Source organism: Amblyomma maculatum, chromosome 2 (assembly GCF_055883805.1).
Source record: "Amblyomma maculatum isolate TAMU_Amacu chromosome 2, ASM5588380v1, whole genome shotgun sequence".
Lineage (NCBI taxonomy): Eukaryota > Metazoa > Arthropoda > Arachnida > Ixodida > Ixodidae > Amblyomma > Amblyomma maculatum.
The window spans coordinates 1,348,258-1,624,426 of NC_139345.1; the positions used below are offsets into that span (position 1 = coordinate 1,348,258).

Sequence of the window (276,169 nt, forward strand, 5' to 3'; positions counted from 1 at the left end):
CAGCAACGAGAGCAGCGCAGCAGCCCCTTTGGAGCACTCACCAGACGCGTAATAACGCCAGTGAGAGATTAAAGATATGTATGTTCGAAATATACTAACGTTAATTACTATATGGCCCCGCTTGTGACTGTTACTGTCAGTATACTACCACCGTGTAAAAATGAGTGGCTTGCCTGCAGAGAGAGAGGGGATCGATGTCGCTCTTTCCCCTCGCGTCGACGAACACCAAGTGCGGGTGCCGCATGAGGTAGCAGCTAACGGCCTCCTCCGAAGTGGACGCCAGTGAGCACTCATAGTGCATCTTCTCGGCGGCCGCAAGGAGCAGGTTGTACTGCGCGTCCTCTGTGTCGAACACGAACATCACCTGCAAAAATGAGATGCACATTCAAGCGCATCGCATTTGCGTAAATAGACAGAAGGCGCTATGGCAAGGAGAGATGCTTTGTCCCGCCACAGGGGGAAATCCCTACATGTCGCTAAGTCGATGCTTGGCATCGGTCAACTAGCACAGGAAAATGGCGATGCGGTCGCAATGTGCTTCCTCTGTACTGAAGGCAGCTGATTGTCTCAAAATGGTAATGTGTGGCTACACGTCTGACGTACCGCACATTTCTTGGCCCAGGCAGTGAATTGAAGGCGGTCAACATGAAAGGTGAGCGCAGTTGTTAAATTTTCCTCATCGGCAGTCTGGTTCAAAATCCATTCACCTCGCAATCGGGAGGTATAGTCTTCGCCAAAAGTGTAGAGCCCAGGAAGTCTGCTTCTGAGACATTTCGTGTACCTTGCAATGCATTTCCAGTGTTTCTTTCAAATCTCTTGACAGTAATAATATTTTTGTCCTACCCTCTCCAATGGGAAAGGCCCCTACTAATGCTGAAACTTTTGACAAAGGCTGTACCAGGTTAGATTCCTTGTGCTACCGGATTTTCCAATGTGTACAAGATTTCATCCGGCCTAGTGTTCGACCCTACTGGGGTGATATGCTTGAGGAAAATGAAGTTGCACCGAACCGTTGCACTGACGGGTCAGTGATTAGTTTCATCGTCAGACGACCTAAATTCTCCTTAATCATTAAGGTCATCTCCTAGGCGAAATTTGCTACACGTAGGATGTGCTGCAGGATGTAGCATCCGCAACTGAAAGAACCTGCATATGACAAAAAGAACAGGAGGAAGTTTTTATATTTACTTCTGTTTCCTCTTTTTTTTTTTTTTTATATAAGTGCAAAGCACTGCATGCAACTTTCCACTGGGTGCCAGGTGTTGCCATTCAAACCCAATGAAGCTTTATCACGCCTGAAACTGTCTCCCTCAGTGCAAAATAAACTGATTGAATGATTATTGATAACGCTTATTGGTGCAAGGCCATCTGAGTCCAAAGAGCGCCAGAGAGTGACATTGGATGGCTACTATGTGAAAGGGTGGAAAGTCATGAAACGCTGTGAATGTGAAAGAAAAAGCCAGGGCATAAGTAAAAGTGAGGCACAAGCAAGATTTCTTCTCGGCTCATCAGATCGCGTGCGTGCTTTCATACTAAAACTTGAGTAGTTTATTGTGGTTAATTAATCATAATTAATCAATCATAATAAAGGAACAGCAGTTTACATTAGGTAGCGAAGTACTGGAAGTAGTAGGCGATTATGTCTACTTAGGACAGGTAGTAACCGCAGATCCGGACCATGAAAAGGAAATAAGAAGAATGAGACTGGGATGGAGCGCATTTGGCAAGCACTCGCAGATTATGACTAGCAGCTTACCGGTATCGCTCAAGAGGAAAGTACACAACAGTTGCATCTTACCTGTACTCACCTATGGGGCTGAAACGTGGAGGCTAACCAAGAGAGTTCTACTTAAGTTGAGGACAACCCAGAGTGCTATGGAACGAAAAATGGTAGGGACGTAACATTAAGAGATAGGAAGCGTGCAGATTGGGTCAAAGAAATAACTCAAGTTACCGACATTCTAGTGGAAATTAAGAAGAATAAATGGGCATGGGTAGGACATGTAGTGTGAAGAGAGGATAACCGATGGTCGCTTAGGGTAACAAACTGGATTTCAAGAGAAGGAAAGCGTAGCAGGGGGCGGCAGAAAGTTAGGTGGGCGGATGAGGTTAAGAGATTCGCGGGGGTCAAGTGGATGCAGCTAGCACAGAACCGGGTTAAGTGGAGAAATATGGGAGAGGCCTTCGCCCCGCAGTGGGTATAGTCAGGCTGATGATGATGATGATGATGAATCATAATTATGCTGTATCACGTGCTAGTTCATGTCGGCCTGGTTGTACAACCCACCTGTACAGGCCGCACAGACGCATCTTTAATTTTAATCGGTAAATAATTATATACTAACCCAGTATTAAGAGGGGCGCATAGAAATTACATTGGAAGCACTTACCCTGACGGACGGGACGGTGAGGTACATGGAGCCGAACTTCCATGCTACGGCCCCAGGCTGCAAGTGGCGAAAAAGACGTCGCGTTACTTCGTATACAGTTAACAACAGACACAGCGAAGTGCGTACCTCGAAGTGAACCTTTCTTGAACTTTTAATATCACCCTTTACGCTATGGAAACTTCTATTGCACCAGTGTCAACCGGGGCGGCCGTGACGAAAAGAGCCGAGGCTCAAAGTGACCGTGACCAGACTCCGACTCCAACTAAGGCTGGCGTATATTGAACTAGTGAACGTAGTTATAAAGTCAGAACATGTGACACAAACTGTGATACAAATAGCCAATGTATTCAAGCACGCTGCCAATCCATGAAACCGAAACAAAAACCAAAACTCACGATATAACAAAACGTATTTTCAGCGGAGTATCGATATAACAGACCGAGCTAGGATAAACACGAAGACAAAGCTGCGTACATACATAAACGTGCCGGTGAACTCTCACGTTAAAAATATGACGTGTTGCCCCCTTCGACTGCAGCTTAAAAGATGCCCAGGCCAGACTTGAGCATTTCAGGCTTTCAGGTACTAGCGCGTAGATCGGCTGTTACAATCATCTCCACAAAACTTCCGAACACTTCCGGAAGTTCACCTTAAGAGCACGAGGCGATAGCAAGGTTTTTTTTTTTTTTTTTTTTAAACCTCCTTGGGGGGGCGATGGCGTTAAAGGATCTCTACGATTGCTTCACAGTTACCCGGCGCAGCGTCGACATCGACACCGCAACATCGAGAAACCTAGAGGGGCCCTATTCTCGACAATTCGCCATTTTGTTCAAATTATGACGTACGCGTGACGTGTGCATCAGGACGGTGCCAGGTTACGTAAGCACACAATCGGGTTACGCATTCTGAAGAAAAAGAGAAATAAAGTGACAGAAAAAAGCGCGCTGTCGTCTGCTACTATATATTGGTGCCAAGTATGAAAAACGACGATGCTTCTGCAGGAACCGATACTCTGCGGTGCATTCCTTGATCCGGAAGCATCGGGCTACAGTGAGGCTAGTGAAGTATGTTATGGCGTTGTGGTATCAGTGTGTCATGACATACTTGCGGTCGAATATTTGGCACCAGCTACGCACGAAGAGGCTACGCGAGTTTCAGCTGAAGAGCAAGAACGGCAATGGAATATTCGCAGTGGGTTGGTGCAAAATGGGAGCGGAAAGTAGCATTGCTGTTCATAAGCGCCGATGACCTCTCACATTCACTTAGCGGCTTTTAAATGCAGGAACTAAAACGTTTAAGGACTTGGTCGTAAACAGAAGGAATCGATAGATTTCCAAAGTAGCTCCAGCACTGATGAAGAGGCGCCGGCGCAGCCGGTAATGTCCATCTCTGAGGACAACGCTCGCAGTCTCAAAATATCAATTACTGTTAGATACTGGCTGTGCTATCCACCTTTTTCGAAAAGCCGCGTTATGACCAGCTACTGTCAGGTCACAAGTCTGGTTAAGGTCCTAACATATTGTGTCGTCTTGAGTTGTTTAGAGCCCGGAAAGCAGCGCAGAGAGGAAAAGAGAGTGTTCCACACACACACGAAGTGAAAGGCATACGCTGGGCCTTACACTTAGTCGGTTAAATTTTTACATACGCTGGCGTGCGATAAGCTCTTGCGAAACGCAAAAGATGTCCGAGAAAGAGAACGAAACAGAAGAATAGCAGAAAGGTTAATTAGGCGATTCTCAGCTTACCGTACACGTGCAGAGGGGGAAAAACGGACAATAAGGAAAGAAAACGAAAGATGACTGAGGAAATCATGGTGTGAAGCTAGGGCGGCGCCGAGCGCGCGTATTCCTTACTGTCGAAACGATAAAATGCAAATCAATAAAGGAAGATTATTTTCAGGCTGTATTAAAAAAAGGAATCAACACAAAATGTCACTCAACTACATCATATGATTAGAGCGCACCGTCATAACGTGCTCCAGAGTGCTTACTTTTTTTCTAAAATATAAGCAAATGGTGAGCCCACATGCATATTAAAAGAAAACTTTATATATGAAACACATCACATGTGGCAAGCAAACATGTGCCATGTACATGAAACATACATTCCTTTATTGAAATAGAAGCTGTGAGTATTTTGCTTGCTTTGCCCAGCATGGAAAGACTTTTCAATTCATTAACGTTGCAGTGAGTGCATAGTGCAAGGCAAAAGAGGCAGTGTTTAGGGCCGACATTTAAGAAAGTCTTTTGTGATCCTGCACAACCATCGAATCATATGACCCCTCAGGTTGTACTCACGAACCGATCAGACAGATAATTAGAAAGCATTGCGGTGCTCTCTGAAATTCAGGATGGTTTGGTGGGCGCTGTTTAACACAGAGACAAAGAGAAGAAAACACGGGACTGATGCCTTTATTTCTTTTCTTTTTCTTTGTCTCTGTGTTAAAGAGCGTCCACGAAACCATCATGAACAACCTACAACTCGCCCAACTTCTCCTTCTGTTGCTCTCTGAAATGCCTCGTCACGCGCAGATCGAGCGCTTGAGTAACGCGGGCCGCATTGCTGCGCTTGGCAACGACGGCGCGGATCGATGGTTTCTCTACGAGAGCAAAGCATTCGCAACGGGAGGGTAGGTACGACCCTCGTGCGGCTGTAAATCTACGTCTTCATTATTAATCCTCTAAAAGATGATGCAGCTAATAAGTTCCCTTATAACGTCGTTTCAGTGATTTTGCAATTACAGCAAGATGCGTCAGCTTACTTCACGACCCACCAAACTCTGTGCCAAACCGCGGTGAGCTAACAGCCGTCTATCCTGCATGTCGAATTCGCCATGTTTTTCTCACGGCCGCCTCAAGTGGTTCAAAATGCGGCGCCCAACTTTGGTCATTTACAGCAATGGTAGAACATCCTTTACGTAATGAAACGTCATTTTGACGTCGTCATTAAATGTTTATATATGACGTATTTCCCGCCACACAACGTCAGCGAATCATATTTCACGAGTCGGCTCTTGAAAGTGGGCGGTTCATTTCAGCCCATTCGTAATACAAGCGTAAATGCTTCCCTTTCTATCATATATACCTGTTTTCCCTCCACGGTTCCTTATATACACCCTCCATGCATCATGAATACCACTGCTAAAAATCCGTTTTCACGCTCACGTCATTTTTACGTCACCGCAAAAAGCCATTTCGACACACAAAAATTTCGCGCAACAAATTTGAAACACGTGACTGTTCTGAGAACCAATCAGAGAAAAAAAATGGCGCCCGACGGCGGCCATGTGTGTCGAGAATAGGGCCTCAGCTGTCACATTCTGTTTTTTAAAGAAAAATGCACGATAGCGCTAAAGCAGACGTCGGAATAGTGGGCAAAACAAAAAAATTACAGGCATAACTCTGGCCCGTGGCAGTTGGCAGCTGATAGGATCGGGAACAGATCGGGTACATATCGGTCGCATAGACTGTGCGACGTCACGCGGCCACGTGACATCATCGATTTGGCAGGGGCTGCCAACTCAAGACCCTCGGCTTTTGATGCGAAAGCTTCACAAAGTCACGTATCGGCCAAGGGCAACCTGGCAAGCCGCCTGACCTTCAACAAGCCAGAGGTCACAGTGTGGCTATATACAGCCTAATCATGAAACCACTTGATCTTTGATGGCAGATACAGCATCATGTGTTCCATCTCGTAGTTGACGGCGACTTCGACTCCACGTCTCACCAATTTAGTCGCTGCGAAACCATGTTCTCGCACGTCTAAGCTTAAACCTAACCAAAGGAAAACCAAATAAAATGACGTTTTCGGTTCACCCAACTGGGTTTAGCATGGTTAAAACTCAGCCATTTTCGAGAGGGGCGAAAGAAACTGACTAAAAAGATACAGGGAGGAGAGTGATGGCTGGTTCGCTTAGCAAAAAAAAAAAAAACGAAATTGTATGTTGCAGACAGACACGACGCCTGAACGAAGGATGTCTAGCAAAACTGCTGGATTGGAAGTGGCGTCTAAAAAGTGAAGCCGACGTCCACCATCTTGGGAAGAGCAGAAACGGCGCAGGTTCGCTCTGTTTAAACGTCGCATATGTGAAGCGCACAATAATTTCGCATTTGCCTGAAAATTTTCACGCTCTTGTATCTCATAGAAAAAGCAGAGTTTGCGGCAGATATTCTTCCAATGGAGATTTTTGGTCATTTTAGCCCTATTTAGAGTGCGACTTGGCGCTAAGAAATTAAGGCTTTGGAAAGCAAAATGATTAAAAATCGGATGTTTCGCGAACCACTTTGCCTGTTGTTTTTTCCATGCAAATAAGCCTCACGAACTTCGAAGTTAAATTCATTTTCTTAAAATCAATTTTAAAGTCCTAAAATTATTTCTTAGGATTTCTTCAAGGGAATATTTTGCTGACTTCTGGTGCTACTGTGAAAAATCAGAAAAATATCTTCTGGCTTCGTAGATAAATTACTAAAATTTGGATCATTCAAGGTTCATTCATCTGTATTTCTGAATTGTTATGACCAAGTGTTATTGTAAGTACACCGATGGATCAATCAATTCTTTATTTAAATCCTATATGGTCGGGCAAAATACCTAAAATTTTAACAGAATCGCCTAAAACTAAGTTAATTCAGCCCTATAAATGTTACTGGGGACCATGTTAAAGAGAACGACCCGGACAGGAGCTGTCCCCTGGATGAGTCCCTGATGGTAGTAAGTAACATTAAACAATTTGCGTAATAAAGAAACTATGAAATTAGTCCCAAATGCCATCAGGATCATTCCATTCAATCCCGCGCCGTTTATGGAGCCGACGGCTAACTGTAATATCATACCATCGCCTGCGCATTAAGAGACAGTTATATAGGAGATACATTATAATGACATCATCATTTCCAGTTGAGTAGGACCCTGAGGAGCTGTATTTATTCACGATGAATACAGCAATACAGCTATAGGTTCACTGTAGTGTATTAAAAATTCTCGGAAGCTGAAGTTTGGTCAACGGCATTTTCTTTTACGACGCTGTTGTGTAAATTGTAAGGTAAAGAGCAATAATAATAATAATAATATATATATATATATATATATATATATATATATATATATATATATATATATATATATATATATATATATATATATATATATATATATATATGCATCGTAGAAAAGCGCAAATTGGCGTGTTCAGTAATTTCGGAGTCACTTTACAGCTGTTTCTTAAGCGTTTTAAGCTTAGAAAGCTGCCTGTATCATTGTGATGGTCCAGTTTAATATTTACAGCAGTAGGATTGTTCTTGTGAAGCATCAGAATCTATGTTTTTCCTATTGCTTTTTTTTTTACAATTGAATAGTTATTTAGATTTGTTACATGAGTTATTTATCATGCTTTGAACTACGTTATTTTTTTTAACTTGCATGACTTCGCTTCTACATCTAAAGAAAGTGCATAAAAGAATATGAAGAAAGGCAAATTGCTATGCATATTAACCTTAGGCCAGGCTGTTTATTTTCAGCCTTAGATGAAGCTTGTAAATCAAGCTGCAGTGGGCTTTGACAAAGGCATTCCCGTGCTAATCCTAAGGCAATGTGTTAGATTCCGATCGAGGAAGCTGCATGCTGGTGCCGATAATGAAACAAATGGCCGCCTAACTCAGTTGAACCGAGTTAGACGAGCATTAGCTCTGTTTTACATGGTTTTTGCGTTGTTTAGCGTTCGATTTTGGATTATATTCGCCGAGACAATTTCAACGATAATGAATTCAATTTGTAGCATAAGGTTATATTTTAATCATAATTATTATTCATCAGAAGTTAAGACTTCAGTGTGGTGCAATGACATAATACTAGTGAAACCGTACCCGATACAAGATACGTAGCAATGTAGGACTTGAAAATACAGCATAAATTTTAATATCTAGTCAACTAAGAATCTTAATGTTTCAGGCAGTTACTATTTCACGGTTGCGGCGACGGTGGTCAGTGGATGGCTTAAGGGGTTCGGTGAGGTAGTTGACGGGGGATGTTTGCTTGACGATACGGTAGGGGCCCTGATACTTGCTCATAAGTTTGGATGAAAGGCCGGGACTGGAGGAAGGTACCCATAACCAGACCAAAGAGTCTGTACGGTAAGCAGGAAGAAGTGCAGATTGATCTCGGGTGAAATTCTGCTGTTGCTGGGCGTGAGAAGTGAAGGACAGAGCAAGCTGGCGGCATTCTTCAGCATAAGTTGCAGCTTGTGAAACAGTCGTGAATTCGGAAGAATCCGGTCGGTATGGGAAAATGGTGTCCAGAGGGCTCACGACCGTACAGGAGCAAGTATGGCGAGAATCCAGTTGTTGCTTGAGTGGCAGAGTTATAAGCGAAGGTGACGAATGGAAGAACGAGGTCCCAGTTGAAGTTGTCGGAAGCGACACATTGCCAGCATGACGCCCATGGTGCGGTTGAAACGCTCTACCGTTCCATTTTTTTGCGGATAGTACGCGAACGTGGCGCGGTGAACGATTTCGCATTCTCTAAGAAGAGCTCCGACAACTTCAGAACTGTCACTCAGTAATTCTTTGGAAGCCCCGTGGCGAAGAATGATATGATGGAGGATGAAGGAGGCAATGTCTTGGGCTGTAACAGATGGCAAAGACGCTTTTCGGCGTAGCGTGCGAGATGATCAATTGCAACGATGATCCAGCGATTTCCTGTTGATGTGTTAGGAAGAGGGCCCTACAGATTGATTTCAACGCGCTCAAAGGGATGAGCTGGGCAGGTCAGCGGCTGCAGAGGAGCGGCGGTCTGGTTAGGTGGGCGTTTTCGGCACTGACACTCTTGGCAGGACTGGACGAACCGACGAACATAACGGTACATTCTACGCCAGTAGTACCGCTATCACAGGCGAGTGAAGGTTGTCAATAAGCCGGCATGGGCACACTGGGTTAAGGCCGTGAAATTCTCTCGGGAACCACTGCGTTCACCGGCATAGGAGGCGAACGCCATGGTTCGCCCCGCCGGGGTGGTGCAGTGGTAGGGCGCTCGACCACTGTGCCCAAGGATGCTGGATCGAATCCCGACCTCGGTGGCCGCTTTTTGATGGAGGCGAAAATATAGCCGTGTGCTGTGCGATGTCAGTGCACGTTAAAAAAAGACCAGGTGGTCGAAATTTACCGAGCCCTCCACTACGACGTAGTCTTAGTCGCTTTGGGATGTTAAACCCCACAATCCGAATTTGGCTCCCTGCTGGCACGAAAAGCGCTTTGTCCCCACCACAGCGATTTGAACTCTTCGGCGGAGAGTGTTCAAGTCTACGCGCGGCTCGCTCACCTTCAAGGCAAGATGCTTGCGGGCGGTGTTGTATCTCTCGTCCGCGTCGTGCAGCATCAGCCCGAGGTGGGGGAACGCCATGGCGGCCGCCGTCCGCTGGAAGCTTCGCTCTTCTTCTGCCCAGCCGCGAGCGCGCGCCGTCCTTCTTCTTCGACATGCTCCTCGTGGGAGAATTTTGACAACAATCTCGCGACGAAATGTTCTTACAAAAAAATTGTGTGGTGCAAGGATAGTTTTATTACATGAGAATCAAAAATACTCAGTCGAGTGCAAAAGCAAAAAATATCTAACTCGCCAATCTTAATTCGGCAGGCCTATATGGCACGAAATCCAGCTACGACGCCGAAATGACCTAAAAGCTCGACAAAAAAAGCCCAATCGCCCATTAATAAAATGGTGGAGGCAATTAACATTTTGCTTTTGAGTGCTGTGCGATGTCAGTGTTAGAGAACCCCAGGTGGTTGAAATAAATGTATCCTTTTCAACGGGAATATTTCCAGGTCTGCTTAAGATAGCTAAAATGTACCCATACATAAAAGAGAAAGCGAATTCATTTTGACAATTATAAACCGATTTCCGTTCTACCGGTTTTTCAGAGATATAAGAAAAAGCTAAATATAATCGTTTGACAGTATTCCTGCAAAAGTGCAATATAATCTCACCATTTCAATACTGGTTTCAAAAGAAAGCAAAACACCCGATGAGGTACTGCTCAACATAAAATCATTGTGAAAACTTTCGAAACAGAAAAGTAAACTATGAAAATCTTTGAAGGCCTTTGATTCAGTTGACCACGAAACTATTGCTTTATAAGCACCACAGTTATAAAATTCGAGACATTGTATCAGACCTCATTAAAAGCTACTTGTAATCAAGATACCAGTTCATAATCTTTAACGGAGAGCACCCTGAAAGTCTAAAAATTAAACTTTGTACCACAAGGTTTCATATTAGGTGCCACAGTATTCCCATTGCATATGAATGATATTACGGAGGTTAAACGCACACCTTTGCTGATGACACTAGTTTACTTTTCACAAGCGAATGTGTGCAATAGATAAAAAGGAAACAAACCTTTACTTATTCCAGCTGTCTGTCTGGCTCCATGACAATAGTTGGCAGCTGAATACGCACAAAACATGCTATTCAAACCAGCTAAACAAAGTTATTAAGTAAAACATTATACTTAAATACAGAATGTTATATATTTGGTTTTGATTCTGGTTTATGATCATCTGCCGCCAGAAGCCCTAGAGTCAGTCTGTGTATAAGTAACTGCATGTTGAAATAAAAGGGGGCTGAATTTTTGGTTGCTTGTTCACCTGCGGCACACGCTGCTGCAAGAGAATCTAATATATTTAGAAGGTATCTGCACAAGAAAGTTTGTGTTTCGTTTAGAGAAGTCTTATATTTAACGCTTCATATTATACACCTGCTTAACTTTTCTCGTGCCGTAGGTTCTATAGGCCATATAGCTCCTCCCATTCTTCTCTGGCTCAAAAATTCAATGTAGTACACACCATTTTACTCATGGCTACTTTATGTAATATTAGTGTGGGGGCTACTAGAACTGAAGGAAATTACTACAGGCTGCTCTACTGTAAAAAAAGCACTCTACGTCTATTTGACAACTATAAGGGCAGCATAACTAATAAAGACCACTATAAAGAATTCCTAATGAATTGACAGTATCTCCAAATAAATAACCGACCTGCCAATCCAACCACTTTTCCTCGGTACAATTTATTACCGGCCAACAATTAAGGCGTATTACTTCTGATACAAATAATGCATAAAAAAAGGTTTACATTAGTTACACAGATTACGCAGATATATTTCCAAATTATGGCTTTCGAACCCATGCACACAAAATAAGAAACGTCAGAACCAATTACGAGAAACAAGATCTTGACCATGAAGTAGAAAATTTACTTAACCTTCATGAATCCAGCATCGATCTTAAGTTACCATTTAAGTCCCCCAAAGTAGTGTACAAAGCATTCCTATAATGATCACAGAAGATGTTCAGTGCATAGGTACACTTATCCGAATCCAAACATGAGTCTTCGTTTTCTTTGCTAGACACTGACTCATTTTTCTTCTTTTCTCCCCGATGCACTGTCACATACTCTCTCATGAGTTTGGGTTTTCGCAAAAGTTATGTTTATCTTCAATCTGCATTGTGTATTGAAATGAGTAGCTGCAGTGAAGGTGCTTCCGTTCATCGTCAGGACACCACTCACAGCTCGTGACAACATCCCTGAATGTACGCGCCACTCCGGAGGGCTTGACCATCCATCAGATGTCATGTGGTGACCACAACGCTTAGGTATGGTCTCTAACTACCGTAGCTTAGGGTTCCTCGATGCACTCGTTTCCCTCCGTACAGGGTGGAGTCAACTGCGTTGTCTGCTACAATGTCCGCCATTTATGATGCCCGCTCCGTAGGCAGTCACAGGCAACGCAGGTGAATATGTGCGTCGAGGCACTCTACCAGCAGGTGTCGAGCAGAGAGACAAGTAGAGACTGTTGTGATAAAACACGTGATGTTTTAGCAATATGGCAGGAACACAAAATTTTAGAACCGGCAATGCGAAGATCTCAGATTAATATCCTGTAATCTGTTTTTAAAGCGAAATTATCAACTGGACTTACTGCAGCAGAAAACTACCGTGCAAGCCAGCCACCTAAAGACCTTAAAGAAAGTTTTGTTGGGGCAGTTGGTAATTATTCATCTTGGTTAAATATGCGAAACACCCAAACGCGAGTCCCGCCCCGTGCTCATTTGTTGTGTGCGTCTTTCTCGCATTTTTGGCTGAAAGACATTGTTTTCAAATCAGTCATCTGCTATCTTATTTACTGACTACTGAAACGCTGATTAGAATGCAATGGCCATGATAATAAAATATTTAGCCTTTGACTGGGTTTATTTGGGCCATGTATAAGTGCCATTCTAGCAGTATTGAATGGTTGTTTTCGGTGTCACGGAAACTGCAGTGAAGGTAGCAGTTTTTTCGTCTGAGGCTGCGTTGCCTTGCATTATCCTCCGATTAAGCGCGAAAATTGATTTCGGATAGCTGTAGGACTTCAGGCATGAGAAAGGTCGCAAACACACTGTTTTGCTAATCTCATTTTATCTTCTGGCTCTGCTCGATACCTACTCTGAAGCTCTGCACTGCCTATATATGAGCAATCTTTACCATCACATATTTCAACCAATGTCCCATTCAAGGCCCTACTTTGTGATTTCGCAACATCGCCTGTAATGAAGCCATGTCCTTTCATTTCACATTAAAGATCGCTGTATTTTATAGACATCTTCAGCAAACTGTTTCCATAGCTATTATGGATTTCCTTGCTTTTTTACGTTACTGTAAGATTTTTTTAATGCAGAAAAGGTTATTTAGATATCGTGTTGTTGTTTTTATTTTTCGCATTTCCCGCTTGTCATCATCATTAAGAATTTTTTTGTTGTTGAACGGCCACGTAGCCATGAAATCCTCGTAACTTATCTCAGATGTTCAAATAATTCGTCGATCATCGAGTGAGGAAAGAAGAGCGAACGCCTAGGCAATGCATGATCACATGGCTTATTACCCTTATACTTTTATACATAGCGGTATTTACTAATTCACCATCATTAAATCAGCCATGATGAGTCCTGAAATGCCTGTCATATCTGTTCCCACACATGCATCACGCTTGGTCATATGCCTCGCTTCATACATACACACAACATGTACGCGCACACCATCAGAGCTGGACAGCAGCACAAGATAACTACACCGGGAAACTGCCTCAACGCGCTCCGTACTTAAGCACACGTAAGGCAAGCTTAGAGCCCACCTTACGCTCTACTCCTTGCACGTACCCATTCCTCAGCGCATAAAAAGTTGCACAACGTACGCGTACATGTTTATACCTGTGCAAGACAACAGATTAGGAACTGTAAGCATTTTGTGTTATCCAGAAATAAACGAGTTAAACACGCAAGCATACGTGCCAGACATCAAAGATACAAGACGGATAAAGACTGCATTAAAAAGCACACAAATGAATGACTAATTTTACGAATGCAGAAATGGCATACACTGCACAAACGAGCAGTTCGTGAGCTGCTAGTTGTCGCGCTTGATTTTTATCAGCCTCAGAAGTCATCTTCGCGGTTCTTTCGAAAATTGGAACATTTCCCAGGCGCTTCGCGACTGGTTCGTGCACTGGGGCACGCAACACCTGGGCATTTTGCCCCACAAAAAAATTGAGGGGATTTAAGCATGACTTGAAGAACAGTGATAAAGTGAAAGCTGTGTGTGTTGCAGCGAATTTTTCTGCAGACACCTGAATTTAATGTGCTGTCGTCACAACGTTCGAATGAACCTTTTGTCCTAGCAACTCGCTGTTGTCATTCGCCTCTACCAACTACCGAGTTATCTGTCTTCTTCTCCTTCTTTCCTTCTACTTTTGCTTCTTTCTCTTCTTTTTCTTCTTCTACATTTACTTCTTCTTTCTCCTCTTCTTCTTCGTCTTCTTCTTTCCTCTGCTAACTCCTGGCCCAGCTCTCAGTCTATATCGCGTCGCAATTTCCAGGCAATTATACGGCACACGGTGCCACGGCGACGGCTTGAAAACCTAGCGGAGTGTAGCTTTCGCTACAAAACACCGTTTCCATGCCTCTCAGCGAGCCGCGACAAAGCGTGGCGAGCGCAATGGCGGCCACCGGTCGAAAGGCGGCACAACCTTGGGCAGTACTCACCCTTTCACAGAATGACTATACCCTGCAAGAAATTAAGCAACACAGCAGCATCGACAGCAGCGATCGTGCTCGTCAGCCGTCGAACTAAGAATGCCCAAGTTGGCGAATAAACATCTGGACAAAACTGCACGAGATGACTAACAAAACTAGAGCATTGTGGAAACAGACGCGAGTGGCTGTAATTATTCAAGATGCATCTCGGTGCATCGTGCGTGACAAATAAAAAGTCGCGTTTCGGCGACACAGCGTGTAATTAAGCAAAAAACACAAGATCTTTCTGTGCGGTGCATGCAAACAAGGCCGCACGGCTGTGGCTGGCAGCAGCAACAAATACCGATTGCACATATTGCGTGCGAGCCTTTGTATGTATCAGGAAGTTTTGCCTGCTGCGAGCTGCACATGGAAGACAATTTGAAAGGAAATGAACTAAGCTGAACTGAAGTTATTAAAGCGAAAGCCTCACTAAGCTGTGTCGGCACTAGAAGTGTCAGCAAAAAGGGACTCAATTATTGCACGTCAATTGGGGAGGATCACGTGACAACAAAGATGACGTAAAATTTACGCCACGGCTATGTACTGCCAATCTAGTCCTCCTTACCATCTCAACCTTATCATCCTTACCGTAAGTCTTTTTGAACTTTTTCCCTCTATGCTTTTTCCCTGCCGCCCTATTGTCCTGGTGGAGAGAGTGTGTGGGAGTAGCAGGAATAGGCACATCCTTGCCCTTTGCACGCTCATGACCAGCTTAACCACTCGGCTCGCGAACGGCGATGCATCACATCAAATGCCGTATTTTTTCTTGTTAGGCAGCAGTCGCGATAAAACATGCTAAATATTACAATCTAACGCACATAGCTGCCTGTGATATCTGCGCTACCCGGCCCCTTCGCACATAAAGACAACAAATGACAAAATACATCGCGATCAGGCCCCGTCGCACATACAGCAAACACGCACTGAACAAATCCTCATTGCAGCTATCACTGGTGCATTACAGGTTTGGTGCAACGAAGGATGGTCCAGTCCCACATGATTAGTGGGAAACATAAAAACGGCCTTAAGGAACAATGGCTCAAGCATCGCTGGCTCATAAAACCAGAGTCAGTTGGAAATAGAGAAACAACACTCAAGAATTGAGTCGAAAGCATCGGTATCAAGTTTGTGATCACCTGAATGGTCAGCTTGGATGTAAGAGCACTTGACACTTAAGCATCTTATGGATCCGGAGAACATCAGATCAGCATCTCAAACAGACGTACAAAGAATCGTACATGCATGCGTATGAGAGGGACAAGACTCCTTGATGGCAACTCTTAAAGATAAATATACTTGAATACCCAGACTGACATTCCTTTGCCACAGGGGTATCAGGGGAAGAACTCCCCCAAAGGGAAGATCTTGACAAAGGTATCAATCTGAAGTCAAAGCCTTCTTAACACAATTAAGACTACCACTGCAGCAGATGAGGATCGTATTACTAACAAGATGCTATGAAATATGGAGAACCAGTCAATAAAGGAGATCACTTATCTTTTCAATGGAGTTTGGAAGAATGGTAATAAGAGAGTAATTGCTGACATCCACCCAAGCGCAGCCATACGGCTACAAGGGAAAGCTATACAACTTTCTCGGAAACTTCGTACTAGTTAAAAAAAAAATTCACCCTGGTCCAAGTGTTCTTCCTGCATGCTGGAAGCATGCCCAGATCAACTTTATTCCTAAACCTGGTAAGAAATTGGAATTGGGAAGCCTCCACCCCATCTCCCTCACCTCATGTCTGAGCAAAGTAATGGAGCACGTCATCCTAATTAAACACAACAGCCTGGTGCCTCATGCTTTGGCTTTAGACCGGGTCTGTCTACACATGATATGTGGCAGATGTAAAATGGCATCCAATTAAGGCTACTCAACTAACCTAACTTACCAACTAAGGCCAAGGGGCCAATTAAGGCTAATTGAACTAATCTTTGAAGCATTGTAATGATTTGGTTTTCATGTCTGTTCATAATAATGTGACAAAAATACATGGGCCCTTATGGTATCTGTCCGATTTTTCCTAGTCCATTGTCCGGACAGCGAGTTTCCAAATTAACGTGACGTAAATACATGGAAAATGTTTGGTCCCCAGAAAAACTGTCCATAATTCAAGCCGTCCATATTAACGGGGGTCGTATTAACGAGGCACGACTGTATCACTATAGGTGAAAAATGCCATTTTTCTCATTTCAAAGAGTTGCAAGTTTGGAGCCCTGCTGCTTGCACATCAAAATTTTGTCGTGCATTATTTTTTACTTAATAAATCTATGCAACTTTTATTTTAATACGAGTTATTAGAAACATTTTTCATTGCCGCAATTATTTTAGTAAAAAATCGCAAACTTTGCTCTAGGAGCAACACGCTGCAAAAAAGTCTATTTTCAACCTTACAATCTAGCATGAAGAATTGAGTTTTCATTAAATCTTTCTTTTTCTTGATTATGAAGGCTATGTTCTTAATTTCAGGTAAAATTTGAGGCTCTAGACCATTAGGTATTTTCTCCGCAACGCATCAAATTCGTTCAAAATTTGGAAAAAGCAAAAAGAAACAACTCTGATTCCAAATTTTAAAAAAATATATCACCATCTTCAATATTTATTAAAATCTGCCTAAAGAAACCTCAGTGCCTCAGAATAATTATTAACTGGAAAGGTGTTGCATTATATTGTGTAAAATTAAAGAAGTGAAATAGAACTGAGAGATTGCACTGAAAATTGTCAATAATTAGCACTACATTCTGCCACCATCCAATAAGTTATTGGCTTTGAAAATTTTTCTTGGTATTACACAAGCCTTGGTCTTTATTGCTGCGAAAATTTGTAGCTACAAAGTTGTCTGTTCGTTCTTCATATTACTTCGAAACTGGCCAACATTTAAAAATGTCAAAAAAAGAACAAATTACATTCGAATGTAAAGAACATCACCATCTTCGGTCTTCATTTAAAACACCACAAAACAACACTCAGTTCTTCATAAATATATCAGGCACTAAAAAGTATTCCATATCTAAAACAAAAATATAAAAAAACTGGCAGAGGCTTAGCTTGGTTAAGCCCGGTAGGTTGCGAAAGCATCCTTAACAGTAGGCGGCATCGTAGTCATGCGCACCGCCGTCTCTCACGGACGGCGCGAGTCAGTCGCCGCTTTATACAGCTGTATAACGTCACAACACCCGTGGTGCTCCTGACGGAGAGAGAGCGGGAGTTAGGCCGCCGTTCATGCGCACCGCCGTCTCTCACGAACGGCACGAGTTGGTCATCCAGCTTTGAGGCGTGACATCATAACACCTGTGGCAAGAGCGGGAGTTAGGCCGAGTTGGTCGCCCAGCCTTGAGGCGTGACGTCATAACACCTGTGGCGCTCCTGGCGGAGAGAGCGGAAGTTAGGCCGCCGTTCATGCGCACCGCCGTCTCTCACAGACGGCGCGAGTTGGTCGCCCAGCTTTGAGGCGTGATGTCACACAGAGGTCATGCGAAAGGTCATTTCATGTGCACTGCCGTCACACCGCAAAGGCTTGAAAGTGAAAGTAGTATTGCTTTCGCAATAAAATATAAAACTGAGCACAATTTTATTTGATAGAATTGCGCAGGCCTTCCTCTTAACGAGCAGGGGTCAGAAAATTGATTCATTAATTGCTGAATTTAGTTACATTTTATCTCAAGCAATATCTAAAATCTTCTCAATGCTTATAAAGTCGTTTTCTGCTCGTTGACAGTGTTGATGATTGCTTAAAATGTAATAAATTCACTATTTATTGCCATTTCATGGGAAAACGCAAGTGACAGCTTAGCTTTTATTCTATCCTGTAATAATACTTTTTTTTTATTCTAAGGTGCAGTGGCATTCAATCCAGCTGTTAATATTAATACTTCATATACCGGTTATGATAAAGATTAACATTAATATGTTTTCAAGACAATTTTCCTCAAGTGCCCTTACATACTATCATAAGCAGAATGCTCTGCAGCATGATAAGTTTGGTGGGATTATATGTCTTTATGCCTACAGCACGAATGAGGCGAGATGGCAAGTGTTCTTGTTAGCAGAGCTATCTAAGCAGCGAGACAAAGCAAACAAGCCATGCACCTAGCCTGCAACCCCTCGGGTCTTTCATTTAGCTTGAGACATTGTAGGTTGGGGGTGGCGGGTTCGCTTTGTTTTGCCCAGGCTTGTTTGTTAAGATGTCCCAACCATGTTCAGTGGCCCTTTAAAAATGACTCCAGTTGTAATAATGGCTTCTACTTCTATAAAAAAATTCACAACCCTGCATTTAATAGACTGTAAAGGCACACAAATGAAAAAAAAAAAAGAAGCAGTAAAACACACAATTTTAATTATTTTTGAGCTCTAATGCAAGCTGCACCTATGAGACTGCTATCAAATTTCATACCAAGAACTTTTACCTGACTACTTTGGAACCAATCTTTAAAAGCCGTATAGAAAGTCTCACCCCAGTTTAATTTAAGTTACAAGGGCAGCCTTTCACAATGAACAATGAAAAGCAGCTGTAGAGCATCCATCGGATGTCAACACAAGGCTGGCTAAAAAAAAAGCGACAAGTTTTTCTTGTGAACACAACAAGATGCATGCAATGCATGCAAGGTGCATGCAATGTCCAAAAGAATATAAAACACTATGAAGAAAGCAATTTTAATACTTTTGCAGAGATTAGACATGATAAGAGGAAACACGAAACACTTGTTCTTGCAAGTACCAGGAAATAAAGGACTAGAGAATGGCGGGTCTCAATGTGTGGACAACTGTGATCAGCGCAAAGTGCAACGCTGAGACAAACGTGGGGGCTAACTGCAATGGCAGTTAACCATTCAAAACACGAACAAGCTTATCCCACATACTAGACTCGATTTAAGATTAAATCATGGGTTCATATTCAAAGGCTTCAATCACATCTGCCATAACGACAGAACGTAATGAAGTTAAGCACAATTTCAATTGTTATTTCTTATGAGTAAGTAGAAATGAGTCCATACCTTCGCACACCCAATGCTGTGATAAGTGTACAAAGCTACACATGACATGAAATTAACATTGCAGACAAGTTTTCTGCTAGGGCACTGAACAATGGCGCCCTCACTCTTCCAGGTGCCACAACACTTGCTCTTCTTATGCAGCATGCACGTTGCACAAGGTGCTAGAGACAGGATAAAGCACCAAACAGTTTGTCTGCCATTCACAATAGTTGGCACATCAGCGGGAGTCAAGGGGGAAAGACAGCTGTTCAAACTTGGAGGGCACACCGCCACCCTTGTAGGCCACACATAGACAGTAGTGGGACAGCAACTGGTCCAGCAACTCCCGTTCATCCAGCATCTCCAGCTTCTCTACCCTGCAAGTTGAATACCATGTTGTGATGCTGAAGCACATGCACCAGGTGTAAGCTTCTTCTGAATCTTCAGATCTTTTACTGTTTCTTACATGATAGCATATAGTACTTCATAATACTTCATACCATTTTTTGCACAAGTAGGATTGGAATGTAATAGAGAAAATGAACCGAAAACAGACTTACCATACTTTTGCAATTCTAAGCCCCCCCACCCTTCTCCCGTCTTCCCTTCGGAAATTTTTTCTAAACAAAATGTTTGCATGTGAATCTAAGCATCGCCCTTTTGGCGAGAAAAAGCGCAAAGACAAAGCTGTCAATGCACATGCTCACTCAGTCGTACAGCCGGAGCTGTCGGACTCCCGAGGCAGTGCGGTGTCTGCAGCGCAATCTCCAGCTCCTTGTGTTGCTGTGCTCTGACACAAGACAACTGGCGGCACGAAAATGTCAAGGGTCGGCCAAAAGCAGCCCCGATAACTCTATCAGTGTGCTCTTACATGAACCTGGAATTTGCGACCGTTCGGCAGAGCTCGGCAGTTTCGGAGGCATTGCGGGCCCGCATTGCTTAGTTTATTCTCCACTGTTTGATGCCACAATGGAGTTTAGAATCACTTTGAAGAGATCTGCCACGACGTGATGTGAACTGTAATCGCATTTGTCGATGACGTTTGCCAAATTTGTATGCCAAACATTGTTATTTCTCGCACCCGTCTCGTCAAGATATCACCTTGAAGAAAAAAAAAAGAAGCGTGGGGGGGGGGGGGGGGGGGGGTATTTAAAATTTTTCTAATTTAAGCACCCCCCCCTCGCTTGTGAAAAAAGGGAGTGGCATAGATTTTACTAAAGCTCATGGCATACTCTCCGCAGTACTATGAACTCTCTTGTGCCAAGTTTCACAGCTTGAATTTTGAATTCTTCCATTTTGTAGTCTGGCCTTAGTCACAGTGATTTCTAAGGTCAGCTTTATCTGTACTATGACATCCCAACCAGCACATTCGTCAAAATACGCCTTGTTTGTTGAAGGACAAAGTTTTGAGCTTGTTTTCAGACATTTTTGAATAATAACCCAAGCATTCACTTACAGTCACCAGCTTAACCAAGCAACAAGCACATGTTCAGCATTAAGGCAGTGTCCACAGTGTCACAGTTAGGTCTGCCGTGATGTCAGAATTTGGTCAAAACCCAGCTTCACTTTCGGCTTCCTGGTTTCTGTCATTTTAAAAATGCCTGCTCATCAGTCTGGAAAACTGGTTGCCATGGCAAAGAGAGGAAACTCAAAATTTCAGTCAAGATATGGCTTGGTAACAGGGTCATATTACTCAGAGTTGTTTCCGCCCCGGAGTAGCCCTTTAAAGGGACAGTCTGCTGCCGGAGACAAGTATAAAAATATTGACATATTCTGATAGATCTCACCACATCATGGTAATGTCCAGGGAAGAACTCGCAGTTTAACAAGGAATTTATTTTCTAAATTTAAATTGATCAGGAAAGTAAGGTTTTAGCAGATGGTGGTGCCATACTGTGCCCTTTCATTGCTACTAACACCTCATCTGTTTGGAGCATCTGTAGTGAACATAGTATATTTTATGACTATGCCACAGCGTTGTGCAGACAGGTATTTGCATTCATTTGCTTTTTTCTATTTCAATAAATCAGAGCTACTTCTATTCTTTAATCTTGCTTTATTCACTTTTAAAATGCTTTCAAACATAAAACCACGCAATCAAACACTTGCAGCGTAGATGAGCGGCGCCCGTCTGTGGCTTGGGTTGTATGCCACTCGACAGACGGCACAGACTCGTCAATTGCATTTTGTTCTACTGCTTGAAGCCTTTTTTTTTATACAACCGCCTTGATGAGAAAAATGGGACTTGGTGGAGGCAGCGCATGTAATACTGGCCCTTTGCCATGGAAAAGAAGCTTTTCCTTCGTCGCCACCCTCATCATTCGAAGAAAATGTTTCAGACATCAATTTTTACATTTTTTCGGAAAGCAACGATGACACTGATGACATTGGCATGACAGTTCTTCAAATGAAAATGAAAAATCAGAAGAGACTATCCTAAGTGCGCGTCAACCTGCTTAAGGAAATTTGGATGCCCCATATCAGTGGAAAAGCTGCCAAAATTGCAGCCGTGCTCCTGTACATTTTGCAGCATGGGCTGCAGGGGCTCTCCTCGGCAAGCCAGTAAAGAGCGCCAGTGAAGCCCTCCATACCATTCTCTTTGGGTTCTGTGCATGCGCGACAGTACAGTGCATTCGCCGGCACGCATTCTTGTGCTCTGCGTATATGCGCTGCATCTGCTGCTGCCACAGTGATGGCACCAGTGGCACCATCTCTTTTTACAGCATGAAGCTGCATTTCTTATTATATTTAAGAGGCTTCCTGGAATAAACAGGGGTGCCACGAAATGAAGCCATAGCAAAAAATAGTTAAAAACTCTCAGGACGATTACAATACTCCCCTAATAAGAATTTTGAGCCAGCTATTTAAGCATTTTGCAATAATCATCATCATAATCAGCCTGACTATACCCTCTGCAGGGCAAAGGCCTCTCCCATATTCATTTTGCAATATACTGAGGCAAAGAATTTCAGTGATTGATGTATGTATGTATGTATGTATGTATGTAATGTATGTATGTATGTATGTATGTATGTATGTATGTATGTATGTATGTATGTATGTATGTATGTATGTATGTATGTATGTATGTATGTATGTATGTATGTATTTGTGTGTGCGTGTGTGTGTGTGTGCGCGTGCGTGCATATGTATGTATGTATGTATGTATGTATGTATGTATGTATGTATGTATGTATGTATGTATGTATGTATGTATGTATGTATGTGTGTATGGTACATACGTATGTACAGTGGTTTTCAAAAATACACGGCCCACGGCTTCGGTACGCGGAGCGGCTGCCGGGCCGCACCGCGGCGCTGCTATCTTTGCTCGGAGCTCGGCGCGAGGGTGCCATATGTGACGATAGCTATCTCCCTCCCTCTCGCGCTGTCAAGTAACACGCCTTCTGAACACTATGTGCGGCGTTCGTCCGTTTGTGGCGCCGCTGCTGCTCACTACGAAAGAGGGCGTCTGGACACTGGATGTTCGTAGGATGTTCAGGTCATCTGGAGGATTGTGTAAGCAGGTCCACACCATGTGGTGCAGGTCTGTCTTCTCCCCACAATATTTGCATTTGTGGCCTCCAGATGACACAAATACAGTGCCAACAATTGAGGGGCGGGAGGCTGCCCTATCCAGCTCTGGACTAGAGGCCCAACGAGCCCTCATGACACGGGCGCGGATAGCAGCGGCAGCCGCTGGAGTCCTGGACTAGGGACCCCCACCTACATATCCCCCTCCCTTATCTCCACTCAATAAAGTTTTTCACTCAGTCACTCACTGAGGGTGTTCGCATCGCCGGTCTCGGCACTCACCACGTGGGTGATTGGCGCGCGTTTGCAAATACTGGCGCCCTGCTACCTTGCTCCAACATACGTTCATAGACGGGCGTGCATCGAGATGCGAAAAACGAGTTCCGTGGCTCTCTCGCAGCGCCTTTATGCGAACCTATGTCCACGAAGCGTTGAGATGCCGCGCTCTGCAGTGGCGAGATCTTGCTTCTCAGTCAGCTTCTCTTGTGCAGTTGTGGCGAAACTCAGTATGACTTTTCTAGAAAAGATTGCTCTCCTCAATGCAAACTCTTCGAAAGAAGAAATACCCAGTTTAATGGGAACAAGTGCTCTACCATTAGTAAACTTGCACTGGACAAATCGGAGATTTCAAACATCTACTGTGATTTATCTCAGTGTGAATAAATTTGAACATTATGCTACATTTAATGATATATCACTGGATAGCTTACGTCTAGTATGATTACTCTGTACTAACTGTTGGTACTAATGAGTTGTCTCGAATTTGTAAATTGCGAATAAATATTTTGCTACACCTTCAAGTCATAAATTGTTGGATAGTAATTGCGCTGGACTAGCTAATAGTACTTTTCAAATAATTATCGCCCTCTATTTAATTGTAACTAAATATGCAATATGCGTGGTTGGAAAACTTTTATAAAATATTATAATAGGTAAATAATGGGAGGCGTTTATTATTATCACTAATTTGTTAATTGCGAATATATATTACACTACAACCTCAAGTTACATATCATTGGATAGCTTATGTCGCGCATTACTGCACAGAACTCATAATATGGGTTAATTATTTATCGCTAATTTGTTATCGCCATAGACACAGTTCGTCACAATACACCAGATTTAGCCTAATTCAGAGCAAGGTACTGTAATCCTTACTGATCTTTCTTGATAGTGGAATACAATTATGCACAACATAAGCTATTCAAAGATATATAACTTGAACATTTAGCATGGCACTCAATGTTTAATTTCAATTACCAATTTAGCGATAATTAAGTAACACTCATTATCAGTTCTGTGCAATAATACTCGGCATAAGCTATCCAAAAATACAATAATTCAGGTTGTAGCGTAACGTATATATTTAATCGCAATAAACAAATAAGCAGTAATTAATTAACACCTACTAGTCGATCTGTGCAATGATGCTCAACATATGCTATCAAGTTATATGTAAGGTGAGGTTGTAGTGTATTATATATTTATTTGCAATTAACAAACTAGTAATAAATAATTAACCCATATTATTAGTTCTGTGCAATAATACTCGACATAAGCTACCTAATGATACGTATTTTGAGGTTTTAGTGTAACATATATATTTATTCGCAATTACCAATTTAGCACTAAATAATTAACGCCTATTATTAGTTCTGTGCATTCATATTCGATATAAGCTATTTAATAATAAGTAACTTGAGATAGTAGTGCACCATATATATTAATTCGCAATTAACAAATTAGCGATAATAGTTTAGCGACGACCAATCATTATTTGCTATAATACTTCATACAAGTTTTCCAACCATGCATGACTTCATGGTTATAGCATATGTCATATTTAATTGCAATTAACAAAAGAGCGATTATTAATTGCAAAATACAATTAGCTAGTCCAGCGCAATTATACTCTGCATAGCTATCCAACAATTTATGACTTAAAAGCATAGCGAAGTATTTATTCGCAAATTACAAATTAGTGACAACTAATTATTACCCACAATTAGTACAGTGTTATCATACTTGACAAGCTATCCAGTGATATATCATTAAATGTAGCATAATGTTCAAATTTATTCTCACTGACATAATTCACAGTAGACGTTTAAGGTCTCCGATTTGTCAAGTGCAACTGTACTAGAGAAAATGGCCAATGGTAGAACATTTGTTCCCATTTAAACTTGGTATTTCTTCTTTCGAAGAGTTTGCATTGAGGAGAGCAGACTTTTTTTTAAAAGTCATACTGAGTTTCGCCACAACTGCACAAGAGAAGCGGACTGAGTAGCAAGGTCTCGCCACTGCAGAGCGCGGCATCTGAACGCTCCGTCGACATAGGCCCGATAACAGCGCGGCGAGAGAGAGGCACGACACTCGTTTTTTGCGTCTCGATGCACGTACGGCTATGAACGTATGTTGGAGGAAGGTAGCAGGGCGCCAGTATTTGCAAACCCGCGCCGAGACCGGTGATGTAAATATCCAGAGTCCAGACGCCCTCTTTCAAAGCAAGCGGCAGCGGTAAAACCATATAGGAAGAAAGGCGAAACGGACGAATGCCGCACATAGAGTTCCGAAGGCGTGTTACTTTACAGCGCGAGAGGGAGGGAGAAAGCTGTCGTCACATAGGGCACTCTCGTACCGAGCGCCGGGCAGAGACAGCAGCGCCGCGGTGCGGCCCGCCAGTCGCTCCGCGGACTGAAGCCGTGGGCCGTGTATTTTTGAAAACCACTGTACATACATACGTATGTATGTGCAGCAACAAAACAGTTTTATTTTTCTCATGACCCAAAGATAATTTCTCAGAAGAGAAGAGAGAGCCATGAGTGAGCGTGTTGCTCTTCTTTCTACTTTCTATTCTTTCGAGAAATTCCCTTTGGCTAGCGACTTTTCTGCGCAGTGGTCGGTCGCCCCGAGGGCTTTGAATCTGTCAGCCAAACTCATGACCCGAGCCACCTGAGTGGCCATGCTGCGGACACTGCGTCGTTGCTGTGGGAAACAGTAAGATAGAGACTGCAAAGTAAAGGTGTTTGTTTCCTGATTAGATGCGGGCATCCATAGAATGACATGGTCGCAGCCTTTGTATGAGTCAAATCTTTCAGCGCAAATGCCAGTTGCAAAAAAACGCTGCACGATGCATTAAAGGGCCACTGTCCAGGGAAGGCCCTTTTAAGAAAAGGAGCCCAGTGTTTCGATCAGGTACCGGAGATAGTCTGTGCAAAATTCTACAGCGACACGCGCGCCGCAAAGCATCGAAAATACAATTCAAAGCTCCCTCATGCTCTCCTTTGAGAAGCCAGCTTCACCGCTTCCTGCGCTGGCCCGACGGCCCCCGATAATTACGTACGTATCGGGAACGACGTCCATTGGTCCGTCTCGCTGCCTGACGGGAGAAGGATGGGTGTCTACCGCTCGCAGCGCGCTTTTCCCTCGCCACGTCCAGACTGAATCCAGCGGCGCGCGCTCCCTCGACCGTTTTTTTTTTTTTCGCGCTCGCGGAGAGCCACGCCCCACCTCCCGCCAAACGCGGAGGAGGAAGGGGAATTTGTATTGCGGAGGCTAGACGACCTCGGGCAGGAGAGTGAAAAACCTTTGCGAGGGAATGGAAGGAGAGAGGCATGACAGAATCGGGTGATTGCGGTGGCTGTAACTGCGTTATTAGTTACTCTTTTCAAAAACATTTTGCGGCCTTGCGTTCTAGGGGCGAAGTCTCACAGTGACCGGGGAAGAAAATATTTTCGACCGGAGGGTGGACAGTGGGCCTTTAAGCTGCGAAGCTTTGCTCAACCAATTTATTATTTTTGCTAATCAGCAAGTTTCTTGTTAAATATTTTTCTTTAGTTTCAGGCACTTCCTTGCCAATCGAAATCAACAGTAAAAAACATAAGCACTTTTGGTTAAAATTTCTAAAAAAGAATAATAATAATAAAGCACTTAAGTGGTTAACCCCCATTACCCACTGACAACGCGACAGCATTAGGCCTTTCAACTAAGCTCATCGATGATAGCTGCAGTCCTTGGTTCGATCTCCCATCGCTCCATATGGTTTTCTAATAGCTCATCAGACAGCGCTTCCATATGCCGTTTTTTATTGCCATGAAACTGGCCGCGCGTTTGAACTTAGGCTCATATGTAAAAGTGCTCACATGCTCTAGCTTTTGGGTTGACATGCACGCGGATAGAAGTTGATGAAGACAACATGCAAGATAGATAGGTTTATTGATAGGAAAGCACAGCGCAAGATGCTTAACGTGGTATGCTGGGATACATTGGATCGATTCCTTGAGTTGTCGGACTTTTACCTTACCTCGACCACGATTTCTCATCAAGGATAGTTTTACATTCACAAAAATGGTACCTGCAGTGGGTCCTCTGAGGCACCTGTGCTATGCAATATTTTCCTTTCTTCCTTAGACCGATGCTTGGAACATCGACTTGCTCACCTACATGTTACGCACGTCTTTCATCATATCGATGACTACCTGTTCATGCTTAACCTTCCTTTTATGTCTAACTTGACAAAAGCAGTTAGCAACGTTCTTAATGTTCTCAATTCCGAAGGTAAAGGGCTTTATTTCCTGCATGAATTGCCTAAGTTTCATGATATCAGCTTGCATTTCACGTGCTCATATATATGCTGGTTATACAATCCAAGATTGAAAAAGCAGTTCCTACCGTATGACAGTGCTCATTCTAAGTTGATAAAAAGAGTGATTGTTAAACTTGCTTGTCATTCTGCGCTGGATAAATCATGCCAACACATTTTAATAATGTGCAGATTGAGACTATGTACGGTAGGTTATCCACGGCAATTACACACTAGTGTTTGCAAAGGCCTGCTACAAAGGAGAAAAGGTGTAAAATGCAGAAAAAGCAAAAAGGAATGCAAACCAGTGTTGGTCATGCCATACATACATTGTGTCACATAATCGGAAGGGAATTGCAAGCATGGTGTCCGACTCATGTGCCATGTAAGCTGGCTAGGGTGTCCACAAAGATGAAAAATGATGGTAAGCAAGGAGGATGCAGGTTGTTAGACCACAGCACCATGAATATGGAATGTGCCACAGAACTTATATAGTACAAAAGTTCTGGTATCTCGTGGTAGGATGCACATTAGGCACACTAGATATTCCTTCAATGAAAGGGCTAGCGAACATGAGCGCAATTTGTCGAGTAATTCAGGTGGAAATCTTCCACACACTGCATGAAGTGTGAAAAACAGGATTGTCGTGTGTTTCTAGAAGAGCCTGAATTCCTCGTCAACGCTCGAAACATGACAGAAAGAGAAGTAATTGAAGCCTTCCTCAACATCCAAGAATGCAGAATACTGTGCGAGCATGCCGTCCATTCTTCTTTCAGATAAAGAAATGGAATATCTAGAAAAGAGGAATGCCTACTGCCATTTTTAGTTTTTTAGCTTTTTTTTCTCGTTCTTGGTGCTGTCTTCCTTCTTTCTTTTAGGATTCAGTCATGTTTAGCACTTGTTACTTTCTACTGGCATCCAGAGTACTTTTGGTTCATTCCTCACTTCACCCTAACTCTTGGTTGTTACTGCTTCATGCCTTTTAGTTTTAACCTGTTTAGCATTTCACCCTCTCTCTCATTACTGGTTGCTGCTGCCATTCTTTTTAGGTTTTAGCTTCTCCACCTGCCCTTTTGTTTCTTGTTACTGACCTTATACATGCTTTTATATTTTTATGTTGGATGCACCCTGTTCTCTGCTTCTCGGTTGGATTCACCTTGTTCACCCTATTGTAAGATAGGCCTCTTAGGCCTGTTTTCATGTTTCTAGGGGATTGTCATGCTTATTCTCCCTTCATTTTGTCTGGTATCAGAGCCTTCTTGCCTTGGGGTCTTTTTCAGCTGTTCAAAAATGGTTACGTTGTCTTTTCCACTTTTCCCACTCTTCTAAGGTTCTTGGTGAGCTCGGTGGTTGTGGTCAAGGCCACAGGGGCTTTGCCTGGATGGCATTACATTTGGGGAGGGTTGTTTTTCGTTGTTTGCTTTGTGCCATTCAGATCTTATCGATATCAAGTGTGGATTGGACACTACGTGCAGATAATGCACCCGTATTTTTGGTGCTGCTCTCAAATAGTTATGTTTTGGTAGTGTAAGTTTTCTTTTCTTTTTTTTTTTTTGAGCTGGTGACTGCAGAGCAAAAAGCTGCCTGTGACCTTTTTGATTAAAAAGTTGGGAAGTCTGTGCTTTGTGTGTGTGCGTCTCTGCTGTCCTGTCTTATTCGCGCAATTTTGAAGATGATAGATTACATCAACGGAGTAATGGTCTAACTGCCGCAGCCAATGAAAGTGATCAGTTCGCATTGCCGTGGTTCAAATCTCACTTCTAGTACGAGGTCTTATATCTTCCTCGATGACCAAATGTGACATGAAACTCTGCACTAACAAATCGGGATTTAATTGAACAAGAGCCACTGACCATCAACGGATTTACTGTACAACAAGGCTTTGTGTTGTCACCTAAAATGCCACAGGCAGCACACCTCTGTGGAAAGATCTGGCCAACAGTTTTGAAAAAAAAAAAAAAAAAAAATGTGGCAAAAAATAAATTGCCCGAACTAAGCAATGGCATATCTCAACAGCCGGCCGGGCGGCTGCTTACACTGGTCAACAGCTTCAGAAGAGCACCAGTAACTCTTCCTGTGTGACTCACCTGTGTAATTCCATGGAAGGGAATGACTGGTACACCTGGTTCATAGTCCAGACTTTACACACTTCCCAGCCCGCATGGCAAATCCTGCAGCAAAAGTAATTTGAAGTAGCAGGCCCTTACAAGTTTTCTGCAAGTCACCTGAATAAGTAAACTTTAAGTAAACCAGCAAAGACTACAGGGTAGTCACCTTCTAAAGGCCGTGCATACCTGCAAACAGACTAAGTAGCAAAACTGGCACAACAGCTGATGACACAAACTTGGCCACCATATATCATCAAAATGCTGCTCATATTTTCAGTCACCACAAGACAACCACAAAAGCGCTTGCATAAAATTACTGGCGATTTAGAAAAATAAATGTCAGTGAAAGTGAGCAATAGCACAGTGACTCAACTGTAGTCAGCAACAGGACCTTTTACTAAACACACATTACACCTGCTTTCAAGGCTACCAGCTGGTGAATCTGTATATGTGTGTCACACCTAAAAAGAGTAAGAACAAGGGCTACAGGTGTTAAGTGAAAATTTGCATCGCTTTAAGTTTATGATGACCACCTGCAATTCTTAAACGTTAGCACTGTAAAGCACGTAGGCACTTATACACAGGTATCATCGGCAGCAAAATATAACTGCTGTAGCCATGGCTTGATCCTGCTTAACCACACAACATCACTGCGCTCCCTGATCTGCTAATGAGGTATCGCTCCTCATACAGTATACCGCACTCTCCACATGACAGTATAAAAAAAGCAGCCCTTTGCTCACCTAAAGAAATGGTGTGGCAATTTCACTGATGCCGTATAAACATTATTAAAGCCAACGATAACATTAAGAGCAAAGCAAAAATAAGAACAGATTCAGAATAGTGTTTATTTCGTGTGAACATGTTAAAAAAAAAAGCATACTCACTCTCAGGTATGGTCTGGCTCGCTTTGGTTCATAGGGTTTAACGTTTCAAAGCAACTCAGCCTATGAGTGACGCCATAGCAGAAGGCTCCAGAAATTTCGACTATACCTGGGGCACTTCAACGTGCAATGGGATTGCGCAGTCCACGGGCACCTTGCTTTTCACTTTCATCATTGCCCGGGATCATTCTTGAGACCGGCAGTCGAGTATCCTAACAATCAACCAAGGCGGGGCTCAATCCTGGTTATATTGATATGTTTGATATGTTTATAATTTGATATACAAAAAAAGTGGCAGCAGATAAGGTAACCCAGACATGTGAATATGGTGCACCCATGCAAGCAGTGCTTTTCAGGTAGTGACGTGCTGCCCACTAGCATCACCTTACTGGCAGCACACTGCTTATTCGGTCCATTAGGCATAGCCCACTCTGCATGGATGGATTGCTTCTAGAGAGATTGCCACAGACCACAAGAGGTCTAATTCTGTCACCAGTACATTATACTATTATGGACAAAGAAGAAGAAGCGGGCAGTGGCGCTGGCAGGAGTGCTCACGCTAGGCCCTGTGGCATTCGTTAAACTCATCTCATCATCATCGGACGTCTTCTCCCTGTTCACCTTTCCTGTGTTCATCGGCTTGCCACCCTGCAACAATACTATCTCAATTAAAAATAATGTCATTTCTTCACTACCTTCAGCAGCCAAAGATCCCATGAGAGAGTCACCGCAACCACTGTGAGCCTCTGGTCACCAAGGCTGGCGTTGAAAATAAGCATGCCAGACTCAAGGTCAAGCACACTATTTTTTCCTCAATATACGGAATTACAGCAAGAATGACATTAAGAGAAGGAGCATGGTGCACAATTCGATGTAGTACAGTAGAACCCAACTATAGAAAACTTGGATATACTAAAGGGAAAATGAAGCCTCAGTTCATCTTCGATAGACAAATGTGCCTTTTTTCCCCCTTTATAGTAAAGGCATTTTTGATAAAATTGGTCATAGTAAAGTGCGTCTAGCCACGGCGACATACCTCTCATGATATGATATCGCCGCATGCACGCTACCTAGAATCGCGAATCAAATTTTTCTTTTTGACAAAACAATGAGAGTGTTTCAAGTGGCATTACCACCAGGCTCATCAGCTATGAGGAGAAGCCAACTTTATGTTGACCTTAGAGCACGCTTTGCACAGGGAAAAAAAAAGCAAGGCTGGCCATGAACATGGAAAGAAGGCGGCACGGTCTGGTCAGTAAGTGAGCATAAAAGTGCAGCAAGAAATAAAGAAGCGAAGGCACAGCCAAACATTCGCACTACTGTGCAGTGCCAAGCGCAAAGCAACAGTGGCAAGAAAGGGAGGCGTGCTGTGCGTGCGTTGCCACACCTGACTGCCATGCGCATTTGTCATCTATTGACTCTTAAATGACAAACAGTGGAAGACGACTCCATGTTCCCGCAAGGCATTGGTTTTTACACGAAATCAAACTCAGTCGCATTCAAGGCCATGTTGCATTCATGCTAAAGAGGTACTTCCACAGGATGTAAACAAAAAAAATAAAAAATTATAACTGAAAAAAAGAATATTGCACAGTGATAATAGAGAAGGATGAAATATATTTTAGAGTGTTTTCATAAAGCAACAAGACATGGTAAGCAACCATGTAATTACCAGACAGCATCTTCAGGGCAATGTCATCACAACAACCGACATAGTGAAGACCCTGATATAGTAAATATTTTTGTCAGTCTGAGTGACTTTACTATAAAGGGGTTCTGGCAAACGGGAGTTTGATATATGCAAACAGCAATGCTATACATTTTTAATATGATGGCACTAAAGGCTTCACTTCACAGAAAATCCAGAGTCAGTGCCGTAAGAGAAAAAGTCATGGGCATAACTCTGACAACTGGTAGCTGGAAGGTAACAGAGCCAGGCACTTACTGGTTAACAAGCAGTCTAACATCACGAGACCATTTGACATAGTCGACATGGCAGGAGCTGGCAACTCGGGCAGCTAATTTGAAATAGGAGGGTGGGGATTGAACTCGCGCTTCGATTTAGTGTCAGGCACGATACTCACAGGTCACACAGGTGTTTTTACGGCATGGCTGAAGCGAAGCTTCATATCTAAATTGGGTGGTCATTCGCATAGCGTGGTATTTAGAACTCCAACAGTTATGTCAGAGAATAAAGGCACGGATTAAGCGATTAGCGACAGTGATTAAGGCATGCCCATGCACAGGGACCTGGGACTTCCCACACACAATGGACAAGTTTTTGTTGATTAATGCAAAATAATGCTATGGCTGGTCTTTCCTCTGATATGTGCAAATGCTTCCTGTAAGCGGGGATCTATAAACTACATAAAACATTGTTTCCATTTCTTCTTCTTCTTCTTCCATTTTATTTTCATTTACATTCTATTTGTCTACGCTAACAACCAGGCGGTGCACATGATTAGTGGATATATTAATTCTGTAAGCTTTGTAGCAACCAACAAACACAACTAGTCTCCTTTTATCTAGCAATGTTAGCAGAGCCAGGGCACAAAAAAAAAAATAAAGACCGCAAACCTTTCTTCTTGGGCCTTGATGCTGGTGCACGCCTGCAGCCCCGCGAGGAGGCAGTTGCGTTGCTTCAGGTTTTCCACCATCACTTCGGCAAATTTGTCTCCCATGTTGACCTACAAGAATGGCACCACTACTGTGCATGTTGCTGAACAACGGTGCGCATGAAAATGCCGACAATGATAAGGCTGGTTAACCTGCCATTGCTGCAATCTTGAGCTCATGACTACAGCTCGAGCTGTTAGCAACTGGCCTGAGCTTTTGCCTTTAATGCTCACCCACTTCCAGTGCCTCAAATGGTACTAGAGAGCAAGCTTGCCAAGAAAGCTTACTGGCCTATTTGTTTCTTGCCTGCCTTTGACTACAAACAAATCTGCACCACATACCAGCAACATAATTCACACAAAACTGCCTAGTTCATGTTGTTAGAACTATCCGAGCATGCCTGAGGGGATACAGTGCACGCTCATTAAAATATCCCAAGCACTCACAAAAGGTTTCGCAGCAGTGCAAGGCAACCTACTAAGTATCACGCATTCGTGTACTACAACTGTGTTCACTGAAATCAGAATTACGGTATGGTATATGGTACGGTATCTTATGGCACGTAAGTAAGGTCAGCATGAAATGGAATTTTAACATATTTGTAATGCAAGAACAAAAATACTAAGACAAGAGCTGCTGGAGAGGAAACAGAGGTAAGGTCCATAATAGCTTTCACAACACTGAAAAGAACAGCAAGTGCACTAGTATTCAGTCTCCCACATATAGCGCCTTCTATTCCCATTGACTCTCTCTTGTTCATGATTTGGTTTGATTTATAGAGTCTAACATCCACAGCAATTCAAGCTGTGAGGGATGCTGTAGTGGAGGACTCCTGATAATTTCGACCCCCTGGGATTCCTTAACGTACACTGACATCTCACAGTACACGGGTGCCTTGCGTTTCACCTCCATCAAAATGCTTCCGCTGCAACTGGAATCGAACTGCTGCAGCAAGTTCCTCAACCACTGGGCCACCACGACGAGACTTACAATCAGTGGACTAGTGTGATGTCGCAGCTGCCATTAAGGTGCTGAAGAAATTTAATCATATATTATATAGGTGTTGAAGAAATTTAATCATATATTATTTATTAGGTGCAGGTGGTTCAGATGAATTCCACATGGAGTTTACTTGTAATGCCTTGTGCCTTGTTAAAAAGAACGCGCAACCAAACTTTGCTGTCTCTGTTTTCTTTAAATATATGAACACCTAATTTTTGGTTGCATGTAATATTTTCTTTCATTATGCATAAGACACTGCTACACATGGACCACTGTGTGCTAATTTGTGTAGGACCGTTCAATAATTTATACAGTCAAAACTCGATTTAACGAAACCCAATTTAACGAAAGTCTCGATTTAACCAAGATATCCCGATTACCCCTCAGACGCTCATATGGTCCAATGCTTTGAGTAACTCGAAATAACGAAACTAATTTCACTATCCATCCCAATTTAAAGAACCTTTTGCTGAAAAATGAATGTGAAAAAGTATTTTTGGTCTACTTTGCACAAAATGCTCAAGAATGTATTGACTGCGAGCAAATGATAACATCATGCAGCAACTATGTACCACTTTTGCCAAACTGCAAAGTGCGAAATGCAAGTTATATTGGTTTTAATTCACGAGACTTCACCAGTAGTGAAAAGCCAGCCCGCCGACTCTGTGTCCGTATGCCAACACCTGGACAAATTATGGTTGCCCTTAATCTGCTGCACAAGTTTACCGGAACCCATGAGGGAAGAACGCACAAAAAAAAAGGGCATATGTTGCTTACAAACCGCAAGCAAGCAAAGATCCGCGACGTCTTTGCTGGGAAAGAAATTCAATCCCCTGGGACCCTTCTTGCTGATGTAAAAATTTCATAGCTACTTTTCATATGCGCTGCCAGTGTCGGTGGTTGCGCAGGCCGCAGTTTCATTGTAGCAACATAGCATAGTGGGCAAGTTGGTATTGCATTTAAATATGATGTAACAGTAGAGCTTCTCTGGGCCTTCATTTAAGTTGGCTGTTACGTCCTCTCAAAACACAATTTCCTTTTCAGTGCATTTACACTTCGCAAATATGATGATGTCATGGCACTTGCTTGAAGACGCGACACCATATAATAACTGACTGTATCGGTGACCGAGAAATGCCTCCCTCGATTTAACGAAGTTCCCGATTTAACTAAATATTTTGCGGCTCCCCTCCGCTTCGTTAAATCGAGTTCTAACTGTAACAATATTCGTTTTCTCACCTGTTTTAATTTCAGTTTCAACAGATGAGTGATGGCTATGACGTCGGAGTTAAGTCTAGGTCACGTGAGGGATCAAAAAACTAATATAATCCCTCCTTCATTGCTTTAATTCACTGCAAAGCTAAGCTTGCCTCAAGAAGAAGAATTGCAATAAGGGAAAAAGTAACTATTATATGAAGATTTTTTTTATACCATCACATGAGCTAGACTTGACAATGACATCACAGCAATTGTTCAGCTGTTAAAACCAAAACCAAATAGGTGAAAAGAATGTTCAATTATTAATCATTAGCAGTCACAAATAAAAACCATGTGGAGATCTATGTGCAGTAACGTCTTATGTATTATCAAGATGAAAATGCAACCAAAATTCGGCCACCATTTTTTAACTGCATTTTTAAACAATGCACTATCGGCCATCTTTTCACAAGTGAAGCCAGGCACTGGTGTAATTTCACAGCTGAACATGCAGTAGCCAAAGGAAAAGGAATGGCAAAACATTGGAACAAACACAGGGAAGTGCTGGCACTATGTTTAGACTAAATGAATGACTACAAACAGATAAAAATTATTATAAAAGCAAAAATATACTTAATTGCTTGTTTGACAGTTTGGCAGTATTTAACATGCAAAAATAAGCACAAAAGTGCATCACTGTCCATTTGCTGGCACTTGAAGCCAGTGGGGCAAATGTGTCGTGCTACTATGTAAAGACATTCAATTTTAGTTGCACAATAGTTAGAATACATAGGTCACAATTTTTCTTTGCATACGAATACTAAATCAATTTTATCTGAATTTCCGCTCTCATGTTGTTTCAGTTTCATGAAGGGAACGATCGATGTTGAATCAGGGCCACCAGATGGCTCAGTACGTACGGTATTTAACTTGTTTGGTTCACAAAAAATAAAGATCTGGCAGTCAGCACCCATCCTGCATTTGTGTGCGTTTCTTTGTCCACATTCTTTCGTGCTTTTTTTTTTTCAATTAGAACAACTGACATGACGTGTAATTAATGTGTGTCTAGGTAATGTTAGGCATAAATAAACAGCAAAAATTTGTTGAAGGCATTTAGGTTTCTCTTAAGCGGTAAGGCAAAAGTTTTTCCAGTCACTCTTTGCACTCAATTGCTTTTTTTCTTTGTTGCTTTTCTTTTTTTTCTTTATTTCCATGTTTTTTGCACAATTTTGACATCCGTGGCTGTTTTAACATCTGCACATTATATCGACGTTCTTGGCTATTTTGACATCCAATTGACGTTTTAGCTCCAATTTACTAATCACTCCACATGAACAAAATTTTGCAGAAAAACATTTTTTCACCCTATACCTCATACAACCATTATTTTACTCATCAATCAATTCATTTCTCGGCAATGATGGTGTGACACCCTCTGCGGACGCACAAATCCTGTCCCCACTCATGAACATATAGAGAGTTTCGCCTTAACATTATGACTTACAACTTGTCTTTGTCAGTCGAGCTCTTGAAGCCGCAGAGCTAAGGTGCTGCAGTAAATTAAAACAATGCATAGCCAAGCAAGGTTTGCAGACTATCTGATCTTCCTTTATTTTTTTTCCAGTGGTATGATGGCTTGACACATGGGCCGGTAGTCACCAAACCACCTTCACTCATCGCACTTTGCACAAAATTTCGCCAATTGTCTGGAAGCATCTTGCAACAGCAGGCAATAGCAGATGGCTTTGCAAGTATGTAACTACATATCTAGAAATTTGTTTTATTTTGTTTATGGGGTTTAATGTCCCCAAGCGACTCGGGCAATGAGAGACGGCGTAGTGGAGGACTCCAGAAATTTCGACCACCAGGGGATCTTCCACGTGTACTGACATCGCACAGCACACGGGCAATGGCTGCCATGCTTTTCGCCTCCATCAAAAAGCGGCCACCGTGGTCGGGATTTGATCCCACATCCTTGGCCACAACAGCCGAGAACCCTAACCACTGCACCACCATGGCAGGGCAGATCTAGAAATTATTTGAGCAAAATTTAAACGGTTTGTTTTCATAACCCAGTTTCAGTGAAGATGCTGATGCTGGCTTTGTCGTGAATGATGAAACAGCACAGTAAAAGTGGCAGTCGTGGTACATACAAAGTGGTCATGGCATATATCTCACTGCTTAAGACTCAGCTTTCACAGATTTGGTTGCAAAGGACAGCTTTCACTCCAAATGGCTGACGTGAACTGGTTGTGTCAGTATGCGGTTAGTACACTCCTTGTTAGACTGGCTAACCCATAACACAGACCGGAGGGAAGGTAATGTCAAGTGACTTAAGGAGCAGCAGTGTGACTTCTGTAGGATTACTCACATACAGGTGTGATGACTTACAGGGTCATAGGAGACGAGCACTGCGTTAGAGAAGTTGCGTGTGATCCAGGAGAGCAGTGCTGATGACTCATCACAACTCATGTAAACAAGAACACATTCTGCGATGAACAGTGTGGGCAGCTTAAGGTCCAGTCCCGACTCGTGTACTACCTTGGCCTCAAAAACATCCAGCTCACGCAGATCACATCCCACCAGGTGGTAATGGCCAGCGTGCAAGTCCGATGCACTGACCCGGACATCATCATCTGCACACACACAGGCAGTCCCAGAATTACAATGCAGCTCTTCATAATGAAGCCGGAAAGAGACAGCAGCACATTTGTACTTAACCGATGGTTGGCGTGCTAAGACCCGATTCCCGATGGATGAGCAGCTGGTTAAACACATCTAAAAAGGGCAAAAGGAGGTGGCATCATGCAGGTAAGCAGGTGAACGACAGTGCAAAACACATCCAGCATGCTGGGGAGAACAAAAAGACACCAGCACCATAATGCCCCAAGGGACACATGCTCCCGAGAAACTAAAAACACTACTAAGAGGTCAGTAATAAAGAAAGAAAGGATGAACAATCACAAAGCTGCATCCCAAGGTTTGTAGAGTCAGCAGTACACAGTTAAAAAGCAAATAAACAGCCCTTAATATACAGAACTGAAGTGATTAGGTTACCTACACTGTCGGTTGCTGACAAGAAAAGATGCATTAGCTTCTACATTACTATGAGGGCAAGGAAAGGGAACCAAATGAAAGGCAAGTGAAAAGATATGCCTGGTGTGTGGGGGATAATGTGAGCCAAACAAGATGATTAAAAGTCATGAGCACAAAAAGTGGTCTCATTTTTTATCGTTCAATGAAAGTCAGTATGAGAAAACAATAAGATATTTAATATAATACATTAGCATAGTTTTTTCTAACATCACACCCTACTTAAGCACTCTGTCACAAAAGTGTGCGCAGTAGAACAAAAATTCTGCAGAGATATTTAATGGTGAATTCCAATCGCAGGGCTGGAGCACTTCCAGAGAAATGTTTTCTGCTCTTTTCGGAGCAATTGTATTCCAAACAAGATCCAGAACACAGATCGCGTCTTCCTACACAGATGGGGAGCAATCGTTGAGCCAAGGTCGCTCCGTGGAGCAGTCAAAAGTGCTCCGCCGAAATCGGTGGAACCAGCTGAAAGTTTGCGCGACGTACTCCTTCAGCGGCGCTCTCCATTTCCACTCGCTTGTCGCTTCGGCTGTGCAGGCTCCACCCTCTGTGCTTTTTAGCAGACGATCAGTACTTGCCATCGCTTTCGATGCAAATACCCGTCGCAAACTAGTGTTCTCTTTTGGGGACAGCGGCTTGGAGAGCAGCCTCATTTCAAAGGGCGACAGCAGAACTGTCTGTATGTGCTTCAATTTCATAAACTCCAAGCCATTCAATTACTGCTATGCTTTGGGTGGCTGAAAATGACGCATCACGACTGTTTTATTTGAAAAACTGCCGAGGAACTCTTACCGTGTGCGCCCACGCTTGACTGTGCGACCATGAATGAAATTATTGCGTAGATTGTTGATGTCAACATCTCAAGAACAAGCGGAAGTTACAGGTTTGAAAACAGACAATACAGCACGTACATGAAGCGCAGACAAGTGCAAGGAATGCGGGTTTCTCCTCTGTCAGTTCGCAAGCGCCACCTACTTGCTCCAGCCAGAGCACAAATGTTTGAAACGCACAGTCAGAATGCATGCTCTCTGACGGATTCAGGTGCTCTATCGCAGAGTGTGCAGGCTCTCTGGTTCTGTGATTGGAATTCACCATAAGACTGCTTACACCTGAGAGATTGAAAAAGCATTGTTATTTTCATTATGTTACTTTAAAAGTACCAAGTTACACTATGCTGCACAATGAATACCAGTCATCATAGTACTATGCGTAATGTTCGTGCCTTACATTACATTCCTTTGTAATGTGCTCTGTCATGTTACGGCCAACCAAGCAGTGCCTGACCATGTCACCTGCCTATTACAGCCTGCCTAAAAGGTATACTGAATAAAAAAATTGCTGCCGAAATTTCCAGTGCAGATGGTAGCTATCGCATTAGGAGTGACCAAAACGATCCACTTTATGAACAGAAATGAGCAAAAAGTAAGTATTTTAATGAATATTTCTCGCAGAAAGTAAGTATTTTAATGAATATTTCTCAAATCGCCACACCTGGCAGACTCCTGTGGAAGCTCTGACAAAACCGCATAATATGTCACAACTACCCCCATCGCAGCCGGTTGCACCTGTTCATTTTTCCTTTCCCCCGTGACACTCACAAAGCGCAGGGACGGATGTGCCTCTCTTTTTTTGTTTTTTTGCTGCTCGTGTTCCTGCGCACCATTCATCGTTCCCTCCCAGTGCCCTCTGTAAGCGTCCCCCTCGGCCTCCCTCGTGTGCAGCATTCCACACTTCGCAGCATTGTGCACGGCGCGATGCAGGTGAACCGTCGGGCTCGGCTGGGGAGTAAGCCCACTGCCCCCTTCTAGTACACCTTAACTGCGTATAGCCAGTCAACCAACTTCAGGTGCGGGGGCGATGGGATCGCGAGGCCATGGCTTTGCTGAGGGTAGTTGTGACGTCATACCCGCCGGCACAGTCGGGAGCGCGCTGCCTCTGACCTGGCGGCCGCTCAGAAAACGTCAAAAATACATCCATAACTCGTACAACTTAACAATTTGGCACAACTGCTTCCAAAAAATGTGTCCAGAAAGGCAAGGCATTTTCAAACAGTGTACACTGCAAAAGTGAGAGCAAACCTTCTGTAGCTATCCCCTTGAGGAGCTGTTTTCGCAGCCGAATGTAGTAACACTTGCGAGTGGTCACAGCAGGAAGGTCAACTTCCACGAGGCTCTTGAACTGGGCCTTGTCATCCATAAGCCGCCAGAACAAGGTGTCAAAGCCCGCACCCAGGTTGACGATTTGGCACTCAGGACCACAGAGCTATATGCATAAATTTCACCCATGAATTAGCCACATGGTCAGTACAAAATAGATGCCATCAAGGAAATTTCTAATGCACCCCTCACAGTTAAGCTGAACATATAACAGGCCACACCAAGAGTGGTAACTTTACTGGTTGAGCGGTAAGGAGCAGAGCTCTTCATAATGCAGCAGATCAACCGGTTAACCGTGCTGGATGGCCAATAGCTTATGCACCTTGGCAACACAGTCAGCCCGTTAGATGAGCTCAGCCTGAAGGCTCGGCTATGAGCTGCATATCATGGCCTCCCACTGCTCTTTATAGTGATTGGGGTAGGGAGTTATAGGGCAGGTCCACATGATGTGGGATAGGGAAGCTTTCCCACTGTGAAATCTGCAGTTAGGACAGTAGAGTGCGGGCAGATACTGGAGAGACCTGTTGGATTTGAGAAGACGTGTTTGTTGCTGGCATTAGGCATGCAAGCTAGGGGCCAGTCGGCCAGTCAAGTGAAGTCGAAGACAGTCAAGTCGACTGTATTGCGTAATCTTATGAAAGGTGATCAACCAGTCCCTCACTGACTTTACACCATGATCAGGGTAGGGGCTTGGTCCCTACCAGATTTTAATGTGTGGGATGTGTGGGAATGTGCAGGGGCTGCGATCAGTTGGATACTGTGGGTTGGGGTGTTTAGACTGCAAATGGTTGAGAGTGACGGTGGAGACCCAGCCTTAAAAGAAGTTATAATGGCTTTGAGTTGTTCATAAATATTTTAGGCATTGGGTTGGAGGAGGCAATGGCACACAAGGTTAAGGAGGTGGGACGCCCGGTATTGTCCATAACTGCAGATGATAATGCATCTCTGTGGCGATTACTGGCAGCATCCACTTAAGCCACCTCCTGGTTAGTGCTGCAGAGTTAGTGTGAAGCCTCCGCCATTTTGCGCCATCTACTGGTGTGGGACAGAGTACATCTTATAGGTGAGGAGGCGAATATCCAGGTACTGGTAGATTAAAGGGGAAGGAAGATTTGAGGAGGAGGAACTCGTAGCGGGCGCCTACACGGCTGAAGATGCGGTGGGGCAGGCACAGTGTGGCTTTTGCAAGTTTTCATATGAGGTTGTCTATCTTGTGTAGTTCCTCTGTCGAAAGATCAACTGCACCTGCTTAGCGAAGGTAACTCTAGGCAGCTCGAATGAAGGGCAGCGCGTGTCTTGAACACGAATGCCCGCGTGTGACATCATTCATGCGTGCATATGCAAAATATTGTAACAGTTGCGGATGTGACGCTGGTTACATCACTATACTGTATAAATAGAAGTCGGATATCGACAATCCACTCCTGCTTCCAGGTTCAACAGCATTACTATCCTCACCTTGAGGAACCTATCCAGGAGCATCTTGACGCCTTGCACTCTGGCATAGTAGCCTCGGCTGATTTCCGGTGTCTTGCGTTCTGACGATTTCACAAAGTACTGTATGTACGGGTCGTGCCAGTAACCCTTGTTAACCGCATCCCTTTTGCTCAAAGCAGCGTCAGTGTTAGTCTGTATAACCGGGTCCTCCTCACTCATCGTGCACTGTCGACGACCCGTTTGAAGAGAAGTCGGAAGCGCTGCTTATCCAGGAGAACACCTCACAACAGTTATTGACAGCCACCGCACCGTTGGCACACAACCATAAACTCCCAGCAAGGTATATGCTCCCAGCAGCGCAGTACAACAGAAAGATTCACGAAATGACCAGCAGCAGCGCCGGCAGCGCCGCAGGGGCGTCGAAAACAGGTCGAACGCTCACAACACGCTCACAATCATCAAAGTCGGCGCCATCAGCATCAGCATCAAGTCATGTAGAGAAATAGGTTCGTTATTCGTTACGTGAGGCATCGCTAGCCACCCTAGCTACAGTGCCCGACAAGCTTAGTGGAACTATCTAGAACAATTTAGTGGAACACTACCATCATAGAAAGCTCCTTAAACTGCTCTGATACGGTTTAGTAGGTGAACAAACTCATGTAATACAGTTTTGTTAGGTTCGAAAGTTTCATAGAAGGCTAGAAAAGGTTGCTACCTTGAAGTAGTATGTTATAACGTCTAGTTGATCATACCTGATTTTTTGACAATATGAAAGTGTCTAAATGCAGTGCTACAAAATATTGTGCACAGATATCATTTCTAAAAATATATATTTATTGATTCTCAACAGATGAAATTTTGAAGTTAACAGAAACTTCAAACTGCCGCTAGCAAATGGCAAGCAAAGCAACAAGCGCTGCTATAGTGCTCTAGAATATTGCTGCTCTAGAATATTCTAGAGCATTATAGCACTGCTGGTGAGCCGTGAATGCGGAGTCCAAGGTTCATCACCTGGGTAGCGAAACCGCGAAACTCGCATAAGGCCCCACCCAGCACTGCCAGACACTGCAATGCGGCCCTGGTAGCTGTTCTAAATGCTAGCGAATGAATGAATGAATGAAACTTTATTTCCACCGAAAAAGAGCCCTTCATCTCCCGCCCCCGGCACGCAGGCCGGGGAGCGGGCCAGGAGGGCCCCGCAGGCAGAGGTCAGGTGAGGTTACAAGCACTCTTCACGGCCTAGCCGCCAGGCGGGTCGCGTGCCGCTGAACGGTGGGATCTCCGTCTCCGCTCCGCAGCCAAACCTCCCAGGTTTCTCTACTATCAATTTTTACATTTAGAATCTTCTTCCTCCCCGGTCTGTGTTAAGAAAACCCAGACAGGGCAGATGTATATATAGTTATCGGCTTGTAATCGCCTCCAGATGCGTGCTTCATTGTTAGTGAGAGACCGATCTGTGGGAGGGTATACTTTTCGATCTAGTTTGTAAGATTCTGTGATCTCATTGTATGTGATAGAGCAATCTTTAATTCCCTTGCATTCGGGCCGGCTGTTCTACCGCTGCCCGGTGGTAGAGATCTGGCCAGCAGGTGCGCAGCTTCGTTGCCAGGGACAGACTCGTGTGCTGGTATCCATATGATGGATATGGTTCTAGTAATGGGATTTGTGAGAAGAATCTTTTTGGCCTCCTCTGAGATCCGTCCTTTTGCAAAATTCCAGACAGCCGTTTTGCTGTCGCTAGTTTTGGCTTGTGTACCAGTGCATGCGAGCGCTATATTGCGACCTCTTCAGCTGTACTAATGTCACGGGTGCGTGTTGAGGCCGGAATTTTAGGTGCACCTTCTTTGTTTACTACTGCCGAGACAACTGCTCCGTGTCGTCCGCATGATGCGTCTACATAAGCAAATACTAGCGCAAATTTTAAAAATGTGACGTCATTGTGACGTTTTATGCCAGAAGTTTTCATTTTAATATTGCAGACGACGAAAGCCAAGGCCAACGACGACGAATACTGAAAGGTGCTTGGCCAAATAACTGTTTCGGGCGATTTAACCAAACAGAAATTTTGGTTGCCAAGTTACGTCAGCTCGTGTTGAAGAGAGTCAATTACGAAAGCCAGACACGCGTTCGAGGGCACGGACGGGGAACTCATGGCGAAACTAATTAACATGTACGTAGGCGACACGCAAACCTTACCTCTGCCGGATTACGAAGGACCCTTAAACGAGGCCCTAGACGCGCCGATCACGGAGGCGGAGGTTCGCGCCGAAATATTAGGCCTAAAAACAAAATCGGCTCCCGGCCCAGACGGAATCACAAACAAGGTTCTCCGAAATTTGGACGATAATTCCATCCGCGCGCTCACCAAGTACATGAGAATCGTATGGGACAGAGGCCGCCTCCCACAACAGTGGAAGACGGCAAACGTAATTTTGATACCGAAGCCAGGCAAACCCCCTAAACTAGAGAACTTACGACCAATCTCTCTAACATCCTGTATAGGGAAATTGATGGAGCGGGTAGTCCAAACGCGACTAACGCGTTTCCTGGAGCTTAACGACCTGTGGCCACACGAAATGGTTGGGTTCCGGCCCGGCCTGTGCACACAGGACGTAATGCTCCGCTTGAGACACGATATCATAGAAAGCGAAACCAGGGACGCGAGGGTACTACTAGGTCTAGACCTGACAAAGGCGTTCGATAACGTAAAACACGCGGCAATTCTTTCTGGTCTCCAAGAATTGGGGGTCGGAAAGAAAACGTACGACTACGTAAAAGACTTCTTGTCGGGTAGAACGATAAAGATAAAGTTTCAGGACATTGAATCCTCCACCGTCAAACTAGGAAGCAGGGGTACGCCACAGGGTTCGGTGCTGTCCCCGTTCCTCTTTAATGTTGCCATGCGAAACCTCCCGGCAGAACTGAGGAAAGTGGAAAACTTGAAATTCAGTATGTACGCGGACGACGTCAACCTGTGGGCTACCTAGGGGAGTGACGCGAGCATCGAGGAGCGCTTGCAAGCGGCGGCGGACACCGTCGTGTCCTACGCGGCCGAAAGGGGCCTCTCGTGCTCTCCACAAAAATCGGAACTGTTTATATACAACCCGAAGGCGCTCAGGTGTAAACGCCAGATAAACATCAGCGTAACAGTAGACGGCCAAATAGTGCCAAAAGTCGAACAAATTAGGATCTTGGGGCTGTTTCTACAAGCAGATGGGTACAACGATACAACGGTAAAGAAACTGAACGCGTACGCCACGCAAGTCACGGGTCTGTTCAGGAGAATCGCACTAAAGGGTCGGGGCCTTAAGGAACGAAGCCTCCTGAAACTAATGCAGGCTTACATCACTAGCCGCATATGTTACGCCACACCATTCCTAAACATTAGATCAGACGAAAGGCAGAGAATAGACGCACTCATCAGACGATGCGCGAAGAGGGCTCTGGGACTACCCACCTCGACCTCGACTGAACGCCTCCTCGAAATGGGGGTGCACAACAACTGGACGGAACTAGCGGAGGCTGTGCGCATGGCGCAACTAGAAAGATTAAGCAGAACCACCACGGGCAGAACCATCCTCGGCTGGGTGGGACTGCAGTCAGATAGAGGAACAAGCCACAAAGTAGACATTCCACGAGAGTGTCGCGAATATATAACAGTGCCCCCCCTACCTAAAAACATGCACCCTACGTACAACAAGGAGAGGAGACAAAAGAGGGCCGAGACGCTCGCAAAGAAAGCGGGGAAAATGAAGCCGGGGGAGGTCGCCTACGTGGACGCGGCTAGCGGGAAGTCGGGGGCGGCGGTGGCTGTGGTCGTCAACGGCCGCGGCGTGCCCGCCGCCGCCGCGTCCGTTAGAAGCCGAAATGTAGACACGGCTGAAGAAGTTGCAATAGCGCTCGCTTGCGTTGGAACGGAAGCCAGCATAGTTATTAGTGACAGCAAAACAGCTGTCTGGAACTTTGGAAAAGGGAGGGTCTCGACGGAGGCAGCCAAAATTTTAGAGAAAAGAAAACTTGAAAGAAAGATTCGAATTATTTGGACCCCCGCGCACGAGTCCGTCCCCGGCAACGAGGCGGCGCACGAGCTAGCCCGAGCTCTCTACTTCCGGGCAGCCGTAGAGCCGCCTGATTGCGATGGGATGGACGAGAGGCTGCAAACTTATAAGGAAATTTTAGAACACTACAGACTTAGCAGAAGGTCCCTGCCACCACCGGACCGAACGCTAACTAACAAGGAGGCCGTCGCTTGGCGGCGCCTGCAAGCTGGGAATTTCCCAAGTCCCGTCTTTTCCACACGCAAGTGGAGGAAAAGGCGGACGATAGATGCGAAACCTGCGGAGAAAGGGGTACTCTTGATCACATAATCTGGCAATGCCTTGATTCCCCTGACGCCAAGGAAAACATAAACAGTAGAGAAGCCTGGGAACTGCTACTGCGGAGCGAGTCCCCCGCCAACCAGCAGCAAGCTGTCCGCCTGGCGGCTGAAGCCGCGAAGAAACACTGTCACTTCGCCTGTCTTTAGTCGCGGAGGCCCCGGCCTCCGTCCCATAGGCCTGCGTGCCGGGGGCGGGGAGTAGGGGGCCTCCTACATCGGTGGAAAAATAAAGTTCGTAACAACAACAACAACAAGAGAGTCAATTAGAGCCGACCTGTCTAAGGACCGCATACCGCTATTCTTCCGTCGTCTCTGGCCTTCTCTCCGCGCGCGAAGGCACGCCATGGCTTTGTTTTTGAAAGCACTTCTTAAATAAATGTGGCTGCTACGGACACACGAAAGCGAAATTAGTAATACCAACTAAGTTTGTGTCGCATCGAGTATATTATTAATTCGCGCTTATGCATACGCGCCACCACATCAGACGGGAAATGAAATCTTCAGCGGAGTCTACATTCGGCCACCGCGGAGTCTTCAAAAGTAGACCCTAGACCCTAGCGATAGTAAAATTATTGGCCTGATAGAGCGTTGCGCCAACAAAAGAAACGCGGGGATACTGGTGAGACTAAAGCGGTTACGGCGCACTTCATTGCAAATAAGTACCAAAAAAAAAATAAAACAATATGTGATAGACAAAAGGCGTTATAAATTAAATGTTTAAGTTTACTTGGCAAGTTTAGCCTAGTTCGGCATATGGTGCCGTTTATTTTTATCATTTTATTTCGAACATACTCAGTCCGCGCATCCCAATTGAAAGCCTCAAGGAAAATGTCACAGACACCGTATAGTTAAGACTACTTCAATTTTACTTTCACCAAGAGTTTTTCATCACATTTAATCTGCTTATTTTAGCACGTAAAATTTGTTTTATTTGTGCTGACTTTTACGCAATTAGCATGAGGCGTACCAGCTTGAGGAGCTTCGAGGAATCTTAAAAGGCGCAAACCGGCACTCTCGTTGTCTAAAGTAGTGGTAGCGAGTGAGCCTGCCTCCCCCACCCCTTCTCCCCTCGCACACAAATTTCGTGAACAAAAAATTAGAAAGCCTATACCCTTCCTCTCCAATAATCATGCCTCTCATTGCCTCTTATCGCTGTTCGTGCAGTACGTGCTCCTAGCCCTACGGAGCTGGGACTAGTAGGCCACTGCCGCTTGCGGCAGGGGCTAGCCTGCCAGCATATTTTTATCTGTTGTAAAGCCGTCATTGCACCCGCTACCGTTTTGGTGGTGAACGACGGCTGTTGCGACGCGCTTCTTTCTCTGACTCTTCTTTTTCTTTCTTGTCTATCTTCTGCCCGCACGAGGTAGTGGAGGTGGCTCCACAGACAACACACCAACCCTCAGGGACGTCCCGTTTAAATCCCTACCTCCCACGTCCTAACAGGGTAATCCGCAGGACGTCCCTGCGAGCTCCCTTCTGGGTTATGTTTGAACCTCCAAAGAAGGATTTCCGTGGAACGTTTCATTTACTTGTCCTTTGATAAGATTGCTAAATACATTCCAGGGCAGAAGGGATCATGCACCCTGTCGCACGAAAGCGAGTGAACAACAACCACACAAATTCGCTTGAAATGTCAAGAAAAAAAGGCTTGCTGGTCATCACCATAACTAGAAATTGGCGCCGTCCCTTGCTAACTAAATTTCAGTTGCGCTTTTCCAAGAGTCTATGTTGAGGGGTTACAACTGATTGTTCATTTTTTTTTTCAAAGCATATGAATAGCGAATGTAATCTCATAACTGCATTTAATAGCTGATGCATGGGAATTGGTTCCTTTGGAAAATATTAAAAGGCGGTCAGAAATATGCTGCATTACATGCAGCCTATCATGATATCAGAGGTAAGGTTCAATGTGAATCGTGTTCGCCCAAAGGGCAACAGCAACTTTTCCGAAGAACACAAACCAGCTCTAACTAATGGCTTTATTTTTATTGTCGACAAAGAAATGAAGAGGCTCAATTAACAGAATGTGGCGTGTAACCTTGGTTAACTGCACTGCTAACAAAATATATAACTATTCAAGAGATTATTTTATATAGCTTTGCATATATGCAGTCTATTGCTTGCATGCATATCAGGACACCCTCGTTGTCGAGTGTATATAGAAGTGCTTGAGAAGTGGGGTGATCTGAAAATTCTCACTCCTCTATTCTTTGCAAAATGTGAGTATGTGCGTAAGTTCTGTGTGTGTAATTTCTCAAGAACCGAAAAATTTCCGCTGTGTTTATTATGCATAGTATGCGACACCCAGTATATGGCATATGCAGAAAACGTGCATATATTATAAGGCTGCAGCATGCACACATGTCGGCAATTTGAATCCCTCTCAAAACTGGACTCAAACTGGACAAGTTGGATGCTTAATAAGAAGCGAAATTGCATGGCACCACACTGAACGCTGCGCAATTAACGACTGCGTCATATTTTAATACGAAACGACGTGTGTATTTTTCCTATACGCTTTTCTCACTTCTAGGTTACGGCGACGGTGACGCCTTTTCGCCTGGCCGAGCTACATGCGATATCGCGTAATAAAAAGAAATGAAAACGAAGAGCAGGCAACGTGAATTGGTGGTGGCGAGCAAGTCGACAGCGCTGTCACACTTCTTTCACGGCATTAAATTTCGAATCATCAAACGCGTTCTCCAAGGTAATGCATGCCTTCGAAGCCAGAGCTGTCGTAATGTAGTTATAATTGCCCTGCAGCCATGTAGAGTGCAACGGCAGCACGTAACAGCTACATGTGGTCCGACCGCTTCAGTCTTACGCGCCGTGTGTAGCAGACGACGCGCCCGGCAAGGAGCAAGAGTCGACTACAGCGCCGTTAGTTCTCGCGACCACAACCAGGCACTCCTGCTTTCGTTTACAGCATCTTGGGGAACGTTATCGTCTCATTTAAAAAAAAAAGAACAATTTGATCTATTTAAATGCATTATAATGCATTATTTTTTTTATTCAATAGTTCCCTTCACGCGAGTTGATGTCGCTAACAATTGGTTTTTGCACACATCGCGACTATGCCCCTCCTGCTACTACTACCGATATACCTTGCCGCTACCGCTAGTACTACTATCTACTATAGTGCCATGCATGCATGGGCTTCGTACGGTTAGTCCGGCCATTGGTGCATTATTGGTCTGGCTGGGCATTGCAGCTTGATTAGTGCCGACAGCTTACAGAGAATATCTACGAACACTGCTGAAGGTCCGAAGTAAGCTGTTACATTATCCAGAATGAAGTTCGTCTCGTACGTGCTGGATTCGGTGACGGACAACTTCATCACGCGCTACGTACGCGGGTACACGCATGGACCATCGCCGCCCCCTGCTAGCCCCTCGTATGATGTCTCGAAGCCGCCTCCGTGGGCGTGTCAGCTCGTCAAGAGTGGTGGCAGTTTTGTGCGGCTTGCGGGACTTTCGGGCGCCCTAGCCGTGGCCCTCGGTGCCTACGGCGCACACGGTAGGCCATGTGCAAGAGCCTGTGCTCTATGTTATAGCGTTATAGTTCACTGTCGCCGCGCCTTCAGTCGCGACCACGCAAATTATCAAAAAGCCAGGACAGCCTGCACGAACCTCATATCGAACGTATACGTTTAAAACGACACTATGCAGCTGTTCGCCACGGTTTGTTCGACCGTTGTTATCAAAGGCTATTTGCAGGCATTGAATAAGGGTCATTGCAGTTGTAGCTTCGCAGCATTTGGGTTAAGCCTTTGGTCCGCGCAAGTGATTTGAGAGTCGTTTGTCCAGAGCTGTTCGCTTCAAAAAGTGACCACATTTTGTACGCATTTTTTTTTTTGGGGTGTCTATGAATTGTCGCGCCATCTAGAAGCGCTCAATGCAAGCTTTTTGCTGCCTTTTGGAAATCAATTCTTCTCTCCTCTTTTCCATATTAACTAACTATACGGCTGTTAACCTAATAATTTTTGCAGCTGCAAGTCTTCAACTAATCTTATTTTCCATAATGATAGTGTATGTATACACAAAGTTTGGAATATAGACGTAGTTTCCTTTAATGGCCGCAGGTGCCGCCACACACCCGAATTTTGACCAATCAAAACCGCCGTTTTTTAATATATGGGCCCAATGGGAAGTTTCGCAACTGGTAGTATTGGGGAGCTCTGGCTACAGCAACATGTGACGATTAGAGTTAAGCAGATGCATGACTAGACTGTGTGCCAATATTTTTGGGTTGTATTTCGCAATGATCAAATCACAAACCTGTCACAAATCGATCAGTTAGCCCCACAGCCCAACCGTCACATCAGAAACCTGTCACCAGTCTGTCGCAAACCGATCAGTTAGCCCCACATGCGCTGGGCTAACTGATTGGTTTGCGACAGACTGGTGACAGGTTTCTGATGTGACGGTTGCATAACGCGGCCCCTGTAGAGGGAAATACAAAATAGCTTTTAAGGGTTAGAACTGTATGACGCGTTGAAAATAAGCTTGTGTCAAATAGAACAGAACCACGCAGAGAATCTCATATGCAAATTCATGGTGCAGTTCTCTTCAAACGAGACGATGTTCCTGAGGAGCTAAAGGAGGCTTACGACCGGGCTAATCACTACCACTTCCTCCACACGCTGGCACTGTTGGGTGTCCCGCTGACAAGACGACCAGCACTGGTCAGTGTTCGTGTTTCTTGTGTCACCATCGTACAACCGTAGCATTTTGACCTTTTTGGCAGGATGTGATTAGAACTGAATTTCGGGCTGCTATATTTACGCCATTTGTATGACTGTGCTTAGTTTTGTCACGGCCGCTCAATGGAAGTGCACTAGGTGCGTCCTGCTGTATGGTGGCATATCCTGCTGCGTTGCCCGAAACCGACGGGAGCATGGCCTCCGAGATCACCTCCGCGCGCACGTTTCTCTCGGGGAGAGAGCGTAAGTTGGAAAAGGGGCATGGCAGCGTCTTTCGCCGCACCGCAGCGCTCGCCCTATGCCGCAGCTTAGTGCTAACTACAGTGTTATGCAACTTTATCGAACCCCCGTTTGAAAAATTCTCCCGCCCCAACCAGAGGCTCATTTGCGCTGAAACTGCGCACAAAGCTTGCGAGTTGTTGTCCCCTTCTTCACAAAGTTAGTTTGACCATATGGTGCTTACTTGGTTTGGCCGCGCATGATGAGAAACCAGGACGCAACGGGAAGTTCCTACTCGCGCGTCTCCCCCGGGAAACTGCCGACGATGAATACTGGTGCGCCTCATCGACACTTCCGACCCTGGCTTCTTAGTCGTCGACTGCAACTTTTATATTGGCGCGTTTCTTTAAAGGCCCACTGTCCACCCTCCGGTCGAAAATATTTTATTCCCCGGTGACTGTGAGACTTCGCCCCTAGAACGCAAGGCCGCAAAATGTTTATGAAAAGAGTAACTAATAACGCAGTTACAGCCACCGCAATCACCCGATTCTATCATGCCTCTCTCCTTCCGTTCCCTCGCAAAGGTTTTTCACTCTCCTGCCCGAGGTCGTCTAGCCTCCGCAATACAAATTCCCCTTCCTCCTCCGCGTTTGGCGGGAGGTTGGGCGTGGCTCCCCACGAGCGCGAAAAAAAAAAAAAAAAAAAAACAAACAAACAAACAAACAAAAAAAAAACGGTCGAGGGAGCGCGCGCCGCTGGATTGTCTGGTCGTGGCGAGGGAAAAGCGCGCTGCGAGCGGTAGACACCCATCCTCTCCCGTCAGTCAGCGAAACGGACCAATGGACATCGTTCCTGGTACGTACGTCATTGCTATGGCCCGTCGGGCCAGCGCAGGAAACTGGGAAGCTGGCTTCCCAGAGGAGAACATGAGAGAGCTTTGAATTGTATTTTCGATGCTTTGCGGCGCGCGTGTCACTGTAGCATTTTGCACAGACTTGATTTCAATCCCCCCTCCCTTACGCGCGATTCAGGCTACGTTGGAAGGGCATCCTGGGAGTGGCCGCACTCATCGCGCCCGAGTGCACGCCTGACAAGCAACCATGGCTATCTCCGGTACCTGATCTAAACACTGGGCTCCTTTGCTTAAAAGGGCCTTCCCTGGACAGTGGCCCTTTAAGAGATTTTCAAAGTTAAACGGCGTTTAGCCGCTCCACTCGGTATATCCCTCAGTGTACGCGGCTACTTTTAGCCGTACGGCGGAACGGCTGCGCGAGTAGCTACTAGCGTTCGACTGGCTGAAGAGGCCGCCGAGATCCAGGGGATTTTGGCCAGCATCTGACGCGGAGGAGGAAGATGAGGAGGAAAGGCAGGGAAGTTAACCCGTAACAGCAACCGGTGTGCTACCCTGCACTGGGGGAATGGGGTGAGCGGATTATCACCTGCCCCAAGGTGATCACCGTACGCACCTACTGCAACGGGTCCGGAGCGAGAAACCACGCCAGGTGAGATTGAGAACACTCCTCTCACCTCCTTGCTGTGCTTCCCCTTTTGGTAGGTTTTTATTTCGCCCCCGTACGCAAGCGGGACGTTTGATCGCTACGGCGGTTGTATTTGCGTGTATGATTAAAGCTTATGCAAGTGCGCAACTCGGCGTTTGTCCCCTCTGACCCAAACTCGCCGCAGTCAGTGACTGCTACTCGCACCGCGGATTGGAGAGTCACAGTTTCTGCTAGGGCTGGTAACCGGGGCTAGAAGGCAACTGCAGCCCCCCCCCCCCACCCCCCCCCCCCCCTTCGTGGTGCATTATAATAACCCCCATAAGGACAAACAAATAACAAACACGAGACCAAGATATCAAAGGAAGCTTCTGTGCTAGCCAGGCATGATAATGGACAAATGAGGCAGAGACCTCACTGAAGCAACATTCCAGCTGAGTTGATCAAAAAACTTGACACACTGTTAACGTTCTGCATACAGCATACTCACCTGTACTCATACAGGCAGCATACGCAGCCTGTACTCACCTATGGGGCTGAAACGTGGAGGCTAACCAAGAGAGTTCTACTTAAGTTGAGGACAACCCAGAGGGCTATGGAACGAAAAATGGTAGGGGTAACATTAAGAGATAGAAAGCGTGTAGAGTGGGTCAGAGAAATAACTCAAGTTAACGACATTCTAGTGGAAATTAAGAAGAAGAAATGGACATGGGCAGGACATGTAGTGCGAAGAGAGGATAACCGATGGTCGCTGAGGGTAACAAACTGGATTCCAAGGGAAGGAAAGCGTAGCAGGGGGCGGCAGAAAGTTAGGTGGGCGGATGAGATTAAGAAGTTCGCAGGGGTCAAGTGGATGCAGCTAGCACAGAACCGGGTTAAGTGGAGAGATATGGGAGAGGCCTTCGCCCTGCAGTGGGTATAATCAGGCTGATGATGATGATGATGATGATGATGATACAGCATACATGGCTAGGAAATTTGGACAACTCTGCAGTGGCCACAGGATTGGAGGAGGTCGGTTTGCATCCCTATTCCAAAGAAAGGCAGTACCAAAGGTTGTTCCAACTACTGCAGGATCGCACTTATTTCATGTACTGGCAAGAAAATGCGGAAAATCCTCCAAGGCAGGCTCAAGTAGTACGTGGATAGGGAGCTACCATACGTGCAAGCTGGGTTTCGCAAGGAAAGGGGAACTAGCGACCATGTTGTCAACCTTCACTGTATCGTAAAAAAAGCAAGAGTTCCAGAATCCCATCTATTTGTTTTACTGATTATGCAAAAGCGTTCAATTGCGTAGGTCACAACAGATAGTGGCAAGCTCTCCAATAGATGGGAGTTCCAACTCACCTTATGTCTCTTGAGGAACCTGTATGAAGGACAAGTGGCTACAGTCAGAACTGAACTTACTATTTGGTTCCCGATTGGGAAAAGAGCGAGACAAGGCTGCATACCGTCGCCGTGCCTATTCAACCTATATGCTGAGTGCATCATGAGGAAGGCCAGGCTGGACGAGTTGCCAGCTGGAATGAAGATTGCTGGAAAATGGAGCAGCAACCTTAGATATGCGGATGATACCACTTTAATGGCAGAAAGTAAAGTGGAGCTCCAGTGACTTCCGACGCATGTGAAAGAAAAGAAAAGTTTGGTCTTAAACTGAACATAAGAAGACAGCATCTTGCCCTGTGAAGTCCTCGGACACACAGGGACACGTAGTGGAAGTCTTCACAGATCCTCTTCTTAAGCTCCAAGATTGCCTCGGAAGGTGACTGCAGCCATGAAATTAGGAGACACCTGCTTCTGGAAGAGAGCCATGGCTAGCCTTGACTGCCTAGTAAAGAGCAGCGATCACACTGCCAACCAAGAGCTGGACAATTCATGCTGTTTTTTCCGGTTATGATGTATGGATGCGAGAATTGGACAGTGAAGAAAACTGACCGCTGAATAATTTACACTTTTGAATTGTGGCGCTGGTAGAGACTCTTGAGAGTTCATTGGAAGGTCAAATTCTGAAGCGAAGAGAATAGTTGCTGGAGAACATATTGATACTGGGAAAGATTGATGTACACAGGAGAAGGGGTAGGCAGCAAAGCGATGGTTAGATGGCATCGATATACACAGGAGAAGGGGTAGGCAGCAAAGCGATGGTTAGATGGCATCCTCGAGGCATTGTAGATGAATCTGATATTCGAAAGATAGGTACCGTATTGTAGCACTGCCAAATGCGTTTTGAATCGCCAAAGCATGCATGCTCGAATGTGCAGCAATACTGATTGTAGTGGCACCACTGTGCAGTAAACAGTAGAGCCGAGGATTTGTTCAATAGCTGTGACTAAAGCGGAAGGACTACATGCCACTAAACAAGCGTGCATTTTCCAAAGTAATTTTAAAAATGTTCATATTCACAAACTGTACTACTCTCGTTACATGTAAATAACGCAACCACTAGTGATGGGGCGGGCGGTATGAGACTTCATGAAAACTTTCTGGACAGTTTATAATGCGATCTTACTCTATTCAAAGTAACTACAGCTGAGGGCTTAGAAAAATATTGAAGGAATGGATCCATCAATATTGAGAGGCAGCACGTGAAGAGAATGCATGCCGAGCACAGCAAAGGCTCAGATTTGTTAACGAGTGTGGCTGTGGCTGCAGTCACCACCATGCCATTTCTGCTAGCAGGTACATTTGCCCAATCCTGTGGTCATTCGTCCTTCTTTTCTTTCTGTGCGCCACTAGATTCTTTCATTCTCGCCTCAGCAGTTCGCTCTGCCTACTTTCCACGTTCTCAGGCATCCCTTTCTGTTCGTGCACAGCCCCAGGGCCATCAAAGTTCGCTTCTCTCGGCTTCTTGCAAGTCTAGTAGCGAAGCTAGCAGTAGGTGTAAGAGGAGCAGTGAAAAAAAGTTATTTTGCAGCTTGGTTTCCAACTGTGACAAGAGATGCATCCTGGAATGGACAAACTAAGGAAACAAACTCTCATTATATGTATTGATGCAAAATATGGTACATTATACTGGTACATGTGGGTGATCAAAGACAGTCCTGTTCATAGACGTTCAAGTATTCCCAGTAAAAAGCATTGATCACAGTAATGTCGTTTTTTCAGTTTTACATAAGCACAGAAGAGTTTTCCAATAAGCAGTGCAGAATATTTGGTCTATAGTGACGTACTCGTATGGTGACATACTCGTAACATACTCGTAACATAGTTTATTTAGGTGTTTGTTGTTCTCCCGAAATGAAATGCAGATTTTAACAGCCTTTATTGCTAACATTATTCATTGTAGAGAAGAAACAAACTCTAAACGAGTGAGAAGTTGTTTGTGCCTGCAAAATTTTTTCTATCATTGTCTCCTAAATGCACATGCATGCCCTATCCAAGTAAATATGGTTCATGTTATTTCAGATGCTGTGAAAAACCCACAGCACAGAATAAAATTATAGCTTTTACCATGCCACAGTGACTCAGTGGTTGTGGTGCTTGTGTGTGGAGGTTTTATCCTGGCCCTATGGTGGCTTAGTTTTGATGGAGACAAATAGTAAGCCGCCCGTGTACTGTGCGATCAATGTCAGTGCAAATTAAAGAACGACAAATGGCAGAGATTATCCGGAGCCCTCCACTCAACATCCCTCATACTCAGTTGCTTTTGGATGTTAAATGCACACATGAAAAGAATCATAGCTTTAACCTGGTAATACAGTTTACTGTTGAATGCAGCAGTACAATAAAGCACAGACTGAAAAGCGTGATGGGCAGCTTGTCATTGACAGAGGCTCAAAATAAAGAAGTCTTCCTCTGTGCTCCACTTAATGTTGACAATGGCAATGAAATGACATGACATGACACATAGGCACACGTCTCGGTCAATACTTTGTACAGGACACCGTTGTTGATTTTTCTACTGAAGAGTTATTGATTGTTAGTTGTTAGTAGTCTCCTATGTACAGGTACCTCGAGTATGAAATGAGCAAGTCCATCACAGAGGTCAGTAGTATAAAATGAAGCTGGTATGTACACACAAACCTGCAACAATTACACAGACAGCAATGACAGTGCCAGGTGAAAGGCAGTACACGTGGCGATAGCGATGTTGTGCCTTCAGAGTCGAGTAACAAGCACTCGGTCGAGGCCCTTCAACTAGCAGCAGCCAGGGCACGGTTTCTCTGGGCATCACAAATGCCACAGTGCCAACAGTGCACGAGGGAGAACCGGTCCAGGCAGACAGAGGCTAATAAAGAGCTGGTGAACGCGCATTGTTGGCACTTGGCGCTGAACAGCTGCTTCACTTGAGAATTTGCGCACAGCTACTAATGCACCAGATAAGGCTATTTCATGGACATAAAATGCATGTCAAAGGTATCCAAGAGGTTCTGTATGACTGTAATGATTAAAAAGCTATGAAAACAGGATAATCCGTATAGATTATAAATACTTATATTAATTTTTTATCGATGTCATGGCATTGCACAGTGCTATGCCAGGAGGCACAGTCAACATACTGGGTAGCTGAACTGCACAGTAAAGAAATGCGCATAGCAACAGATGCTTAGCTGTGCTGAGCATATTCACATATGGCAAAGTTTTAGGGACTGGTGTGCACTTTCTGCAAGCTGCATCATCCATTAGTGCAGACCGATACGACTTGTGGCTTGTTAAACTACGTCGTGTCGAAACATAATTTGCACTTCTCTGAAGCAGATGCCACTATCTGGAATAAGTAGCTCTGGTAACAGTTCCTGGTGGCCGTTTTTATTATTGCTGTTGAGTTAGCTTTTTCTTTTTTTTCCAGGACAATTACTAGGTCCTTATAGCAGTGACTTGTGATTGAGAAGCTGCCACAAATAGTGACCAGAACAGCTACTTTCCTGACAAAGGTGGTGATCCAACAGTAATGTGATGGACCAATATAGAATCATTGTGAAATCCTTTGCAACAAGAGGTTTCGCTGTCACAGTGATAACAAGAAAGCCTCTAAATTGCTTTGTCAAAGAAAGGCCTGAATCCCGTCCCCAGGACCGTTTTTGGCTCCGTTAGAGACTCTCTGGTAGCGCACATCAGTGAATTGCCACTGTGGTGAATGATGTTTCTGAAAAGGGGCTGTATAACCAGAGTGCAGCCTTTCTGAATGATGCCAGCCACTGTTTGGCCTCTTCTCTTCTCCCGTGCAGGTGGGCAGCCTTCTGCTGGTGGGCATGGGTCTCTTCTGCGGCTCGTGCTATGCGTATGCCCTGACAGGCAACCCTTCAGTGAAGTATGGCGCCCCCTTTGGCGGCACTGTGCTCATCCTAGCCTGGCTGTGCATGTTATTCTGATGGCAATAAAGAGGAAGTGCACCCTAGGCCGAAGGGAAGGCAGCCGCGTCCACCAGCCGCTGCTCAAAGTCCTGCAGCAGCCGCATGAGCAGGCGGCGCTTGAAGCGCCCCGCTTCGTGGATTACATGACGCACCATGCACACCTGCGTCTCCAGGCCCCCTTGCACTAGGCCCAGCAGCTCAAAGAGTCGCTCAAAATCTGAAACAGGACAGGCAGTCAACAAAGGAAAGAAAGGCACACTATAACTCAACTTTTTATGTAGAAACTGAACACTACACCATGCACACAGGCAGCATGGTAGAGTTCTGCAAGTTGCCAAAATTTTGGTTTCCAAGTGAATTTGAATAATTTAATACTTCGATGTTAACTTAGATAAAATTTGCTGTGAAACAGGTGCAGAAAGAAACTTCATTAGAGGTGTGCAAACATTAAAAATTTTGGGGTGCAAAGCAAATGTAAATACTAATAATACACCTGTAGGGCCTTCCAGCACTAAATAGGAAATAAAAAATCATGCTTTGTTTACAAACAAATTATTTGATAATTCCTGTCAGTGAAATAAGTCTAATAACGAAATCTGATTTACTGCTCTCATGAAAGAAAAAAAAAAAAGGGAGGTTAACTGAATGCTCTCACTAAACAATGTAAGGTAGATACTACTTCCTTATGTGAGAGTCACCGGTTGATTAACAGGAGGCAAGGCACTGCCAACAAGACAGCTTGTGAAATGGAAGGAAAACGGTCACACTAGTGGGACCATCCCCTTTCACGACAAGGTCTGAAGACAAAGTATTAAAACGTGGTATTCATGACAAGTACCCTGCTCAGCCCTTGCATAGTAGTACTACCTTTGCCACACTGCAATCACAATGATGGTTCTCGACCACCCAAATGCAACTGGCAACCGTCAAGGTGCGAAAACAAAACCATGCTGTTAGGTGCCCCAGCACGCCTGTGCATCCCACTGCAATGGTGCACTAGCACAGGCTAGCATTAAGCCCAGTGCTTTTGTCATGCACTATTTCCTTCACTACTGTGGTCTAAGATGTGCAGTTTATAGGTTCTTATGAAAAAGAGACCAGCCAGAAAAATTCGCACAGAGGTGCATCTCGACGGTTGTCCGTACACCGCCATTACACTGCGCAGCCGCTTTTGTTGCGCGCTAGCAATTGCTTCTGTAAGCAAATAGCAAGGTAAATTGTATGGCAGGTGAAAGGTAATGCCGTTTATAAACGCTGCAATGTTTTGCTACCGGTTTTATTTATTTATTTATTTATTTGAACATACTGCAGGCCCTTTTCGGGCCCATGCAGGAGTGTTTACAATGCATCACTGTGCTCAAACAGAGTAAAAACAAAAATACAGAGATGTTCTCTGATCCACACACAAAGAAAGTGTAGGAGAGAATTAAACAAAAAAGTCAATTTTTTCGATATAATTAAGAAACATTTCCACGGACGTACACTTCACCGCATCTTCAGGTAATTTATTCCAATATGATGTAGCATCTGGAAACAGGGAGTACTTGTGGATATTTACACGGCTGACTGGTTGACGAAGTGCTTTACTATGGTTAGTTCTAGACGAGTGTTTGAAAGGCGGGTGTAAGTATTGTGAATTGGTTATTTTGAAGTGGCCGTGAAGAAGTTGGAACAAAAACTTTAATCTTGAAATGATTCTTCGCTGTGACAGGCTTTGTAAATTTGACTGAATTATTAGACTGGTAGCGCTAATTTGGCGTGAATACTTTGAATAGACAAACCTCACTGCTAGTTTTTGGATGCGCTCTAATTTGTTGATTAAATTTTTTTGATGGGGGCTCCAGACTATATCTGCATATTCTAGGGTTGGTCTTATAAGAATTTTATAGGCATTGAGTTTAATATGGGCCGGCGTGTTACGGAGCTTTCTCCTTAAATAATGTAGTTTACCTTCAGCTTTAGAACAAATAGATTTGATGTAGGGCTCCCAGCGCAGGTTAGATGTTAGGATGAGTCCCAGATACTTCACCTGATCATATTTTTTAACCTGTGTGTCACCAAGTGTGTATGTAAAACTTAGAGGCTGCTTCTTATTAGTGAATGTGATGCTTTTGGTCTTATCTGCGTTAAGTTTCATTCCCCAGGTCATACACCAAGCGTGGATTGATTGTAGGGAATTGTTGAGGAGAATTTGATCGTCTGATTTTTTTACAGCCATATATACGACACAATCGTCTGCAAAAAGGCGAAGTTGGATCGATGAACTAACACAGGAATGAATATCATTTATATAAATGAGGAACAAAAGAGGCGCGAGAACTGATCCCTGGGGTACACCCGAATACACATCCAGGTTCTGCGAAACGTATTCACCTATTTTAACACATTGTTTTCTGTTCTGCAAATAGCAGGATATCCATGAAATAATGTTGCGATCAATGCCAAAAGATAGTAATTTTGTTATAAGGTCATCGTGAGGAACAACATCAAACGCTTTAGAGAAGTCTAAGAATATAGCATCTATCTGGTTGCCTTCATTAATTGTGTTAGCAATGTCATTAGTAATTTCGGCAAGCTGCGTTACTGTTGAAAGCCCTGTTCTGAAACCATGCTGTTTTTCATAAATGAGGTTATTATTTTCTAGATATGAGATTATGGCTTTAAAAATAATGTGTTCCATCATTTTACAACTTGTGCTTGTTAATGATATCGGACGATAATTATTCAGTTCAGTTTTAGAACCTGATTTGTGTATGGGAATTATTTTGGCACAGCGCCAGTCATCGGGAACTACGAGTGTTTGTAAAGATGTTGCGTAAATTTTATGCAGGTATTTAGACACCCAGTCAGCGTATCGGGCTAAAAATGTGTTCGAGATGGAATCAGGACCCGGAGATTTTTTTGTGTCAAGTGTTTGTAAAAGAGAAAGGATTCCTGCTTCACTAATGATTATTTCTGTCATGGGTTCCTTGATTGTGTATGCAGGTAGAGAAGAGTGAGAGGCTCTTCTGGTGAAAACGGTATATGAATTAGAATTTTTTTTTGTTTCTGAACGTTTCGGAAGGATCAAGTAGTCTGAATAGTAAAAGTGCGGCGCAAATCAAAGAGCTATTCAAAAACTGTTTGGAATTCTGAATACATCTGCACACCCCTACAAAAAGAGAAACTACACAGTACACAAGCCCAGAAGAAATACTTTTGCTTAAAGACACCCCCCCCCCCCCTCCATGCAATGCTTTTGCAGTTTTACTGTTTATCGTGCGTATGTAAGATACCGCTGTAAACTGCGTTTCCATGCTGAAGTTTCGGCTGCTGCCCTGTGATAAAGGTAGAGGTCATGCCCCCGACACTTACTTCTGCCAGGCCTGCGGACTTCCTTGAGCAGGCACCCCCGGAGGAGACCATTGTCGCGCCACGGTGGTGCCACCTGGCCATTCCTCTCCTCCCAGGCTGGCTCACTAGGCACCCAGCCATTGCTCGTCTCCTCCTCTGCTGCAGAGAAATATGCACCCCATCAGAATATGTGGCACCACAGCTCGAGCGACGACAATCTTCAGATAACCTAGCCTGCCTCTCATCTTGGCCAGAAAATTGCAAGGGCACCTTCTACAATTCCACAATCTATGCAGCCCAATTCTACCGCAAACAAAAAAGGCACACTACAGTTTGCTGCGTTCACAATATCAATGCTGTGAATGCACCAAGCATAAAAAAAAAACAGAAGAATGAACCAAAGAGGTTTATGAGCTTGAAATAATCGTTGGCACTAGCCACTATTTCCACTCTTTCGATACGATTCTTGCATCTTGGCATTTGGTAGTTGGATGGTCATGCCACCAAAAGTGCTGATCATTGCTACAGCCTTCCCTGGGTGGGAGCATATACAGTAAAAGCTCATTAATTCGAGCTTCACAAGACAGGGAAAAAGGTTTGAATTATCGAATGGCCTCGAAATAACCGACAAGAGCCTTTTGGATTGCGGTAAATTTACCATATGTACTTGCTTAATGAACCCCATTGTGCAACGGGCCCAGCCCACTTTTGCCACTGAAATTTAAAAAAAAAAAAAAATAATGTGTTCGCACGGTGATCTGTTTCGTGCCGTCACTGTCCACAGTGCATTTCTTGATAGCATGCCAAGATGCTGAGCAGCGATAACATGGTATATATTTCTATGGTACTTCTGTTGTGAGATGTGAGCAGCGCAAGTTCCGGCAGTCCTGCCTGGCCCACGTAGCTGCAGAAAGAGCGTTAATCGAACTCCAGTGAGGGCGTGTCCATAGAATCCTCTTTTAGATGTCCGAGGCGAGGTGTAGCTCGTCGTGTGCCCCTGCGTGTTAGAGCCCTCTTATGCCAAGCATTTAAGTTGTGGCTTGCATCAAAGCTGCGGCGGATGGCGCTTTGGGAAAAGCCAACGGCAATCATAAGAGGTCTAGTTCTGTTACTAGTACACCATAAATGCAATAACAAAGCAATTAAAATTAGGTATAGTTGACTTCTGCGTCGCCTTCAGCAGCAAATCAGGCCCAGCGAGAGCCGCTGCAAGCATGCAGTCTTCACCGCACAGATGGGACCTCTCAGCACATGCACACCAAGCCGAAAACTAATTTAAGTGAACTCAGCGTTAACTTCATCATGCGGTTTTACCGCATCAGCACTGCCTGCAGGTGCGCTTTTTGAAGGACTTGAGGGCAACCATCGGTAGTGTGTTTCATACAGCGATATGTGGCCAGATCACTTTGCCCTTTGATACTACTACCCCTTTGAAGCCACAGTGCAGAGTACTGTCAAGCCGGCCATTGTTGATGACAGAATCATCTAGTCTTGTCATCAATGGTGCAATAACTTCACGCTGTTATGAATGTAAAATTGATCTCTGTGATGCCTTCACCAGCAAAGTGAGCATAAAGCCGGATAAATTTGAAATTTCTGCTGGAACGCCTTTTCGTGCCTAGAAAAAAAAAGGAAAACTTACATTCTCTCATGCAGTTGGCTTTTGGTTGGATTAGAATCTTAAGACGATAAAGAATGCGATTAACTGAACATAAGTGAGTATTCTTTTTCTTTTCCTTCTTAAATTGGGCTGCAAATTCGTGAGGATTGACCTGCGTGGCATGCATGAATTTTCCAAGTTTTTGAGCCATTCATGTTATTTTTTCAAAATAGAGTTCCAAATACATACACACAGATTTTCATATTCTTGTCGCAAGTAAAATACAATGTTTGTCTGGAAGGGATAAGCTAGCGCAGCTGGTCGCATCATGTGATCACATACAGTCAAACCCGAATATAACGAACTCGGATAGAGCGAATTATGTTTTATATCGAACACTCGAATTTCCGCTAGCATTATGCATATAAAATGTATTTTTTATAACGAACTACACATCGGATATGGCGAACTCAGCGCGCGCGATCGGTCGCCAAACGCCCGCCAACGGGCGGGCCTTTGTGCCGGCTCCGAGTTCTCTCCGGGCAGCCCACGCTGCCGGGCCGCAATACTTCTAGCGCATGCCGTTGTCAGATGGGAGGGGGATTGGCGACGGCTCTGTTCCCCAAGGCCTCACACAGCGCATACGTCATCACGCGCCCGCTAGGGTGCTTCTGCGCCGATGCCACGCTTCCGTAAAACGCAGGAGGGGCTCTCTACAGCAGCTTCCACGAGGGACCCTCCTGTACGCATGCGCGGCCGTCGCCCGGAGTAGCGTGAGTAGCCTTTAAAATCCGCGCCATCGGCCAGCCTCTCTTTGCAGCGCTCCTATTCGGCAGCTGCCTACCATGTGATCAAAGACGTTTGAGCAGCTCCGGACCTATTGCACTTCAAGAAAGAAGCAACACCGGCCAGAACTGGTTTCAAGTTTGGGCGAAGGGAAGGCAGCCTCCGAACAACGAACGCGTCAGTGGCGAACTTTCCCGCATCCTCGGAGCTTTCTTTGTTCGCGTTTGCAAGTCGTGCTGCTGCTATCCTCACGATTCCGGACGTGCCTACGTTGCTGCTGGCTTGCATTCCGGCACTACATCCTGCAAGATGACGACGAAGCAGCGGCGTGCCCTACCGCTTTCCAACAAGCTGGAGATAATTCGCCGCGTTGGCCGCGGCGAAAAAAAGTCTGACGTTGCCGCGCATTTCAAGATTCCGCGGAGGACGTTAAGCACCATTTTGAAAAACCAGTCGGCCATCAGAGGCAATGCACAGGAACGACCAAATGGTGACAGCTTTCGCCACCGCAAGCCGGCTTACGACCAAGTAGAGAAAGCGCTGTACCAATGGTTCTTGGACGTTCGCGCGCGAAATCTGCCGGTCTCTGGCCCCATGCTACAACAGAAGGCAAAAGATTTTGCCTTCGTCCTGGACGTCGAGGGGTTTACAGCGGGCAGTGGTTGGCTCCAACGATTTAAAGACCACTACTCCATCACCGGGAAGGTGGTTGCAGGTGAAAGCCAAGCAGTGGACGCTGAGAGTGCTGAAAAGTGGGTGCAAGACGTGTGGCGTGCTGTCACGGAGAGATACGAACCGTGCAATATTTTTAACACCGACGAGACTGCCTTGTTTTGGCAACTGCTGCCGAGCAGAACCTTGGCGCTAAAGAGTGAGAAGTGCCATGGCGGCAAATTGAATAAGGCCCGAGTCACCGTTCTTCTCACGACAAACATGGATGGTTCATCAAAGCTGCGGCCGCTTGTCATAGGCAAGTTCAAGTCTCCTATGTGCCTGCGAGGATGCGCTTCACTCCCAGTCACATACAACTCAAATTCTAAGGCCTGGATGACCAGAACGTTGTTCGAAGCGTGGCTGCGTGGCTGGGACGAGGAACTTGCAACGAGCGGGCGAAATATTTGCCTCCTCCTCGATAACTGTTCTGCGCACCACTGCGGCGTCACGCTCAAGAACATCGAGCTTTGTTTCCTGCCACCGAACACAACAGCGGTTTTGTAGCCCCTCGATCAGGGGATCATCCACGCTTTCAAGCTGGGCTACAGGAAATGCGTCGTTGAGCGGCTGTTGGTGAAATTGTGGGTTAACGACGAGCTCAAGATTAATTTGCTGGCCGCAATAGAAATGATTAACCGTGCCTGGCAAGACGTGACGCAATCCACAATCCGCAACTGCTTCCACCATGCTGGACTATGTCGAGAGGATGCAGAAGCTGCTAGTGAAGCGCGCACTGTGCAAGATGACAGCGATGTTGCCACGCTGTGGGAAGAACTCGCTGATGTTCCGGACGCTGTGCCCGAAGAAGTTGCCCTGGAGGATTTTCTCACTGTTGACGACAACGTAGCCGTGACATCGAGCCCGTTGGACTCGGAAATTGTTGCCGACATGCTGGCATCTGGTGCGAACGAGGAGACCGAGGAGCCGCCGCCGGAGGACGATCGCCCTCGCCCGACGTTGCACGAAGCCCTCGCTGCTACCGATCTGCTGCGCTGATACTGCTCCGGAATACAGGGAAGCGGACTGGAGTTTGTGGAAATGATGTCGCGTGTGGAAAGTGCGATTCTCGCTGATGGAGCTAAATGCAGTGTTCAGGCGAAGATCACTGCCTACTGCAAATAAGTGAGCATTTATCTGCAATAAATTTCTTTTGTAGATTCATGGTGAGCGGCACGGTTTTTCTTTAGTTAGTGCGTTTTCGCTGCGCTGTCTGGACATCGTGTATAACGAATTTGGTACTGAAGTTCGTTATAAACGGGTTTGGTTATAGCGAAATACTTTATATAGCGAACAAATTGCGTTGAATTACGCAGTTCGTTATAACCGGGTTTGACTGTATGGTCCTGCGTGTGTTGGTAATTTCACAATTGTCGACCATAGCTCTAGACACACACCGCCAAAAATTGTGGTCATTCTGGGCTGAAGCAAGTTCCTTCCCAACTCACCCCTGGGTGGGCTTCGCTTGGCTGCGTGTGGCTCTTGAGGGGAAGGAGGGTTGGGCATGGGACTCCGGCTGCGGGTGAAGTTGCGTGGCAGCGGCCCCGGCCGCCGCTTGGCTCTGGGTCCACCGGGTGCTTCGGGTGCAGGTCGCTTGTGTCCCCGTGCCTGGCTTGCCGCTGCTGGGTCCAGGTCTGCTTCATCCACCATCATGCGCTGCACAGCAAGCAAGCCCAACAACACTCAACAACAAGCTGCCAGTCATTCCACATACTCAAAGTAGAAGCCTGAAAGAAGCACCCTTACATAAACCCTATGCCGGCATGTGTGCCTTTGATAGGGCAGCACTCATAGCTTCTAGTCTACAACCAAGTCATGGCACTACAAGTGACAAGTACACTACTAAAGAGTCCACAGTCTGCCTCTATGAAACTTGTTTTTCTCCCCTCGTTCCTTTCTTGTGTGGAACTGGCTATATGCACATGCACCTTTAGTTTCTATGAGACTTAACCACTGAATGCACTGTGCCATTGATGAATATCTCATTAAAGGAGCTAGCAGCAGCCTGGTGCCACAAGTTTACCCAGCTGTGCAAAGCTTTTTCTTTTGCAGGGGTTTACCAAACACTGGCTGGAGCAAATTTAATTCCAGCCACCGCCAGTGGCAGGAAATCAGCATCAAAAATGAACAGACATAACTGTACACAACAACGTGAATGATGAGCATATTTTCACTACTCTGGCAGCCAGTGCCATGAAACTGCTGACAGTGTACGAGTGAAGCGTACCTTTTCTATCTTGAATGGGTTGCCAAACATATGCTGCCGTACAGGCGTAGATTCAATCTCTCGCAGGGGCGTGGGCATCCGCTTAAGGTACTCCTGGTAGTTGCCCATTTGGCTCACAGGCAGGTTGTGAAGTTGCTCTGCACAAAAAGCACACGCGCTCCATTGAAACAACTTTTTTTATACAGCACCAGAGCCCAGAAGGACATATAGTGAACTCTAGTTCATTTCACCTCTGTTAATTCGAGAGTTCAGATAGATTGAACTAGAAGGACAGTTAGCGATGGCCGATGTACATGTAAGTCTATGATGCCAGACACTCGTTAATTCAGACATGGGCAGGCTCACTACGGTTAATTCGGACAAAACATCAAGCCGAGGTGCTGTCCATGCAGGCAGAGATCACTGAAATAGGCCTCACTGAACACGAATTGCGTGGAACCATGACATGCCTGTCTTTAGCGTGTATGAAAACCCTGCACTTGATTACATTTGAACGTTTGCTCCAACCTGACATAACATTTCAATAAGCTGGACAATGACTCTTTAATAATTGTAAAAAGTGGGGAAGCATGACAAGCAACCGCCCCCCACCCCACTATGCGAACTACCATCCTCTCTTATTGTACCATTAGCTAGTGTGACAAGCTAGTGTGGCTGTGCACACATGGCGCGAAATTAGTGGAAGTAGGATGAAATGTTCCGTTTCAAACTGGCATTTTTGGGGTGAGGGTGTCAAGCAAAAAAATCTACACTTCAAGTTAGCATGCATTCCCAGCGCACTAATGCAAAAATATATATCACACCTCTGTGCCTACGAATGGAGGCTTTTCTTACAACGGCTAAGGCTCAGTTCCTAGGAGGTCTTTTTATATGTCCCATTCCTTCTCCCGTTATAACATCAGTGGCAGGGTCTCACCAGCATCATGCAATCGTGTCACAGTGCCCGGGTGGAGGTACCGCGCTCTCATCCGTGCCACCTGGTGCAGCAGGGAGGCACGGCTGATGTCAAAGGGGTTCCGTGGTGGTGCCTCGGCGGTGTCGGGGGGCCGTGGGGGTGCCGGTGCCAGAGCAAACCCCGGGAAGTCATTTAGCTCCTGGCGCAAGCCCTGCAGGCGCTCACGCAAGGCTGGGTTCCAGCTGAGGGCCAGCTCGGAGAGCTTGGCTACCTCGCCTGTCGATGGCCGGGGCACCCCAGGGCTCACCCGCACTCCTTCTGTCCCAAGGCCTGCCTTGGGGCCGCCCACTGCACTCACCACCTTCTCGTATTCTGCTTTCGCCTGAGGACAGCCACCAATTAGAATTACTCATCTGCCTACACAAGAGACATGAAGCATAACCAAGTGCCACTGTTATCCAAGTGTTATCTCTCCTGCTGTACATCCTGGCCAGATGACATCGTTTAGCAACAACCTTAACCAGACAGAATCATCAGCAGATATGCTTTAGCAAGCTTTACGACACATGCTTACACTAGAGTATGAGTGGCGTTCATAAAGTTTGTATTATTGGCATGAACCAACGCAGATAAGGAAGTGATATTTAGGTATCAGTTTAATATCCATTTGCATATTCTCTTCCCAACACCATGGACTTTTGCCGCTGTTGGGCGAGCTGCAGCAAATATTCTGCGTAGACCTCCCAGCTTTGAGACTTTGGGAAGAGCTCGACTTGAGAAATCACTTCCTTGTCGTCCCTGCACTGCTGCCCGCACAGTGTGCTCTTTGTGGGAGGGAAGAAAAAGAAGTCAGTTGGTGTGAGGTGGGTGAATATGGACAATTATATAATATTTTATATCCTAAGATGACCAAGTTTGCAACCTCCACCTGTGCTGTCTGCATCGTCGCCATGCGTCTTAATGATGCAGAAACATCTTTCGCAAGCCTGGCAACCTTTATCATGCGTAAGCTATTCTGAAGAATGGCGTGCAGTGAGCCAGTACTCACATTAACCCATCCCAATATTTATTCGACGATGATTCGTCAGTCAGTGAGCACTAGAGCTTCCACTTTTGCAGCAATTTGTTGATCACCAATGAAAGACAGTTGGTCATTCCTTTCTTGGTCGTCCATGCTTGTTTAACAGAGTTGGAATCATCTGCACCACTTTACGATTTTTTTTTTTTTAATCTGGGGCATTGTCGCTCTACACTGCCACTAGCTCGACATGAATCTTCTTTGAACAGCAGCCCTTGAAATATAAAAAGCGGATCTCAGAGAGTGCTTCCTTATTCCCAATGTATGCCACCATCTTTGGTTTGATGTTCTAGCAGCGTTATGTGGTTTTACATAGAACACAATTCTTACATTGCACTACAAGTAGAGAGATGCGTGTTCATTTTGATGCCGCTCGTGTATGCCTTGTGCAAAGTTATAGTGCTGATAATACGAACTTCATGGACACCCATCGTACAGGTTCATGCTAATTAAGAACAGCTTGTATTTCAAGCTTTTAGCTTCAGGACATACAGCGCCCTATTAAGTGCCCAAATTTTCAGTGGATCTAACTAGCAACGTAGTAAAGAGTGCCGCTCCTGCTAAAATGTCATTCTGGTATTTAATGGGTAGACTTATGAACCAGCCAAATTAATTGCTCTGTTTACTGACCAGCTGATGCACTACTATGGGCTACAGTCTGCCAAGCAATGGTGTGTCATGTGCAGGCACCATGTGTGGCCAATATAAGGCTACAATGAATTCGTAGATGCACCCTAAAAACCAAACTGAGGCTAAACATTGACAATAGGCACTTTCAAGCATACATTTGCAATTTCCGATTCCAACTTCCAATTTTGCAGAGTGGCTTCATATGAGGCTTTTGACAGCTTTCACTTTCAATAAAGCTATAAATTTATGAGCTGAACTTGGCAATCGAAATGCTATATATGAATTTTAGCTAAATGCCTGCATTGCCATAACATATACCTAGCCACACAATATGTTTACAACAAGGTACTGAACAAAGAAAATAGCAAGCTATACAGAATAAGAACAAGGCAGTCAGTCACTCACTGAAACACTACTAAAAAAATGAAAGTAAACGATAATGTGACCTTCCTTCTTGAGCGTGTTAACCATTCAGCAACCTTGCAATAGAAAGAAAGAAAGTAGAGGACAAAGAACTGCATACGAGTGTGCAGGCCCAACGCCATTTGTGCATGTCTGATACTACAGGTGACAATGTATGGCAAATGCTTTGAGAAGCTACACTCAGCTACATGACCATAAAGAAACAGGCGCTACTTGCTAAGGATTCTGATTACAAAAAGTCTATTGAAAAAATTGCTCCAACCATTAACGCATATTCTGAGCAGTCAACAAAAATATATATGTTTGTGCCATGCTGCGTATGCCACTAAATTCAGTAGAAGATGGGCAAAATCTGTAACCATTTATTCATTACTCATTGCATCCCTCTACTTTGAGGTTGTCAAAGTTCTGCGCACCACGTTTTGCACTATTCTGTTGAAACCACTCAAGTTGCAACAATGCCTTGCAAAAGCATACTGCAGAGACGACGACGACCCCGCACCCCTTCGTGACTGTCTAAGCTCTCAGTTCTACTCAAAGAATCTTCCTCGCCCATACACTGTGTGCCATCATGATCATGCGAGATGGCCACACAGTGTGAAGCCCCCATCATTATGCTCTCCATCTCTGGATAATCCCCTTGCCCGTCTGCCATCATAGTCACAGGCAACAAAGCGAGCACACTATTAGGCACCCTTTGTAAAACAATCCATGTGCTGTGATTTGCAGATCAGTCTCGAATGCGAGTGTAGCACGACTACCACTCATCAGCAGCCAAACAGATACGGCGCCAACCTGTGCGTTAATGGAGCCAGCCGTGAGTACCCAGTGGACTGTTAGAAGGAAGAGCTCCCCTGTTAAAGGCTGACACAAATGCACATCAAACAAAAGGGCACGTTAAACATTCATGCTTCACGATGAAAACCTGAACTGATATATGCACACATACATTTGTCTGCAAGGGAATAGCAAGCAAATGGCTAACAAAGGTGGCTAAAATGTTCATGCTTTGTTGAACATATCCTTAGGGCTCGAAAGCATGGAAAATTCTCCATGTCCACAGACACCGGTCCAGCCACGTACCTGGTTCTTCAGGCGCTTGAGGTAGTTGAGCACAGTGTAACTAAGGCAGTTCTCCATTGAGTCAGGCACCAGGTTAGGGGCACCCATGCGTTGCAAGGCACGCTTTAGAGGTCCCGCATAATACAGGGGCATGCCCTTGAGGTATGTCTCAAACTGCAGCTTCCACTCGCGCGGTGGCTTGCAGCGGTGCACCCGGAACAGTTCATCCAGCAGTGGCAGCAGCACCGGGTAGTTGTACGGCAGCACAAACAGATTCACACACGCCAGGCTCGTGCTGGCCTTGAGGTAGCCGAAGGCACCACCCCCCCTCTGGGCTGCTGCCCCAGCCACCGAGACTGCAAAGGCAACCGTGGGCTGCTTGCGGCCCAGGATGGCCTGTGTCAGTGGTGACGGTTCCAGCTCGTACTTGTCAAAGGGCAAGTTGTCCAGCAGGAGGGGCTCACTCGGTGAGCCACACACGCGCACCTTGGCGGGAAAGAAAACGTTCACGCATATAAGCTCTGTTTCAAGCACTGGCTATCAACTGGTTCTTTTGTTTCGTGTAATCTTGTTCAGAAATGGCTCCACCCAGATTGCTCTACTCCCAAACCTTGCTGAAGACTTAGTACCATGCAAACAGGAGTGCTCGGGAGGAGAGATCAACAGTGTGCTTAGGCAAGGCTGAGCTCCACTCCACCTACAGCCGAGAGTCTTGCACATAAGTGCACAAATGTAGAGCTGCTGTTGAAAGTAAATGGAGGCAATTATTAGCAACAAAAATTGATTTTATCCTCTCTTTTTCATGCATCGTTTAACAGATATTTGCAGACTAATTGTCATCATGCACACTGCAGTAATAAATCTTAACCATTAAAGCTATGGATTCAACAAAAACTTTTTTTACCAAGCCACTTTTCAATTGATTTTGACGGCACAGAATGCATTCGCTCCATTTAGTAGACATCAAGCCATGCCAATTTTGAAAGAAACAAAAAACAATTGGAATGTTATCATGGTTGTGAAAGCTCAATAGAGGTAAACCCACCTGGGGGTGAGCCGTCCGTGGGGGCAGTGAGGGAGAATTGAGGTCTGGCCAGAAGGCCTCGGGCAGTGGCCAGTGGCCCACTGAGTAGCCCTTCTGGGCTGAGCGCTGAACGTAGATGAGTCGACGACAGCTCTGCCAGTTGGGCTCCCACACATCCTCGGCTGCGCGCTCAAAGTTGATGACCACCCCACCCTGCACCTTGGCCACCAGGGCCTCCAAGCTCTGCACAAGTAGTCTGTGTGAGCTAATGCAGAAGGAACGACCTGCAGGAACACAATTGAAAAGCAACGAAAGTTTATAAACCAGCCTCGCGAAAATGACGGCTTTGTGTGCAGTATACACATTGTACACTGTATGAATCAGTGTACAGTCACTGCCTGCCACATGCAAGACCATCCAACACAGATACCTATAAACCTCCGCACTAACCAAGTCGTCCAAATATGCCTGTGTGGCCTAGGAGTATAGCTTGTCTGACTTTGAATCCAAGAATCCCGGTGCGGTGGGTTGGCTTTGCATCTCGCCCTCCCAAGCTAAGTGGGCAGCTCCTGCCAACTTAGCAGTCTCTTGTGATGTCACACAACCCAAGTAGTCCACATTACCTGCCAACTACCAACTGCTGGAGGCATGCTCACGATTCTGCGCATACAATACTAATGCCAGTTTTTTTATTCTGAATGCTGCATATTATTAACACTGTTGCATTAATAGATATGCAAAGCACAAATGCACAATACAAAGCCACAATAAAAATTTGCAGCAAATACCACTAACTTCTGGTGCAAGAATAACACAAGCACCTATAAAAGTGTGCAAAGATATCCATAAGCACATAAAAGAAAAACAGGTCTGTAACACTTCTGGTGTAGGAATAACACAAGCACCTATAAAAGTGTGCAAAGATATCCATAAGCACATAAAAGAAAAACAGGTCTGTAACGGTTCTAAGTGCAGTTAGGTGAAAGCTGCTGCTAATTACAGGGTCTGGTCTAATTTGTGACAAGGAATGCATGCAAGCAAGTTTGCATTTCTTATGACAAATATTTGTATTCCACACGTGTAGTCATCCTGATAGCAGAAGGTTACGTAACAAGGAATAAAGTTAATTTTTATGAAAGAAGCAACAGCTGTTAAATTTTGCATCATGTAGCAAGAAGAAAGAGACCCGACAGGTAAGTTCGTTCTGATTACACTCACTGACACGCACAGCAAGGCTTTGCGGCTTCTAGTTCAGTGCCTAAAGCAAAGTTAAGGTCTTCGGGGGAGGAAGACTTGTCTAGATGGCAGCAAACATAATCTGGGCTTTCTGTCATTGAACTGATGAGGTATGAGTAGTAATGGGGAGAAAAATATTTCTAAACAGTTGACGGATTGTAAGACAAACATCAGTTTGCATTTACAAATATGGTTTATGAGGGAAACTGTACTGAAGGACTTGGTACATTTTTTACAGCCCACGGTCCTTCAACAACACTGACATGGAACAGTACACAGCGCCATGAGTTTCATCAGAACATGGCCACAGCACCCACGATTGAACCAGTCTCTCCCAGCAAAAATAAAACAACAAAAACAAAAAAACACACATAGTACAGATATTTAGTTGATGTTCATCTATTATAATTTATAACCACATGCAACAAAAAGTCACATCAGATAGCAGTTTAACAACTGGGTTATGAAATGTTAATAAGCGACCATTCAAGGACTGATCCTATCCCTGGTACCTCTGAATGTTACAATAATGCATACCTGAAGTAATATTATTGGAATGTTATACTAAATTTAGAAATTAACAAGCAATAGTGTGTGCTGTAGCATGATCAAAACCCTAGAGCACAACATCTAAACGTTATGCAAATGGTGCACTTTATGATGCTCACCGCATAATCATAAAACAACATTAAAGTCTCAAACACTTCGTCTCTCAGCCTTTCCTGTTCTTTGTAAAGTAATGGCATACACAATTTCACCAAGGGGTGATGGACGCTGCCATAGTGGGCAATGGGCTGCGCTCATAGCACAGTCAAGAGTGGACCCATCTTAACTGTCCAGTGAAACTGGCTTCTTCGAGGGTTGTGAAAGGTCTATAGGAGGTATTCACTGAGGTCGTACTACCAGATGGCGCGAGCATCGTCCCGCCTCTTCCGCCATGTCGGAGGTCGCCGGTGGCATCGGCGCGCGTCGGCTCGCGCAATTTCAGGTTCGCTGTCAGGTGAACGCCGTATATTGGAAGGGATCCGTAAAGTTTTATCAAGCTGGTATATATGCCCACATCCACTTTTCTTTGTTGAACTCTTTATGCGCATGGAGTCTGCAGCGATATTTTGATGCTCCGGGACATACCACTAGCTGTTCAGTGTTGCAACTAGGCATTACCCGTGCAACAGCTCGACAGCAGAAGTGGCCGGTTACCCATTTCGCGAAAAACGACTTGCAGCTCGTTAAAACCATTGTTAGCTGCCACTGGGGCGAACATTTCTTGAAAAGACAGCGAGCGCATTAAATTCCCCAATTCCAAAGTTCGCATGGCGGCGAAACATACACTTCTAGTGGCGGTAGTCGGCACACTGCCGAAGCTTCCACAGGCGCTATTCCAGCAGTAAAGCGAATCAATGCAGTTACTTATTTGGGAGACAGAAGGTCGAGAAAAAGAGTACTGTCACGCACTCGCAGGATAAACGGCACACCCAGAGAGCATGTTTTACAAATTTAGTATCGCCTGCGTAGCTCTGCTTGAAATGCACATAACCCATGGAACCTAAGTTCGCAACAACGCGATGTGTAGCGATAACGCTTGATACAGTTGCAACATGTCACTTGCAAGTCGGAGGAGGTGACAGCGTTAGCTAAGCGAACAGACGCGTCGCAATATGCTCACCTCTAAAAACGGCACGCCGGTCATCGACACCCTCACGCACGTGTGGCTCTTGGCCTCGCTTTCTTGCCAAAAATTAAAACACATTCATGGCTTAGTACGTTTTAATTTCTTCACCTGTCGCAAAACTTAAGACCGCACTTCACATGGCAGGCACCGATGTCAGGGAATTCAACGCGAAGCAGTGGTCTTGTAGTACACGGCACACATTGACGAAGTTACCGCGGTCGTACAAGCCGGTGTTTTCACAAAGTCAAACATTTTGTCGAGACAGTCGTTTTTCTTGTTCCACGAAGTCCACGGGTGTATGCACTCGCTCGCATGGTTTTTGGCTGGCTCACGCAGAAATTCTGTAAAGACGCGAAAAGCGTACCCCGCGGATCACAACGAGTTGAATACTGCGGCTCGGTGCGGTGCCCACACACACGACCACGCGTATGGCGAATTCTGTGCTGGCCGCTAGCGCCCCTAGCGGATGACGTCACGTGCATACCTCCTATATTTTTCAACCAGCAGTTTTTGCAGGTAATTGTGTCAGATAGTGCTTGCCATACACTGCATTAACTGCCTAAAATTTCATTGGAAAACTTTACGTATCATCTATCCATCACCATAATTTAGGAATTATCTTTCAAGGCTGGCTACATAACCTGACATCATGGTATTCATTAGAAGGTTGTCAGCAGCTTAAGGGCCTGGTCTTGCAGGGTCATTTCACCATTTTGCATATATGCTGTTTAAACACTTAACTAAGGTTGGGTAAAGGCATTTCCAATTTACCTAACATAACTGAAATAAACGTTGTATTAACATTTGGCCGAAGTATACTGTCACAACAGTGCAGCACTACCTGGGATGCTGAAGCTGCAATGCTGAATGTATGAATCAAGAATATACAAGAGCAGAAACTTTGTGCTCTGGTGGTGTGAGACAGCGCCACGAAGAGCTTGCAGCTTCAGACATGAAGCTGGTGGCTCACGGATTGAAATACAACCCTCCAGAAGCAGTAGCCATGTCTTCAATGATGCTGGCTCATACAGGAAGGTTATTTAAAGGTTCTACACGTGCATTTAAATGTGTGCTCAACAGTGCATTCTGGTGCTTCTTTTCTTTGCTCGTATTTATGTGTGTGTGTGTGTGGTGTGTAGCACCTTTAAATTTAAAGTAAAATACCACTCTAAAGTTAGATAATATGCACCTTCTTTCCATGCGACATCACGTGGTTGTTTCAAACACCTGTCCTAATATGGAATTCTCACGCATATATTCTTTCCTCGTGGTTGCATCACAGACTACAAAGACGGGGAGCCAAATAAATCCCCGCTAGGTTTTGCAACTAAGACAGCAGCAATGACAGTAGGCTAAAAGCAAAGCACTCACCCCCAGTTACTTCACACATGTCATCAATGGGAGAGGCATCTGATGTCAGTGGCGCATCCTGCGTTGGAGCCTGGGTTCCTGCCATTCTGAGCACCAGTGCAAACATGCGCTGGTCCCACCGAAATGGCTCTTTGGTCAGCTCCGATCCAGGCACAGCCGAGTGCATTGGCAGGGTCAACTGCGAGGTTCATAATTATTACTCTGCACACAATGTACAGAGTTTTCCTTGTTTTATGCCACGTTAGCGTGTAGTTACCGAGACCAGTGTTACTGCTTTGTACCCATTATGTGAATGAGCTAAACATTTCAGGTTCTAGCTTCAAACCCGCAGAACTACTAGTACTGTTGCAAGGTAGAGCTAGTGTCAAGCGTTTGTGCAGGTAATTTCTTGGTCGATGGAAAGCAGCAACTCACGTCGGATCGGACACAATGCGCCCAATAGATTTGGAACTGGCTACAGTGAGTGTTACCGATGCGTTAGGTGCGTTTTGCTGCACCGAATCAGCCGGCCCTTACGTCAGTTGACTCTCGAAAGCAAGGATGCATCAAAAAGCCAGGAGCGCTCACCTCTTCGTGGACACCGGCAGAAGACGTGAGCCGGTTGCCGTCGGTGATGACCACCAGCACAGACGGCTCAAGGTAGAAGGGGCATCGGCCCTGGCCGTACGTGTCAATGCCCGTCTGCATGCGGTTAATGTTGAGCAAATCGAAAGCATTCTTCAGCGCGGGTCCTAGCGTTGTGAGTCCGGATGCTTGAAGATTTTTCAACTCGGACATAAACGTCGCATGGTTCTCCTTCCAGCCGGCCTGAAAAACGATTCGCGGTCGTCATCGGGCTCGCAACCAACCCAGCGCACGGCGTGCAGTCGCCCGTTTACCTTGATATTCGCTGGTGGTTCCTCGAAAGTGAGAAGCATGTAGCGGTCGCCACGACTGGCCGAATCCCTCTGGCGGATCTGGCGGCACCCATGCAAAGAAATCCAGGGCGCGGCGGTGAGCGCGCGTCCGATCGCACAAGCGACGGCGCGCGGTCTTCCTTACCTTGATGAAGCGTTCGACCGCGTCCTTCGCGACGTCCAGCACGGACAACCTGGCGCCTAGGTAAGTCCGCTGGTTCATCGAAGCACTTGTGTCCACTAAAAACACGATGATGGTCATAATTATGGTCACCCCGAGTGTTATCTCGGGGAGTCCACACGGGGAAAAAAAAAACTCGGCAGGGCCCACTTAGCAGACGCCGCCGACAAAGCGACCGCCCCGCACCGCGCTACAAACTTCACTGGTGCGTCGGCCAAGCCAACGCCAGGGAGCATACCACGTGACCTCATTTTTTTATTGCCGGTAAAGCGGAACTGCCAGGGCTTGCTCATCGTATCATCTTAAAATGTATGTTTGTTGCGAAAAAGGCACATGTAATACTGAGCTGTAATTTAAAGAACTCCGTTTCGGACTTTTGAGCCCAATCTGGCCTTTCACACTGCTTTCTCATTTTTGCCAGGTTTCGCACTTGATGCCATTTGCATTGACTAGCATTGACCTTGCCATTTGTCTACGAATGGCTTAGCTGGGCTTTGGCTTAGCTTTAACATTTTCGTTTTTTTCTTCTTTTTTGTGCGTAGCGTTCAATTAGCTCAATGCTCTAGCGCCGAGATAGCAAGCCGCTTGAAATTAGTTGCACACCTCTAGGATGTTAACACGAATACTGAAGTTTGGGATAGCACATGAGCACGCTTTCAGAGAAGGTGGCCAGATATCAGAAAAAAGCGTGCTGGTTCTCGCGGTCCCTTTGAACCTGCCGTGTTCAAAGTTTGCTGCATGCTTGCTTATATTCATTTATGTGCAGTGCATTACATGCGTAACTTAGGTCAATGTAGGATCGTGACGGGAATAAAAACGTTCCCGAGAACCGCTGTAGTAGAGGTCTTGTCCAACCCTCAAATACGTTACCGTCTTGCGACCGTGTTATGACGCCAGCCTTTTTTTCTTTTTCTGTTCTACGTCGCCAAATAAACAGCCGTTTACTCAAAAGTTTAATAACACCCTAACCCGCCGAGACGAAAAAAAAAAAAAAAGAACAAGCATAATATTTTGCGTTGCACGGGTTAAAGTTAATGCAGCAAGGCTTTTATGTCGTTCACAAATGTGTCTCTTGTCAAATTTGGACTTCAGAGCACGATAATACGAATGTAACACAACCTTCTAGTACATCTTTTATTTGACAAGTTGCAAGTGCCAATGAAGCGGCACTTATCAAACAAAAAAAAAAACAGTCTATATTACAAGGGTGTGGTGGCATCTCCTCAGGCCACGTAGTGGTACAGGTTTGGGTTGTCCTTGTCCCTCTCCAGGTAGTCTCGGTCTATCAGACTCTCGATCCTCTTCTTCAGGTCTGTGGGCTGCAGCAATGCATTTAGACCGCATTCAGAAACCAAGGTCATGACCGACACAAACTGCCTTTATGAAACTCGCTGCTACCATCACACTTTCCACACCCATCTAAAAAAATGGGAAGGAGGGTGGGTTAACAGAGGAGTCCGCCTGCTACTCTGCACTAGGGAGGGGAAGGTGACAGTGAGCGTGATGATATATGGACAGGAAATGGGATTATGTACAACCACATCAGGGAGCGAACCTAATCACAACCGCGAGTCGAAACCTGTGTTGCAAATAAATCGAAGCGCCCATGTGCGTGGAGGGGTTTTGAACTCTCCGGCTATGCGTCATCTGAAAGTGGCCTTCTCTCAAGGAAGCCGGTCTTTTGCGCGCATACAAAAGTCGTTTCTCGCCGCCACTGGAGCATACACATGTAAATAATGGTCAATGCACGGTGCATTGCCGAAGCAAAAATTCCGAGGGCAATTACTACTGCGAAATTTGAGCGCAGCCGTAACTCCTTTTCAAAAAGCGAAAGAGAACGCCAGGGAAGAGCACGGTAGCGGAGAGCCAGAGAAAGAGAAAGCGTCTAGAGGCCTGCACTCTGCCTGGAAAGCCGTCTCAGGTGTGCGATGAGCGAGCAGTCTTTCTCTTCTTCTGACAAATTTTCGTTGGCTGGTGACTTTCGCTCGGTTACATCGATGCCGACGGCGATGCGCCAGCGCGCTTTAAAACTTAATGTGGTAGCCTGTGATACCAGACACAATTTCGAAAGACAAGGTGCAGATTGTGCTCTGTGTAACCCAAGGTCAAACCACATATCATGGACTCCCCAGTGGAACCAAGCTTCTTTCCGAATGCGCCGGGGTAAATTCAAACTGAACGTATGATAGTATATGCAATATAGGGCTTAATGCCACAAAGCTACACCGGCAATGAGGGACGTTTTAGTGGAGAGTACTGTATTAATTTCGAGTGCTAAGGGTCCTCTAACGTGCAATGATGTCGCGCAGCAAGTGGGCATCTTCAGTTCCGCCACCATCAAACTGCAGCAGTGTTTAGCAGTGCTAAACACTGCACCACTGCAGTGGGGTAAAGGAATGATTATAAGCTACAGGTCAAACTACATTAAGATCCATCAGAGAATACTACAATGCTGGTCGCCTCGACCATAAGCTCTACCCCGACTCTCATCCTAGTCTTCTGTGTGGGAGGCTCACATCTTTCGACAGATCCAGCTGAATACACTAATCAAACCCAGGAGTGGCTATGATGCACTACATTACATTATAGATTGGCAGATAACCAATAAACACCAGGCAAGTCGCCACATGATTCTGTGAGCAGCCCAGTTGGTTGAATGTACAAATGCGATGTCTCCTGACTGTCGTGTTCGGCTGTCTTGTCTTAGAGGTCTCGGCATGAGTGGGAGATGGGCATTCAATAATAATAATTTAAAAAAAAAAAAAAGACAATTACTAAAAATAAGAAAACATACAAATGCTTATTAATGTTAATGAAGCAGTATAAAAGAAAGCACGAAGGGTACATTAATAAGGAACGCTAACTGACTGCGATGGTTGTAATGAAAATTACTATGGGGGAGGGAAGAGTTCCCCACTACACAATGAAGGCAAAAATGTTAGAAAACCCCTAGTGTGTGCAGTGCCAAATCTGTGTACATAGGATGAGAATTAGACCATGTACCGAATGAAGTGAAATTCAGATATAGTTAAAATTAGCCAAGGTTTAAATCTGCTTAAACCGATTAAGATATGCAAAAGCATTGCTTGGCATGGTCTTAGCACTGAGAAACAGCACAACAATGTCAGTGCACATAAAAGTTAGTGGTAGTAGAAATTGTTCCGTAGCCTTCCACTACATAAATTATGGTGAGGCTACCCAAAAAAAAATAAAATAAATAATAATATGCCTCTGCCCGTGCCAGTACAGCCTTCCACTGCAGTGTTTTTCTCCCTTTCACTCCCATCTTCTTCCCTTGCCATAAGGCGCAGATAGGGTGTCTACCAAGAAGTGTGAAATATAATGCGCCTTTCATTTACCATACACCAATTTGCAATTTACGCAGAGTCTGCAAGAACCCCACGGTCTGTGTACATGTCAGTGCATATTAAAAAGCCTCACATGGTCAAAGACTGATCTGGAGCCCTCCACTACTGCGTCTCTCATAGCCCACTCTGCATTTTTGGGTAAAGAAAAGTGTACAGCATCTGCCTCACTCCTCAGTGGGAATATACATGAAGCAGACACACAGACGTCAGGTGATCTCGCTGGGCTAAGAACATCTTGAATTAATGCTTTGGCACTAGAAACTCTGATATAGTAAAGTGAAACTGTGGTCCCAGTTCACCTTCCATAGATGCCAGTACGTTTATTTTTCTGTTTATAGTGAACATATCTTTAATTAAGAAATGGTTATAGTACATATCAAGAAATGTCTGGCTGTGGCGACATACTTCCCACGAAATGATGGCATCGCGTGAAGCATAGGACCAACCTTCAACCTTCAGAGGCAAATGCCTAAGACAATGAACCGACACTCTCTGAGATGGCTTGGTCATGAGGCTTGGAAGCCGTGAGGGGAAGCCACCTTTGCAAAATCCTTGGAGCCCTTGGGCAAAGCATGCAGAGCGTGCGGGAGTAAAAAAAAAAAAAAAAAAAATGTGAAGATAGCTATGAACTCAGAAAAAGGCAGCACAGTCCATTGTAAAAGCAAGGCCAGCCAAAGTGCAGTGAGGTGTAGGGAAGGGAAGAAAAGGGGACAAATGCTCACAGCACTGGGCAGCGCCAAACATGACGCAGTGGTGGAAAGAAACAGAGGTGTGGAGGCATTACGCGAGTGATTTCATAGTGTTTGACTTTGTTACACGTGCTTTTCAGTATTATTTAGACAATGAGACCATGGGAGAAACATGATATTATAAAATGCGATAGCAAAAAATAAAAATAAAAAGGATGTCATGTAAAGGGACAAATAAGCGCCAGATGGAAGTCATATCTGCAGAACTCGTGCCATTAAAGATCTTGGATGAGACATCTTTAACAGTATACATTGATAATTAACAATTTATGTAGTCATAACGAATAAAGAAATTATATTATGTGGATTTGTGAATAGAACATGAATATTTTCCACCAAATGCACAGTATTAAACCGAAACTACACCTGCAGGAGCCTTCAAAGCCAACCTGTGCAACTGCATTTAGTACAACACACAGACTCGCATGTGAACAATGCGGTGCCTCGCGGAATACCTCCGTTTTCATACTTCGATTTGTGCACCCTGGCCTCCCTGTAGTGGCAGAACTGTATAAACAGCCGCAAGAAAATTCACATCTGATGTCAGTGCATGCAGCGTGACAGGAAACTCTTAAGAGAGATTATGATGTTTTGATGGCAGCCTTGAGAAAGCACATTTCTGATGTAATCAAGTATGACCAAGCAAAAAAATTTACAAGGGTTCAACGCTGCTGAACCAAATATTGAGCGAAAGCATTAGCTGCGGGTGATCGAGCGTTCTTCTCTTTTTCTTCTTCCTCGGCCCACATATAAAGAACCGCTTTAGCCAAGCCGTATGAATGTGCCTTAGTGGCCTATAGGGGTAATGTGAATGCCAGAGTCCTAGCAGGCTGATTCTGATATAACCATTCCATTTGAAACGAGAGACCCAAGTTGGCAGCTCCTGCCCATCTCTCGCTTTTGTGTCCCGTGGGGTGTGACGTCATGTGCTGCACCGCGCTACGCCGACCGCTTGAGTTGATAGCCCAGCTCTCACCCTAGTGTCACGTGGGTAAGATGTAGCTACCGGCCGCGCTACACTGAAGGCTCGAAACCTAGAGCAGTATTGCTTTCGCAATAAAAAATTCTTGCCAGCCAAGCTAGCCAAGCATCGTTATTGATACACAAGAGGGCTCCTCATGGTGCTTTCAGCTGAGCAAAATCAAGACTCGAGAGGAAAGCACATCATGGCTCATCGCAAACCCACAGTATGAGGTGGCATCGGCCATTAGGCGCTGTGAGGAAGCTCGAGTCGGCCATGGCCGTTCATGGCCTCCGAGATCTTGTGCGGAGGTGTGATCTCGGAGGCCATAGGTCGTTGGTGCTAATTTTTGTCGCCGAAGCTAGATGACGCGGCACACAAACGTGTCGACCATTTAAACACACCTCGGCGGCGCCGCTCGAGCCCGGCCATGGCTGGCTGTTCATGACCTCCGAGATCACACCCCCGTACCCAGAATCTCGGAGGTCATAAGCCGTTGGTGGTAGTCTTTGTTGCCGCGCCGCTAAATGACACGGCACCTGAACGTGCAGGCAATTTAAATACACTTCGGTGGCAGCCAATTCGATTGATTGAAAAATTTCGTTTTTTCATGTTTTTTTCGGGCTCCTTTACGCATTTTTGACTTTTTAATGCAAAAGAACTGCTCCATTATAACGAATCTAGCATGAAATTTTGAAATTTTTGTTTCATTATACAGAAAAAAACTCCCTTGGAAATAAACCACAGACCAACCAAACTTTGATTTTAGTTCATTTTATCCGATAATTCGCTATATCCGTGTTCATTATAGTGAGGTTTAACTGTATTTTGTTGTGCTTCGCTGGCAATAAGCACTGCCACACCTCTCTGATATCAGCCTCAGATGTTATTGTGCCAGCAAACACATACCAGTCATTGACATGTGTGGCAGATACCTTTCAACCTGGAAGGCCTATGTTGAACAGATGAGTATCTCTGCTTGCACCACATGTTGCGCAGCCACATTCCTTCACAACAACACTGTCAAGCAATCACTGGGCCACTGAATCATAATTACGCGAAACATTGGGGCACCACGACACAACAAATGTCAGCAATAGTGCACAAGCAGTGGTAACACTAATGAAGGGGTTGCAACAAGTTTTGCACTCAACACTGATGTGAGCTACGGCAAGCTGCTCTGGCAACACTGTGCAAAACTATACGCATTTACCTCAGTCACCTTGAGCAGTGCAGGCAAGTGGCTTTCACCAATAGCATCTTCAGAGCATGACACGAAGCAATGAAGCTGTGGCTTACCTTGACAGGAAACTTGAGCTGGTCATAAAGCTCAGTGATGAGCAGGTTGTGTGTGAGGCTCTTGCGCATCTTCATGATGCGTACCACTGCAGCGTCAATCTGGTACTGCCGATCCTGGAAGACTCGCTCTTGTGTTGAGCTCTGCTCTTCGGGTGTCTCCCGCATCTGCACCTGGTTGATTTTGATGCGGAAGAGGCGGTTGCGGAAGTCAGCATTGAACACGAACTGGTCGCCATCCTGCACTTCACGCCCTCGGGGCTCCTTCTGCAGCACGCGTGCCTTGCCACATGCCAGCGACTGCAGTGTGCGCCTAAGTTCACCATCTTCCAGTCGAGTCTGTTCGCTCAGCTCCGCCAGACCAATGGGGCCTTCCGTTTTGTTGAAACACAGCAGAACCAGGGCCTGCGCAGGGAATAACAAGCCTTGACTGCAGCTCAAGGCCGCACATAAAATCTGCTCTGAGGGACGATGCAAAATGACTGCTGCAGGGAATTCGGCTCCAGTCTCTTCCATACTGGACTTATACTGAAAAGAACCTGTAGAGCAAGATATGAAGCAAACTCAAAAGTTTTCTCCTTTTTGCAATCTGAGCTCATCAGGGGACTAAACCAATCTGGTCTTTGATTTGTGCTTGCACTGCACCATCACACAAACACACCTGCACATGTTTGGTCGGGTCTCGCTGCTGAAAAGCAGGTACATGTAAGTGTATCTGTGTGTGTAAGTATCTGTGCTCTACATGTGATGTGTGTGAAGAATTCAAACACTCGGTATGCTCCTGCCAAAGGTTTATCGCACACTGGAGGACATTCAAAGTAATTAAGGATTAGTTCAGAACAAAACCTTGAGTCCTGAACATGTCCTCGGTACCTGGTGCGATGGGTCTTGAGCTACATGAGCTGCGGAAGTGCGTGTTGAAGCGTGTGTGTCCGATTTCTTTCATTCATTTTTTAATCCTTTCCCTTCCCTTGTTTTTCACCCTCATCAGAAGCAGCATGCTAGGCTCAGCACCAGGCAGACATCTCCTGATATTAAAATCTCTCTCTCTGTGTGTGTGCGCAGCTCTTCAAAGAGAAACAATGACATCATTAAGGGCCCACACTACTCTGGCTGTAGGTGGCACTAGTGGTGCACCAAGAGCAGCTTTTCAATGTGGTTGCTGTAACTATTATGTACTGATGTGAAGCATCAATGTACTGTGTGGATTATGAGAATAGGTTTCAGAAGTGGTTGTGCAGAATGCCCACCTGAAAGAGTGACACCTGCAGCTCCTTGGGACCGCCTGCCCCTGGGAAGGAAGCCCTAAGCACACAATGACCGAGGCTGGGCTGCCACTGCAACTTGCGGCCTGAATGCTTGGCCAGGTAAAAGCGGCGGAACAGTTCCTGGTGCCGCACCATGGCTGCAGGCAGGGCCACCTCCTGGGGTGGGTAGCTGGGCCAGTAGCCCATGGTGAGCACACTGACCGTCAGCTCGAGGCGCTCCCGGCGCTGCTGCTGCCTGAAGGCCAGCATCAGCTCCTTGCTCAGCTCCATGTCCCGAAACATGCCCTCTAGCTTGGAGGTGAATGCAGCCCCACACTCCTGCTTCAGCTTGCACAGCATTGATTTCTCGGCATCCACCGAGGCACTCTTGCCCACCAGCAGGCGCTTGGCAAGGTCCTTCTTGTAGAAGGCCTCAAACACATCCTTGCCTGCATCAACAAGAAAGGCTCAAAACTACACTGCTGAAAACATAAGCGCCCTCGACTGCAGGGTTAACTGGCCGCAGCTGGCACTGTGGCCAGTTAATCCTGCAGCCTGAGGGCCAGCAACTGATATGAAAAGCTACTCTGTTTAAATAGATGACCCTGAAAACTACTTCACCATCCAAACTTTACTGCTGTTTTCCTTACTCCATCCATACATATTTGGAAAACTTTGAAAGAGCGCAAACACACACGACCACTAAAGACAAGAGACGAGACACAAGCGCCGGCGCTTGTGTCTCGTCTCTTGTGTTTAGTGGTCGTGTGTGTTTGCCCTCTTTCAAAGTTTTCCAAATATGTACCAACTCGCCCAAAAAGAAGTGTTAATGAAGGATCCATCCATACAGCATGAAAGCTAGATTGCTTTCTGACAACCGAAACATTGTATAACTTGAACTTTTTGGTGAGTGAAAAATGCACAAATCCAGCGAATGAGAGCTCAGCAATCAGTTTCAGCCATAGTCTGTTGGTGCATGCATGTGCGTACTTGAGAACAGTTTCTGTCTGTTGCATGGAAAGCCTGACATAATGGAAGGTTCAATGTTTTCTTTTTTTTTTTCATATACTTACTCACCTGTCCCACATCTGGTCTCAACCACTGGCTAAGTGTTTCAGACAAGAAAGTTATAGCCTGCTGCAGGTGTTCATCAGCTGCAAAAGCAGCTGTTAATGTTTTCCTGCTTGACACATGAGGTCCGTTGGAACAAAGGTCTTGTAGCAGCTGCACATGTCGCTGTTGTTGGTTTTTTTTTTTATTTTTACAAGAGTACAGCAATCTGGTGCAGAAGATTAAGTAAATCCTCTAAAATGCATAAAAACTGTTGTGTGGCTGTTCCCGTGCTGTCGTGCCGGGAGGCGACCCCCAGCCACAAAGGTCGGGAGAGAGAGCCACACAACCACACCGCTCTAGAACCAAGCACAAATTTGCTTTATTCAAATCACACCCGGCTGGGCTTCAGCTTAAAGGGCGCCACTGCTAAGTTAATAGGTGGCGACTCCCCCAAAAAACAGCAAAATATTTCGAGATAAATGGAGTTGACAGGCAACAGAAGTAGCCAAATTTTCAATGCACTGATTTGGAATGTTAAATGTTACGCCTTTTCTGTCCAGGTTTATTTCGAAATGGAAATTCTGCTATATCTATAACAGAGTCCTATGCAGCACACAAAACGCCATTTGGCCAATCACTGAGTGAATAAGTCTGTTAACAAAGCAATGGCGGCTGTGGCCACACGAGGAAAAGGGGAGCTTGCACCTTCAGTGCTTCCTACGTGTCCCCCTCCTACAACCCATCTCGTATGTCAGCAGCAATGGTGTGAAAAGAACAGAAGCAGTCTACATAAAAAATAAATAAATAAAAGACAGGGGTGCTATTCTGAGCTTGTACGCAGCTGAGTAGTGTAATTTGGGCATGTATGTTTGAATCCATCCAGCAACCGTTTAAGTTGGTGGCATTGTATTTCAATATATTGTTTTGTTCAATCTGGAGTTAAGTGTACCAGTATGCTCAACCGACATGCATGTATCAGTCCTTTTCATGATTATAGTGCCCGTACATGAGCAACCTGAAATGTGCTAATTCAGCACATACAGCCCTTTGAACGCATTCTCTACGTCACTGGAACTCGCTGCCAAGTAACGTGCTTGTAGTTACAGAAGAACTGAGTGAGCTTTGCAGGGTCTCCACTTCAGAGCTACTACAATCTCACACAGGTGGTCCGCCCTCATTAGTCACATTACTCGATGTTTATCAAGACAAACCTTCTCAGGAAGCAGACATTACAAATTACTTGCCGCCTTTGGTATCTTTGAACAAAAAAAAAATAAAAATAAGCGAGCAGGAGAGTTGTTTGAGGAAGCTGTGCTGAACACTATCTTATCAAAACTGGCGTGAGCACGGTTGCGAGTATACCAAAATACTGATGAAAAATCAAAATCACACACAAAAAAAAGAGAGCAATTTAAGCAATAATGGAGTATTCCATCAAGCTCATGAAAAATGCATTATGTAACAAGCCTGCAGATGCAGCTTTTACTATTTTTTGCTCATCATAAGGAAGGCATTAATTCATGGTCACAGGTGTAGACAGCACAGACAAAGGCACTAGCTTTGAAAGCATTTCCAAAGATGAATGAAACAGGGCCTTTGTTGCCCTGCACACAGAATCACCTCATGTCTCTGCCATAGACTCATCAAGCTCTAAAGGCAGGAATAGCAGCAATGCGTGTTGGCCAAAGCAATGATGAAGGTCTCATATGGCACACCGAGGAAGGTCTGCTTGTTGACGCAAGGCACGATCTGCAGGCCACACAACCCGCTCGCTAATGGCTCCCTTCCTCGTGTTTCAAGCTGGTTGGTCATGGGGAGCGGCACAATCAAAAAGGACAGCTGGGCATTACTGCCACTTGTTTACTGTAAACGAATGTGTTCCGCATCCAACGTCTGATAACAAAAAAAAGGTCCACTAAATGGGTCAGATGGAGAGGCCAGACAAGTGTGCAAGAAATGCCTCTTATTGCCAGGTGTCTACTTCTGGGTGTAGTACTACCTGGCACAATGAAATTCAATTGTATGTCTTTTCTCATACTCACCATGAATGAAGCGGAATAGCACCATAATTTTGTCCAGCAGCCTTTCCAATTCTTCTTCCGTGGCCTCTTTGTTTCCTGCCCTGAGCTTTGAGTCCACGAATTTGGCTATCAGCACGAAAAAAAGATAAAGGACCAATCAGATTTTGAAGCTCAATTTACACAGGGAAATGAACTGCCACTACAGGGCTGCCACTCAGAGGCAGCAGCTCACATTTTCAAAACTCTCATTTCAACTTTGAAAGTATTTTGAAAAGTTTGACTTGACAAGGGTTTTTACACATTCCAATAAACAAACAACTTCAATGGTACTTGTGCATCGGATTGAATGCAACTGATCCTGGATGTATCAAGTTACTGCTTACATAGCTAACATGAGCGCATAAACACGGACACGGAGAAAATATAAGGACTGTATTGGTTACATTGACCATCAAAGAACCCTTGAAAATTGCATTCAACATTACAGCAGTACTGTACTGAATGCATTTATTGAACTTTCATAAATGAAGCATCAGATACTTCGAACACTGCGTTGTGTTCCTGCAGTTGGTGCTTCTCCTAGTGGCAATCCCACGATAGTTTTTCACAAGCGATCAGAAAAACCCTACTGGCCATGATGCCGCCGTAAAACTGCATGGAATACGAACATGGCATGCGACTGTCCTTCAGTCTGGCAATGCATCTCCCACTTCACATTGCACCCATGCGAGAAGGCCTGCATCAAGTATAATGATGGCTATGTGGTGAAACTGCCTTAGGTGAACGACGACTCTCGGCACGCTTTCTTTGCTCTGTTGAAAGCATTGCAAACACAGGTGCTCATGCTCACACAATTAGGCCTCTTGTGCTAGACAGAGGCTAGTTACAAGGCACTGCCCATGGTGGATTTGAATATGAAGTAGTCCAGGCAAGCAGTGCATTGCCATACACTGGTGTACTACATGCTTAGTTGATGGCGATTTTATTCACTGCTATGCTTTATATGCCTTCTGGCATTCACAAGCCTGAGCTGTTAAGGTTTTTTACTACGGCACACTACACAGAACGTACCAATGAGTTCGGCTGGCTTGTTTGGCCTCTGATTAATGAAGTACTCAAAGGCCTCCTTGAGTGAGTTGACAAACTTCTCGTTGCGATGGAAGCAGTGGTTCACCACTTGGTCCATCTGGTCTTTGAAGTCCAACAGTTCCTGGACCATGGACCTGTCCCGCTCTGGATTGCTCACTATCACCCGGCCACGCTTCTGCAATGTGAGATGCAAGGAATGCCACATTCAGTGCATATGCCAAGCTCTAACTCCAACATTTAGGAGCAAAAATAGCAAGTGAAATAAAGCGAAAGCATAAGATGTGGTCATTTAGAGCAGGTGAACTTGGTGGGGCCCTTAACTCTCTCAGCCCCTCAAGAGGAGCTGACAGCAATGTTCGAGGACTCCCGACCACACCCATAGGATAGTATGTGCATGTGTAGCAACATATTCTCAATCAATGACAATCTCGAATGACTGAGAATCGGTTGGGCCTGGAGTCGATGCAGCGTCGTAGCCTGCGTTCAAGCGAGGTCCTGATGAGGGGGTGGAAAAAGGACATAGCGTCTCCCTATAAGGATCTGTAATTTCACCAAAAGTCTGAGGGGCCTCAGCAGGCATGACCGGAGGGGGTGACCGTCCCGCTTGTTAGTCCTCAGGCTAGACGGTAGACTCCCTCGTTTTCAATGTTGGCAGCATGGGCAGGAACCCAGACGAGGCTAACTAGGTGAGTGGGCATGCAGCCGCGCAGTACACTGGAAAATAGACTGCACACAAAACTGGCCGAGTAATTTATGATCGCTGTTTGAAAATACAGTGGACTCTCGTTAAACGGAACCTCAAGGAACCAGGAAAATATGTTCCGCTTATCAGGGGTTTCGTTTAGAGAGAGAATAAATTTTGAATAGGCGGACCGTTTTCGTTCGCCGTCATTGCATATACGTGCAGCTTGGTCCCGACGCAGCAAGAGTGCGCATAGTCGGCAGTCTCTGCAGAAGCAATATTTAGGCAATAAAGAGAACAATACATAATGAGCACAAAGTTTATTCTCAAAAGCAAGCAAATACTTTTTTCTTCAAACTTCTAATAGGAATTTTTAAAAATTATTGCTCAACTTACTCAATTCACCTGTAAGAAGAACTGTGATTTACTGAGCAGTGAAAAAATGACTATGCTTGCTTGGTTCAGCACTTTCTTCTTCTGTCGCGTAAGACGGGCATCCTCGCGACGAATCCATCCACTAAGAAAGCCTGCGTCAACCACGCCTTACCGTTGGCTTGATAAGAAACGGGTAAGGTTGCGACATTCTTAAAGCACCGTGGATACTTAGATTTGCGGATCACTAGCAGCTTTAATTTGTCGCTTCCCGTCATGTTAGTGCCGATGAGGACGGTCAGCCTGTCCTTACCAAGCTTCCCCCAAGTGCGCTTCTCTCTTTGAACGGGAGGGAATTAGAAGGAAGCAACTTGAAAAACAGTGCTGTCTCATCTACATTGTAGATGTCCTCTGGATCGTATTCTTGGATAATTTCGGGGAGCCGTTTTGCTCGCCACTCTCCACATGCCAACGCGTCAGCAGCTTCCCTAGAAATGGCACGAAACACCAGACCATTCCGTACCTTAAACCTAGTGAGCCATCCTTCACAGCAGGTGAATCCTTCGATGCCGAGCTGAAGAGCGAATTCTTCCGCTTTCGCACGAATAAGTGGCCCACTGATTGGGATGTTTTCGCTCCGGGCTCTCCGCAGCTAAAGCACGAGGCACTTCTCCAAATCTTCGTGATCAGCTGTTCGCAGTCTTTTTTTCTCGGGGCCAAAACAAGATGTTTGCGAAGCCTCTTGCAGCTTGTCCTTATCCTGCAATACCCTCGTCAGGCCGTTAGGGACGGCATACTTCGTCGCAAAGGCCGTTTTAGTGAAGCGACCACTCTTGAAGTCGATTTCCAGCTGAAGAGCGTTGTGTGGGAATTTCTGCACTGCCATCGGACGCTGACTGTGCAACGACACACAACAAAACCTTTAAGCTTAAGCCTAGTCCATCTGCGACCACCAGCGACTACAGCGAGGAAGCAGAGGAGACGATGGGCTGCAGCCGGCCGCATTGCAGTGTGCGAGACAACCGAAAATCACCAGAGACGGAAACCGGGAGTAAAAAGAAAGGAAGGGTGGGGTGTAGTGATGTCGTGATGTCACTGTGTATCGTCGATTAGTTACGGTTTCAAGTCCGTTTTCAGTTCCGTTTACACGCTGGTCGAAAAATTTGAGTTCTGATTAACGAGATATTTTTAAGTTGGTTTAATACAAAACCAAATCTGGAAAGTTTGTTTTGTTTAAGCAGCAGTTCCGTTTAACCGGTTTCTGCTTATCGAGATTCTACTGTAACAAAGAATGGTTCGAATAACCGGCACTACCTCCCCTACTGCAGCAGAAGAGACCGGCTATGGCAGTCTCTTCTGCTGCAGTAGGGGAGGTAGTGCCTGGAAAGTGGTGTGGTGAAAGCAGGCAGATAGGTGGTAATGTTCTGTTGTGTGGCATCTATATAGTGTTCCCGGATGGCAGTGGAGTACAAATTGTCCAGTACTCGCAAACTATTCAGTACTCGCACTTTAATTTGATGGCACCTGTGAACATCAGCAGGGAGACAAGAGGTAGGGTGATTTTTAGCAGCTTTTAGCATTGTTTGCTTCAAACGGCATTTGCAGCTATCACGCTTTCCAATGGTTTTGTGGCAGTGGACTACGCCTGCTCCAAGCGTGGCGTGATAAATCGAACCAGGCTTGTGCAATCAAGCCATCACGGGCACTCTGTCATATTTACTCTCCGCCACCACAGGAGCTAACATCAAAGGTATAATCAAAAGATAAACCCGCCGTGACGTTATCGCTGCGCAGTATCTTGGCGCGCTGCCTGTAAATGAGCTGTGCATGCAACGGGCGAAACAGAGGAATGCACCATTGAACACTTCTTTTTTTTTTTCAAATTCTCAGGGGGCAAAAGTGGGGGACTGGGTTCGTTATGCGAGTGGGTTGATTACGCAAAAAATAGAGTATCAATTTTCATGATCTCTCAAGCCGTTTTCTGTATATCAAATTATCGATATATAGAACTATTTAGCGATCCTGTTCGATTTCGATACATCCGGGTTCGACTGTAGGAATAAAAAAAACAGCGCACCATGAAAAGGTGATGGCTTAGATTTCAGGTGCTTTTGTTGCATATGCTTTCTTGGTTCAAAGCATTTAACTGGCCTAAATTTCAGACAATTTTACTATATACTGTAATGCTTTGACTCAAAGCATTTAGCAGTACTCATGTTGACAAGTTGTTTAGACTTTATTGGCATTTACTGACTAAATCACCACATATACCGTATTTATTCAATTGTAGCACGACCGCGAAGGTAACGCGAGGGGCGATTTCACATGTTGCCAATGGGAAAAAATAAAACCACAAATGTAACGTGAGATAAGTGCTTGAAAAACTACCTTTAATAGACATTACCAGTACCAGTTCATACTCGCATCTTGTGCAGTGGCTATTACCCTAAAAAAATGAATATACAGTCGAACCCAGATATATAAAGTTTTAGTTATATCGAACTCACGGAATATCCCTTTGAAAATCCAATGTAAAAGTACTATAGGAAAGCCGCGTCATATATTAAACTCAATTTCACTGGTCGTTCGATATATTGAACTCCGCACCACGCACTGGAAAGTGTGCCTTCCCCAAAGACGATCGCATCACCCTCGCCCGTTTGCCGCGTGACGTTTTCAAGCCCCGCATGGAAAGAATGAGAGGAGACAGTTTGGCGACGGCTGGTCTAGGGCAGCACTGCGCCCATTTCCCAAAGGCGCGCGCATCTGCGGTTATCGTTTCCCGCGCACCAGCTCGTGACGTTTGCAAGCCATGTGCGTGAATGAACCAGAGAGAACCCGTGAGGAGCAGGAGGGGAAAAACGCGATAGAGCGAAGCACAAGTGTGAGCCCATTCTTTTCCTGAGCTATCTCTCTCCTTCCTCTCTCCCGGCCTTCGTTTGCAGCAGCACGCGCTATGCATGCGCCAAGCCAGCTCAGCCCGTTTTCAGACAAAACGCCGGACGCTTTCTCCAGCATGTGCTGCGAACCCTCTGCGTGTGGCGGCTGATGTGGCTATGGCACCTGCGAACGTTAAGAAGCGGCAGATCTCTCTCTCTATTCTTTTTATTTTTTTATTATTATTTTTTTTCCAGTGAGTCGTCCATTTTTATCGTTGTGCTGTACGCGCGGCGTAGCGTAAGATATGGCGGCTGCGAACGTTAAGAAGTGGCAGTTTTTTTTTTTTTTTTTTTGTGGGAGTCGTTTATCCTTGCATGTATGAATCAATGAAAGCACGCGGTCAGCTGCAATCATGACATCTGCTTTTAGCATTTTTCGCTTCAAACAGCATTTCAAGCTATCATGCTTTCCAATGATTTTGTGGCAGTGGACTACGCTTTCCCCAAGTGCAGCGTGATAAATCGAACCAGGCTTGAGCAATCAAGCCATCACGGGCATTCTGCCAAGTTCGCTCCCCGCCACCGCACGGGCTATCAAAAGATAAGAACGCCCTGCACAGCATCTTGGCACGCTGCCAAGAAATGAGCTGTGGATGAGACGACCGAAACAAAGTGGCGCGCGCCATCGACATGCAAGCAAAAACGCTCGCGATTTCTGCCCCGGCGACACAGAAACTTTGTTTTGAGCTGCCGCCGTGGCTCGAGCAGTGAGAAGAACACAGTTCCAACAAGTTGGAAATTTTTTCGCTCTGTCGCTGCCGCTCATCGCTGAGATCGCTCATTCACTTGCATATGAGCGCGCTGGCCTCAACGCTTTTATTATTTTTTTTTCAAAATTCTTGGGTGCAAAAGTGGAGAGTGGGTTGATTACGCGACAAATATGGTATCGTTTATTCGCATCATAAGTGCCGTCATAAGTCGATTTCTGTATATCGAATTATCGATATATCGAACTATTTCGCGACCCCCTTCGAGTTCAATATATCCGGGTTCGACTGTAATACAGACCTGCATATAATATGAGGTGTGATTTCGCTATATCAAAAACGAAAGAAGAAAAAAAGTTTTCATCCGCATATAATCAGAGTGAAGAAAGCTCAACAGAAGCATTTATTTGCACTGCATTTCATGGCCGCCCCATACGAGGCACAAGCAAGAAGAAGCAAGAGCGGGAGCAAGCAAGAAGAAGAGCACACCTTGACGTAATGGTTAAAGTGCGTGCACAGCATGGGCAACCCGTCTTTGACCCGGGCAAAGAGGCTGTACATGAGGCCCAGATCGCGGTTGTCGTCCAGCAGCTGGTCCAGGCCCTTCTGCAGAATAGGTCCCAGGTGTTGGCCCAGTAACTGCCGCTCCACACAGCCAATGAGGGCCTTCCTGCATTCACACCAGGCACACTCATGCAACTAGTGCTTAATGGATGCAGTGTTGTGGCACTCTGCATTTCTGCACAAGACACACTGTCAGGTACAGAGTCTGCACTCCAGGTGCTCATCAAAGCTTAGGGGTCGCTTTCATAGTTTACTTTCCTTTGCAGAAGCCACAGCAGCCTTTCTAACAAAAACACAAATTTAACAGATATATTTGTAAGGGTCACTTCAGCTAATGACTTCTGCATGGAGCCCTTATTGTTGGCAGAGCCAGCAATCATATTCCTAAGCAGGAGTAAACAGGGAACTAAATGCAAAAACAATGATACAATGACCACTGATGTGTACTACTACGGGAAAACTTCATTAATTAAAAGTAATCGGAACCAAGAAAAGATGTTCCCATTAACCGGATTTTCAGATTACCCATGATCCAGGCAAAACATTTCACTGCAAGAACGCATTGCACATACCCCCTCCGCTTCGTCCGGCCACCACACTTAGTTTTGTAGTTGTCCACGTGAGCGCATCATGCGCATCATGGCACGCATGTGCAACATAAAGCTATGAATCATACCCGTTATGATGCCAGCAGAGTTCAAAAGCAAAGCAGCTTTTCACCCTGCCTTCCACACTCAAGTGCCGCCTAAATGGCCAGCTGCAAATCTGCACGGCCATATAATTTCAGATTCCACAGTGCACACATGCATGCCTCCGGAATTACTATTACGAGTTGCCTTTGTGCTAACCACCAAAGTCGGTATACCTGCCGTTCATCCACAACAGCAAGGCAAGACAAGCAGAGCACAATTCGAATTTTTTATATATTATGAATATATTATGAATATATTATGATATATTATGATATATTATGATATATGATTATGATATATTATGATACATATTATGGGTCATGCACTACCCGCCGCTCATCCAGAGCTACCTTACACCTTAAATAAGCTGGCAGAATTTCAAACGGTTGTCCTTCTAAAGAAAGGCCGACCTAACATAACAACAATTAAAATAACCAAGATGCTGGTAACCCAATCCTCTAGCCTTGGTACATCAGTGAGTAACGGCACAGGCCAATGTAGGGCGCACTCAACCTGCTGCAGGCAACATAGCAAGATTGGTTGCATGCTATGGGCGGGAGGTGCTCGATGCCAGTGCCTCTGACCAAGGCCAGGCCAGAGAGGAGAGACTATATTCTCTTTCACAAGCTGTTGGCAGCATTGTAAAAGTTAGACCTCTTCCATTCAATTAGGGCTGCAGGAATACAGGAAATAGTATAGTCGCTCAAATATTTCAACGGTAAAGGTACTATGCTTTTCAAACAAAACACAGCAACTGGAAACATGGCTCAGATAGGTAATTTCAAAGTACACGGAGCGTTCCAGTCACTGCTGGTCAATGGATAAGGGCCGCATGGTCGAAACTCTATGGAAGATTGCTGTGAAGTAGTTATGCACCAATATTTGTCATCATGTTGTCAGCCAGGTTGGTTGTGTCATTTGTGGGCCGTCCATTGAGTGTTTGCTTTAAATGTCCTTGACGTGCTTTGCCTTGAGTGTGGCGCAGCATAAGCAAGAATTCTTTCAACTGGAGGATATCAGAGTTCACAAAGATGAGCGACTGAACATTTTACCAAAAGCTAAATGCTAGTGCACACCTTTTACGCCATATGTGAAGCCACCTGTCATAATGAGAGGGCCGACATGCACGTAGGAACACAATTATGTAGTGTGCGCCATCCGGATTGGCCGAAGTCACCCTCAGCTTCCACCGTGCTGCAAACAGCTTGAGAGACGGAGTACCGTGAGCATGCAGATTGCTGCCTCCTCTCCAGTCATGCCTTGAAAAAGCGCCAAGAGCTCCCCAGCTACATCACAGTAAGCATTAAAGCATGTCTTCTCCTCTGCTAGCAAACACTTTGACAGTCCGCAATTTGTACAGAGGGAGGCTTTCTGTGCTGGCACTGGAGTATTCACACTGCTTTGCAGTGCTGCCCAAAGACTCCCAATGGGTCACTGCTTCATTGGTTTGCAGCGAAATTGGGTGCAGGCATTCCCACATACCACCCCACATCTTCCAATTAACCAGGCTGGTGCAGGTCCCGATTCAAAATTATCCCGTGAAATTTATATTACAAATTAAGGGGCGACAGAAACCATTCAAATTACTAATTGACCAAGTCTGAATTATCGAGGTTTTACTCTATTTTGACATATGCCAAGTTACTCCCATTTTTCATTGTGGTAGAGCCTCTGGGGCAGAATCATTTGCATAGTTTATGGTGTTAAATGTAGGCAAGCCCAGATGTGGCTGTGAACAATGTGAATCAAAATCTTAAACGCACCACCTTGCACCTTCCAATTTTCACTGGTTTCAAAACAATATCCCGGAATGATTTCAAGCATCCTCCATGCTCGAAAGACAACCTACACATTCCTAACCGATATGAAATCTCTACTGTCTTCACAACTCAAGCAATCTCTAAGTAGAAACCCTCCAGATCCTTGTGTATGTCCACAATTACCTTTTTAACAAGTACAGTCTAGCCTAATTATAACGAAGTCGGCGGGGAATAGGAAATTGCTTCGCTATATCGTTGTATCTGGAGATACCAAAGGTGGGAAGCGAAACAAGACAGGAAGGCGTAATGGTGTCAGCAAGAGAAGCGCAAACAATGATCCACTAAAGCGGAGGAAACGCTCTCGCTTCACTCTCCCTCTCTCACTCCCGCAACGCTTCCTCCCTGACTCTTCCTCTTCCGGGCCCAGAATCGAGAGGAGAGAAGCCCTAGAGTAGAGCACTGCATGGGCCGTAATTATCGGCCCGGGCCCGGCTGTCTTTTGCGTTAACCGCCAGAGCCCGGCCCAGCCCTCTCCGATACAAACCCAGGCCCGGCCCGAGCCCGTGGAAACTATGCCCTACCCGGACCGGACCGGCCCACCCAGTGGGCAGGCCCAGTCGAGGCCCAAAAAACAAATTTACGAGCTAAACGCTGTTCAAATGCAGATTTTCTTGTTATTTCCTATGTCTATGAAAAGATGCCCTCGTTTATAACGTTTCTGTATCTGAAGAAAGCACAGGGGCTTGCAGTTCATGTGAGATTTGTGTCTGTCACGGTGTCGTCTTCGTAGGTGCTATTTGTTGCGCTCAGGAAATTTGATAGCCTATCAGGTGTTCAATGGTCGATTAATGCAGATAATTCTTCAAATCGTTTGCGGATGAACTAAAACGCTCAATGTCGTACCGTCTCCTGCAGAGCTATATTCAACTGGCATTGCCTTCAGCTGTTAACCATGTAAAAGAAAAGAAAAATGAAAAATGGAATGGAATGGAAATAAAAATGGTAGGGATAACATTAAAGAGATAGGAAACATGCAGAGTGGGTCAGAGAAATAAGTCACTGACATGGGCGTGGGCAGGACATGTAGCGCGAATAAAGGATAACCGATGATTGCTTAGGGCAACAAACTAGATTCCAAGGTAAGGAAAGTGCAGCAGGGGGCTGCAGGGAGTTAAATGGGCGGATGAGGTTAAGAAGTTCGTAGAAGTCAAATTGATACAGCTAGCACAGGACCGGGTTAATTGGAAGAATGTGGAAGAGGCCTTCGCCCTGCAGTGTGCAGTGGGCATAGTCAGGCTGAGGATGATGATGATGAGCCGGTCATTCGCAGGCCCGAGCCCGGCCCATCCTTTCACAGGCCCGCATCCGGCCCTGGCCGCGGCTGTAAAGCCCGTGCCCAGCCCAGGCCCTCCAATAAAGTGCTCTACCCGGCCCTGCCCGGGCTTTCGGGTAAGCCCCAGCCCATGCAGTGCTCTACCTCAAAAAGAGAAGTTCAAGAACCGCGATTGGCTAAGTCGACCGCTACTCCGTGACGTCACCATGAATTCCCTTTTATTTCTTATTTTTTTTACCTCCCGTGCAACTGGCTCAACGGCACGACGGGACGCTGCATCATGAAGACGCCAAGTCAAGCGATGCAGTGAAGCAACCTTTCGCTTCGCGGGAGAGCAGACGATGCTGTGAATGCGGACGTCAGCCAAATTTTGTCCTTATTTTCGCACAAAAATTTGCCTTTGCCTAAGGCGTAATCTCCCGACTGATACATTTACTTCGTTAAAACTGAACCCAAATTGTATTGAAAATGCAAAAATGGGAATGGGAAATTGAACTTCCTTCGTTATAACCACTATTTAAGTGGTTTCGCTATAACCGGGCTGACTGTAAATACTTTTATCAGGATCCTTAAAAACAAGTAAATGCTCTTATAAGAATCTAATGTGCAGTGCCTGATGCAAGCTATCACTGGCTATAGCCCAGCAGTTAGGATCCTTTCAGATCATGCCTGGCACTGACAGGAAGAGGCACTCCTCCTTCCTGCTGCTGGCCAAACATGCAGCAAAAGGTAAGAGCACACACTTGGTGGAGTGGTCCAGGTAGTACAGCAGACGCTCCTGCTCCTCGTTCAGACGGCGCTCAACATGCTGCAGGTAGGCGGGCACCTCGGCTTCCTGCAGAAGGCGCTGGCCCTCTTCACCATACAGCCGCTCCGTAGCCTCCAGGAAGCGCCCTTCAAACACCTCCCCATACATCTGCACACGGTGCCATCCATTAGGGAGAGGCTCATGCCAAGGGCAAGCCTATGAGCAGCGGAAGCCAGAGGCATGGGACACAGGCACACGCAAACGCTTTGAAGAAAGAGGCAGGATAGGAAACTGAAGTTGGCCTGCATTGTTGCAATGCCCCGCTCTCATGAAAAGGAGGCTAGCTTAACTGAAGACAAGAGCTTTTAACTACAATGCCACAGACTACAACCACCTGTGCCCTTTTCGTTATTGGTGTGACAAGCTTGAATTGAGTGAAAGAGAAAAAAAAGCAAACAAAAAAAGGGAATACAGTCCATTCCTATATCTAATTTTCTCAGCAATAAAAGCATTTCTAGCTGCTTATCAAACACCAAGGTAGCCATAAATATAGCCATAAAGAGTCAAATAATCCACTGTTATTAAAGAGACCAGAAAATTTGTTCAAGGTTGGTGGTAACTGTGTTCAGTGTGAACAGTAAATGCTTTCGAGCAATTTCCTAAAGCAGTGTTTCTCAAATGGGCGTTGCAGACCCCCTGCAGTCTGCTAAGCTATTTCCAGAGGTCCATGAAACACATGCCCACATAAACAAAGGTTTCACAACAGCTCTGGCCTGGCTAGGCGCAGTTTTGTGAGCTTTTTTAAAAGCACAGGGGTTCAAAGCTGAATTCAGTTTCTCAAAGCTAAAGAAATGCAAAAGAAGTGCGAAAACAGTGCGATGAGGTAGAGGGAGACTATCTGCAGCATTTATTGGTGCGGGTAACAGTGAAACCCGAACTCTGGATGCACTGCTGGAGGAGGCTGCAATGCAAAGTGTCTCGGGTGTCTGAAGAGCGGGGGGTGCAGTGTTTGGAAAATATGAGCCTATTCTACCAGTCTATACACCACTTAACTACCGGGGCTGATGTGTCACCTCCTCCCCACATCCTCGGCAGGAATTTGAGTGCTGAAATTCCAGCCCTAGGGCACCTGGTTGTGACGTCACGACCTCGTCAACCGATTAAGATTTCTCTTACGTCCTACACCGCTGACGCCCACAATGACGGCAGATTTTCTGCGATACATGGAACCCTTAACATAAGTGTTAATAAAGTAAATAATTTGCTCAATAGCTAACCTGATATTACTACAGTTTAAAGCAGCTACTATAGACATGACTGTAAGTTTAACTTTTCTGAAAACCTTACAAAAATATGCGACAAAGTGAATAAAAAGCTAGGAAGAGAGGCCTGAATGCGTCATTCCCCAGCCTACACAACAGCCTCTCTTGGCACAGAGAGGGAATGTGGTAGGCAGATCACACAGAAAACACTGCCAGCTGATACCAACCTCGTCACAGCAGAGTTATTGCGTGAGGCTCACCTGAAGGTCTGAAAGCATCCGAATAAGAGATTTCAAAAGGGAACGGTCAACTGCATCACCGCCCCTTTCCCGTTCAATCAATTCAAGTAGGCCATCCACAGTTCGGCTTTGCACACTGGGATTGCTGGCTATGTGAGTGCGGAACAGCTCAAGACCCGCATCCCTGCAGGTGGGAATGGGAAGGAAGGGATGGAAACAAAAATTCCCAAACTGACACAGGTTCTTCAAGGCAGCAGATGGGAAGGGGGGAGGGGGGGGGGTGTAAGTGGCAATGACAGTGCAGCACTGCCAACGATTTTTAATGATTCTTCGAGATCATGAAAAACATATTATTATGGAGCATTTCTTCAAACAACGCCCGACAGACAGTGCCTATTCCAAGGCCAGCTCTGAGCCACACCTGCGCAACCAACCAGCAGCAAAAATTACCCGTCCATGTAATTTTAAAGCATGATGAAACAAGCAGTACACTGTACAGCCTTTAGAATTTTAATAATATTATGTGAGAGCCAACTGCCTGGCAGAGTGGCAGTGACACAAAGCAGTTTGAAAATTATGTGAGGGAACGAGCTTGCACACCAGATGTGCTGGTGAAGTAACTACCATCTGCCCGGCTGTTCAGGCTTGTGCAAAGTAGCCCCCACAAAGCAAATTTTACGGCGAAGTTCTTAGAGCATTTGTTTCCTGTTCTACCTGTAGCGTGTTTACAGCTCTGACTCAATAAAATGTGGAACGTTACCAAGCATGACTCTAAGCCTCGGTTGCACTAGCGGGCAACACCCCAAAAGTTTGTTTTTTTATGCGCCAATAATACCAAGACACTTCTACACTTCACTCTTCTTAAGTCATGACTGCAAATTGCAGTTGTTATCCTAGTGACTGCAGTTCTGCAAGTGTAAATCACTGCACACAACCTTTCGCTGTCTGTCAGGTGCAGAGTCCTCAGTGCAAAATAAACTAACTGATTGAATAGCTATCTGATTTAAAAAAAAAAAATGGCTTCCCTGGCATGCTAGGCTGTTTATTGCATGCAGCCGATAAAAACAACTGGTCGCAGCTCCTTCGGATGCTGACACAGAACAGACAAGACCGACAGGCGTTGCTTCGTACCAATCAGAACAGCCTAGCAGCCAACGCTTACTTCAGCGGCAGCAATTGCGGATGCGCTCTGGCCCTTGCTTCTGCACTTTTCTAAACTTTCAGCACACCAGCACTGGGAAGTCAACATCTGTGCGCTATTATTAAAAATCCTGAGAGCTACACATTCAATACCGCTATATGCTATATACACCTGTCGTTTTGCACATAAAGAACAGCCTATTTCAGACATTCATATAAAAAGATTCATTCACTGCTTACTACACAAAGAATATCACCATTATAAAGATATTTTTGAGCATGTAAAAAAAAAAGCACCTGAACAACTCTTTTCCATCGCTTCAAAGAAGAAAATACTGCAAATACTGCCTGCCACTTCATGGAAGTGGCAGGCAGTATTTGCATTATATGCGAAACCACCCTCTTAATGAAGTAGCATGAACAGCATAGCAGCTTTTATAAATACAATTTCTGAAAAAGTAAAGGGAACCTAATATAAGCACAGTAATGCGATTAATCCATTTAACGAATCATCCAAACTAAACAGAAAAAATGTTGCAGCAGAAGGAGGTTCATTTGTAGCAACACGAGGGACTGCTAAAGCAAGCAGTCCCTCGTGTTGCTACAAAGCAACAACACTGCTCACAGCATCTAACCACAATTTATAACCAATGGCAGAAGTGACCTCTACACTTCCTAGCACTTCTCACAATCGTGTGGAGAGTGATATAAGTATCTGCACCCACCCTGACCATCACATACTTTCTTTTTCCAGTTCTAGCTAACCTTCACCATGACTACCAAGTGGAAGAAAAGTGCACTGCAGGACAAAGGTGCCCTTCACAAGCTCTCCAAATATATCCACCCATTCATGGGTGAAGATACCATCTTCCAGAATATTTATTTCCAATCTCAACTCTGCAACTGGCTTCCGGCCTCCCCCAGCTATGTTTACTTTCCCTTAGAGTAAACTCTGCTGCACCAACAGGGCATCCTGCATGAGCTGCCCACCCATGGGGCAAGATCACATAACCAACCTATGCATACAGCTCATGCCTCATACTAACTAATCTTCCTAAAAATGATAAGCCATCATCACATACTCGTGCATGGCAAATGAAACAGTTTAAAATCAATAAAATGAACACCTAGAGCTGATTGACTGCCTTAAAGTTCCTGAAATAAGACACAGACTACTAGTGTGAGTTGATTCATTAATTTCATTTAATGAATGTCTGCCCAGATCACAAAGATCTTCATGAGAGAAGATAACTGAAAAAATTAAAAAAAAAAATAAAGAATTTTTGATAAGATGGGCATATTATACTGACGAAATGGTCCATTTCAATGGATGTGTATCCCCCCTTTTCTCTTTATTTTTAACTACTACAACTCCAATTACTCTCAACTAGGTTTTTCGGTTTGGCCCTGCTAACCCTAACTTAACTTACAGGACATATATACAAGGTGGTAAATGTTCAGAAATTTGAATGAATACTTCTCAATAAAAAGCGAGTTCTCAAATGTGCACTGCAATGTACTTAGTGATAAAATATTGCCACATGCGGCTTGTGTTCGCACTTATAGAGTTTCTCCCATCAATAATCTACTGAAAAATGGCTCAAACTGATCAGCAAGTTGGCACTATGAAGCTAATTAATACAGGGCACGACTACAGTCTTAAGCACAAGCAGCAAATGTACAGAGGTGGTCTCAAACTGATCAGCAAGTTGGCACTATGAAGCTAATTAATACAGGGCACGACTACAGTCTTAAGCACAAGCAGCAAATGTACAGAGGTGGTCTCAAACTGATCAGCAAGTTGGCACTATGAAGCTAATTAATACAGGGCACGACTACAGTCTTAAGCACAAGCAGCAAATGTACAGAGGTGGTCAAAAGCTGCCAAAGGCCCCAGGGTTGGCTTTTGAGCAGTATGCTGAGGGGGGGGAAGCTGCCATACCCCAAGCTTAAAATCTCTGTAGAGGGTAAGAAAGCATCATTCTCACCCCTCATAGCTCCATTAGCTTTACCGGCATATGAAGCGCCAGGATATACAACAGAAAAGCTGACCCCCCCTTATGTAGATATTTTAAATGGTGACTCCCTTCGAGGGCAAACAGTTTTTTGCTTAAACACTAGCCATACACACACAGCAATCACATCAAAAATTCCACAAGCATGTGACAAAATTTTAAACACATGCTACTCCTTTTCACTCACACACTAGGCGTTGTGTTACTCACCAAATAGAAGCTACTGAAGCATTTTGAAGCACATAAGTTCGATCCAAAAAAAGAAATATGCTTCGAATCATAATCTGGAAATGTAATAATGAGAAAAGTAAGCATAATACGATGGCCCATGAGTGCAAATGGTGAGAACCGTAAGACACGTGCAAAATCGTAACTTACCATTTGCTGACAATGTGATTGCCAGCATGCATTCATGAGCTTCAGAAACAAACTGCTGTCGAGCGAGTCTGTGCTAAGGAGTCAAGGAAAGCACATACAAGTATTGAAAATGCCAATAATGACATATATTCCATTAATGAAACCTATTGAGACTCTGCAGCAAAAAACTATGTTGTAACATCTATTGTTCACAAATTCAAGTATTTGCTTCGTAAAGAACAAAACGGAACTGCTTTGCCTGCCCCTTCTTGCCCATTAGGCATGCAAGCGTACAACTGCATCCACTGGGGGCAACACACACTTTAACGGGCACCAAGACCCCATAGTACATGGGCGCCTTGCGCTCTGCCTCTGTTAAGGTGTGGCCACTATGTCTGGGATCCAACCGGGGCCGCCAGCTTAATATAAGTGACAAGAATCCTGTCAAATACATACTTAATGCATCAAAAGTTCATGTCACAGAAACAAAAACTATGGCCTTCCTTAGCTTGTGTGAAAGGAGAAATGCTGCTGTAATGTCAGCATAGCAACCAGGATACACAAGAATCTAGTAGGTGCAATCCACCCTATGTGAAACTGAAAAAAAAATTAATAAATAAAGGCTGTAAGTGCATCAGCTGGATGCTTTGTAATGGGTACACAGGCTGGCACCTCACCTAATATCCTCATGCTAATGTTACATACAGTGCAGCATAATTAAAAAGGATTACTGCATACAACTTACGTAAAGAAATAGCAAGTTTCCTTGAAAGGCTTCACATGGCCTTGAATATCTGAAATATTTGGACATCACAAAATGTCTTCTTGCCTCATAGAAGAATTATGTAACATTAACCTAAGAATAGTTTTCCTATGCAAGAGACCAAGAAACCAAATAGTGTGATAACAATAATGCATTACTCTGCACCATTGCCATACACGCATGACCAAATAGCGACAAGCGGGAGAACTGTGATGGCCACAAGAAAAATTGGCACATGATTACAACAGTCGGCAATGCGAAACTTGGGTGCAGCTCTCCAGATATTTTGGTTTTGTAATATGCTGAGGTAAACAATTTGAGAAAGACATGCATGCAGCCAGAGACCAATGATCCTTCAACTGACTCTCTTTTCCCAGTTCCTGATTGTAACAAAGGAGGCCTTGTGACCTGAGAAGCGGCAGGAGGTGTTTTCCAGGTGCTGGACTACCGCCTGGTTCTAAAAGATGAAATCCATGCATGAGCCAAGCGAGTTTGACATAGCAGCGGGAGAAATCACTGCACTTGTCCACCTTGTCTCAGGCGGCACAGGAACATTTATCTTCTGCGCTCTAATATCTCACCAATGACACATTACACATACGCTGGTACAAACTGACTGACCCCTCTTGCTTGCTTGTCACCGCTGCACACTCCCCCTCCCCTTTCCACTTTACTCCCTTTTCCATCACTGCTCTTCTCACATCGCATCCTCGTGCCCTTAATTTTCACCCTCCCATTTCACCATTACCATGCTCTCACCATAAACTGCTGCTTTTTCGGTAGCTGCACTTTACTTCTCGTAGCACCACCCTGTTGTTGAGCACTATTTGGTCCTCGCCATACAGTGGTGAATGCTCCTCAAAACAGGCCCTCCAACCAATGCTTGATCACCCTGTTGTCATGACAGCGCAGTTGGCCACCTGACCATTACACCATGTTATCAGGCAGAAGACCACGCTGGCAAGCGTAAAGCCGGTGGCACATCATGACAGAAGGTCGATGGCATTAGCTGAAAGGCCTACTTAGTGGGTTATCTGCAGCTACATTTTTTAGTTACATCAGCCTAGAGCTTGTCCTCTTCTCACTAACTTGATATGTGACCCATAATAACTTGTGGTTTCTATAGCTTGCTTAATGGTGGCAATTACATGTCTTAGAGGTACCTTTTACAAAATTTTTCTAAAGAAAAAACAAAGCCAAAATGATATCCCTGGCTACATACACGGCGACATGAAAAACATTGAGATTGCTTTACTGAGCCTAACATTAATGTCGTATTAAAAAAAATAAAGTATCTAAAAGCCAATCACTGATGCAGGTTTCACCAATCCCTTAGCTCCATCCATTAAAAGCATGCAGAGCTGCAGTATACATATTGTGAGCAATGAAACTATAGAGATGCTTCACAATCTAAGTATGAAGGCTTCCCTTAAGTAAAACTTGAAATTTCTCCAACCAACACTTTTTTTATTTTACAAAACCCAACATTATCGCACTGTGTGGGTGGGTTTTCGGCAGACGGAGAATCGCAAACAACCATCTGCAATTCTCCATCTAACGAAAACCCACCCACACAGGGCGATATCTGCACTTCACTTCGGACCACCCAACAAGTCATAAAACATCAGTTGTGAGGACCTTATTACAAAGAGTGGTAACACATTGCACCACAGAACATGACAAAGCAAATGAAAAACACTTGATATTCAAGGAACTAACCATGAACGGCCACCCCAAAAATTTTATCCGAAAAATCATTCGTCTTCAAAAACACAACGACAGGCCCCGGGAAGAAAATAACCAGCAGCAAGCAACTGCATCTCAGAAATACGTCACTATCCACTATGTCCGAGGTGCCAGCGAAACTATTGCCCGTATACTAAGAAAAGAAGGAATTCGAGTGGCGCACAAGCTTTCAAACACTTTGGGGAGCGTGCTACCCTTCCCCAAAGACAGACCGCCAAGAGAAAGAGCCCAAGGCATTGTCTACAAAATTCCCTGCGCCAACTGCGATGCTAGCTACATTGGTGAAACAAAAAACCCAAAAGAAAAAATTCGGCAACACAGGAATGATGTACGAAATTTTTCAAGAGAACGCAACCCCATAGCTGAACATTCAGAAGATTCTGACCACAGAATAAATTTCGAAGAAACATTCATCCTGGAGACCGAGACCAATTACCGGAAAAGACGCCTCCTCGAGTCATGGCACATACAGTCGACCGCAAATAACATCAACCAGACAATAGGCAACCTTCCTGCTGTACATTTGCAAGGTCTTCCCTCCCTCCTGGTCACTTCACAGAAGAATAGAAAAAGTCACCAGCGAGCACCCCTGCGGCCCCGTGACTCGTCTTAACCCCCCCCCCTCCTTCCTTCTCATTTCTTTCACACTCATCTCTTCCTTCCCCTCTTCGTCTATTCCTTTACTTATAGCTGCACGCAGCCCCGCGTCATGCACCCGCGTCATGCATGCGAAACGTCAGGTTTTGTAAAATAAAAAAGTGTTGGTTGGAGAAATTTCAAGTTTTACTTAGTTATCAACCCAACCAGACAGGTAAATCTGTCGAAATGTTTAGCTTTCTAGGCTTCCCTTGCAAGTCTCCCAAAGACGGCAAACTTTTTTTAGATTCTTAGTAAACAGGATAGTGGGCAATCAAAATAAACAAGGTGGTGAACAAAATATTCTGTCCTCAATAGCCAAGACTAACTGTATCTAAAATACTTGTTACAAAGACTGAGCCAAGCATTTGTCTTTATTCTGCTGCATACTACTTAGCTACACTTGTCAGCACAACTACTACACCAAAGTGCCATCACACTTTCAGAACACAGCTTCTGTTCGGGCTCCCTTTTTGTACCAGAATGAAGAAGCTAGTTTGGAACAGTTTAGGGGCAAAGGATATTTTGAGAAAGTTCCAAGGGCTGAGCGGACATGCTGCTCGCACAGGGAGCGGAGGTTGTCATAGAGCTGCGGAGCCATCTTGTGTGAGCAGAGATTCTCCACGGCCTGGTACAATTCCTCCTGTGACGTTGATATGGGCTGCGACTGCTGGATGGCCACCACTGCCCCACGTAGCTGCGCCCATGCCTCCTCGGCATATCTCTCAGGAAGCTGGGGCCGCTCTGTGGCAGTCGGCAAGCATAAACATGGTTGCACAGTTCACCATCAGGGAATTAAAACTACTTTAACCACAGGAAGAGCAGGACACTTGTTCTAAAATCACTTGGACTGGGTTCAAGAAGACCTCGAGTGAATGACAACTTCGGTGGTTGCAGGGCAGATAGGATTTTACCCCAAACTCTGAAGTAAAACTGACACATAATGCAGCATGCCGGAGGGTCAGCACATTCAAGCAAGGAAACAAGAGTATCATTATGTTCATCTCTTGATACAACCACATATAACCCCATGTGGTCTTCAGGTCTTCAGGGATAAATGAGAATGATCATGTGTTCACACACTCTTAAAAAAACAAATAAATAGCAAATGAAGAAAAAGAATAACAGTAGCACACAACTTGACTCTTTCTTATTATTTTTTTAAAGTTAAGCAGAAAACAAAAAAGGAATGAAAAGGACAGCAAAAAAAAAAAAAAAAAAAAACGATGCCCAAAAATCAGCAGCATTTTTCTCTTTCAATAATGAGTGGACCTGCACTTGTACCGCCTCAATATTCAGCTTCTATAAAAATAGCAACAAGAATGAAAAAAAATCTTCCACATTAGGCCATGCACAATTAAGGCTTATTTGGTGTTCCTTGAAAATGCAAATGATATCAAATGAAGCCTAAGGCATGTTTTTGCTGTGCAATTTAAGAGTAGCATTTTTACAGCTAGACCAGGAAATGAATGTGTAAACATTGAATATAGCGAAGGTGTGCATTTGAGCTTTTGCAGTCCTTTTAGAAAGTCAGTTTTCTACACAAGCTCAGCTTTCGAGGTGCACTGAGCACTACAAGCAGAACAAGCACTACAAACAGAACATGCGGTTTACCCCGCCGGGGTGGCGCAGTGGTTATGGCGCTCGACTACTGTTCCCAAGGACGCGGGATCGAACCCCGGCCTCGGCGGCAGCGTTTGGGTGGAGGTGAAAAGCAAGGCACCCGTGTGCTGTGCGATGTCAGCGCATGTTAAAGAACCCCAGGTGGTCGAAATTTCTGGAGTCCTCCACTACAGCGTCTCTCATAGCCTGAGTCGCTTTGGGACGTTAAACACCACAAACAACAAGAACATGCGGTTTAATGCATTAAACCTTTCATGATGCACAACTTGGCATAATGACAATATATTTTTTCATTTGTTATCGTTATCCACTGAATGAGGAAGGTAAAATGCAAAAGCTTTTGTAGGGGCAAGGTTTCTTCTTCAGCACTTTTACTAACCAGAGAGTACTACTTCTATTGACACCATCAACGTTTACTGGCTCATAAACAACTCTTCTTTAAATTTTCGTCACACACAATGCGGCAATGATGAGCCCAAAATTTAAACTTAATGCCTGAATGACTAGCACAAATAAACCATGGCATTTTCATTACTCCACATTCACACACTAACAGCGGTTCCATATCAATGAGAACATGTAGGTGGCGACAAAACCCCCCGAACTCCTGTTCAAGTAGCCCCACCTTTCCCACATGCTGAACAAATGACATTTTGCGAAGGCAGAAAATAAATTGCTGCCAGCAGTCTGTCAGCAAAGCTTTAATCATTCATTCAGCACCTGAGTTTTGTTAATACAATATACCAGGTAGAAACCTCGCCTTAATTTTATCAAATGTATATATCTGTCAAAAATTCAGTCCAGAAGGAAGTTCTTCGCAACACCTGGAAGCTTTGACAAGGTCTTGACAGATGGTGTAGTATAACGTATGCAGGTGTGCACATGAAGTGAAAGCATGTAACTCAATATTTATGTTTGCGAAATTAAGGAAATCACCTACATCTGCAGTGTCAGGTACAGACTTCTTGATTAATCATGGTCAATGTGCAAAATGTGTAGTACAGGCGCTGATGCAATGCACACGACTCTAGTATGCAAAATTAGCTATTTTGATAATGCAAGCAAGAAAAGATACAAGCTGTTCATGCACCCAATTCATGTTACATGGTTTAGGTTGGAGCCACAGCGATATTCTTTTAAAAAGTAGTGTTGATTTCGAAAAAAGGTTAACAATAATCAACGCTACGAAGCAAGAAAAATACCAGGATGCCATCCGCACAAAACCAGCTCAGGCTTACTTGCGACACATTTCAGAAACAAACCGCAAACGTAGCTTTTCGACAGACTTCATACAACATTGGCAATATGAACTTCACTTCCTTGGAGCATATTTTAGCTCAAAAAAAGTTAAAAAAGTAGACCTGCCTGAACACGTTAAGAGTATCTTCTGCAAACTCACGGCTAACCAACAACACCGTCCTTGTCAGAGCCTGTTTTACCTAAGTCTTCGTGGTGGCACTGAAAGGATAAAAGGCTGTAAACAAGTAGCCTTTTCACCACAACTCGACAACCGGAGTACTAGCGCACTTTGTTACACAAAACAGTAAAAGCAGACGGGTGGGCTCCAGCGGTAGGCTCGCCTACGTTTGTGGAAGGTGCGCATTGGTGATAGTGCCCGCTGTGCCTGTAACCGTCCTGACGGATGGCGACAGTGTTTATCACCTACAACAGTGACAGTGTCAGGCGAACGATGATGTTCGTCGAAAGTGCTGCCCTTGTCCGCTTACGGACGCTTACAAGAAGTGCGAGTCACCTATGCGGGATCAAGCGCGCAGAAACCGAAAGGCGTCAGTCGGCCGGACGACGTTGTTGTGGTCTTACCGAAGTTTTTGATGATCAGCTTCTTGGCCGAGTTGGGCTTGTTGTTGGACATGGGCGAAGCGGTTTTCTTGACGCCATTGGAGCCCGCTAAAGCAGAGTACATGACTCTTTTGGTCGTGTCCGTCATCGAAGATGCCCTTTTGCACGGACGCTCCGAGACGGACTGGTTCCCCGACAATTTTCTTCGCCTGAAAACCGACTGTTCGCCTGTGCTCGGCTCGTCACTGCTGAGAAAGGTGCTTGTGGCTGACATATGCGCACATAGCTCCGCGTTTTCAGCGCTGCATTTATTTATTGCAGGCAACCGGGCACACGCGAAATTCCACTGCACAAATCAAAATAGAAAATTGGAAGATGGCCGACCAACATCGGAGCACATGGTTAATCTGCGCAACGCTTTCTGTGCCAAGGGTTGAGCCATTTGTTTTGTTGCAAAAGGCACTGAAATGTTGATAAAGTGCTGTTATTGAAATAAAATGGTTTACTAATAAAAAATAGGTTTACTGTTAGGTATTCAGTGATTTTTATATTAAATTTTGTGTTAAGCACGTAGTCGAAGCCCAGTGCCGCCGAGGCAGCCAAGGCAAGGTGCCGCCAGTATTTACAGTGGCTGCTGTAAATTCGTTTGAGGCAAAGTCGTGTTCACCGTGATCGTGATTTTGTTATAATTTTGTATTTCAGGCGTAGGAGCAATGCTGGTGATGCGATCTACCTTGGCAAGAGCAGTAGGAATATGGTAGGAGTGTAGGTCTTCGAGTGAAACAAGGTAGCTTCGCTAGTGTCGGCGTACGCATTATTCATTGGGTACCTTACATATGATATATACTTAAACATGGTAAGTTTTCAGACACAAGCTTGTATTATGTGTGACATTATTAGATGTTTGGATGCACTGCATGTACAAGTTAAGCTTGGTTACTAAAATGTGACACTTAAGAATGGCGTCCCTGGGTGCACCTTGGTGTTGCAGAATTCGATGGCAACATTGAAGATGAAACTCAAAGAGCTGGAAGAGGTCGAGAAGGAAGTTGCTGCGGCTCTTCAAAGTGCAGGTAACAGGCATTGCGAGATCGTAGCTACTATGAACACCGTTGCTACGAGAAGCGGGAAGTGCTGATGCTCAGTGTCATCGCATATCGCACGCGCACTACATATTTGTTTCTTCTGGTTCATTTCCTTTTTTTTTTTTTTTTTTTTTTAGTTTCTCCAGCGCGGTTCTCGTAACAGAGAAAAAGCTCATGAGACTCCTTATCTCTCGTCGCAGGTCAGGCATGCCTTGAGCTAAGTCGGGAGAAGCCCAGCATGAAGCAAGTGGAGTCAAATACATCGAGCTTTCTTACTACGTTGCAGAACGTCGAGGCTTCTCTGACCAAGCATATACTTTATCTCACGCAAGTGTCGACAGGCAAGTAGCCTAATACAGACCTGCCGTAGGCTTCAGTGTGCAAGTTCTTATTGAGAGGGAGAAAACGTCTATATTATGAAACAAAGCCACACGTGCATAGGTAATTCTGGCAAAGAAACAAAAAAATCGGGAACTGCAGTTCATGCAGGTACAGCATTATAGCGGGTTTAGCTAACTTTCTGAATGCTTTTTGCATGTTAGGGTGGCTAATGGAAGTGCCGAGATCATCTGTTATTGTCTGTTGGTGCACTCATTCTGCTGAGCATTCATGCGAAAAATGTCTGGATGAGTCACATTGGCTGCCTATATTTTTTCTGAGCAGTGTTATGAGCTCTACAGAAAATACCTCGGTCACACGAGCACTTTCGATCCTCATTGAACGCAATCCGCATTCAACTCGATGCAGATCGAGGTTGTCATACGACAACTTTCAAGTGCAATCAAGCCCGAGCCTTCTTAGCTCGAGGCCTCTTCCTCAAGCAGTCTCAAGTTTTAAAACACATTTGAGAGCGAACATCGACACCCTCGTCATTATTCAGCTCTAAAAATAAAAGCAAATGAATCCAATAAAACCACAAATATTAGCACAGAAATATATTAAAAGGCATGATAGAACATTGTTGAAACATTTTTATATTATGTACTGTACACGAAGGAAACTTCTCAGTAATGATTCAGATGCCCAGTGTAGCACCAGATGCTTCAATCCTTTGAAAAGCCTCATTGCAGATCGACTTCAGTAAGGATCAAAAGTGTTGATGTGGCTCAGGTATAAGTAGTTTGTTTGCAGTGGTCAATTGCAGCTCGTGAAATGTAACTGAAAAATTGCAGAAAGTAATCAATTGCTTTTATGTTACTTCCTTCCAACTTTTATTGCCATAACACTAATTTACTCGGACTATAATGAAGTAACATGCCTTTTTCAATATTTTGTTCAGTTCAGTTCAGTCGTGTCCGACTCTTCGTGACCCTATGGACCATATCACGCCACGCTTTCCGGTCTCTCACTATCTTCTTAACATCACATAACTTCATCTGCAGCGCCTCGAGGATGGCATCTAACCATCGCGTTTGCTGCCTACCCCTTCTCCAGTGACCCTCAACCTTTCTCAACATCAAATCTTTCTCCAGTGACTCCTCTCTTCTCATCAGATGACCAAAGTAGCTGAGCTTTAACTTTAGAATTTGACCCTCCAATGAGTAGTCAGGGTTTATGGTCGGTAATACCGACTGATTTGATCTTTTGGCCGTTTAAGGAACTCTCAAGAGCCTCCGCCAGCACCACAATTCAAACGTGTCAATTCTTCGGCGGTCAGCCTTCTTCACAGTCCAACTCGCATCCATACATCACAACTGGAAAGACCATAGCACGAGTTATACGGATCTTGGTTGCCTGTGTAATGTCTCTGCTCTTTACTAGGCGGTCAAGGCTAGCCATGGCTCTCTTTCCTAGAAGCAGGCGTCTCCTAATTTTATGGCTGCAGTCTCCTTCCGAGGTAATCTTGGAGCCCAAGAAGAGAAAATCTGTCACAGCTTCCACTTCTTGTCCCTTGATGCTCCAGGACTTGATAGGGCAAGACACCATGATCTTTGTCTTTTTAATGTTCAGTTTAAGCCCAAACTTCTCACTCTCTTCTTGTACACGCATCAGAAGTCTCTTGAATTCCACTTCACTTTCTGCCATTAAAGTGGTGTCATTTGCATATCTAAGGTTGTTGATACGTTTCCCAGCAATCTTCACTCCATCTGGACTCGTCCAGACCGGCCTTTCTCATGATGCACTCAGCATATAGGTTAAATAGGCGGGGCGACAGTATGCAGCCTTGTCTCACTCTTTTTTCAATCAGAAACCAACCAGTAAGACCATGCCCAGTTCTGACTGTGGCCTCTTGCCCTTCATACAGGTTCCTGAAGAGACAGATAGGTGAATTGGAACTCCCATCTCTTGGAGAGCTTGCCACAATCTGCTGTGATCTACGCAGTCAAACGCTTTCGCATAATCAATAAAGCAGAAGTAGATGGGTTTCTGGAACTCTCTTGCTTTTTCCATGATCCAGCAAAGGTTGGCGATCTGGTTCCTCTGCCCTTGCGAAACCCAGCTTGCACGTCCAGAAGCTCCCGATCCGCATACTGCTGCAGCCTACCTTGGAGGATTTTCAACATCACCTTGCTAGCATGCGAAATAAGCGCGATCGTGCGGTAGTTGGAACAATCTTTGGCACTGCCTTGTTTTGGAATAGGGATGTAAACTGACCTCCTCCAATCCTGTGGCCACTGCAAGGTTCAGATTTGCTGACATAATGTATACAAAATGTTAACAGCGTCATGGTTGAGGTTTTGAAGCAACTCAGCTGGAATGCCACCAATTCCACCAGCTTTGTTCTTAGCAAGGCTGGCTAAGGCCCATTTAACTTCACTCTTCAGGATGCTCGGCTCGAGACCAGTAATCACAACTGTCTTATGTTGGGTTTGCACATTCGGGTCCTTCTTGTACAGTTCTGTGTGTTCCTGCTACCTCTTCTTTATCTCTGAGGCTTCAGTGAGGTCCGTGCGTCGTTTGTCCTTTATCACGCCCAGCTTAGCACAGAAGCTTCCTTTGATATTTTTGATTGTCTTATACAGAGCTCTTGTGTTCCTCAATTGGCTGTTGTCTTCAACTGCTTGGCACTGTATGTTCAGGAAGGCATTCTTATCTCATCTTGCTATTTTCTGAAAATTCGCATTGAGAACATTGTATCTTTCTCTTTCCCCATAACTTTTGCCATCCTCCTTTCCTCAGCTATTTGCAAAGCCTCTTCAGATAACCAGTTTGCTTTCTTGCATTTCTTTTGCTTTGGAACTACCTTAGCAGCAACTTCTTGTATTATATCACGAACATCAGTCCACATCTCTTCAGGCTCTCTGTCTTCTAGATCTAATTCTTGAAATCGATCCCTCACTTCCACAGCATATTCTGATGGAATTTGATCCAGATCATGCCTGAAAGGCCTTCTAGTTTTCTGCGTTTTCCTCAATCGAAGCTTAAATGGCAACAAGAAGCTGATGATCGGTGCCACAATCGGCCCCAGGCCTTGTTTTTACTGCTTGTATAGTGCTTCTCGATCTCTCCCGGCAAAGAATATAATCAATTTGATTCCTGTACAGCCCGTCCGGTGAAGTCTGTGTACAGGTGCCTCTTGTGCTGTTGAAAATGAGTATTCGCTATGGTCAGGTTGTTTTCTTGACAAAACTCTACTAGCCTCTGCCCAGCTTCATTTGGCTCACCAAGACCGAACTTGCCTGTAATTCCAGATATTTCTTCACTCCCCACCTTAGCATTCCAGTCTCCTATGAGAAAAAGGACGTCTGATGATGGAGTGCGGTCTAAAAGGCATTGCAGGTCAGCATAAAACCTCTCAACGTCAGCTTCTTCAACAGTAGTGGTTGGTGCATACACTTGGATAACTGTTATGTTGAAAGGGTGACCTTGGATCCAAAGTGAAATCATTCGGTCATTTTTGGGGTTGTACCCTAGCAATGCTTTGCCCATTATTCTGTTTACTATGAGAGCGACCCCATTCCTTCTCCTGGATTCGTGCCCATAATAAAAGACATAATGGTCGCCGGAATTAAATTCTCCCATTCCGGTCCACTTGAGCTCGCTGATACCCGAGATATCAATGTTCAATCTGTCCATTTCTCGCTTGACGACATCCAGTTTACCTTGCGTCATAGATCTTACATTCCATGTTGCTATGTGATATATCTCCTTGCAACATTGGACTTTCCGGTCGCTTCCCGACACATCCACAACTGAGCGTCCTTTTGGCTTTAGTCCAGCCGCTTCATTCGTCCTGGAGCTACTACTGTCGAACCCGGATATATCGAACTCGAAGGGGATCGCAAAATAGTTCGATATATCGATAATTCGATATACAAAAATCGGCTTGTGACGGCACTTACGATGCCAAAAAACGGTGCCGTATTTGTCGCATAAGCAACCCACTCGCATAATGAACCCACCCTGCACTTTTTGCACGGAGAATTTGAAAAAAAAAAAAAAAAAAAAAAAAGCGTTAAGGCCAGCTCGCTCACATGCAAGCGATTGAGCGATCTCAGGGACGAGCGGCAGCGACAGAACGAAAAATTTCAAACTCCCTCTCGCTGCTCGAGCCACCCGCCGGGAAGCCCAGTCTTATTTTAGATTCGGATAAGACTAGACTCGGTCTTAAGACTGGACTTATACCCTCACGTTCGTGCAAGCGGGCTGTATTGCCGCGGCAGAAATCGCGACCGTTTTCGCTTGCACGTCGATGGCGCGAGTCACTCCGTTTCGGTCGTCTCATCCACAGCTCATTGCTTGGCAGCGTGCCAAGATGCTGCGCAGCGATAACGTCAGGGCGCGCGTTTATCTTTTTATAGCTCCTGCGGTGACAGGGAGCGAACTTGGCAGAGTGCCCGTGATGGCTTGATTGCACGTACAAGCCTGGTTCGATTTATCACGCCGCGCTTGGGGCGGGCGTCATGATCGCAGCAGCCGACCGCCTGCTTTCGTTGACTCATACATGCAAGGATAAACGACTCCCGCAAAAAAAAAACAAAAAAAAAAATAAAAAAAAAAACCCTGCCGCTTCTTAACTTCCGAACAGCACAACGATGAGAAAGGATGACTCGCAAAAAATAAATAAATAAATAAAACAAAGAGCTGCAGCTTTTTAACGTCCGCAGGCACGATAGCCACCTCAGTCGCTGCACGCGCAGAGGGTTCGCAACACGCGCTGACGCCTGTCTGAAAACGGGCTGAGCTGGCTTGGCGCATGCGCAGCGCGTTCTATAGGAGAGAGCTTGGCAGAAGGATGGGCACACCCACGCACATGGCTTGCAAACGTCATGTGTTGGCGCGCGGAAAACGATAGCTGCAAATGCGCGCGCCTTTGGGGAATGGGCGCGGCGCTGCCCAGACCAGCCGTCGCCGAACTGTCCCCTCTCATTCCTTCCGCACGTGGCTTGAAGACGGCATGCGGCAAACGGCCAAGGGTGATGCGATCGTCTTTGGAGAAGGCACACTTTCCAGTGCGTGGTGCGGAGTTCGATATATCGAACGACCGGTGAAATTAAGTTCGATATATGATGCGGCTTTCCTATACTTTTACATGGGATTTTCAAGGGGATATTCCGTGCGTTCGATATAACCAAAATTCGATATATCCGGGTTCGACTGTACTAGGAATCGCCCTTTGTTCATCCTCAGTAACATGTGGGGCGCCTTCCAACCTGGGGGGCTCATCTTCCGGCGCCATATCATTAATGCTATTGTGACTGGTCATAGGGTTTTCTTAGCAGGAAATACTGGAGTGGGTTGCCATTACCTTCTCCAGTGAATCACATTTTGTCAGAGCTCTCTGCCGTGACCTGTCTATCTTGGGTGGCCCTACACAGCAGAGCTCACGACTTCATCGAGTTTCGCAAGCCCCTCCGCCACGACAAGGCAGCGATCCATGAAGGGGATCACTTTTTGTTTGTTTTTTGTTACACATTGTTAATTTCTAACAGGGGCCATTTTTCAAAGTTGTTAATATTCTAGAGTTGTTAATATTCTAGCCTAGAGATCAGCAGCTACACTGAACGTTTCTCATCAAATGTGCTGCAGGGAAGTGCAGTATTATAAACACTTTACGCATCAGCTTTTACATAAAACCTTCTACTGGTAGTGCTAGTTTCATCAGGGTCCTTGCTTTGCGCATCTGATGCCTGTGATATCATGCTTTATGTGGAAGCTACTTTTACATAAAACCTTCTACTGGTAGTGCTAGTTTCATCAGGGTCCTTGCTTTGCGCACCTGGTGCCTGTGATATCATGCTTTATGTGGAAGCTGCCCTGTTAAGTGTAATGGGGTGTAAGTTGTGGCATCATCTGACGGTAAAGGGCGGCTACACTGGACGCGTGATGTTTCTCAGGACAGGAACTGCCATAAGAGACTGGGGTGACCCTGCTATGGCTTAAACGTGATCGCGCACAATGGTTTTCTTTAGCTGGCTCATTGTCACTCTGTCATAAAGGAAGTTTCCCCATTAGCACCATTGTTTGCCACCAAGTTAAGGTTTCCAAGGCTGTACCAATGGTTATGGCTTGAATTAAAGAAAAAAAAAAGCCATTCAAAAACAAGATACTTTTTAGTCACTGCATTGATGCTAAATAATTTGAAATTGAAAAATGGTCAGCATTAAAAACACTAGGTGTTTTCCCCATGAACAAATTTATTAGGATTGTCACACAGGCTGTCTATGCACTAAGCTCAGCAGCTATTCCCTCCACTACTGATGCGCATGTTGTACAGCTCAATATTTCAATTACAAATATTGTCATCTGGTTTGTGGTAATGGCATAAAACATTCTCTTTGTAAGTTGCAGATTTTGCAAAAGAATGCCCTGCGGACCGTAGCAAATGAGCCGTATAATGCTCACAGTGCCGCTTTATTTGAAAACACAAGGTTATAAAAATAGATATGCTCTATCTATATATATATTGTCACGTCTCGGTAGAAGACCAAGGAGAACCTAGCGATAGATGGTTTGAATGGTCGACCAGAACAAGTCTTGTGTCCAAGCTTCTTTCACTTCCAGGCTCGCGCTTGTCGTCATCTTTTGCGTCGTCTTCTATGCGGCATTTGCCCCCCCTCCTTAGGAAGCATCGTCCCGATGAGAACAAAAGGAAGTAGGAGGTTGAGGTCAGACTGAGTGGTATGGCTTCATACGCACGACGTGGACGACGTCAGCTTGGTGCTGGCGTCGCTTTGATGTCGACACCCCGTCTGGCATCACCTCATAAGTGACGTCGGTTAAACGTCGCTGAACAACATAGGGTCCAAAGTATCGTCGCAATAGTTTTTCGGAGAGTCCACGGCGGCGAATAGGTGTCCAGACCCACACTTTGTCGCCAGGTTCGTACATTACATGCCGGTGTCTCTGATTGTAGCGTTGTGCATCGTGCTCCTGCTGATTTTGAATCCGCACACGAGCTAGTTGGCGAGCTTCCTCTGCACGCTGAGCGAATTCCTCGGCGTCCTGGTCGAGATCATCGGTGTCGGCATTCGGGAGCAACATTGCATCCAGCATAGTTGTTACTGGTCGCCCGTGAAGGAGGCTGAATGGTGTCATGCGAGTGGTGTCTTGGCGGGCCGTATTGTAGGCGAACGTAACGTAGGGAAGTACTATTTCGTCCCAATTCTTGTGGTTTACGTCGACGTACATGCAAAGCATGTCTGCGAGGGTCTTATTGAGGCGTTCCGTCAACCCATTGGTTTGAGGGTGATAGGCAGTACTTTTACGGTGACTGGTACCACTGAGGCGAAGAACGATTTCCAAAAGTTCGGCCGTAAATGTAGTTCCTCGGTCAGTTATAATAAGTGCCGGAGCGCCATGCCTCAGGACAATGTTCTCAACGAAGAACCTAGCTGCTTCGGCGGCGGTACCCCTTGGCAGAGCCTTGGTCTCCGCGTAGCGGGTCAGATAATCAGTGGCGACAATTATCCATTTATTCCCGGCTGTAGACGTCGGAAATGGTCCCAGGAGGTCCATGCCAATTTGCTTAAAAGGTGTCGCTGGCACATGAAGAGGGTGGAGTAGGCCAGCTGGTTTTACAGGGGGTGATTTACGGCGCTGGCAGTCAATGCACGTACGTACATAGCGTTTCACTGTCGCCGGCAGTTTTGGCCAGTAGTATCCGTGCTGTACTCTAGCCAACGTGCGGGTGTAGCCTAGGTGACCGGCGGTTGGCTCGTCGTGGCACGCTTGCAAAACTTCAGTGCGGAGAACCGATGGGACGACGAGCAGAAGACTGTTTCCCCCAGGACGGAAGTTCTTCTTGTAAAGGACGTTGTTGCGAATAAAAAATGAAGAGATCACTCGGGCGAAAATCTTCGGCACAACCGTAGTTCGCTTCTCCAAGAAATCAATAAGAGGGAGCAATTCCTGATCCTCTCGCTGCTGTTGGGAAAGCGTTGCGTCATCTATGACACCTAAAAACGCAGTGTCTTCATCGGTCATAGTGGAAGGTTCGACCGGCGCTCGCGAAAGGCAATCTGCATCTGTGTGCTTCTTTCCAGATTTGTAAATAACTGCCATGTCAAATTCTTGCAATCGAAGGCTCCAACGCGCGAGTCTCCCTGAAGGGTCCTTTAAGTTCGTCAGCCAACAGAGAGAGTGATGGTCGCTGACGACTTGAAAGGGGCGAGCGTACAAATAAGGGCGGAATTTCATAACCGCCCATACCACTGCAAGATATTCTTTTTCGGTTGCCGAGTAGTTCGCTTCTGCTTTAGATAGGGTCCTGCTGGCGTAAGCAATTACCTTTTCCACACCATCCTGGCGCTGCACTAACACAGCACCTAAGCCCACGTTGCTGGCATCCGTATGAAGCAGTGTAGGGGCGTCGTCATCAAAGTGCGCCAGGACAGGTGGTGTCTAGACGCCTCCTCAGCTCATTGAAAGCTTGTTGCTGTTCTTCACCCCAGCGAAAGACAGCATTGTCACGAGTCAGTGAAGTTAATGGCCAGGCTATTCGTGAGAAGCCAGCAATAAACCGACGGTAATAGGCGCAAAGACCCAAGAAGCGCCGCAATGTCTTTTTGTCCGTAGGTGTTGGGAACTTGGCGACTGCGGAGAGCTTTTCAGGATCCGGCCGAACACCTTCTTGGCTGACGACGTGGCCTAAGAACTGCAGCTCCTCGTAACCGAAGTGGCACTTCTCGGGTTTTAATGTGAGGCCCGCAGATTGTATGGCCTGAAACACAGTTAGCAAACGGAGTAGATGCTCTTCAAATGTAGCCGAAAACACTATCACGTCGTCAAGATACACCAAGCATGTTTGCCACTTAAGTCCCGAAAGCACAGTGTCCATCAGTCTCTGAAATGTTGCTGGCGCCGAGCATAAACCGAACGGAAGGACTTTAAACTCATACAATCCGTCGGGAGTGATGAATGCTGTCTTCTCCCGATCCCTCTCATCCACTTCGATTTGCCAATATCCACTTTTCAAGTCCATCGACGAGAAGTAACGTGCATTTCGTAGGCGATCCAAGGAGTCGTCGATGCGAGGGAGAGGGTACACGTCTTTTTTGGTCACTTGGTTGAGCTTGCGGTAGTCTATGCAAAATCGTAAGCTGCCGTCTTTCTTTTTAACAAGTACCACGGGGGAAGCCCAGGGACTCTGTGACGGCTGGATAACGTCGTCTCTAAGCATTTCGGCCACTTGGCGCTGAATGGCTTCACGTTCTTTCGGAGCCACACGGTAAGGATTTTGTCGAATCGGGCGAATCGAGTCATCCGTGATAATTCGATGTTTTGTCAAAGGCGTTTGGCCGATCCGCGATTCTGAAGCAAAACAGTCTCGAAATTGATGTATGAGATCCAAAAGGCGGTCCCGCTCTGAAGAAGACAGATTTGGGCTCACATCAACGATGGTTACGGGTGTCTTGCACACTGATCCTCTCTGTTGCAGTAAGCAACAGTGCTGCGCATTTGGGAGGCTGTCGAAAAAGGCCACAGTTGTGCCTTTCGGAATTTGCTGACGCTCGTCGCTGAAGTTTGTCAGCAGCAGCTCGGTATGCCCATTGGTCAAGTTGACCAGCCCTCGAGCTATAGAAACGCCTCGGCTGAGTATTAGGGTAACTGCCCGTTCGGCGACGCCATCGCCTGTATGCGCCACGTCGCATTTCACTTCAACAAGAGAACATGATCTCGGAGGTAATGTCACCGTCTCATTGGCGACGCGTAAGGGCAATAGTGGTACTTGCGCATAACCAAGGTCTTCATGGTTATTGGTGAAGGCAACGATGCTGTCACGGATGCTGATTACAGCCCCATGAAGACGCAGAAAGTCCATGCCCAAGATGAGGTCTTTGCAGCAGTCAGGGAGAATAACGAAGCTGCCAACAAACACCGCGTTTCCTATTCCTATCCGGGCAGTGCATTTCCCTGTCGGTGCCAGTAGCTGACCCCCAGCACTTCTTATTACTGGCCCAGTCCATTCAGTTTTTACTTTGCGCAGGGTGTCGGCCAGTTTCTGGCTAATAATTGAAAAATCTGCCCCGGTATCCACCAGAGCATGTACCGCCAGCCCATCAATGGAAACGGCGAGGTCAGCGCTAACAAAATTATCTGGGTCGATCGTCCCTTTCGGCATTTGCGGCGGAAGCGCGGCAAGGTCGGCGCTGTCAGCTTCGTCGTCATGGCTGATCATCTGGTACGGCATTTTCGGCGGTAGTGCGGAAATGTCAATGTTAGCGGCGGCGTCAGAAGCCCGGGTTGTCGGCAATTGCGGCGGTGGTGAGGGTTTCGACACTTTTAGACTGGTTGCAACCTCCCCTCGCGAGGTTGCAGCTCTTAGTTTCCCCGGTGAGGGCTAGGAGACCGCCGTCCGCTAACGCCATTAGTGTTGCGACGCGTCGGCGAATAACGCTGTGGCGATGGGGAGGAGCGGCGGCGGAAGCCCGGGGATTCGGTTTCCCTGCTGACCGGAGGGACGTCGTCGATTTGGGCAGAATCAGTGTCGAAGCGGCGGCGAGCAGAAGCAAGCGGAAAGGACTGCCCCTCTTCGCGGTGGCGGCAGTACCGATACACATGGCCAGGTTGTCCGCAGTAGAAACAAAGTGGTCGGCTGTCATAACTGCGCCACCTGTCAGTTCGGCGCAGTTGAGAGCGCCTGGGAGGCGCCCACTGAGGCCCCTGGAGGAACCGAATCTCCTGACGGTTCGGTGAGCTCGGTGGGGCGTGGTCTGGAGGTGGGCGACGAAGGACCGCAGCATATATAGATATGTTCTAATGTTGTTTAAGAATGGACATTAACAACACATTACCAAGCATGTTACCAACTTAATTGAAAGAAAACACTTAGTCTCCCTCCACAAGGTTTTGTTCACTCCAGCATGTACCGCTCCCCCTACCGATTATAGTCTACAGATGCTGGCTGTAGTCTAGCCTTTTGCATGCACTTAATAAGTGTAGCCTTATGCTAGAACTACGCCGCCTATTATCAAAGAATGTTTTGCACGCAATGTTTAGTTGAGGAAAAAGTCTGTTTTCCTCTATCTGTCCTCACAGTGATCTCGTTTGTCTTGCTTTATATTAGTTTTCCTAGTAAAACACTAAAACATCCACATGTCTTGTACATACTATTCAACATTTGATGCTCTTGAGCTCTTTCAGCTATCCTGTTCACCAGCTTGAGGGAGGTGGGGCCGGTCCAGCTGCATCATACGCAGCTTTATTCCCCGTTTTCCTCACCACATGCCGCTTGTTCAATCTGCTGTGCATGTATGGTGAAATAAAGTGAAGCTGAACCTAAATAATTGATCATAGAAACACTGATTGATGAATTACCCAAAGTTAATGTTTAAAAAGTAATCAATTATGAAATTAGAAGAAGTGTTGGTGGAATATTTAGGGGAATACCCCAAGGGGGAGTACATTTCTAATAAAGGAGTAATTACTCTGACATCCACCCAGGCACAGCCATATGGCTACAAAGAAAAGCTATACAGCATCAGAAACTTTATAGTTAAAAGAAGATTTGTCATGGTTTGGGGAAGGAATTAAAGTAAAAAAAAAAAAGATGGACCTTTAAAAGTTGACCTTCCCCATACCAGGAAGAATTTTTCTTCAACTACGAAGTTTCTGAGAAAGCTGTGTAGTTTTCTTTTGTAGCCGTATGGCTGCGCCTGGGTAGATGTCAATGAGTAATTACTCCTTTATTACGAATTACCAACACCATTCCCACTTGAGTCATTTATCAATTCGTTCTCGCCCTACGATTTGGTCTGCTGATCGTCCTGGTTAGCTTGTTTGATAGAGCGACTGTCCCGAAAAGGTGGTGGTCTTGGTTCCCCAGACCGGGACAAATTTTTTTAACTATGAAGTTTTTGAAAAGGCTGTATAGCTTTCTTTTGTAGCCGCATGACTGCACTTGGGTGGATGTCAATGAGTAATTACTCCTTTATTAGAGGAAGTGTCATATTCAAACTCTGGTTCTGACCCCACAATAATGTAGCTAACCAACAAACCAACTCTTTCCCTGCCCTTGAAAGTGAACTGTAATGTTAACGTTTCCGTACCTTAGAAGTTCTGTATATATTTTGGTATATGTCATCTCTCTGTTCATTGCTATTCTCTTGTGCTTGTGCATTTTGAACTCTTAACAGATGGTGCTGGCTCAAAGTTAAGAATTGCTTTGTATTCATTATGTGCCACAGCACATAGAAAGCAACAGGACATAGACAGAAAGAACTGTATATAGAGTGGCTGTTTCCAGCTACATTTTGTCATTGTACTGTGTTATGGCGCTTGATAAAATTGGCCTAGACTTATCTGTAGCCAATATCTAATCACAAAGAATATAAAAAAACAAAACATTGAAGACATCTATCACCACTAACAGCCATTTTCACTATCACGCTGCAGTGGGATCGAGTGAGATTTCTGATGGGAATGAATGATTATTAGACCTATAGACCATTTCAGGATCCTTGGAGTAACCGGGCAATCTTCCATCGTCCACACTTTCCTGTGCTAGGAGAGCAGTGCAGTGCCCAATATGGCAGTGCCCTTCACCCCTTTGTGAAATTGTGTATACACAAATATTAACAATCCGTTTACATCATTATACTACTTGTGCAACGTCATCACACAAGCAAGATGAAAGCAAAAACTGCACATAGAAAATTAAAGCAAACCCATGACTTGCTACATCATCACCATGTTAGAATTGGACTGATAAAAAAAAAAAAAAAAAGTTATGGTTTAGCTCTGGTTAACCCTAGTTGAATTGCAAAAGCAACGGCGGAAGCTTCGTTTGTATGCTGCATTATTCCCCTACGTGCCTGCTTGTCATAGGGGTAATGAGAATGCAAACGGTTCTGGCAGGCTGATTCTGATATCACCTTCCCGTATGAAAGGAGCGAAACGAGTTGGCAGCTCCTGCCCGTGGCCATAGGGGTAACGTAAATTCAAACGTCATGGCAGGCTGATTTTTTTATGAGGGACCATGGACATGGACACGGCACATAGCGACGAGTGGTTAGACCTGGCGTAGTATTGCTTTCGCAATAAAAAAAAAAGAATCATTGCACCTTGAACACCAAATTTCTTGCCAATAAAAGCACCTTTTGTACCTGAACAAGTGTTAACAAACTTATGAATGGCCAAGCTGTCAGACTGTACTGAGAACAGAAATGTGATAGAATTTTCTTCGATGTCGACTGAGGAGATAATATGATACTGCTTCCATTTCTCCAGTGCAACCACACGAAGGCTCAAGCTATGCAGCGCAGAAGGTATTCCACATGTCCCTTCATCGGCTTGAGCATGCTCGGTCGCGCATGAATGAACTAGAACGGCTGTGGCACCAACAGCAGCAGCCCCCACTGCAGCAGCAGCAGCAGCAGCAGCCCCAGCAAGAGCAGGACCCTTGAGGACAGACTTGTGTGTGTTTCTTATGTTGGTGCTGTCTGTGTTGCTTTGAGAACTATGTGTTTTGAAAATTGCTACATAAGTGATTTCAAGTGCATAAAGTCTTTTCATGGTGGCCATGCCAGGCTGTTCAAACATTTGCATTGCACCATGCCATGTACACAGCTTGTGCTTATGCATTCTATCAGGACAGTGCTCTTTTTTGTCAACCATCTTAAGGTGAAAGCCTTTAATGCCTCATCGTTGTCAACAGGAGATTGCCGACAAAAGGTTGTCAGCAGCGGTGTCACGCTTTAGAGAGCGAGGATTAAAAATAAATGAATAAACCTGGTCTCCACCAGGAATCGGACCTCCATTCCTTGGATCCCCAGCCCAGTGCTTTACCAGTGGTCCAAAGTGCCCTCTAGAATTTTTTTTTTGCAACGAAGCTAAGGTGATCCTATAGGAATATAGCTGAGTGCATTTACTTTGTAATGAGCTCTTTCAAATATGAATTGTTTCTTCATTAAGCAAGAGCCTATACAGCTTGCTTGGCCGGAAAGCTGTCTGTGTCGTAGTAGCAGTCTGCACCGCATGTCGGAAAGAATCGTTCGCTATGGAAAAAAAAATCATATGGTAATTTGTGGTTCTAGTGATTATGGTTGGTGTGGTGATAAGCAATAACAAGTTAATGAAATCATAATAAATTGATGAAAAGAAATGAAAGAATTAAAAAGGGAGTTCAAGGTGTCAAAATGCTCAATGAAAAGCCAATGCTTTATTATGCCAATTAAGAAAATTTAGTGTGTATAACTGATCAGAAGTTTAAAAAATGAAAAATGCATTCAAGGGTGTCAAACTGCTCAGAATGGAGAACCAATGTTTGCTGATGCTTGCTAAGTATCAGTGTATAAAAATTAAGCTTTTGGAAAAGTGAAAAATCATTGTGTGTTAAACGCTACCGCGTCAAACTCAAGGGTGGAGCTCAAGTGCCCCCCTAATTTTTATCTCATTTGGCAATAAAGCCTTTTCAAGAGATTTAAAGCTTGCGAACCTGGTACACAGTTTTGCATGCATTAGTGAAAAACGTATGTTCTCCAACGCTTTACTTTTGGACTGTATGTGGACTTTTTGTCACACATTTCACGTGTCTTAGCCGCTGTTGTGCCGAAGGGAGTATGGCCCGTAGCTCACGTCGCCCGTTTTATAAACGAGAGCTGCCTGCTACCTTGGTGATAGCGATGAAACCAAGTCAGCAATGAATACAGGCGTCTTTGTACATTATATACTGGGCATATTTACAGCAAAATCGGCATGGGGACCAGAGCTAACAGCTAGACAGCGACGGCCAGGAAGACTACGACGCGACCCCTCCTTGCGAGTGGCACTGCACTCGATAAACACTCGTGTAGGTCTCGTTCACCGGAGGTAGTGTGCTCGCTTAAATAGCGTGGGAAAGTCGTTGGCCCTCAAAATGTCCAATCCGGAGGTAGTACGTGATGGCAGCCCGAGAGGTCCAATCAGTGAACGCGCTGATAGTTCGCTTCAAATTTCTCGCGCAGCGAAGGCGACTCGTCGCCAGGGAACCGGCACACGGGTGTCTGGCATTCTAGAAGTGTCCGATCATGTTGACCGCCTGATGCTTCCTGGCAATGCGCCGCTGCCTTGATGAGCAGCACCGGAACAGGCAAAGAGGGTGTCGGCAGGAGGAGCCTGACGTTTGCATGAGCGGAATCCGGGTGGCTTGCCCAGGCACAACACCCCACAGGAGGTTTCAGACCGTGAGCGATTTGATGAAGGCTTTTATGTAGTACTGTTTGCTTTGGTACAGATGTCTGGCATTTTAAACAGCAAGATGCTTTTTAAGACCTGTGTTTCCACTCTTATTGCATTGCTTGAAGTGCAACGCTCATTGCAGCCACTTCCAGTATTTCTACGCACCTAGTGACAACATAGCAACCAAAGAAAGATAGTAGCTGGCTATGCCAGTGGCCAAGCATGTTGATGGATACCTGTGCTTAGGAAATCATTAAACCAGTGTTTTGAAGAGTGGTATGTAGTCTTTGCACAGCAAACCTTGGGTGCCAATGGCACAGAGGAGTAGATTGCCACTTTTCTGCAACTTTGTTCATGGTGGTACAAAAGAAGTTACCTGCAAGCAGGTTCAGGATTGCAGCATTCTCATCTGCCTGCAATATACGCATATATTTATTTTAAGTTTATTTTTGCTGCCTACTCATGGTTTGCTACGATTACAAATGACACTGTTCTCCCATGCATACAACCATATGCAACATGCATTTATGTGTTCTTTTCGTAGTTACAACGCTTCTGATTGAGTGAAACTTAGCCGAGCATCTTGTTCAGCTTACGCTTACCATTGGCAGAGGGCAAAGGCACATAGAGGAAGAGAATACAGAGTAATGCCCTGACATGTAGTTTGTAGAACCTAACGGATAAATGTAAAGCTATTGCCTTATTCGCTCGTATGTAGGCAGACCTAGCTTTTTTTTCCTTTCGAAATCGTGCTCCCAAATGGGGGTCAACAAATAAATGAATCGTGGCCAGGGCAATGTACAAACTCCGCTACATGTGCAGGGAAGGAGGAGCAAAAATAGCGCTACTGGGGAAGCCCTCCATTCAGACTTTCCTGAGCTTTGACTATACATGGTAGTTGCCATGATCGTTATTGTGCACAGGTTTCATTTATGCCTTTCATTTCAAGACAGCCATGCAAAACATCCTCAGATAAGGATAATATAAGCTGGCAGGCCTGGCAGGCCCATTATGCTATCATTGTGCACTGTACAGGCTCCACAAAAAGGCCTTATAAAAACATCCCAACAATGCACGGCAAGCCATGCTTCCAGATTGTTAAAACCATTCTTAAACTGGCCATCATCGTGCATGCAGTGGCATAGAAAAATGGAGTGGCAACAGGCAAGTTCTCTTTTGTCAGAAAGTGTGTTGTATGCAGGGAAAGTAGCCAGCACACCATTTCGCACGCAGTAAAACTATACCAAGCTTTCTATGCACAACCAGATGGTTAGACAGCTTTAGCACCGCCGTAAAGTAAGCATAGTAAATGTGACCATACGATAAATGCTAGACAAGCATGGGGGCAGTAGCAATGGCAACATACTACTACCGTATCTGTTGTATTTCTGCCCGTGTGGAATATGTGACCAGCTTTTTGAGGTTTGGGATGGGGTCAATGGAGTTACCCACTGTAGAACAACTAGGCAGACCCCATACTTCATAATTCATGCAGGGAACAACATTTCATGGTTTATTTCAGTTTTATTATTCGAGAGTTCCAAAATCTGCACTGTAATAAGCAAACGCAAGCATGCTTTCAATGGAAAATTTTCAAGGTACAGAGTTCATTAAAAATAAAGCTAAGGCTCAGTAATACTTCCTCCAGTTTCACTTTAAATCAGACGAAGGTTTATAGTTTCATAAATATTAGGCAGGACAAGTGACCCCATGGGAAGAAATGCTGGCAACATTGCACTAGGTACACAGATTTACAGCAATAATGCAGTGCAAGCCTTGCATTTTCCAACAAAGCTTCAAATAAGAAATGAAGGTTTGTGCACAGCTTTGTAATAGCATTAAAGAATAGTTCAGGAATAACAGCACCGATTGTTCCTAATATTCATATTAGCAACCTATCAAACTTCTACAGATATTGGCACAGTTCAACATTATACGTCTGCGCTGAAAAAGCACCAGTTCAACAGTGCTCGCATTCTTCAAGGCTTGCCACAGACCTGGTAGTGAGAATGTAGTTTTAAATGTAAGTAAAACCTTTCTGATACGTTCCCGGTTCATATGATTTCCCGTTTAATACGCTCAAAATCGCAGGCAGTAAGAAAACCCCCCAGAGAGTTGCAATATTTTTCTCCTGGTTAATACGTTCCCAGATAACAGGATTTCCCATTTACTATGTTCGACGAATATTGGTCGCATAGCATGTTTTGCGATCATCCAGACATGCTAATGTGCGAGGGGGCCAAGGCTGGGGGCTCGCGGCATGAAGAACTTAAACGTGGCGCCCATCCACCAGCATCGCTGCTTTCCTGCAGGTGCAAGCATCAAAGAATGCTGACGAGCCAGCATAGGAGGTGCCTGTTCCCATGGAAACACGACTTCATGAGGAGAAATGCAATGGCTTCTTTGCAGTGCCTTAGAGGCACAGGGTGAACCACTTGATAACTGCAACTATGCGCTTACACACGGGTGGGCGGTCCTAAGGAACGCAGCATGAGCAAAAGCGTGGCAAATGTAAGCCATCGGCGATGGCTTCTCCACGTCATATGTGTAAAGGGGTGAAGCGTCCGGAAGCAACCAAGCAAGCGATCCCGGCTTGTCATTGCTCTCTGCAAACCGGATTTGTTATCAAATCTTTTTCGCGTTTAGGACAGCGCAAATATGGACTGAATTTTACGAGAACTAAAAAAAGAGCTATTCATACTTAATGTCGACAATTGCTAATCTACACTTTTATGTAGTGAAACTGTCAGCTGTAAATGCCTGTGTACCTCAGTCAACAATTCAATTTTTCAAAATCAGGCAGTTCGGATTATTAGATTTTTTTTCTTCTTCCCATTGTGTAAAAAAAACATATCAACGAGGTTTTACAGTATTGGGTGCAGCAGACAAGATGTGGCAGGCAGGATCAAAGGGAATTGTCGCACAGAAATATGTTCTTCAGGTAGGCGTAAGAAAACTGCGTCCCTCGTGCCATGAAAGCTGAGGCGAGTGTGTCGCATCGGAAGCAAACCGCCACTGACAGCTCACGGGGACTGTTGTTATTTCCCAAGTCGAAGATGAATCCAGCTCGAAGCTAGGATGCTTTCAGCCTGTGTGAATACCTTTTTTTAAGGATAGGGATGACCTGCACAGTTGTAACTTACCATGACCCTATCGCGAACAGCATAGACCCATTTTTAGGACCAGCTATTCTCTCCAAAAACGTCCAGCGCTGATGGCCGCCAGAGAAAAGATTTGTGGCTAGTCCATTGGCCGCAACACCTTGTGCTGCATGCATTTCGTCCTTGTACTGCTGTGGTGTCTGCCACCGAATTTAGTCTGCCCAAAATGGTGGTCACGGTAGCAGTTGAAAAAGGGCGCCCAGGCTCTTTTTGTGGCCTGCATGCAAGTAGTGATATCAAGTTCCTCGTGTCAGATGTGGCCCTGCACTTGGATGTCAACTCGAGTCACTGTCTTCAGAGAGCTGTGGCTCTTGAATCTTTGCCCTTTTTGAGGCAGGGGCCAACTTGTCCACAGCCTTTGTGAGTCGTTTGCTTGGGAACAACTTGGGTTTGGGTGGTGCTTGGTATGCTTCCAAATATTGGTCCATACGGGTCTGCAAGGATGGTGAAAAGCACGTAATTCTATGACCAGCAGATTCAGGCTCCCACACTTTTTATAACTGCAAAACTGAGAGTGAAGAGAAAATGTTTTTTTCCCAGTACTGATGCGATTCTTTTGGAGAGCCACCAAAATTACTGTCCTGCTCATGCCATTGCAGGCAGAATTAATCTGCTCTTATGGCTCATTATGTGTTAGCATGACTCTATGCATTAGCAGACTCCCAAAGCAAATGTGATGCAATTACGTCCCCCGTGTAACCTATAACGAAATGCCACAAGGCTAGCCTATTGCGATAAGAAAAGAATTTGCACTAAAAAACATCACCACACTCTGGAGGCTAAACTGTTCACAAAGGTAAAAAAAATAACATGCAGTGCTGGTAACCAGAACTGGATGAAACTACACCATAGTCATGTTTGAGTTGAGAACTTCACAATTAATTTCAACAGTGCATGTTTGTTGTTGCCTGACACTTGTTGCCAGGCTGGCTGGTTTGGTACTTGTAAACAGCAGCATACATATCACACACGTGGACACATGGATGAAAGAAAAGTTGAATGCGTACCAAACAGAGCACATAAAAAAGGGCTGTTGGACTAGAATTAACTTCCTTAACATTTATTAACATTTATTTAATAAGGACAAAAAGCTCGAGCTAAGCAAGGACTGTAAAGGGACGACGAGACATGCAACGCTTACTTGCAATTGAAGGTTTATTTTCCAGACAATTCAGTAAATATGCTACAGCATCAGTAACACATGAAAAGCAACAAAGCCCGAAAAACTGGCACTGGAAACCACACTTGATAAGCAAATTCATCCAGCTCTCAATAAGAACCGCAATTATTTGCGCACAAGGACTATGAAAGGGGTGCTCACACAATGCTCTTTAAGATCTGCAATATTCATAGCTTTAATGATTTCTCGCGTGGTTTTATTTTCGCATCTGTACAGCATTGACACGGATTTCATTACTTTCTTGATTCTGGCCTTTTGTTGCTGTGCAGCCACTGTAGATGCCTTACAGCATTGTCATGTATGGCTCATCTACTCCCCGATTTCGCAGACAAGCGACCGGCTCCATAGGGCTGTCACACAATTGCAGAAGTTTCATGCGTGTATGCTCAATGCATTGCCCGCAAATTCTGAATGACAGTTGCTTTCATAGAAATCACCTTCAGTAAACCTGCTTTGCCCAAACCAGTGAATGTATTAAGAAACTGGCGTGCTATATAAGAGCATTCTGAATTCGAAGCATTTCTTTTTTTCTTCCACAGCATTAACTTAATTATAACATACAAACACTGCAGCAATCACACAAATATTGCAGGTGGAAACTTACCTGTTTCTGTTTGATACCCATCCTCTTCAGCACTGGCAGCAAGAGATCGTCCAGCTTTTCGCGGCTCCAGCCGAGTTTCTGGTATGCATACGTGCAACGTGTGGAGTTAAGGAAAACATTAGCCACGACACCATTTCCCAGCAGTGCTTCTGATGCCCAACTAGACGGTAACTGCAGACCAAAGTTGCCATTGCACATATGACAGACAAGTACCACTGAACAATATTTGAAATTCGGTCTGCTCGTAACCTAAAACTGTCGTGGTTCTTCCTTTAAATAAAAGTAATTTGTCAGCATCAGGTTCCTCACATTCTCACAGAATATAGCCCAGACATTTCGAATTATGTGCTGCATCAACTGCACAGATTATCTGCTTGAAAACCCTGCTTAAAACTATGGCCTGCATACTGAACTGCAATTTTGCCAGCCTTCCAGTATGATGAACTGTGCGCTGCACTCCCACAGCTGGCGCTCTTCAACCACATCAACACATGTAATGTGTGAGTGTGTGATATAGTTGCCAAGGATATGTGCGCAGTGCGTCCAGATCTGGGGTGCCCCAGGAGAAGGTCTCGCGGGACTCGTCCACGGTGGGCTCGAGGTAGGCCTGCACCACTCGGCTGCTGGGGAATCCCGGCTCCAAGGATAGGCGCACCAGGTGCGAGCGCGTCTTGCTGCCCGGCAGCACTTTCTCCTCTTTGGCCTGCTGCAGCCACGTGCTGGTGGAAAAATAGATACAATACATGAGTTCAACAGGAGACAGAGAAAACCATCTCAAGAGATGCAAATTTGTGCTTACACCTCCTGATTTCAAGCTTGCCAGCTGAGCTATCAAGCAGCAAAATAAGAGAATTTTGCAGCATGTGGTGAATGTCGAAGGAAGTAATAAAACATTTACCGACAATTACGTTAGTTCCTAATGCAAAAATTGAGTGCTGCTTATCAACTGTTTCAGCTTTTCGATAGACTGAGGTATGCATTTCGGCTCGGGCAGTGCACATACGAGATCCCCCGCCACCTATCCGGCACTCTGATTGCCGTCGCACAGGGGTGGCATTGCAGGAGGAGCGATGAGAGCAACTAAGTTATTGGGAGATCACGGGAGGCAGCGCACGGGCCCTTAGGAACGTTGCGCGGCGAACAGATAGCAGCGACTGACTGATGCCGCTGACGGCACTAGCGAATCAAGTTAACGTGGCTCTGCATTTTGGTTTGAAATGCATGGACTGTGATCAGTTTGCTGATGCCAAGCCGGCGCTTCGGCAACCGGAGAGCACCGTCGCAGTCACACATTATATGAAAGAGGGGGGGGGGGGGGGGGGGGGTACTGTCACCCGCAAAAGTTTGCGGGATCTCCAGCGCGTGGCTGAGCGGCGGGAAACTGCATCCCTGCGCCATCTGCCGTCAAAGAGCACGGCGTCGAGGCTCACGGAAATGGCGCGCCAGGGGCGCTTTGCGCATGCCTGTCCTTTCTTCGCTATCAAGCATGTCTCATCACTAGCTTCCCCGTGACAACGTTGCGCGTCGAGCAAAACACACCGGCTTGCTTCGTCGTTCATCTTACCCGCCAAAGCAGACACGCGACGATGACGACGCGGCGCATCAGCGGCTGCCGCGAGTGGCAAAAGCGCATCACGGGGAAGCTAGTGACGAGACATGCTTGATAGCGAAGAAAGGACAAGCATACGCAAAGCGCCCCTGGCGCGCCATTTCCGTGAGCCTCGACGCCGTGCTCTTTGACGGCAGATGGCGCAGGAATGCAGTTTACCGCCGCTCAGCCACGCGCTGGAGATCCCGCAAACTTTTGCGGGTGACAGTACATGCAGCGGCAAACGGTGGCAGCAGGAGCACGTGCAGTAATCGGAGAACACGCGCGGTCGCTGCCACGGAGGAAGAGGGAGGAAGTGAGGGAGGATACACGCAGCAGCAAATGGTGGCGACAGGAGCACGCACTGTCCCAGCTGCAGAGCTGGTTACGAGGGACAACAGCGACGATGACGCGAAATGCAGGAACAGGTGCAAAAGAGCTGAGCTCTAAAATACAGGAATTTTTATGCAACAATGAGAAAGACAACCATGACTTGTAGTGAACAAGCATTGAGTGAGTGGAATGGATGTGGACCTGTGTTGTACTTTGTACCCACTGCATGCTTCGCTTTAATGGTGGCAGTAAGGTAGACTGCAAACTTATTTTCCACGCTGCTGACTGACGGGAGAGAGAGAGAGAGAGAAAACATTGATTTGTAGGCCTTGGCCCACACTTTAGACAACACAGGACTAAATTAGAACCTCCTCTGCATACATGTACCCATATACATGCTTCTTCTTGAAAAGAAAAAGATAAACAATGGAGGGGACATCCTCGGCCTTACATTAACATTTAACATTTGCAGTGTGCATAGAATTAATAGCAGTAGCGCAGTCTAAATTCCTTGCAGAACAACATATGGGTTTTCTGCTGAGCTGTCAACAACTTTGACACGCACCACACGGCAGCAAAAGAAGAGGTTGGGTGTGCTGGAATGGGTGTCCGCAAGTGAAATTCACAGAGCATGAAAGATGTTAGGAGCTTGTGCAAACTATCGAGTTCGAAGGGGGCACTGACAGAGCTTTTTAAGTTTTTTACTTCTGCACATCTCAGAAAAAACATGCACCTTTTCTGCACCACATTTCTTTTTTGTCTGCTTTCAATAGCAGATAGGCTCAATGCAGGTGCTTGTTTCATTTTCATTAGCTACTGAAGAATGTTTTAATGTGATAGTGCTAAAGGCTCCGTTCACCAGAAAATCTGGCGTCGGCATTGTCAGCAAAAAGATATCACGAGAATGGCGCTGGCAGATGGTATCCGACATGGCCATGCATAGATTGGACGTAGGGTTGCCCAGCGTTACATTTGGCAGGAGTTGCCAATTCGGGCCTTTCCTTTCACATTGGGAGTGATATCAATCAGTCTGCCAGGACCTATACATTTTGAGTCAAACACAATACCCCTAGGTCAAGCAGACATGTTTATAAGGCTTGGTTAAAGTGGGGCTTTATATGCAGGTTGGTAGCCTATGTTATCATGTCATACCCTTAAGGCAGAGCTTAGGTGTCCGCTATAATTTTTATTACGCAAGAACCATGCAGGAGTGTCTGGTTGCTGAGGCAAAAAAGAAGGCGGAGCACAAGTTGGCAAAGAGAACTGACCGAAATTGTTCAAGAAGTGACACGGCATCAGCTCCTTTGAACTCGCTCAGCACCTCCATGGCAGTCACGGGACCGACACCGTTGACACCTGTTGTGTAGTCACTGCCACACAGCAAGGCAAAGGCCACCAACTTCTGACGGTCAAGGCCTGGGTAAAAATGTTTCCACATGCCACAATAAACTAACTTGCAGACCTTAAGTGCAAATTCAAGTACTTGCACTTTGAACTTTTCAATTAGCAACTCTCTGTTTTGTCAACTACCACTGAAATACTTGCGAGATGAATACCAAAGTTACATAGCAGGTTACAGGTAAAGAACTTTGCATGCAATCTGTGAATCATATTTTTAGATTATCTGGGGGCCATTATTGCCAATAGATTTACCTATTTCATCACTGCCATCACCGTACACCATTTAAATTAAAACAAAATCCACCTAGGGATTCACCAAATGCAGCTAAACATCCAGTCAAAGCTCTAGTTGACAACTACATGAAACTTGCAAAAAATGTTAGTTTGTTAGTCACTTCATAACAAATAAAAAAAAAAAAAAGCAGGTTAGATACAAATGGCCTCGCTGCCTTAAAAAGACCAGTACATGGATGCTGCACAAGCACTGCACGAACCAAACTGCGAAGCCAGATCCTTGAAAAGGAAGCGTGTGGGCCGTCGGTCAGGGCGGAAGAGGTGCCTGTAAACACACTGGGCACCGAAAAGCCAGGCATCACTGTCATCCGTCACGACTCCTTGGCTGAGCCCTTGCTGCTCCAGCCAGGCACACTGGGCCTCAGCCTCTCCGGGGCTCACCACATATGGCTGGCCGAGCAATGCAAGCAATTCCTGCAGCAAAACACCACACATATCAATGAAAACTTGTTAACGGGGGCCCAAAAACAGGCTCTCATCACAGTTGCTGCCTTCATCCCAGTGAGGCATTCCCTCACTCATGATTGCTTACAGCTTACTACAAGCTACAAGGCTACATCAAACGTAGAATGTACAAAGAATATGGCACTTGTCCAGCAAACATGCCACTACCTTTTCGTTTTTTTGTTGAAAATGCACTTGTGAATGAACTCTCCCACAAAAGGCACTACGGTACAGGCTTTCAAACCAAGTGATACTTGTTATTAAAAATGCGACATACATTTTCAAATTACGCACCTGACACTCCTTCACGAGCACATCGTTGAGACTGGCTGCATGACGCTGCTGTCGAGCAGCTTCTTGCTCCAACTCCTGTTCTCTCATGTGGAGTTCACGTTTCTGCATTCATGCCAAGGTGACATGCATTTAAAAGATAATTTTCAGCTCTTCACCATGTAAAGGCAGGCACACATGCATATGGTACAAGAAAATGTATTCAACGTTATAATGAAAATGTTTGGCATGACTATGAACTTAAATGGTGCACCTGTTGTGGTTACCTGCCTATTCCTGGGTACATAAAGCTGTTTCCTTAGCCTAGGAACCTGCACACAAATGAACAGGTTTCATTTTCTGCTACAGAGGTCGAATTCATTAGTGGGATGCTATGAATTCACCAGCCACAACTTGCTTGGTCGTGCCACTGGAAGCTTCTTTTCTATCACTTAGACACTTTTTGTACTTTGCATCCCATTATTCATATACAGTACTAATTATGTTAAAAAAAAAAAAAAGAAAAACTGACATTTGCAAATTACTAGTATCTTATTTTATCTTGTTCTGAGTGCTGACTCTGCAAACAGTTTGCAAGGCACAGCCATCAACTTGTTTTTTGAGAGGTCACCATTGTTCGTAGTTCAGAAATATGCAATAGCCAGGCTAGCCAGCCACCATGCATATTGGGTGATCAGTTTAACAAAGCTGTGTTTTTAGTGAAACTGGCATATTTTCATTCCTGAAGTGTGATGTATGAATTCAGAATTAATGTCTGTCACACAGGCAAAGAAAGCAAAAATTACGGAAGAGGTACAGCACAATAAACGACATTTATCTAGTAAAGTTAGTCAATTAAGTAATTTATTGTCGGATACAACACAAGAAAAAAGTGGCTTCTGCCTTCACTGAATTCCCCCTCAGCCAATGGGATTGACCGATTCTCATAAATAATCTCAGTGGGTGTGCTTGCGGAACAATACAAGGTGTGGCAGATGAAAAGGGGTTCGCCAGACATTAGTTGGAGAAACTTTGGCGTCAAATATCGATTGACGCCATAGGCTGAAGGCAGGGGCGTAGCCAGAGGGAGGGCTTTATGGGGCTTCAACCCCCTCCCACCTCCAAATTCTTTTTCGCACTTCCATACACCGCAGATCAAACTAACCACCAGAGCCGGAAATCAATCTGGACATTGTCTCCAGTATGTCTTTTTCACGCTCAAAAAGAGATTTCGGCGGGAATAAAAAAAAGCGAAATGTGCATTTAGTTTTCTGAAATTGTTCATCGGACCATACAAAGGAGACAAGCCATACTATCAGACAAGCTGACAAAGCACACAGAGGTGGAATGCGTGGAGAAATAATAAAAAACTAAAACTAAGGGAGCGTGACACCACATACGCAGCCTCCGCAGGCCAAATTCGATCTGACGCCGCACTGTCTTCTCCCTCTCGGGCCTGTTGTTTGCATTGAATCTCGGCGTTTTTAGCCGCTATGTATGCTCCGGTGGAAAGTATGTCGTAAGCGGTCTGCTGAAAGCCCTCGCCTGTTTGTAACACTTCAGCTTGTTACAGTGCAGATGCTGCATTATAATCAAAGTTATAAGCACACTGGAGAGAGCGCAGGCAACCATTTCATTTGTGGGTCTGCCAGGAAGAATACATATTCGAACTAATGTTAATTGTTTGGCTGGAAAACTGGCTATGATGAATTTTCAGTTCTGAATTTTGCTAAACAAATGATTTTCATCTGAAACAATACATGCGCAGGATACTCGATGGAACGAAAGCTCCCGACGATACCATTCTTCCGTACAATCTTTTCATCCCCGCATGCAGAATTTATGGCGCAGTTGAGAGACGACAGGTTGGTGATAGGTATCTCGATACGGAGGAGGCTGAGCAGCAACGTCAGCCCTCCTCGAAAAAAATTTCTGGCTACGCTACTGGCTGAAGGGTATCGTTGAGGGGCAACAGCCATTTTTTTTATCCAACTACACTCAAGCAGCCGTCAAAAAACTTTGGTCTGGGCAGGCCTGAATTTGTATTCTGTTCATTGGTGCAGTAAACAAATGATTACTAATTATTATCAGTAGTAGTAACACTGATACAAAGCGTACATAGTTTCTAAATGCCAATAACCAAAGGTTCTTGAAACATGTAAAATCCTCCTCACCTCCTCCTCAGTCCTAGGAGGCTTCCAGAATCTGCTGCTGTTGCTGCTGCCACTAGGAGTAGGTTCTTGGTCAGCTTCATTTTTGTTTTGCTCCAATAAAGAAGCTTGAATGGCAGCAAGCAACTCTTCATCTTTTTCTTCCTCTTCCTCATCCGAGAGTTCCACAGCATCACATGCATCCTTCAATGCCTCAGATCCCTCAACAATTCCAGAAGAATCCACTCTTTCATTTTGTGTTCCTGACCAATCAGACGCTGCATTGCTGTCCTCTTGTTCGGCTTGCTCTTGCTGTTTATCCTGGCTCCTGTCCTTCTCCTCTGGCTGCACTGATGGTTCTGTTGATGTCACCACAGGCTCTTTATTAGTTGACTCGGGATTAGCAGAAACTGTTAAATTTGTAGGCAAAGTCTGCAGCACTGAGCTAGCACTCGTGCCATTTTCAATTTCTTGCGATTCCTTGGTTACTGTCACGTGCGCATTTGTTGCCTGCACTACAGCTGACTCGACGTGCTCGCAGGTCTGCTTTACAGAAGTATCAAGCTCATCCCCGATGTCAGAGGTCTTTGCTTCCGCTTCATCTGGTTCACTTGTCAAATCCACCACTCTCTTTACTTGAGAATGAACGGTTTCTATGTAGGATTTAACACCCTGAGCAAGCATGGAACTACTGTTTGCAGCACAATGCTTGCCTGTAGCTTTGTTTGGAGAGCATTCCTCAGACAACCACTTTAAAACAGCTGGATCATGAACTGACAAGGATGTGCTTGAACTAGATGCGTGGCTTGTGTTAATGCTCTGTTCTTTCTCCACCTGTGGGCTGGCTGTCTTCCAGTCCCTAACTTGGCTTTCCCCTGGAAGAAAAAAAATGTTAAAATCAGAAAGGAAAATACAAATTTAATTTTGGAAAGAAAATTGTGAGAAGCACCAGAAGCCATGTTCTGTGGGTATAAGAAAACTAGCAAAGCTGTTCTCATATATTGAAACTTTTTATTAGAGGCATGCAAGTATTTGAAACATTTAAATACTGAATCAAATACCCATTTATTCAATTCACTGAGCAAATCAAATATAGAGCACTATTCAACACAAACTGAATAAAATACCAAGTTTCAACATGAAGGGCAAACTTGCCATGCCATAGTGCTCATCAATAACACAAGTGCTCTGTGCATTCAGTGATGCGGCGCGGTACATTCATGTGGGGTGGTTGATTGAGTGATGTGGCAGAGTTCAGCAAGATATTGCGTACCTATTACTGAGGGACCCGGTTCATCCCTCTCATGTAGTGCTAGTTTGTTTGTCACTGATGTCAGAAGGAAAAGATAACTTTGCTATGCCCGTGACAAGATGTTCAGAGTGAATAAACTGAAAACGTGATGGGCGCTCCTGGTGGAGACGCTGTAGTGCCTTTACAGCTACAGCATTAATCCAATGAGCTGTAATGCTGCCCCAAGCTATTTGCTGTTTCGCATCAATACAGTTGAACCTTGTTGGTATGTTCCCATTTATTTTGAAATCGTGCAGTGTAAAAACCTCCCATAGAGTTGCACAATTTTTCATCCAGCTAACATGTTTCAGGATAATACATTTTCCCTGGTACCACATTCAAAATTTGGCCAAATCGTGGTCAACCACACATTCCCCAACACATGAGCGGGCTGAGCCCAACAGTGTGCAGCATGAGATAAAGAGCAGTGCTGCAGTGGCTTCTCTGCAGTGCCTCAGTGTAAGGGGGACAAAGCTAACGTAAGGGGGCCATTTTCGCGGAGACATCACATGGAGCGACGCAGTGATTTCCTGAAATGCCTTAGGAGCAAGAGGGAGAAGCATATGGATATGAGCGGGCCAGATTTAGGGAATGTGAAGAGCAAAACTGTGATGAGGGTAAGCTACCATAATGGCTTCTCCACAGTCCATCAGTGTAAGGGAGCGAAGCACCCAGAAACAACGAAGAAGTGATCTTGGTTCACCGCTGCTGGCAACGGACAGGATGTGTTGTTAAATCTCTTCCACACTGAGGACAGTACAAATGTGAACTGAATTTAAGGCTTTCCATATCTTATGCAACCTAGATTTTCACGAAAAGAAAGTATCAATAAATGCCTTGTACCTAATTCAACAGTTACATTTTTCAAAACCATACAGTTCAGGTCATATGTTTTCCCAGGCAATACACATTTTTAAAACCGTAAATGGGGTTTTACTGAATTCATTTTGTAAGAATATTTGCACAACTAGCGAATAATCGTAAAAATATCTAATTCTTATTTCATTCGGTGTATAGCCAGTCTATTCATATCCTGGGTAAAGTACTAATGGCTCATCTCCAGCAGCATTCTGTATACAAAATAAAAAAGAATATAGCTTACTAAACATCCTACTGCAGAAGTCTACGCTAGATGGCAAAAAATTAGGTGACGAGAACGTATTTTTTGTGCTCATTTATTTGATGTTCTATATTATGCCATCCCTGCAGTTTTTTTCACTACAAGGCACTGGCAATTTGATGACTCAAGTAGGTGAAGGCTGGTCCTGAAGCGAAGTGGTCAACAGCTGGCTTTATGGTGAGAGCTTAGCCTTGGCTTGCTTCACTTTGACAATAAATACCCTATTTTGTGCTTAGCAGTATAAGCAACGCTTTATAGGAGAAACACAAATTCAATGCTCCTGCAGAGAATCTGAAATGTTCAGCAGCACTAGGTATTTGAACTTTTCGCACATTTTCTTTTCCTTTCATTCTTATACACACAGCTTGAACATTCCAGCTTTCAAGCTGATGAAAGTGCAGTGAAACCACACAACACCATATCCTAACAACAGCAGTTGTATTTGTTGAAGGCACTACACTTCTTCGCAGATGAAATTCACGCTCTGCTCAAAGACAGAGCGCAAAGGTATTTTTTTCCCCGTATAAGTGTCACTAATGGCATTCAGCTTGATAATGTGCATAACCAGTTCCAGGAGTGATGCACTCGAAACACTCATGTGACTCAGTTCCATTGTTTAGCTCGCAACACTGAGTCAGTAGCGGCAAGCAGGCGATGACGGGGCTCGGGAGGTTCTGAAGACGGGTCGTTCTCGTTCATGTAAATGACCCTGTCACGACACAAAATGTTGGCTGATGCGGCAGAAGAAAAATCTCAGCCTAAAATAATGAGGTGACATACGGCAAGTTGTACATGGTGGTAGACACCGTCAACAAAAACTAGCACAGTACACTTTGCAGAAGGCCGAATGATTGCACCATTAGCTCCATGGAGTTCAGGTCCATCGCAAGGCGTTTTCACTTTTCTCAAGCGGGAGCACAAGTCAGTGTGTATTACAGAAACAGCGGCAACAGGTAAACCTTCAACCCAAATTAAAATCATGTTGGAGGGACGTTTCGGAGGATTTTTGGGATGGCCGAGGAGTGCAGTTTTCCCTCCTAAAACTGCAGTGGTCAGTTTTCCGATAGAAGGGGAGTCGTCAGAGAAACTTGGCGTAGCGGCGAGGTTGAGCAGCGAAAAGGTGAAGGAGAACAGCGTCTTGAAGGCCTGTAACCACCAGGCGGAGCGGAACTTTCTGGCGGGGGTGATGAACGTCGGGGATAATCAGGGAATGAACGGTGGTTAGAGCCGGAGAAGCGAGGAGGGTAGTCTGCTTATAATGAGTCGTAGCCGCGGCGTTCATTTTGGAGCCTGCGACGACAGAAACGAGAAATATGGCCTCGGTACCCGCAGTAATAACAAACAGGGCGGGCTGGGCGCCAGGTGGGGTAGTATGTTGGCGCTGCGGCAGGTGGTGCGAATGCGGCGACATGAGCAGTGATAGGCGTCGGTGGCATAGGTGCTCCAACTGCACGCGGCAAGGACGTGACCTGGGCGTACGTTGGCACATGACAAGTGGGAGGAGCGACCGGTGTTGGGGGGGAAGAAGTCACTGAGGCCAGCTCTTCTTTGACAATGCTACGCAGGCCGGCACTTGAAGGATGTGGCCGAGATGCAGGGCGGCACAAAATATCTTGAGCCAAAAGCTCTTCACGAATTATTCTGCAAATAAGCGCACGGAGGTCAGAGTCGGTAGTGGTAGTGGAGCCAAAGGAAGTGGGATCAGGCTGCAGGCGTATTGACTGTAGTTCGTCAAGACGCTGACAAGTCGATATGATGGCCGCGATGGTTGTAGGGCTCTGCACAGCCAGGGTGTTAAAGGCGAGTGGCCCAATAGCTTTAAGAATGTGCCGAACCCACTCGGCCTCTGGCATGGTGTCATTTATACGCCGGCAAAGTGCAAGAACGTTGGACCGCTGAAGTCGGGCTTCTAGCTTCTTCTTGGCGGATTCCGTGTGAACAGTAGGAGCGCAGAAAATCTGGCGTAACGTTTGTTTAAAGGTAGCCCAGTCCGAAATCGTCGATTCATGGTTTAGGAACCACGTTTTGGCCACATCCGTCAAATAAAAGGACACATTAATTAGTTTAAGAGAATCGTCCCACTGGTTGAAAGCACTGACCCGGTCGTAGCTGTCGAGCCAGTCATCAGCGTCGTTGCCGCGGAGACCGGTGAACATCTGCGGGTCGCGCTGATGGCTGCTCACAATCCAAGGGGCAAGGGGAGCTTGGGTAGAGTTGGAAGAACCCAGAACAGCAGAGTGGCCATCTTGGGTCATGACAATGGTGGGCGGGGTCAAACGGCGGCCAGAACGGAGCTCCAGGTTGATGCAGGTGACGAAGCAGCGGGGAAATCAAGGCGCACCTCCACCATGCGTAAGGTTACGAGAAGGTCGGGCTTGGCGAATCAGGTTTTATTGGAGACCTGAAGCCCTGGTCGCACACTGTAGCGAACCACACTCAGCGATGACGATGGGTATCTACGAAAGAGAGCACGATGAAGATGAAGCAGTACATTCACCCGTGTGAAAGATGAAGCGCCACACAGTGCTCACAATATGCACCTTAATTGCAGCAGCGGGCGAGCATGCATCACATCGCATGCGTGTGCTTACTTCTTAGATGTGAAGTATGCGTAGCCGTTTCCTCGGTGAACTCAATCGTAACATTCTCATTGACAATTAATTTGAATAATTAACACGAGTCTTTTTGCCGCTTATTACAACGCACAAGCCAAAAGCACCGCAGCAGGTTAATGGCAAAACTTAATTGTCATATGCTATTTGAAAATTCATCAAGCTAACCAAGACGTTGGCGTCGGATGACGCGAATTGTACACAGCTAGCCAACCGCAGCTTGTTGGCGACGCCAAGGCTAGCAGATGGCTCGGCCTGCACTGCCGATGCTGCACCTGAACTGCTGAAACTGCCACTGCACGCTTGCGGCACCGCTGCATAACTTTACAGAACTGATACAGAGAGTGCAGCTGAATCAAACGGACCTTATGCATCGCATGCTAGCGTTGGCAGGAGACCTGGGTAGCCCAACCGACAGCGCAATTCTGTGGGAACTTTTCCTGCAGCATCTTCCGCCACAAGTATGCATGATCCTAACCCCATCACCATCCCAGACTCTGGAATCCCTTTCTCAGTTAGCCGACTAGGTTATGGACGGTGGCTTCTCCAATGTGGCCACAATTCATTGCCCTTCAGACCCTCCGTCCCATGGTAAGGCTGTGGGCGATCACCATTAGCGTCTCCTCGCTGCTAATGAAGTGCTCACCCGGCAAGTGGTGCGGCTTACAGCTAATGTTGCTGCTCTTGGCCTGCGTCAGCCACATTCTTCGTCTCAACCTCATTGTGCCAGCCCCGCGCAATCAAGCCATCATTTTCCACCTTTGGAAACGTTTTCCTGATACCATTGTCGCTACAGCTCCTGTGCCTGCCAATGCCACCAGCTCTGCTCCTACGCGGGAAACGGTCGGGCCGAACACTGACGGCAACCCATGTTCTCGGCCCCAGATCCAGTTGCCTTTTCCACGCCACAGACCACATCATAAAAGTTTGCTACCTAATCGACATCGGTGCCAAAATATGTCCTTCCCCTACATTGGCCGAGTGGCACTGTCTTCCCGACTCATTTTCTCTCACCGTAGCAAACGGATCTAACTATACAGACATACGATCGGTGACTCTAGACCTCGGCCGACATACCTCGTGCAGGGTCTTTGTTATCGCGGACGTGCACAAGCCAATTATCGATGCTGACTTTTTATGGCCCTACAAACTCTCCACTGACATGCGGCGTAGCTGCATCTTGGACTTTGAGACAAGCTAGGCCATCCAAGACATCTGCTGACGCACTCTACTTCTCCGGCTCCGCCAGGCGCATACCACGCCACTGTTCCTAACCCTTGGTCAAGAGTACTTGCAGAATTTCCAGACATTTTGCGACCGCCGTTTCTTCAGTCACCTGTCGCTCACAGCATGACACATCATATCGTCACGACTGGAGCTCCTGTATCCGCACGGGCTCGTCGCCTTGCACCCAATCATCTGGCTGTCGCCAAACAAAAGTTGAGCACATGCTCGACCTTGGATTCATACATCCCTCCTCCAGTCCTTGGGCCTCGCCACCCCATATGGTGCCCAAGAAGACGGGCAACTGGCGACCATGCAGTGATTACTGTGCTCTTAATAAGGCCATCATTCCGAACTGCTATCCCATTTCCCACATCCAGGACTTTACGTCGGTGCTACATAGCTGCATCATCTTCAGGAAGGTCAATCTCGTGAAAGCGTATCACCAGATTCCTACAGAGCCCTTGGATATTTTAAAGACTGCCATTATTACACCCTTTGGTCTCGTCGAATACAGTCGAACCCAGTTATATCGAACCCGGATATATCGAATTTTGGTTATATCGAACTCACGAAATATCCTCTTGAAAATCCCATGTAAAAGTATAGGAAAGCCGCGTCATATATCGAACTCAATTTCACCGGTCGTTCGATATATCGAACTCCGTGCACAAGATGAAGCTCGGCGACTATGTTCTAGCTCTCCGAGTGCTTCCACCTCGTCGGCTGCTGATGAACATATGACTGCTCAGGAACACTACAGTGCCACCAAGCGAAAACAGTGTTGAAGAATCGCCGGAAGAATCTGCGCAAAGGCTCGAAAAACAATCGATTGCCGAGGGTGCCAGAAATCGACGTAAGACGGAATTATGATAGCAACACGTGCAGCTGGATCAAACTATCTCAATGAACTATCAAACCACACCTCATGCTACACCACAAGTCAGCAGTGCACTGCCCCGCCCTCGCTTGGTAGGGCGCGACGAGTCAATAGGTATATTTTGTGGATACGAGGCACAGTCTTCTGTCTGGTTCTTGTATGCCACAAACTGTACCTGTTCCATCTTCCTTGCATTCCAGTAGCAAAAGACGCTTGCTGGGGCTAGTGTTCAACACCACCTGGTGGGTGTTGGGTTGCGAGGCCACCCGGCTCACTTGGGCCTCCTCGCCCCAGAAGAACGGCTCGGGTCTCATCTCTCTCCGAGCCTCCTCAGCACGCTGCTGCAGAGTGCGCTTGTGTAGGAGACCCTGCAGCTGGTAGGCCGAGAAGGCCTCCGAGTTCTGGGCACAGCAAACAGAAACCTCATCACCCTCTGTGCTTTATGAAAACATGGCATCAAGCAAAAAAAGCATACCTCTCTCTGCTACTGTACAAATCAAATTGTGGCAGAAAGCAGATGAAGTAAGGTATGAAGACAAGCACAAATAACTGAAAGTCAAGCCACTATTCTAATGGTTACATAATGAAGGGCAGGGCAAATACAATGACACCACTAGAACACAACCATCAGTTCCAGAGCATTTAGCCCTGCATGCTTCCTTCTTCTGTACCCTCTGCATGGCTGTTTAAATCGAAAGCAGCTGCCACCAGCCAAGCTTCCTGCTGTTAGCTTGCACGTGCTGTGCCAGTTGTACTGCTGTCAAGAGTAACACTTCCTGAAACACTATTAAAGCGTATGGCCCATTTCAAACTCTGGTGCCTTGCAAAACCAGATAACAAATTGCACCCCTGCTGGCACGAGCCTTGTTAACATTTATAGCTGACATAGGTCTGCATATGCACATCTAACTCGCTTATGCTGAAGCGTACATTTGTGCAATAAAAAAAAGAACACATGCCCGAGTTGGCAAAACCACATGAGGACAGGAAGCATGCAAAGGGGGCTACAGCATCATTGACATCTAAACAAAGCAGCAGCTTCCGCAGCATCCAGTGGAGAAGATCTGTACAGAGGTAGAGGTCATGCGAGAAATAAGACTAAGATGCAGATGCACCAGGCACTTTGAGGTGTTTTGCTGTCCTCCCCCTAATTTTCCCGTTTCGTCATCATCAGCAGCAGCAGTCCAGCTACGCTCACTAAAAAGCACCACTTCGAAATTAATGGCACCTGGTGCTGTGTCTCAATATGCCGCCTCCACTTCCTCCCCTCAATGCACCACCTACTATGCTCATGCCCTGCTCCAAAGAGGGGCTCACTCTGTACCACAAGAGAGATAATTCAGTACATTGCAATCACACTTTGTATCCAGTCTCAGCGCTACACGCAACGCAGTTTGAAACCCCAACACCTTGTTTAAATACCTCTGCATCTAAGACAACAGAAAGGAGAGTCCTAATAATGAATGGGCCAAACGAATATGGACACACAGAAAAGAAGAGATGAAAGAAGCGCTGTGTGTCCGCAATCGGTGCACTTAAAGCCGGACAAAAGCCTAGGTTCCCAACTAGACCGGCCCTGCATAGTAAGCTGTGGCCACTCTCTTTTGGCAAACCTTCCGAATCTTGACTCTCTCTCGTCTCCTGCCATATTTCTGCTCTCTTGGAATCCATGAGGAACCATAACTTGTCTCTTTTCTTCTTCGCGCTCATGTTCATCTCTTCCCCATTTTAGCTAAGACATCATTAATGCCTCTTCTTTCTTCCTCTGGCCCACAATCCCCTCTTTCTATCCCTTAATGTTACATATATCATTTTCCTCTCCATAGCTCACCACATTTTCTGGCTAAATTTGATTTTCAGCTTTTATTTTCTAAGCCTCAAATTTCTGCCCCATCAGTAGATACTAATAGACAATCGGGATATATTCCCAAACTGCATGGCACAGCCTTTGAAACGGAACAGAAAATTCTGCAGTGCTGGTCACACTGTGGGTGATAACCATTTGTGCATGCATTTCATCCAATATGCAGTTGCTGAAGGCGACCTCTCTTGAAGGCAATGCTCTCACCTTCAAATTCAGCTGGGCGAGATCCCAAAGCACATCAGGCCTACCACAAATGATTGCATAAATATTGATTCATTTTGGGAAATGGCATTGAAAACCAAAGTAAACATGACAGATGTGGCACCTCTTTTCATTAATTAATGATGTCTCTGCTGTCTCTCTGCCATGGTGGCTAGCTGTCAAATGTAAAGTACCGCTAAATTATTTGGCACAAAGTTCAGCATCACTAGGAAATCAGTGATGGCAAATACCGGGTGCCTTTCAGACGCAGAATTACAGAATGGGGCACAGTAGTGAACCACGGCACAGTAGTCACATGCACGGGGTAAGAAAGGTTCGGGCAGTAAGCGGGTCACTTATTCCAGGTACAGAGGGATCACTTGCGCAATATTTGCACATCGGTCGGAGATCCGTATATTGCCGCAAAGAAAATAAAGTTGAAATGTGCGGCTGGGAACGTACGAACCGAAGGAAATGCCGAAAGTACACTGCAGCAATAGCTTCTTTATTATAAACTAGTCACAGAGTTTAGCAACGCAAGTGTCGGGTAAAGACGCGTCATATGGCTTTCTGGCATTCCGTGTGTAAAGACGGTAACGAACACCGTCTGTTATCCCAAAGTGATGAGTACACCCCAGAACAAGAAAATGGTTTATGGTGAACATGCCGGTCGGAGTGCACAAAAAGTGCGATAAGAGTACATATTTTCAACTCCCGCAAACAGAACTTACAATGGGTCAACGACCAGCATAACTAGCCTGTAGACACGTGAAGCTACCCGAAAATGCGGCACATATGTAGAAGTACGGCAGAGAAGTGTACAAAAATGAAAAAATGCCCTCGCTCTTGCACCCTTTGAGATAGTGCACGCAGGCGAATTGGGTACTACTCCCCGCTCGACCACTAATCGTAACAGGCTGGCATCGCAGTGAGCAATGGATGCAACAGAAACAGCATGCAATGCGCTCGCTCAGTTTTTGATAGCGAACCAACCTGAGAGACCAAAGTTCTCACATGAAAAGTTTAGCGCTTCTGCAGCCTTGATGACCGTGCCTTCCTAGCATATCATGCAAGAAACAAGGTTGCTGCAGGAAGAAGAAAAATCGGCTTTTGTACAACGGATTCCTACTCAGCCTTATATTAGCATGCTACTACTTGGCTGTGTTTGCCGCAAACAATAATTACAATAAGAATTCGATTTTGAGATGGTGTTTAGCACATGTCACCACACTGTGAGAAATAAGAATATACACTATAGTATATTACAGCTGCCTGGTCTTACACTGAACCACTTTTACATGCATAAAACTGAAACACATAAGTTCCGTGAGTATTTTCGCTCACTTCATAAACTGAAGATATGTGGAGGGCAAATAGAAATCATATTTAGTTGAATGATGAGTGGTTCGTGCCACTCACCCAATTAGAACAGTCTGTACTGCTAATTTAGTTATGCCAGATGAACAAACTTGCATATATTACTTCTTGCTGTATTAAATGGTAATATATAGATGCAGCGAAAGCTTTTATAGAGTCTGCACATACGATGCGGATGGACAGGAAGTCAAAGGATGCACACATTGAGTCTGCATTCCCCCATGCTCAGGTTCATTTATTCTCACTTTCAGTGTCTGCTCAAATCGGCATGATCCATAGTACGTGCAAAGAGGGACGAAATAAATCAAAGTACAGCTTCTCCATTCACATCCACAATATGTAATACATACTCTGTCTAGTTTTGGGAAACATGAGGACAATTTTCTTTTTTTGTATTTTTTAACAGCCAGCTCTGTGGGAAAAAAAAAATATTTTGTTTTAAATTCATGAAGTACGTCCTCTGAACTTTTTTTTTTGACAACCTGAACCTCGCGAACGAGCACCTGAGGGTGCAAAATCAGGTGCACACCGGCCGCTGCCACAGTAGCGAGTGGCCAGGATGGGGTAGGTCCACTGCACCCCTCACAGCGTCAGAGAGCACAACTTGCTTAGAAGAGCTCCCATTGTACAGCCTTTGTCAATAGTGTAGAGCCCAGGGGGTTCGCTTCTGAGCTATGTAGTGGCGCTGATTTAGCTACCTTCTGAGCCATGTAGTGGCGCTGATTTAGCATTAGTAGAGGTCCTTCCCATTGGAAAGGGTAGGATAGGACAAAAATTCTTCTTACCATCAAAAGATTTGGAACACTGGAAATGCATTACGAGCCACACCTAGTGGCTCAGAAGCAGACTCCCTGGACTCTACACTTTTGACAAGGACTGTACTTGCACAGGCTATATAAAAGTGCGCGCCACCGCTGCTCAAGACTGGCCGCACTTCAGGTCAGCTTTGATTAAACTCTGTGGCAAGTCCTCAAGTCCGACATGCACTGTGCCATACCTTGGGTGCCTTTTTTGAAGGGCCCCAGCGTTGGTAGTGCTGCATGGCAAGCAAAGCTCGATGGCGGGTCTCAGCTGGCAGGGATGCAAACTCTTCCGAGTCACAGTCCAGTGATGCCAACTCCCAGATTGCATCTCCTCCTGATCGCCAGTCATCATCTTCTACCCTGAATAGTGATGATAGATTCACAAAGGGCGAGCAGACTGATGAATAAACCAATAGTCAAGCAGTGCTTGCAAATAACCACAGCTAAAACTGACAAACAAACAAGCAAGCTTAGACAGAAGCATTAGGCTGCTGCGCGGAGCCCCTGTTACATGCTATATTTGCTGTGTTGCGATGTGTGATACACAATCTTTGTCCCTTAAGTTCGGAGATTAATTTTATTTTTTCTCTAAGATCAATTTCACGAAACAAATGTTGCTACTTGTGTATAGCATCATCATTTAAGGTTGACCTCTGCTATTATGGTAACTGCTACGGAAGCCACTACATGGCACTGCATGTCAAAAAACTCCGCTACCACACCCCTATTTGTTGGCATAACTGTGAGTGACTCCAGAGAGATGAATGCTCATCACACAACACCAAAAGGGTACATGGGTGTGGACAGACAAGGATCTATCATTCACTGACAGCCTCACTGCTGGAGACATAACAGAGCGATTTCAATATGACCTTCAGATGAAAAGGCAAAGCACCGAATGGCAATTCATGAACCCTGCATTGTCGAGAAGTGTGCAGTAGCAAAAATCTATACAGAGACAATGCTGACAGATGCCAGAGGTGTCATAAATCTTGAATTCACCCCCATAAATCAGAGTGAATCTAGAATTCTATATCTGTGTGCTCAATTGCATGCATAATGCCTTACGATGCCTTCGTTCTGAGCTATGGTTTGGTTTGGTTTGGTTTGGTTTGTGGGGTTTAACGTCCCAAAGCGACTCAGGCTATGAGAGACGCCGTAGTGGAGGACTCCGGAAATTTCAACCACCTGGGGTTCTTCAACGTGCACTGACATCGCACAGCACACGGGCGCCTTGTTTTTCGCCTCCATCGAAAAGCGGCCGCCGAGGTTGGGATTTGATCCAGCATCCTTGGGCACAGCAGTCAAGCACCGTAACCACTACACCACCCCGGCGAGCACTCTGAACTATGGGCATCTGGACAACGGAGCTTTCTGCACAATAATGTAAGGCCATAATGTGCCTTGAGCATCAAAAAATGTCTTGAAAGCACAGCATAACTGTACTTTCACATACATCTTAGTTGCGTAACCTCTACCCAAGCAATTTTTTTTCTGTTTCAAAGTATGGCAAAAGCCATGAAAGGATGCTTGATAGGGAACCCGATACTTTTGGGCAGCTAAATGCCACAGCCACTAAGCCGCCACAAGTGAATTATAACATTTATAATAAACACGCTATAATAAAGCACGGAGCTCTAGCAGCTGGACAGAGTGGAATAGCCAGAAACATAGAAGATTACTATCATAGTAACTGGTTTCTCCAGTGACGGCATTAGAACACTCTATAAATTATAGAGACTAAAGGTTTAACTAATGTTTATTAGTTTAGGCATGTTTAGAAATTCACAAAAGTAAGAAGGTGCCCTACGGACAATTTGCACAAAAGCATGACCACACGTGTGCAGCGTACTGACGATAAACCTCGCACCAGTGTAAGTGTCTAAACAACAAGCAAAAAAAGCTAGTCACCCACTTGTACAACTTGTTCCAGTGCTCTGGCAGAGGTGGCAAAACATACAAGTCATCCACAGGAGCCTTTGGAGCTGGCCGCTTAGAGCCCCGATGTCGAGCCTTCAAAAGCAGTAACCGTGCCTTACGCTGGGCACTCTCCTGTGCCACTGTTCGCCTCTCCTGGCGGGCAGCCTGCAAAATTTAGCTTCACATATAGCATTTTCTTAACTTCTCCTTGCGATTAAAAGTTACAGTGCATCCACAGCTGGGTGATTCATCACAGCTGCTTTTGCTATAGAGCCCATTTATTTTCCACAAATGCTCCATAACCATGGAAAAGCACAAGCACCAGAACATCTAATTAAAACTCCTAGTGCATACTGCACATTATGATTAAGGTACAAAAGAACTGCACTTACCAAGTGAAAATCCTATGCCACCTAATGGCTTAAGGAACAATTCCCAGTCGAGTTCCAGTTGGCTCTAACTGGTATCAACTGGGAATTGTATCAGTTAGGGACAAATAATTTGGAATCGTCACGCTAGTTCACAGAAATTCTCAATAACTGAAGAAATGAGAATATAGGGATAAAAAACCTGAGATGCTGCATCTGCAGCTGACCAGCTTTTATGAGTTTATCAATTAGCTCTAAAACGATCACATCTCGTAGCTAGGTTCCAGTTTCATTTTCAAAGTGTACTCATGTTGGTACTGCTCTTACCAAAGTCTGTTTCTTGAGCTGCGGCACACCACCATCGAAGACGAAGACGGGCTTCACTCCATAAAAAAGGAGCTTGCAAACACGCTGCAGTAAACCCAGAAGATGCGCATTGGCCATAGGGCTTCCCTGTGCATCGCGGAATCCTTTGACGGCCTGGTGCAGCCACAAGCTCACGTCTGTAGGAAACGTAATTCGTCAAGAAAAATGCACGCTTATTTATTAACGATTGCTTCGCGATTGCAACAACAATGAAGATGGGCCGCTCGCGTCTCTCTCTTCAACACGTCAATAAAAGCACTTTTGGACGTGTAAACCTGCACGCATGGTGAAAGCTCAGTGGGAAAGCTACAAAAGGAAAAAAAAAAAAAAATCGAAACATTTTGAAATCAATCGGCGCTGCGACAATGACATGCACATGCTTCGGCACGAAGGCAAGCGCAACAAAACCAAAGGATACCGACAGCAAGAACTTTGTTCTCGAGTGTTTCGAGGGCAATCGGCTTCCCTGCAGGTTCCAGCACCTGCCACAAACCGTGAACTCCCATTATCTGCCGTCAGTTTTCTGGGAAAGGACCAACGGTGAAATCAACTGCAGGCTGTTCGATTGACGTTGTTAGTACACTAACGTTACGGTGGCGATTTTTTCATGTGAACTGGTGCGAAACGTACCGCGACTTTCTAGCGCAGACTAGTGAACGCGGTTCGGCGCCATATGCTTAATTGCGATGGAGAGAGACAGCGATACAGCACTAAAGGAAACATAGCGAAGTGACGGACAAATCGACCAATCATACTTCCGTTAGGAAAAATGTTCATGTGCCATTATCCATTAGCGGCCAAAATAGGAATCTTTTTAAACAGCGCGTTTCGTAATTATATGCGCAGTAAAATGCTTCCTCTAGCTAAACCACTCAATCCTCAGAGCTGAAAATTTGAGCAAAAATGGCGTTTGATTCTTTCTATTTGATTATATCAAATATATTTGGAGTATTTGCCTGATTCTATAATAAAAAAGTAGAATATTCACATCGCCTTCGGCGACACCAAAGTAACAAGCTGCTGTGTCGTTGGTGTCGTCGGCTGACAGCACTCATGGAACTCGTGGTTTTCTGCGCACTCAGCCTCCGAGACTCTTATCTGTCTCGGAAGCTAGCGCGCCGGCGCATGCTGCGAAATGCATGCTGTGAAATATTGCGATTGTGGCGGTGTTTGGTTTGTCAGACACTACAGCAGTGCTCCATCGCGAGAACTAGCTGCGCTGCAGTCCTTGCCGGGCATTGATTGATTGATTGAAAACATCTTTATTCAGTATTCTCAGAACATGTGGGTGGGCCGCCTAGTCCGGTAGTCCATTGGCTGCTGCTGCTGCGCTGGCCCTCCCCACCAGCCAGTGCTGACGGTCAGGATCATCGCTGAGCAGAATAGCCTCCCACTGCTCCTCCGAGGGGTTGGGAATGGGGTTAAATTGGCATGCCCACACCATATGGTAGAGGTTAGCTACCTCTCCACAGTGTGGGCACTGCGGAGAGTGTAGTGTAGGGTACCACAGGTGTAATTTAGCTGGTGTTGGGTATGTGTTGGTTTGTAGTCTCCTAAGGATGTTCTCTTCTAACTTATTGAGGGATTTGTGTGGTGTTGGGTACTCCTTTCTGGCTGTTCTGTATGGCGCGAGATTGTCAGCATACACTGCTAAACCTATCAGGTCACGGCACCCTTTATGGTCATCAGGGGGAGACGCCCGGTATAGAAGAGCTCGGGCATGCCTGTGAGCGGCTTCGTTTCCTCCTGGTAGTTCCAGGTGACCGGGAAACCAGATGATTGATGCTTGGTTGGGTGGGTGCTTAGTTAGCAATGACAACCCTGACTTATGAATTAATCCGTAATTGAAGTTGCGACAGGCGTTTTGGGAATCAGTGAGCACAACGGCGTTGGGGTTAGATGCTACAGCTAATGCAATAGCTGCCTCCTCTGCGTGAGTGGGGTTAGATGTTTTCACCGAGGCGCAGTTCACCACCGACCCCGCAGGCGTTGAGACTACGATAGTCATGACTCCATTGTGTGGTCCTGCTGCGTCCACGTAAAGGGTGTTAGTCTGCTTGTCCCATTTCTTCTGCAGGGCTTCCCCTCTTGCTATCCTCCGCCGAGCTGTGACGCAGCATTGTCCCATCGTCCGGAAATGCGCACATGCAGCGGCAATCAGTTTCTCATCGAGCACAGACAGTCTTCGCCTTGCTGTAAAACTCTACCACAACCAGCATAATAAAATACTGACTGTTTGTTACAGATAACCCACTCTGTACGCAGCACGCAACGATGAACGTTGAACTAGAGTGAACCGGGGCCGATGACGCACCCATTCCGCGGATGAAAAAAGCTTTGGTCTGAGCCATATCTGAGCTTTGGGGCAACTACGCAGCGGATAATAAGTGGCCGAGAGAGGCCGTTAGAAACAAGTTAAAATATTATTAAAAATGTGACACGTTTTTTTCTTACGCAAGAAACAAAAACTGCATTCATTCCTGAGCGAGAATATTATGTTTACTTTCTAATTCTTTGGAGTTCTGGCAGATCTTACATGGTAGAAGAACAAATGGTAGCGTAACTCCCATAGAAGCCTGCGTGTCGACTCTGAGCGAGGCTTTAGTTTCCCAGCGCCCCCTGCGAACTGTGAGGCACAACAATCACGTGACGTTGCTTGTGACGTCACTGGGACGTGATTTTGGCGGGGAATTTGATCGTCTTTTTTACTTGTAAACGAAAAGCAAGGCCAACGACGACGGAGGCAGAACGATGCTCAGATAAGGCAGAAAAATGGACACCGTAACTGTTGAGCCAACTTGACATGGATTTCTACAGTCAAGTTTTACGTTAACTGAAATGTTACGGCATCTTTAACCACCTTATCATAGCATCGTTCTGCCTCCGTCGTCGTTAGCCTAGTCTTTCGTCGCGCGTCATGTAAACGCATTCTGGGGCTTCGGCAAGCACATGGATAGAATCACATGGCTTGAGGCATTTCACTAAGGGCATAAATGAGTGAAGCTGTGCTGCATAGAAAGCCAGGCTTTATTAATTCACGATTACTTACATGGACGATTCACGACAATGAAATCTTTAAGTGTAGGAAAGCGACCACCGCTCATTCGTCACGGTCTTCATGAAATCCTCGTGATAACAAAATGACCTGAGCGTAGGTCTCCAAACGAGACGCGGTGAGATTATAAAAGGGTAAAAGATCTTGCTAACAAAGTATGTACATATCAGCGTCAAAGAACAACAAAAACAAACGAACGGCATAACGCTAGCGCTAGAACGCCAACCTGTAAGAGCTTAGGTAAGCAATTCAAATTGGGATTGCTAGTATTTAGAAGTTATTGCGTCTGAGAAGTGAAAATATCTACGATATAGCTTCGCTCCAATAAATCTCGCCCTGTTCATGATTCCCATATTTTACTCGCGCTTCATTTGCCACTGAAAGGAGTCAATGTGAGGTTAGAAATTTACAACTTAAGCATTTAACATGTTCATGAGAAAGATCCCATTGACAATAGGAACATCACTGTAATAACAGCTAAAGCACGTTCAGCGAACGTTGGTGCGGATACGACGCAGTAAGCAAAACACGCAGCAAAGGGAGCGGAACGGAAGGCTTTGAGCAATGCGACACGCATCTTGAGGGCAATAAAATCTCACCTTCACCGTTCAATTAAAACATGCAGCAATACGCCGCTCATGCAGACGTGTATCCGTAAAACAATTAAGCCACCACTTTTGCGACATGCCTGGGAGGCCGAGCCGAACCGCCGAGCTGTGACGCAGCATTGCCCCATCGTCCGGAAATGCGCACATGCAGCGGCAATCAGTTTCTCATCGAGCACACACAGTCTTCGCCTTGCTGTAAAGCTCTACCACAACCAGCATAATAAAATACTGACTGTTTGTTACAGATAACCCACTCTGTACGCAGCGCGCAACGATGAACGTTGAACCGGGGCCGATGACGCACCCACTCCGCGGATGAAAAAAGCCGCCATGTCTGAGCTTTGGGCAACTACGCAGCGGATAATAAGTGGCCGAGAGAGGCCGTTAGAAACAAGTTAAAATATTATTAAAAATGTGACACGTTTTTTCTTACACAAGAAACAAAAACTGCATTCATTCCTGAGTGAGAATATTATGTTTACTTTCTAGTTCTTTGGAGTTCTGGCAGATCTTATTTTCTGTGCGTTAGTAATTTGCCTCACAGTTCGCAGGAGCCCTCATCATCGAGTTGATGCCGCTGGCAGTAGGCAGCTGCACGCGTTTTCTTCCAAGTTGCGCGACCAGTTGTACATTGACCTTGGATCTTATTTTCTGGGGGGGAATTCTGTAACGCTCTCAATACAAAACCAGTCTCAAACCGCTCAACTTGCCCTGCTCCTATTGGTCGGCGGCCATACTGAAATTTTGCGTCATCACTGATCTCACCGGTGACTGCGCTTACGTCATCAACAAGACTAAAGTGGTGACGTTGCCCATGAGCTGAATATTGACTGAAATTGTGAGCGAAACGAGGTAACCCCAAAACCAGTCAACTGGGGCCGAATTACGGACTCCGCTCACAAGTTTGTGAGCGTGACGTCAAAATTACGAAGCTGTGACGCAGCCTTGAGACGTCAATCGTGACGAGTATGCGAAATCGTCCAATTACCAGCGACTTTTAGCGTGGCTCCGCCCTAGTAGTCCCGAATCCTCGGCAAACGTTGATGCCACAGTGTGGCACAAAACTGCGCTAGTAATTTGCCTCACAGTTCGCAGGAGCCTTCATCATCGAGTTGATGCCGCTGGCAGTAGGCAGCTGCACGCGTTTTCTTCCAAGTTGCGCGACCAGTTGTACATTGACCTTGGCTGCTACATTACGACAGCTTTGGCTTCGAAGCGACGCATTAACTTGGAGAATGCGTTTGTGTTATGGAAATTCACTTGTCAATGCTGCGAAACAAGTGTAAGCGCAGTAGAATTGCTCACAAGCACTGTTTCTTGCTTTACTCCCTGGCCTGTGTTTTGTAGTATGTTCTTTCAGGGCATAGATCCTGTTATGCAAACAAATTAGTCAAATTTTCAGTGCATAGGAGCACTCTAACCTTACAAGGTAATGCAGTGGGTGTCACGTTTACTACTGCGATGCGCAGATTGCCTCAATTACAGGCAGAAATCTGCTAGCCTGGGCAGTCTGTTTGTGCAATGCATGAAGTCTGGCTACTCGCGTTAAACAATATAGTGACCACAGATTACAAATAAACGGCTTCCGTCGTCGCCTAATGAGAAACGCTTTTCTTAATGTCTCACTTTCGAGGTATGGCGTGGAACATAGCTCCGAATTGGCACTCTCGCACTCCCGTATATAGCAATGTAATATATATATATATATATATATATATATATATATCGCCGTCTAGTTACTTAAGAGTTTACTAAAAGAGGAATCGGTGAGAATGGGCGTGTGCACTGTGAAAGGAAATTACTGAACAAGCGCAATAGTCTATTAAAAAAAATATTGAGTAATCAAGTCGCGCCCTTGAGAGATTCCCCTCCCCTTTACACACGCACATATACGCACGCACACACAGACAGACAAAAAACAAAAACGACATAATTTTACTGCTTGTAGGGGAAGTTAATGTAATTTCAAACTAGCACTGGACAGCAGTTTTAAAACACAATACAAACTAGCACTGGACTGCAGTTTTAAAACAATATTCAAGGTATCTACAGTGCCGGAAAATGCATCAGAAGATTGCATGAACCTAAACTATTTATTAGCGCAACAATAAAATGAGCATGAATTGAATATTGTCAACAACACAAATGTCGAATGCTAATGAAATGCAGCAAACAACCAGAACTTGACTTCATCAACATATACAGACATTGCAAGGTTACAAGCAATTAAGAGGAGAACATACTTCTTTTGGGAAATGTTCGAGTGGGCAGCATAACTCTTTTTGCGTCTAGTGGGAAATAACCATTAGCGTTCCCAACTTCCCTTACCAATTTTTTTTTTCTGATATGATTTTGTATTGCTTCAACAGCAAAAACCATATTTGTAGCGAATTCACTTCAATGCATGCATTAAGGAGCTCATATGCTTAGTTAGTAGCATATATTTTGAGCTTATATACAGAAGCTTACACACTTTTGTGCTTGCCCGCCTCACAAAAATGCAGTTATGAAGCCGTTAGACATATCATATACCTCAGTCCAGACAGGAGCTTGACATATCAGCCATTGCAAGTCTGGAAGGCCTAGCTTGTAGATGCCAATCTCGATCCTCTTCTGAGCTTTTAGATACTTATCTTTTAACTACAAGAAACAGCTTGAAGAACCATGAAGAAGCGATAAGCTACACTCCCATCCCTCCTAACTCCCTTATTACCCAAACAGCGGGCCGACAGTCATCCCTTCAATCAAATAAAGGCTTTATTCATTCATTATCTTTTCTATTTTTCTTGTCAGCTGCCGCAGCTCGCTGCGTTTTCTATGCCACATGCTCAGTTATTTTGAAGATATTTTAACTTTTGTGATCATCTTGCTTGTCGAATTTCTATACAGTTTTTATGATGTCTCTTCTCTTCGCATTAACTCGGAGTTGGAAGCACCGTGCACAATTTCGCTTCATTGACATGCTTCAGAAGCGCTGCAATCAACGCCCAATTCACATGATATAACTTTATGCGCAACATATCATTGCCGTGACAACCGCTCAATGACAAGTCTTCTGAATAAGTATAACTCCTTGCCCTGATGGCTCGTCTATTTCCTCGTCGCGAAAATACTCAAATTTCCTTCGAATTGCTGGTATTGCGACGAACTCAAAATGATCTAAATCAAAATCCGCTTATGCAGCTAGCTCAGCTGTCCGATTTGCGCTATGTACACTGATAGGCTCTTTGAATCTTGCAAGTTCTCTACTAGCATTGCTGTCGCAACACACGGGGCAGCGCGATTATTAGGGTGCTTTCTCTTCAATATATATAATGCCTTTTGCGTTCGAAATATGTGCCAGCAAGAGAATAAAAAGCTTTGCTACACAAACAATCATGACAGTACTTGAATATAGTTCCTTTTCTAAATGCAGATCAAAACTTGTTCACTTCGAAATAAGTTATGGCTTCTGTGCAGAGCTCGTGCCCACCTTTCAATCTCGAGGACGTCTATCAGTGACATGAACAAATGATGGACTTTCTAGTAATTGTTCCAATAGGCTTTGCTGCCCCCAGTGCAAAGCATGCAGGCCAGCATAAAGAGGCTTGATGTAAAATAAAAATATAGCAAAACGCTTCGTCTTAAGAGAGGACGCAATAGCGCCTTTAACACCGTCTCTTCATTCCGCTAGTTTTAGGCATCTAGAGGCTGGCACGTAGTTGGCAAAGCGCACATCTATTTGTTTTTGATTTTAGGGTAAAGACGCAGCATCTTCTCAGCGCACACCCCACGTGTACAGTGAACAGCATAGAATTCGGGGCACACATGTTGGCGGCTTGAATCCCTGTCACAAATTGGACTGAAACTGGAAAAGAAGGTAGATGCTAAATAAGAATCGAAAAATTGCATGGCAGCACGCTGAACACTGCGCAACGAACGGCTACGTCATAATTTAATACGAAATGACTCAACCACTTTCTCAGAGTTTTTTACGAGATACGGATCTTCAAAAATCAAAGTAGACAGGTGTTTCTGCAAATAGTTTGAAACGACACACTGCCAGGAGCCTTTCTCAGAAATTATTGCCCTAAAAGGTTCCCCGGTTTTATGAGTTTTCACAGAAAAAAATATGTCCAGACACCCTGATTTAGCATCTCTTACATCAGTAGCCAATCTGCCTAAATTCATTTCTCCTAACAGGCGCAAAGCCTCCCTCTTGACCTTCTTAGTGTCCGTTGACACCACCCTAAAATTTCTCTCAGCCTCTAGCGCCTTCTGGTTGTACACATGCCCAGACAGTATAACAAAACGACCGTCTTTATCTGAGAGAGCCACCTTAAGATTCCTATTGACCATGTAATCAACCACATGCCCTATACCTAAAGACTCACGTAGGCCCCTTTCTGTCCTCGAAGCAACATGCACGCATTCCGAAATGAAGCAAGTGCGCGAACTGTCTTCCACCTGCGTGGCCAAACGCCTAACCAATGCCACCTTGTCAATTGGGGAGAGGCGGGGCTCCGTAGCAAACTTGGGGCCCTTGCGAAGCACAGCAAGGTGTCTTTCTGGCACACAGGCATCTCCAAGCACCACCACTCCACCAGACGTAGCCCTGGTCCAATATGTAGCATTGTTAAGAATAAAGCAGCGAAAAAAGTCCGGGAAAGAAACATGTGTCGGGTGAAGCATAACTTTTCCTATGTTCCATGCAAAGTAGGAGTGATATATAAGATTCCTTTATCTTGTGATAAAGTGTATGTGGGTCAAACAGGCAGATGTATCAATGTCCGGTTACGAGAGCACGAGAGATCATTAGAGATTGGTAGAGGATCTAATCTGGTTGTACATTGTAAGAGATGTGACGGCTGCCAACCTTATCTAACACATACAGTTATTTTGGATTCCCATCCGGCACAGATTAACCGGGAAATCATTGAGGCCAGGCATATCATTCGATTGGGTGCAAATTGCGTTAGTGAACCGTCAATCGCTTTGACAGATAATGAGGTTGAGTTTCTTGAACATGGTGTGTGTGGGGGGTTATCATGATTCTCTTGTTTAATGTGCGGTTTGGTGCTGCTTGGCTGGGTTATATATCTGTGTTTTTTTCAATAAACTTCAGTTGTGAGTCAGCGCTTGTCCTGTCCGTTCTTCTCCTCCGTGCACGTCTTTTGCGCTGTTTTTCTATCATGTCACCATACCAACTCGCCCAGATGTCTCTTCTTTTACAGGCAAATACCCCAAACAAATTTGGTGTAAAAAAAAAACAAAAAAAAACCAAAACGAAAAACTCTGGACGATCAAATGTCATTTTAGTGCAAATTTCGGGCTCTAGGTCCGCCTCAAAACCGCAAGACCCTGACCAGGCAGAAGCCGCAGGCAGTCCTCTTCCTCCCTACGAATATCGGGAACCTTTCCAGATGCGCTCTCTGCTTCCCTTTTCTCCCCCTCCTCCTTTTACGTGTATTTATGTTTCTCTTATCTCCAGTGCTGTCCCACTCTTGCCTCTTAAAAACCTCAGTCTGAAAGTGAAACCCATCATTCTCTTGTGGCTCCCGCGTGTGCGGCACCGCCAATCAAATGAGTCCAAGTGCAGTAAGGAGTAGTGCAGACCAGCTCAGCTTTGTTCCGTGGCATCGACTGAAGTCAGAAGGCAGAAATAGTAAAGTGACATGTCTCCGACTTGACCTACAACATATGTTTTTCACATCTGCTACTGAATTTCGAAAGCTGATAACCAGAATTATTCAGTGATTTGTTCAAGAAAACTTGTACCGATTCTACCCTGGCACGACTTCAAGGCATTCATCACGACACTTCAAGGAAACAACTGCATTTTTCACTACTTTGGAACCATCCGGATAAAAATGAAATAAAAAACAAACATGGTTATTGCAAAAGTGAAGCGATAAGTTAAAAAATTAAAGAGAGTAATGACTAAGCAATTCAAAAGTGAAGTTCAAACCTTGACCGCATTCTTTAAAAACTTGCTAAAATGTTAATGACAGAGTCATTGAAAGGATCAGTGGGAAGAAGTAAATTGTCATCATCAATGTACGGGAATATGTTCAATGACAGGCCGTCCAGATTCATTTGAACTGTTTTATCAATTTGGCTGTGAAAAATGTTTGGCAGAATCGACACTATACGTGAACAGATATGGACCCCAGATTTTTGCAGCAATAATGATCCTTTCCAACCAACAAACTTTAACTTGAGGTAAAATGAAACCATTTTCAAAAAGGAATCCATGGGAATGCTACTATGGTTGATGAATCGTGCTTCGTTATTCCAGTCACAGATGCATGTAAAAAACTTCACAAAAGGGCATTGCGGGGGATATCATAATAAAAATTTTCTATGTCTACGCTGCTGAAAGTGTGTTGCCTCCTTGTGTTAAATATCTGTAGTTGCTAGAGTGGAAGCTGTATATTCCACAGCATATCTAAATGCTTTCTTCGTCCAGACAGCAAAGAACTGGAATTGCCTTCCTGCCGATGCAGCTCATCACACTCATCCAGCACACTTCAAGGCATTCATCACGACTCACGGAAGAATTGTAATGGCCCACCCCTTCTGTAATACCTCAACAGGGGCAGTTGAGGTATAAGTAAATAAATAAATAAGTACACATCGAAAAATATACAGCATTTACGATTATCTTACCTATATCTAAATTTTTTTTTATAATTTTATATATATTTTTTTTACATACATATTTATTTCACGTTTCGATCATAGCAAGACATTTTATTTGTCAAGACAAAGCTTGCGCTACATCAAATCTTCGAATAAATCCGTAAATTTTTATGATAAGACCTCCTGGACTAACTACTTTGGATCAGTTGCATTGATATATGCACTATCACAGAATGCTGTGACATGCTCATTTTCTTAAGTATATAAAATACATTTTTGACATTTAGAAACTTGTATTAATGCATATCACTTATTGCACCCAAAGGAGCACTTAGCGCAATTCCCTGTCTATGGAGAGGACCCGTTGTGGCTCTTTAGGAAGTCTTATTCAATGCAGGATGACCAGAAAAGACAACAGGGACATAGGACAAACACCATCCTTAACACAGTTACTTCAGAATATCTTAGCTGACGGGCATGCTAGAGACAAACACATTTCTAATGCCATGCTCAGTGTAGGTGCTGAGAAGAAAAAAAAAAGTTACAGGATTGCGCTTACGTTAACTTATGAGCAGAAATGCAAGCCTTTCTCTTTCCTCTCAAACCCATGACATCATGCTATAGCAATTATCGCTACCCGCAGCTATATTCATCAATATCACCGACTACATAGTCGTTATCGCCACCGTCACCTTCATTATAACATTGTCATCGCTACTACTATCATCACTATCATCACCATCATAACGGCAGCAGTGTCCTCACACTAGAAAAGTGAAAAAACGTCTGTCTGTCCCGAGCGCAGCATGCAGTAGTGGTTTGCGCACTCGGCTGGGGATAGGAGGGATAGTGATCCAATTTCTGCTGATACATACTGCAGACATAATTGCCTGACACTTCTACACCAACCATGCCTTAAAGAAGAAGAAAAAAAAGAGAACCTGCAAGGAGAGGTGGCCAGCAAAGGCGAGCAAAGCAGCGAAGCGATTAGATGTGGGAAGGTGCGTTTCATGAAAAAGTCCAAAACTCAATATTTTTTTTAAACACAGAAAACACTGCAATATATTCTGCTATTGAGCAATATGCATTTCTGTAGCTCAATAGCATCTATGAAAGATTTTGCAGCCAGCTGAATACTTTTTCACCAAAAAATAACACATGAAGTTTGCAGAGCAAGCCTTTTCGATAAAGAGAAAGAAAAATGTCACTTGCAAACAGAACTTGCCCTTCCGATCAAGTGATGTTCACTTTATTGAGTGGCATTAACTACAAAACACGATGGCACTGTAGGGTAGGCTCTGAAGTCCCATATCACGAGCAAGTACCTTGTCAAGGCCAAAATTCCTTCCTTGTCACCTCAAGAAGATGTCAGTGTTTCTGAAACTTGAATTATCTCTACAAAAAAAAAAAAAAAAAAAAAAAAAAAAAAAAGACATCATTTGACTGCACTGTTTCCAACACATCACCTGCAGTGCATAAGATTCACACAATGATTACGATACTTTGCAACACAAAATTTGAGTGCAGCAACTGATGTTGTCCAACCTTAGATGACTGCAAACGGTACACACATTGACAAACAGCAGTGGTGCTTGGCCTCCAGTTGGCCAAGTGTGGAATTTAAAGCTGGCCATCCTCACCTCCAAGGCCCCGCTGGGCTGCCACTTTTTTGCAACGGCTGCCAAAGACCCACAAGTGAAGTGTACTGCCGCTTTCTTCTACCTTCGCCAAACCCTTCTCCTTTGGCTTCCTTTACATGCTGCACCACATCCCCTCCTTTGCTTTCTCTCTCATGCTCTTGTCACGCTTTCATCCTCCACTGTGCTCTGCTGCTCTGTCAGTTATGACGTCAATGCTGAAACCATGAACGGCTACATATGAGCTGCACTTTAAATAAGTAGCCGACAATTACTGTTCTCAAAAATGCTATTTTCGAGCGCAGCTGCTGCAGCATGTGAACGACAGGCAACCGCAGACAGAATACGCAGTGAAGATAGTCTTGCTTTTGATTTCAGCAGCATGCACAGAGTGCTGCTGCCCCTGCAGTATCTTCTTCTATTTCTTTCCTCCTTGCCTCTCTAAGCTTCTCGCCATACTTTCATCAGCTACTTTGCTCCTTGTTCGCTCTACTGGTTAAGCTAAGGCCAAGGAATGCTGCTCAACTCCTGTACAAGCGCGTAAGAGCTGCACATTAAAATGCGCATCAACATGTTCCTTTCACAAAAAGAGGCACTGAGGACTAACAGAAGTTGGCAAAGAGCATACAACAGACACAGGATTTTCACACCCTGAAATAATGGAATATAACATGCAGAAGGAAGTGAGAGAAGCCTGCACTTAAATTAAGAGTAACAGAAGCCTTCGAAGAAGAATAAAATTCGCAGCAAGACATTCACTGTTCTAAATGGCATGCTGTGGACTTGGCTGGGTGGCTGATATACGCAGCCAATGGTCGCCTTTGCTATGGGGGCTGGAGGTATAGCTTCGAAAACGAAACTGTATGCAGCCGGACTGACTCTCACCCTGCAGATCATTGGCACATTTGCTGTTGAGTATTATGTATCAGAGAGGAGCAGGAAACAGTGTAGCATGTAGCTTAGGCCTGGGGATGAATATCTATTTTATAACGAATTTATATGCTCCCGGTAAAAAAAAAACAAAAAAACAAGGGCGCAAAAAAGAACCGAAATGGAAGGGATGCTGCACTATCGAAATTTCGGGGGGTGTTCTAATACCGGAACACACACCCCTAGCTGTGCCCTTGTAGGAAGCCATTCTGAATTTATCAATTTACGAAGCCACAGACCTGCACGAGCATTTTAAAGAACTCCGGAAGCAGATAAAAATATCCGAATTAATGAAGGTCAAATTGACGAGGCTTAATTGTAGCTATAAACCTAAATAGCTACAGTATTGCAGAAGTTCTCAAAATTTTCTACCTCAAGGAACCCCCAACAGCCATCAATATATACCAGGGAACTACCCCACCTGCCGTCAAAATCAAGTGTTATTGCTTAGGATTAGACCCACCCTGGCATAATAGTCCGCTTTTTGCATTATTTGTTTTTCTCCTTTTGGCAATCAGCTTTTTATTAAATGGTCATCCCTCACGCGTGCTCGGACATTTAAGTCCAAAGCAAGAATGCAGAAAACTAAAGAAACAGGATCAACGTTTTATCTTATTTGGGCACCTTGGCAATGACAGTGGCTCAAACGGTTGGACTGCAGAAAGGCTAGCGTAACGCTTGCCCGGTCCTCATCGATTATGTGCTGCTCCCTACTATAAAGGCAGCGAGGAGAAGGCATATTTTCCCACTTCGGCACATACTGGTATTCCAGTGTAAACGAGCTCAGCAGCAGCAGACACTGGCCCCACGGTCGCAACCCCCCCCCAATAACGCTCACCATGACAAGCAAGTTTTTGAGCTTGGCTAGCTCGTCTGTGCAGCTTTCTGTGTAGGCTGTCAGTCGCCATGTGCACAAGCACACCAATCCCAACATGTATCACCTTGTGCACCGTGTCCCATTCACACAAGTTCGCTGGCGCTCTAGGCATAGTATAATGACGGAGAAACTTGCAAGCTGCCTAGTTCCTCAGGTTGATTGCTGCTCCTATCAAAACAAATAAGTTGGTGGCAAACAGCTTCTTGCCATGATGCCAGGGTCTGTGCTCCAGTGACTCAAGGCACGAAACTAAGGAAGGGACTAAGAAAAGATAGGGAAAGCTAACACTAAATTCGCTACAGCAAACTAGGCACTGTGCCTGGTTCATATTTAGAGAAAACAGCGACAGCGAGGGGGGGGGGAGGGGGTTCCAGTGTGAGCTCGTGAAATTCAAAACAGCAGCTCATGGAACTCAGTTTGAAAGCCCCTCAGCTATCATGTAGATTTATTTTATTATACTCAGTAACAAAAACATTATCCTATCAGCAGATGACAATTATCTGCAAAAGCTGCCTACCCTAACTTAGCACCATAAAAAATTGGTTGCCTTAGAGCTTGCCACATGGCACATCCTGAGAGACCAGCTGCTCTGCTCACCTCAAAGAAGGATGCTGCATCTAACTGCTGCTTTTGCAAACTACAGAGAAAGCAGGTCAGTTTCAATATTAAATTAGTTATCAAGAACATGACCTACCCTAAGTTACCCTGTGGTCAGCCCAAAGAAGCCTGCAGTTTGCACAGAACAACCTTTTTGAAATCCAGACCACAAGATAAGCAACATGAGGTACGAGCACTCCGGCCCTCCTACCATTTTCCTTCCAATAACTAGGCCAAGCCATCCTAGTTTGAACAAAGGAATTCAATCAATTAATCAATTACAAGGTAGGAGATTAAAATTCAGATTATTGTTGTCTATTACCAAACGTTTTTACCGACTTGCTGTTTGTTGCAAAAGATGTTCACTTCAAGGGAAAGAGACGGCAGCGAACTGACTGTGGAAAGAACTGCTTTTTGTTATCAACTGTCTGTCACAGCTGTGCCTCTAATACTCAACGAGGTTGAACTATATTTCCAAACAACCTATGAAGTTGAAAAAAAAAACAAGGTTTGTAGACTTTACAATGGATGCACGTAAGATCTATTAGAAGTTTCTGAAATCACAACCATGAAATTCCATGCTCGCGCATCAAATTTACAAACACTCACTGACTCTTCAAATCCATGCAACATTGTGATATCTGCAACAAATGCTTTCCCTCGAGAAGTCACCTTTCTACAGTCGACAGCTAATGCCGGGAAATGGCATTTCATTGCATAGCCTTGGTATATGGGCCAGGACGTCTGCAACGAAATGATGTCGCTTTTGCTCCAGCAGGATATGTACTGTAGAGCTTATTTATACAATGCCAAAATAAAAAGCGTGCATATGCAGGCAACCACGCCATGCAACACATCAGTCATATCATGTCAAGGCAACAATCCTGTTTGTCCAGTAAGTCCAATAATCACTTCTGTCCCCAATGACACACCTATAACAGGGAACACTGCCCCTTCCATCAACTCCCTTTGAGCAGAATCTTTTGGGCCACGAGGAGCTTCTAGTGCGACTATTAAATTTTGAACCTCGCAGCAGTATACCAGCTGGAGGGATAGGGTGGCCATGGCAGGAGAAAATCTGATAGAGAACACTATTTTTTCTTTGTCGCCAGTCCTACGATACGTAGCTGCAAGCTAAAACATCACACACATCTGTCAAAATAGTTAATTACCATGAACAAAGGGTACAATCTCACATGTGCTTTAATCATTGCCACAAATGAAACCAGCCACCATCGTCTCTTATTAACAGCCTCAAACATTTTGGATAATGCTTTCATTAGTGCACATAACTTATTGTCTACTAGAAAGACATAATGACAGCTCATGGGCCATCTATATCATGTCAATCTGCAAATACTGAATAATGTCACACAGCCAGCTGGAAAGCCATGTGCTCCCTATGCTTCCGTAATGGTAAGCTTTCTTATCCTCAAATACACACGGTAAAACTACAACTACAGACAGTGATGAGGTCAAATTGAAGGCACTCTTACTCATGGGTTTCAACTAACTAGTACAGGTATGATGGAGAGTAGTAGTCACCTGCTTCACATATTTCTGATTACTTAGTTCTCTATTTTGGCCATGCTACATGGCTGCAGTGCCACTCACAGAGGCAACCAGAACAGCAATGCTTCTCCTTCAGTTTCCTTCCCTTGAGTGCCATCACGACATTGTCGAGACGGGTGCCAGGAAAGCAGGACAAAAAATGTATGTGACCATGCTGGACACCAAGGCTGCTGCACCATAGCTTCTCACAGTGTAAGAGCTGGCCAGAGCAAAAGTGTGCAGGAAAGAATATGCACGACATAGAACTTCCCCACACTCACCCCCTTCCCTATCACAACTCAACTTGACTGCTCGCCCTTTCAACCCCAAATGGAAGAGAAATGCAGTGGCTACGTGCTGTGCTGACACCTCGTCTTGTGTAGCTTTGGCACAAATTTGCAGAAAAGCCCTTGTTTGTAGCAGCGTCACTGAGGCTGGCACAAATTGCACAGCTTGCCCACTGTCATGACAATAAGGCCTCAGGAAATGTATGCCTAACAATTTTGCAATTTTACACCAAAATATGCACAAGGCAAGTAGAACCAGAAAGCAATATTTCAGAAGGAATGAATGTAATGTAAAGAGCTATAAATAGCTTATATTAGATAAACCTTGCTTACACTCTGACAACGCCTGCTAACTCTTCCCAGTATACTCCACCAACCAAGTAACTTACCAAATTACCAGATATACCAAGTAACTTCACCAAATTGAGCAGTGGTAGGAAAGAAAAATAAAACCCCTCCAGCGTTTAGGCTGCAAACTATAAAAAAAAAAATGCAATTCAAACGTATTTACCCTCCGTGTAATGACCAGAAAAGCACTACTGAAAGAGAACAAAGGCTACTAGAGCTGGGAGGATCAACGTATCTCTCTAGGAAATGCTGCTCACAGGAAAAGCAGGATAAAGTGAGCCGGTCACAAGTTTGAGACAAGAGCACCAATCAGATGGCCAGGAACATTCTGCTCAGTCCTGTCCAAGAAAGGAATCTTATTTTTAACAAAAATACAGCAACTCCTCCCTGTCTCCATTAATGTCCAAATCTCTGTAGTGAGAAACTCCGCTCGTTGTTTTCGCCACCAAAAATATTTTCAACGACGCCTGCTCAATAAATGTGCACCAGGACGCCTGTAATGCTCAACAGTGAAGGCATGCAAGCAAATGGCCAGATATCATACCTCAGGCTGTCAGTGTGAGTCTTGTACTCCATGACAGTGTTGACAGGCAAGTTGAGTACACGCCGCAATGTGTCACGAATGCGAAGTGTTGTCTGGCTGTCGCTGGCTGTGCGGTTCCAGATGGACACTATGTCCTCCTGGAAGCGCACCGACACAACTGCACCGCACACCTCTTCACCGACCATGAACTGCTCGCCAAGGATGGCCAGGATCAGGTTCTCCCAGCAGCGGGATGCCAGCCCCTTGCGCAGCCGCACGATCCACTTACCGCCAGTGCGGTTGGCCTCGTCCTGCAGGGGATGTTTGTGCCAGACAGTGAGAAAAAAACCAGCCATGTCATCTGCTGTGGAGAAATGCACACATCAGCCAAAATAAATATCCGATCCATCTAAACTGCTGCAGTGGCTGATGCACAGTGGCAGCCTTAGGCTTCAAGCTCTATTTTGCTCGCTTAGGGGACCAGCAGCACAAAACAATTAGGTTGTGGGCTCAGTGTTTGCCACACGGTCTTGCCAATGTCACACATACTGCAAAAGGCATTTCAGTATCCTTCTGGCTGAGTTACATTTTCAGCAGTAACATTGCATGCGGTTTTTCACAGCCAGTCCCATCTCATTGTTGTGCAGTGATACTGCGACTATCTCTGTTCCCGCTTAACGCCAAACATGTGTGTTGTTTACTTAAAAATTGGCAGCTAATGTAATTACATCCTTGCAACTATATCAATAAATAAAATCTTTATCCTTAAACTTCATGTTAAGCTTAGAAGATTTCAAGATATTTATTGACTTGCTTCCACAAGGAGGCATTTACTTCCTCATTTTTCCTTTTGCCTTTTACCTGGTTCGACGAAAGTAGGTGAAATTAATGGTCAAATCTGGGTGGCCTCCTTTAGATGATATTATATTTCTATATAGCCATTTGCGTGGACACTGTAATGTAGATTTCATGCCCCTAATGATTATTGCAAGCTTTATTTATGCCAAAATAGCCAGTCAGCTCTTTTTTCTGCTAGTTAGCTTAAATTGTTCATGCCATGAAAGAGTATGGCTGAAATGCCTTTGTGTGAAATTGTGCAAACAGATACCATATAAACAGTTGCTACCTCAAGATGGTTACATATTGCACATCACTGTCCATAACCTGGCTGAGTACCTTTCTCACGTTCCCGAATTTCAAACTACCTTAGGGTAACTTCTACCGCCTGCCTTTCCAGGCAGGGAGCAAGATGATTTGCATTAGAGGCAGCTGCACGGAGAGGATGTTCTCCTGTTGTAAGCAGAACAAAAGGGGTGTCAACCCAGAAAATCTAGCTGTGTACGTAGCTGACAAGTATGAGTCAGCTAGTGTATCAATTGAGTAAAAAGAACATACCATCTTTTAAAATAGATGGCAGAAATGCAGTGAACTTTTTTTTTTGCTTGTAATAAAAAGGAAGTTACAGAAGTGAAATGAATATAGAACTCTTCAATGTCATGTAAAACATTTTGCCTACTTATCTAGTTTCTATCTCCTCAGCCACTTCGGCACATATCCATGCGACCTCAAAAAAAAAAAAAAAAAAAAAAAAAAAAAAAAAAAAAAAAAAAAACCATGGGATATGACAACCATAAAATTCAGTAAACAAGCTCTACAAAGTAACTTTTGGCAGTTCTGGTATTACGTAATGCCAGATATTAGTTTTAATTTTTTAACATCTAGTATCAAAGATGGCATATAAATATAAAAGCAGAGAAAAGAGCTTGCCTCCCACATTGGTTTGATGCCTTCTTTGAAAAGGTGGTAGTCACTGTGGCCCGACATTTCTGAAGGCCGAATCAAATGGCTGTAGTGCCTCCAAAACTGTTCCACCTGATATTGAGCAATGCCAAGATTTAAAAAAAAAAATCAGTCATGATGAAAATGTCAGTGACAGAGTGATGTAAAAACACTGTATACATAAGAAAACTAAATTAGAAAACAGGCATGCTAAGCACACAATTAGTTGACAATGACATGCGCAAGATAGTGGAATGTGTTAATCACATAAAACTAAGTTGCGACTAGTAGTTCCGACAGTATTAATTTAAACTGCATGGTAAGACTAAATGCCCTGTACACACTTCATAACAAAGCTACCCTTGAAACTAGCAGTTCTGAGGCATGATTTAAATTATATTATCATGCTAAACTCCCCATACCAGCTACACAACAGGACTACCCTTAAGACAGTCAAGCACCATACAACAAGTGTGTTTTATTGTACATTCCAGAAAAAATATATTTATTTCTGATTAATATATGTTAACTGTAATTCTCTGTGCACATGCATAGCCAAGAATTCTACCATCACTGCCATATTATTTTCTTTTATAAAAAAAGAAAAGGAAAAGCATCACAATCAAAACTATCATGTAAAACACACACCTGCTCCCTCCTGCATTTCATCTTTTGCCTCATTAACATAGCCATCACAAATGATATAAGGTTGTGTTTTAATAGACATCACCGATGGCTGAGAATGTAAGGTCATGTAAATGCATCTTGCAGGTCAAAGAAAAGCATTTCAGAGCTCAAAACAGTGGATCAGTAAGGCAATGTGCGTGCGTTCTCATTTTCCCTTGAATCTGGACATGTCACCGACTCAGCTTGTCTAGATGGAATGCTGCATGTCCATTTTCTAATCCAATTACAATCACATTAGTTGAAAATCCTCCGTACATCTTCCCTCTTTCAAATACCCAGCTTTTGTTTCTCATGCCCATGTTGCTCATGTACACTTATTGATAAAACACACACCCAGGCATCAGAAACATCCTTAACCAGCTGCATAAAGGTGTCATGCCAGATCACAAAACCATGGGCCACATCAGAATGTGATCCTTTTTTGTTACTGCAGCACTTAAAGCCATTTCTGGTGCCATACCTGTTAATGCTTTCCGGTGGTTATGCCTTGGTGCTGTCTGCTGCCATGGAAGATATCTCCCTAACCTTTTGTAATTGTAATAACACTGAGTGAGCAAACTGGGCAACACCAAGTAACCATTACTTCAAATAACAGAAAACCCAACAGAATTCTCTCTTCAGAAGTAGTAGATTTTTTTTTTTTTTTTTTTTGCAATTAAAGATACTCAAATATTTGCAAAATGATTTTTTTTTTACTTACTGAGGCTGACTGACCTCAGGAAGACATCAGTCATTCAAACATGTGACAAAGAGAAACTAAAAGGGGACAGAACAACACTGATCTCAGGTCCTGCCAACATATTTACACTATCATTGTGCACAGTGTCAATCACACTCAGTGTGAACACGGATCCGTGTGGCTACACATGTGCTTTGCCCCACTGCAAATAACCTGGTCATGAATCAATGCTGGGGGAGCATGATTAAGGGGACCTCGAAGCGATGCTTCGTGTTGTCATTTATTTTATGTGAACTTGCTACTGTATTGGGTGCTGCGATACTTAGCACGTGCATAGCCACGCAGAGCTGTGGTCCTGCTAAGTGTGACTAACACTGTATGGCAGTTATTTGGCAGTATGGCAGTTGTATGGCGGTTGTATGGCAGTTATTTGTAATATAGCAAACCTCATGAGGCAAAAGATTGCTGATGTATCAAAGGATCTGCAGATAATCTGAGAGGCTTACCGTGTCGAATGTGCAGACTAACTTGAGGTTCTGATCATAGCGTTGGTTGTTGGGCTTATTTCCAGGTGCTCGTTTGGAAAACCAAAGAGAATATGCAAACTGTAGCCTGTGCTCACCACGCTCTTCGGGGGTTGTTGCCTGTAGGAACAACACAATGCATCTTGGTATAGCCGCCATCACTTTAGTGTACAAGACTGACGAAGCATGCCATGCAGCGACCAAGTGAAAAGTGGTAGCTGCAGAATGCTGAAAACAATACTTCAACAAAAGCATAGAAATTTTGGCCTACAAGCAATATAATGATAACCACCTGCCTGACATCGCTAGATACAGTCCAATTTCTCTACTTCGTTATTCCTTTTGGCCGCAGCACCAAATTCGAGAGCTTTGTACAACATCAATTGAGACTGTATGCATCGCCAAATTAGAGCAGAATGGAATGACGCGTTGCTGAGGCAAAAAATTACACGACGCTAGTTATGCAGCACAAGGCACTCGGTGAAAGTGTCCAACGGAAATGAGAATAATGCATTTTACTCCGTGGAACGTTTCAGTTAAGTTGCAACGCTCGCAGCCTACAGGAGCTGCACGCAAAACATCCACACAAATCATGACTACAATCGCAGAATAACTGTAGATCGACTATTACCGTTAGTCACAGACAAGTTGGACAAGCAACATCAGTCAGGTGGAATCACTGTCCCCAAGTAAAATATCTGACAGTTCATCATATTTTTGTTCAAGCAGCGCTCGCTCAACGCAATCTGGCTTATGACCAAAACAACCTGACACAAGGCATAGGCCTCGCATGAACAAGGCGCCTAAAGTTGAATGATGGTTCAAACTACCACAGCTTACCGGCGTGGCCATAATCGCTCTTCGCCGGCTCGCCTCCTCCTCGCCGCCTTGAGAATCGTCTTGCGCCAGCCTGCACCAGAATCGCGATGACGGCGCCGATAGCACACGCCAGAAAGGCGAAAAGCTGCGCCATACGGCCATACGCTCAGCATCGCGCATGCAGCTGTGTGTCATGTGCCAGCAACAGCTATACGAAATAAACCCACGCGTTGTCAACGTCCACGCATGAAATATTACACGTTCACTACAGCGTTTTCGCAGTTTCTAAAACGACTGAAAGGAAGGCAGAACTCAAAAGAACATGCTGTAACATGCGTTGTTTCGATCTCCACAGATGACAAGCAATCTCGACATATTGTGCGCCGTAACAATAGTGTTTACTCACTTTGCGGATTGTTATCAATCGGTTCCAGAGCAAGGTAGCCTTATTATCTAAATCAACCGGTAAAAAACATAACGAAACTGCATCATTCTATCCCAACCTCTCACGTTACCACAGCGCCAGGTGAAAAGAGACACTGGATGCTGGATTGGCTTGCGTTGGCGAGATCTGGCTGACGGCTCAACTCGTGCAAACATGGCCATGCATAGCTTCGTTCTGAGTCGTGTTGGTTGTGTTCTCGAGTAGTTTCTTTTAGCATATTCGGGGAAGTGCCAGCAGACGATGTGTTATAGCGGTAACTTTCGATTTCCTTCTCTACACTGAGTGTATTTTACGACAATACGACGGACCTTGTGTGCAAGTCGTGTTTTGCATCATTGCATGTGATCTATCGTGCGCACTCCGAAAAGAACGGCAGGTATGACCGAGGCATTTTTAATGTGGCAAAAACTTCCTACAGTTGCATTTCTGAGTTCCTAATGAAAGTGCTGACGCCGTTACTGCTTATATATAAAAAAAAAAAAACGACTGCCTTCTATTTTGCCTGGGATCACTGCAGCAATAGCTGAGCGCGCTGCTGAAACGAGTTTTTATCAGCAGGTAGACGACGCAAAGATGCCGAAAAGTAATACGTCGCATGGAACCTTCTTCACGACCGTCCCATGTTGCACAGAAGTGTGTACGTGTGTCTTGTGAGCTAACCTTTGCAATATTCGCGCTATGAGATTACTCGCTGTTACCGTGTGGGCATTCGTGTGCGTGACACTGCTGGGAGTGTTGGCCTACGCGCTGCTGCTGTGGAGTCAGTACTGGAGGTGGGCTACTCCACGCAGCACCGAAGCACGAGCAGTGGTACCCCGAAGGCGGCTGGATGCCTCCAGAAGAAATGGCAACGCTTCGTTCAGCGGTGGAGTGCTGCAGCCTCATAAGATGGCTCCCTTGCCCAAGGACAAGCTACTTGCAAAGGTTCCTTTCAAACGGTTTGACTTATCCCCAAGACAGCATGGTAGCCATATATACAGTGTTCTGCAACTTTATCCGAACCGTCATGTAAAATTTTCCCGCCTCGACCGGTTCCGATAAAGTTGTAGAACACTGTGTGTGTGTGTGTGTGTGTGTGTGTGTGTGTGTGTGTGTGTGTGTGTGTGTGTGTGTGTGTGTGTGTGTGTGTGTGTGTGTGTGTGTGTGTGTGTGTGTGTGTGTGTGTGTGTGTGTGTGTGTGTGTGTGTGTGTGTGTGTGTGTGTGTTAATCACCGGACGAATTGCCGAGATAACCTAATTCTAGCAGCAGAAAACGCATGGATATTGCTGTTTCCCCGTCACGATTCTTAAGATGCAACTGTTTCTCGCAAAAGGTTTGGGGACTCTTGTTTCTGGGCCCGTATTCCAAGTTTGCGTCGTTATCATGAGTGTCGCTGTCTCCCCGACCTCGAGTCACTTGATTGGTGGAAACGCTGGAGAATGATGTTGCCACATCTACCGGTTCCGTAGTGGCAACGCTCGGTTCCGGCGTTTCAACCAATAAGAAGACTGAGGTCACGTGTTGTTGATGCCCTCATAAAAATGGCTCATACCGCAAGGGGGATTGGCCATGACCAGGCAGTAATTACAGTATCAGAACTGAGATTAGAAATTTGAGCAAATCAGGTTCAGTGACAGAGATGGTCGTGGGTAGTACTGGGGCTTACTGAGGTTTAAATTTGTAGGATTAAAAAAAAAAGAAAAGAAAAACGTAATTAGAAATAACAAAAAGAATACCGAAAATATTGGATGAATAATTATAACAACCAGCTATGACGGAAAACGTTTTGATTTTAGAAGAAAATCTTGTATGGTAGAGCAAACATTCCCATCAGCACGTCCCAGCATAGAACTGCCAAGAGACAGAATAACCTCCGAAGACAAGCACAAACTAAGCTTCTGTAATGACATTTCTAACAACCACCTCCTGAGTGATGATTATCAGCGACAAAGGAGCAAAAAAATGATCAATTGTTTCTGGCTCAGCACACTATTGGCACAAAGGAGATGTTGCAAGACCAGTCCTGTAGAGGTAAGAATTTAGGTGAGGAACACGACAATGGAGACGCGTAAGGGAAACCTCAAGTTTGCGAGACCACCAGGCTTTCTCCTCCAAAAGAATAAGAACGTGATAGAAATCATCCAGGGAAGTATGCTAAATTCTCGCATTAAAAATAGACGCACGAAAACGTGCTGCCGTGATGAATGCACAAGTCAGAAGAAGGTCAAAAATCGGACCATGCATTCAGGGCTGTTTTCGTTTTCGCTAAAGCATCAGTGGATTCATTGAAATGAAGGCCCTTGTGTCCAGCAACCCAAACAATCCTAACCGATTGGACAGGAAGAGCGATGAGACACTTAAATATGCGAACTGAATGCTCATTAGACGCAGATAGGGAAGTGCACAAATATACCGAGTCTAATTATAAAAGCCGTTGAAAAATAATTAGGGAGCTCGCGCAGGGCGAGACCCACCTCTAGGAACTGAGCGAAATAAATAGAAGTGAAACGTGGAAGACTGAGGGAAAAAGACCATTCAAGGGTCTGAGAGAAAATGCCCAGCCCTGGCTTTTCTTCATATACCGAGGCATCATTGATCGAAAGGTAATCAAGTAGCCTTGTAGTACGCCGTCTATCAAAAGGCTAGGTAGTAATTTGGCATTATATGGATAAATATCATTGACGATTATATTATTATATTGTATTTCTTTGCCGTCAAAATTTATTTTATATTTTCTATATCATTGTATTTTTTCCTTCTACATTTTTTTTTTTTTTTGCGCTCTGCTTTGCTGTTGGCTCACTGCTTGAACAGAAAAGTCACGATCTGGTTTAATTTTGTCTCGGCTACATAGAGTTGCTATAGAGTTGCTATGAATCCAGCTATTGTTGAGGGAATGGTAGGTAAGTTAGTGCCAGGTGCACTACATAATTAACACTAATAGTAAAAAGTTATGGGAGTACTACAAAGAAGAAAAAAAACATGCGCAAGATTAGAACTGGATTTCTTTTCTTTCTTTTTTTCATTATACTATAGGCTATTCTAGTTCACTATATTATAGGCGTACACCTTACATTGATGTCGCTTCTTGCTACAATATTAGTCTTGCTGTTTTAGCATTTTATACACCTACAGTAGTACTAACAGTGCCATCTTGAAGCATCATATTGTAGATTTCAGCTCATGAGACACAAGGGCCATTAGCTTGCATATTCCAGATTTGCGTCGCGTCGCACAGCAATGTCACGTGAGTAATGTCCAAGAACGCATGGGCGGACTGGTGACGAGAGTAAAGCCCCATATCATCAAGGGACTTTAGACGAGAGGGGTGTGTGCTGTCACCTAGCGAGAAATTTTGCCTATGCCACGTGGTGGTGACTGCCATAGGCGACAAATGAACAAACAGGTGTAGCACTGAATAGTGCTCTTTATTGGACTGATCGACTTGCGCACACAAATAACTAAGCAACTCAGCGGTGGCGAAAGCAGCAAAATTGCTCACTGGTCGCTGAACTACGATGTCAGTTGCAGCTAAATTTAAAGTCAGCGAATAAATATCTAGATAAAGCCTTCAAATGTGACTAGAACAACCCGGAAAAAAATGTGGAAAAAGATGCACGTGGCTGCAATCGTTCTAGATATATCTTTGCGCATCTTGTGCGACAAAGAAAATGATAAAGCCCGCTCTTTCCGACACAGAGCGTGAACAAAGAGCACAAAGTTGTTCTGCGCGGTACTAGCGTACCACAGTGATAATTGTCCACATGCTAGCGACTGTTGAAAGCAATGATTTAAGATTACAATATGGTTCGCAGTATTATACTCCACCCTTAAAAAGTATCGCCTCGATGATTCCAAAAACACAGGAAGGTAAACACTAGAAATTAGAACATCGAGTGCCTTTAGCGCGCATATGATAGGGTTTCAGGCGCACAACATACACGTGCGACTTCTAGACGGACATGGAGCCGCTGCGATGTGGTCTCGTCGTTAGGGATGACTTCGTATTCCTATTGTGCAAGGCGGCGAAGGACTTTGTATGGACCGAAATACCGCCGCAAGAGCTGTCTGTGATAGCATATATCGGCGTCCAAACCAGTCCCCTGCCCGGCACCCGTGCTTCACGTCATCACAAGTTGTATTGTCGGGCTTCGAAAGCATTGTTGTCTTCAATGCGCAACCGTGTGAATTGTCGGCTTCTGTCGCCTCTGCGTACTGTAGGTAGGCGGCGGCTTTGAGATTCTCGTCTGTTACGTTCGACGGGCTCGACAAGTTGTCTTCCGGGCGGGCAAAGATGGCGGAGGTCATATGTCTTGTGTTCGGTGCCGACATGCATGACGAGCATGCCCATTATGTTTTGTTCAGACGCTCTGTGATTCCATTTGTCTGCAGACGGCAGGCAGTGGCCCTACAGTGGCTTATTTGTCTGGCTGTAGTTCAAGATGGCTTGCGCGGGCTCCGCTGTAAATGCTGCTCCCCTGTCCGTAATTAGCACTTCGAGTTCATCGTGTCGTAGGAGACTGCGATCGACAAAAAATTTTAGAAACTTCTCCTGTGGTACCAGTAGGCAGTGCATTTGTTTCGGCATATTCGGGAAGGTAACCGGAAAGGGGCTGAGGATACCTGTTTGTTGAAAGGGCTTAGCCGGGGGTGGTATAGAGTTCAGTAACTCAGCAGTTTTGATGGGAGGCGTCTCGCACCGCTGACACTCACAACACTTTTTCACGCAATTGGCAGCGTCGGTAGGTAACCGCAGCCAACAGTACTGTTGAATTCGGTGCAATGTGCGTGCCATCCAGAGATGCCTTGCTGTCGGCGCATCGTGAAAAGCCTTCAAAATATCCTTTCGGAGTTTTAATTCGGCACGACAAGAAGATATGTGGTCCCGCTGGGTGCGAAGTTCTCTATGAGCACGTCATTGTGTAAGGTGAAGGACAATAACTGACTCCTGGACATAGTAGGAGGAGAAATCGTTTTGTCTTCCAGGTAATCCACTAGATTTTGCAACTCACGACCCGAGTGTTGTTGTTGCTCTCATAAAAAATGGAGCATATCTACAAGGGGGATTGGCCACGACCAGGACGTCCTAGACGCCGAGCGCAATAATGGGACAGTCCTCGAAGAAGGACGGACCTCAGCTGGAAAGGCGGGAACTTCCATTATAAGTCGTCAATCACGACTAAGGCTGTGTCTTGACTTCAGAAAGGTGCTCCCCCTTCTCTCAAAGAGTCCGACCGCGGGAGGGAAAGGCAAAGGCAGCCTCGGCAAATGGCAAAGAACATAGTGTGTTGTTTAGATACTGCCTTCCTTGCCGATTTTGGACGGCTCACCGACGCAGTTTGGGGCAACTTCCAAGCGGAAGCTCAGGCAGCCTACCGCAGTCCTCCCTTATCAACACAGATAGATGTTCCAGGAACGTGTGGTGTCGATGAGGACGTGGAGCTGAAGCACCAGCGTTTAATCGCGACGAGATAACCACACCCACTGGAAGAGTGGAGCGCAATTACCGTTCTCTCTCTCTCTCTGCCTTCTCTGTCTTCGACTGAATAGCTCCCCCTTGCTTTCGCACCTTCTTATTACCGTCAAGGGATCAATGCCAGTGGGTGATGACCAGTGTGGTGCCGGCTACACAGAGAAAGAGCAGAGTTCAAACACTGACTGGTGTGTCGCCTGTTGCTGCAGAACGCGCCCGCTGAGCGCACGGAGAAGTGGAGATTGTTCAAGTGCGAAAAATGTAACACGATCAGTAAACTTTGTTGGTTCATGCGTGGCTTACGGTTGTATGAACCGTGTAAAAACAACACCAGGAGTCAACATTTCACAAGCAGCATTCGTTAAAGCTCACTCCGAACTGGATGTGCTCCTTGCATTGCGGCGCGTACGAGCAGGCATGTAGCGGCTGTTTGTTTTCTGCCAGGTTTCCAAAGGCGCGAGCACTTTGGGAATTAGCTGTTCGTCGCGAGGGCTGGCAAGCAAAACGCGGAAACTGTTTGTCTTCTGTTCATTTTACTCCACAATTGTTTCACTGGACTGGACAAACGGCACGGTTGCACATACGCTCTGTGCTGGTTCTGTTGTTCCCGGAGCGGCTGCAGACGCCGCCATCCTATATATGCTTAGCACAGTTTCTTCTCTGTATAAAAGTGATGGCTGATGAGTCTGTGTGCGATTATTACAGAAAGCGTATACAGATCGTTCGGTCGAAAAGCCACCGCTGAACCCCGAAATTGAGAAAAACGTGCAGGGAAAATTATAGAAGCTTTGTGTGAGGCTTGTGAGACAGTGATGGCGTATGTCGCGCACAGGAATGACGTGTTCAGTCAGATAGAGCATTGATAAAATTGGAATATGGGTTGATTAAAAGGATTAGATGGAGAAAGTTGAATTAAAGTTTCATTAAGTTAAATTAGTGGTGAGTTAGTGTAAGGGACGATAGGGCGTATTACGTTTAAGCGCAAAAATGTTAGGGCAGATTGATTTGGATTAGGGTGGTTTAAGCTGGATTATGGCAGTTTACACGGGATTAATGACGATTACTTTGGATTAACTTTAATGTGGCAGATTGCATTTGATTAAAGGTAATTACTTTGGGTTAAGAAGGATTAGGTAGGATTAAGGAGGATCATATTGAGTTAGGTTTGATTAAAGGTGACTAATTAGGCTTATACTTGATCAAGTTAGATTAATGAATTGATTTCGCATGCACAGCATGTAAGTAGCTGCATTTGATTATAGGTTCAATGAGTCGCGACCATTTCAATGATATGTGATTTGACATTGCAGTATAAAGTTCAATTGTAATCATAATTACTAATCATCAGAAGTTAAGACCTTGGTTATGCAGTGACAGTTCAGTGCAACTGTACTCGATATAAGCTTCGCTACGATATGACTTGGAAGTGTAGTATACATTTCAATTTTTAATAACTCTAAAGAATAAGATGACCTGGCGCCAGCGTGCCGGCACGAGACGCGAGCACCAGCTGTTCGAGCCAGGACCTGCAGTCGCCTACCTTGACCTAGCCCTAGCAAACGAGCTCGCTCTACAATAAAGCCCGTTATAATCTTGGAAATCGTACCCTAGGTACCACGATGCCATCTAACGCCAACCGACCGCTTCTTTACCGCCGCCCGAAACCTGCCCCGGTGCGCTTCGTCAACGGGATCCTGCCATTTTCAGTGGCACGGACGACCATGATGTGGAGGACTGACTGTCCTCCTACGACCGGGTGAGCGCTCACAACAGATGGGACGACGGCATGAAGCTGACAAACGTTATTTTCTACTTGACGGATGTTGCGAACCTTTGGACTTCGCCACCTGGTCCGCTTTCAAGGCCGCCGTTATTGACATCTTGAGGCGTCCGGCCGTGCGCAAACTTCGCGCTGAGCATGCGTATTTCATCTCGTTCCCAGCAGGTCGGTGAAAGCTTGACAGTTATATCGAAGACGACCTCTACCTATGCAAGTGCGTCAGTGCATCAATGGCAGAGACTAAGCACATTAAGCGCGTGCTTAAGGGCATTGAGGAAGACGCGACGTTCGCATGCTTGCAGCCAACGAGATCATCAACCTCTGCCAGAGTTATGACGAACTACGCCGAGGGCGTCTGCACTCGGTTGCCCTCTCTGAGAAGGGGCTCTTGGGAAGAGGGTCGGCCTGGGTGATTCCATGTAAGCCCGGGGGATACTGTTTGGCGAGCTAAACTCTTCTTTCTCAAATAGTTGCTCCGATGTGGCAGTGATCAGTTCCGCCATCGGACAACAATAAGACCGCCTTGTGCGGTAAAATCCCATTATGTGGCCCTTTTTTCCGATGTCGAAACGGCTCTGTCCCATCGGCGCACTTATTTGGGACCTATGACCCTTTTCCCAAGCATTTTACCCCAAAGAGCCGAGCACCAGGCCGGGGGAAAGCTTGTACCCATTTAAAAACGATGGGTACCTGGCGGCACCAGGGATCGAACCTGGTACCTTCCGAATGCGAGGCGGATGCTCTACAACAAGGCCACCGCTTCGGACTCGAATAACATTGACGTAACGAGAGAAGTGAACCTGTTCTCTAATGCTCCAGATTGAGCAGTTTGTCCTTGAGGAGGTCGCCAGGCAGCTGTCGCTGCTTCCCTCTGTTCCGAACCCGCCATCACTCTGAAATCGCGGATCAGATCTAGAATAGGTACATCGGAGAGCCAGACGGAACAGTCAACATCGATCAGAAATACGCAGGAACACCCAACCCAAAGCTGGACGCGGACACTACAGCAGCGGAAGTATACGCAGCGGCTAGATCCTTCGTCAAAAACACTGCACCCGGCAGATACCAGCAACGCAGTCATTAGAAACTTTAGCGAGCAGAAAATGGAGGAAATAACGAAGTTCTTTAATCAAATCTGGTCTGGCGGAAATTTACTGAAAGAACGGAAACATGCGGAAATTATAACTATTCCAAAACCTGGGAAGAAGCTAGGCCTGGACAACTTACGCCCTACCTCGCTTACATCTCGCATAGGAAAATGACCCGAAAGAATCATCAATAACCGACTCACAGACTACCTAGAAGACGAAAAACTGCTGCCAAACTCGATGTTCGGCTTCAGGAAGAATCTGTCAACTCATGACGGGATGCTGCAAATCAAGCACGACGTCTTGGACAGATTATCAGCCAAAAACGAAGGTATTTCCTCGCGGTGGACATAAAAGGTGCCTTTGATAACATCAGCCACAAAGCAATTCTCGATAGCATACCGGAAACCGGGTGCGGGGAGAGAACGTACAATTACGTCCGGGACTTTCTCAGCGTCCGGACAGCAACGATAAGCGTCGGAGGTATCAGGACCAACGAAAGAGCAACTGCCGGGAAAGGAACCCCGCAGGGATCCATCATCTCGCCCCTTCTCTCTAATTTGGCCATGGTGCCGATAGCGAGGAAATTTGAAAGCATACCTGGAATTCGTCACGCACTTTACGCCGACGACATTACGCTGTGGACGACGACAGGATCAGCGGGAGAAAAGGAAGACAAATTGCAAAGAGCCCTGGATGGCATTGAAGACATTGCAAGAAGAAACGGCATGCAATGCGCCCCTGAAAAAACCGAGTTCATTAGAATGCACAAGCAAAACTTCAATGCAGAGCCGATTCAAATCCGACTTCAGAACCTGGAAAAGAGAGGTAAAAACCTTGAGGGTACTAGCTATGTGGGCCACGGGGAACGAACGCACACAATCAAGCAAATGACTCGGGCAACCAGTCAGGCCTGCGGCATGATCCGAAGAATAGAAAATAGGAACGGAGGGTTAAAGGAGAAGGACGCGATCAGAATCGTAACGGCGATGATAGTCCCCCACTCAATAGCCTCCCGTACCACAACGTCACCAGAACTGAATCACAGAAAATTGATACGCAGTTTCGGAAAGCTTATAAACTAGCACTCGGATTACCAAGTCATGCATCCAATGAGGCTTTAATGGCAATGGGCCAGAGGTGGGCAACCTCATGAGGTTTCGACCTCATGAGGTCAACCTCAACCTAAAAATGACCTCAACCTCACGGAGTGAGGTGAGGTTGAGGTGAGGTCGTCAACACCTGAAATATTTTTGAGTGAGGTCAGCAAATGAGACCTCGACCTCATGCGTGAGTTTGAGGCTGAGTGAGGTCGTAACTTAGTGAGGTCGGCTTGTGAGGTTGAAATTATTGTTTCCCACAGCGATAAAATAGCCGCAAAAACACCTTTCATAATGCCTGTCGTTACACTCTTTTGGCTACGAACGAGCACGTAACGAACAGTTTGCGTCTGTGCGTTTGCGTTCGACACGAAAAAGCGCAGCGCGGCAAACGAGTTGGGTTGGACGACGGCTGCAGACTCGAAAGAAGGTGAAACGAGATCCCGCCACCATTCCGAGCGAGTTTGGGAAGTGAAGAAAGTCTGCGAAAACTCGAAGGATTTCCAGACCTACGTGGGTATGTCGACTTCTCGGAAAAAAACAAAAGCTAAAATAGCAGAAAAGAGGGAAGCGCAAGATCCAGCAACCAAGGAATTGCTTGGGGAGGATGGCACGAGAGAGGAGGTTTCAGAGAGGCATATGGAAAGAACAAGGATGCAGAAGAAACGAGAGATAAAAGGCTTGACGAGAAGTCGCCCCACGAAGACTGTATTTTAGTAAATAAAATCTGCTTTTGCTATTGTATATGGTACGAGTTAAAACGAAAGAAAGCAATAGATCGTAGTTATATCAGTGCAATCCACTCTTTTATTATTATTATTATTATTATTATTAGTCACTAGACATTAAATTAACCCTTACATAAAAATATAAATTTAATGTGCCCTTCTCGAAGAATCATTGAAGAACAGACAGGTGACTGACGACTGCTTGCAGTCATTCTCACACCCTACGTGAGCTTGCGCCTTTTTCATTTACATGTATGTTTATTGAGGGCCTCCCCTCCGTTTTACAGCTTGCAGCGCGCCTTTTGTTCGTAAGCTGGCTTCTGCTCTTTCGGCTCCGCAGCCGGTGTCCGATCTCAACTAGCGGACAAAGCGCGGACCCGGGAACCCCTCGGCATTTCTTGGAAAGTAAGCCACTGCACATACGCGTGCCTCTGGGAGTTTGTGAGTTTTAGGTATTTTTAAGTGCGTTTCTGTAAACGGGGCCGAGAGTTACAAGGACAGTGGCAGTGTGGGCGAGAGAGCGAGTTGTGTGCGCGGTGCTCGAGCGTGTGAATGCGCGAGTGAAGATCTGCGTCTCCTCTTCTCTTTAGTTTTTCAGTACACTTGCACCACCCCTATTTTTCCTCACTTCTTGTTTTCGTTTTGTGTGGTCACTTACCAGTGCCCCCTCTCGCGTTTGTGCACCCGCGTTTACTCACAACCGGCCGCTTTTCTGCGGTACGGCCAGTCGTCCCCCCCCCCCCCCCCCTCCTCCTAAGAAAAAAAAATCAGAAAAGACAATTCTCAGATTCTTCCTCTCGCAACATTCTTTTCTTTTTTTTTTTTTTTTGCTTCTTTAACTTTGGTTGTGCGCAATACCTCCGACTGGCGTATTCCTGTTGGTCTAAAGAAATATAAAGACAAGCCCTTCTCGCTTCTCGGAACGCCGCGGCGGCTGCGCGGACTTCTGTCGCTTGTCGACCATGCAGGCATCTCATCGTTTCGCAGGAGGGAAACGCTAGTCAGTGTTCGAACTCTGCTCTTCTTCCCTGTAGACGCGTTGCCACCCTGCTCACTACCCGCTAGTCTTCCTCTCTTGACGAATATTGTGCAGTCGAAGAAAAAAGAAACAACTCCCGTAGCATGGGTTAAGTGTTCGCGCTTCCTTCTCCCAGTGGGCGTGGTTCTCTCATTTAATTTCATTTCATTTATGAATACTGTCAGCCACCATAAGAAGCTGGTGTCTTAGCCCCACGTCCTCATCGACGCCAATCGTTCCTGGAACGTCTGCTTGGAAGTCGCCCCCAATCGGCGTCGGTGAGCCGCCCGAAATCGGCAAAAAAAAAAAAAAAAAAGAAAAAAGAAAAGAAAAGGCAGCATCTAAACGACATGCTGTGTTCTTCGCCATTTACCGTGGCCGTCTTTTTCAAGCGAAGACACGCAGCCATGCCGTGGTCGGCGACTTGCTGTAATTTATGACGAAGTTTCCGCCCTTTCCAGCTGAGGTCTGCCCTTCTTCTTCGAGGTCTATCGCATTGTTGCGTTCGGCGTCGAGGGTGCATGACATGGTTGCGGTTATGGCAGGTGTGGTTATGGCAGATATAGTGAAAAAATCTAAATATACCGACGATGATGTGTGCGCGCGCAGTTGTCGAATTGACGAAGACATCGAAGGCCATTTCCGTTACAATAGCCACGCAAATGAAACGAAAAGCACTGTAAACTTGGAATGCATTCACTGCGACAAGAAACTGTGTAGACAAGGAAACCAGCTTTTGAGCTTCTGTCGGCATCTCAAGGTAATGGGCGAATTATCCCTAATCCAACGTATTATTTCTTTAACTTACATCAATGATAAAAGGAATGTTTTGGGGCTGCAAATTTACCGTTAGTTATTATAAGTAGAAGGGAGGGTAATCTTTCCAATAATTTGTCACGGCGTTTGTTCTATACAACACAACCCACTCGTCAGGATTATCGAAAGTAGCGCAATGTCAAAAGTCAAGCACGCTTTACCTTTTTGTAACTAAGCGTCTCTGCATATCGCAACATTTTGTTCTGTCCGCCTCTTGTGATAAGTCCCACGTCAGAAGTCTGTTTGATAAAAGAATGTTATGGTACTACAACTTCCATATATACGCAAGTGGTCGATCTACTTTTTTTTTGTAACAGAGACGTTACGCTGAAGAAACATTAGATTGTTTGTAATTTTGTCATCCGATTCGATTTCAAATCGCAGGAAAATGTCTTCACCAAGAAATTATGACTTGCTGTCATGCGGAAACACTATTTGACGGTCACAGATATGTGCGACGTTTCACTGCAGACATTCGGGAGTTCGCGTCCAGCAGCACCATGGACACATAAGCATTACAGCGGGAATTAGGTCAAAAGTCACCATATCAAAACAAATAAAAATAAAATTTGAAGAGTTGAAACTGACCAATTATACTGTCGTTATTAGGTCAGCCTGCTATGAATCAGTAAATGTTAATGGCAAATGTTAATTTTAATTTTTTTTTACTTTACAAGTAAGCCTCATCATATTCAATGTTGTTTAAAATTTATGTCGTCATTCTGGCGTATCACCGCACAGGACTTGTGCCATGACGTTTTATAGTTAGTGTTCTTAAGTGAAAAACCTTTTATTTTTTATTTATTTTTTTGAGGTCGAGCGACCGACTTTAAACTCACAGTTTGAGTTTGAGGTGAGGTTGAGTGAGGTCGGTGGTGGAATCAGAATAATTGAGGTGAGGTCACCTGGTCAAACCTCAACCTCAAAGCGTGAGGTTGAGGTTGAGTGAGGTCAGGAAATTTTTATTGAGGTTGAGGTGAGGTTGCACTTTTTGAGGTCAAATGCCCACCTCTGCAAGCGAGAAATCGCCACATACAAAACAACGTCGTCAGAAACAATAGCGACATACTCTACGTAGGCGCCAGTTCATATCTGGAAGAAAAGCGGCGGTAGCCACCACAGTCGACCACACCGGAAGAGAGGTGACCAGCTCATCGATCAAGACCAATTATTACATAGAAGATGCAGAGGAAGTTGCAATCGCCCTTCCAAGCCCTACCAGCAGCCAAGGTAGAAAACACATAATACTCAACGATTCCCGAAAGGCCTGTCGTGCCTTCCTCCTGGGACGCGTATGCAAACAGGCACACCGAATAATGGAGCAGGAAAAAAAGACGGACAACATGAAGCACACAATCCTGTGGATACCGGTGCACGAGGGAATCGACGACAACGAGGCTGCCGACAGGATAGCCCGAGGGCATAATTTCCGGGCACCTGCGCCAGCTGCCCCAGAGCCTTCAACCCCTCTCACATATGGGAACTAATACAATACTTCAAATTAGAAAGAAAACGATACGCAGAACCGCACAAATACCTCAGCAGACAGGAGGCAGTAACCTGGAGGAACATACAGGCTAGGACACTTCCAAACCTAGCAAAGAACCACAAAATCTGGCCCGAAAAATTCAAACATAACACATGCACTGCATGCGGTGAAGTCTCGGACATCCTTCACATGATATGGAACTGCAAAGAGTAATTAGATATTAAGCTCGAGCACTCAGCCAAGCTTAGTGGGAGGCAGAGCTGGTCCACGGCGGGTCTCTCTGAACAGCGCAGCCTGCTCAGCAGGGCCCGGGTGGCAGCCCAATCCAATGGTATCCTAGACTGAGGAAACCACCCAGAATTCCGTTAACCAATTAAACTATCTCTCTCTCTCTCTCTCAAATCTGACACCGACACTTCAACATCTGATCCGGGATCCAATCGTGTCCGAGGCCATGCTGTCAGTTTGTCACGTCGCCTCCCATTGCAGTGCCTCCCGTTGCTGTGCCTCCTATTGCTGCGCATCCTGTTGCAGCGCTGAAATAGCCCGACAGCCACCGCCAGTGTTTCCTCCTTTTCGATCTCCCCCTCGAGTCATTCCCGCTTCTGCTGTTCGGCCGCGCCCCCAACGTTTCCAACCATGGCGAACACTACGCCTGTGGCATCGCTGGACACGTTATGCTTCAGTGCCGCCGACGCGTCATGACCTCTTTTGACGAAGCCGACCATCGAGCATTTGCTTACGACTCTTCTCGGCATTTTACCAGAACCCCGACTTCCGAGCCCATCGACCCCGAATACCATCCATCTGTTCGTCGCCGCTCTCCATCTCCGCGTCGCCGCTCGGTGCCTCCCATGCACCGTCGTTCAACCCCGCTGCAGGAAAACTAGTGATGGCAGATCCGGAGGCAAGAACTGCGTTTTCGACGGAAGATTTAGGCGAGCTCGTTTTTTGCCACCGAATTTGATAAATGTTTCCGTGGAGGGCATCGATATGCTCTGTACATCATTGTATTCATCGTCCTTTCATCATGCTCTCACGACGTCATCTTGGGCTGGGACTTTCTATCCCAACATCAGGCCGTTATCGACTGCACTCGTGCTAAAGTAGCGCTGTTCTCCTCTGTGATGCTGTGATGTCACGATGACCGACACCTCTATTACGTGCGCCAAACTCACTGTGGCTGACGATGTTTCAATCCTGGCATGTTCTGCTGTTATATCTGTTTTATCGGACTCTCTTTCCGACGGGTCTGTCATCATCACGCCTTCCGACGCCTTCCGACGGCTTCACTCGTCGCCACTGTCTACCCCTCCCTGCCGTTTGCCGTGCTTACTGTTGAAGCTGGCTGCAGCGCCATGACCGTCATCAATCCATTCAATTGCCTGTTCTCTTTCCTTTGTGGCGAGTGTCTGGGACACGTCCAGCCTTTTGCCTCGATGGATTGCGACAACTGCGATGATAACCCTTGCCAAATACCGGTCGCTGCGCTTACTGCTACTTCTGCCAATTCATCTCCAGTAGACATCTTCTCCAGCTATATTGACAAAAAGCTCACGCTGGCTCAACAGACCCAGCTTCTTGCCCTGCTTGACCAGTTCCACGCCTCCTTCGATTTGTCACATCATAGTTTAGGCCGCACATCAGTTGTTACACATCGGATCGACACCGGTGCCCATTCGCCTCTGCGCCGACGACCTTACCGCGTTTTCGCGACCGAACGTCAAATCATCGACGGAGAAGTGGCCGACATGCGTGGCGTCATTCAACCTTCGCACAGTCCTTGGTCCTCTCACGTCGTTTTGGTCACCAAAAAATACGGCTCCGTTCGCTTTTGCGTTGACTATCGACACTTGAACAAAATCACCCGTAAGGACGTCTATCCCTTGCCTCGAATTGACGACTCCCTTGACTGTTTGCAAGGCGCAGAATTTTTCTCATCTTTAGACCTCCGTTCCGGGTACTGGCAAGTCCCGCTGGCCGATGCAGACCGTGCCAAGACAGCTTTTGTGACGCTAGACGGTGTGCTCCCCGACCCAGCTAAACTTCGTGTTGTCACTGCGTTCCCAAAACCATCCACGATGAAGGAACTCCGAAAATTCATAGGTCTCTGTTCTTATTTCCGACACTTCATCCGCAATTTTGTTTCCATCATCGCGCCATTGAGAACCCTCCTTCGTGGAAGCAACGACCTCTCCGGCTGGTGTTCTGCCTGTGACGCAGCGTTTAGTACACGGCGCCGATTGCTTACCCCGACGCCCGTATTGCGGCATTTTTACCCTGATGCTCCTACTGAAATCCACACTCACGTAGGTCTGGAAACCCTTAGTTGTTGCGCGCTCTTTCTTTGTTTTCTAAGCACGCTCGGATGGCGGCGGGGCTTTTGTAACCGAATAAGCGCACACGACAAACATCACGAAACGTGTTTTACAGGCTGATTTGTCGCTGTGAGAAACTTCTTAAAAATTTCGAACTCACAAGTCGACTTACGAACTCACTCAGCCTCAAACTCACGCATGAAGTTGAGGCCTGATTTGCAGACCTCACAACATTTTCAGCTGCGGCCGACCTCACCTCAACGTCACGTCACTCCGTGAGGCTTGATGTCTTTTGAGGTATAGGTTGACCTCATGAGGTTGCCCACCTTTGGACTCATTGCTTCGTTGAGCTCGGTGACGAGCGGTCCACTGATGACCGTGCAGTCAGGCCCCGTGTCCATTATAAGGCAGCGACCGTCGACAGCGACTTCGAAGTATACTTGTTCGTGTTTTCGCATTGCACGTTGTCTTCGATGTCCGATCTTCGGCTTCGTCGTGTACTCTGGTCGCGGCAGGTACACGCCTTTGTGATTTCGCTGGATGGTGGTGTCAGTGTGGAGTCTGGTCGCGTCATCGTCGAGGACGTCTTCGTATGGAGCGTCGGTACAATGGCTGCGGCGTCGTCAATCATCATCGGCGGTGGAGGGCCTTAGTTTTTTTCGCCGTGGGCAACCTCGCCTCCATTACTGCTCTCCTTAGTTTAAACTGCTTGGGCTAGATGGCCTTCCTCGTACATAACAACTTTGGCTTGGCGACACGGAGCAGGCCCTGAATGGCGACAAGGAACGGGACGATGCGTGCGCGCAGTAAGTCGTCAATTTTGCGCAGTCTCCCGCCAGGACGAGGTCGAGTGGGTCGTCTATGGCGAAACAGCAGAAGTCAATTCGTCTGTGCGGACAGTGATAAAAGATGTGACCATCCCCATCGCAGTGGAAGAACAGGGGGCGGTTGCTAGAAGTCGTCCAGGCGTCGCTTGGGGTTGAGGGTCGTTCGTTGGAAGCGACGAGGGCTTGATCGTGGCGACGTATATAGCTCAAGGCCGATGGTTCTTGAAAAGCGACCGTCGGTGTCGGAGTTGTATCAAAGGTCTGCTGCGCTTCTTCACGATGATGACCGTGAGCGTCGCTACCTGGGGCTGTGGGGCTGTCCGAATTGGGGCAGCAGCCGGTGAAGTTCTTGGACGATCTCGCTTTAAGGTCCCGCGGGCTATATCCGCTCAGAGATGTGCAGTTGTCGGGACTTGCGCACACCGCTTGGAGGGGTTGATGATGCTGCCGCATTCGGGCGTCCATATTGTCTTCTCAATTGCGGACGCTTCAATTTCAAATTCGGCCACGGTTTCGGTTGGATTTCTGATATCAGTGACAAAATTTCACTTTTTCTTTTTCGATCATATTACGGTCGGCGCGGTCAAATGGGTGCTTCATTTCCTCAGGATAAGCCAGGATGAACTCATTGGGAGGTTGAATTTCTTTGTTGCAGCAGGGACTGCGCTTTTCGTTTCCTGAAGACATTCGTAAAGGTCTTCAAAAGTTCCTGCTTGAATGTACCCCAAATAAACCTCATGATTTTTGGACCAGATTCTGGCAGAAGTGCAAAGTAGATTTGCCTCAACTTTGCGGCATTGCAGGCATTGAATCTTGCTGCGCGGTTGAAGAGGTCAAGCCATTCTTCCCCGTATTCACCAGGCCCTCTTTGAAGGGCAGGTCACGGGCCTGCTCACGGATCTTCACGAAAACCGGATGCTGTCTTTGTTCGGCTCACTCAATCTTCAGGGGCATGGACACGCTGACTGTATTCAGCGCTTCTACCAGGTGTCACGTAGGGTGACAGTGCCGTAGGCGACTAACGAGCAGAGGTGTAGAACTGAAAACAGTTGTTTATTGGGCTAACTTGCACCCACAAAGAACTACGCAACTCGGCGGTTGCGACAATAGCAAAAATGCTCCTTGGTCATCGAATTACGAATGCCCGTTGCAGTCGTCAGCACTGTCTAAGGTCGGCGAAGAAACATCTAAATAAATCCGCCAGAATGGACTATAGCAACCTGTAAAAATGTGAAAACAGACGTGCGCGGCGCTGCTATCGTTCGAGATACATGTCAGCGCATCTTGCACACCAAAAAATGATGAAGCCTGCTGCCTGCGTCACTGAGTGTGGGAAAAGAGCACAGGAGTGTTCTGCACAGTACAAGCAAAGTGATAAGACCGCGTGCTGGCGGCTGACAACAAATAAAGATTACAATGGTTCGCGACATTACGAAAACCATCATCATCATCCTAGTTACGTCTACGAATGCCTCCCGATCTCTCCAACACATTCGCATGCCAGCTGCAGAAGCCTCATATAACACCCGCAAAATTCCTAATCTTATCCGCTCGCATAACTTTCTGCCGCGCCTTGCTACGCTTGCCTTCACTTGGTATCCAGTCTGTTACACTTAACGAACATCGGTTATCTTACCTTTCCATACATGCCCTGCCCGTATCGCAATTCTGTCTCCTCGATTTCGATCGGAAGGCCTAACTCATGTTCCTCCCTTGACTCTCTTCCTTTCTTACGACTACCGTTTTCCTTTCCATAGCTCTCCGCTCGTTGCGCTCAATTTAAATTGAATTAAACCCTTTTTGTTAGTCTCCGCGTTCCTGCCTAATGCTTGAGTACCGGTACAATATCGCGGTTACATATCTTTCCCTTGAGAGATATATAGTAAACTACCATTCAGAATTCGAGATTACCTACCAAAGGTGTTCCAACCCATTCTTATTCGTCTATTATTTCACTCTCGTGGTCAGGAGGAAAACATGCTCAACATAATTGCTTATGCAAAAAATTTGTGTGGTTGAAATGAGACCTCTTTTCAACCATCAAGGAGTGATTCTGCGCCCTCACCTTTTCCGACGCGTCATATATAGTTCAGGGACCAGGACTTGACATATGATGAGCTTCATAGTTCAATTGTTTTTCGTATGGCCCATATTAGAAAGCATATGTAGCATGCAGAACTGATATATAGACTGTATGATAATGCACATTGAAACAGGGATCACCCTAAGAAAATCTTGTAGAAATTATACCGAAAAGATATGGAAATAACACGGAAGCGTAATGCCCACAATGGGTCTCTAAGGGTCGAGTAATGAGTAATAAATACGATGATGAGATATGAAAGGCCCGTTGATATCGTCATACTTCGTACTTCATTTCGTCATAGTGTCATATGGGCTCCGTATTCCTACAATTCCATATGATCGGCTTATATGTTGAAAGCTTCAGTAGGGTTTGCTGACAGTTATTTGCTTGCTGAGATCCATATTGCCGGCGGATGAGAAAAACGAGCGAATTGCATGTTTTCTAGCGTCACAGTTGGGTGTATGTCCATGGGGCAAGCAGGCATTCTGTCTTAGCAGGTAGGTGTACAGAGCTGTTTCTCTCGCGCAGGTGGAGGCGTACCGTGCGCAGCTAGTGCGCCAGCTGCGCCGCGCTCAGTGGGACAGCGTCCGGCCCGTAGGCGCCGGGGGTCGGCCGGCTACCGACCGCTACGGTGTGCGGCCCAGCGGACACAAGCCGGCTCACTTCGCACCGCCACAGCAGCTGCTGGCCGGGGCCAAGGCTCTGCGTATGGAAATGCTGCAACGGTATGTCATGCGCAGTTTCCAGAATTTGGTCAGTCAATCAGATCACGAAATTCTTCGTATGCGCGGTCCGTTGAGGGGTCCAGACGATGAGAATTCGCGTCTGCTATGACGGATAAAATAAAGGAACCAGATGTGTCCCTCGTTGATGTAATTCGTGAGATGTCCAAGTTCTTGCCGATTGAGATTGCAAACAATCCCATCGTAACCCTGTCGTTCCCTTTTGTCATGCCCCGCCTCGTGGCCATAAGTGCTGCTTGTATTTCATAGACTTCGAACTCTCTATCGAGGTCCGGATTCTCTACACCCTTATAATTGCGTACGTCGTCTTTTCTGTACAGAGGTACGTGCTGGTGACGGCTGTAACGAGCTGCTCGTCCGTGCTGGCGAAACCGTGAAGATTCTGTTCAGGTTACGTTGCTGATCACTGCGCGACTTATCTAGGAAGATTCCAAGCCGCTTTGATGCTAAGCTTGCCTTTCATAGAGTCGCATTTGACCAGCTGTAGTTGTTTTTGACTGAGGTCCGTGCATACTCTTCAGCTTGCAATGTTACTTTCGCGATCTCAATCTTGAGCTTTCGGTTGTCCCTGCCTTTTCCACCACCATGTGAGACTTAAGCGTGGCCCGCATGGAGCGTTTTTCGCGCGCGAAATCGCGCCGCGCGCCAGACGTCCGCGCCGGCGTCAACGGAATCACTCGCGCATGGTCAACGGTCGAGCGCCGCTTTTTGCCGCCTGTGACATGGGCCTCCTTGCACAGGATGCAGCAGGGGACGCAGGTGGAGGGCTCGATATGCCTTGTGAGCCTGACCACAGCGATGGCAAAGGTCAGACTGGGGCTTCGATCGTGCTTACGTCCGCGCGGTGGCCAGGAGCCCAGCAGATCATGCACGCCTCGGCTTTCGGGTGGAACAGGTGGCAGTGGCAGATCTCGCAATTGAACACAATGGTGTGGGGAAGGGTACGGTGGTGCCGATAAATGTGATGAGTATTGATTTGGAGCGCCCCATCTAACGCGCATCAGTGATATCGTAGGGGTAGATCGCAAGTCTTGAATTACGTCGTCCTGGCTTTGAGAGTCAATACCGTTGTATATTATGCCGGAGGTGTTGTCCGGTGCGGCGATGTATAGGCACGCCGGGTGTGAGATGGCACCCATGTAGAGGTCTGGAATCCGAAGGTAGAGGCCGGCGCGCGGCCCTGACGGGGTTCGGATAGAGTTGTTATAAGGATTGATCCGTACACGGTCGGCGGCACGGGTGGTGGCATGCATAGTCGACGCCGGCAAGGGTGCACATGGTCTGTAGCATGCGCTCCGTTAGTGGGCCTGCGGAGGTCAAGGTAAAACAATTTTGAAGCCTTCTGCTGGGAGGCGAGGGAGAAGAGCGTGACAACGGAGCGTAGCAGCAATGGAAATGGTGACTGACAATAGAGTGTCGGACTTTGATGAGGTCGAGGCAGCCGGTTGTGAGACGCTGAGCTGGTGGGACGCAGCTCCACGGTGTGCCTTCACGGCTCGGACCCAGTGCGAGTCTGCTTCAAGTTCGGCAGGGACGATAGAAACGCCTTCGATTTGATAGGCCATGTCGACGGCTTCGAGGTTTGTGAACGACAGCGGTGCAGGTGGCGACGGACGCAGGTTTGGCGCGAAACGCTACTGCGAAGGAGCTCGATGTCGAGCGCCGGGTGCTAGGCTTAGCGCTTCGGTGGCGTGCCAAAGCACAAAACGTGGTCCATAAAGGTCGCAGATGGACGTAATCGAGCTCCAAAGGTGACCAACAGATCATCTTACCTTCACGGATGCGCCAGTGAAGATTCGTACAGAGAGCTTGGGGAGATCCGATAAAACAGGTAAAAAATCGTGGAGCCCATTCAGAGCACGTTCGTTCAGCTCCGCGTCTCCTGTCAGCTGCCGGCGTCAGCATTCAGCAATTCGCAATTGCATTTGCAGCTCTGTCATTGCTATCCTGACGCCACAACTGTAGGAGAGTGAGTTGGACTTTCCTTTGCCTGACTGATCGCGGCTGCCAACTCACCGCTTCCCGCCACGTTCTCCATCTTTCTCTGGTTACTACCATCGCTCCTCAAAACCCAAGGATTTGACAAACACGACCGGGACAGAAACAGAAAGGTGCTCGCCTGGATACCGTATACCTCGCTTTACGAGTCTGTTGATGTCTCAGCATGGATGAACTGGCACAGAAATTTGTCGCTGCGCCGCCTGGTCCGGACCTGGAACTTGCCTCCTTCAACAGCGTTGCCCTTGCCAATTCCGCTCCTTCATCACTGCCGGAGTCCGATGATTTCGCCTGCTTTATCAGCGTCCGAGATAAATCTTCAACCCTGTTTCCTGTGTTGTCGTCGTTGCATGGCCGGTCTGCTTCCAATCGGGATCGGCGTCGACTGCGCCAGTTAAACAAGGTTCTTCATCTCTCTCTCCTTCACCTCCCGATTCCACCGGACCACTTGCGACAACTTGCTAGTACAAAGCATTTGTTGTACGCTATGTACCAGTGCAACGGCTGAACGTCTTCAGGGTGCGGCCTCTCTGCTCGGCACCCGAGTCGCATTTCCCGGTTCAATGTTTTCCAAAGTTGCTTGCCGTCGTCATCCCTCCTCTTCGGGTGCTCCTTGTAGCTGCCCGTGTCCGTTGTATCCATGCTCCTTCTTCGGCGAAGCCCAAGAAGTCCCGCTCGATTCCTGGAAGACGCGCGGCCATTCCAGGGATCCGCCGTCGATCCCAAGCGTGGACTGCGGCCAGCTACGATGCCACCGCCCTGGGGGACCGCGCGCACAACAGGCGCGCCTCGATCGGCTCTTCACCGTACCCGACGCTGGTCTGCTGACCCGCTCCGATTTGGCTTACGCTGGGGTGGCGTTCTCCCGGCTTCACAAAATCGGGCGCACCGCGCGCACCAAACACTGGCACGAGCAGTCCCTGCGTCCGTTCTCGGAGCTCGTTTCGGGGAATCCATCCGCGACAGTTATGTTTAATAAACACGACTAAAACTGTTCGCTTTAGGCAAAAAAAAAAAAAATAGATATGTTATGTTTTTCTTACTCGATGCTGTAGACTTCTCACACATGCGTGTATGATTTTTTTTTTCATCCTTCAAATGCCAGCCGCCTTATAATGTTGATTTTAGTTGGTTTCTTGAAAAAGGCATCGATCAAAATTTGGAAATGCTTTGTTCGCTTACGATTTATAACTATTTAGGAAAAGGTATACTATAGACTCCAGGAATGCTGTTTTTGAGGTGTATGCAAATGAAGCCTCTGAAAACTTCTGTATAACCGTTCAGTATACCGCGCAAAAGGATAAAAAGACAGCGTTTTTTAAGTCGCGAATACCAAAGCGTAATGAATTTTGGTCAAGCTAAAGATGAGTGCTGTATCAGAGGGCTGCAAAAAATAACAGCCGCATTAAAACGAACTGTTCTACAAACAGCGTTGCCACTCGCCAATTAGGTGAAACAAATTTGCAATTGAAATACGACTGAAATCATCGCCACATGACGCACTCCTCACTGGGCCACGGCGCCTCCGCCACTTCCCGCGCATGCCAACGGCACTGTTTTGTTTGAAACTCACCACGGTTGGAACACGGTCGGCGTGGCCCGTCGCGAGCGCCGATCAGGCGGCCGTCGTTAGGAGGACACGGTGATTCGCGCTTCTCCCACATGGTGACCGTGGAGCCACCGACGCACTTTTCATCTAATTTCCTTCTTCTTTAAACTTGTCCCTAAGATACGGGTCGTCTTGCATTTACTTCACCCCCAGCTGAGCAGTCGGTGCCCGACGCGCTCATTTCGGAATCACCACGTAATTTCTCAGATGCCCACGCTAGTGTGTCCACGCCTCGGTACGCTGCCTGACCTTGCATGTGCAAGGCACAGAGGGGCGACCGGCTCTCCGGACTTAGCCTTCTGCGAACATCCTTTGTTAACAGTAGAGCTTCTGTGTCTTTCGAGCGTTTCCTCCTGGCAGCTATACAAGACTGACAAGAGACGGGAGCGGCGAAGCGCGGGCCGATCGTGGGTCTTTTTACTGCAGAGTTCCTCATGACTTTCCCTTTTGTCACACTGAAAGCCAACCAATCGAGCATGTTAGTTCCAGGGCAAAAAGAATGGCGACATAAAAAGAGATGAAAGTCTTAACGCGGTTTCCAGTTTATCAGGCAAAGAGGTCGCGCTCTCGTCAAGCCGATGCATGTGGTGATCTCGAAATTGCCTGGCCAGGATTTCCGCCTTAACCTTACTGGACTTTGGTTTCTTTATTTAAAAAGTTGTTAGAAACGATTATACGAGTGCATTTTCGTCACCTTCTTTCTTTGGCGCCGCTTGAAAAAACAGCTAGCCACCATGCGCAGTTATTAAAATAAATCTTCCCGCATACTTGATGACCGCAACAAAAACCCTTCTGAGCCAGATGAAAACACAAGGCCCCGTTTTAGGAAGCGAGGGTATGCACAGACGTGAGCAAAAGTGATATACAACACTCAGCCGGTAGCTTAGCTCGAGAAAACTGCATGCTAACTTTATCTAGCAACGGCTATTTAAGATCGAGACAATAGTGGCGGTGCTCCATTTTAGCCACATTCACGTGCCGATGTCGCTGCACCTGCCGCTGTCGCTAGATGGCATTTCGATGCAGGGTTTTCCCCAGCTGGGTGTTACTGGCTGAGTGTTGTATACTACTTTTGCCCACGACTGTACTTCTCTGACGTGTTTCGGCGCTTAATACAGTGTGTGCCGGAGGACCTGGCGGGGTTTCGATCGCGGAATTGTATGGTTTCGTTCAAGGAGACAACAGAGACTGCGCGAGGGCGACTGTGATGTATCGTCTGTCCTGGAATTTTATTAGATGTGGCCGGGGTAGTGTGGGCGTATCTGAATGCATGAGGTGGCCAATGACGAAGTGATTCAATTTGAGCAGCCCGATACTACCCGCTGTCCTGCAGCGAGATAAGTGGATCAATGGAGTGGCGCACCTGTTTATCCTTTTCATGGTTATCCCAATGGAGGTTTAGATGAGTTCGACGGTCGCATTGCTATGACCGCGCGAGGGATGGACGTGGTAGCGCCAGCTCGTTACGTGGAACCACAAAGGAACACCTGCCGCACGACGACCCTGAGAGGGGGACGAGCTCGGAAGTGCTGTCGGTACACACTTCGTGTCGGTATAAGAATTGTATGGCGTACTGAGCTGAAAGCAGCCTGGCTGTGCGAAGGAACAAGGATATCGTTTCTGTGATGGGACCTCCGCTTCCTGAATAGCGAGAGCACTCGCCGCAAAAACTGTGGAATAAACTCGACTTCTTGTACAACCCTTGTGGTTTGTCTCTGAGTATAAAAAGCAGCGTGCGTATAATAAGGCAGAATATAAGCCACGAAATATGACAAGCGCTTGCAACGCAGCGATGAGCCAAGAATTGCGTGTGTTTCAGGGTCATCTTGAAATACGCTATACCTCGCACCATGTGTTTGGTTTTCATTTTGCTCATGTTTGTTATGACGCGCACACGTGGTGTAATCGAGCCTCGAAACGTTAAATTGCACGTACACCAGGATGTTTTAAAGTGCTCTTTATTTCTGTATTTATTTTTAGGCAGCCGTGTCGCTACAGATACGGCTGAAATGTCCGACGTAAGCGAAGTGATGACTGCCCTCATGTAGCTTCTGCCGTGTTTCTTTGTGAGCCTTAGTTCACTTGATTAGTACTTATTAGCACCTTATTAGCAACTTATTAGCAACTTATTAGTATCTCGATTATTTGCTGCTTCTGTGTCTTCATGCAGGCATTGCGAAATGAGTGTAGAGGAGCCGTATGTGAAAGTACTGGAAGATATCTTTAGTGGCTGCACTGCAACCATAATTCTCCTTAAAGAAAGTAATAAAATTACTATAAAGAAAGATTTTAGGCTGGAAGACATGATCTCTCCAGTACTATTAACCGTTTGCTTAGAGAAATTATTCAGAGACTTGGAATGGGAGCAGTTAGGAATAAGGGTTAATGGAGAATACCTTAGTAATCTGCAATTCGCTTATCACATTCCTTACTAAGTAATTAAGGGAAGTAACGGCAAAGAACGCGAATAATAACCTTCACAGGAAAATCAGAAAGGTATGTTTTATAGGTGACTGTAAGGGCCGTGCCTCAACACGAACATTATGTGCAGAAGACTAAGGTAATGTTCAAGAGCCTCGGAAGGGAACAGCACTTTACAAAAGGCAGCGAACCACTAGATGTCGTGAGCGAACGTGTGTTCTTATGACATTTAGTAACCGCAGATGGGGCCACGAAAAGGAAATAACTAGGAGAATAAGATTGGGATGGAGCGCATTTGGCAAATACTCGCAGATCGTGACTAGCAGCCTAACGGTAACGTCCAAGAGAAAGGTATATAGGAAGCGTACAGAGTGGATCAGATAAATAACTCAAGTTAATGACATTATATTCGAAATTAAGAAGAGATGGACATGGGCAGGACATATGCGAACGATGATCGATAAGGGTGACAAATTGGAGTTCAAGGGAAGGAAAGCGTAGCAGGAGGCGGCCGAAAATTAGATGGGCGGATGAGGCTAAGAAAATGGGGTTAGAATAGTTGTTAAGAAGTTGCCGGGGTCAACGTGCAGATGGCACAGGACCTGGTGCTGTTAATGCTAATGTTGTAATGCTGTTTTGCAACACACGACTGCATGAAATCACAGCTCAAAGTTTCTTGGGCGTATGGTTTCAAAATGATACTAGTATGTTATGAAACACGCATGTAAATAAACTAGCTGCAGAGTTATAAGAAAAACTGTGGACTGTATGTTGCGTAGCAGGGGGCGGCAGAAAGTTAGGTGGGCGGATGAGATTAAGAAGTTCGCAGGGGTCAAGTGGATGCAGCTAGCACAGAACCGGGTTAAGTGGAGAGATATGGGAGAGGCCTTCGCCCTGCAGTGGGTATAATCAGGCTGATGATGATGATGATGATGATGTATGTTGAAAATAGTGAATGTATTGGTATGGTTTGGTTTATGAGGTTTAACCTACCAAAGCGACTCAGGCTACGAGAGCTTATTCATTTACGGCTAAAACATACATTGTATTATGTTCTTCTCTAAATTCTCATATTGTGGACTAGTGTGAGAAACTACTACAGTTCATAACTATAATAAACTACTGATGCTGCAAAAAAGTGTTACAAATAATTTGAAACTATCAAGGTAAACTATATATGATCTTCCAACAGACAAGTTATTTATCAATTATACTGCCGCGAAACCTTCAAAACAGTATTTGTTGTTTATTAACAGCCGCCGGCATACCGGCTTATCACTCTGATTCTGGACCGCATATCAGTTCCGTAATCTTTGTTAATGCTCGACGCCGCGAGTCACACCTGTATCAGTTTTGTTGTAGCACAAGATGCACCGAGATCTGCCTCGAAGGTTCCGGCCACTCGCGTGTCTTTCCACAATGTTCCAGCCCGTGCTGGTAGCTGCTTGCGACGTTATCTAGATTGTTCTGTGCAGCCTTTAAATTGAGCGTTGCCGAGTGTGACGGGCATTCTTTGTTCGACGATCGACGAGCACGTTTGTTTCTATCGCCGCCGCCGAGTTGCTTAGTTCTTTTGCGGGCGCAAGTCAGCCCAAATAAACAGTTTCTTCAGTGCGATCATCGACCCTTCAATTGTGTCGTCGACCTCGTCACCACTACGTGACAATACAATGCTTCCAGCTACGCAAATATCCTGTTGCAAGTTATTACAATAGGTAACAAACTGAAACTTCCGGCTACAGACCTCCACGAATCAAAGTGCACCCTATGCAAGCACAGCTCAACCGAACAAACTATGACAGAACTTAAATTTCCAAGTGCCTTATTTGTTGTGTAATATATAGGAGGAGAGACTGAATTTCAGCAATTCATGTTTAAGAATTATGTGAAATCATATTCATTATTGATACCTAGTTCATCCTCTTAAAAGACGTTCTCTGTCATCATTTCAGACAAACCAATGTCTATTTTATCGGATCCTTATGTACGTATGTGCAAGTGCATAACTTTTGTTAATTGCCGAGATGTGCATTTAGGATTTTAACGCGATAGCGTTGAAGGCCTCGTTCACCGAAAATCCGCCGTCGGCGCCAGCGTAGGCGTTGTGGGCGAAAAATCACGAGCATGGCGTTGGCAGGCAGTAGCTGGCAACTGACATGGCCGAGCACTGAATGGACGTATGGTTGCCTGACATCGCGTTCGGCAGGAGTTGCCAACTCGAGTCCTCTCATATGGCAGGGTGATGTCAAAATCTGCCTATACTATGACCATTGGATTCGCGTTACCCCTAGGCCAAGCAGGCACCTTCACACGGCTTGCCTAAAGCGGCACATTATATGTGGGCTGGCATACCTAGTCCACACTGCTGCATCGTATCTGTAAAGGCGGAACTTAAATGTGCCACATAATGTTTTCTCTATGTGGAGAGAAATGAAATAAAGGAAAGAAAAAGAAAATAATATGAGAGAGGGCGAAGTGCAGTGGGTATAGTCCGGATGATAATGATGATTTACGTCGTGGTCACCAGGTGGCAGTATACAAAGCGACAGGACTCGATACGGGTTACGCACAAGGCGTTACCTGAAACCATTTTGTTTTAATGTACACTGGGTGCATGCCATTCGCATTTTTTGACAGGGGCACAGAACCGTTTCGGCGGATGGGCTACGGTCGGTACTTCCCAGAGGCTGACTTCTACGCTAACCACTTCAACAGCTGTGCCCTGGTGTCCAGCGCAGGGTCAATGCTTGGCTCCAAGTTGGGACCAGAGATCGGTGAGCGAATGGGACGACATACGTGCGACATACCGCCTCACACGAATGCAGCAGGACTGTACACGCTAGTATAGCAGAAGGTCCATTCGTGAGTAAAAAAGGAAATGCAGAAATAAAAGTGCGCGGATGATGCTCCCAGCCAGAAGGAATTTCGAATTGGCCGAAATGAACTCTTTTCTAGCGAAGGTATTATTGCATGGTGTGCGAATCACTAACTAAGGGAATAATAGTAATATGAATAATCAATAGCCAAAGCCTCTGGTGGGCACGTTTTCACGGCGCATCGGAGCCTGGGGTTATTACTAAATAGTGCAGTTATTCAGAAGTATCTAAAGGTTGATCGGTGGCCATTTTTTTTTTTTTGGCTCATATTAAGTTTCCCCGCCTGCTCTCAGAACTTGATGCACTGGCGCGTCTTCCGTCGCCACCTGGCTGGTCTTCCGACTCCTGTCATACCTGATGTCGCTACATGGACGCCAGCCAATCTGTTAGCTTAAGATTCCGGTCTGAAACTCTTAATAGTCTTGTTTCGCATGACGTTCGCCCGCACCAAGGTGACACGCATTGCTTTTTGGAACGCCGGCCTTCTTCGGTGTGACTTTGTGTTCGCCTCTGTCTTTGCAGACGGCCACGAGACGGTGCTGCGCTTCAACGACGCTCCTACGGCAGGCTTTGAGGGCGACGTGGGAGGGCGCACCACTATGCGGCTGCTCAACTCTCAGGTGCTGGCGCGCCCAGAGTTCGACTTCTTCAACTCGCCGCTGTACCGTAATGTGACGCTGGTGGCATGGGACCCGTCGCGAGACCAACAGCCTCTCGACAAGGCGAGTAGAGCTGGCACCGCGTATACGGGCCTGCTGTTTCATGGTCAGGGCGCTAGTTGCAATGAAGGAGCTCAGAAAGGGCCGAGTAAACGCCAACGAAAGGGGGCCTTAATTGACGAAAGAGATTCGCTCATAACTTGGAACATTTCCTAGTATACCACCTGCACCAATAATCAGTGCAAAACATTTGTTACAACTTAGACATGTCGCTTTTTTTTAAAGAGCATAGCGCTGAAACCGACAGAACAACATAGAGAGGTGGGAGAAGTGATTGTCTCGTCTCACTTTCTGTGTGTTGTCAGTTTTGGCGCTAAGTTCCATAAAAAATATGCACCCACACAGCCCTCTCAGCTAGCATAAGGCCTGTCACGTCGCTCAAAAGTGCTTACATGAGAGGGATTCTCATGGCTGGCTCGCATGCCTGTTTGCCCTGTTATAACAAGGCACACGTATTCGCTTTCTGTGTTGTCGCTGCTACTTACGTTTCGTGCTCAAAAAAAAAAAAAGAAAAAAGAAAGAAGAACGGCCAGCATTTGTAGTAGCTGCAGATATTCTGCGAGAGCGTTGCAGCTTGTGTCGCAGCCGAAGCTACAAGTAATTATGAATGTGGCGTAAATTAAGGCTACTGCATGGGCGTCCATTGTGGCCATCCACAGTGCGCGCCCATTGCCTCCGGAGAATTAGTTATTTGCCGTCCGTCGGGAGCACATCTTAGCGCATGGTGCCACTGGTGGCTGGGTATACCCGCTGCTGGTGCGGGTGCTACACCAAGTTTGGGGTAAAGCATATTCTAGCACACAGCTACCGGCCGACAAGCCATCGATACAAAGGGTCACTACAGCAACTGGGATGTTTAGAGGTTTGAAAACAGCCAACGTGTATGAGCGGAGGAGACAGATGAGTTGCGGACGCGTCTCGACGCGTCTCAGCGGGAAGCGAAGGAAATTGACATAATGATCGTGTGGATGTAAGAGTCACAAAGGCGACTGATTCTCACCACTCGGACTGTGCGAACCTGGTGACTGCATATATACAATCTGTGAATGGGTAGGACGCAGGTATTCGAATCAGAGGTTCTAAGGTTCGATTCCCGAACTGACCAGCGACTGGGAGTTTTCTTTAATTGTTTGCTTTATGGCTGTGGCAGCATGATCACACCGAGAATGTCGCACCGAGAAAGAATGGCGCAATGAGGCGCGAATGGCCGATCACGCTGCGCGAATCGACTCGCAGTGGGTGGAGCATCCAGAATTCGACCTGTTCCCGACCTACTGGCTCCGGCGCGAGGTGCTGCCCGACGAGCCCTTCTTCCTGCTGCACCCGCAGTCGGTCTGGGAGGCCTGGCACTTCCTGGACGCCCAGAATCCGGGACCCGTGCTCAGGAACCCTCCGTCGAGCGGATTCCTCGGTATATACCATAGTAGCTTCCACAGTTCCACAAGTGATTCAGTGAGACGGACGGCGCTTCTGAGCCTATATTACAGCTGTCTATGACGACACGCAGTGTACGTTCGAAGGCTCAACGCTGAATGCACCATTTTTTCGCCAAAGAGAGAAAACGTAAGATTAGGCTTCGACGCCTGCACTACTGCATCTTGGCCGCATAAGCGAGGTCGTCAACACCGCAGCCCAGCGGCACCGGAATGTTTTTTTTTGTTTGTTTTCTTGTCAACTAGAAGTATGCGTAATGATGATAGAATCAAAGGTCTAGATAACGCTCTTCTTCCATCGCAAATCGGAATAATAAAATGCAGAACCAGGCTCTGCATGGGAGCTAAATCTGATCTGGAAAGTTAAGCGCCCGAAAGAACGCGTCAGAGAATTCACCCATGCGTGACAAACGGGGCTTTGCTTACGTTCAATGCCGGATAAAGTATACTGCGCATGCGTAAATACATTTAAAACTGGTTACGTGAGAGAAAGCGCAGTGACCTTACACGGCGTGCATCATTTCATCTGCTCATTTTTCTTGCGCATCTAAAGCGATGTACTAATCTCGCCTGCAGTCTTAAATACTTTCACTTTTCCAGCTGTAGGGGCGCTGGGGCGTATAGTCCAGAAGCTATGGTGCGCGCATGCACGTATACTTCCCGGAAGCCTTGCTTTTTTTCTGTTTCCTCTTGTGTTCTAATAAAACGTACAAGGCAAGCATATCGTGTACACCTTTCCGATATTTTTTTTTTTTACCTGAAAGCGACGGAGCGCAGGCGCGAACTGTGCGAGAGTACGGGCGTGCACGCTACGAGCAGCTTGTGCAGCTCTCCTCTGCAAGGCTGTTCCGGGAGTCGGCCCCACTCCCGCTTCTTTTGAGCACCGTTATCGTCTGCATCATATTTATTTTCAAATGTTATCCTCAAGTTATACACTAACGGTTAAGTGGTAGGACTTGAGCTCGTATGGAATGCGAAATGCACTCACTGATTTTACTACGTGAGTATCAGAATATTTTCAAATTTCTTCTATGGTTGACATAGCACTTTCCTGACGCGAAAAAAAAAGAAGTGTCTGTCACTGTAAGTCCTGATCAGTAACTTTCGTCTTGCGAAGAATATCTCAGACGCCTCACCAATGTCTTACCAGAAATAAATTGCTTTTCTCGAGGGCAAGCACAAAAGAAAAGCGAAGCCTAGAAAGGGTTTCTTTGCTTGCACGCGTAAGAAAACACGTTCCAAGACGTGAAGGGCGGTAGTAGCGACATGTGATCAATTTATTTCGCTTATCAATTCACACCTTTCTCTCCTACAGGAAAGAAGGCTGCACCACATTCCATGTCCTAATTTTTTCTCAAGGGCATGCAGAAAGCGGGAGAAAAAGAAAGTGATAAAGGACGAAAAGCAGGCGGGGTTGTGTTCGGTTCCGGTAAAAGCCTGGTCGAAGAACGCTGCACCGGTCTGTTCACTGCGGTCATGCGCGTATATTCTCGCTGATTTCGCCGCTGCACTCCGTCATACGGAGCTTATCGACTCGGCGGTCGACGCTGGCGCGTTCCGGTCAGAAAATTGGGTGAGTGTACATTTTGTTATAGCGCTGTTCCGCTTGGTTCGTTTCACCTTTTGAACTCTGCTCAAGTGCTGCGTACCCACTAGGGTCTGAGTCAGCCGGTCGACTGAAATGAACAAAATGAAAATGGTTGCTTGCGATAGCATTAAAGGCCCCATTGGAGTGAAGGATCGGCGTTGGCGGTGTTATACACTTTCCAGCTGAGCCACCTATCACCGATCTTTATTGGTATGCGAATGGCAGGTGACAAACTCGACAGAGGGAAATGTCCCTCTTCCGTTAAGGTGAATGATACTAATTAATTTAAAATGTGTGTGGGGATGCATTGCATGCGTAGTCCTGCACTATGCTTGTGGTAATGTTTGGCATGTACGGGTATGCGTGGTCATGGGTGGAAGCTCATGATGAGGTGCTCACGCTATCTCATTGTCGCACCTCAGGGTATTTAAGTTTCCTCCAAGTTTCATTTACATATTCCTTTCCGGCCTAGCCCACGCACTTGTAGGTGCATACAAAAGTAATATGGACAGCAAATGCAGAAACGCGCATATTCGTGCCCGGCCCCACATTTGTTAGCGATTAGGAAATAATAACCTATTGAACTAGGTCGGGAAAACAACACCCCCAAGGAGGCCTCTCATCATTTCATCAAAAGGGCGCATACCTGAACATTTTGCTTTTGGTTTGAAGCATGATGCGAGAAGTGGGACGTTTACTCATATTTGATCACGTGCAGGAAAGTGGTGGACATTTCTACTGCAATAGCGTAATGGCCCCTTTTCGCTGAACAGCCAGCATCGGCGTTGTCGTGGTTGTAAGGCGAAAATTAGCAGGAAGCAAGGAAATGAGTCTTGCAGACCCACCGATCAAAATTATGACGCAACCGTTCTTTGTGCTGCACGCAGGGTGGTTGGTGTCGCACTATTCGCATCCCTTTTAGAGTACATCTGCTAGTGAAGTTGGTGGCTAGTTTGGGATAGAGATTCGAACCGACGGCCTATGTACCTCCAAATGCACGGCGTTCGTTGTAAGTGTAAGCGTTCGTTGCATCTGTCTCTCTGGTGAGACAGATAATGCGACTTCCTTTTCCTCAAAACCAACTGAAAGAAGAACTATAAAAAATTAACGGACTGAAAAGGATATATGTTAAAGGGACAGAACACTGAAATTTAGGCATCAATTTTGTTTTCATCGCAATGGAAAGATTTTGTATAAAATGTTCGGGGCCATAGTGCTTTTGGTAGAAACGTTGTAGAAAATTTTTACGGCGAATTTTTCGATCAGTGCGTATGCCCGTTTTTATCTAGGCCGATGACATAGACTTACCGAAAACAAATATAAATTACACCCACCAGAGTGTAATTAGACATTTTAGTGTAGAGTAGCGTCGTCGCCTCGTTGACGAAAGTTTCAGTGCGCTGTATCACGTGCCGCTTCATCCAAGGAATTCAAAAGACAGTCGCGTCATCTAGTGACAGAAGCTGAAACCATATCATTCGTGATGCTAAAGGAGCGGTGGTTTTTATTTAAGGACGTCCCTCCGCCCAGCGACAAGCTGGACAGGGCGTACGCGGTGGTCCTCAGACAACTGCAGACGCTCACGTACCCTACATACCCGCAAATATATGTAAGGTCTGCCACGCTGATATAGCCACTTTAACTCACATGCTCTGGGGCTGTAACAAAAACCCGCACGGTGCTAACTACGGAACCCTCCCGCTGCTGTGGGCCGCTATCTTGCGCAGTCCCAGCCTCGGTGACCAACTCTGGCCCGTTCAGCAGGCCTGCGAGGCGACGGCGAGGCACGGGAGAGACATAAGGCCCCGTCAGCGAAAGCTCTGAAGGACTATAAATAAAGTTGTTACCAGTCAACCAACAGGAGAGAGCGCAAAATAGGACCTCTTAGAAGGAAGAAAACTATGTACATTTGAAAATCAGTGATATATTCCTGAGATATGGTCACGTGATAGTAACAGTGTTTCTCCGCAAGATGTCGTCTCAGTTGTTTTTATGCGGCGATTTTCAGTGAAAAATTATAATTGTAAAGCCTCGTTTCTTTGATATTATAGTACTCGATCTGTGCATATGAGACAGGTCTTGTCATTTATACTATGATCTCATAAAATATTTTGGCCAGTGTTCTGTCTCTTTGAGGAGAATCTTGATGTACCCCTAGTTTTTCTTTGCCAGATCCAAGGGCAACTATAAATTGGTGCATCTTCGAAATCTGCTGTGTTGAAAGCTTCGTCAGGTAAAAAAAAAAAAAAAAAAAAAAAAAAAAAAAAAAAAAAAAAAAAAAAAAAAAAACGACCACACATTAGTGGAAGCTGGACCTCCTAATCGATAATGATTGTTTCATATATGTTTCCATGATGCTATACGCTATTTCAGATAATGTAGAAGAGCGATAAGGGAATTAGGACTGCCCTGTTAATTTGGTTAATTTGTAGCCTGTCGGAAAGCGTTAATGGCCGCAAGTCGCCCGCATGTAACGTATACGAATCAACTTTGAATGCCGCGGGTGTCTAAGCGGTGTCGGGGCGCAGGGCTGCTGCTTCTGCTCAAGCAGTGCCGCCACGTGGACGCCTACGAGCTGGTGCCGTCGATGCGGCTGACCAAGCGCTGCCACTACTACGAGGTGCACGAGGACCTGGGCTGCACGCTGGGCGACTGGCACCCGCTGGCCGCCGAGAAGCTGCTCGCGCTACACCTGGCGCCCTCAGCGCACGCCCTGGAGCAGGTCTTCGCCAGGGGTCGACTTCCGCTGGTTGGCGACGACCAGGGCGTGTGAGCAGCCAGCCAGTCTCGTACAGCTTTCCAGGTTTGGGACCGACCGGTCAGCTTCGAGATGTCGCATCTAACGAGATGGCACCCAAACAATGGCGTCTGTCAACCGGACAAGTCATCGTTGGCAGTTAGAAGCCAGAAAAGCAACGGCGGTGATTTAAGGTGTGGAATAAGCCAGGAGCCAAGGTGGTACCTGACTAGCTGTCCTTCCATCGCCGTCGCCTGCCTGCGCGCACTTTTCACTGTGTGCGCGCATTCATTTGGACACCTGTCGAGTTCAGCGTCTATGTGTAGTGCTGCAATAATGACATGGGACGCTTAACATTGTAACGATTGCCGCGAGAGCAACCGGGTGACAGTACGGATGCACGAATGGAAGTTTTGTGCGGTTTGGTTGTTTCACCGTTGATTTCGCTTTTTCTGAGAACTGCACGCCCAGAGGCTCAGCATACACATTCCAAAGCTATCCCCGCATCTTTGAAAGAGTCGAGCTTGCGTTCAGTGGCGTGTGCGTGCGGAAGCCTTCCGGTTCGCGCCGATCTTCCGTCGTTTGCTAACTCGCAATTATCTAAGATTACTGATTCAAGAGGTAAGCTCACAGTGACGACGGGGCAAAGGTACGTACGTGTACAGTTTGAATCAGAAATTTGAGCCCGCGGGTCGTATATAACAAGATTGGCTCAGTTGGAGGTTTATTTAGGTGGTAACATCAAACAAGACATTAAAATCTATGCAGAGTAGTCTTTGTTCTTTAGACGATCCGTGGTACCTCTGTATAAAAATAAGTGACTGCAATTTTAAACCTTTGTGCAGTGTACAACGCCTAACGTTGAACAGTTACTTCAGTTGATTGGGCCTTCACGTAGGCTCATGGACATGCTCACATGCTCAGTGTTGTGAATTTCCGCTCAGAATATGACCTGAAATGCCTCGCAGTTAGCACGATTTGCCCGCTCCCAAGAGACGAGATGAATGTCCGCAGTACAGTTTCTTTAAAACTGAACTTTGTATTTAATCCTGTATTAAACAATGCCGCAAAGCTCTCGGTATTTTTAGTAGAAACTAAAGCACAGAGTTATAAACGGGGTCTCAAAAATGTACCTAAGATGTGGATTTAGCATCGGCGTACGCGCCGGAGAATCCGCGGCCTCCCTCTAGAGCAACACTCCTCCTAAGGCCGCGCGCATGTGTTTTTGAAATTGTCTTTTCGCGATGCCATTCACTCGTCCTTGTGTCAGGACCCACTCCCGGAACCCAACCTTATGTCGATTTGACGTTTTAATGTTATCCTAAATAATTACCGCATGAAAACAACTACGCCGTCACAGTGCGCCTCTTCCGATAGCCCTAGAATGCAAAATACTTTGGATGCATGTAGCAAGAAGGAATAAAAAAAAAAAAGTGCCTTCCGTTGCCAATGGGTATAACGAATCATTCTGTGATGGTTGTCGCCGACAAGTTAAGGTCCAGGTAGGATTGAGGTTAGCTTCTGTTCACCGTGACGCGCGTTTCGCCGTAGCGAGGCGCTGCTGCTTATAGAACCCGATGTTTATGACGGTTGTCACCGTATACTACAGTGTAAGTAAAAAGGCAGCACCTAACCAAACCAAACATTTGATTGGATAGAAGGAGCTTAAAACAAATGGTGCGTTAGTGGCACTGGTGCGCAGACTTACGATGGCAGAAGAAAACGGGGCTCTATAACTCGTCAGGGCGCAGAACAAGCGTGCATAGTTATTGAGCGCGCCCAGTTTCCCCGCCGAGGGTTCAAATAAGTTCTCTTCGCCCACTGCGGGCCATAGCCGTCTGACGAGGAGCTGCACTATTCGATATGTGCAGCACAAAAACGGTATCCTAGTAGCATCCCCCTCGCATTCGATGGGCATTCCATAGGTTCGATCCTCAGTGTCAAATGGCGCTCGCTGGTTTTCCAGTGGGTGAAATACTACGTTATTATTGGGAGTCAATATCATTGGCTTCCTCGAATGCTCACGGACCTCAGCTCATACGCATGGATCTGCAGCCTACGCCAGACCGTCGCGTCATGCATAATGGCAAAAAGCGCTATCATATTGTGCTCGTCCTGTTCTGTTTGTCCTTCTGTTTCATGTCAAAGAATGTTCGGTTTCAATGCTATAATTAGAAATTGTCGCTGTCGTACCGTATCAATTAATGGTACTGTTCGAACTATCATTGCATTGATATCACTGCTGTCGCAATACATTCTCAGCAGTTTGTGATTTCCGGCGTCTCATCGTGCGAATAAAACAATTGCCTAGCTGTCGAAAAGCGCTACATTAAAGACTAAGTGATTGACTCAGAAGCAGGAAAATAGAAGAATCGAAACAACCCTGCCCTGGTATGCGCAACTCACTGTTACTGCTGCCTATACTCGTCAGTTTTCGCGTATCGCGTAATCGCGCTCAGTCTTCATCACGTTTTCAGATATCAGCTATAGCCCCACGATTAGAAACGATTATGCTGCGGCTGCAACTACAATATAGTCATGCCTAGTGTTGTGAGGGCATTCTTTGCTCTTCTCTTGTATTGTCGTTTGTATATAGGTGGCGTATAGTTATTTCTGTCTCTGTGTCGGCATGTTGAGTGGGAGTTCGTATGACAAGGTATACGTTCAAACTATTGCCCTCTGCACTTTAGCTAGTTCGCTACAGTCGAATACAACTCAAGAACGCAGTGGCGAGTCTCTGCAGCCACTGGCATCGCCCGGTATCACGGTTAATGCGCCAGCTCGAAATAGGCATCATCGTAATCGGATTAGCCGTTACGTCACGACAATCGGTCGACGCCATTGGTTAGAGAGCCTTCTTCGAAAGGCATTTGGCGCTGTTTTCTTGAGTTCTATTCGACTGTATGTCATCAGTAAGCCTTATTAGCTATAATTTATGAAATTTAGGTCATCGGAACATTTTTTTTTTTTTACAGCTTACGTATTAACAGGAAGCGGTGCAAACTCCGAGCTGTGATAGCGGCCGACACAAGCCATGGTATAACCTTTTTTCAGCAGTACCAAATGATTGCCTCAAGTGCTCTCAAGAGAAGCAATGAAAAAATCGGTTGTTCTACACTGTGACATAACGGGGAGGCCTTATATCGCATCGATGACACTAATCCGCCTGTTGACACTAGTCCGCCTGCTGAGTCCGCCTTCGTCAACGAAACCTTCGGCATCACCTGCTACAAATGTGCCGTGTATTAGCGTTTCAGTCAGTGCCACGACGGACAGCGACGGTGCATCGGCGAGGGACGCAGCCAGCGGCGCGGTGGTGGTGGTGTGGTGACAAACATTTATTTGTACAATAAGGTGTTCGGACCGAGGCCCTATTGACCCAGGCCCCCACAAATCTAGGTAGAGCTCCTATTCCCGAGCCCCAATGGCGTCTAACGCCGCTCGCGCACTGGCGACCAAGGTCCGCTGGGACTGTAGGTCATGGCAGCTGAGCAGCGCCGCCTCCCAGAACTCCTTAGAAGGGTGGGTAATGAAGGATTGGGAATGGTTGGGATTAGATGGACAGGCCCAGACCATGTGGAAAACGTCTGAGAAGGTCGCTTCACACAGGCTGCAGCCCCCATCAAAGTCTGCATTGAAGTGCTTCAAGATTGTCGGCCACAGCATTGTGTTTGTAAAAATTTTGAGAAGGAGCCTTTCGTCCGCTCTCCGGAGACCTTTACAAGGTTCCGCAAAGCGGCGGTGGCTGTCCTTATAATATGTGGTAATTTCTTTGAATGTAATAAGACATTGAGTGGGCTCGGAGTAGACTTCCCGAGCAAGTTTAAGTGCCCGGGGAGAGAGCGCGCGGGCCGCCTGATTGGCTAACTCATTGCCCAGGAGTCCCTGATAGCCGGGATCCCAGATGAGATTACAATTTTGAGGGTCGCTGGACCGATAGCTAAACCCTGACTGCTCATTGGAGGGTCAAATTCTAAAGTTAAAGCTCGGCTACTTTGGTCATCTGGTGAGAAGAGAGGAGTCGCTGGAGAAAGATTTCATGTTGGGAAAGGTTGAGGGTCGCCGGAGAAGGGGTAGGCAGCGAACGCGATCGTTAGATGGCATCCTCGAGGCACTGCAGATGAAGTTATGTGATGTTAGGAAGATAGTGAGAGACCGGAAAGCGTGGCGTGACATGGTCCATAGGGTCACGAAGAGTCGGACACGACTGAACGACTGAACTGAACTGGACCGATAGCAATTTTGTAGGATGCGCTTGGCTAGAGGAGGTGTCCAACCCAGCCCATAATTCCGACAGGCCCCCTTGGAGTCGGTAATGATGTGTTTTACTTGTGTGTGAGGGAGAGGGCGAGCGCAATCACGATTTCCTCCGCGTATGTTGTGTTGTGGGCCTGGAACGTGAGTCCTGCCACTGTGCTGGTGTTGTGGACCACTGCCGCGGTGAACCACCTCTCACGGCAGGGACCGGCAATGCCCACGTAGTATACATGTTGTCTACCATAATGCCGCTCCAGTGATTCCGCACGCGCCTTGCGACGGCCATTATGATCAAAGTGTGACATGTTGCGGGGAATGGGTCTGACCCTGAGGGCGCGTTTCTAGGGTTCTGGCGTTCGTACCTGTTCTTCAAAGGTGGTGGTGCATTGGATGTGTAGTCGGTCAAGAATGCGGCGATCGGATGGCGTTTGTGATAGGCGCGTGTATTGGCTGAAAAGATGAGCCTCTCGGATTTCCCGATAGGTGTTGACCATCCCAAGGTTCAACAAACGCTGGTTGGATGTGGCAATGGAGAGGTCAAGAGCCCGTTTGATAACTTTGCGATGTATGATCTCGAGTTGGTCCTCGTCATGTTTGCGCATGTGAAGGTAGGGGGTTGAGTATAGAATTCTACTCGTAACGAATGCATGTGCCAGCCGCAAGGCATCTTTACTTCGTAACCCCCCACGCTTATTGGAGACCCGGCGGACCATACGGCCCACCTGGTCGCCATACATGCGAAGTTTTGTTAGTGTTGTGTCCGGTCTGCGCTGTTGGTGAATAAAGAGACCAAGAATGCGGATCTCCTTGGTCTCTCTAATCGGACCCGAAGGAAGTTTAAGGTGAATTGATGTGTCGTCCCGAGGGGAGGGACGGATGCGGACAAATTCTGATTTTGTGAGGACAAGTTGCAGACCACAGTACGCAGCGTAAGCATCCACTACCTCCGCTGCCTGTTGTAGGCATGTTTCCATGTGTCCAAGATTACCTTCGGTTGCCCAGATAGAGATATCATCCGCATATATAGCATATCGGATGCCAGGCATAGAGCTTAATTTTGCGGGAAGGTTTTTCATTGCAAGGTTGGAGAGGAGAGGAGACAACACTGCGCCTTGTGGTGTACCCCGGGATCCGATGGTACAGGGTCCATGTTCCGTGTCTTGAATTCGAATGTAGGCGCGTCGACCCGTGAGAAATTGCCATATGTATCGATACGTATTCTGACCACAGTTCGCATCTTGGAGATGACTTGGTATCACTTCATGTTTGACGTTATCAAAAGCTCCTTTTAAATCTAAGGCCAGGACTATACCTTGCCATTGTGAGAGAGTTCTTTAGGCTCTAATATGTCATGATGAATTTGTAGAAGGATATCTTATGCGGATTTCTGTGGTCGGAAACCAAACATAGTGTCCGCAAAAGTTTGATGTGTTTCGAGGTAAGTGGACAACCTGTCTCGCACCATAGTCTCCATCAATTTGCCGACACAAGATAGGAGGGAGATAGGGTGCAATTTTTTCACATCAATTGGCTTGCCTGCCTTAGGAACAAATGTCACTAATGCTGTCTTCCAATCCTGGGGAGAGGAATATTTCCCAGCCAGATTTGGTTGGTAAATTCAAGGAGGGTATGGTACGCTGCATCCGGAAGGTTCGCGAGAAGTTTGACGGTAACCTTGTCCCTGCCCGGTGCAGTACCGCGCTTCATTTTGGCTAGGGCCTCCTTCAAATCATGGAGCTGGAACGGGGCATCCAGCTCCAGGTTTGCTTGGCCTGCGTATGAGCATTGGGAAAGACGAGGGTCTACTGTGGTAGAAAGATATCTGTCACACAGTATTCGGGCCAACTGTGTTGTAGTACCGGGAAAGTTATGAATGACACTGTAGAGATGCCGCGTCGTTTCTGCACGTGTTTGAGAGGGTTGTATAAGTGCATGAAACAAACGCCACGTATTACTACCAGACATCTGGCACGCAGCAGTGTTGCACCGATCCACTCAGTTAGTGTCGGCTAACTGAGCGGCATAGTCGGCAGCCCTTTGGGTGAATTCAACGATGCGGTGTCTGAGTTTTTTGTTGTGATTGTTTTTTCCATCGTTTGGTAAGGCTGCGGCGGGCCTCCCAAAGATGGAGAAGATGGTTGTCTACTTCTGGGGTGGAGTCGGTGAGTTGGATGCGCTGTTCGTTAGTGCGGAGAGTTGTCATTAGAGAGGTCACCCACTTGTGGTATCCCGAGCGGACAATGTCGACAGAGGGAAGTGTCGCGCGGAACTTCGTCCAATCGGGAATATGCGTTTGTTGATTGGGGCGTTTAAGGGGCCGTGTGTATATAGTGGTATTAATAATAGAGTGGTCACTGCCCAGAATGTCCTGCGTATTAGGCCAGTCGGCGTGCTGAATATTGCGGGTAAGAGTCAAATCAGGGCACGTATCTCTGGTTACTGAGTTGCCCATGCGAGTGGGATTGGCGGTGTGGATGGTAAGACGGAGGGTCGAAATTAGTTCCGCCAATTTTCTTCCTCGGGGTTCCTCTCTAAGGTAGCCCCGACAGGGAGCATTGAAATCTCCTACAATGAGTAGAGGGTCACGTCCAGCCACACGCATTGCTTCTGTAAAGAGCTTGGAAAAAGTTACATCTTTAAGTTTGGGGGGACAGTATATATTTAGCACATGAATCAGGGGGTCTTTGCTTCGCAAAGGTAAGACTGTGACCATGACATAGGAGTATTCGGGGATCGATGGAAGGGTGACCTCTTGTGCTGTGTAGTCTTTGTGGACTAGGATGCAGGTTTGTGTGTCCCTCTGGAAAGTCTGATAGTTAATGAGTTTGGTGTTGGCTCCTGGCTCCTGGCTCCTGAAGGGCGACCAGAGCCACGAGGAACTCAAACGTTTCAAGGTAAAGGCGAAGGTGCTCTCGCTTCTGCCGGCGTCTGAAGACATCATTCTGAACCAGGTGGGGCCAATTTTCGCGCATTTTCGAGTGTCACCTTGTTTGCCAAGCGGCGCGGATGCAGTGCTAAGGAGGGACGCCACATCGAAGGGAGGGGTAGGAGTGGATCTGTTGGATATGGAAACTGAGGCATCTGCAAAGCGAGAGGAACTTGGTGAGACGCAGTCTCTACAAGATGATGGAGGGTGGAAAGTGAGAGGCGGCAAAAAGAAAAATAACGTCACTTCCCAGCCACGGGCGTCTTCGCTCCCGCGGGAGAGACCTGTCCGTTAGGAGTAAGCTCAAACGGGGCACCATGCTTCCGGTGGATTTTTTGCTATGCAATGGCATCTCTCGAGAGGCCTTTACCAGTCGGGACGATCATTGTAAAAGGGTTGGCCTTTGGGCTCTGTAAAAAAAGAAAACAAATAAAGTTGCAGTTGTGTCGACTCGTAATGGATCGGGACCTTGGTGTAATAGCGGTGCAGGAAACAAAAGTAGAAAAATTACGAGGGACTTTAGCGACTAAAGCAGTGAAAGACGAGAGCGTGAGTGCCGCATTTTGCTACGCAATTAACTGACACATATTAGTAAGTATTTAATTATTTCGTGATTAGCTAGCTAACTGATCAATTAACTAGACATTAATGAGTAAACTAATGAATTATTTAATTAATTATTAATCGTTAATGCGTTTATTAGTCATTATGTAATTAGACATACTTAGTGCTTAATCCTTGATTGGCCAATGGCCATATAAGGCACGCATTCGCGCATACTGTGGTGGTGCTCTACGATTGGTCGAGACCTCTAAGACGTCATCCCGCCTCGGCCAATCAGAGCCGCCGCAAAAGCGGGACACACATTGTCCACAACAGCATGAGCCATTAAAGGCTTTCGCCTTAACACGATGACCGGACCGCGAGCATGGTGTGGCGTTTCACTGCGCGGTACGACACCGTGTTAACCCTGCGGTTGGGACCTCGGCGGGGTGTGTGCTGTTTGTTCGAAAGTGTGTAGGCATGGTTGTTACGGCGGTCACAACACCTATTTCTGGCAGGCCTCCCTTTCTCCAGAGGTCTGTGACCTCTCCTTTTCGTCTTTAGAATGGCGTGTGATATGCGTCTACGCACCAGTGCCTACTGATGAGAGGCACGACTTTTTTGAAAGTCTAAACAATTACTGTAACTGCGAACGCTCTATCATGATGCTTGGTGACTTCAAATGCGTTTTTGCAGCTCGCGATAAGTCCAGCAATACACCTTTAATGGACGCTAGTACCACTGTGCTAGGAAATATGATTAGTGAAGAGGAAAAGCTGTCGGGCTAGTTGGTTTTGCCTGTGCGTCTTACATGTTCCTCCGTCTTTGTCCTTGTCCGGCTACGCGCTGCAAAAACTATGATTAGTGAATTCGACCTAGAAGACGTTGGGGATAGCATTAACAAAATTGAAAGTGGTTACTCACACTTTCAGGGCTCGAGTCATGCTTGTTTAGACAGCGCATATGTTTCTTTAGAACTTACCTTAGGAGGTATCAGGTTCGATCCCTGGGTGCCGCCGAGTAACCACCGGTTTTCAATAGGCAGAAACTTTCCCACGGCCTGGTGCTCGGTTTAGAATGAAATGCTTGTGAAAGGGGTCATGGGTCCAAAATAGTTGCGCCGATGAGACAGTGATCCGTTCCGCTATCGGACAAAGTCCCCCTCGCACTGCAAAAGCCCATTATGTTGGTTGGTTGGTTGGTTCACAGGAAGGGAAAGGCGCAGTATTTGTCACACTTGCTCTGTGGACACCTGAACCGCGCCGTAAGGGAAGGGAGGAAGGTGGGAATGAAAGTAGAAAGAGAGAAAGAGGAGCCGTAGTGGAGGGCTACGGAGTAATTTCGACCACCTGGGGATCTTTAACGTGCGCTGACATCGCACAGCACACGACGCCTCTTCGTTTCGCCTCCATCGAAACGCAGCCGCCGAGGTCGATCGTGCGGTTGCAATATGCATTCCATAGTCAATGCTTGTACATTCGGTTTCCCAAGAAGAGCTTATTTATGCTGTCATCACATTGAAACAAAACATAAAAAAGTACTTCGTGACAGGAGTAAAGAGATTGCATGGTCGCCCCTTTGTTGGGTACGTATAAGGATCTGTTCCGCGGATCTGTGCAGCTTCAACATCGATATTTGCACGCATAAGATAGGCCGGACCATAGCCCTTGACTTTGTGCGGTACGAGTTTGCCTACTTCGCCCCCTATCCGTAACTGCACCGATGTTTTTTATTCCCACTATGAGAGTACCGCCCATGTGCTAATCCACTGCTGTGGCTATTGAACACGAGATCGTAGGTTAGATGACGCATTTCTACGAAGGCTAAATGCTGCTGTGTGATGGCAGTGCTAGAACACCACGAGATCGAAATTAATGCGGAACTCTCCACTATAGCGACTGCCACCTTCTGTCCTATATCCCTCTTTCATCTGTCCCAGCCCTCGCGGAGTGGCTATAGGGTGTCATATGGAACTAGACAATTACTGCGCTTTTTCTTTGCCCGTAAAGACGCCCACAGGACGGCTACTACTGCGTAGCGCATGAATAAGCGATATGTCTTGACGTGAGTGTATATCACGATATGTAAATGCAAGCAATTTAAAAGCCACGTGCATATATATTGTAGTGAACCATGGCTGCCGCTCCGCGGGAAGATGAGAATGACGAAGTGCCGCCGCGCTGCTCGAGATCGCTTTGAAGATTGACTGACCGTCCTGTGCGTTGCTCGCTGTGCTTGTCGTCCAGTTTACGGAGAACTCCATTTCACGTTTTATCTGTGTATGAAGCCCTTTTTAATATGTATACCTATAGAGCGCTATTCTTATTTTTAGACACAAACTCGTTCTCTTGAAGCGCTCGTCTCCCGCCGGCCGTTCCCTGCCGCTCTAAGTGCAGGCGGCGCGCTTCCCAGCAACCTCAACAGACGGAGCGAGCCACATTCTTTCGCTGTCCCCATGCTCTTTTATATAGTCGCTTTCTGTTACCCATAGGGAAAACTGGCGAAGCTATACTCTTCAGCCACCATGGGCAAGCTATTTTGGGCTTCTATCTATACCTGATGCGAGAGTCGGATTTTTCGGGTGTACAGAGTATCGTTACTGAGTTTCTTTATCCTGAAAACGCTGTGTCATGCTTGCGTATGTGCACCGACATACCGTTACTGCAAAAAGAATATATAAGTGCTGTTCATGTGGATTCGTGTAGGAAAGTTTCTCAGTTGTGCTTGGGAAAAACGTTAATGATAAGCGCAAGTCAGCGGTTGATTTCTGAACCGTTTATTATCAGTTTGGGACAAAAATGGTTGTATGCGTCATTAATAAAGAAAGAGGAGGTTGCATGCATCAGTGGCTACGGTGTTCCTTAATGATGCATGAAGCAGAATATGTTTTATAAACGCGAGATGCTTCGGCAAGCGACCTCCGGTAGCCGCGTATTGCATACAGGAGCGGCTTAAGCCCAAGAGCGCTGATCGGTCTCGATAAGGAAGTAATTACTCATTGGCATCCACCCAAGCGCAGCCATATGGCTACAAAGGAAAGCTACACAGCTTTCTCAGAAACTTCGTAGTTAAGGGAAAATTCGTCCTGGTCTTGGGATCGAACCCGGCACCACCGTCTTTCCGGGACAGTCGCTCATACCGACTGAGCTAACCGGGACGGCTAGCAGATCAGATAGTAGGGCGAGAGCGAATTGGCCTTCTATAACTCGAAGTGGGAACGGCGTCGGTAAAATGTTTAGGGGAATCCCCCAAGGTGGAGTAGGTTTCTAATAAGGGAGTATTTGCTCATTGGCGTCCACCCAAGCGCAGCCATGCGCCTACAAAGAAAAGCTATACAGCTTTCTCTGAAACTTCGTAGTTAAAGAAAAATTCGTCTTTGTCCGGGGGTCGAACCCGGCACCACCGCCTTTCCGGGGCAGTTGCTCTACCGACTGAGCTAACCAGGACGGCTAGCAGATCAGATGGTAGGGCGAGAGCGAATTGATCTAGGAATGCAAGGGACGCCGCAGATGGAAACCTTTAATGCTATTGTGTCGTACGACGGCTGCGCTTGGGTGGATGCCAATGAGTAATTACTCCGTTATTACAAATTTACTCCACCTTGGGGGATTTCCCTAAATATTTGACTGATCGGTCTCGACCGTAACTGCACGGAAAAGGTGATATGCAAGGCGCCCGTGTACTGTGCAATGTCAGTGCAAGTTAACGAACACCGGGTGATCAAAATTAATACGGAGTCCTGCAGTGAAAGAAAAGGCTTTTGTTTTTAGAAAACCTTTCTCTCAATTCATTCTACGTTTATGAGATGAAATGTTTTGAAATACTCAATATCTGATTGGACCACCGGACTAATTATCAAAAAATCGCGAAGGCCGTTGTTGTCACTTGTTGAGGCCGTGCTTCGTCTTTGACAACGACAGCGAACCGTCATTGGGATCGGCTGGTCATCTACGATACTGGTGCAATGTTCCATGACGAGTACAGCTGCTGTTAGACCGGTTGCCTGGAGACAGCTACAGACTAACACATACCCCACTACATATGAAAATAAATGCCCACTATGCGGAGAACCCCCTACCATGTTACATGGGCCTGTCAAAAAACACAGGTAGCACCAATAAACACCACACCAACACCGGAGCAGTGGGAGGCTGCGCTGTCCTGCTCGACGCCTGACGACCAGCTCAAGCTGATTGACAGAGCGCGCAAGGCGGCAAAGGCCACTGGGGCCCTGGACTGAGGGCCCCACCAACGCCGGGAGTATTCCCTTTGTGTAAATAAAATTTTTCATTCGTTCATTCTCCTTGCCGAAAGGTGAGCGCCGCCTCAAGTTAATGTGCTGCTCGAATCACGGCGCCTAAGGAACGAGTTCGGCAGGATACGATGCACATACTGAGCGCCGTGAGTTTTCTTGAGGGTATTTATTCAGCATCCTATTTCTCCATCTGAGCTATACGCAGTAAATCTTAAGATTTTCATAAGCCGGTCACGTTGCAGGTTAAGAGCCTACAGCGCTTAACAGCTTGGCGGCCGCTCGGGTTCCCCCTCGCCCCTTAATTCGCTAGCTTGGTACCCCTCCGTCATGTGCGTCCGGCGGGTCACCCCGCGCTGAAAGGATGGCCATCGTTTGTACGCTGAGTGTTTTGTGTCGAAGTGTGCGATTCAAGCGAAGACGAGAGCTATCCGGCTTCACGAGCCCTTCGGGTTCTGAGAAAGTGTTTCACGGTCCGAAGATGTGCCGCGCGTAGATGCCCCAGAAATGGAGACGGGATAGGGTCCGCTACTGTTCCTTGGACCGCACGTGTGGCTTCGGCTGCGTGCTGCAGTTGTTCATCGAGCGCTTTTTCGTGTCGATTGGCGGGGCTGTAGCCATGTGTTAAGATGCAAATTTAACTAACTTCGACTAGGCGTGCAATTATCGCGTTTTAAGACTCTTGACTCCCCGCATGCATGTGTGTCAGTATAGAGGAACAAATGCAACTGACCCAGTGACAAGGGCGGTGTTGATGTTCCTGTTCGACTAGAAAAAATAAAACAATGATGCGGCACGGTACAATGGCAAACGACTTTAATGAGCAAACAACCGACTCCTTTGGCGCCGACAAACCAGCGCCGCGGGAGAAGTAAGCGTTTTGGCGGCGAGAAGTTTCCGCGGACCACCGATATTGCGTATACCGCCCATGGGCCCTGCTCCTCGGCGGCGAAACGCCCAGTAGATGAGTGGAGGGGTAAGGAAATGGCCCTTGGGGTCCGGCCGCCTCTGGGCGGAGCCCGGGCCAGCCGGACGGGGGTTGAGGGTAGGGGGCGCCAGAGGGGGGGCGGCCTGCGCCCCCTCTTGGTCAGTCTTTGGTGAATGACGGCGGCACACCATGGCCGGTGCTCGCTGCCTGGCACTATCACGCTGCACGCGCTTGTCACACAATTCACTCAGGCTTACGTGCGGCAGCAAGGCTCTCGCGTGAATGCCTCTACTTCTCAGAATCATTCCATGCGCTCTCGAAAATGAAGTAAAAACTTGAGTGCATTTTTGTAGCCTAAGCTTGGCACGTGGAAAAGGTGACCCGTTGCCTGCATTGTTAAGTTAAGTTAAATTGGTTCACAGGAAGGGAAAGGCGCAGTAACTGTCACACTTGCTCTGTGGACACCCGAACCGCTCCGTAAGGGAAGGGAGGAAGGTGGGAATGAAAGTGGATAGAGAGAAAGGGGAGCCGTAGTGGAGGGCTACGGATTAATTTCGACCACCTGGGGATCTTTAACGTGCGCTGACATCGCACAGCACACGACGCCTCTTCGTTTCGCCTCCATCGAAACGCAGCCGCCGTGGTCGGGTTCGAACCCGGGAACTCCGGCACAGTAGTCGGGCGTCTTACCACTGCACCACCCCGGCGGGGCTGCCTGCATTGTCGAGTTTGCGGTTTGTGAAAGTGACTACCGCCGCTGTTCATCTGCACTACATAGTGTAAGCTACATTGAAATGGACAGTTGCTGAGCGTTGCCGACTGGTGACATCGACGATTCGCTACACTATATAAAAAAAAAGGAGGGGGAGGGGGAAGCAGCGGCGCGTGTATGCGTTGTTGTTTAACGCAGCGCATGGAACGAGTCGTAGATGTTTAAAAGAGCCTCATTTCGCGAACACTCGGCATACACCACCAATTGCTTCGGTCCTTGACAAACTAGCCACTCACCAAGAAAAACAAAGCGATAAAGAAACATGACTCTTTGCTGTCCGGTTTCTTCTTGGAAGGAGCCGCGGATTCACAACCTCCTCCCGACACAGTCAGGAGGCTCTCCACACACGCGCGCGATCTGTCACTACGAAACTGTCCACGAGTGGAAACGATGGGAGTGTCTCTGTGTCATCCAAAAGAGAGTTGGACCACGAAATGTCGTCGAGGCACTTGGAGGCGATGAGCTGAGGCATGTTCCCTTCAAGAAAGGAGGACGATGTCGAAGTGATACATGCGCCGTCGTCCCCGCAGGACTCGTTAATAATGCAGAGGGGTGAACGTTAAATAACAAAAACACCGGTCGAGACGCACCGCTGGGAATAGCCTGATGCTTGCTTCAGTGAACCAGGAAGAAACTAGCTGGGTGTCTAACTTCATCGGAAGAGCGCACACCAAGTTGTCAATGCCACTGCTGCTCACTGGCAAATCTCCATTTGTGCGCTGTTTCAAAAACGAGCTTTCTCGGAAGCCACTCTAACAACTCTACAGTCGTAGCAACCATGTGGCTGAATGACTCGAGTGAATGGTCACAGAACAGTTCTGCATGACATTGCAGCTTTCCAAAAGCTCTTGGACGTCGTGACACGTAAACGTCATAAATGCCCCTGTGAACACGGCTTCTTCGCCGAGCTTATGGTGCGGTTGGTAGCTAGGCGTGGCAACCACGACTACTTCGTCGCAAGCCGTCCTCAAAACGCGGATGGCGTCCTGTACGAGCTCGGGCATCACACCAGCGGCCTGAAGAGGGGCACGGTGAGAAGCACGAGTGCCGATGCGCTGGACGTGAGCAGGGACGAGCTGGCGCCGGCAGCGACCGTGGTGGGAGGCGGAGCCTCGGCGTGCCCGACGGGTCCCAGCTCGGGGGCCTCGGGCGCGGCGTCCCTCTGCAGTCCCTGCGGGCGCACAGGAACCCTGGCGGCCATCGGTGCCTCGGTGCGGTCGAGAACGTGAACTGTGGCGCTCTCGGGGTGGCGTCGTGAGGAGACTTGCTGCTGAGCCATGGCGCTGGACATTGCCTTGCAGTCGAACCACCAGACCGACGTGGCGCGTGGGTACGCCGGGTCGCCCTTGTCCACCTGCCACGAAAAGTAACAGCATGGGTATCAAGAACACCGCCTGCTCATACAAACTCGTGGAGAATTTGTGCAGCTGAATAAATTAAGAGTTAACTGCTCGTATGGCGTAGATACATCAGTTGTTCGGCTATCGTCATGCGCATAATGGAACTAAGCATGACGGCCGATTTAGCGTGGTTAGCCAAATGCGATTAGGTATTCCAGCACTTCGATTTCAGGTTGCAGACGTACTCATTAGCCTGCAGTCTGCAACATCGTGTAAAAGACTACATATATATATATATATATATATATATATATATATATATATATATAAGCCCCTATTTTAGCCAAGCTGCACGAACGCGTCTGCACGGCCTAGAAGTAGCCGGTGAGGTCGACTCCCATCTCAGAAGTGCTGCCCAAGTTGGCAGGCCTGTCTTCCTAAGACGTGGCGAAATCGATGAACGGAAGCTCTGTGCACCCGCCCTGGTGGCACAGTTATTATGCTGCCAGCTAGGCTACTGATCAGAAGGACCCGGGGGCGAATCCGACCGCGGCGGCCGCGTTGCTATGAAGGCGAAACAAAGAGACTTCCGTGTGCTGTGCGATGTGGGTGCAGAGATCCGCAGGTGGTCTAAATTATTCCGGAGCCCTCTGCCAAGACTCCTCTTTCAGTCGCACTTTCCCCCTTCCCTTACGGCGTAGTTAGGGTATCCACGGAGAAGTGTGACAGATACCGCGCCTTTCCTTTCCTATAACCTATTTAATTATACTTACGAAGCACAACTGCGCTGAAAGTAGTGAGGAAGCTGTGTACAACTTGGGACAAACACAAGGACAATCGCAAGCGACGTTTGAGGGGTAGCATAACCCGCACTGCCCGTGATTAAGGGGCAATTAAGTGACGGGACAGTCTATCCAGTGTCATATGCCACCATGGAGAGTCAGGAACGTTGGCGATTGTTCTGGTCGAATAACGAGTGACCTAATAACTTTAGAAGGTCCATGTACTGTTTTTCTATCGGGAGATTTATCATTAGCGACTTTTACACTTGCGAGACATAAAAGAAAGTCGTTAGTTATCGTCTCAGCGTGCACTTACGCCAAAGTCCTTGTCGTTGAAGCGGTAGTAGTTGGGCCCTTTGAAGAAGTACGAGTATCCATTCTGCCACTGGAATGCGGCGTCAATGTGCGAAGGAATGCCGTTCCAGTTACTGATGGGCTGCGGGTAGCGGTCACTGACAGGCACCTCGTTGCGGCTGTCGTAGCGCCAGTATTGCGAGCCCTTGAAGAAGTACGTCTTTCCGTTACCGCTCCAGACGAGAGCAGCGTCCACGTTGTCCGGAATGCCCTGGAAGCCGACGCTGATCTTCTGTGGGTAGCCCTTGCTCACCTGCTTGTTGCGGAAGCGCCAGTAGTTGCCTCCCTGCGAATGAGTTTGTGTCGGGATCAATGCAACGGATAGCGCTGTGATAGCAATATTGTGCGCAGTGTTGTTTGCGCCAGCATATGTCCCGAGAAACTCCCCGCTCGGATGGTCGCCGGCAGGGCCGCAATATGCTACAATGGAGTGAACCTAACTGAATACGGGCAAGAATCACATGCCCTGTCAATATCTCATCTCGACTTCAACGTTGCGCCGTATACTGGGTCCGTTCCTGGAATTATGCGGCACAAGCATAGCCTCTTGTAGAGAGCGTTAGGGTGCAGTGTAAAATCAAGAGTGTGCGATCATTTTCTCCGAAAAAAAGGCTTGTCAAGCCTATGGAGCTGCAGTCAGAAATTTGACTGAATGATAGGAGGTAGTAAAGAGATGTGCACTGGCTTGACTCAAAGAATGAGTGTACGATTAGTGACCGCGCGTTGGACTGACTGAACTTTGTAAATTTTCATAACAGTAAATGCACAGCGGTTGTTCCCAACTGCAATTGCTATCAGAAGACCAAGTATAATGAAGGAGAGGTGAAATAAGTATGATTTGCCTTTCGGCATTGACACAACGCTAATTATCGCGGTCACTTCGAGGCATAAAGCACGGGTACTGTTCTTATTGAATGTAGGACCGAGTGTCTATATTTATAACGCTTCTGATGTACGGTTAAATCGGAGCACTCGACCCGTGCTGCGCAAAGCAAGGGTTGTATGTCTCGACATAGCTGTGATGGTTGTCAAGCATGTGCTTACTTTGAAGAAAAATGTCTTTCCGTCGGACCATGTAAGCGCAGCATCAATGTGACCAGGAAGACCACCCCAGTCGTCTGATATCCTCCTCGGGTAACCATCGGCCACGCCATCAGTCTCAATCTTCCAGTAGTAGTCACCTGGACAGACAGTTGAAAACATTTCAGCTGACATAGCGAGACATTTCATAGAGAGAGAGATGAACACTTTATTTGGTGACAGGTTATGCGCCTAGCAAGTCTTCAAGCTGTCGCAGCAGGGCTAGTTAATTTCAAGCCCGTGACGATACGGTGGCATAATTTAGTCACAGCTGAAAGACTCCGGTAAATACTGTTTATGTTAAGTCATATGGTGACATCTGGATGACGTATAAAGTATACTAGCCGGATGGTTCACGACATGATCTTCGGACACCCCTTATCCCCTCTTCGTTATGCATTCCGAGGTCACATTGAAAAACACGTTCACCAAAAGCAAACAACCGCGTCAATAGTAAATTTATAATGGTAAACGCAAGAAGTGCAAATTTAATTTCTGTTTTGACATAATGCGCTGCATATTTTCGCTGCTTTGTTGCGAAGCATGAGCTAAGTGTGCGCAGTTAATGTTAAAAACTGCCCATGCACTTTTATAAAACATGAAAGTGCGCGCAGTTGCATGCTGTTCTTTTATTACGGTGCAGAATCCGGCCCATCGTTAATTACAAGTGAGATCAAAGAAGCATAACGAAATCACACGTTCTTATCATTGGCGCCTAAAACCACTTAAAAACATGGGTCAGCATGAACAGTATACGCTAATTTCTCCGTGAAGGTTGAAAAATGACAACAGAAAGCATATAGAAAAAAGGCGAGAGAAATTATGTTGGGTAGAACACAATAAACATTTTGTTGGCCCCGTGAAGACTATACTCAACTGGGGTTGAATGTCTATCGAAATTCAGTAGATTCAAAAGATGGTCAATAGTCCGACAATGGAGTTTCAAAACCCATTTTTGTAAGGGGTGCACATAATAGAGCACAGCGTGGGTAAACGTATCCTCCTGCGCGCACTAACATAGTTGTGACAACTGCGCTGGTGTAAGAGGCGTCCGAGGTCAGGGGGCGGCAGAAAGTTAGGTGGGCGGATGAGATTAAGAAGTTCGCAGGGGTCAAGTGGATGCAGCTAGCACAGAACCGGGTTAAGTGGAGAGATATGGGAGAGGCCTTCGCCCTGCAGTGGGTATAATCAGGCTGATGATGATGATGATGATGATGATGATGAAGAGGCGTCCGGTAAAGCAATATACATCTGCACTAGTACGTATCCGCTCTGCTAAATGACTCATGTTTCACTACGAACACAATGATTCTACATGCTTCAGCCGTCACTGTTAGGTTGGTTGCTTGAGAATGCGAGCCTTTTTTCTTTTCTTGTAGAGCTCAGGGTCGCAAACTTGGGGGGTTTGCGGCGACTTTTCACTATATTGATCGCCATTCTTTGTCTTTTTTACCACCAATGCACTTCTTGTATGTGTACCTTGTCTCATTGTCTAATCATAGTTGATTTACTGCTGCTAATATGACCAAGATTTCATCGAAAAATTCAAATTCACGTGTTTAGTTCTGTTCCGAGAACGCTGATTTTTTTTTTTTGCCATATATATTCATGGTTCGTCGAAACTGCGCACTATCAAGCAGCTTGTGATAGAATGACAGCTTCGTTCATAAAAGGTTTGTATGCAGCTTCACACAGGCCTGCATCTGCACAACACGGTTATGTACTGCAATAATATTTGACGATTTCGCTCACACATAAAAAAAAGCACGTTTACACTGTTCAAAGCGCAACTTGTCCGAGTCGCTAACAGTCCAGTTAGACGCAACGGCAAAAGCCGCATATGCCTGTACTTTCCCAGTCGACCTTCTTAAGCATCGTCGATTGGTGCAACGTTAGGAAAAGCCGCTCGAACTTCAGCGCCATCGCGTCACGTTTTGTTTTCGCGCGTCCATACTTCTTTCCTTGCCCCGAATTTATAAACACCGGCTATAATTAGGCTCACGGCTGTCTCCTAAGAGTCACCAAAGCGCTTGCATGGCGGCGCGCCTCACGACGTCGTCTTCGTGGTTTAGAAGTGGGAGGTTTTCTTCTTCTCTTTCTCATTACGCAACGGCAGCCTGTTGCCCAAGTCGCTCATGCGAGCGCACGTCTTCCTCCACCGGCAACGACACACGCGCTCGCGGATGCGTCGCCTTTTCCGCAGACAGCAGCGGATGCCATCGGCCGGTCCGAACCGACGACGTCTTGCGATGCACGCGCCGTAGTATGTGCCACCATTATCGGAGGGCCCTGAGCCGTGAAGGCTTGCTGCCGCCCGCGAATCACTTCTTTTTTCTTCTCATTCTTGATTTTCACTTTTATATTATTCTTTTTTCCTTCCTCCTTTCAGTGCCCGTGTCTTCGTACTTTCTCCTTCTGTGGTGCTTGGCAGAAGCAAAAAAAAAAAAAAAAAAAAAAGAGCGCTAGCACGAGGAAAACTCGAGACATCGCTGCGTTCCAGGCCGAAGACGCCAAGGTCGATCGACTGGTTAATCGATGCTGAAGGCGGTCGGGACGCCAGCGCGAACACAGCTGCTTCGTGTTAAAGAAGGTGACGCTGCTTTTGTCATTCTGTCGGGGGCGCATTTTGTTTTAACTTTACTTAGAATTACATTCATCGCACGCAGGTCGCATATGCGATGCCCTAAACTTCCGAACAGTAGACGTTTCGCTGCCCCCCCCCCCCCCCCCCCCCCCCCCCCCCCCCACACACACACACACACACCCGCGCAAATCCGCGGTACGTCAAGCCACTTTCAGCCTTCGGCTTTTCAGCGGCGGGGCGTCGTTCGACTTTGTTTTCCTATTTGCCTGCCTCGCGGGGATTTTCCGCACGTGAAAGGATTGGAGATGCAAACTGATGCTATCGCCCACGAACGCGAACTCGGCAAATCGCTAACATCGCTTGACCCTGGCAGCGCTTGTTTTGCCGTACGAGCAAACTTTTCATCGGCATTTCGTCGAAAGGCATTGAAATGTATTTTCTCGGAGAATGCAGAGAAGCTTCAAGAATGTTGCTATTCTTTTAGGAAACAAGGTGAAGAAAAAAAAGGATACAAAATATGTTGTTAGAAATTTTCTACATGAAAGACCATTAACGCACTCTTAGCAAGATGAAATGTAGTTAGGTGTACCGATATTTCGCTTAGGCGGTACGTGTTTCGAGGGAGCCGGTATATTTAAGGGATACGCTAGCGTTTGTATACTTCAAAATATGATACAGTAATTCAGTCGTTTGAGGGTCGCACCAACGGAGGCGGATGACAGCATCTAGGAAAGCAGACGTGATGGCTCGCTCCAACATTGCCTGTCCCAGCCTCTGTGCTGTGTAGCGAAATCGCATACGTCAGTATGACTTTACCATTATGACGGCCCTTTCTGTTGCACGCATTCCGTTTCAACATTCTCACAGCCCGAACAACCTACGTCCTCACAATCTGATCCTTACCGAGGTACCCCTTTGCTGAAAACCGGACACCTTCAGTGAACACAGTGACACCACCTATATCCTGGTAGCTTCCATCGCCTACGTTGCATTTACATTCATTAGTTCCGTGTATATCCTCCTCAAATATTATCTTCGAGCGAAGAAATGTCTTTCCCGTTGAAGTGTTGTTAATCTATTCAGTCTTTTGTCGCAGTCTGCTTGGAAGTATGGCTAATTAAATGGTACAACGACTATCATATCCCGAGACCCTACTCCAGGGTTCCGAAAGGGAAGTGACAGTGTTGCAATCCCTCTGCTGCATGAGCCAACCAAATCATTGAGCGGTGTTGAATGAAGCCTTTATTTCATTGAAGGGATGGCTCTCAGCCGCTCTTTGGATAATTAGGGAATTATGAGAGATGGGAGTGCCCGTTGAATCATCATCATCATCATCAGCCTGATTATACCCACTGCAGGGCGAAGGCCTCTCCCATATTTCTCCACTTAACCCGGTTCTGTGCTAGCTGCATCCACTTGACCCCTGCGAACGTCTTAATCTCATCCGCCCACCTAACTCTCTGCCGCCCCCTGCTACGCTTTCCTTCCCTTGGAATCCAGTTTGTTACCCTCAACGACCATCGGTTATACTCTCTTCGCACTACATGTCCTGCCCATGTCCATTTATTCTTCTTAATTTCCACTAGAATGTCGGTAACTTGAGTTATTTCTCTGACCCACTCTGCACGCTTTCTATCTCTTAATGTTACCCCTACCATTTTTCGTTCCATAGCCCTCTGGGTTGTCGTCAACTTAAGTAGAACTCTCTTGGATATAGCCTCCACGTTTCAGCCCCATAGGTGAGTACAGGTAAGATGCAACTGCTATATACTTTCCTCTTTAGCGATACCGGTAAGCTGCTAGTCATAATCTGCGAGTGCTTGCCAAATGCGCTCCATCCCAATCTTGTTCTTCTTGTTATTTCCTTTTCATGGTCCGGATCTGCGGTTACTACCTGTCCTAAGTAGACTACTTCCAGTATTTCGCTACCTAATGTAAACTCCTTCCCGAGGCTGTTGAACATTACCTTAGTCTTCTTAAATCAGACATCAGCGCTACTGACTTGTGCATAATATATCGAGACGCTTACCTTTGAACACGTAGGAGCTGCCGTCTTCCGTCCTAGTGGCAGCGTCGATGGCGGCGTCCTGGCAGAGGTCAGGACCAGGCTGAGCGGGCTTGCGGCTTCCCTTGCTGGGCGTCTTGGTTGTCCTGTGCACGGCACCTGGGGACAGAAAATGTCTTCGGGTTAAACGTGCCCTGCCCACGCCCACAGCAGGCAATGTGCGTGTGTGCTTTAGTGCCACAGCATTCGCCGCATACACAGTCCACAAACTCTCGTCCGCTTGTCGGGCCATGCCAAGGTGCAGTGTCAATTTCATCGCTTTTTTTTTGTTCTCATGCACAATAAAAAACAGAACGAGATTTTTTTTTTTTTTAGAGTGATCCATAACGTAGAGGACCGCTCTGATCACCTGCACCTAGTCACAATGGAGACTTAGATCTGACTGCCAAGAACCTCAAGGCATCTCTACGCAGCGTTTGTTTGGTAATTCTAGAGATTCAGCGATATTCATGCGTTCACGATTGTGAGAAATCTCAGCCTAACTCTTTTAGTAACTGCTTGCATCGAACAATTAATCTAGGTTTTTCTCTCTTGTTGTATGGTGGCAGCACATTACATGTAAACTTTAGCAAAAAGACGTCGCAGTACGCTAAGTCGTGCGGGCAAAATTTGCCCCTTGTAGCCTTTCGAAGGGAGCTTCACATATCGCTGAGACGGATGAAAGCACCGGTTACTCGGCTTGGCTAGCAAGCCGCGCGGACGTTGCAGATGTTGTAGCTTGCAAGCGAAAAAGCACCTGCGAGGTCGCTAAAAAATAAGCAAATAAACGTGAAGCGGAAGCTGCGTCAGCGACTTACTGGCCCTTCTTCGCGCACCGTTGCCTCTATCGAGGTAACACCGCAGCGCAGTGGATATCGTGGCTCTCTCGCTCTTAGCTCAGCCGCTCCTTGGAAGCGGACTGCTGCGGCTGGAACAGGCAGGTAGACAGACAGGGCTGTTAGGAAGCAGCCATCGGGTGGCGTGTTCCAGCCAGGCAGAAGCGCACACAGCTCGACGAGGATGTACGACGGGCAAAGCCATGCGGGTGTTGCTTTATTAGTAGTAGCGCGGTGTGTTAGTGACCACCATCACGACGGCGCCATGCATGGGAGGCAGCAGTGGGGTGAGCGGGGGGCGCAGTAAGCGGGCTCTCCTACGCGGCGGCCAGTAGGGCGGCCAATGGCGTCTGCGCTGCGGCGGGGTCCAGGGCTGCGGCAAGCGGCGGCGGCGGTCGGCATCGTAGGGCGGCCACGCTGGCCTCGGCTGCCACCTGGGGTCTTGGCGAGGCTGGACCTTACCGTAGAGCGCCTGGATGCCGTCGATGTCGTCCCGGTCCAGCTGGAACCCGGGCTCGAAGCCCCGGTAGAATGGTGCCATCAAGGACCGCCGCACGTCCGAGTGGGACAGACCCAGCGAGTGGCCGAACTCGTGCGCCGCCACTTGGAAAAGGTTCACGCCTGCAGTAGTTAAATAAAACACATGCTGTCGTCGCTCCTGCGCACTGCTTTGGACAGGTAACGCGAGCGTGCCTTTGAAGAACAGCCGAATGGCGCTATCATATCCGCTTTGCGTGGCTACTATAAGTATACTGCTCCTGCAGCGCACATAGCGTTGAAAGTCAATGAGCCAACCAGTGCTACGGCAGAGGTATTTATTTAATCTAAAGGCAATGCTAACCGCTACAGGAAACTTCTCGCTACAGATTTCTTCCGAGTGCGAAACCGCAGTTACGAATTTTCGTCACGCAGCAACGTGCTGTTGCGGAACTCGCCATTGTTGGTATAGTCATATGTAACGCCATTATATTATATGAGCAGGTTCACCTCACTGAAGAAAGGTTCACCCTCTAGTTCACTTGCACAGTAATATATGATGAAGGTGGCCCTGCACATTGCACGAAAGAGAGAGAGAGATTTCGCCCTTTAACGAATTCTTCTAAAAAAAAAAAAAGTGCACGCCGTTTTTTTTTTTTCTTTATAGTGACCGGTGCTCACTGATGCACGCTTGCGCGAGAAAAATTATTCTGGGAAAGATTCGAATCGAGCAAACTCCTGGCCCCCATGCCTGTTTCCGCGCCATTCAGAGAAGCAACGCGATGGGAGCCGCATGGCTTCCCTGGCGACGAAGTAGTCATTAGCGAGGCCGATGGGTTTTCCCCTAATCACTTTGTTCCGCGTAAGCGCTGCTGCGGCCGCCCAAGCACAACCCCGAGGAGCGGTCTGCCAGAGGACACTGCATGGCTTCTTGGAAGGGCGCCTCAATGGGCTTGCGCATCGTTCATGAAACAAAGTAGTAAGATGATAAAAGTAAGATGCTTATCGCTGAGTGCCGAGTTTTCCACGCATTACGTGACTGCATTGTTGACCGGTTTCCTAACTAACTGTACACCATCACCCGTGCACATTTATCACAGTGGAGCATCGAGTATTGCCGGCAGCGAAAATGCACGTACAAACATCACCACAGGAGGATTTAGCCACCAGAAGGAAAAACAACAGCAAGTACAAGGTTGAAACTTGTTAGAACCCCTCACAGAGCTTCCCAAACACCTTTCTGCCCCGGCGACCCCCCGAACACTACCTCCTGTTACACAGCACTCTGATGGCCTCGCCTGGCAACTTAATTAGGGGCTTCCCCGTGGTAGTGATTACTGTAATGCCGCTGAAGCATATCAGGCGGATATGCTTCTTATAATAGTGCATACCGTTTCTTTTTTGTTGATTACAGTGTCGCTTACCGGAGAAAGCAGCGGAGGAAGAGAACACATCGATGCGTGGTTAGGATGGAAAACTCAACGACCTATAGCTTCGCCTTTGTAAGAAGCTGCCAGAGGTGCATACATAAGCCTGCGTAGTATGGGACTCTCACTTACCGAGCTTCGTTGTGCTAAATGAATACTTTGAACGAAGTAGGTTTCTGTTTTATATACTCGCTCCCTGTTAATGAACCTGCAGCTTTGCTTTGATGCCATCACAATAGGATAAATCAGAGTTGAAGTAATTTGGTAAGATCGCTGTATTTAGCACAAATGGACCATAAGCATTCATGAGATGCTTACGCCCACTCCCTTCCCAAAGGGACAACAACAAAAACATAACAGCTCACAGAAACAATTTCGAAGGTTTATCTCGCTTAAACTTATAATAGTTATCCGAGTGGGACGATCGCTCGGTAGCCACGGGTAGTGCTACGGATGATGAAGATGAAGAAATGGGGAGTGGCGTGGGCACGAGCACTAGGACGGCTCAAGGTCAAGCGCGCAAGTGAATGACATTGGCTCTTGCAGTGCGAAGAGTAGAGCTACGGTCTAAAAGCCAGTTGAGTGAATGCCGCTGAACATGTGGTCTCTCTCTCGAAGGTCAGCTAACAAGTTTACAAAAGCCTAACTAGGCGTGCTTGGACTTGTGACCGCACAGCTCGGTCATGGTACTCACCGTTGTACTCATCGATGGTCCACTTCTCCTCGTCGTCAAAGTGCGCGTCGCCGCCGTAGCGCGGGAAGAAGGCGTGTGCCAATGTACCTCCTGGTCCGTTGAATGGGTCGCCGTCTCCATGCTCCCCACGCACGAACTGGATATCGATGTTCACCGGGCCTGTCTTCTTGTGCGTGAAGGTCAGCGGGGACACATCAGACCACATCTGCAAGTGTAACAGCAGCAATGGGATTTGCTCGGGGACTCAATGCAAAGTCTGCGAGGTCACTACTTAAGACACAGCGGTATACCGCTGGTTCCGTGTTGCGGCTGGCGTAGCTGTGAGCGCAAAAATTCAATGGCTACACATGCCATCGCCATCATCATCAACAACAACGGAAGCGTGGGCGTACCTTGAATGCCCGGGCGATCTCCTTGTCGACGGCCACCCTGTCCTTTACACGGCGCGGATACTTGCTGATGCGGTAAGAGAGCTCGTTACTGGCCCACTTGGAACCTTGCAGAGCGTAGCGCCTTCTCCTGCGGCGGGCGTCCAGGCCGAAACCCACTTTGTCTCGGACGCCGCAGCGCGGCAGCTGCATCGTGGCCGCCGTCTCGTTGTCCACGCGCCCTGCAGCACACGCGGAGAAAGGGCAGGGATGCTCGTTAGAGAGACGAGTGTATATACAACATTTCCGTAGCCTTAGCTATATATCATCCTTTGGAATGGATCAGCGGCAGAACCACATCCAGACAGCTAAACAAATGCTTGGTTTCCAGATAAGTGCGCATGTATGTACGTCTTGCCTATTTGTGAAGACGCACCAAAAGCTGCGACTGAAACAATGACAACGAATCGAGATGTGAATAGACACTTTTTTTTTTCTGATCTTGCTCTGCTAAGTTTTGAAACGTTGTTGCATCGACTATCATAACTGAGACTATAGAATGAGCGGACGTCGCAGAATATGAACTCGAAGTTAAACTTCCCGGCATTCCTGGCTGAAAGCTCCTGCACTCCGGCGCAGCATGTCGAGTGGCTATGTGCAGCGTAGTGGTTCGGGAAAGGTTAGCGCAGCCTAATCCTAGTCTATAGCTGCAGAAACCTATTCAGAGCTGCTCGGCGTGCGTTACCTCATCGGAATACGCGCGCGTTGCGCTCTTCCTACGTACGCCCCAGTCGCTTCGGTGACGACAACACATACGAGCCGCATACGGTACGACCCGAGACTGGTTAAGATACACGACGTGCCGTGCCACCGCTCCTGACTCATGCGCCACTGGAGCAAGGTCAGCGGCGCTGTGACATTACGGAGCTGCTTCCGGACCCTCCTTGACTCATCGACGTTGTTCCGCACACGGCCTGTGTGCTATCTTCCCACACGGCGCTCGAGGCGGCCTCCGTTCGTGCCTTGCCGGGGAATGAATCAGTGCCCGAAGCCTTGTTGGCCAGCCATCAAAACGGTAAAGAGGCTGAAGGGAGTCACTTTTCTGTCATATCCGTCAGGCTCACCTGCCAGGCACCTGTCTCGTTACGCAGCGCGTGAACACGACGACGTGTTTTCGTTGTCAATGTCAATGACGCTTCATTAAAAAAGAAAAAAAAAAGGGAGGGGGGGGCTTCGCCGGACTACCATGCGCCCTTCCAGTTCTGCACTGTGAGAAGCTGCATGCCTTGAACTCTCGTTAATTGCTTCCAAAGACAAAGAACTATTAACAGCGTATTTGTACCAGTACTGCGTTATACGCAACGTGATCGTCCCATTGCGCAAATTTTCTCATCTTTATCAATAATATCCCTCAGTAACATTTTATGAGTCTTTCTCGGCACCACAAGCCGGGAGACAGAGCGGCAGAGAAAGAAGGAAGGAGCTGCGTGTCATCCGCCATTGTAATGTGCGGCGGTCTTCCTCCTAGACACAAACATGCGACGTTTTTTGTTTTTTCTTTTTTGTTAATTTTTTTTTCTTCTTCAGAAACCAGTCATTGCTGACACGTTCAATGTCGCAATATTACACCTGTCCATTGAACGCCATTACACGGAGCGCTCACGCCAGTTCCACAAAATCTACCCATCTACACCAGTTCCCCGAATGAATGTATACGTTCGTGCTTTCTTTTTTTTTTTTTTTTTTTACGTCATCTTGAACCTTCGTTTCTGTTAGTTCGATAGAAAAGGACAGCTGCGTTTCTGCACTAGTTAAAGCTCCGTTTCTTCTTTACTTGTTGTTAGGCAACGCGGGTGGAAATGTTTCACACTTTTTTTTGTCTCGGTACCCATTTTTGTTCTTCGTATAAACTGCGCCAGCTTTCGCTCTTCGCTCGAACGGAGCGGCGGTCCAAGGCTACCGGAAAGGCGCTCCAGCTTTTGTTGCTAAGAGTGTGTATTTACTCTCCCCGGCACCCTGAGCGTAAATGGCCCCGTCGTCAGAATTAAGGCAGTTTTACGCACGCGCAGGCTCTTAGTTGCGAAGCGAGCTTTGCTGTGTATTTATATCTGAAAAGGCACGGTGTTCTGCCGACCACCGCATGAATATGCATGGCCGCACTGATTGGTGGGTTTTACTCAAACCCGATACGCTATTTACGTACTGCACCTTATTCGTCCTTTCGCGGACAGCCCATCTTTATTCTGTTATCTCTGCCAGTCACTATATACGTTTGAGAAAAGTTGGCTCTAATGTTGCTAGAAGTCTGTTTCGAAACGAATTGGTTTTGATTGGAGCTCTTCTACCACTGTATTCGGCGTACGAACAGCCGTCGTGGCGCTATTATTATGGCAATGAAAAACAAAAGTAAATAAAACTGCCGTTCTGTTGACTTTGAGACAGCGTGCTACTAAAATGCAAAAACCGAGTGCAAAGAGAGGGACATTTTTTTTTTCTCTTCTTGGAATGCGTTTTCCTATTTGTTGCAGCCCAATAGCTTCTAACTTAACTAACTTAATCTGAATACGAAGTAACCGTTACGTACCAAATTTTTCCTGCTCTATGCTTTTCGTTTTTTTGTGGACGCTTTCTATTAAACCAAGAGTCACTTGTCTGTGCTTCCCCTCTGTCCTTGTGGACAGCTTCTTACAGAACCAGTAGAACCAGTGCTTTAAGCTAAACACATCGGCTCACGGGTCTGCAAGTCGATGTTTATCACGCTGCGCGCTTGGAGCTATAGGATAGAAAAAACACCCGAGCCCGCCATTGCTTCTCTTCTGCGTTCTCTCCGCTTTCTTTTCCACTCGCCACAATTCTAAACTGAGTGCACCGGCGTCGAGTGACCGGGGCCAATTTTCCGTGGCGCTGCAGCAGGCTTTTCCGAGGGGGAAGCCACAGGGGCGCGCGTATTTCCCATCGCTCTGGACATCGGTGCGGCGAAGGCACCGCGTGGCCATCCGATGCCACAGCCTAGACAGTGTGCGTGCGTGTGCCTGAGACTCCGTCACTGTTTCATTTCAATTTTTTTTTTATATACCCGACACAGTTTCCACACTCACCGAGCCTGCCAAGTAGTCGCTTCTGACAAATAGTCAAAATAAAATGTCATGTGCCTTGACAAAGCAAAACGGCTTCGTCAAAAGTACGTTTCGAGCGTGCGGCTAGAACATTTCTCCACCTATCTCGTGACTAGAGCTGGGAAAACGCTCGAGAAGCTGGTGTCTCCCGAGCTTAAGAAGCGCCCTACGAGAAGTTGAGCACCTATAACTGATGAGCTCCTCTCAGCTGGTTGAGGCCACGCAGGCGTACTCGAGGCCACTGGACAAACAAGTAGCCGCTGGCGCCGACAGCGAGACGTCACCGCGGCCTTCCTCCACGGTACCGTGCCTCCGGTCCGGGAAAGAGCGCGCCCGAGTGCCCACATGACGTCATAGCGGTTCACAATCGCACCATCGCTTTCTGCGGCGAAACAGCCCTCGGGCCACCGGGCGGCCCGCGAGAGGAAGGCAGCCCGACGCCAAGAAAAGCCTCGGTGCGGACTGCGAATTTCGATGCAGCTGAATGAACAAGTTACCGACTCACTTTTAGCGTGCGCCCTATGCTGCTGATAAACATTCGCCACGACGAGGCCTATCGTACGACTTCTGGCTACCAAGGGTATCTAAATACGGGTTTTCCATTAAGAGACGGTTTTCCTCTCTAACGCGTTTGATTCGGGACAGGATGTCTTTCGAAACGGACGCAGTAATTCCGAAACGTCTTTTCCACCGCACAGCCTCCTCATTGTGCATGCGAAGAGTTTGTCTTGTCATTATGAGCGGCTCGATTATTATCATTATGGAGATTGCAGCTCTAGGAAAGCGTCGCACGCTCGCTCACAAGGCGATGATAATACTGAATGTTCATCACTACAGAAAAAGAAAGAAAGAAATCTTCCTCTATAATCTCAGCAAGGATCTTCAACTGGCCATTTCGTTACGGCGCGACGAGGCCACGAGACACGTCAGTCGCCATCACAGAAATGTCACTAATTGAGATTACATTGATTCCCACCCCTCTGATTAAGCCCTGTTTGGAGCTTACGGATTTTGTGTGACACTATTATATCTCTGACTCATACGTTCCAAGGAACGACGAAATGGGATCACCCCCTTCGTTCCAGAGTTTCGAGTAAACGCACAGGAACGCAGTGTGACGTTCGATAACAGTTCTGTCACGCTGCGAATAGTCGTAATGGAAATGAGCCACGGAAAATCCACCGCCACTGTTGTTGTCGCCGCATGAAGCGCGTTCTTGAACGTCGCGGGCAGCCGTACCGGTGGCTGTCTGCCGACCCTGCCCCGTGGCATGCATGCCAATGCGTTCAGCTCCTTCAGTATTCCGAGAGAATTCTCCAGAAAGATCGGGCAAAAAGAAACGGCCGCATTGACGCACGCTCGTCCGGCAGCACTGAGGCCGTTCCCGCCTTCGTTTCTTCAATTCTCCCACTATAGTAAACCGATTTATAAGAATTCGAGCGCCCATAGGAATGCGAGCATACACTCGGCACGTCTGCGCAATGTTCCCAGTTCATCTTTCGTCTCCTGAGCAAGGCGCTGTGCGCGCGAGGCTGGAATGGCGAGCATGCTCTTTATTTATTTTATTTTTCTTGCCTTTTACAATTTGTAGTGTTTGTGTTAATTGTGCCTGTCTTCATCGAGATTGTATTTACCCCAACTGTAGCACCTCCTTATATAATGCCCTCGGGCCCTTAAGGATGAAATAAATGAAATGAAATACCGGTTCTTTCATGAGAAATAGATATCCCAGAGTCGTTGTTGGCCGCTGACCCCTTTTGCGTGCCTTGCCTCAAATCGCGTGGCATTCTCCCGGCTTGGTAGGATATCTACTGTGACAAGTGCTTGGCCCACTCGCAAGTCAAGGCAGTAGCTGCAGCTGTTCGTAATCTCATCGCTTTCTGAAGGCGATGTGCCGGAGGCGTACGTGTGGCGGCAGGTAAAGTGAGGGAGCTTAGCAGCACGCACGTTGTCACTCGCTGCAGTGGATTCGCATTTGCGGACATCCTCACGCGTGGTGCATGTCCTATCTTGTCGCCCCACAAAGCCACCTCAAGCGGCTGACCGCCATGCACCAGCTCTTTATCTTTGCAGCATTTATTTCGGGCGGTACAGCGATTAACTGCATAGACGCGCCGATTTTCACACACGTCTGCGCGAACTGGTGAACGCTGGCGGGAAGAGGTAGCACAGGAACTCTGTCCGTCCGTCCAAGGACGGCGCTCGTGCGAGGGAAGGACATGCGGCGTGACTCCGCCGCCGCGAAGGTGCCGCGCGGTGGCAGCGCGTTTCCTGTTCGGCGACGTGGCGATCCTCGAAATGAACAGCGAGTGACAACTCGGTGTCAGAGGCATTGTGCAACCACGCGCAAGATGTACCTCTCCCTAGCGGCCACGTATGAGCCACAGTTCCGCATCTGAGGGATGTGCACGCGCATTTATGACAGGAAAAGCACCCAACTTTTTCCTTCGAGTGCCGTGTTGTGTCACTGGTCTTGGCATGTCTGACGAGGATTGAGTCAAACTTTTAAATGAAACGAATAGTCAAGAATCAACGGCGTTGGTTTCTGGTGGAACACAATGGGGCGAAGGAATTTGATGAGAGAAAAATTATAAAGCAGTATACCTACTAGTAGCTTTTATAATTTTATTGCGGGCCGTGTTTTTGTGTGCGCATTACTGGAGGGAATTTTTTTCTCTCTGACTGTGGCACAAATGGGCGCATTGATAGAGCTTTACTGCGCTGCGAAAGGAGAGTACATGCTGAGTGCGCGAGCGCTTTCTGATTATTATTATTTTTTTTAAGCTCTCGAGTCCGTTTGCACAGCCCTTGCTGTGTTGCTAGGCAGGAAATACATATAGTAAGGCTCAGAGCACGTACATGGGAGACGGCCGAACGAATGGACTTTGCTTCTATGTGACCGCGAGCTCATCGCAGATTGTGTATTACGGGTTAGTTGGCGACAGCGTTAACGCTATGGACGGGAACAGTGCACGAGGATGTTTTAAAGGAAACGTGCCGTGGCGATCGCAACTCACCGGTAACCCGGAGCCCGGCGAAGCGCTGGAATTCCTTTACAGCATCAACGAGGGCCTCCTGGGAACGCAGAGCCGCTGTGCCGTTCTTGGTGGGCGCGATGTAGCCGAACTTCTCCAGGTAGTTCTGCTTGAGGGGAGAGAAGCGGGAGACGGTTGGTTAGGTGACTGACGACCACCGCTTTCCGAGTTCGTTCGACAGCGCGGCAAATGTCGGCTTAAACAACAAAATTCGCTGCCCTGGAAACTGTCATAACAAGAAGACCAAATGAGAGTAGTGAGCAGCCTTCTGGTATTTCCAATCATTTTAAATGCCACATATGTTACACCGTCATATTCTGTAGTGTTAACTCGCAAAATCAACATCGCTGCAGTAAAAGCGCATTGATTCCCATGTTAGAACGACACATAAACGAAATAAAGTGTTAGGTAGCCTTCTACAAGAGAACTTTGCAGGCCTCGCCTTCTCGAATTACGGACTACACCTGCGCGGGATTCATGTGTGCCTACACTGGAGAGCCTTTAAGTGAAGAAAATTTTTTAACGATTGGTTAACGGAGGGTTAGCGCATTCAATGCTACACAGGCCAGTATTGGCACTACCAGGCTCTGTCCCACTAAATCCTGCACAGCCTCCCGACTCTACGACATCGTTTGGCTCCTCTTTTGTCACTCCGTACGCCCTGCCAGGTTGACGCATGATAGCCCGGTGAGGCGGGCAGCGCTGACGATCTTCAGCAACGATCTCATTCCAGTCACGCCCGTGTTCGGTCCACATATCGCGCTAGTACTTACAAGCATAACCTGCTTGGAGCGGAGAGCTTCGAGTCAAACATCAAACGGAGATGACAGGTTATGTTTCAATAAAAACAAAAACAAAACGTAATGACCTTTATCTGGACGGGAGACGTAAAAAGAAATAATTTAAAAACGAGGAAAGAAATTTCGACGAAGATTTTGCTGTGCTGTTGCGGGTTTATACGTTTTCCTTTTCTTGACTATCTTTTTGGCAGCAAGGGAGAGGTTCATTTATCGGGGGCCATTTTCTTGGCACCGTGCGATCTGAGCTCATCTGTCCTTGACCGCCCTTGCCAGTCGCGTTAGATGTCCCGATGGCTCTGCGGGTGCCACCGGGCGACGGCGGAATCGCAAGGGCGACGGCTTGCGAAACGCAGCTCAGATATTTTGACGAAACCCTTGTCCCACCGTGCCTTATCACATCCCGGCTCTGACGCTATATTAATCGCTCTTTCATATCGGGATACTGGCTGTCAATGTCGACGCTATTCTCCAGATTTCACCGAAAGGATTCCCTTCTAAGCGAACATGCGGGTCGACTCGCAGGTAGCGCGTGCAATCGTGCACGACAAAATCATCGTAGACGAGCCGTCTTGACGCTGTGTGAGCGAGACACGTGCGGGGTGTCACACTTCGCCGAAATAAAAGCGAACATCGTTGTGGAGGGTAACCAACCAGGGACCGAATTCAAGCAGCGTTCCGCACTTTGTAGGACGATTAGGGATCGCTCGCCGATCTGCCAATTGTCCAGCGTACGGGCATTGACCAGTCTCAAACCTCTATATGAACGCGGTATGTGAGAGAACACATCCTCAGCGCACACTCAACTTCTCCCAAACTATGAGTGAGGTGCTCGTAGTTTCCCGTCGTCATTAATTGATTATGGATATTGACGGGGAGCTTTATGCCGGATTAAAAAATACAATTGATTCCCGAGAGCGAACTACTCGTTCCGTTTCGTATTGCTCGCGCCGGTGTGAAAAGTGCGGATTTGTGCCGCTGACTGCAGCACCCTTTGGCTCGACAACACTGCATGCAACTCGCGAACTCTCGCCAGGGAACAATGAGTACTGTCAGTGGTCTGCGGTGTTTTCGGCGTATGCCGTTCGTATTACCTCGCGTACGAAAGGCAGAGCGAGTTAAACAGGCCTAGATAGGTGGGCGGAGTGGGGAGGGGCGAGTCGAGGAGGTGGAGTGACGGCTGGCGGCGACAGCAGCGATTTCACATCAGTCTTCGAGCAGGCGCACGTTTGGAAAAATGACTCACCGGCGACACGGCCGCAAAGTTGCGCTTCACGTCTTGCGTCGCGCCGTTAGTGTCGCGCGCGCGTGATAGCCTTTGGCCGCCAAAACAGCGGCAAACACCTGAGCAAAACTGTCTCCCCTGTGGTTTCTCAGAAACACGGCTGCCTCGTGTTGCGTGCTTTAGATGAGTCTTTTCTTTTTTTTTTCTGTCTCTGAATTGAGAGGGGGGGGGGGGGGGGGGACACGTGGTGTGGAGAGACCCTATTGATTCACGCATGGATAGAATAATGCAGCGGCACGCGGGAAAAGAAAAAAAAAAAAAACTGCATGCATCTGATTCTTGGAAACCACTGAATGACTCTGCCCCCATTCGCAATGTGACTTCTCGCCGACTCGTATCGGTTACGCAATATGTGCACATTCGCTAACTCCATTGCACAAGTCCGCTGTGACAGGCACGTCATACGAGAGTGACAACAACAAATTGCACAATAGCTTTGCTATTATCCACGTGGCCTAATGACACACGTCCGGAAATTCGTTGAATCTACTGACATGAACCGTGCAAGTGGCCTTCTAAATCGATACATTCCATGTTTACGGGGACGCACTGGAACCTTCCTCTGATGAGAAAAGGGCCGCGGGTTTGACGCCCTTCCAGGTGAAATACGGCGAAAACGCCCCTGTACTGCTACTTCACTAATTGCTGTCAACAAAAGCGATTTTTAGGATGAGTCTTATTCAGAGCCCGTCTCCGAAGCGCATCTCATTCTTGAGATTAAAATATATATATATATATATATATATATATATATATATATATATATATATATATATATATACATTAGCAGCTCGCAGTGAAATTTCATGCAGGAAGTGTATATCAATAACTGATTAGGCTATTTTCAGCTGCCGAATCACTTGATGAATGGACTCGAGGCGTGTCGGATTGCAAGTGACAAACCGCGCTTCCCGGAAGGATACTGCTTCCTGTCCCACCTTTTTGCGTGCAAGAATGCAGCACTGGAAAGCCGAAGAGTATCCCTGAGACCACACGCGAACGGTGTGCGCAACTGTGACGTAACGTCTACCCTTCAATGCTGTCCGAGATAAACATCGCGTGCGTAATGATTGCTCTTGCAGTGAAGACCAGTGCTACGTGCGCTTCGGCGGTCTTCGCTGAGTAGCCCACATGTGCCACATTGCTGAAACGTTTCCCCGTTCAAGGCTCCTGCTGTCCCTTTGGTACGTTGCGAGAAGTAGCGCGCAAATTGTCGTACGATTGGAAACCTTGCGGAAGCCCAGGGGCATACTGTATACAGCGGGAGAACGGCAGCACGCCCCGATGGCGCCGTGCGAGCGAAGGACTTTGGACGCCGGCTGAGCTAACACGAGGCCCGAGGACGCGGGTCTCGCACGAGCGCCGTTTCAGGGCCGCCCCCGAAAACGCTCTCTTTCCGCTTTTAATGCCGCTCCTCTCGGAAAAACAAGCATGCTCCGGAGAACAAAGTGGGGGAGCAGGTGCACTGTATCGAACGCCCCGTACACATGCCGGCACCACTCTTGGGTGACATATTCAAGCCGAAAAAAAAAAAAAAAGAGAGAGAGAGAGAGAGAATGGTACAGAAAGCAGGAACTGGCAGAGGAAAACAGTTGACGTGATTCTGAGTACCGAGCGGAGCGCGGAATTCACACGAGGAAGGCGTGGCTCCGCATTCGAGATAGGAGTTTGCATTAACTCGAACCAGGAGAAGCCAAGGAAATGCTACTCGATATCCCGACATTTGTAATAATGCTCACTAGGTTGTATTCAGATTTGACCTTGAACATAAGCTTAAAAAAAAAAAACGCTTAAATGAAGAGCTTGACGTAAAAAAATCACAAAGGCGGCTGTTGGCATATGTATAAAGAAGTAGATGAAAAATAAAGAAAAAGCCATTACGTTCTTGTCTTCTTGAAAGCTAAACAGTGTGTAAGCGTCCTCGAACTTACCTGGCCCGAGCGTCAGGGCCAAACAGGCCCGTTATGGAGTCACTAAACACTATATTCTCCGGCCACCGAGATCTTCGAAAAGATAAATGAAAAAAATAAATAAATAAATAAATAACACAAGGAACTCGTGTATGATTTGCAGAGTATGTTTTCCAACCTATCTTGCTCGCCCGTCCAAAACGCTGCCCATGTGCTCAACTAGGCTCTTATTTGTTAAGGAAAATGGAGTCGGTCTCCTCCTGGCCCCGTGAATCACCTGGGACGCCCATTTGGCCGTCGTCCAGGGTGTGGGGAATACACGAGGCGCACACGGGACACGAGAGCTTCGACTGGAACGGCTTTGTCCACTAATGACCATCGTCGGCTGTTCGCTTACTCGAACCGCACTGACGTCACTGCAGCCCTGCACGCCAGGCTCTACTCAGTTGCATGCACGGTTATAGGTGCGTGCGGCGGAAGAGACGCACAAGGCACGCGGAAGACAAATGAACAAAAATGTCGGCAACTCTCCAAGGAAGCAGATGTCTTAGCGATGTCTAGTCCATGATGATGGACGGTTGGCCGAATCGCTTTGCGGGGCGAGAGCAGAGACAGCTGCCGTATCTTCAACGTGTAGCTGATTAAAGAGCCGTTCTCTAGCACGTGGCGCACTCTTCTCTCTGACTCAGTCAAGACGCATCTCCAAGCTCCGAAATTCAAGCTGAGATTAAGTGGCTGGTTGTCGTATTTGTGTGCTTATGAAGGCCAAGCGATGCACGAAGCTGCGGCTGTGAAGTGAACAGATTTAGGCGCAAATTTAGCGGAACGGTTACATCAATCAAATTTGTGCCTGGCACGAGTAGAAAAAATTGGCAGCGGTGCGGAAATCTGTGAAAATGTACAGAAGGCAAAAATGTCTTATATCTTACAGCGTTTAAGCCACGCCGCGGTGGCGCAGTGATTATGGCGCTCGACTGCTGTACCCAATTGGATGAGGTGCCGAATCCGGGCCGCTTTTTGATGGTGGCGAATGGCAAGTCGCCCACGTGTTGCGCGATGTTAGTACACGTTAGAGAATCCCAGGTGGTCCAAATTATTCTGGAGCCCTCAACTACGCCGTGTCTTATAGCATCAGTCGCTTTGGGACGTTAAACCACATAAACCAAACCAATCTTTACAGCGTGCTATTTCAGTGGCCCAAGACCGGGAACGGCTCTGCATACAATCATTCCACTGACTTCAAGTGCAAGTCCAGTCTGTGTTCACAAGCCACGGCACATAGCATTCGAGAGCTGTCAGGCGCTGGTGCCGCAGAATACATGACGATACGCAGCCTCCTCACATGCTTAAATTACTCCCCCCCCCCTATTCCGCTTGCTTTTTACGGGGGAGACGTAATCTCTGCTTCACTTTTCCAGATGGTCAGAAGGGAGGACAAGTTGGGAGACCATCGCACATCATTGGAGGGAGACCCAGGTAGGCATTTTTGTTGTGTCAAGCGACGCGGCACAGCGCGAGCTGCTGAAAAAGGTACACCAAATGGGTCGCTGCTGTGCGCACAGGTAGAGTTAATGCAGACACAAACCAGGTCGGTGAGAGGAAATGTACCTTTGTCCACCACGGCGAACGCATAGGCAGGTTGAGGATCAAAAGAAATACGGAGGAAAATTAACTGATGGCCCGCGGTTAGTTTCGTCGGAAAAATGCCCTCCTAGTGGCGCTTCTTCGGCCATTTTCCACCCATGCCGAAGTAAGCGTGTCCGAAGCGACAAACAAGAAACATGAGGTACGGGGAGTTCTCCTCGGGAAAAATAAAAAGGGGGGGGGGGGGGGGGCGGCCTTGAACCCGCCACCAGCGACCAGGTAAACAGGGCGACTCCCCGGCAAAGGCAAGCCGCCCGTCATCTGCGGTCGTCCGCCGCCCGAATAAATTACGCCTCGTAGCATAGCCCGGACGCCCTAGCTCGCCGTACACTCGTCACTTTCGCTGGAGCACGTCAGTCAGAGGTTGCTGCACCCTCGCCCTTCGAGATGGCCAGGAATGCGCGAGTGTCTGCCGGCGCCGGGAGAGCGTGCCGAGAGCGCGCGGGGCAGCTCTGCCGCGCAAAAAAAAAAAAAAAAAAAAAAAAAAAAAAACACCTCGGATGAGCATTTGCTAGTGTTGACAAACACCGTCGAGAAACCGCTGCCGCGAGGGTCTCGCTTTGGCGGCTCGTCAAGCGAGGCTGAGCCACGGCACGGAGGCGGCGAGTGGCGCGAACATTTATCGTGCTCGACCGTGACGGTCGGAAGGGGAAAATTGAGGCGTTGCACGCGCGAGCGTTGAAGGGCGCCTTTCTTCGAAGCTATTGTGGTCGCAGCTCTCCCCTCTAGCGGAAAACGCGGTGTCGTAGAGGAGAACGAAAAATGCGCTTCGCTTGCACTTCTCTGAAGACATGGTACGACCTTTGTTTACGGCTTGAAAGATAATCACTAGAACCTTGTTGAATTGGATTTTGCCATCGAAGAGGTAGGCCTTGTCAGTAGAGGAGTAAATGTACTCTATGCGAACGAATAAAACACCAATCTGCTACCACAGTTCCTTGCGAAAGCAACCGTGGGCAAGTAAAGAAGACGTGGATCGGGCCGTACGACAATACCTGTCTCGCCATCTGCACTTTAGCTGCGTCAGAAAGAGCTTGAAGCAGAGTTGAGACACAGTGAAGCACCCCGGGCAACGCGGCGAAGATGCAGAGCGCCTTCCACAGTGAGCGTTGCTCGATAATGGGGGCACTCAAAGGAAGGCCAAGGGCAGGCGGCCGAGGCAAGACCTGTCGTCTCGGCTGTCCCGGCAGAAACAACACAGCGACGGGCACACAGGTCTCCGCGAAAACCTCGGTGCCGGGCTCAGAGGCTGCGCCGTTGGGCTGTTTCTGTCGGGGCCCAGACGTCGGCCGTGCAGCGGCAATCTGGGGATGGGGCAACAACTTGGCAGACACGAAGTCGGTGGCAGTGGTTCGAACGAGCGTCCTTGGTCCCTTTCTCTCCGGTCGAAGCAACGGGGCCTCAAGGCCACTCACCATGGCCATGTCGCTGGAGTCCGAGGCGGCACCGGCGAACAGGGGCAACGACGCCACGAGAAGGAAGAATGGCAGCAGTGGCATCGTGGACAGGAGCCGGCACGCATCGACGGCGACTAGTTCCCGGCGGCGCATGGCTTTGTTTTGCGCCTGCGTGCATCCGCCGGCGCTCTTATGAGCGCCCTCCTTTCCCCCGCGAGGCGCGGGTGAGGGGCCGGGGCCGCCCATTGGCCGCCGGCGCGGCCGCTCTCCGGGACGGCCCGAGTCCTGGCAGTCCCGGCGAGGATGTGGGGAAGGAGCGGGGCCCGGGCCTTGAACCCGGCCCCGGAATGCGGGGACAACAACCGACCGCCCCCGCACCTGTCCCTAAACTCTCACGGGCCGCCTGGCCCTCCTAGCGGGGCAGGTCCCAAATCTACGGCCTGATCGAGGGAAGACCTTTGGGGCTCTACCGAAGGCGCCCGGGGGCAGCACCTTGCCAAGGGTACCGCTTCCGATGGCACGCGATGGATTTCTTCCTTCCGGAAAGGCTCGGAAAAGAGTGACGTCAGATACGTCGGACGACGGCCCCAGCCGTTCACCGCGATTCTCGGAGCCGGTCTGGGCGGAGTGGTGCTGCGCCGCCGTCGCTGCTGGCGCATCGCCAAGCCACCTTTTCCGCGAACGCTGCCGGCAGACAACAACCAGGCTGGCGGCGCATCGCTCGCTGCCACGGTCACTGCCACAGCTGACCCGAGAACGATCATCATGTACCGCTGGTCTTCCAGCTCCCTCAGACGTCCAAACTGGACCGAGCTCTCGCCCACGGTTGACCAAGATCTCGGTGTTTCATATTCGGCAACCCTACATGTCGAGCCCCACCAGCGCTTGCTATACGAAGGCATGGCGCCCTACGTTATACACTGATGCGGTATTTAAAGCATCAGCATCACGGAGTGGCCATCTGATACCGGCCGAAAGTGTCTATGGAAGGTGCAGCTGTGTCTTTGATGCAGAGTTGGTTTAGGACGGCTGCAAATTTTGACTCGCCGCCTTTGAACGAGGCCGGCGCCCTCGGTGCAGAAAACGGTGAATGACTATTCCTGGCCTTTCTCAGCGCGCGACATCAGATTAGCAGGGACAGCGAGAGCTCGTTACAACGGATGCTCGCGTGCACACCTCCTATTTTGCTTACACTACATTTCCCGTCTGGGAAAATTAGCGTACATGAAGATGCCAGACGTCTCGCTCATGTCGGAACGGAAACAAGAAAAAGCTACTTCGCGAAGCGTGCTGTGGTGAGCGACGGACGTAGAAAGGATCGCCGCCGCGGTCGCTGTTTTGACAGCAGCAGGCTGCGAGATGCTCCGTCGCGCCATGAGCTGCGCAAACGTTTACCGTCCGGCCGGTTCTCTCCCTGGCCTGTCTCACAAAGAAAATACCACTAGGCAGCGTGATTCCTCTCATCTTTGACTTTTTTTTTTTCTTTCATCTCACTTGGTGCCCGCCGCTTTCATTCTCCCCGACTTGTTTGCATCTGGGAACAAAAGGCACGCCGCTCGAACCGGGAGAGCGTTAGAGCGAGACTTTGTACAATTCCAGCTAAATTCGAGTTACACGGAATTCTCCCGACTGGACACAATGTGAAGAGTTCAAAGACACATACATGAAAGCTTCAAGCTGGGTTTGTGGGCAGTGGTCAGTAGCGACATGTTTGGCATCGGCGTCTTTGGAGGGGGATCGTCCTCGCAGCTACGGAGCCAACCTTGTGTAACCTTGCCCTTTGTGGGTGATGCTTCTGCATATTTATTGCAACGGCCCTGCGCAAGGTCCCATTGTGGCAGTGGTGACGTGTTCCAGAGCTAGGCCAGGTTTTTGGGTTAGTTTTGCTATATACAGTTAATGAACAACGGTCAGTAGTAGATCCACGTCAGCTAGAAACGGACGAGGGTACGTGTTTTTCTGGGCTCGTGCCCAAGCAAGTTCTAAGCTAACCCATTGTTGGCCACACCTTTGGAGTGCCTTTCGTGCTCGACGGCGCCACTGCAAAATTCGGACATTTATTCCGCATGTCGCAGCATTTGGAGGGAAAGCTAGATTCACATACTTAACTACTAACATCAAAACTCAAGAGAAGTCGAGAGTTGCAAGCCCGCAGGCGCAACAAACGGAGGGGTGCGCGTAGTAGTAGCTTATCTGACCGCAGCGCAAGGCTACCGGGTTGTTGCGCCACAGACACTATCACAGCTCCAAGAGGTTGGAAAAACAATGCGCCTATGTCCGCTGCAACTTTCGTTAACAAAAGCCGATCGAAGTATTGTCATTGGGAAATTGATGGAGGCTCGTGACTGCGCAGAGTGTATACGAGGGGAGGCTTGTTGTTGACCGCTACTGCGCAATGCCAACGTATATGCAGAGAAAGAAATACACTTTAGTGTTTTACTTTCCGGTGAAGGCACTGCGGTATCGCCCATGGATGTATTTACTTTCTTTATTTTCTGTTTAACCCTTCGCGATGGCTCAGAGAACGAGGCTGTCTGGTGGGGAGCCTGAAGGTATGGATTTTATTCCGGCAGCGGCGGCCAGCCGCCCTTGTACTGGCTGCGATGTCAGTGCGCGTTAAAAAACACGGGTGGTCGCAATTATTGCGACCCTCTACTGCGGCATCCCTAATAGCTGATGTCGCTATGGGATGTAGACTACCACGTACCATACCATACCATACCAAGGAGATCAGCGCTGGTTTAACTGTGCCGCTGTTTTTCGAGAATTCGGGGCCCCTTATAGTGTCGCGTAAAGACTGCGTAGAAACCGCATTTAGCACTTCCAGGCGGCTGTCTTTGGCATTTGTGCCACTGTCGTCGCTTTCATGGATGACATCTGTCGCTGAAGCCGACTGAATAGAAAGATCACTTTCAGACTGAGTTTTATCTAAAAAATATATATGATCGATTCATACACTCTGTCATCCGAGCGGTGTGTTTGTTTCGGTAGCGCTCTTTTGTGCACTGAATTCAGCGTATATGCATGCTAATATTAAGTCAGTGGACGAGCATTGCGTGTCCTTTCACGCCACATCTACATATAATGCCACGTTCATTACATGTTATGCTCACAGACGTCCGCAAATGAGGATGCAAAAAACTGTGATCACCTCTAGTCAGTTTAAGAAGGACGCAGATGCGTCCAAGAAAGGCGGAAAGGGGAAGATATGGCAGCACCTCAAAGACCGGCCCTTTACACTGGGAATGTTAAGTATAAGGCGGAGCGCATACCCCACCCTTCTTTTACAAAGCGGGTGCTTCTCGAAGTGAGACGACCACAAAGGCATACCGGCACTGCCCTTCATAATTTTTTTTTTTTTTGCATTTTTTTTAGAGTGGAATTGTTATATGCATACATAAAAGGTCAACTCCTGAGTTTGTCAGATGTCGGCGAATGACGTTCAACACCTCGCAAGGTCAAACTAGGACTTAGTAGTTTTGTGTTATTCAGCTACTCCGCGTAAAGTGCTTTCACACTAAAGAGAAAAAAAGAACATCCGAGCGGAGCGGATCCGAACCGACCCGGTTCAAACCCGGGTACTTGGGTTCAGTAGGCGAGCGTCTTAACCGCTGAGCCACCGTGGCAGAGGCTCATTATACTAGTATAGCTAGGTTTAAGTAGGATTAAGCACCCGCCCTTTTTTAATAGAAGGCTCGAACAACAACACATTTCCAGCACCTTCTCAACACCTCGTCCTTGTTTTCCTATTTTTTCCAGTGCCTGCGTGGTGAAAGAGGCCTGCGATGCTTGCTAAAAAAATAACTAAATAAATAAAGAACACGAAGTGGTATCGCAGGATCGCAACGGTGGCATCACCATAGGCAGTATTTTGCACAGCTGTGTGCCAAAAGGAAATTGCATTTAACATTATCGATGTTTCGAGTCCCCATGCGTGCTCCGCGATGGCCCTCATGCCGCGCTGAGGGCTCAAACTTACATAAGCATCGCTCAGTCAAAGTCACCGAAGGGCAGTCAAGAACTTCATTAGTGTTTGCGCTCAAGCAAGGTGGCGATTAAGCGAGGACTTTCACGTATTAATGACCCCTTCTCAAGGCAACCAGTTCGGTCACCTTTGCCGTTTGCGATACCTCATTGTGCGCGCTGGACGTCAGTCGCAGTAATTAAAAACAGCAATTAAGTCACCATTCTCGCGAATAGTCTAACTTCGATGCGTGTTGTAGCTGCGGCTGCACTTACTGCGGCGCAAAAAAGGAAAAAAAAAACAACAACAATTATGTTGTCAACACAATCTGCCTCATTTTTGATCGATCATTTGGTTAATGAATTAGTCATTTATATAATAATTCAACCCGTATTTTCAGCGTAAATGAAACAGGGAAGCGTGGCTACGCAGAATCAATTACCGCATAATATTTACAATATCTTATTTACCCTAGATTTAGAAAGAAATTACCTGGCGCCTCTATAATATCCTCTTTAACTCGGACAGTCTGCGGGCGGTGTCCGCGCATCCTCTACACTTTTTACTGCCAAAGCCTATTTTTGAAAATAATGCCGAGAACAAGGCTTACGGCCGAAACTCTCTGTCTCTCTCTCGCACGCACGCACGCACGCACGCACACGCACACACACACACACACACACACACACACACACACACACACACACACACACACACACACACACACACACACACACACACACACACACACACACACACACACACACACACACACACACACACACACACACACACACACACACACACACACACACACACACACACACACACACACACACACACACACACACACACACACACACACACACACACACACACACACACACACACACACACACACACACACACACACACACACACACACACACACACACAGTCCATACTTATGAACACGTCACGAAAGAAAGCTCTCTGCACGGATGCCCGAAATTCGATAGCGAAACACGAACGCGAGCAAAAGGCACTAGCCCACGCACTGCCTCCCTGGAAGTGGATAGTTTGTTTCTTCTAATCGGCCAGTGAGGCACACGGGAGTCTGAAAGTTTCAAAGGACGCTTTCCTTTACCTTATAGTTTGCTGCATTTGATTGACGCGCCCACAAACCTGCTTTGTTGTTATTAGCGAACACAAAGTACGACATGCACGTCATGCACGTGATGGCGAGCGGTGAAAGTTTCGCTTTTCCGGCAAACATTGCTGGATGCGTTGAAAAATACAACGCACGCGCCTGCTGTCAGATCCTGTCTCTGCTTCCTCTGTATATTATGTGTTCGCATGAGTGCGACCGGCGCGCCTTGTCTGAAATGGGAGATTCCATTGTGAAAACATAAGAGGGCTTATCATTTTACGGTAAGCTTTTGCTCGGTTCCGTAGGCTTCTCAGTTTCGTCGACTCGTTGCTTCTTCGTGTTAGCCTCGCTTCCTGCTTTCTTTCCCGATATGTCTACCTGTGGGGCGACGGGGATGCTCACAATTGGCTCCTTGAGTAACCTCGCAGACTTGTCAGATGAGCTTGACTGATAGGGCTCGGCGTTCGTCGGTGTTGCACGCTTTGCTGCATCGTTTCGCATGCTTTCACGAACTTCCACAGAGCTCCTTGGTAGAATTTTTTTTTTTTTTCACGCTTTCGACCCACGGACTGAAGCCAGAGTTATACAGCTACGTCTCATATATCAAGGCTTGCGTCTGTAATGAGCATGTTTTGTTTCACGCGGAAAACAGCTGAGTCGAAAAAAAAAAGAAGAAAAGTTTGCCCGAGAAGGAAGCAAACAGTAATCGAAATTCAGAGAGCGCCTTCCTCTGTTATTTGACCTTGCCGTTAACATAACAAAGCGGTTAGAATTCCGAACGAGAACGTTGTGGCGTCGTTTTACGAGTATCTAACTATTCTTTGGATAGTTATATGGCGAATACTCGCTATTTTAACCAACGACCTTCGCCCTGGCGCTGCTGGCAAACTCCTCGCGGATGGGAGCTCCTCACGTCACGCTCAACGCGAGCATGTGCAGCCCTGCTTCAGGAGGACGCTCATTCAAGTTGTGCCAGAACGCCCGCATGTTTCTAAAATTAACCAGGAGCGCCAGCTGATCGTGACAGAACTGGTGCATATGGGGTGGTGCAGTGGTAAGACGCCCGACTACTGTGCCGGAGTTCCCGGGTTCGAACCCGACCTCGGCGGCTGCGTTTCGATGGAGGCGAAACGAAGAGGCGTCGTGTGCTGTGCGATGTCAGCGCACGTTAAAGATCCCCAGGTGGTCGAAATTACTTCGTAGCCCTCCACTACGGCTCCTCTTTCTCTCTTTCCACTTTCATTCCCACCTTCCTCCCTTCCCTTACGGCGCGGTTCGGGTGTCCACAGAGCAAGTGTGACAGTTACTGCGCCTTTCCCTTCCTGTGAACCAATTTAACTTAACTTTAACCTCGGATCAACGCACAGTTTTACCAACTGTGTTTGCTTTTCATGCCCTTGCACTTGCTTCCAAGCTCTGTCAATGTTGCCATGCGCATTTCTTCTTCGATGTGCAGTGGGATTTAACAGACGGCGGCACTCCAGAGTGCATCGCACGCCGCCTTCGACCGGACCGCCGGGCGAAAGTTGCGGCATACGGCGCCTGTTTACGCGATCGTCGAGACGGGCGAACTGAGAGCCATTGAGTGAACCCAACGAAGGAGCCCAGCTGGTTAGCTGGGCTGCTTGTCATATCAGGAGGCTCACGCGCGCTTGTGGGATGCTCTCTTTCGCGGAACTCGCCGACCGGCAAAACAGGAGCCCCCCTCCCCTCCCTAGCTGGATGCTTGTGATGCTCGGAGGCGTCGCTTGCAGTGCCGTATATCTCGCCAGCGCGGCTCATTGTTTGCTCACGGCGACGCTTGAAACGCGGCCAAGTGCAACTGTTCCGCGCGCCAAGTCGGACTGCCGTTAACTCCCAGCTGTCGGAAGCTGACGCGCGCCGGCTCCGAGCCCGTTGCTAGGTAACGAGACCTCAGCTTCTTTCGCTCGCCTCTCGCAGGTTTCATTCTCTTTCTCTCGTCGCCTCAGTCATTCGCAGATGCGTCGACGGTGAGCTAACTAGACCGCACACGCAAAATTTGAGATTACACATTGTGACCCGTAGCTGAGCTCAGAACGTAACGCGTCATACACTAGCGTTGCCTTCATCTGATCGTGGCTTGAGAAGGCTAATATCCGCCATTTGAGAGATCAGCGACACTTTTTCTATATGTTGCCATAATTTTATCCAGTTGCTTGAATTTTCTGTTCTGCACTTGTGGCTTGATTTTCTGTAGGTGGATGTATACGAATCTGAAGACTAATCAATATTGCTTTTTTTTTTCTACACTTCGGCAAGGAGGCGCAGAACCCCGTTTCTGCAGCGTGCACGGGAAACATCGCGAGCTACAGGTATTCGAATCACCGCGTGCTTCGTTGCCTAAACTTGGTCCCGGATATCTCAGCTTTGCGTGCGACAAATGGATGGCGATGCCTCAAGCTGTTCGGCAAAATAGAGCCAGTCATTTGCTGCCTCCTTGGCGTTATCTCACCATAGTAATCGAACAGTAAGTAATTAAGCTTCTGAGGTTACCTCAAAATTAAACGGCGCTCACGGATGGCATGGACTCATTACCGCTACCAACTTTGGCAACTCCCACAGATGAGCCCTCTCTTCGGGAAGCGTGGTGGCGTTCAGCGACTCTGCCGAGATCATTCGTGACGAGCAGAACTGTACGAAGGATGGGCACTTATGGTCATTATAATAATCTGCAGCTCAGGAGCGTGCACCTCGGACTCACCGTCTGTTCATCCAGGGACGGTTGCCGCTCGGAGGCCAACACCGATGTCGACCCGTCACTAATGACAGATCAGCGCACCGCGCAGTCTACGAGGCCGCCAACAGCTCATGACTGAAAGGATGAGTAAAACCCTCCGAGGCGGGCTGGCACGCGCACACGCTTCGTGACTGAGGTGCGTCCGGCGCCAACGAACTGTACTGACCAGCGCACGTGTTGTCCCGCAGTAGTCCAGACTCCACGAATACGGTGCACACTCTCGGGTATACAGGCTTGACCACACGCGACGGTTCTACGCACCCATGGTCTACCTATTGCGCTCTCTTCTGAAACTGACTCACCTGGTGCGGGCGAATGGTCTTTCTACAGCCTGCAACGCAACCCGACTTACCTGGCGCGATACACGAGGCCCGGAGATTGTTATTATTATCCCAGCAGTAACGTTAGTACGCGAAAAGAGCTCCGCGTGGTATTTACAGGATCAAACTTCAAGGTCTCGAGACTGGAAATCCGGATTTCACCGATCGACGTCTCTTCGAGCCTTTGTTTTTTTTTTTTGCTGGGCACTTCCACGAAACGCGATCCCCTAGTCGCCGCTATTTTTTGCCATAATCCGTCGGACTGCCAAAACACGACGTTTTTTATGTTCTTTTTCCTGTGCTTTTCTACCTTTTGTCGGTTGCCTTTCTTCGTACTTTAGCTGGCTTGCCACACGAAAGCAGCCTATTCGAAGACGTCTTTCCCTACGAACTTCTTCGAGCGGAGCGAGCGACAGTGCCGCGTTGCTTGCTTCTCACGACGGCGGCTCGGATGCGTCCAGCAGCGCCAGGCTTCATCCGGTTGAAGTCATAGACAGTGGCTTCGATTGCACTTTGCGCGCGGAGGAAATAACGCTCACGTATTGGCCGCAGAGCTTGTATTTGCTTACAAGACGTCCATGCCCTGTTCCCACGCTCTTGGGAACAACGAGCAGGCCGCGGATGAGCCAGAAAATTTCATGCTCGAAGCAAGGACTCGATTCACGAATGCTTCAGACTCACTCATTAACGAGCTCTTTCTTGTTTTTTCCTCTGCAAGCTTCACGACTGCGCTATATACACGGCTTTTCGGCACTTTTGTTCTTACTGAACTGCACAGGCTGATCAACGACATTTTCAGGATTCTTTGCTTTATGCGACGTAAAAGCGGACAATCGCTTTTTAGTGATGCCATGATTAAGCTAGGTTTAAGAGGTAAGTGTATAAATGAGCAATTGAAACAAAAATGCTAGTCACCGGTCACCGACGAGGCTATAGCATATTTTATTGAAGGGTACGTTAAAGGCATGCCAGTTGTTTCGCCATATGTTCGTCGCGTCCAAATTCAACTCCATAAGTATACATGCTCGCCCACTGCGTCCTGGGAAAAATGAGTAAACAATAAATTTTAAGATTACTTGCTTAGAACGATACCGCCAAGAATATTGATATGCACTGATATAAACAAAAATCACAACTCGAGAATCGCGGAAGGAATGTAACCCGAGATATGTAATTTCAACCCGCACTTTCCTGCAACAGTTTTTGCCCCTTTCGGTACACATGGAGAAGGAAAAGAAAAATAAGTTTTTTAAAGGCCTGCAGTTATATCTTCTCTCTCTTGGAGATACGCGACTACGTGTTGTGCCAGATATGACTGAATTCGACTGTGACATTCTTGTATGCCTTCTTGGCTCCCGTTGCATAAGGACTGCACAGAGGTGGACAAGCGAGCATACTTCCTGAGCCCCACTCGCTGACAGGAACATCACGCATTCCAATGCTAATTTGCCGTTTGCTATCGCGAACACGCGCGACGTAACCCGCAACACTTCCCACATGAGCAGCGTCAAGTTGAAGACGAGCAACCCATTTTTCAAACTAAAGACGTCTATTCACTCTTTCATCCAGGTCTCTTTCTGGTAGATCAAGGGGACGTGGGGCAGCGAATATTTCCGCTTACTAATGATATTCCATTCTGCTGCACGGTGCACCATATACGCAGCTGGCATACGGTATATTCAAGGCTACAGCAGCGCCTGACAGCTGCCCATGAACAAGTCGAAAAGTTGAGCGTGCCTGCTGTGTTCTGTCGTCGCACGGCGATGACGTTTCTTCAGAGGCAAAAACCTTAGCCAGGAATTTATTCCGGTCAACGCCTTCCTCAGTCGGAGGAGCTGCTTTAAACAGCTGCGACAAGTATGCTTTTGATGGTTTGCTACTCGGCTCGCCCCCCCCCCCCCCCCCCCCAAAAAAAAAAAAAAAAAAAAAAAAAAAAAAAAGAAAGAAAGAAAGAAATAAAAACGCGACAGAGGTGCAACGGACGGATAAAGATGACGGCAATGACACAAGAGATCAATGTATATATTTCTATTTCAGGGTAAAATTTGTCTCGGAGAAAGACGGTCCACCGTCGTTAAAATAAAATAGGATAACAGGGAACGTTGTGTGACCTCCTTATTGAATTTCCCTGGCCATTAGTCAAAAGCAAATTATTGCTACTATACATATGGTAGCAATAACTTGATATATATATATATATATATATATATATATATATATATATATATATATATATATATATATATATATATATATATATATATATATATATATATATATATATATATATATATATATATATATATATATATATTGTGAAAAGGCTAGGTTGAGACGGCAAGGTCGTGACGACAAGGCCAGCGATGCCTTGTCTAGCGTTTTAATCCGATGACAAAACCCAGGCGCGTGCCGGAGCCGGCGCCGCGGGACGATGATGATGGTATGTATAAATGAAAGAGGAAGATCACGGCATGTACAAATTAAAGAACATCCACGGAAGGCTCACAATATATGGAAACAGGGAAATTCAATAAGGATGTCACAGAACTTTCCATATACAAAGCTGCAACTCTTCGATACCTGAAGGAATATCATTTTGAAGAATAAAACCTGAAGACTAAAATTCGTCGTCTTTAGATTCTGAAATTGCGAACCCTGGCTTTCACTTTGCCAAGGCATAATTTTGTCGTGGTGCACATGGGCGGCACATGAATCTTGACTCCGCGAAGTTGACGCTGTGTGACATACGTGAAGCTTGATCTGTAGTTGCTGACACATATGTGATCAGCGTGATAGCGACGAGGGATGAGAACTAGAAACATGCAAGACGAGGGCGTGTCGTATGGTTTTTTTTTTCTTTTTTTTTTTTTTCTGCCGACATTATCGCTGTGTTCACAGTGAAGGGCGTTTATATATAGGCGCGGAGCGCTTGCGCCCATGAGGGCGCCAGTGGAAGGAGATTGAGGGCGGAGGGGGCGTTATTGCTTTGCCCTTGTAGGCGGTAAAAGGATGGAATTTTTAACTGAACTGCACAGAGTGCCCTCCGATGCATGTCTGTGATGTCGAAAGTAAGAACTTTGAAATAATGAGGAACGGAGAGGCAGTTAGAGGTCTTTCCGCTTTGCATAGTTGACCTCCACTGAAACATACGTTTCATTCGGATCGAGCCCCATTGCCAGGTAAGCCGCCTGTCCACAAGGGGTATTTCCCGAGTCGGATGTGCATTGCACGAATTTACACACTGGGTCATTCACTGGCAGGAGCAGCTTTCCTCTCGGCGACCAAGAGAGCAGAGCGCTCGAGCACCCCGCCGCCTGTTCCGGCGACACACGTGTCGGATGTTTACCTAGGTCGCCTGCGTTTCCCAACGCAAGAAGGCTCCGTTTCCGGCCTCCGGAGAAAACTGCCGGCTGCACCCAGGAGCTGCTGCCCGAGTAGTGTCATACGGCTGTTCCCCGGTCTCCCTTCCCTCCCTCCACCCTCTCCCCTCAGCCGCTCGTCCTCTCATAGACACAGCCCTTTTCCACTACTACAAAATCTTCTTTTTTTTCTTTTTTCACTACTGCATACTTCTTTCTGTGCAGCGCCACAGGGAATGTACAATGATTACCGATGATATTTCAACGATTCAGCACATAAAGGTGAGGCAGCACAGATAATCAAAAAGAAAAAACAAAAACGAGTTTTTCTTTTTGCAGAGAGGTGGCATGTAAAAGATGTAATAATAATGATAAAGGAAATGCTCACTGGCAGAGATAATATCTGTCAACTTTGCGGGGGTTCTACTCACGGAGCTGCTCTGACTACGGCAATACTAAGCTCGTAATAAATTAATATGGACGCGATAGAGAAGCAGTAGAACGTGCGAAATAAGGAGGGAGGCATAACGGAGGTGCATCTTCCGACTTCATTTCACGCAAAGGAATCGCGTATGACGTAAAGGAATGCCGCTTCATGTACAGCCTCGTGTTGCATCATTTCGTATACGGCGCCCGCCCTTCCGTCTCGGAGGCGTGCAGCTACTGTTCTGAGCGAACTGCATGCAACTACAGCGAGACAGAGTGTACGACTCGTGAGCGCTCCTGCCGAGCTGGCCACCCTCCCGCACATGAGGCGTGTGAAAAGGTCGAGGCCTGCGTTATTACCCGTAAGGCTGCCACGGAACTCGCAACACTCCTCCGTGTTTTTGCTTCCTTTCTGGCGCCTTCTGAGGCGCCTGAAGTGAATATACCCCTCAACGGCCTTCCCCAGTGTAGCGCTATTCGGCGTAAAGCGTGACATTTGAGGTGTGATTAAACGCTCACGTGCGCGTTGTGCTTCTTGTCGCTGCTTCTGTTGTCGTTTAGATGCAAATGACGAAAAGCGAAAGGGAGTGGCGGGAAAGTCTACGGAGACGACGCCGATTCACGCGGCCGCGTTAGCTCTCAAAGCAGAGAGACGTCAGCGCTGGGAAAACTCACGCCCACTATTCACTGCATATGATTTGTCGAAGCGAGCGGTTTGTTTCGTTGCTGTCGTTTCACCCATTACAAAGCTTTTTTCTTTCCTTCCGGCCTTGTATGCACCAGTTTCGTAACAAGCAGTGTACAACTCTTTAGCATTTCCCATTCGTCCAAACGCAGCCGCGATGGTTGACCTCACGCTCATAATCACAACGTCATAGCCCTGCCGCTTGGCCTGATATGAAAGAAAGAAAGAAAGAAAGAAAGAAAGAAAGAAAGAAAGAAAGAAAGAAAGAAAGAAAGAAAGAAAGAAAGAAAGAAAGAAAGAAAGAAAGAAAGAAAGAAAGAAAGAAAGAAAGAAAGAAAGAAAGAAAGATCGGGGAGCCTTCGTGGCCTAGCTGCAGCTAGCGTGCCCGTCTCTCAAACTCAAGAATAACCGATTCTTTTCTGCGGAGTTACTCTCCTCTTTTTACAAGGAGCTTTCTGTGTAATTCGGAGTGAATCCGAGTGTTATTGGCCAGCATGCTGTACCCATAGCCACGGGGCCCATAGCCTCACTGCACAGTGTCTTCGACACGCTGGTGACGATGACGTTAAGTGGACAACCAAGGCCGGCTTTCCTTGTTGATAAGTCATATAAGGATTTCGCTTTAAAATATTTGAAGGAAACTGTTAGGGACACGAGGAAAACATGAACTGCATGAGATTCCCTATCCGCTCGACTGATACTAATTAGGCCTGCATAAATTTCTCGTTTGATAAATAACCATATTATACTGTAGAAAAAATATTCGTATTCTCCATTCGTTGGCTCTTGCTTAGGAGCTTGGAAATCAATATTTTGCCAAAACAGAAAAAGAAAGCTTGTCTAGAATCCGAGAAAGGAGGCGTATATATAAGTGGGGTTTTTGCGGTAGCGTGAGAAACTTTTCATTGATGACGTGCTCAGGAGCCATGACGAGTGACTCAAAACGTCATCCTGAGAGACGGCGGTCCCTCCTATCCTGTGAACCGAGGCAGAAGTGCCGAGTCGCACGCGGAGACGGCAGAAGGGGGAGGGGGCTAGTCGAAGCAGAAAAGAAAATGTGGCTGCATCAACTGCATCAAGTTGACTCACTGAGAAGTAGTAGCTTCCGAGAGGCAGCATGCCAAATAAATGGACTTCATTAGGCACGTAATTATCCTTATATATACAGAGGAACCTCGCTTACTAGTTCACAAGCTGAGAACATGTGCCGTGCTATATGTCGAAGAAAGTCTCGTTTAGCTAATAATGGAGAAGGGATGGAAGTTTCAAACAGCACAAGCTGGACAGCGATGATCAATCTTCCCGGATGCTGTTGCTATCCAGAGAGAGATAAACCACGTTGAGTTAAGCTTCACGTGGCAGGTATGCGTGGCAGATAAAAAGAGATAAGTGCAGAGAGAAAAAAAAAGTTAGGTGTGCGCGCAAGTATGGTCGCAAAACGTTTGGTGTAAGGCTGTTAGTACGTTTGTTTCGCATTTGTTGGCAATGTGCCGCCAACTGTACAAATAATATTCAGCCGCGTTAAGTGCCCCAAACGTTCAATGAGTTTCTCATAACTATCTCCCTGTTCACTACCGAACAATTTTCACTATTTCGCACTTGCCAGCAGCCCTGAACTTAATGAGCCGTAAGACGGGGCATACGGAAGAAAACGACATGATTACCATGCTATCTGCCTCTGCTGTTTGCAGCTTTGCGTAAGCTTCAAGGAACAAGAAAAAAAAAAAAGAAGAAAAAGGTAGAAGAAGAAGAGCAAGTGAATAATAAAATAAAGGGGAGGTTGCTCTCTTAATCCTACCAGCCAGCGAACACGTTAGCCCAAGCAACTTTCGAACTCACTCTTCGTTTCATTTTCACAGGGTAGCTCTTATTCGCCCGTTCGGTAGCTGAGCCGCATCGCCATTGGTGACGCTGGCGGTGTAACCGAACGAGAGTCACGAGCTAAAGAGGACCTCTCAGAAGAAGAGAAAGAAGAGCCACGAGCGAAGCAACAGAGCTTGCTGTTCTTCTTTCTCTTCTTCTGAGTAGTTCTAGCTGTTGTCGAATTTCGCATCAGGCGGTATCGTAATCGTCCTTTTTAATCGCTGTTAACGTTCGGTTTTCTTTGCATATCAGCAGCGCTTGGTGTGTAACGTCAATCCACAGAACCATCACGTTCGCGCTCCTTAGTTTGGCGGCACTGACAACAGTGCCTTGGTCACACGACCGTCCTGAACCGTTTTGAACTTCCGAGTGGCGACTGGCGCCGCATTGTCCGCCCTTGGGGCGGCAGCGCACAAGACAACCCAGTGTGTTGCCGGCTGCGGCGCTTACGTGGCGCTGCCCTTACACGGGAGAATGCCTCATCGCGCGCGATAAACCAGCGGTGGCGCCAACGCGTTTGCCTAAGCATACACACCGCGTGTGGGCGCCCCTCCGGCCTCGATCGCGCGCATTTGCCCCGAACGCTGCTCCTGTTGAGTTCGCGGCGTCTGGCGGCATGTGTGCTCACAGCGCCAGCCAGAACCACTTCTGGTTTCACTTGGTCCCTCCTCCTGCTTCTCTGACTTCTGGCCTTCCCGCATGAGACGCACAGCTGCCCTCCGCAAACTCGCGATTATTTTATTTCTTTTTTTTTTTTTTGTTGCATAACCTTTTATTGTGTTCAGTTCTCGGTGGCACCGAGTCTGGCCGTATTTCTCGGAGCGCGCTGTTTCGCGGTAAATGCGAACAGTGGAAAGCCAGTCACGTACCTGGACTCCACCCCTCAGGACCAAAACTGTTGGAAACGGAGGAGGGACGGGACCTGAAACAGCCGCATGTCGTGTGTACATGCCCGTTCACTTACCTCTCCTTGGATGCCACTGCCAGGAGCAACGTTCTAGTAACGTTGGCCAGGAGGTGGTTGAACGCGCTGTCGCTCCGAGATGGTTTACAAGCACCACCGTTGGCTTCTGTTTATTGATTTGCAAATGCAGCGGCAATTTATCCCTGAGCTGCTCGCTGTGCTCTGACCGTGAAAACAGAAAAAGGAAAGAAAAACGTTTTTATTACGGCAGGAAAAATGCACCGTCGAAGAAGGACGATGCTCAGAACATGCGATGAGAAGGAGCGACGAAAGATCGGGAGTCAGTATGAACTCTTCGTGCTGTCGTAATCCGAATCAGCATTCGAGAGGAGGAAGAATTTTGCACTGAGCTGAGAAATATGCGGATAGCGCACCGTTCTGCTATCATTACCGAACGCCAAAAACCATTTGCATGCGCGAATGGCCTTCAACCATGTCGCTGGAGCGCGCCTTTCATGTCGCCGCCTTGCTTTTGCAACAGCGTGCTTGCGGCCGAAACCGTGAGAAATGCGGAGAGAATCAGGATGCTGACGACTCGCTCGACTGAGGACCTCTTTCAACCTAGAGAGAAGGTTGAAAACTTTACCGACCAAGCACTATAATACGTAAACATCCAAGCAACAGTTGCACTGCGGCGCGTGCGGCAGCGCGTGCCGGTTTTTGACATCTGGCCCCTGAACGCTGTTGGTCGGGTCATTTGGACACGCAGCGCCTTTACTGTTGCTAGCATGCCCACAGTAGAGGCTTTATTCTGCGGTTATCGGCATAACGCGTGTTCTTCTATTTTACGTATATCTAAATTTCTGCATGGCGTGCCTTTAATAAACATGGCTGGCTAGTCAAATGGGGCTTGCGTATTCGTTGATTGTTCTCACACTGACCTTGTGGTGAAGATTTTCCGCCTGAGTGCAGTGATTGAAAGTCGTATATTCTCGGAATAGTCACGGATGTCAACCTTTCGAACGTTTCGTTACAATATAATGATCATAAAAGAAATGTGTTTTCGATCCCCCTGCGAGACTGGGATACAGATATTTGCCATGACGAAGTAACGAAGTAACTTCCTCGTCTGACCTCGTTCCAGGCACTCCTCCCATCTAACCTGTATATAGCGCCCTCACACCTACTCTCTCTCTCTCTCTCTCTCTTTTTTCGCAGTGTGCAATGTCACTCGTGTCGAAAGTTTATTACGCATTCTAATACCAGCTCCAGTATATTTATACATCACAAGCCAAGACTTACGCACACTTGAGCAAGATGTTCCAGTTGATAATCCTGAGCTCAGTTGAACTTTCTCACATGTGTTGTGAGCTCATCTTCATCCGCGAGAAACAAGTGCAAATGACTGCAGCTGTGAGGTCATTTGCATAGAAGGCTCATCTCATCATTTCTCGCTCGCTTTTGGAGCGTCTTCCACCGCGCAATGGGGTCTGAAGGGTTAGCGCGTTCGTCACTAATTACTTGAAAGGGCGCTCGTCTCTCAGCGTTGCGACATCGCATACAATAAGCAGCAAGGCTTTCCCATCCACGTAATTTATGTACTTCCCAGACTGTGCACGCAAACATGGTTCCGACGAGACGCAAATTAAACGGGCCTTACATCCGGTGTGGGCGAGGTGGCACGAAACGCGTTCGAGCGAACGAAACACGCGTCTGTGGATAGCTGCCACAGAGCAAGCGATGGATGGATGGACTAAACTTTAATGTCCAACAGAGCAAGAGAGTATATTTGCTTCGTCCGTTTCTTAGTGGTCATGCTTACTGCCTGTCAAATCTAAATCGCGTTGGTAACGGAAATCGTGTGGTAACATGACATTTAGTAATTTTAATTTGTTCTTGACGCTGTTAACATTCTGCATACATTATGTCAGAAGATTTGGACAACCCTGCAGTGGCCACAGGATTGGAGGAGGTCAGTTTACATCCCCATTCCAAAGAAAGGCAGTGCCAAAGATTGTTCCAACTACCGCACGAACGCGCTTATTTCGCATGCTAGCAAGATGATGTTGAAAATCCTCCTAGGTAGGCTGCAGCAGTATGTGGATCGGGAGCTTCCGGACGTGCAAGCTGGGTTTCGCAAGGGCGGAGGAACTAATGACCAAATTGCCAACCTTCGCTGGATCATGGAAAAAGCAAGAGAGTTCCAGAAACCCATCTACTTCTGCTTTATTGATTATGCGAAAGCGTTTGACTGCATAGATCACAGCAGATTGTGGCAAGCTCTCCAAGAGATGGGAGTTCCAATTCAACTCATCTGTCTCCTCAGGAACCTGTATGAAGGGCAAGAGGCCACAGTCAGAACTGGGCATGGTCTTACTGATTGGTTTCCGATTGAGAAAGGAGTGAGGCAAGGCTGCATACTGTCGCCCTGCCTATTTAACCTATATGCAGAGTGCATCATGAGGAAGGCCGGCCTGGACGAGTCTTCAGATGGAGTGAAGATTGCTGGAAAACATATCAACAACCTTAGATATGCGGATGATACCACTTTAATGGCAGAAAGTGAAGTGGAACTCAAGAGACTTCTGATGCGCGTACAAGAAGAGAGTGAGAAGTTTGGGCTTAAACTGAACATTAAAAAGACAAAGATCATGGCGTCTTGCCCTATCAAGTCCTGGAGCATCAATGGACAAGAAGTGGAGGCTGTGACAGATTTTCTCTTCTTGAGCTCCAAGATTACCTCGGAAGGAGACTGCAGCCATGAAATTAGGAGACGCCTGCTTCTGGGAAAGAGAGCAATGGTTAGCCTTGACCGCCTAGTAAAGAGCAGAGACATTAGTCTGCCAACCAAGGTCCGTATAACTCGTGCTATGGTATTTCCAGTTGTGATGTATGGATGCAAGAGTTGGACTGTGAAAAGGGCTGACCGCCGAAGAATTGACGCGTTTGAATTGTGGTGCTGGCGAAGACTATTGAGAGTTCCTTGGACGGCCAGAAGATCAAATCAGTCGATATTGTCGACCATAAACCCTGACTGCTCATTGGAGGGTCAAATTCTAAAGTTAAAGCTCAGCTACTTTGGTCATCTGATGAGAAGAGAGGAGTCGCTGGAGAAAGATTTGATGTTGGGAAAGGTTGATGGTCGCCGCAGAAGGGGTAGGCAGCGAACGCGATGGTTAGATGGCATCCTCGAGGCACTGCAGATGAAGTTATGTGATGTTAGGAAGATGGTGAGAGACCGGAAAGCGTGGCGTGACATGGTCCGTAGGGTCACAAAGAGTCGGACACGACTGAACGACTGAACTGAACTGAACTGAGTAATAAGCATTGCGGAGAAGTATCCTTCTGCCAACACATATTTCCCCCCACTTCATCATCTTCGCCAGAAAACAAGCCATGCACAAGAAACACATGCGGTGTAAAGAGGAGCCGCAAATGTCTTTCATACTACTAGATAACGAACGAAATTATCTACTCTCATGTGCAGATAGGTTCATTTTCTAGAAAGGAAGATTTAATTTAGCACTCATACAACAGTTGTACCGAACGTGCTGAAAGAAAAAATACATGTAACTGACACCTAAGAACAAACATTACTGAGATTATTTCTAGACATTGTCGTGGGCAACGCGTGTCCACTTCTTTTATGCCTGCCGTAGCTGGCAGTCCTTGTGGGTTCTCATAAAGTAGTAAGTAGCCGGCGGGCCGCACTCTTCGGCGTGCTGACACGTTTAGCGTGGGCGAAGACCGCAGAAGCAGCCGCCATAGTATGCCAGTGCCCTCTCCGAACAGACAGCAGCGGAGACGCAGCAGCCGTTGGCTTCAAGGTCAAGTTTGTATGAAAACAACCCCCTCTCCTTGCCTCCCCTACCGCTTTACTGCCAGATGTCCAGGTAGAACATGTCAGAGGCACCACGCTAGCGTTCCGGTGGAAGGCGAAAGGGGCCTCTTCGAACGGGTGCAAAGCTCTGCCGTCGCTTGACCTTTCCACCTGATCTCATCTTGTACAACGAACCAGGACCGACATACCGTCCCGATGACTCACGGCGCGTGGTCGTTAAAATGGTCGGCAGCTGGTCACATTCATCACCAAAGCAAAGCGATGTACAAAGGCCTCATATTCGGAGCACGACTCCGTAATATGACCACGCCCAGCGTCACAGATCTGTGCGTTATGGCGCGGTTCGCCCAGTGTGCCTGTCGAGACAACCCGCGGTGAGGGAACGTGACCACTGCACCTGAGATGAATGTGCGGGGCGGCAGCATTTCCTCCGAAATCAGCAGAATGACGAGCGAGAAGAAAGAAAGAAAGAAAGAAAGAAAGAAAGAAAGAAAGAAAGAAAGAAAGAAAGAAAGAAAGAAAGAAAGAAAGAAAGAAAGAAAGAAAGAAAGAAAGAAAGAAAGAAAGAAAGAAGTGCATCACGTCTGCTTCCAGAACAGAAGTGGAAGAAGGAGAGGTCGTTTGCATGGAAGTCGTCGCGTTCCTCAGGATGCAGTCACTCTTCTGAGACGCGCTTCCCTTCTCCTTCAGTCGTACCCTTTCACTAACTGCGCGCCGTTCGCTTTTTCCTTGTCTATTGTTCCATTCGAAAAAGTGATGCAGGCTAAGATGCAGACGAAGAGACTGGGAGGTGAGCGAGCTCTCGGGTTCTTCCAGAGCAGAGCCTAGGGAAGGATGATGCCTCGGAAGAGCGAGAGGATCGGAGCGGCAGCCCGTTTCCGAGAGCAGTGGCGGCTGGCCACTCCCTTGATAGGCTGAGTCAGAGCTAGCTGCCTCGGAGACCTGTCCAGAGAGGAGTATTGGCTGGCTCATTCTTCCCGCATATGCAAGCGGCCGCCGCTGCTGCTACCTGCGCGCTTACGTAAGGTCTCGCTCGGCGACGCGTCATCGGCTCCGCCGTGAGGATTCTTATCGGCGGCTGTCGTCCGAGCTGCCATGGAGAGGCAGGCCTAAAGGCAGGCTCACTCTCTCCACAGCAGGAAAAGCCGTGGCCAGGATGCTCGCTCAATTGGCTGCTGATTCCGCTGCTATTTCAGCGACGAGTTCCCTGATTTGAAATTCATGATGGTATTTCCGTGCATAATTTCTTTAAATTCGAAACTATTTTTCGTTCTCAAGAACGGGAAGCGATGACTAATTAATTTTTAAGGTGACAGTGGCGTCAATTACGCTTCAGAATTAATAACCCACATTGTTTATGCATTTAGGCACTGTTGACTTATTAGTCAGATGACTGACTCATCGACCGACTGACTGACTCAGCGACTGACCGGCTGACTGACTGACTGACTGACTGCGGAATATTTTGGCAAGCTGGGGCTTACAACGTGCACTGATACAGAATACGTGGCAGAAAACATGGGCGACATCCCATCTTAGTGAATCCAGGTGTCGGGTAAAAGATACCGTGCCTCAAAAGCGTGTCTAGGTAGAAATCCACACAAAGTAGTATCCCCTCCGCGAGCGCGCGCGCGCGCGTACGCGCGCACACACACACACACACACACACACACACACACACACACACACACACACACACACACACACACACACACACACACACACACACACACACACACACACACACACACACACACACACACACACACACACACACACACACACACACACACACACACACACACACACACACACACACACACACACACACACACACACACACACACACACACACACACACACACACACGCACACACACGCACGCACGCACGCACGCACACACACACACACACACACACACACACACACACACACACACACACACACACACACACACACACACACACACACACGCACGCACGCACACACACGCACGCACGCACGCACACACACACGCACACACACACACACACACACACACACACGCACACACACACACACACACACACACACACACACACACACACACACACACACACACACACACACACACACACACACACACACACACACACACACACACACACACACACACACACACACACACACGCGCGCGCGCGCAAAGGCTGAGAGCTCCAAAGTAAGGAAGTGGTGGTGATGTGAATTTTCTCCATTGCAATAGTGCTGGGGATCCTGTCAACCATATTGAGTTCTCACTGCTATGTTTCATGGTTCAACGTCGACGGAAATTAGATGGAAGCGGAGATAAAATGAAAGGTGAAATCAGCTTTGTCGCCAGTGAGCAACACTCAGCGAGTGCTTCCGGGAGCAGTCGCAGCCCCGTTTGCAGCAGTGCAACGAGCTGCCGCGTTCGCTCCTACGAACGCTGCGACTTCCGTGCTGGCGAGGAGTCCAGCAGCGCTCTTTGCTGGTCAGAACAACGAGGATTTCCTCTTTACGTTTCCCCTTTATTAATAAAACTGTGCGGTCAGTGCGCGCAACCACGAATGCGGATTACGATGATTTATTCAAACAAGGAAGATGTTTTGGACGCTTCTGAAGTCAGTGTCACACTTTTAGAAACAGGCTTCCCTTGCAAGCGCGAACTTTCCTTTTTTAGCATGAATTTATTCTCAATGTCCAAATTGCTCACACAGAATGGTTGCACGCGTGATTACAATGTAAGCCGATACTTCAAATAGATGACTCATTGAGAGCAGCGCCTCATATGCTTGAGCTACCGGATTCGAATCCAGTCCTCACAGAGCGATAGTCCACCAGCCTAGTGATCGGCTTTCCAGGGGGATGAACGTCAACGGCTTTATTTTACTGTTAGAGATGGGTTTAAGCTGACTAAACTAACTTACGACTTCATTGGCCTTGCTAATATGTAGCAGACAGGCCGGTGTCGATCAGTACCGGAGAGGGCCTTGTGGGTCGCAAATGACGCGCGATCGGCTGCGCTTCGTTACCTGTGAGCAATTTGAAAGTACCGACTTTCATACTAACATGCATGACATGTGGGTATGTTGCCCAAGTGATTGCTTTCGGGCGAGACCTGTCGGTGTAGAAGCTCCCGGTAATGAGAACTCTATGGCATTTCCGAGGGTTTAGCTTATAGGTTATCTGACTCTCACCACAAGGCTGAAAAAACAGACTATGTGTGACCTTGCAAGCCCTTTGCAGAAAGAAAAAAAAGCAAAATACTGCACAAGCCATACACATGTGCCTATTTACACTACCGCGTACATGACTTCTTGTGCCTGGGCAATGCACTCTGTGTTTTCGCTTGTGCATGCCTATGCTGAAACCAACTGTGTACATATGCGTGCTTCCAGGAAGGATGAAGTCATCATCATCATCATCATCATCATCATCAGCAGCAGCCTGATTGATGAAGTCATCATCAGCATCAGCCCACTGCAGGGCGAAGGCCTCTCCCATATCTCTCCACTTAACCCGGTTCTGTGCTAGCTGCATCCACTTGACCCCTGAGAACTTCTTAATCTCATCCGCCCACCTAACTTTCTGCCGCCCCCTGCTACGCTTTCCTTCCCTTGGAATCCAGTTTGTTACCCTCAGCGACCATCGCTTATCCTCTCTTCGCACAACATGTCCTGCCCATGTCCATTTCTTCTTCTTAATTTCCACTAGAATGTCGTTAACTTGAGTTATTTCTCTGACCCACTCTGCACGCTTCCTATCTCTTAATGTTACCCCTACCATTTTTCGTTCCATAGCCCTCTGGGTTGTCCTCAACTTAAGTAGAACTCTCTTGGTTAGCCTCCACGTTTCAGCCCCATAGGTGAGTACAGGCAAGATGCAACTGTTGTATACTTTCCTCTTGAGCGATACCGGTAAGCTGCTAGTCATAATCTGCGAGTGCTTGCCAAAGTGCTTGAGGATGAAGTAGTGGTCGATAATAGCGCTTGTAGTGGTTGATTCTTTGCCGTTTCTTTTTGGTTTGCGCTCATCGCTTTCCGTTGAAAACAGCGTCGTGTGATTGTCACTTTTCAACTAAACCGTTTGTACAACTACCACGACTCTCAAGTTCGAAAGAATTTTGCGGTTTTGTAATACCGATGCTATGAACCCTTAAAGGTTGAGATCGAGCGTTCTGCTAACTCTACAGCTGCACAGAGGGCGCATTAGTAAATGACACCAAGTTAGCAGCGGTAACACGCGGAATCGCCTGCATACTGCTCACAAATTTTGGGCATATATACTGCAATGCAACAGATCATGCTACAAATGAAGGGACATGCTGCTTCCTACTTCATTGGGCCACAGTAAACCGAAAGTAGAAAAGGGGTGGCAAAAAAGAAATCGGTTCATGTCTGATCAATAACACTGCGCACGCCAAACGACCTTCCAGCTGGAGCACCCTTGAAATGGAAAGCTATGAACTCAATATCCCCCCCGCCTCATTATTCTTTTTTCCCTTTTTGCTGCATCCCTCGCATCATCAGACTGCACAAGGAAGCGGCGATTATCTGTCGCCGCTTCCCCGTGCAGTCGCACTTCTTGTTTTCTCCGCTCGGACTGACGTTTCTGATAAGTGTCAGCGCGGGGGCCGCGCAGTGCTGCACAGACAGCACCCCTTGCGTTAGAGGCCGCTTCTACGATTCCGCAGGAAGCCGGACGTTCGCGCATCGGTGTGCGCAGCAGCCTTTCTCGTTTCCCGCTGTTCGCGTCGGACACGGACGATACGAGCCGTGGCGGCTGCCGGGAAGTGGGCAACAGCTGCTTCTCAATGGAATCGGGTGTCCCCGGAAAGCGCGCGATTCGCGTTAGGGCCAGACCACGCCAAGCCGACCGGAAGAAGACGCGTAACATTCCTTTACGGCGGATAGACGGATACGCAGTGACTCGTTCGGAAGCGACGCTTAAGAGGTGTGAACGCTCTCGGTATAACGGAAACCTCCAGTTTACGTAACGCCGGAGACGTTACGTTAGCTAGAAAGGGAGTGGTTTCCAGTGCTCTGAAATCAGGCCGTAGCCAGTCGTCCTGCTCAAAGTGTGGGGGTGGTGATGGTAAAACTTTAATCTTCAACAGATGCGGGATAGGCGTCAATCTATCCTCCTAGACAGCGGACTGGAGTCATTGGCCAGTCGGATTAGACGTAGCTGAGTTTCAGGGTATGAGCTTAGCAGTAGAGTCTCCCAAAATTCTTCTGTTTTTGTCTATTGATTTATATTTTTGATTTCTGGACACTTCCATATCAGATGTACCAGATCCGCCTTATCTGGCAACTGTTCTGAGTATCACTGGCTAAGGCTAGCTGGATTTTGTAAACTCCTTGTTTGTAAGCGCCTTCAGATGCTTTCTTGGCTCTTATTTAGTGTCCTATCTAGGTATTCTACCCTGTTTAGCCGATAATGCTCAGTAATCTTTTTATAACTGACTAACCTAGCTGTTCCAGAAACCCATCTACTTCTGCTTTATTGATTACGCGAAAGCGTTTGACTGCGTAGATCACAGCAGACTGTGGCAAGCTCTCCAAGAGATGGGAATTCCAATTCACCTCATCTGTGTCTCCTCAGGAACCTGTATGAAGGGCAAGAGGCCACAGTCAGAACTGGGCATGGTCTTACTGATTGGTTTCTGATTGAAAAAGGAGTGAGACAAGGCTGCATACTTTCGCCCTGCCTATTTAACTTATATGCTGAGTGCATCATGAAGAAGGCCGGTCTGGACGAGTCTTCAGCTGGAGTGAAGATTGCTGGAAAACGTATCAACAACCTTAGATATGCGGATGATACCACTTAATGGCAGAAAGTGAAGTGAAACTCAAGAGACTTCTGATGCGCGTGAGAGTGAGAAGTTTGGGCTTAAACTGAACATTAAAAATACAAAGATCATAGCGTCTTGCCCTATCAAGTCCTGGATCATCAATGGACAAGTAGTGGAGGCTGTGAGAGATTTTCTCTTCTTGGGCTCCAAGATTACCCCGGAAGGAGACTGCAGCCATGAAATTAGGAGACGCCTGCTTCTGAGAAAGAGAGTCATGGCTAGCCTTGACCTCCTAGTAAAGAGCATGCAGAGACATTAGTCTGCCAACCAAGATCCGTATAACTCGTGCTATGGTCTTTCCAGTTGTGATGTATGGATGCGAGAGTTGGACTGTAAAGAAGGCTGACCGCCGAAGAATTGACGCGTTTGAATTGTGGTGCTGGCGGAGACTCTTGAGAGTTCCTTGGACTGCCAGAACATCAAATCAGTCGATATTGTCGACCATAAACCCTGACTGCTCATTGGAGGGTCAAATTCTAAAGTTAAAGCTCAACTACTTTGGTCATCTGATGAGAAGAGAGGAGTCGCTGGAGAAAGATTTGATGTTGGGAAAGGTTGAGGGTCACCGGAGAAGGGGTAGGTAGCGAACGCGATGGTTAGATGGCATCCTCGATACGCTGCAGATGAAGTTATGCGATGTTAGGAAGATAGTGAGAGACCGGAAAGCGTGGCGTGATGTGGTCCATAGGGTCACGAAGAGTCGGACACGACTGAACGACTGCACTGAACTGAACTGAACCTGTCCCTGCTCACACTGTACTGAGGGTCAGAGCCTACCGGGAGGGTGAGACCGCGGGCAAGCTTGTGAGCTCCCTCATTTCCCTGAAGCTGGGAGTAGGCTGGTGCCCATATTAGCCGAATTATTCTGTCATATTTACATGTTTCTAGTACCATCTTTTGCCTGTGGAAGAGACCATTCCCTTGAGAAAATTGAGTATTGCTGTTTTCTAATCACTTATAATTGTAGCAGCTATTGTCTCTGCTATCGCAAGGGCAGTGGCCACCTCTTCAGCTGTGTCTGCTAAGCTCGTCTTGACCGAGCCGCTTGTTCTTAGGTTTTGTTCATCAACTGTTACTACTGAAACCATAACTGCCTGTCCTCATACTCGTCGGCGTAGACTTATACTACGTCATGTCTTCCTTGATATATCTTCTGCAAAATTTCCGCCCTTTCCTTCCTTGTTTCCTTGTGATGCTCTGGATGCACGCTCTATGTCAGCGGGAGGATCTTTAGTTGCTTCGTGACTTTCATCGGCACATCCGTCTTCTGCTCCCCTTGGCTTTCATATATAATGCCTACTCTTAGCAGTATGCGTCTTCCCGTCCCGGTCTTTGCCAGTCTTTCGTATTGGGCGCTGTCACTTCTGCCAGCGTATTGTGCACCCCCAGCTTCATTAGCCGGTTCGTAGACGTACTGATGGGGAGACCAAGGGCTGTTTTTATGCTTCCTGATGATTCCTTCAACCTTCTCGCAGTTGTCTAGGTGCAAATACGGGACAGCGTAGGTGATTCTTCTGATGACAAAAGCCAGTCTTAGGAGGCTAGCTTCTCTCATCCTCTACTTGCAGTTAGCGATGCACAGCCTTCGAGGTTCCTTAACAGCTTCTCCGTGACGACCATTTTTCTGTAGCCACGTACCTAGCATCCTAATCTTGCCCACTCTGGGAAGGGTACTCCGCCAGCCTTCAGTTCGATTTTCGGTTGTTCTTCGTCCAATCCGCTGCGTGATAGCTGGTACACGAGCATCTCGGACTTTTAGGGAGGTGATTTGAGGCCTCTAGGGGTTACGTGTTCTTAACCGTTTTCACAGCTGCCTGAAGAGCATGCCTTCAATTTGTCCATCACTACTTTCCGCCGCGCGGTCCAGAGTGTGATGTCGTCAGCGCACAGGCTGAGGTTTATACCCTCGATTCTTCTAGCTTTGATGGAAGCTTGATCAGTGCAACATTGAAGGGCAGGGGTGAAAGGACTGAACTCTGGGGTGTTTCTCTACTGCCCAGCGTAAGTTGTCCAGACTTGTGTTCTCCAATTTGGATGGTTGCTTCTCGTCTTGACAGAAACTCTCTTACGTAGTTGTAAGTTCTTTCACCTACATCGAGATCTTGTAGGTTTTCTAGTATGGCTTTGTGTTTGACGTTATCGAAGGCCTTTGCTCAATCCAGGCCCAGGATAACTCGCGTCTCTTTAGTATGTGCTTCGATGATCTGGTGTTAGATCTGCAGCATAATGTCCTGGGTCGACAGACGAGGTCTGAAGCCAATCATTGATTGTGGGGGAAAAGAAAGGAGAGAAAAGGTTGAGGTAATGAGATATGAGCCTGAACTTCATTTGGCCGCTCACCTGAATACAGCTTGTCGTGTTTTACCGTGCTCCGAATGAGGCGCAGCAATTTTCTCCACTCATGCAGGCGTTTTTCATTGTGAAAATATCATTAGCCTTAGATTATCCCTCATAACTGGAGCCGGAGGTGAAGGAGAAAGAAATTGGCATTTCGATAATATAGTTCCAACAACATGGCGTAATTCGGCATCCTTGCTTCGACAGGCCAGAAGGTGTCTAATAAAGAGAAAAATAAAAAGTCTGGGGGCGTGTTATAAAGCATCCGGCAGTCAAAACAGCTCAAGAGGCTAGCTCACTGCATTAAACTTTTTTTTTTTTTCAATATTTTTCGATCTCCTCATTTAATTCGTTTACGCGGAAAGCAAAAAAGCAAAAAGCCGATGCCTCTTCCATGAAACAGCAAGTTTTGCATATCCGTGCGAACTAAAACAGGGGCCTGCTCATGAAACAAAAACGAGGAGCAATAGTGCTGTTGGGCAGCAGAGTCGCTAACAGCAGCCAACATAGCCAAAAAAGAAGCTCGGTGTCGCTTCCTTTGTCGTCATGGGATGCTAATGAGG

General features: G+C 46.6%; 11 protein-coding genes across 20 annotated transcripts in view; 3 read left to right on the forward strand and 8 right to left on the reverse strand.

The window, feature by feature from the left end:
• The window catches only part of LOC146197807 (high affinity cAMP-specific and IBMX-insensitive 3',5'-cyclic phosphodiesterase 8B-like), a 53,323-nt gene extending 43,541 nt beyond the window's left edge, over positions 1-9,782 (reverse strand). The window contains exons 1-3 of the mRNA XM_084591815.1: positions 9,702-9,782; positions 2,391-2,447; positions 174-364 (exon numbers count right to left, since the gene is read on the reverse strand). Coding sequence (XP_084447941.1) covers positions 174-364; positions 2,391-2,447; positions 9,702-9,782 — 329 coding nt within the window. The remainder of the gene's footprint in view (positions 1-173; positions 365-2,390; positions 2,448-9,701) is intronic.
• Positions 9,783-19,124: 9,342 nt separating this feature from the next.
• LOC146197808 (leucine carboxyl methyltransferase 1-like) lies at positions 19,125-42,680 on the reverse strand. 4 transcript variants are annotated; one of them, XM_084593032.1, is made up of 7 exons: positions 42,094-42,680; positions 40,558-40,741; positions 38,105-38,161; positions 37,925-38,019; positions 33,146-33,255; positions 29,664-29,747; positions 19,125-19,837 (listed from the first exon to the last, which is right to left on the reverse strand). In XM_084593032.1, the coding sequence occupies exons 1-7, from the start codon at positions 42,289-42,291 to the stop codon at positions 19,699-19,701; spliced, it is 867 nt and encodes a 288-aa protein (XP_084449158.1). In that variant the 5' UTR covers positions 42,292-42,680; the 3' UTR covers positions 19,125-19,698. The 4 variants fall into 4 exon arrangements, with proteins under 4 accessions (XP_084449158.1, XP_084449156.1, XP_084449159.1 ...); XM_084593030.1 differs by having other exon boundaries at positions 37,775-38,019; positions 42,094-42,676; XM_084593033.1 differs by lacking the exon at positions 38,105-38,161 and having other exon boundaries at positions 42,094-42,677.
• Positions 42,681-49,546: 6,866 nt separating this feature from the next.
• LOC146197809 (transmembrane protein 256 homolog) lies at positions 49,547-58,206 on the forward strand. Its single transcript, XM_084593036.1, has 3 exons — positions 49,547-49,966; positions 51,013-51,134; positions 58,036-58,206. Exons 1-3 carry the CDS (start codon positions 49,741-49,743, stop codon positions 58,177-58,179), a joined length of 492 nt encoding a protein of 163 aa, XP_084449162.1. The 5' UTR covers positions 49,547-49,740; the 3' UTR covers positions 58,180-58,206.
• Positions 55,828-77,510, reverse strand: IntS6 (integrator complex subunit 6). 2 transcript variants are annotated; one of them, XM_084593035.1, is made up of 11 exons: positions 77,251-77,510; positions 77,088-77,165; positions 76,777-77,016; positions 76,210-76,387; positions 71,952-72,214; positions 70,928-71,392; positions 67,735-68,095; positions 66,819-66,955; positions 66,040-66,247; positions 61,516-61,650; positions 55,828-58,378 (listed from the first exon to the last, which is right to left on the reverse strand). In XM_084593035.1, the coding sequence occupies exons 1-11, from the start codon at positions 77,365-77,367 to the stop codon at positions 58,203-58,205; spliced, it is 2,358 nt and encodes a 785-aa protein (XP_084449161.1). In that variant the 5' UTR covers positions 77,368-77,510; the 3' UTR covers positions 55,828-58,202. The 2 variants fall into 2 exon arrangements, with proteins under 2 accessions (XP_084449161.1, XP_084449160.1); XM_084593034.1 differs by having other exon boundaries at positions 61,516-61,653; positions 77,251-77,509.
• An 896-nt stretch (positions 77,511-78,406) lies between these two features.
• On the reverse strand, positions 78,407-110,849 carry Cul4 (cullin 4). The gene is made up of 12 exons (XM_084593037.1): positions 110,470-110,849; positions 107,549-107,769; positions 103,902-103,970; positions 103,734-103,807; positions 100,390-100,552; positions 98,863-99,035; positions 94,260-94,440; positions 89,053-89,245; positions 88,003-88,107; positions 84,911-85,356; positions 83,664-84,065; positions 78,407-78,605 (listed from the first exon to the last, which is right to left on the reverse strand). The coding sequence occupies exons 1-12, from the start codon at positions 110,720-110,722 to the stop codon at positions 78,510-78,512; spliced, it is 2,376 nt and encodes a 791-aa protein (XP_084449163.1). The 5' UTR covers positions 110,723-110,849; the 3' UTR covers positions 78,407-78,509.
• Positions 110,850-111,036: 187 nt separating this feature from the next.
• On the forward strand, positions 111,037-127,346 carry MED11 (mediator complex subunit 11). Its single transcript, XM_084593043.1, has 4 exons — positions 111,037-111,304; positions 111,440-111,521; positions 111,734-111,874; positions 125,145-127,346. Exons 1-4 carry the CDS (start codon positions 111,302-111,304, stop codon positions 125,318-125,320), a joined length of 402 nt encoding a protein of 133 aa, XP_084449169.1. The 5' UTR covers positions 111,037-111,301; the 3' UTR covers positions 125,321-127,346.
• A 1,231-nt stretch (positions 127,347-128,577) lies between these two features.
• On the reverse strand, positions 128,578-153,650 carry mus201 (rad2 superfamily protein mus201). Of its 3 annotated transcripts, none has more exons than XM_084593039.1 (13): positions 153,513-153,583; positions 152,943-153,047; positions 152,486-152,661; positions 151,786-151,955; positions 150,065-150,230; positions 145,801-146,026; positions 138,523-139,373; positions 136,373-136,474; positions 135,835-136,048; positions 135,208-135,355; positions 132,549-132,737; positions 132,019-132,109; positions 128,578-130,668 (listed from the first exon to the last, which is right to left on the reverse strand). In XM_084593039.1, exons 2-13 carry the CDS (start codon positions 153,028-153,030, stop codon positions 130,510-130,512), a joined length of 2,580 nt encoding a protein of 859 aa, XP_084449165.1. In that variant the 5' UTR covers positions 153,031-153,047; positions 153,513-153,583; the 3' UTR covers positions 128,578-130,509. The 3 variants fall into 3 exon arrangements, with proteins under 3 accessions (XP_084449165.1, XP_084449166.1, XP_084449167.1); XM_084593040.1 differs by lacking the exon at positions 153,513-153,583 and adding an exon at positions 153,155-153,377; XM_084593041.1 differs by lacking the exon at positions 152,943-153,047 and having other exon boundaries at positions 153,513-153,650.
• Positions 139,387-145,790, reverse strand: LOC146197814 (uncharacterized). Its single transcript, XM_084593042.1, has one exon. It carries the CDS (start codon positions 143,162-143,164, stop codon positions 142,163-142,165), a length of 1,002 nt encoding a protein of 333 aa, XP_084449168.1. The 5' UTR covers positions 143,165-145,790; the 3' UTR covers positions 139,387-142,162.
• A 10,385-nt stretch (positions 153,651-164,035) lies between the features above and the next one.
• On the reverse strand, positions 164,036-174,598 carry LOC146197815 (eukaryotic translation initiation factor 4E type 2-like). Its single transcript, XM_084593047.1, has 6 exons — positions 174,453-174,598; positions 174,068-174,137; positions 173,210-173,347; positions 171,326-171,430; positions 169,580-169,869; positions 164,036-164,203 (listed from the first exon to the last, which is right to left on the reverse strand). Exons 2-6 carry the CDS (start codon positions 174,077-174,079, stop codon positions 164,161-164,163), a joined length of 588 nt encoding a protein of 195 aa, XP_084449173.1. The 5' UTR covers positions 174,080-174,137; positions 174,453-174,598; the 3' UTR covers positions 164,036-164,160.
• Positions 174,599-174,631: 33 nt separating this feature from the next.
• On the forward strand, positions 174,632-211,634 carry LOC146197816 (beta-galactoside alpha-2,6-sialyltransferase 2-like). Of its 3 annotated transcripts, XR_014704898.1 has the most exons (7): positions 174,632-175,415; positions 193,723-193,919; positions 202,603-202,739; positions 203,364-203,563; positions 204,797-205,993; positions 206,309-206,566; positions 209,110-209,235. XR_014704898.1 is itself a non-coding variant. In XM_084593044.1 (6 exons), the coding sequence occupies exons 1-6, from the start codon at positions 175,170-175,172 to the stop codon at positions 209,352-209,354; spliced, it is 1,200 nt and encodes a 399-aa protein (XP_084449170.1). In that variant the 5' UTR covers positions 174,633-175,169; the 3' UTR covers positions 209,355-211,634. The 3 variants fall into 3 exon arrangements, 2 of the variants coding, with proteins under 2 accessions (XP_084449170.1, XP_084449171.1); XM_084593044.1 differs by lacking the exon at positions 206,309-206,566 and having other exon boundaries at positions 174,633-175,415; positions 204,797-204,971; positions 209,110-211,634; XM_084593045.1 differs by lacking the exon at positions 206,309-206,566 and having other exon boundaries at positions 174,634-174,867; positions 204,797-204,971; positions 209,110-211,634.
• A 10,461-nt stretch (positions 211,635-222,095) lies between these two features.
• Positions 222,096-248,427, reverse strand: Mmp1 (Matrix metalloproteinase 1). 2 transcript variants are annotated; one of them, XM_084593049.1, is made up of 9 exons: positions 248,185-248,427; positions 241,116-241,239; positions 235,007-235,224; positions 234,615-234,819; positions 232,479-232,637; positions 231,166-231,300; positions 226,517-226,653; positions 225,435-225,758; positions 222,096-224,350 (listed from the first exon to the last, which is right to left on the reverse strand). In XM_084593049.1, exons 1-9 carry the CDS (start codon positions 248,410-248,412, stop codon positions 224,000-224,002), a joined length of 1,881 nt encoding a protein of 626 aa, XP_084449175.1. In that variant the 5' UTR covers positions 248,413-248,427; the 3' UTR covers positions 222,096-223,999. The 2 variants fall into 2 exon arrangements, with proteins under 2 accessions (XP_084449175.1, XP_084449174.1); XM_084593048.1 differs by having other exon boundaries at positions 241,116-241,242.
• Between the last annotated feature and the right edge of the window lie 27,742 nt (positions 248,428-276,169).

What these genes read in the sequence shown, in the direction of transcription:
- Mmp1 (XM_084593048.1), bottom strand. Translation starts at nt 248,412, where the DNA reads ATGGGCGGCCCCGGCCCCTCACCCGCGCCTCGCGGGGGAAAGGAGGGC. An exon ending in CGCCGGGCTCCGGGTTACCG is followed by an intron (nt 235,225 to 241,115) that starts GTGAGTTGCGAT and finishes CGTGTGCTGCAG; the next exon opens with GGCGCGTGGACAACGAGACG. An exon ending in AGATCGCCCGGGCATTCAAG is followed by an intron (nt 234,820 to 235,006) that starts GTACGCCCACGC and finishes TTACACTTGCAG; the next exon opens with ATGTGGTCTGATGTGTCCCC.
- MED11 (XM_084593043.1), top strand. An exon ending in TGCGGCTCTTCAAAGTGCAG is followed by an intron (nt 111,522 to 111,733) that starts GTAACAGGCATT and finishes CTCTCGTCGCAG; the next exon opens with GTCAGGCATGCCTTGAGCTA. An exon ending in TCTCACGCAAGTGTCGACAG is followed by an intron (nt 111,875 to 125,144) that starts GCAAGTAGCCTA and finishes CCATTTCTCCAG; the next exon opens with TGCAACCACACGAAGGCTCA.
- LOC146197809 (XM_084593036.1), top strand. Translation starts at nt 49,741, where the DNA reads ATGAAGTTCGTCTCGTACGTGCTGGATTCGGTGACGGACAACTTCATC. An exon ending in CGGTGCCTACGGCGCACACG is followed by an intron (nt 49,967 to 51,012) that starts GTAGGCCATGTG and finishes TTCATGGTGCAG; the next exon opens with TTCTCTTCAAACGAGACGAT. An exon ending in TGACAAGACGACCAGCACTG is followed by an intron (nt 51,135 to 58,035) that starts GTCAGTGTTCGT and finishes TCTCCCGTGCAG; the next exon opens with GTGGGCAGCCTTCTGCTGGT.
- mus201 (XM_084593039.1), bottom strand. Translation starts at nt 153,030, where the DNA reads ATGGGAGTTCACGGTTTGTGGCAGGTGCTGGAACCTGCAGGGAAGCCG. An exon ending in ATGCAAGGAAGATGGAACAG is followed by an intron (nt 139,374 to 145,800) that starts GTACAGTTTGTG and finishes TTTTTCTTCCAG; the next exon opens with GGGAAAGCCAAGTTAGGGAC. An exon ending in GGATCTGGCTTCGCAGTTTG is followed by an intron (nt 135,356 to 135,834) that starts GTTCGTGCAGTG and finishes ATTTTTACCCAG; the next exon opens with GCCTTGACCGTCAGAAGTTG.
- Cul4 (XM_084593037.1), bottom strand. Translation starts at nt 110,722, where the DNA reads ATGTCAGCCACAAGCACCTTTCTCAGCAGTGACGAGCCGAGCACAGGC. An exon ending in GCTGATCATCAAAAACTTCG is followed by an intron (nt 107,770 to 110,469) that starts GTAAGACCACAA and finishes CGACTGCCACAG; the next exon opens with AGCGGCCCCAGCTTCCTGAG. An exon ending in CCCTTGGAACTTTCTCAAAA is followed by an intron (nt 103,971 to 107,548) that starts TATCCTTTGCCC and finishes CTCCTTAGCACA; the next exon opens with GACTCGCTCGACAGCAGTTT.
- LOC146197815 (XM_084593047.1), bottom strand. An exon ending in TAGTCTGCACATTCGACACG is followed by an intron (nt 171,431 to 173,209) that starts GTAAGCCTCTCA and finishes GCTCAATATCAG; the next exon opens with GTGGAACAGTTTTGGAGGCA. An exon ending in GCATCAAACCAATGTGGGAG is followed by an intron (nt 169,870 to 171,325) that starts GCAAGCTCTTTT and finishes CATCCCCTGCAG; the next exon opens with GACGAGGCCAACCGCACTGG.
- LOC146197816 (XM_084593044.1), top strand. Translation starts at nt 175,170, where the DNA reads ATGAGATTACTCGCTGTTACCGTGTGGGCATTCGTGTGCGTGACACTG. An exon ending in AGGACAAGCTACTTGCAAAG is followed by an intron (nt 175,416 to 193,722) that starts GTTCCTTTCAAA and finishes TCTCTCGCGCAG; the next exon opens with GTGGAGGCGTACCGTGCGCA. An exon ending in CGTATGGAAATGCTGCAACG is followed by an intron (nt 193,920 to 202,602) that starts GTATGTCATGCG and finishes ATTTTTTGACAG; the next exon opens with GGGCACAGAACCGTTTCGGC.
- LOC146197814 (XM_084593042.1), bottom strand. Translation starts at nt 143,164, where the DNA reads ATGACCCAAGATGGCCACTCTGCTGTTCTGGGTTCTTCCAACTCTACC.
- LOC146197808 (XM_084593030.1), bottom strand. Translation starts at nt 42,291, where the DNA reads ATGAGTGAGGAGGACCCGGTTATACAGACTAACACTGACGCTGCTTTG. An exon ending in TCCTGGATAGGTTCCTCAAG is followed by an intron (nt 40,742 to 42,093) that starts GTGAGGATAGTA and finishes TTATGCATATAG; the next exon opens with CTCTGTGGTCCTGAGTGCCA. An exon ending in TCTTAGCACGCCAACCATCG is followed by an intron (nt 38,020 to 38,104) that starts GTTAAGTACAAA and finishes GTGTGTGTGCAG; the next exon opens with ATGATGATGTCCGGGTCAGT.
- IntS6 (XM_084593034.1), bottom strand. Translation starts at nt 77,367, where the DNA reads ATGACCATCATCGTGTTTTTAGTGGACACAAGTGCTTCGATGAACCAG. An exon ending in CTGCCGGTGTCCACGAAGAG is followed by an intron (nt 76,388 to 76,776) that starts GTGAGCGCTCCT and finishes TGAACCTCGCAG; the next exon opens with TTGACCCTGCCAATGCACTC. An exon ending in GACACGATTGCATGATGCTG is followed by an intron (nt 66,956 to 67,734) that starts GTGAGACCCTGC and finishes CTTTTTGTGCAG; the next exon opens with AGCAACTTCACAACCTGCCT.